General features: G+C 41.7%; 2 protein-coding genes across 2 annotated transcripts; both read right to left on the bottom strand.

Moving 5' to 3' along the window:
- Positions 1-13,022: 13,022 nt before the first annotated feature.
- Positions 13,023-105,642, bottom strand: LOC134968657 (mucin-5AC-like). The gene is given in 32 exon segments (XM_063944182.1): positions 13,023-13,119; positions 16,989-17,142; positions 21,817-21,957; positions 22,248-22,404; positions 24,054-24,293; positions 25,973-26,152; positions 28,271-28,381; positions 29,443-29,581; positions 29,697-29,848; positions 32,594-32,694; positions 32,949-33,001; positions 34,107-34,362; positions 34,773-34,899; positions 35,091-35,185; positions 37,089-37,253; positions 38,544-38,681; positions 38,818-38,887; positions 39,018-39,128; positions 39,429-39,567; positions 40,165-40,282; positions 40,398-40,523; positions 41,380-41,596; positions 42,458-42,564; positions 42,650-42,740; positions 43,647-43,761; positions 43,875-44,136; positions 44,675-44,734; positions 47,426-47,521; positions 50,287-50,349; positions 52,494-52,556; positions 78,811-78,943; positions 105,544-105,642. Coding segments are annotated over 32 exon segments (4,176 nt in total).
- Positions 105,643-115,051: 9,409 nt separating this feature from the next.
- LOC134968656 (mucin-2-like) lies at positions 115,052-264,816 on the bottom strand. The gene is made up of 41 exons (XM_063944181.1): positions 264,807-264,816; positions 186,095-186,157; positions 183,502-183,597; positions 180,762-180,821; positions 179,964-180,225; positions 179,735-179,849; positions 178,735-178,825; positions 178,543-178,649; positions 177,465-177,681; positions 176,483-176,608; positions 176,250-176,367; positions 175,514-175,652; positions 175,103-175,213; positions 174,900-174,969; positions 174,626-174,763; positions 173,641-173,805; positions 171,645-171,739; positions 171,327-171,453; positions 170,662-170,917; positions 169,451-169,503; positions 169,096-169,196; positions 166,199-166,350; positions 165,945-166,083; positions 164,749-164,859; positions 162,460-162,639; positions 160,537-160,776; positions 158,731-158,887; positions 158,300-158,440; positions 147,305-147,458; positions 146,333-146,370; positions 143,031-143,240; positions 127,830-139,959; positions 126,604-127,709; positions 125,613-126,008; positions 125,076-125,174; positions 123,886-123,926; positions 120,975-121,103; positions 120,397-120,495; positions 117,846-117,974; positions 115,278-115,338; positions 115,052-115,191 (listed from the first exon to the last, which is right to left on the bottom strand). Exons 1-41 carry the CDS (start codon positions 264,814-264,816, stop codon positions 115,052-115,054), a joined length of 18,372 nt encoding a protein of 6,123 aa, XP_063800251.1.
- Positions 264,817-288,358: the final 23,542 nt, after the last annotated feature.

The raw sequence follows: 288,358 nt of genomic DNA, 5'->3' as shown, positions 1-288,358 counted from the left end.
TAGAGGTAGTTGTTACTCTTGTTGAGATGGTTGTTGGAGTGGTTGATATTCCACTTGTGGTGGTAATGGGAGAAATAGGGGTTGATGGGGTTATGTTTGTTGAAGTGGTGGATGAAGTGGAAGTTACTGAGGTTCCACTTGTAGCTGAAACAGAGATATAGGGAGTTGTATTTGATGAAGTGGTGGGTGAAGTAGAGGTGGTTGAAGTTCCGCTAGTAGTTGAAACAATGGTCACTGGTGTTTCTCCTGTGGTTGTGGGTAAAGATGAAGTTTGTCTTGTGGTTGATTCTGTAGAAACAGATGAAGAGCTAGTTGCTGTATTTGATGGAGAAGTGGATGAAGTGGAAGTGATTGGTGTTTGGCTTGTGGTGGTTGCTGGTGAAGAAGAGGTAGAGGTAGATGTTACTCTTGTTGAGATGGTTGTTGGAGTGGTTGATGGTCCACTTGTGGTGGAAATGGGAGAAATAGGGGTTGATGGGGATATGTTTGTTGAAGTGGTGGATGAAGTGGAAGTTACTGAGGTTCCACTTGTAGTTGAAACAGAGGTATAGGGAGTTGTATTTGATGAAGTGGTGGGCGAAGTAGAGGTGGTTGAAGTTCCGCTTGTAGTTGAAACAATGGTCACTGTTGTTTCTCCTGTGGTTGTGGGTAAAGATGAAGTTTGTCTTGTAGTTGATTCTGTAGAAACAGATGAAGAGCTAGTTGCTGTATTTGATGGAGAAGTGGATGAAGTGGAAGTGATTGGTGTTTGGCTTGTGGTGGTTGTTGGTGAAGAAGAGGTAGAGGTAGTTGTTACTCTTGTTGAGATGGTTGTTGGAGTGGTTGATGGTCCACTTGTGGTGGAAATCGGAGAAATAGGGGTTGATGGGGTTATGTTTGTTGAAGTGGTGGATGAAGTGGAAGTTACTGAGGTTCCACTTGTAGCTGAAACAGAGATATAGGGAGTTGTATTTGATGAAGTGGTGGGTGAAGTAGAGGTGGTTGAAGTTCCGCTTGTAGTTGAAACAATGGTCACTGGTGTTTCTCCTGTGGTTGTGGGTAAAGATGAAGTTTGTCTTGTGGTTGATTCTGTAGAAACAGATGAAGAGCTAGTTGCTGTATTTGATGGAGAAGTGGATGAAGTGGAAGTGATTGGTGTTTGGCTTGTGGTGGTTGTTGGTGAAGAAGAGGTAGAGGTAGTTGTTACTCTTGTTGAGATGGTTGTTGGAGTGGTTGATGGTTCACTTGTGGTGGAAATGGGAGAAATAGGTGTTGATGGGGTTATGTTTGTTGAAGTGGTGGATGAAGTGGAAGTTACTGAGGTTCCACTTGTAGCTGAAACAGAGGTATAGGGAGTTGTATTTGATGAAATGGTGGGTGAAGTAGAGGTGGTTGAAGTTCCGCTTGTAGTTGAAACAATGGTCACTGTTGTTTCTCCTGTGGTTGTGGGTAAAGATGAAGTTTGTCTTGTGGTTGATTCTGTAGAAACAGACGAAGAGCTAGTTGCTGTATTTGACGGAGAAGTGGATGAAGTGGAAGTGATTGGTGTTTGGCTTGTTGTTGTTGTTGGTGAAGAAGAGGTAGAGGTAGTTGTTACTCTTGTTGAGATAGTTGTTGGAGTGGTTGATATTCCACTTGTGGTGGAAATGGGAGAAATAGGGGTTGATGGGGTTATGTTTGTTGAAGTGGTGGATGAAGTGGAAGTTACTGAGGTTCCACTTGTAGCTGAAACAGAGATATATGGAGTTGTATTTGATGAAGTGGTGGGTGAAGTAGAGGTGGTTGAAGTTCCGCTTGTAGTTGAAACAATGGTCACTGGTGTTTCTCCTGTGGTTGTGGGTAAAGATGAAGTTTGTCTTGTGGTTGATTCTGTAGAAACAGATGAAGAGCTAGTTGCTGTATTTGATGGAGAAGTAAATGAAGTGGAAGTGATTGGTGTTTGGCTTGTGGTGGTTGTTGGTGAAGAAGAGGTAGAGGTAGTTGTTACTCTTGTTGAGATGGTTGTTGGAGAGGTTGATGGTCCACTTGTGGTGGAAATGTGAGAAATAGGGGTTGATGGGGTTATGTTTGTTGAAGTGGTGGATGAAGTGGAAGTAACTGAGGTTCCACTTGTAGCTGAAACAGAGATATAGGGAGTTGTATTTGATGAAGCGGTGGGTGAAGTAGAGGTGGTTGAAGTTCCGCTTGTAGTTGAAACAATGGTCACTGGTGTTTCTCCTGTGGTTGTGGGTAAAGATGAAGTTTGTCTTGTGGTTGATTCTGTAGAAACAGATGAAGAGCTAGTTGCTGTATTTGATGGAGAAGTGGATGAAGTGGAAGTGATTGGTGTTTGGCTTGTGGTGGTTGTTGGTGAAGAAGAGGTAGAGGTAGTTGTTACTCTTGTTGAGATGGTTGTTGGAGTGGTTGATGGTCCACTTGTGGTGGAAATGTGAGAAATAGGGGTTGATGGGGTTATGTTTGTTGAAGTGGTGGATAAAGTGGAAGTGATTGGTGTTCCACTTGTGCTGGATGTTGGGATTAAAGTGGTAGAGGTAGTTATTTTTGTTGAGGAAGTGGGCAAAGTGGTTGAGGTAATGATTGAGGTAGTTTTTGTTGATACAGAGGAATAGGGATGGGTTGGTTTTGTTGAGGTTGTTGAAGAAGTGGAAGTGGCTGAAGTACTACTTGGAGTTGAAGTATTGACATATGGGCCTGGTGTAGATGGTGAACAAACTGTAGAACAACACTGAACCCTTATCTTATAATTTTGACATTCTGGCATAAAGATTCCTTTCTGCTTGGCATTAAGACATGCAAGGCCAGTTTTCATATCACATTGCGAAACTGCTGTATTTTTATTGTTGATTGAATCTGATGCTACTTGACACTGTATTTGGCTTGCCATTTCCTGTACTGAACATATTTCAGATCCAGTAGACTTTAATAGTTCCAAGCTGCCACTATCTTCACCAGAAGAGTGTCTTGAAGCATCATGATTTTCTTCACTTGAAGTACCTCTTGACAGATTGCTGCCTCTTTCATTTGAATCACTCTTTGAAGATTTATTTTCTTTTTGCTTAGAATTCTCTCTTGAAGTGCTGTCATCTTTACCATTGGATGATGTTTTGGAATTACTGTTTTTTTCATTAGAATGACTTCCTTTTTCATTAGAATATGTAATTGTTGGACTACTGCCCTCAATCCATGATGACCAGGAGCATTTCATTAAATATGGGCAAGTTGTTGAAGTGGTAGTTGAAACTGTAGTGGACGAGGGTGTAGATTTAGTAGATAAAGTTGATGTATGTGCTGGGGTTGGACTTGAAGAAGTAGAGGAAGAGGGAGTTGATGTTTTGGATGAAATGGTGGAAGTGATTGGTGTTTGGCTTGTGGTGGTTGTTGGTGAAGAAGAGGTAGAAGTAGTTGTTACTCTTGTTGAGATGGTTGTTGGAGTGGTTGATGGTCCACCTGTGGTGGAAATGTGAGAAATAGGGGTTGATGGGGTTATGTTTGTTGAAGTGGTGGATGAAGTGGAAGTGATTGGTGTTCCACTTGTGCTGGATGTTGGGATTAAAGTGGTAGAGGTAGTTATTTTTGTTGAGGAAGTGGGCGAAGTGGTTGAGGTAATGATTGTGGTAGTTTTTGTTGATACAGAGGAATAGGGATGTGTTGGTTTTGTTGAGGTTGTTGAAGAAGTGGAAGTGGTTGAAGTACTACTTGGAGTTGAAGTAATGACATATGGGCCTGGTGTAGATGGTGAACAAACTGTAGAACAACACTGAACCCTTATCTTATAATTTTGACATTCTGGCATAAAGATTCCTTTCTGCTTGGCATTAAGACATGCAAGGCCAGTTTTCATATCACATTGCGAAACTGCTGTATTTTTATTGTTGATTGAATCTGATGCTACTTGACACTGTATTTGGCTTGCCATTTCCTGTACTGAACATATTTCAGATCCAGTAGACTTTAATAGTTCCAAGCTGCCACTATCTTCACCAGAAGAGTGTCTTGAAGCATCATGATTTTCTTCACTTGAAGTACCTCTTGACAGATTGCTGCCTCTTTCATTTGAATCACTCTTTGAAGATTTATTTTCTTTTTGCTTAGAATCCTCTCTTGAAGTGCTGTCATCTTTTCCATTGGATGATGTTTTGGAATTACTGTTTTTTTCATTAGAATGACTTCCTTTTTCATTAGAATATGTAATTGTTTGACTACTGCCCTCAATCCATGATGACCAGGAGCATTTCATTAAATATGGGCAAGTTGTTGAAGTGGTAGTTGAAACTGTAGTGGATGAGGGTGTAGATTTAGTAGATAAAGTTGATGTATGTGCTGGGGTTGGACTTGAAGAAGTAGAGGAAGAGGGAGTTGATGTTTTGGATGAAATGGTGGAAGTGATTGGTGTGTGGCTAGTGGTTGGTGTTGGTGAAGAAGAGGTAGAGGTAGTTGTTACTCTTGTTGAGATGGTTGTTGGAGTGGTTGATATTCCACTTGTGGTGGAAATGGGAGAAATAGGGGTTGATGGGGTTATGTTTGTTGAAGTGGTGGATGAAGTGGAAGTTACTGAGGTTCCACTTGTAGCTGAAACAGAGATATAGGGAGTTGTATTTGATGAAGTGGTGGGTGAAGTAGAGGTGGTTGAAGTTCCGCTAGTAGTTGAAACAATGGTCACTGGTGTTTCTCCTGTGGTTGTGGGTAAAGATGAAGTTTGTCTTGTGGTTGATTCTGTAGAAACAGATGAAGAGCTAGTTGCTGTATTTGATGGAGAAGTGAATGAAGTGGAAGTGATTGGTGTTTGGCTTGTGGTGGTTGTTGGTGAAGAAGAGGTAGAGGTAGTTGTTACTCTTGTTGAGATGGTTGTTGGAGTGGTTGATATTCCACTTGTGGTGGAAATGGGAGAAATAGGGGTTGATGGGGTTATGTTTGTTGAAGTGGTGGATGAAGTGGAAGTTACTGAGGTTCCACTTGTAGCTGAAACAGAGGTATAGGGAGTTGTATTTGATGAAGTGGTGGGTGAAGTAGAGGTGGTTGAAGTTCCGCTTGTAGTTGAAACAATGGTCACTGTTGTTTCTCCTGTGGTTGTGGGTAAAGATGAAGTTTGTCTTGTGGTTGATTCTGTAGAAACAGACGAAGAGCTAGTTGCTGTATTTGACGGAGAAGTGGATGAAGCAGAAGTGATTGGTGTTTGGCTTGTGGTGGTTGTTGGTGAAGAAGAGGTAGAGGTAGTTGTTACTCTTGTTGAGATGGTTGTTGAAGTAGTTGATGGTCCACTTGTGGTGGAAATGGGAGATATAGGGGTTGATGGGGTTATGTTTGTTGAAGTGGTGGATGAAGTGGAAGTTACTGAGGTTCCACTTGTAGCTGAAACAGAGGTATAGGAAGTTGTATTTGATGAAGTGGTGGGTGAAGTAGAGGTTGTTGAAGTTCCGCTTGTAGTTGAAACATTGGTCACTGGTGTTTCTCCTGTGGTTGTGGGTAAAGATGAAGTTTGTCTTGTGGTTGATTCTGTAGAAACAGATGAAGAGCTAGTTGCTGTATTTGATGGAGAAGTGGATGAAGTGGAAGTGATTGGTGTTTGGCTTGTGGTTGTTGTTGGTGAAGAAGAGGTAGAGGTAGTTGTTACTCTTGTTGAGATGGTTGTTGGAGTGGTTGATATTCCACTTGTGGTGGAAATGGGAGAAATAGGGGTTGATGGGGTTATGTTTGTTGAAGTGGTGGATGAAGTGGAAGTTACTGAGGTTCCACTTGTAGCTGAAACAGAGATATAGGGAGTTGTATTTGATGAAGTGGTGGGTGAAGTAGAGGTGGTTGAAGTTCCGCTAGTAGTTGAAACAATGGTCACTGGTGTTTCTCCTGTGGTTGTGGGTAAAGATGAAGTTTGTCTTGTGGTTGATTCTGTAGAAACAGATGAAGAGCTAGTTGCTGTATTTGATGGAGAAGTGGATGAAGTGGAAGTGATTGGTGTTTGGCTTGTGGTGGTTGTTGGTGAAGAAGAGGTAGAGGTAGTTGTTACTCTTGTTGAGATGGTTGTTGGAGTGGTTGATGGTCCACTTGTGGTGGAAATGGGAGAAATAGGGGTTGATGGGGTTATGTTTGTTGAAGTGGTGGATGAAGTGGAAGTGATTGGTGTTCCACTTGTGCTGGATGTTGGGATTAAAGTGGTAGAGGTAGTTATTTTTGTTGAGGAAGTGGGCAAAGTGGTTGAGGTAATGATTGAGGTAGTTTTTGTTGATACAGAGGAATAGGGATGGGTTGGTTTTGTTGAGGTTGTTGAAGAAGTGGAAGTGGCTGAAGTACTACTTGGAGTTGAAGTAATGACATATGGGCCTGGTGTAGATGGTGAACAAACTGTAGAACAACACTGAACCCTTATCTTATAATTTTGACATTCTGGCATAAAGATTCCTTTCTGCTTGGCATTAAGACATGCAAGGCCAGTTTTCATATCACATTGCGAAACTGCTGTATTTTTATTGTTGATTGAATCTGATGCTACTTGACACTGTATTTGGCTTGCCATTTCCTGTACTGAACATATTTCAGATCCAGTAGACTTTAATAGTTCCAAGCTGCCACTATCTTCACCAGAAGAGTGTTTAGAAGCATCATGATTTTCTTCACTTGAAGTACCTCTTGACAGATTGCTGCCTCTTTCATTTGAATCACTCTTTGAAGATTTATTTTCTTTTTGCTTAGAATCCTCTCTTGAAGTGCTGTCATCTTTTCTATTGGATGATGTTTTGGAATTACTGTTTTTTTCATTAGAATGACTTCCTTTTTCATTAGAATATGTAATTGTTGGACTACTGCCCTCAATCCATGATGACCAGGAGCATTTCATTAAATATGGGCAAGTTGTTGAAGTTGTAGTTGAAACTGTAGTGGATGAGGGTGTAGATTTAGTAGACAAAGTTGATGTATGTGCTGGGGTTGGACTTGAAGAAGTAGAGGAAGAGGGAGTTGATGTTTTGGATGAAATGGTGGAAGTGATTGGTGTGTGGCTAGTGGTTGGTGTTGGTGAAAAAGAGGTAGAGGTAGTTGTTACTCTTGTTGAGATGGTTGTTGGAGTGGTTGATATTCCACTTGTGGTGGAAATGGGAGAAATAGGGGTTGATGGGGTTATGTTTGTTGAAGTGGTGGATGAAGTGGAAGTTACTGAGGTTCCACTTGTAGCTGAAACAGAGATATAGGGAGTTGTATTTGATGAAGTGGTGGGTGAAGTAGAGGTTGTTGAAGTTCCGCTAGTAGTTGAAACAATGGTCACTGATGTTTCTCCTGTGGTTGTGGGTAAAGATGAAGTTTGTCTTGTGGTTGATTCTGTAGAAACAGATGAAGAGCTAGTTGCTGTATTTGATGGAGAAGTGGATGAAGTGGAAGTGATTGGTGTTTGGCTTGTGGTGGTTATTGGTGAAGAAGAGGTAGATGTAGTTGTTACTCTTGTTGAGATGGTTGTTGGAGTGGTTGATGGTCCACTTGTGGTGGAAATGTGAGAAATAGGGGTTGATGGGGTTAAGTTTGTTGAAGTGGTGGATGAAGTGGAAGTAATTGGTGTTCCACTTGTGCTGGATGTTGGGATTAAAGTGGTAGAGGTAGTTATTTTTGTTGAGGAAGTGGGCAAAGTGGTTGAGGTAATGATTGAGGTAGTTTTTGTTGATACAGAGGAATAGGGATGGGTTGGTTTTGTTGAGGTTGTTGAAGAAGTGGAAGTGGCTGAAGTACTACTTTGAGTTGATGTAATGACATATGGGCCTGGTGTAGATGGCGAACAAACTGTAGAACAACACTGAACCCTTATCTTATAATTTTGACATTCTGGCATAAAGATTCCTTTCTGCTTGGCATTAAGACATGCAAGGCCAGTTTTCATATCACATTGCGAAACTGGTGTATTTTTATTGTTGATTGAATCTGATGCTACTTGACACTGTATTTGGCTTGCCATTTCCTGTACTGAACATATTTCAGATCCAGTAGACTTTAATAGTTCCAAGCTGCCACTATCTTCACCAGAAGAGTGTCTTGAAGCATCATGATTTTCTTCACTTGAAGTACCTCTTGACAGATTGCTGCCTCTTTCATTTGAATCACTCTTTGAAGATTTATTTTCTTTTTGCTTAGAATCCTCTCTTGAAGTGCTGTCATCTTTTCCATTGGATGATGTTTTGGAATTACTGTTTTTTTCATTAGAATGACTTCCTTTTTCATTAGAATATGTAAGTGTTGGACTACTGCCCTCAATCCATGATGACCAGGAGCATTTCATTAAATATGGGCAAGTTGTTGAAGTGGTAGTTGAAACTGTAGTGGACGAGGGTGTAGATTTAGTAGAAAAAGTTGATGTATGTGCTGGGGTTGGACTTGAAGAAGTAGAGGAAGAGGGTGTTGATGTTTTGGATGAAATGGTGGAAGTGATTGGTGTTTGGCTTGTGGTGGTTGTTGGTGAAGAAGAAGTAGAAGTAGTTGTTACTCTTGTTGAGATGGTTGTTGGAGTGGTTGATGGTCCACCTGTGGTGGAAATGTGAGAAATAGGGGTTGATGGGGTTATGTTTGTTGAAGTGGTGGATGAAGTGGAAGTTACTGAGGTTCCACTTGAAGCTGAAACAGAGATATAGGGAGTTGTATTTGATGAAGTGGTGGGTGAAGTAGAGGTGGTTGAAGTTCCGCTTGTAGTTGAAACAATGGTCACTGGTGTTTCTCCTTTGGTTGTGGGTAAAGATGAAGTTTGTCTTGTGGTTGATTCTGTAGAAACAGATGAAGAGCTAGTTGCTGTATTTGATGGAGAAGTGGATGAAATGGTGGAAGTGATTGGTGTTTGGCTTGTGGTGGTTGTTGGTGAAGAAGAGGTAGAGGTAGTTGTTACTCTTGTTGAGATGGTTGTTGGAGTGGTTGATGGTCCACCTGTGGTGGAAATGGGAGAAATAGGTGTTGATGGGGTTGTGTTTTTTGAAGTGGTGGATGAAGTGGAAGTTACTGAGGTTACACTTGTAGCTGAAACAGAGGTATAGGAAGTTTTATTTGATGAAGTGATGGGTGAAGTAGAAGTGGTTGAAACAATGGTCACTGGTGTTTCTCCTGTGGTTGTGGGTAGAGATGGAGTTTCTCTTGTGGTTGATTTTGTAGAAACTGATGTAGAGCTAGTTGCTGTATTTGATGGAGAAGTGAAAGTCATTGGTGTCCCACTTGTGCTGGATGGAGAGGATGAAGTGGAGACTGTAACTTGAGTTGTAAGTCTGGTAAAAGGAGTTTTATATGTTTGTGTTGTAGCAGTGCTTTCTGTTGTAGAGTAATTGGAGGTTGTCTTAGCAACTGTAGTTGATTGTGGTGATACAGTTGTTATTTCACTACAGTTTGTTTTTGAGGAACAGCATTGAATTCTGATCTGATAATCATAGCAAATGTTCTGTGGCTGTTGGCTATTAAGGCAGATTAGACCAACATATTTGCTGCATGTGACCTGTTGACCTAAAGCTACTATTGAATCATTAGGATAATGCTTTGCTCTGCAGTCTATATTTTGAGGTGCATCACAAATGTTAAAACCCTCTTTCTTGATGTTTTCAAAAGTTTCAAAATCCCCACTGTCTATTTCTGCATCTGGAGATTTCACGTCATACCATTCTGACCATGTGCACCCTGCATCTGTTTCAGTAATAGTACATACTGGAAATAAAAGATAAAAATAATATTTATTTTACCATTGCATTGTTCATATAAAAAGACATTTATTTTCTTTAACTACTTGCTTGACACCATGAAGGGGTTTCCCTTACATTGTCACATCTGATGCGACCAGTCAGAAATTTCCTCTGGGCGGTTATCAGAAAATAATCTTCCAGCAACCACCAATTTAAGAGGTGCCTCCTCTCTGTATATTTGTATATATTTGTATCCTTCACCCAGTGGTTGATTAGGAAGCCTGGCAGCACACCCCACACAGCAGATACAGAGAGGAGCAGCTGCTGGTGTATTGCAAAGTTCGATAATCAATTTCCCGATATATCATAATCCCGATGTTCTTGGAAATTAATTTTTATATTACTTGTGCTTCTATGCAGCTTTTTGATCATGGTGATTATGTATCAAACAATAAAATTAATACTGGACCACTGATTAGGGATAGCTAAATAGTTTAAAAGTGTTTGTACTGTATCCCATAAATATTGGTATTTTAATTATGTACTGTATTTAAAAATCTGTGGGTTTTTTATTTTTTTACTAAAATGATGTTGAGTTGGTTTAAAATAAATACCTGTTTTGAACTAATTCAGTTATAAAAAAGTAACAATTTCTGAATTTTTTTTTAAAAGAAATATCAGCCAGTTAGGTGATTACATTTCTCAAATAGATGAAGTGTTATTACAATAAGTTGCAAAATTACATTTCAAAGTTCCAATCTATTATTTAAATTTTGGTACAGTAGTTTACTTGCCAATGAAAATACACCATGTTAAGTTTAAAAGCTTTATTTTTCATTTGTTAAATGTTATATTGCAGGACCTAAAAACTGAGAAGTTCTGTCCATTATTATTATTATTATTATTATTATTATTATTATTATTAATTAATTAATTTATTTATTTATTTATTAATTAATTTTTTGGTGTCTTTATTACAGGTACTTTTTGGCTAGACCCTGAATTTGTGTCATTTAAAGAATTTAACTAAAGAGCACTATATTTGTATATTTACTCTATCACCGCAATTTCAAAGTTCCAATCTACAGTATTATCAAAATTTTAGTATAGTAGTTTACTTGCCAATGAAAATACACCATGTTAAGTTTAAAAGCTTTATTTTTCATTTGCTAAATGGTATATATCAGGTCCTAAAAACTCAGAAGTTCTGTCTATTATTATTATTATTATTTTTATTTGAATTATAATTTTTTTAGTGTCTTTATTACAGGTACTTATTGGCTAGACCCTGAATTTGTGTCATTTAAAGAATTTGACTAAAGAGCACTATATTTATATATTTACTCTATCACCGCAATTTCAAAGTTCCAATCTATTATCAAAATTTCAGTACAGTAGTTTACTTGCCAATGAAAATACACCATATTAAGTTTAAAAGATTTATTTTCCATTTGCTAAATTGTATACTTTATCTCAGGTCCTAAAAACTCAGAAGTTCTGTCTATTATTATTATTATTATTATTATTATTATTATTATTATTATTACTATTATTTTTATTTTTATTTTTTTAGTGTGTTTACTACACTTTATTACAGGTACTTTTTGGCTGGACCCTGAATTTGTGTCATTTAAAGAATTTGACTTAAGAGCACTATATTTAAAAAAAAATCAATAACTGGATGAACTAATTATTGATTTTCTATGGGAATGAAAAAGAATATATCATTAACACCTCTCTGAAATATTAAATTAAATAGTTGAACCAGCTTATACTGTAGTATTATATGTGCTTATCCACTTTTCTCTTCACCAGCTATTATCTACTATCAAGGTTTAGTATGCTGCATGTAACTTCACAAATGAGGCATATACAAAATTATATTAAAATCAACCTAATTATCCAAGCCAAAACCAGGTGGGTTTTGCCTTGTAAATGTTTTCAGCTTTAAAAAAAAATCCAAGTTTGGCCGGAATCTCAAAGCTCCGACCATCTTGCACTCCATTACATCAGGCCCCTGATATCAACTTATTGGACATTAAGGTGCTCCACACAGTGGTCCTTCCAAATGTGACTATTTCTATAGAGGTTGAGTATCCCATATCCAAATATTTCAAAATACGGAATATTCCGAAATGCAGAATTTTTTGAATGAGAGGGAAATAGTGAAACCTTTGTTTTCTGATGGCTCAAAGTACACAAACTTTGTTTAATACAAAAGTTATTAAAAATATTGGCTAAAATTACCTTCAGGCTGTGTGTATAAGGTGTATATGAAACATAAATGCATTCTGTGCTTAGATTTGGGTCCCATCACCGTGATATCTCATTATTGTATGCAATTATTCCAAAATACGGAACAATCCGATATCCAAAATACTCCTGGTCCCAAACATTTTGGATAAGGGATACTCAACCTGTATTACTAAGTGGAGGGTGCCATGTTTGTAATACAGTACATACACGTCAGCTCCAAGTTCCACTTAGAGCATTAGTGAATCTTCCAAAATCTCTGTATTTAGTTACAACCACCATATATTTCATAAAAAGTGTTGTTACAGAGGACTTATCCTAGCTACACAGAACTTGAGTCCACCGTGTGGCCTGAACCAATGTGAATGTAGCCTATTTTATTTATTTTTTTCGGAATTTGTGACATCACTGCTGGACAAACAGTTATGAGACATGGGGCTTATTTAATATCCTGCTAGCTGCAGGCTGTGCTGGAATACTGGCAAGTCTGTTCAGGAATTGCTGCGATTTTAAAAGCAGCAAGTAATCATTTAAAAGGTAAAACCAGGTTGGTTTTGCCTTTAAAATGATTGCTGCTTTATAAATATGGGCAGACATGCCCTAATTCCCACACAGCCTGCAGCTCAAAGGCTATTACATAAACCCCATCATGTCCTAGTTTACTGACAGGTGGCATGTTTATAACTATTGGTTCAGTACATAGAGTTGCTGATTTTACTAAATGTAGGTACACTTTAATATAAATATGTTCACCACTCTAAATTAATTTTTAAAGAAATGTCTAATATTTGCTAACAGGAACTTTCGTGAATATGAATCAATCTTGTTTTACAGGGAACCTACACACTTGCAACATTGTACCTGTAGTGCTAGTGAGTGTTGCTGTAGTCACAGGAGTTGTAGTAGAGAAGCTGAACACTGTAGTTGGTGTAGACGTCGGGCTGCAGGGTGTATTAGTTCCTCTGATGCTTCCTTTAATGCAATATCCAACAATACAGCCTCCCATGCCATCAGTGGTGTTGTAAACAATGTTTGGGGCCATATATACTGTGCCATTATACACACAGCAGTCTGTTCAATAAAAGTCAATATATTATTAGGAACAAATAAAAAGTGTTGCAGTTTAGTTAAATATATTATAGTATCATTTTGAGGGATATAAGACAATCAGGATTCAGTCAAATCATTAGAGGCTTTGGGGAGATGAGGATGATACAATTCCTCTATATTCAGCTGATCTATACAATAAGTATGTAGTACAAACCTACAATAATCATTACATTATAAGAATAATGCAGATTAATTAAATTCTATATTGCCAGAGATTTTATTGGTTGTCCAATCTTTCTTCATAGGCAATAATAAACACTGAAGGGTTGATTAAGTGATGCGACCACTTTAGCATTGTTTTTGCCATAGTCGTCCCTGCAATGCTATACTTATGCTAGTATCTCCCCTTCCCTGAAGTGCAAGCATGTGCCTGCATATGCAGGAGCTGGGACACCCACTTCTAGTGTCTTTAGATGGAACAATTCCACTTGGTGCACCATTGAAACTTGCACCTGACCCATGCTAGCTAGGTGCAGAATCTCTCTCAGAGTATGGCCTGAACCTCCACTGTGAGCAGTTAAGCATTTGAGTTACAGGGGAAGATGTACTAAGCCTTAGGGGCAGATGTATTAAGCCCGGAGAAGTGCTAAAGCCGTGATAAGTTCAAGGTGATAACGCACCAGCCAATCAGCTCCAGTATGTAAATTTACAGTTAGGAGTTGATTGGATGGTGCGTTATGACCTTGCACTAATCACTGCTTTAGAACTTTTGCAGGCTTAATACATCTGCCCCTAAGTTAGAGAAAGTGAAGAGATAAACTACCAACCAAATAGCTCCTGTAATTTTTCAAGCACAGCTTGTAACATGGCATTTAGGAGCTGATTGGCTGGTACTTTATCTCTCTCTACTTTATCTCTCTACAAAGCTTAGTACATCTCCCCCACAGTATATAACACTCCCATAATATGCCCATAAAATGGTTCATCTTAATGCACCTGAAAGGTCACAACCCAGTCACTGCGCAGAAATGCCCAACACATTACTAAAATATTTGACTCACTGAAGGTTAGATGTATGGAAAAGTGAGCCAGTGGAGAAGTTGACCTTGCCAACCAATCAGCTGCTGCCTATAATTATATAGAATGCACTTGATAAATGTTTCTTCAAAGCTGAATGGTTACCATGGGCAACTTCTACACTGGCTCACTTCTCCAAACTTTTCACTGCTTCATACATCTCCCCCTGAGTGTCTTAATAGCTACTGCTTCTCTGTGTATACACACACCGTGTAAAACATGCACTATATCTGTTTCTAGAGATTTCTGTGCATGCTAAGATTTCAATAGTAGCTCAAAACTGATCGAAAGCACTGCAAAGAACCATGGTTCATGTGTTGCTTTTATATACTCTGTACCCTTAGATGCAAAGGATATTATCTCCGGATTTCCATCTGCAGGGATGTAGAGAACATCCTGATGGTTACAATCCCAATTGTCAGAATACCAGCAGCGGGATTCCGACAGGTGAAAATGCCGAAAACTTTAAAAAGTAACTACGTGGGGTAGGGTTAGGCTGCGGGAGGGGAGGGATAGGCTGCAGTGGGGAGGTTAGGGTTTGGCTGCTGAAAGAGATGGCTATGGTTAGGCTGCGGGGGGGGGGCTTAGAGATAAGCTGTGGGAGGGGTGGGTTAGGGACAGAGTTAGGGTTAGCTATAGAATGCTTTATAATAGATTGCCGGTATTTTCATATATAATGCCTTGATGTTTACAAATACTTGTCCAGATTCAGACATGGGTGTAATGTCGATGTTGTACACAGTGGTCTGAATATTCACCACTGCCCATGTATCTAAGCCGCACTGCGCATGTGCTGTGATGGTCTGCGGTGCCAATCGCAGTTAAGATTTATTTGCAAAGTGGTTGACAGTAAGGGAAGGTTTGTGGGAGGTAATGGGGAGTGACAACTCAAACACAGACGTATTGTGACTGTTTCATGGGTGTATCATAGCATGTCTCCTGTGTCTTACTTCCAGTAGCCATGCTGCCAGGGCCGTCTTTTCGTATGGGCTCAATGGGCTCTTGCCCAAGGGCCCCAGGAGTAAAAGGGCCATAGGCTGATAGCTGAGGGTCCCCTCTTTTCAGGGGTACCAGATTTTTGAAAATCGGCCCTGGGGAACCGGAGATATCCTACTTCAAAGCAGTGGTCCCCATCCTAGCCTGATAATTGTTCTTCCCAGCCAGATATCTCGGGTTCTGTCTGACTTAGAGTTTTTATGAGGGTATATTCCAAAAGCTGGGACTCTCCCCTTTCGGTGCACACTGGCAGCTTGTCTATACTATGCCCAGAACCAGAGATATCAGCCTTCCAGCAGCTGGTCCCTGCTCCAGCTCCACATGCCCAATATGCAGTTTTAAATTTTCATTGGTGGATTACTCTGGCTCCTGAACTCTGATCCCCAAGTCCCCAGCACCTACTGAAAGGTGGGACTCTAGATTTTTATCCCATTCAAAGCTAAGAAATCTATTTTCAGGAACTTGAGATATCTGCAGTCAAGCAAGCTGCCCTCCCACCAGAAAATTATGAATATTAAGCCCACTTTACTATCGACCCCTCCCCTACGTATTAAACATACCCTACTACCCTGGAAGTCATGTACCAGGGCCCTTTCATTCAGCCCAATGTCCGCTTCTACAGTTTAGTGTTCTCCTTCCTGCCCCATCTGTGCAGTAAAGGAGTAATTAGCAGAAATTATTTCTCCAGGTCCTACATGCTGAGCGACAGATAGAACGGCCCCTACCGCCCGCGGGACATCAAAGCTGCCGCTGCCAGCACCCCCCACCCTTACTGCTGGAGGATTTGTAGGGGCCCCAGAGCATTGCTGTGCCAAGGGGCCTACACTGCTGTTAAGACGGTTCTGCATGCTGCATGACCACATGGATACTCAGACAGTCAATGTTCGTCCAATGGTGCCTATGTATGTAAGTGGCGGTTCAGAGATGCTGCCAATGGGCGTCTCAATGCAAATCCTGGCAGTTGCGGCATTTGCATATTTTAACATGGCAAGATTTTGTTAAACACTGTTAAAAATAGCTTGTTCTTTTAAAGTTTACCTTGGAGAGTACATTGTCTGCCATTTGGAGAACATATGCTGGAAAACAAAGAAAGATGTAAAAACATTTTAATTTGTTTGTTCTTTGCATAGACAGTGAGGCATTAATTCATATCCTGTAACAGATGCAACATCTTATGGATAAACCTGTGCAGTGGGTACTGTTTTATATAGATGCAATTATCTCTTATTGTAGTATGCAGCATATTGTGTACTGATGATGATACAGTTCAGTGGTGGAACTTGTTAGTCGGGGACCCAGGTGCAAAAACATATTTTTGGCCCCCCTACTCCACCCCAAACCAAGTTCACTATATGCCGCACGGCAGTAGGTGACAAGGGGAGGCAGAGGGTTACAGCGAAACGCAGGCGGGAGGCAGAGATTGATATAAAGGGGTGGAGGGTGACAACAGAAGTCAATGGGAGTCAGAGGATGATAGCGGAATGTAGGGGGAGTTAGAGGGTGACAGGGAGAGAACAGCAGGTGACAAGGGTACAAGCTCTTTGTGCTTTCCTCAGTTTGGCACTTGGTCAGGCAGGCTCTGACAGTTCCAGTGACACAAGTTGTGGCTGCCTTTAATTCACAGATAGCAGTGAATCAGAAAGAAAATGTACAACTGTCTGCTAATTTGAGGCAGGTTGTGACTGTGATCATCTTCGCTGGTAGGTGGCAGGACTCAGTCCGGCACACACAAGGTCAGCCCTGCCTCCCTAAGGTAAGGGGCAAGACCCTCAGGCAGTGGGGTCCATCCTGCTCTCTGCACTGGGACATTCACCAGATATTGCTCAAAATGGTCTGCAGGGGGGACAGGGGATAACTAATTTCTGGTCTGGGCAGTATTGGGCCCCTTAGTCGTCAGGGTCCCCGGTGCAATGCACCTGCTGCAGCAATGGTAGTTCCACCTCTGAAACAGTTTATACCTATTTGCCACAACATTCCCTACACAATGCACAGGACTTCATCTTTTCTTACCAGGTTGTACAGTTATCGTCACGCTCATCACGAGGCATCTTTTGACCAACCTCGTACAGTGTTCCATTAATTGAATAGCATGGACATATTGCAACACATTCCATTTTATCCTCATCAAAATAGGGTCTTTCATTTGGGCACTTAGGGTAACATCCTACAAACAAATAAATGTGCTGTGTTAATTTGATTGATCTTCCTAGGAATCCTATATCCATAAGTGGGTAAATAAACTATACAGTACCATACTCAGATATAGATTTAAATTTATATTTATATAGTAGCCAAAGGTTCCTAAATTGTCACCTGTAATATAAATGTACTTTTATTCCTCCATACTAGACAGAGTTCAGACTTCATCTTTATAAAGACTTAATTAATATTTATTGCTGTTGACTATTTAATATAAAAACAAAAGATCCCATTCTAACCAATTTCATTGGGTATTTTATGATGTGTATTTTAGCCTTCTACATTTGACCAAGATATTGCACTGCATGGTGTATTTATAAGTAATAGCAAACTAGTATATTTAGACCCCTTGGGGTTGACCCAGCCCCCCGCCTCCATCTTTGCCTCCATTCCCATTTTCAATCACTACCTGTGTCCCAACTCCTGTCCCCATCCTGCTATCCCTACACTGCGCCGGGTTCTCTTCTCCTGCTCTGTTATGTCTCCATCACTGGCAGAGAGACCCTTTGTGAAGAGGTCAGACCCAGCTACCACTGCACGTATCAGTCATGACAGCCATGCTGCATTGTTAGATAGATATAGGCAACTATTAGGTTAAATTAAGAATTGAATAACCAATTGTGTTTAAAGAATATTTTATCATGATTCAACGCTACAGATGATGGATGGCTTCTGGTAGTGGTCAAACCAGTGTTGCACGTATTTGTTCATGTAAACAAAACAAATAAAAATCATAGAAAGCAATGAAGACATTGTTTTAATTGGGTGGTCTTCAGGTTGCCAGCGGTCGGGCTCCCGGCGACCACCATACCGGTGCCGGAATCCCGACCGCCGGCATACCGACAACTTTTCTCCCTCTTGGGGGTCCACGACCCCTGGAAGGAGAATAGGTAGTGTGGCACTCGTAGCGCGACACCGCGCCCACAACATGGTGAGCGCAGTGAGCCCACAAGAGGCTCATTTGCGCTCACCCAGCTACCGGTATGCTGGTCACCGGGAGCCCGACCGCCGGCAACACATACTACACCCGTTTTCATTATCGAACAGAAATCATCCTAATATTGTAGCATGTTGTTAAATATGCTCAGAAGAACTGTCGGACTTTATGTACAGATGCTTTTAAATCACTCCAACATGTACCAGTCAAGTATATGTTTGGCCATATGGTTATTGATTATGCTGCTGTGCAGAGCAGTGGTATAGGCCCATGTCTGTCCCATTCTGTAGATACTCAGCAAAACAATTGGTGCCTATCTACTCCTGGGCCTGGTACACCAACTGACTGTCCTCATCAGAACAACAGCAAACAATGTAGGCATTCACAATTCACTGATTGACCTCCTCCATTGCCCCTGCTTTTCCCACAGTCTGGACTTTCTGCTGCTGCACTGCATATATAAAGGGTGGGCACACAGACAGGTGTGCACATCCATCCTCTGTCTGCATTTCCTCTCTTACAAGTGGCGGGACCATCAGTAGCTCTCCCTCTCCTGCCTGTAGGAGGCTGTGCACATAGCAGCACATAGCCATTCCTGAAGCCTGAATCTTGATCAACAACAGTGAGCTAATAATAAATGTCAGAGAGAGGTGGAATATACTTATATTGCATGTTTCTAAGTGGTATTCTGTGGTGAGGGAGGGGTTTGTTTTGAATAAGGGGGTGGATGTGCTGATGGGGAGAGTGGGTGCCCCATGGGTGTTATTAGTGAATGAAGGGATGAGTGCTGCTGAGGTGTTATTTAAGAATGAAGGGGTGTATGCTTCTAGGGTGTTATCAGTGAATGAAGGGTTGGGTGTTGCTGGTCTGTTATTTGTGAATGAGTGGTGGACGGTGGGTGCTGCAGAGGTGTTATAAATGAATGAAGGGGTGTGAGCTGCTGGTACTGAATGTTATTAGTAAATGAAGTGGTGAGTGCTGCTGATGTGTTTTTAGTAAATGAAGGGTGGGTTCTACTTCTGGGGTGTTATTAGTGAATGAAGGGTTATGTGTTGCTGGGATGTTATTTGTGAATAAGTGGCGGGGAGTAGGTGCTGCTGAGGTGTTATTAATGAATGAAGTGGTGGGTGCTACTGGTAAGTCATTAGTGAATGAAGGGGGGAGCTGCTGGTACTGTTTGTTATTAGTTGTATTGTAGGCAATGGATGAAGGGGGGAAGGTTTGTTATTAGTTGTATTGTAGGCAATGGATGAATGGGGGGAAGGTTTGTTATTAGTTGTATTGTAGGCAATGGATGAAGGGGGGAAGGTGTTTGGATACTGTTAGAGTGTTCTTGGTGAATGAGGGGTCCAGTCATCATCCTGTTATTAATGTTTTAACCCCACCCATTTTACTTATTTATGTAAATTTTAAGTATCATTCCAATTAATCTACCTAGTAACGCACGTAGATTACACGGGTGTTTCTCTCTACCTGACAACCTCTCTCTTGATCTCCCCTCTCTCTTTCTCTCATTCCATCTTGTTTAATTAAACCCTCACTCTCTCATCCCAACACCCTCTCTTTCTCCCTGAGCCACCCCCTGTCTACCTCTCTTTTTCTCTCTCTATCTCTCTCAATCACCTTGACACCCTTTCTCTCTCGCTCCTCTCTATATGTATAAATGGTAGGGTGTGAGAAGTTTGGGGTCACCTGGGAATGTTCTGCTGGGTGATCATCCTCACCACACCCAGTGCTGGTACTCTATTGGCACAGACAGGGGATAGATATGTGGGTGCGGGGTTTAAGGGTACATGTGGGGGAGTGTAAGCCCCCAGAGATATCCATGTACAAGGCCGCAAGATTTCTATTGCTGGCTCTGGTGCCACCGTAACTATTAGTGCAGTGAGTCACAGCAGTGTGTAAAAATAAATAAATATGGATATGGATCAGTTAAAAGTAGAGCAGGGGCAGCAACCCAGTACTAGTGCTGTGGCCAGACATGATTGTACGTCAACATCTGGTAAAGGTGGTTCAGGGGACACAAAGTTTAAGAAAGGGCACCTGAAATCTGACTATTTCACAATGTTAAAGAAAACATCACCTCTAATAATAAAGGGAAGGTTTACTGGCAAAAAAACATAAAATTGTCAACATGCCATACACCACACAAGGTGGCAAGGAAAAGGTAAGACCACACACTTTGTTTGTGAGTTGTGGTCCTACTAGGGCCACTGCTGTTTCATGCTTTTGAACAAAGCCTATTGCGGGGGCCAGAGTCAAACACAGTCAGGCATCTTCTTCTGTAACCTCAAATGATGATATAAAACTTCACTCTGAGTCTAGGAGAAGTATCACCATTGAAATAGACAAATCAGTGCTAAAAAAAAAAGAACACTAAGGCTGAAATGCAAACTGTGTGTTCACTAATCCCTGAAGAGAGTCTAGGGCTGTCCATGTTAGCTATGTGTGAGTCTGACATTTCTGACACTGTACTCACAGAAAATCCTTTTTCCACCATTTCTATACCATCTGAACATGTGGGGATAAGCGGTACAAGTAAAGATGATGACATAAAAATTACGCTTGCGACTGTGGAAGTGCTATAGGATGAGGGGGATATTTATGTATGTGACACTAATGAGGATGTTTATGATGAGGATGTTTATGATGATGTTGTTTGTGTCAAAGTACTGTAAATCAGGCACCAGTGGCAGCAGTTCTTGCCCATGATAGAAAAATAAGTCCATTGTCATGCCTGGGTATAACACCCAAAAAGCCACCTCTTGTGTATGGAATTATTTTTACCCAAATCCTCATAGAAAGCCATCTGTGCCATTTGTGCATGCAAAGTAAGTAGAGGTAGGGATGTTAACTATCTAGAAACCTCCAACCTGTTAAGTCTTTTGCACTGAGTTCATGCATGATATTTATCAAAATCTGAAAAAGAAACCTGTAAAATAATAACAAGCAGTCCACTATCAGCTACCCACAGTTTGAACCAGCAATGCAATCTCCATGCCAACACCCTCATCATCAACCTCTTCGTTAATGATTGGAGGTAGTCCTTTCAAAAAATTGGTTAGTGGGGGCCCAAACAAACCTAGCACTTCAGCCAGGCAAGTGGTAATCCCTGTCACTGAAGTGCTTGGTTTGTTTATCTGTACATGTTCTTTTTAAAATATAGATATGTGGGAGGGCCCAAGGTCAATTCCATTTTACACCACTTTTCTTTTCATTATGGGCTGTATTTTTTGGGGACATCGGTGATGGTCTTTTTGCATAGACAAACATTTTTATTGGTTATTGCTCTCATGCATTACTAATTTGCAACACATTATTAAACAGAAATAATTGCCATGTGTTTGTGCAGCTGCTCTGTTGCTTAGTTTAGCCAGCCAGCCTTTGGCCAATATTGGTGAACAATATTGTGAGCTGTGAGGTGGTCAAAATTGACTGTAAATGACTGTCAATTAATGTTATTGAGGATAATAATGCTGTAGGAACAAAAACAGTCCCAAATTATATAATTTTAGCTGTTTTTAGCAATTAATAAAAAAACAGATCCAAAATCAAAACTAATTTCAATTACATGATTCATAACCCAGTTTTAATTACATGATTCATAACCCATACATTGAAATAATGGTGAATTCAAACTACTATAACCCTGATTTGCCCAGGAAGGATCAGAAGCAACCCTTGATATAAAAAATGTTTTACCTTCCAGGCCTGCCAGTTTATGGTAACATGTTCCATTAGGGTTCCTGCAGGTTTTCATGCACTCAGAACCTTGAACACCGCATGGGTTGTAGTGCCACTCACAGTGTCCTTCCCCGCCATTGTAGAAATCACAGAAAATGGCTGTTTTGATAGAATTGAATGTCAAATGTTAGAATCATATATTTTTCACTGAATAACTAGATTTTTTTTAAACAGTCTCAATAAAGTGGAGTTTTTTAGTATTCTAAATAATGTACTATAATTGGCAATATTATTAGCTCCATGAAAGTAAAAACAATATCAATTCAGAGACTGGATGGGTCAAAACTGAGCATCTGTAACATTTACTGTTCTACAAAGTGATGCAAAAAAAAGCATACCGGCTTAGAGAGTAAAAGCTAGCTTTTATTGTATTTATTAAATAGACTTACGACACAAGTTTGGGTTTCTCCAGCTGACACAGACTCCGGCCTCACTGCAGGCTTGGGCGTATGCAGCTATAGCAGTACATAAGCACTCACAATCCCCACCAGTATCACAGGCACAAGCATCATTTACACAAGCATCATAATAGTTCAGTGGGTTCACCTGTAAGTGTACATTACACAGTTAGTGCATTTTAATGTAATACAAAAAAAAAACTGTTGTTTGGAATTTTGAGTATCTTTAGAACTGAGCCAGCATTACCAATTTGGTGACATTGGCAAGATTTTAGCAGATGCCCCTTAAATGCATTTGCCTATATGGCCTAGGCCCAGGTCAGGCACTGCTTAAGATAACAAAATAGGGAATGTGTTGACAACATCACTGTGGTTATGGTTACAAAAGAGGATTAAATTCTAAAACACAGACACTGGTTCTGGGCAAATACTAGAGATTACAGAGGAACATGCAGCTGACTAAATAGGAAGTTAATACCATTTTGAAAGAGAGCTGTGCGGTTCAGTTTTCCTGAAATACAAACACACCAAAACTTAAGCTGGCCATACACCTAAAGATTTATTGTCCAATCTGGCTGGTTGGAAAGAAAATCTGGTAATGTATAGGAGCAAATGACAATTGACCATTCACTACCACACACATAAAAAAACAGACAAAAATGGTCCAGCAGACAAAGTGGTTAAATCAAATGGATTTAACCAATTTGTCTGTGACTGAGCAAATGGTCAATTGGTATTTGCCCCCATACAATACCAGATTTTCATTCCAACCAGCCAGATTGGACAATAAATCTTTAGGTGTATGACCATCTTAAGTAGACTCTAGACCAGGCTTGGGTGTGTTGTCAGTTCAAAACTCAGATTCAAAAACCATACTCAGGTTTTGGATTGCATGCAAACAGATTCAAATGACATAATTTTAGCTGGTTTTATTGATTTTTATCCATTTTAAAGGAATCCAAAACCGAACAAAAAACCAAATCCGAACCAAAACACTTGAGGGTGATTTTGCCAAAACACAATGGTGAATTAGAACCAAAACCAAAACACGGGGGTCTACGCACATCTGTATTTTCAAATAAAGGCTCATTTACCAACGAGTGATAAATTAATGATGATACACTCTGCGTATGATAAATGGTGCTCCAGCCAATCCGTTTCCAACTGTCATTTTTCAAATACATGACAGTTTGGAGCTGAACACATGACACTTAGAAGCTGATTTGCTGTAGCACCAGTTATTGTATGCAGCAAGTTTTATCACTTGTTGATAAATGAGCCCCTAAGAGTTGCCATGGGTGGTGCTGTAAATGTTTATGCTAATATAAAAGAAAGACATGACATTAAAATAACATGTAATACAATGGTAAAATAAAGAATGACTATAGGCTGTTGGGCTGGTACACCCTTTTCGATATACCCACTAGTGCATCAGTGGGTGTGAACACCTGATTTTTCTTTAAGTGACATTGTTCACAGATACATCTGGTCAGCCTGCAGTACAGCTGATGTCGATATATCAAGCAGATTTAACAATACATCTGGCTATGTGTACGGCCAACCGTGAGATAGGTCATCCATAGCAGTCTTTGAATATGAAGTCACAAGTGGGCTCTTGTGACAGACATATCGGGTGATGGATTGATAAGTGTGTACGCACAAGATCGTTTGTGCATACACCTTACCAAGTGATAGATCGGTCATCAGATTAGCAGTGTGGCCAATCCATCGGATAAGTGTGTACCCAGCATTACTTCTAAGTGGAATATACTATAAATACTGAAGACTTGAACTTACCAGGGAGTGACAGTTTGAGAATGTATCACTTGTGATAACACTGCACTGTTTCTGTGACCAGGCCTGTCTGTATGGGTTGGAAGAGCAGGGATCTACTGTATTCACAGAATCCAAGCAACTGGGAGACATTTTCCAGCTATTACCAAATTCCAGAACATCTCCAACCACAGCCATACTTCTGGTTGTATAGTCATTGACAAAATTTCCATCATAGTTACCACAAAGACCACAGACTTTACCCTGAAAATAAAAATTGCTACAGTAAATCAAGGCAACATGCATATATGAAAGAATAAGTGGCAAAACAAATCCACTATTACCAAATGAGAACTTTTTGGTCCATAACTCCTATGTAAAGCTATATATGTTTTAGATTATTACATTGTTGCAGGTTCTTTTTAGAATGCAGTAGGTTAATTTTATGTTAACTTCAATAGCAAAAGCTTAATTCCTACCACTAGGTCTGTCTGTTATTACCCAGTTTTGTTCTATTACTGTTGTTCCAATTGTAAAGCGTAATGGAATATGCTGCACTATATAAGAAACTGTTAATAAATAATAAATAAATATATTTGATGTGAAAAACTTTATAACAAAATACGGTAATCAAAAAGTGGCTTCCAAGCGCTATGCTCTATTTGCTCTTTTTTGTATTGATAGAAATCAAAATATTTATTGTTTGGGGGGTTAAATCCCTTGCTGCAAGAGTTTTTTCACCCCTGTGCTGAGGCATTGATGTTCGAGATCGTCATATTCCAAGATCAGTATCACTGATTATTTAGTGCAGTACTCACACAAATTATACAGTTTATTTTCTTTTAAAAAACATTTTGTATTTTCAGAAAATACAGTACCATGGGGCCTAATTCAGACCTGATCGATAGGGTGCGTTTTTTGCATCTCTACGATCAGGTAGTCGCCGCCTACAGGGGGAGGGGAAGTCGCTGTGCAGGGGTGCGATCGCATGTGCAGGAGAGCTGCACAAACAGAAGTTTGTGCAGTCTCTACACAGCCCAGGACTTACTCTTCTAGTGCGATGATCGGGTCCGGAGCTGATGCCCGTGCGATTGCTTTTCTCGCACCATTTCGGCGCTCCCCGGCACAGTGGACCAACACATCTGCGTATTGCGGTGCATACGCATGTACAGTTCAGACCTGATCGCAGGCTGTACGAAAACGCAGCCTAACGATCAGGTCTGAATTAGGCCCATGGTCTTTCTAACACTTGAAATAAAAATAAAAAGTCACCAAAATGGCAAAAGTATTTTTTTTAAATAAAAATTTCAAGACAGTGAACCAAAAAGCAAATTTGATTTTCTTATTATCGTTTTTTTTTTTTTTTTTACAGGAAAATCATTCTAAAATACTTTGTGGTTCTTTCATTACCATTAATCCACCTTTCCAAACTATAAAAAATAATTATATAGTATGGGTAGGTTTCACACAAAAATCTGAACATTACCATAATACATTTTTTCTTTTAATTTAATTAAATTAATAATAACACTGTTTAGACACCAGTACAGTATGTGAATTTACAATTCATTACTAACACTGTCAAGCCTTATCTACTGGAGTAAACCAAGTGCATATGCTACTGTTTTCTCCTGGGGTAAAAGTGGTGCATATTTACTATTGCAGAGCTGCATCTAGTACAACATACTGTAACTACTGTATAAAAGCTGTAGGGAGTTTTAGATGCCTTCAGCTTCTGTGCTTTTTATGTAAAATGTATAAACTATCACATGACTATATTTCACTACCCAATTCTGAAGTTCTAAAGAAGTGGATAATAATCGTGCTTATGGTTGCAGCCATTTTTCTACCTTGCTTCCTATGCTTGGTTATTGAGATTGGGGACCAAACTAGTCTTAACCAAGCATAGGCTGCACTGTTTTCTTCATGTAGATATCAATTACCTGGAAGCTTGAATCCAGTTTGAGGTATATGCTGGTTCCCTTGTCCCACGTCAGAATCAATCCATTAAGGGCTTCAATTACCATGTATTTACCCATCTGGTGGACCTTGTATGGTATGTACTTTCCAGAATCTTGTTTCACAATCTCAAATGTATCTTGATTAAGTATCAGTTCATCTTTCTGTAGAGGAAATAATTAATCACAATATGGATTTGTTAGCTGTTAAAATGATTTTGTTGCCATCCTAACTACATAGTGTGTTAAAAAATGTTTTTATGTGGTTCAATTAATGAATGTGGCTGGATCTGTGCCACAGAATTTCTCGAAATACTATTGCCTTCTCAGGATGATGATAGTAGGAATTGATAGAGGAAAGAGTGCTTCATTTAAGTAAATAAAGCATCTTTGCCATTTAATGTTACTTTAAAAATTATATATGTTTGTTACTTTTTTTTAAATGTTTGCATAATCTGCAAGGGAAGCTTGAACCTGGACTGCCAGTGCAGTGTGTATTTGTGACGCGGTATGCTTCAAAGGAGCCTCAACTGGCCAGCAAAGAGGCAAATCTGTACTCTGGCATGCTTTTAATGATAAATAGTGGTGACAGAATAATCTACTTTGCAGAGGAAACCCTTTGCTGATAAGCTGCAGGAAGAGTCTATTCAAGTAATTGGATAACTTATCCAGAAAGTATGTTAAGGGACATCAGTCTAAAGTGAATTCTAAACTAGACCCCATGGAGGGTCAGAAGAAATCTGCGAGCATAACACATTCCTGGGAGGTTGATAGTACATGAGGACTGTGGGAGGAAACCCAGGCAAACACAAGGAGAGCATCTATACATTCATTGACAGTTGGTGTCCTGGACAGTTTTTAACTAATTAGGCCAGCACTATAAATTGGCAATACTAACCACTGTGACTAGGGCCTTATTAACCCATGGCCTGGCCCCTAGGCTTTCAGGTCTTTTGGGCCCCCTCCGGATCTTCAATCCATCACTCCACTACAGTTGACATATGGGAATCAGAGCTTGGGCCATCATTTACACTTTCAATATTTACATGGACACCGATACCCAGTTGAAATAAAGTCTGCTGATCTCTGTTCTCCATCTTCCTTTTCTTTTCTCTTTTGAAATAGAGCCAGTGTTCTATTGGTCCACTGTCTCTCCCTCCCTCACTCTCTCAAAACAAACCTTAGCTGACTACGAGTGTGCCTTGCTTCAGCACAAAGTGCAAATTGCCTTTAACCATTGGAGCCCTGGAGTGCAGGTAATAGTGCCTCAGCAAAAATAATTGATGGGCCCCTAGTCTCGGCAGGGCCAATAGGCTTCAGCCTAATCAGCCTTATGGATAATACAGCCCTGACTGTGACATACATCTGGTTGTAACACACCAGTCAATTAACCATACTCTATTGCACACTGAATAACATTGAATAACACTGCAAATTTTATAGCTAGTTTGCTATTAAATCATCATCATCATCATCATCATCATCATCATTATCATAATCATCATCATCATCTAATGTTCACACAGGGTCATATGGTAGAATACTCAAATCTTTATAATTGTTTAATTAATAGCTAAACCTTATTAAGCAGTGATTTCTATTGGAGATTCTAGTTCTGTGGACCAGAACTGAACCAATACATGGTCCAGATCCCCTGAGGAGATCCGATCCGGACCAAGTCCCAGTTCTAATCTTCCCGTGGTTTGGAATCCAGATTTTAAATAGAAAATTTTGGGTTTTGGATTGCAATATGTACATGATTTTAGCGGTTTTTATCGATTTATATAAAAGATTATCGATTTTTTATTTATTCATTTTTTTTTCCAATTTTTAAAAATCCAAACCTAAACATAGGAGTTTGACTTTGCAAAACCAAAACATGAGACTGAAATTAAACCAAAAACAAAATTTGGAGGTTGTCGCACATCTCTACTTTCTATAGAATATTAATCTTTCAATCTGTTTATGACCAACTGATCTTTCAAAATAAATTCTGTACAACACAAACACAGACTAGGGACGATGTTGTCAGAAGCCATTAATATCGCTTTTTTGACTTGTGGAAGAAAACAGGAAAACCTCATGCAACTTTGGGGACAACTTACAAACTTCAGAAAGATAATGCACTGGTAGGATCCAAACTCAGTACTGTGAAGTAGATCTGTTAACCACTACCTACAGTATTACTGGAATATAGCTGTCTAAACAAGTGGGTGAAAGAGCAATAAAATGTAAGAACATTTGAATCACTTCTAATAAAATTCAACAATGTTTAAAACTTACTCCAAGGTAAACTTTGAGGGATTTAGAACAGGTGGTTCCTGTAGTACCACATGGGATATTTTCAACCATGACACGGAAAGTTCCATTGTTGGGGTCACCAGTGCAGTAATCCTGTATATAGAAAGCAAAGAGAATTCAAGCATCTTTTTGCAGATGTTCAGTACATTATAAATGACAACTACATCAGCATGACGTATATATATATATATATATATATATAAATATGCCAACATTTTAGCTAATGTATCCCTACAGCTACAGTGTGTGATCCATCATATCTAAAAATGTATCTTTCAAAATATAAATATGCCCCCATCAGTAATCAGCACCCTGCACCTTTTATATACAGAATATATATACACACTGTATATATATATATATATATATATATATATATATATATATATATATATGTGCACTCAATACCGAATTATCGACACATTAGTGAAGATATGTTGTGTTAATCTTGCAAACAGTATTGATATATCATATAAGCTAAAACTGCTTGCAATTTGTAGAGGAATAGGGGCTCACACAGAGTTAAATGCAACTTGGACAAAGGCTCCTATATGGTGGCCTGTACATGTGCTGGCTTCTGTTGAATTGATTAATATATTCTTTAGGGAAATCTGTGCCCCATGAGTGGAAGGTAAAAGGTTCTGAGTGGAGGGGATAAAGGGTGTGAGGGATAAATGAATTAGTGGTGCTAGGAAGGGGAGCTTAATGGAATCTTATAAGGTGAATGTGCGCTGGAAAAGTGAATTGATAATGGATTAGAGAAGAATGGGTTAATGAAAGCTGTGGGGAATTGTATGGGTTAATGACTTCCAGGGAAGGGGATGTGTGAAGGGGTATATTTATTTATTAATTTTTAAGGTGAAGGGGTGCAGAGTGGGAGGTGAATGGGGTAATGGGTGCTGGGAGGATGGGTGTATGGGTTGCCGGGAGTTAATAGGGGTTGTAAATGGGCTTGTGGAAGTTGAATGAGAATATTGGGTGCTCTGATCCAGCAACAATTTTTATTAGATTAACAGGCAGGACTTGTGATGTGCAAAGGAAGCAGGACTCCCCCGTGTACATAGATAGTTAGGATAAACTACTCAGGATTAACTACTGACTGTCACATATGTGTGAATTGTCCATAGTTTATATGGCAGAATGTTGCCACTTACCTGAGCCAATGTATATTCACAGGCTCCATCAAAGTCATATAATTTACTGTCAAAGGTGAGAAAGTGGCCATCGCCATATACAGAACAGGTGCCCAGACAGGGCTCATTTGTGCAGCTCCATATTCTGTTATTGCAGGTGCTGAGAAGAGATAGTGAGGAAAAGTTGCATTGATGAAAAAGTGAAAAGTATAACTTCAATTATTGTACACGTATGTGGCCTCCTGCAGTCTGCTGCAGGTGTGTTATTAGCTCACCAAGTGTTGCACGTGATCTGGATTGTGGCTCCTGGACTATAGGGGATATTGTTGTGTATACAAGGACACTGTTCCTCTCTCACGCATCCTCCTTGTCCATCAGCTATCAGTCCACGTGGACAGATGCAGCCTGACACACACTGTGCACTGTACTGTAAATTGAGAAATCAACAGTATTTAATTAACAGAAAAATAACTATTGATCATATAGAATTAAACAAACACAACCTGATAATTTATTCTTGATCACCCTGAATCCAATTATGCCCATCTTCCTTCATGAATATGGAAATTCTTCCCCTATTAGCGTAATCTAAATTGTAATATTGTATGGGTGTGCACTCTCTGTACTATGTTGTTATTTATTATTTATTAAACTGCATTAAACTTTGACAGGTTGTTTTTACTGTAATGATCCCTGGTCAGTGTACTGTATTGTACGAAACTCTATAGCACATGTTAAGAAATGGTCATCCATATTGTGATAACAGAACTATCTAATCTTAGAGCAATAATGAAGATCTCTTGTTGACAGTACCATAGCAGGGCTCAGAGGCACCCTGTACTAGCACACCCCACTCCCACTGAAGCAGGAGGATGGGTGCCAGATGCATCCAAGGAATGCACCCTAGAGCTTCGCTTTAGCTTTCAGGTGATGTCATAGCTTTCAGGTGATGTTATTTGGTATAGGTGACTCTTGCACATTGTACTTTCCATACATACCTGGCGCTGATGGCCTTCATGAATGTCCCCTTTGGAATATTGGCTACTGGGTAGCTGTGGGATCTACCTCCTTTGGGAGGGCTCCACGAACACATGAGCTTGTGTGGAGTTCTGCAGTATAAATATATTGACACCTCACTCCTGAGTGGCGCTGTGCTGATGACCTACTGGTACTGGGGAAGCAGAGGGGGTGATGATGCACACCATCTGTCGTTCCACCTCATTCCATCCTGCAGCTGGCTCTGTGTCTATGGGCTCAACTGCTGGCTGTGGACTTGCTCAGTGGTCTCAGTGACCAGTCCTTTGGGATTCTCACGGCAGATACAGTGAAGTGCCAGGTTGCATACAGCTGCGACCTACTCATGATCACAGAGGCTGGGGTTGCACTACTGAAAGTGCATGCTGTGTTTGTTCACATGTGGCTGCGACCTCCTATGAAGCTGGGCTGCAGCTGTGCTGGCTGCGGATAGTCAGCTTCTTCCTGAGGTGCTCCTGGGTCAGGTCACGTGATGGTGTAGTATGTGACCACCCAATCCCCCGAAGTCACTGTATGCATTGTATGCAGCCATGCAACCCCCCAGTCACTGTATGCAGCCACATATCCCCAGTACATCGGCTTCTGGGACGGACCCCATAACTATTTGCTAATCATACGTGCAGACAGCGGCCACAGCTAAGTTTGTCTGTGGGCCCCGCCAGGGGCCAACTAGAGCCTTGGGGCCCAGTACATCTATACCCTTCTTAGTTCTCCCCTGTTGATGGGCATGAACCACCCACATAAACTCCATAAGCTATCCTACCCAATTACATCCCCTCTATACAGTCCACACATAACGTTACATATTTTCTTTTTCTTCACCTTCACATCCTGCTGACCCCAGGTCATTATTCCTCTGTGACTGGATCATACAGCCCACTAAGAACCTCTGCATATGCAGTATGTAGTGCCAATCCTTGTGCGTCAATTCCTACTTCCCTATAGATTGTAAGCTTGCGAGCAGGGCCCTCGTCTGTTTGTTATTGCTCAGTATTCTTTTATCACTGTTTGTTCCCAATTGTGAAGGACAATGTAATTTGCTAGTGCTATATAAGTAACTTAATAAATGGGAGCTGTCAGGGCACAGTGACCTTGCTGACCCCCAGCTATGCTTTCTGGGGACTGGTCTCATACCCCTCATTTTATCGTTGGTTGGGGAATTATATGGGGCATATGTATTAAGCCTGGAGAAGGGATAAAGAAGTGATAAAGCAGTGATAAGCGCAAGATGATTACGCACTAGCCAGTCAGCTCCTACCTGTCATTTTTCAAATCCATAACTATTGGCTTGTGCGTTATCACTAGAGATGAGCGGGTTCGGTTTTACTCGGTTTTACTCGGATTTATTCGGATCTCAAATCAGCATCTTATTGGTTCACGGATGTCACGTGTTTTGGATAGCCAATAAGAAAAATCCAACTAAAACGGCGTTAATTCTGGTGTTACATCCGAACTCGCTCATCTCTAGTTATCACCTTGTGCTTATCACTGGTTTATAACTTCTTTATCACTTCTCCAGGTTAATACATCTGCCGCTATATAATAAAGGGGCAGATATACTAACAGTTGGAGAGTGATCAAACCTATCATTTTTCAAACACACCCTGTAACATGACAGGTGGTGATTGGCTTATACTTTGTCTCTCTCCACTTTATCACTTTCTAAAGCTTAGTACATCTCCCCCTTAGTCTCTTTCAACAAGATCCAAAAATGCATGTTATACTCTTGTGAAATCTATGCCCAAAATGCGCATAGCTGGCCAAACAAAATTGTTTTAGAAAGAAAAGGGGCAGATTTTGCTTTTTGTACTAGGGGATATTTAAAACATGTACCACAGTGGACCCCTCTTTCTATCCATCTTGCCCAGTAGAGGTACAGACACGTTATTATTACAATATCTTACCAAGCTTCTCTCTGACTATTCCTTGCCACACTGATCTATTCCAGTGTTTCTCAATTTGCAATACAGTCATGTAGCAATTTTGTAAATCCCAAAAAATATTTAAGTGCAGCCTATTTATTCTGAGCTTGTAGTGAAATGAGAAGCAGTATTAGTTCTGCCCACACAATAACTGCATGTATATTGATGCATATTTAGAGAAACTTTCATACTGATATATGTTTTAGTCTACTTACACAAGTCATGTCAAGGGTTTGGCAACTCTTCTGGCACTCCGATCCCTTTGTGCCTACAGATGCGTTGGTACAGTCAAAGTACTCCATGGGTGCCCGACATGCTGCAGAATTGGGTGATTTAAAAAAATGTGATTACTGTTTATATACTGGTAATATTTTAGTGGCTCATCCCAACAATAACAAAAAGGCTACTCATTTCTTTTGAAATTGTTCCTTACTCCCAATTTATCCTGAAGAGTTTGTAAACCCTCCTGTACTTTTATATTGAAAGTTTTGCATAAAAATCAGATTCTATGATGGCCCTGAGCTACTGAAAAGTATAATCATAAAGGCAAAGCATGCAGTAGGTTCTTACCAGCCACTGGAGTTATTTGTCCAATGCAGTTCAGTTTTCCCAAAGTACATGTGCTGTAAGAATAGCATATAAATGTTACAGTTGTTTTTTTTTTGGTTGAGAAATATATGGAGACTGAAGAAATCTCATATTGGTCCACACTCTTCAGAGCCAATAGAGCCATTTACAAGTACAGAAATAAGTAGAAAGGGTAGTGGATAAGTGGAATCGCCTCCCATCAGGCGGCGGACCTTAGATCGATGCTTCTACAATGTAATTGAGGATGCATCATGAGGTGGCGCCATATATGCTGAGCAGCATTGCCCTGTGCAAGGAGGCCCCCGGCGTATGCAGCGATCTGAGTCCATCTCTAAATAAGGTCCTAGGACAGTAGAGGAATTTAAACATGCTTGGGATAGGCATATGAATATCTTTATAAAGAACTAATGATCAAAAAGGGTTGTGATTACCTAAAGGATATAAAGAGGAGCAGACTAGATGGGCCAAGTGGTTCTTATCTGCCGTCAAATTCTTTGTTTCTATATAAGTAATCCACTAGTGATACTAATACCTAATACGCCTTTCACACAGAGATTTGGACCCGGGATATTGCAGAGGTAAGCTGGTTCCAATCTCTGCGTAAAAGGATCCACCCAGGACAAAATTGCCGTGGCTTCAATCTTGGTCACTACCAGGTGTTATTCCTGGGTACAAACCCGGCTAGCCTCCGGTGTGAAAGTGATGACCCGGATCTCAATGATCGGGTCATGCCTAAAAGGAGCTAGTTGGCGGTTTCAGTAGTTCTTGGAGAAGACATCATCTACAAGCGTCCCCTGTTAGAAGAGCCGGCCAGCATCCACTGTTACAGGAGACCTTAGTTCCTTGTAAGGATATCCTTATAACTATCCCAAGCATTTTTAAATTGCTCTACTATAGAAATATTTAATCCTGTTTGCAAATTTGCAAATTTACTAAATATATTATGAGCTTAACTATGTAGGAAATACAAATAATTTCTGTTTCTCAGATTTAGAAGTTACACATAAAAAAATTAAATAGTAAACAGTGATCTATTAAATGTATACAGAATACACAAGACTCTACCCTAAATTAACTGAAATGCTTTCTTATTTTAAGATATGAAGGAGGTGAATCAGTTCCAAAGAAATAGGTGCTTACCACAGGGCTCCATTCTGATGGACCACCTCTCCTGGAGGTACTGCCGAACCCTTGTAATAACAAGGACAAGAGGACTGAAGCACACATATTCCACTGTCATCCATGTAGGTTCCATTCTGGCAAATGCAGCCATCAACAGGAACAAAAGAGATGTCACAGGTGATGTCGTGTTCACTGAGGGAGCGGCAGGTGTTCTGGCAGGTCTTTACGTTGTAACTGTAGGTCAAGGTGTTGGGGCATGTGGTTGTATACGTCTCTATTGTTTAAATAGAAAAAGTATTCTTGGGGTATATGCAGTATGTTATGACATATACAAGTGAACAAGCCTTGAGAGCTGAAATGATGGTGTTTTACATGTGTCCATACAAAAGGATTCAGACGGAAATCGCAAACAATAAAAAAAAGTCCAAACATTTTAAGTCAATAACATTTTTTTTTAAATTCTTAAATATAAAAGGGAGAAGTATCAAACATTGGAGAGAGATACAGTATCAAACAATCAGCTACTATCTGTCGGCTCTTAACTGTTTGATAAATGACAAGTAGGAGCTGATTGACTGGTACTTTATCACGCTCCACTTTATCTCTCTCCAAGGTTTAATACATCTCCCCCAAAGTACTGTATTGATGTCACTGTTATCAATTACTTGTATCATGACAACTTACGGCAGACATTTTTTCTCCATCCTTTCAGTAAAATTCCTGCTTTGGCACAGGTATGTACATAAGCAGACAGTGCAGCACACATGCTGTCCTCGCTGTTGGCATAATTGCATGAATCGTACATACAGTTCTGTAGGGACATAAGTATTATTACCGATTTGTCTCTTGTACTATATGTAGAACTGTCCATTAACACCCCCACCATCCCAATACTACGCTACCTCCCAAATAATAAAATAAATCAAACATGTTTTTGAACTTTCTCATCTGTTTTTAGTAAATCTTCAGCCCAATAAATAAGAACGTGGCAAAAAATCTTACCGACTGGTAGGTGTCAGGAGTAACTCTCTGGTGGCATGCAGCAAAAGGACCATCAGGATCGCTTATCATTGAGCACCAGTGAGTAGCATATTGCGCTGAAGATAGAAAACAGGGAGAACAAAAAAGTAAGTCAAAATACACAAAAAACAGTGGGAAATAGTCCAAAAAGAGAATTATGTGTAGAAAACATTATTCAGCATTCAAATTATATTCTCAATTTGAATTACAATGTCAGACCAATAATTTGTTTTTGATAATTTCTTATTTATTCCAAGTTAGATCAGGATAGTAGAATATGAATTGAGTCTAATATTTGCAATAAAACATATGGTGGAAATATACATACTACATAAACAGCTTCTGTATCATTATCACTATTATGTTAAACTGATTTTCATTAAAATAATGGAAATACATTTTGCCTTCTTTTGGCTTTGCTTGTATTTTACATGGTATCTGCTGCATAGAAGAATTAATTGCATCAATGACTACAAACAGAAAGGCAATGGGAGAGATTTATCAAAGCTTTGAGAGAGATAAAGTATTTGTCAGTTTCTAACTACCGTTTTACAGGGTGTCTGAAAAATAACAGGAGCTGACTAGTTGATGCTTTATCTTGCTCCAAGCTTTGATACAACTGAATCATACTTGCCTACTTTTGAAAAAGCATTTCAGGGAGATTGTGAAAGTAACACCTATCAGCGCGAACGTGTACTGCTACATCTGAGAGGCGTGTCATAAACATGACTTACATCCACATGTAAATGAGCCACAAAGTTAGTAAGATCTACTTGTTGAAGAAAAGACACTGATAATTTTCAGGATTTGCTAGTGTATTGTGTTTTACAAGAGGTTCCATTTACTGTAAGTGGTCACGAGAAACCTTATTTAAAAATGCATGGGGCCATAGGGAACACTGTGCCTTACAAACAATGCAGTGAAATTGCACTGATGATCCCATTTGAATGTATGTATCGCTGATTTATTTCTTTCCCCCAAGAATGTAACAGTTACATAATGAGGATAAGGTACAATCATGGAGATTGCTGGTCTTATTCAGGGAGTCAGGGAGATAGCTGCTATTTCAGGGAGTCTCCTGCAGAATGCAGGAGGGTAGGCAACTACAGTATGAACTGAACTCACCCAGAGCATGCAAAATGACTGTAAGAAGCTGAGGTTTATAAATCTCCACTTTATCTCTCCAAGCTTTGGTACATATTCCCCAATATGTTGCCAGCACTTTAACCAATAGCAGTAATTCTGTGTGTGTGTGTATCTATCAAATAAAAGTATGTGGATTTTGTTCTTATTTTCAACAACAATGTAAAGCTTGCAGACCCCATCAAGGGATCCCCATTCTCTTTTATTAAAGCAGCTGTTCTCGGACTCGGTGGTCTATATACTAAGCCTTGGAGAGAGATAAAGCTACTCAGATCCTGTCATAATATGGCCAAAAATGACAGTTATGAGCTGATTGCTTGGTACTTTATCTCTCACTTTGGCTTTGCAAATAGACTACTCGGTCCTAACATTTTACAGACCACACAGCAGGAGCACAGATCTATCACCAATGGTCACATTGTAAAAATCCACAGGTGACCTGGAAAACGTTTGGAATCTTGAGGACGGAGTTTGAGAAACCCTGTATTAAAACCTATAACGCAGGAGATATCGCAAATAAAACACTCCAATTCCTTCAGTTTTTGCAAAGTGCATGTGTGACCTAAGGGGCAGAACTCTGCCCTGATTGACAAAATTAAGGTTCAAAGTTGCTAAAAAGATTCTCAGGACAGCATCTTTTTGCAAGTAATGTCCTTGCAGCAGAGCAATGATAAATAGCTAACATATTGATAAATATATCTTTAAGTAACCCCATATTTTTTAATTAGAGCCTTGCATAATACAGCTACATGGAAAATAAATTATTAGTAAACTAGGAATTTGTTTGATTATATTAAATATATGGAAAGATACAGATAGAATAAGAGAAGAACTTACCATTTTGAACGCTAAGGGAGCATGGATTTTCAAAGCTGGTTACACTGTTAGGACAGCTGCCTTGGGTCTTCCAGGTGTTGGCAAAGGATGAAGCACTGCCTTCAATAACTCCACTAAGAACTTGGAAGTCATCAGCTTGAATGCTGTTATAGTTGCCACAGAGACCTACAGAAATTGATATGCTGTTTTGACATTTTTTTTTCAATAAAATGTATTAAATAATAACTAATGTTCACCATCTACAACATATCCTACTTGTTGCATGACGTTGTAGTCATCTTAATGACCAGAAATTTCAATGTACTCCTTACCAAAATTTTTATAAATTGCAAGTGTAAATAACATTCACTGCTTGCCTACCCAGATGCTAAAATCACAACTGAGATCCTTCAATGCTCCACATTGCAGCATCATGGATTTTGCGTGGATCTTTTGTACTCATGGTAAGACAATTATTTTCTTTATGATATTGTATATTCAAGATAAAATAAGAAAAATTGCGTGATAAAAAATGTTTTTGTTTTTACATTGGTTAGAGCAGAATAGCACTAACATTGCAATTAAAGTAAATCCTACAGTTCACAGAATGTCTAAAATAGTTTATACATAGATTTGTGTTATGCTTTATATATATATACAGGTTGAGTATCCCATATCCAAATATTCTGAAATACGGAATATTCCGAAATACGGACTTTTTTGAGTGAGAGTGAGATAGTGAAACCTTTGTTTTTTGATGGCTCAATGTACACAAACTTTGTTTAATACACAAAGTTATTAAAAATATTGTATTAAATGTCCTTCAGGCTGTGTGTATAAGGTGTATATGAAACATAAATGAATTGTGTGAATGTAGACACACTTTGTTTAATGCACAAAGTTATAAAAAATATTGGCTAAAATGACCTTCAGGCTGTGTGTATAAGGTGTATATGTAACATAAATGCATTCTGTGCTTAGATTTAGGTCCCATCACCATGATATCTCATTATGGTATGCAATTATTCCAAAATACGGAAAAATCCCATATCCAAAATACCTCTGGTCCCAAGCATTTTGGATAAGGGAGACTCAACCTGTATATATATATATATATATATATATACTGTATATATATATATATATATATATATATATATATATATACACGTACTGTATATATGTGTATATATATATATATATATATATCAGACAGGCGGTGGCACTGTCAGTGATAAAATCAGGGTTGTATAAACATCAGAAAACATACATTTATATATATTTTTATAAGTAACCATATGGTTTATTTTATTTTGTTTTTTCACTTTTATCCAGGACTGTTGATTCCGGGCCGACGGCATTCCGAACACCGGTAATGCTAACCAGATCCCTTCTACAGTACCTTATTTCTTGTACACTTGCCCTTTTAATTACATGCTTCACTTTTTTTGTTCTTTTTAGTAAAGATTTACTTACCACACACTTGATTCTTCTAGACTGGATCGAGTCTGATGTACAACTGCATAATGGGGATGAGCTGGACTTGAATTTGGATCCCAATCTTAGTTTGTACAATGATGTAGAATGATGAAGGCAAAAAAATGGTGACACTGGCTGTGGATCAAACATGAATATACATAAATATATATTTATATATTTGAATACATATTGGAAGAAATATTTAATGACAGATATTTGTTGTGATAAACAGTGTTTATTCTGATGCATAATAATTCGGATGAGACCATACCTGTCGAGATGGGTAGCTGAGTATAAATTGAGTTCACGTACACACTGCCGCATGGTTTTATATAAACAAGCTGTTAAATAAGAGAAAATATGCACTAATGAAAAATCAATATATAAATAAGTAATTAGAAAATAAACACAAGGATGTGTTATACTGTACATATCTGTCTTTACAGTCTGATAATACGCCATCGAACTTACATCATTTCCATTATTTAAACTGAGGGTGATACTCTTTAAACAGGTCTCAGTGGTAGTCAGACCACATTGTAGCAGTTCTCCCAGCACACTGAATGAGTTGTTGTTGCAAACCTAAAAGAAAAGAAATGTTAGTTAGTAATTACCACGTATAAAATGTCATTTATCTAACTATACAGTATATATTTTTTTAAGGTTTCAGTAAGTACATGAGCACAGCAAATTATTCGGCATCTTTAGCCACAAGACAGCTGTTACTGAGAATTCCTGCATTGTCAGGCAATGCAATACCTCAGACATAGTTGTTTATTTAAGAGAGGGCGATCTCAGTTTGTTTTAGGCAACTTCTCCACTTTATCTCTCTCCAATGCTTTATTAATTTCCCCTTATAGATCACTGCACATTCCTACGTACCTTAGATAGGACATAGGAGCAATCGCCATGGAAGTTATAACGTGTTGCATCAAAGGAGATTATATGAGATCCTCCCTCAATTGAACAGGTTCCCTGACAGTCTTGTTCTGAACATTTCCATTTTCCATTGGCACAGGTACTGGAGAGATACATAAGAAGCTCATGTTATTAAATGATCAAAAATTATTTTCTTCCCTTTGTAATAACTGCAACTCATTTAAGATCAGTTCTGCCCCATAGATAAACAACCCTATTTGGGACCCCAATTTGGGCCCATAATCTGTTTTTGGTGACCACTGATTAAGGTACTAATGATTAGCTATCATGAATGAAGTAAAAACATCATTTATATAGTGTGTTTAGGAAGGGGGTGGCACTGGCGTATTTATAATGGGTGCAGTGTGTGCGGTGCATACGCTGCACCCATTATTTGAATAATCACCCCTCCGGAGTCCCATGCCGATGTAAGAGCACTGTTAAAGCACTGTGAAAATGGTGCTTCGGTCATTTTCATGAAGTTCTACACATGTGCAGTAAAGAAATCACTGGGAAAATGGCCACTGTGCCATTTTCCCAGAGATCTGTGCATGCGCAGTAGAGTCTGAGCCCTCTAGAGCTAAGTCTCACAGCGCAGCCAACATAGAGGAGGGGACCTTCTTCTCTCTTAAAGTGCCCCCGGGGGGACGGGTAGAGCATGAGGGGTGTGGGGTTGATTTAAAGAGAAAAAAGTATTTACCAAACTTGACATTGAACTGAATATCCAGTGCCTGAGTTATAGACCTTTCCATTGTAAGTACAGGCACACTGCTGCTTGGGAATACAGCCAGTGTTTTTGATGTCATCAAATACAGTTCCTTTAAAGGAAATAGAAAACAATGAGCAGAAAGACACATACATCCATACATTAACTCAATGGAAAACTTGGGATGGACAGGTACTGACACCATGAAAGCCAGATATATACAGTACCTGCAGGGCAGAAGCATCCATCAATACAGTGACTATCGCAGACTGACGAGCGATCAGGGTTACTACAAGTGTCAGGACACTGGCTTCCACATTCTCTGTACTCCAGGTTGTAGCTGCATTGAAGAGCTACAATTAAGAAAAGAGATTCAGGTTAAAAATAATAAAAAATAATTTATCCCATTCATTCAGATGACCTGATGTAGCCATTTTTTATTCAAACAATAAGCTACCTTCACTAAGGCCATTAGTTTCTGTCGTATGAATTAGCTACATAAACTGATGTCAATATCATTTAGTGAATTAAGTAACTGAATTCTAGAGAAGTATTACATCAGTCCCTACAAGATACAAACTTACTCAATATACTTAGCAGTCTAGCTGTGCTGGTGCTTGGGATCCCGGTGGTCAGAATACCAATGCCAGGATCCCGATCAATGATATACTGACAGGGGTGAGGTTTGGCTATTTTACCCTCTCCTCAACCCCATAATCCTAGCCCACCTGTCCTGCAGCCTAACCCTAAACTCTCCCTTTAGTGCCTAACCCTAACCTCCCTCTCATGGTGCCTAAATCTAACCCCCGCACTCTGCAGCCTAAACCTAACCCTCCCTCCCACGCAGCCTAACCCTAAGGCTACAGCCACACATAGTGGCCAAGCGGGTCCCGCTGAGCCTCCTTTGAGCAACAAATTTAAAAATACATGTGTCAACCTATTTTTGTGTTGACCATTTTCATGTCAACCTTTTGACCCTATTGACCTATTGCAAGTTGACCATTTAGGTCTGACCTATTGACTGTTTCTCTAGTTACTGTAGATTTAAAGATCCACACCCCCTCATCCGATAGAAGATTTATGCAGTAGATAAACCTATAGGTTACTACTTATTTTGTTTCATTGAGCTTTCACTTGGTCAAGCAGTACATTTTTAACAGAGAGCATATTCCAATGATTTGTTTTGTGATATGATCTAATGAAACTTACGGCACAGTTTGGCAGTTCTCCAGTTGTTAGGCTGCCCACCAGCATGAGCACATTGGCGGGAATATTCAGTGAACGTACTACAAAGGCAAAATCCGGTTGCATTTTGTGCACATCTGCACAGATCCTGTACACAAGCATTGATGTATAAAGAGGGGTCTAGGAGATGGTTACACGAGGAAAACGCAGAGTTTGTCAGGATCACTTCACACAGTCTTCTCTGTAAATGTAGTCAAGGTGATAAGAAAAGCATGAGTTAGATGTGGACATTATACATTTATATTAATACAGTGTACAGATGTAGCCTAAAGGAATTAATGAAGCGATTGCCGGTCGTGATTAGTTGCAGCCTAGCACGCCATGTAGCATGCTGTAATACAACATGCCGCATCGCAGTAAGATGAGCATGGCTACATCTGTATCTTGCAATAGATCAAAACCGTATGGCAATACTGTATATCACCTAAAAATGTAATGTGCAGACACAAAGGGCAATATTTAGTCCGTCAGTTTGGAGGTAAAAATTTAAAGTGTCATTTCAAACTTTCACCAAGAGGCGGTTTATTTTTGTAAATTAAGCCCAAAGTGTTATGGGTTTATTCTAGCTTAAACTAGGCTAAAACAAATCAAATAAGTAAATAAAAATAAAATATCACACCATATTATGAATATATACTTTTTTTATTGTCCCTAAAGTACAGTAGCTGAAACTTATTTCTTTAGTATGTCTAAAATGTTATTATTAAATGAACAGGGGAAGTAAACTATAGTTAATATTCTACTGTTCACCATGTTACATCACAACTTCCTGTTTATTAGATTTTGGAAAGCTGTAATATATTCTACTCAGTAAATAAAAATATGTATTTATTTAACTTGATAATCTTTTTTTAACCCATGGAAGGGTTGTTATTTGCTTGAGATAAAGAACTGACATGCAATTAAACTAGAAACATGAGCAGTACAGTATATAATTGAACTTTGATAAAACAAAAATGTATATACTTTTATAACACGTCTGTGATTTTTTTATTTTTTTTATTTTTTAAATTATCTTCTGCGTCATCACGTAAGGACTTACAGAGTCTGTGCAGTTATTTTGGACCTGAACTGTTAGGTCTTGACACGTTTCCGTCGGCCCATTCAATTTCTGAATGTTTCCATATTGAATGGGAGTCATCTGAGCATCTATGGAAAATAAAAATGTGTTTGTTTATGTCTGTATAAATTATGTACATGAAATCCTAAAGTGGAGCGTATGAATAAGTCTTACTGTTTATAATAAATTCATTGTAAACCGGAATGCCGTTGAAATCTCCACAAAGGCCGCAAGTCTGATTGGCAAACTGAGTACCCAGCTCCAACTAAAAAAAGAGAAAGTTAAATGTTCAATTAGTTATAAACTAAATAAAACAAACCAACATAAAATACTTCACAACAATAATAATAATGACTGATGTCTGTAAATAATTGAACACAATGTATTTTCCTGGGAGATATTGAGAGTTAAACATTATACAGTACTTGGATGAGCTGAATCATTGGGTATATGTTGTTTTAAAATGATTCAGATGAACATCAGTTAACTTAGGTTATTTATCACAATGCCTTTAAATTATCTTTACGAAACTGTAAACCTGCTATCTGCCTAGGAACACAGCATTTGCTCTGCCCCCTTGATATCCCAGCAGCACCTGCAGCCTCCCCTGAGCTCAGCTGCCGGGCATACGCAGAACGGACCCGGCTGCCAACTCTATGCTTTGCAGAGGACTGCAACTGAAGACGGGATCCCCGGACCCCTGGATACCAGATCGCTTCTCCAGAATGGTAAGAAAATATGAATTGCTACTTAACAAAGCTACACTGTATATTGCATCAAACAGATGTGATAATGAATGAAAAGTAACAATTGATAAATGCATATCTACATAAATAGACCCCTTTGAATTTCCATCTGCACAATACAGTCTCACCTTTATGAACATTTTAATTAATTCAATATAAAAGAATAATGCATTTTTGAATGTTCTATGACATATGTCTTTAGTGTACAGTATACTCCTATTCTCCTACATAACTCGATTTTAAGTTTTAAAGAGCAGGGACCAAAAAGTGTTGTTGTAACCTCTATTTGATATAAATAGATTTGAAGAGTTATTGGAGAAATTGTTATATAAGTTGTCGTTATTTGCTGCATTATGGTCTCTTTAAAAAATAAATGTGAATCATTAATAGGCGACAATCAGAAAGAGATGTCTGAATTTAATTACCAAAATTGCATCGTCTTCATTCCACATAAATTCCAGACCTATCTTGGCAACAACCCTGATGTACATGCCAATTCTATCAATCTGGACCCCAGAGAAACTGTATGGTAGATCCACCCTGGAGATGAATGGGAATAAGAAAAGTGCTAAGATGCAGAAAGTAATGATACAGCTTTAAAAAAATAATACTACGTATAAATGTGAGTTTAAATAAGAAAATAATACACTCACTGTCCGCCATTAAATGCAATGGTTCCATTGGTAATTTCAATCAAGAGCCCGTCTATCGTCATAATGATGTGGCTAATGACGGGAAGGCTGTTCACTATGGTCCGTCTGATCTGGATGTTAAATGCCTCATAACTGTTCTTGCAGTTTGAAGCATACAGATAGTTGCAAGTGCCAGGGTAATAAAATATATCTCCATCAAAAGTTTTGAAGTAGGAGTTACCCCATGTGCTACAAACTTGGTTGTTGTGAGCTGAGACTGCACCTATTATACATTACAAGAATTTGTTAGATTCAGTCTCTCATAAATACAAATCTATGAATGTACAATTAATTCACCCACAACATACTGTTTGTTAAAGTAGCAAACCCACAGAGAAGGTGTACTTGTTTTATTACTTCTTTAAATAGCAAGTTAAGTGTTAAAATCAACTCCTTTTCAAAATCTCTCTGAAGATGTAGCCTGTATGACTGACACTTGTAAACCGGCTCATAGTTCCCAACAAGTCATGGAGAAGAAGATTTTACAGTGTACAGTGAAAAAAAAAAAAGTGCTTTCTGCTCACTACATTGTGTGTTATGTGAATGTGTTTTGCATGGTGGCCCATGACACAGTGCAGAATTAATAATTAGGAATAGCAACCTGAAGGAACAAACCAACGAAAAAGTTGTAAATATCGAGGTTATTTTTATAGCTTGTTACAGTGATTAAGGTTAATTATACACACCTCATTTTGTCATGGTATTGCTTCTGTATTATCACATTGGTGTAAAGATATTAATCTATACTTTAATCTACTTACTTCTTAGAACAGGAACCGTTGTTGGGGCAATAAATGTAACCTGTGAAGAGTCTGCAGCACCTAGATTGGAATTATATAAGAAAAGTAACATTTATTTTTGACACATACGGCAGAGCACAGATTACCCTTACCTGTAACCATCCACTAGGAAAGACATTGGGCGGGATGTAATGCCACCCGAGTTCAGTGGTCGTGCGTGATGCCCACCGAACTCTGACGTTTTTGTAAAGGGGCAATCACTTACAAGGCATGGTTTTTCCTTGTAAGTGATTGCCCCTTTAAAAATACGTCCGAGTTTGGCCGGCATCCTACACAACCGCCGAACTCGGGCGAAATAACATCCCGCCCATACTGTTCAAAACAGGAAGAGTTACTTTATCACTAACATTTTTAGAACTTTATAAGTTCTGCCACTTGTATATCATAGGTAAATACATAAATGCAGGAGACTTTGTTACTGTAACCAAATGCAGGTAAATTGCTGATGGGCATAGTAATCATTTTCAGTGGATAATGTGTCTATGAAAAAAAAGGTCTACATTTCTCTGCTCAAATTGAAGGACATGACATGCTCCTTAGAGCAGTTCAAATTTTCCTTAAGCATCAAGCAATACATAGTAGTGAGCAAGTAATGTTACATTACTCAGCTTATGCTTATACCATATTCTTGAGTTTTCTGGACTGCTTAATGTTTGCTCAATGGTGACCAACTGCAAACAGAATATCTGATTTTTCAGAGTATATTCCCTGTATTGTGTAGGACTATCCCTCAGAGTATATTATCTGTATTGTATAGGACTATCCCTCAGAGTATATTCTCTGTATTGTATAGGACTATCCCTCAGAGTATATTCTCTGTATTGTATAGGACTATCCCTCAGAGTATATTCTCTGTATTGTATAGGACTATCCCTCAGAGTATATTCTCTGTATTGTATAGGACTATCCCTCAAAGTATATTCTCTGTATAGTATAGGACTATCCCTTGTTTTTCTAAAAATGAGCTTCTATGAATGAAAATTTATGGTACATGGTCACAGTGTTTGTACAAATTCTTGTGCCTCTTGTTTGTACTAATGTGTGGTTTTCACTATAACAGTTTTAGTAACTGTCTTAATACCAAAAAATCTAATTACCCAAAATATATAAAAAATCCTGTCTTCTGTCAACTTTTTAATACATCTGCACCCAGAGTTTTTGTAATGCTTTACTAACCAGTAGTAACATCCAGTGCATCATAATATTTCCTGTGTTAATTAGCTACATTTTAAGAATTTGGGGCAATTTCTTTTTAATATTGCACATTGTTGCCCTATATGTAAAAGCATGCGAGTTGTATGAATGTAACGCAATTCCATCAATTTAGCGCATTGAAAGCAACAATAATTTTAAAGGCAAAACCAGGTTGGCTTTAACTTTTAAATTATGACTGCTTTAGTTCTATAGGCTAAACCGAATCATGATGGTTTTTGCAACTCACAGGGCCTACTGTCTGTGTTGCTTATTAATATCTCTTAAGGAAGACATGCTTATTGGTAATTAAAGGCCTGATTCAGAGGTGGATGCATTTAAATTAGTTTTATTACCACCAGGGGACCATCGAACATCCTTAACAACCATACTGTAGGGTTGATCTAATGTCCGATGGAGCAGCCGATGTCTGCTCGATGAAGTGAATATTTGCATACTCCAGCTATTAGAGCTGCAGCCAGTGGGATTTTCAATTGACAGCCCATTGGTTGTGCCATTAGCATCAAATTGTATTAGTGGCTGAGGAAAATGTTGTAACCACTACTGCATTAGAGACCACCTCTGACTAAAATGCAGGTTACAAACCTTTAAATTTACAAATGAAAAAGTAAAAAAAAAAAAAAACCTTGACACTTCATTATTCAGTTAGTGGGCATTTCTGACTGGTTTTTGCACCTTTTCGACAATGCCGATCCGAGTTTTTTTAACGTCTAGTCGGCATTGTCAAAAACGGGCCAAAAACCTGTCAGAAATGCCCGCAAATTTGACAAAAAACGTGGATCAGCGGCTAATCCGCCGATCCATGTGTTTTCCAACAAGTCGGAACCACGGCACTGGAATTGAATAGGTCGAATCCAGATTGACCTAAAAAGTTGAAAAGTGCAGTTTTTCCAAGACTAATTGAATAGACCTCTAAGTTGTAAAAGACACCTAATAAATAAATAGTGGATCTTCAACTACACATGTAGACATACTTTTAAAACATAAATAGAGGCTCTCCATACATATAGAGGCTCTCATACTACAGATGTAGGCTCTCTGGTACAGGCGTATCTATAATGGGTGCCGTGTGAGTGGTGCACACGGGCCCTTGGGTCCAAGGGGTCCCCATACCACACACCCTGCCCTCATTACTTCTAAACTTATATAATATATATCTCCCAACATTTTGTGCATGTGCAGTAGATAAATCACCAGGAAAGTGGGCACCGCACAATTTTTCCAGAGACTTGCACATGCGCAGTATACTCTGTTGGCTAGAGGAGAGGGTAGGGGGTCCAGACAGAGACTGCGCACTGGTCTCCTCCTCTCATAATACACTCCTGCTCTCTGATATACATTTAGAGGTTTTTTTGTACTACACATCTAAAGGCTTCTGTAGCTGATCAGTATTTCTTTGTGTTCTACATTTGAGGGCTTCCAGTGTTACAGTGAAAATGATGTACTGTAGGCTGAAATAATAACAAAACCATAAAGGGATAGATAGAACAGTAAACTTACTCTGATCATACGCATTCCTCTGATTATAGTACCACGAGGTGCCTCCAGTAGCGTTTGCCGCCTGTTCCTTTGAAGCAGAGGCACCTTGCAGTTCATCTGTGGTAAGAAATTTTGATTAGCATACGGTACTTAGCAATATGTTGACACATGAAAGAGGTGAAAAGACCATTACGGTTTTTTGAAATATTTTTAATATCACAAATGTCTTAGTGAATTACATAAGAAAATAGCATGATCTCTACAGATGGAGCATAGTTCAGTCCATCATGATGACTAAGCCAGAGTATGTAACACATACTCATTTAATTTCTTCAGTGGAGAAACATGTGATAATTATTTATTTAATGGTTCGAAAACCCTCAAGTTTTTCCAGCAGGTCATGTTTAGAAGATTTCTGTCTGTAGATGCAAGGTGGGATAATTAGTGACACAGCTACAAAGATTGACTCACCTGTACATGATTAAAGAAATCCCAAATCATGACCTGTTGGTGGTACTTGGGGCGTGGAGATGAGTATCCCCTGATTTAATTAATACTAATTCTTTTAATTAATACCATTTGGTGATCCGAGCAAGCAAAATGCTTTAGAATAGCTGCTTTTTTTTTAAAGATTATATATATATATATATATATACACAATGCAGTAAACCCGGCACTCCACCTAATATTTGAACTGGTTCTGGTGCCCTCATATAATATAATATGCACAGTCAAAGATGCGGCACTCACGAACACTTGTCAATAAATCACAGACACAGGTTTGAGCGTAGTCAACGTTTCAATCCTCTGGGGATTTTCAGAGGATTGAAACGTTGACTACGCTCAAACCTGTGTCTGATTTCTTGACAAGTGTTCGTGAGTGCCGCATCTTTGACTGTGTATATACAGTATATATATATATATATATATATATATATATATAATTGAGAAGGTCTTCATACCATTTATGGTGTCATATCCCTATTTTTTGTTCTTTAATTGTTTTCATTACAAAAATATTCAACTTCTTAGGTTCATGTTGATTTGAATAGATCATTGCATTCTTAATAACATCCTTTAGTGATGCAAGCCAGCCTCTACACTGTTACCTGGTGGATACAATCCATCAATTCCTGCCCTTCTAGGGGGTATATTTACTAAGGTTTGAGTTTTTTTGATTTGAAGATGTTGCCCATTAAGATTTCACTTAACATTTATCTAGCTGATTCTAGAAGATAATAGCTAGAATCTGGTTGGTTGCTATGGGCAATATCTCCACTTCTAAAAAAAACTCACACCTTAGTAAATACACCCATATGTCTCTACCATTATGACCTTTGCACACTTCCTGCACTATCCTTGCAATAAAACAACTGTAGCCACTGGTTAGGATGGTTTCAATAAAAGAGAGGGGAGTGCAGAATTCTTTTCCACTTAGCCAGACCCTGGGCTCCTGGAAGGGGTAATAAGTAGGTACAAAGAGCCCAGGCCAGGCCTTTTTGGAACCACAATCTCCTCTGGTGACAGTGCCTCTTCCAGCGAGTGGCACAGCTTGTAATGGGCCGTGGGCATGCCCAACATTCTTGGCAACACCCTCTAATTCCAGGGAATGATAGATCTCCCAACATCCCTGCTCATACCATCCATTGTGAAAGATTCATGGCATCCCACATTATGCCCCTAATTGCTCAATTTCAGCTTTAAATCAACCTTGTTGGCCCAGTCATATGCTCACTGCTACCTTCTGTTATGGGTGGAACATGTAATAACATTGACTGATGGCTGCTCAAAATACTGTCCTGAATGAAACTCTCATTGCCTATCAGTGTTCAGGGCAGAAACCCTGCTAACGGATTGAGAGGTCTATTCATCATCATTCAATATATACAAAAGCAAGTGAAAATAAATATTTTTGTATAAAGTAAGTGCGAGTGCCAGCCATTAAAAAGGTAACACAGGAGATGAAATGGCTTTCTCCTGCTTCCTTTTACTCCCGATCTGGCCTGCTGCCACTATACACTAGTATGGGGACCTAAATCCATCAAGCTCCAAAAATACAATATTTTCACAGGTTGACTGTGGGAACATATGCCATCTCCAGATGGCATTTGCTCCAAGACCCTGCTCCTTACCTGTTGGAAGGAGTCCCATTTGCGAAGAGGAACCCTCCGCCACTGCTCTGACCCTTCTACCAGAGGTTGCACATGCGTAAACCCATGGTCATGCATGCACAGTAGCACAGCCAAGGTCAGACTCCACTTTGCTAAGTTTCACCGCTACTCAAGTGATGCAAAGATTCGCGTGGACAGCTAATTTTCCACCATGTATGACTGTGCAGCAGATATTATTTTGTACATTAATGTTGCCACTAGTTATGGCTCTGTCCATTGCTTTTTTTACTGGGTATAGCTGTGCTTTTTAGCATTGGAGAAATATGACAATGCATATTGTCTTTATGGCCAGATACAGTGGGACTCTGTACTTCCCTTTAAACATATGATGCCACATAATCTTTTTTCCCAAGATATGGCTACATATATTAGTCTTGGCACCAGGCTATGGCACTGCATATTAAAACCTTGCATTCACTATCACATCTCAGCAAATGTAAGCAGGCCTATCATTAGTTGTCAGAAATTTGCTTTATAGAACCTCATTCTTCCTACTTATTTTTTTTTTTTTTTACTTCAGTTTAGCAAATTGGCATTTTTTTAGTTTTTTTATACTAATATTAATGTTAATGACACATTGAACCCATAGCCGAAAATAAAGTAATTAAGAACTGATGCAGGGCTCTAAAGCTGATTCCTTGAATTCATCAAGGTCTATAGATTAGATGAGGGCTATTATCAAAAGAAAAAATGCAAATAAAATGCACAAACCAGAAGTATCATTCTCCAGATCGAAACTTGCATAATCACGGCCAAGCATATTGTATTCTTCACCTGTTAGAGAAATAGACAGATATATAATATTATTGCATTAAGATTTCCTAGAAAGGTGAAGGAGGAGTCTTTACTTCACTGCCACAGAACCATGTATGCTTACACTCCAGGCTGACAGATGCGAAATCAACTTCACATATTTGAATTCATTAAAACACACTAAAATATCTATTTACAGAAATATTAGATTAATAATATGATGTGAAAGATTTCTAAAGCAGCAATATATAAATATCTTTATAAAATATTATTAGAACCATGAATATTTTATTAGAATATAATAGAGGTCTGCAAATACAGGCTAATTTTCAAAAGATTGCAAAAAAAATAATGTAAGTAAGCTAAATACAGCATAAACATAATATAATGTGTAGCTACCTATTCATTATATCAGTTAATTATTCAGCTGATGTTGATCTTGGAAATGTGACTATAATATGGTGTTTTACTGTTAGCCAGTTTCTCCAAAAATGTGCAGTTATTGACTCTCCATGGTCATTGCTATGTTTCCAAATTGGAAGATTATTTTGTCAGTATGCCATGGTGCATCAGGTCTCACTGTGTATTTTCTGTGTGACTGTTGATAGATTCTGATTTTTCCTGGGTAAATAAGTCTGATTCTTGACTGTATTGTATAAAGTAAGTATTTCACAAGAGTTTCTGAACTGTGCTGTGCGTATATTGATTTTTAGCTCAACAATTAATGGTAGTATGTACTAGATGGCAGTTCAGTAAAACAGGAATATTACAGCACAGACAATAACATTGATTAATTGTGTATAGTTTAACAGCATCTATGCCTAAATATAGTATATTAGTACTTAAACAAGTTTAACATTGCATAATTATAGATATGTATATTTTCCAAACGTTTTCTCATGGTATGTTTAGTAATATTTTTTTTTAACTGATTTAATTATTTTAAAAAAGTTTACAAGAGAGTTATACTGTAGCTAAGCAGTAAGTTACATATGCTCAGTGGTGACGAGAGGAGCGGGGAGTGGGTAGTAATTACCCGAGCCAGGGCTTGTTGGAGGGGCACAATGGGGGCACGATTGGGCCAGCTGCTTAGGGGGACATTTCCCCCCCCCCCGTGCATCCTCCAGCATCCTCAGTACAGCAACCTCCTGCAGATAACATAGCCCCACCCACAGGAGGAAGCACCTATGGTGAGAAACTTTCTCCTGAGCACACACACCCCCTGTCCTCACTTCCCCTCCACCCCACCATCTTGTGAGTGCCGCAGCTACTGGGGTGGGTAACAAAATGTCCCCTTGTGTGGCCGCCAGTGCCCCTCTGTATAGCACTTGGTGCTGCAGTTTTTTAAGAGGAATCATGGCCATACCTTCTGTGGTTGACCATGCCTTCTCTCGTGGCTGCTCTCTACAGCCCTACATAAAATAATCCTCTTGTCTGTTTTACCATAGATAAACATATTTTGCTATTTTATAAGCGGTCTCCCTCTCTTGTTTTTTTTTAATACTAGGTATTATATTACTAATAGTCCTGATATAAGCTGAAGATTTGTTTATTGTGATGTACTGTATTGATTTCAAATAAAAAGAAGAGTCTGAACTGTAGTTGAACTTATGCTGTTGGTATATTGAAGTAGTGGATATCTAGTATTTTAGAGATAAAAAAGAATTTGTTCATTAATGAAGTATGTTATATATGAAGGACTTTCTCTTATCTTTCAATAAATGTCAGAAGACCTGAGGTAGAAAAATCAGAGAAATTTTGCCCACAAAAATACACCTACGATTATCTGATTGGTCGGTGAAGACCGAAATTCTTAGTCTCCCGATATTGATCAGTGTGTGTGCATTCTCAAATATCTGACCATATATGCAGGTGTAAAAATGGTGTAGTGTGTGGGTAAACCCGATTTTTCTCCCTTGGCTGATGTAACGAGCAATTGGCAAATGTTTCATAAATAACAAAAAGTAGTACAGATACATATAAGGAAAGTGGTCAAGCCTCCGAAAAGAGCAGTTTAGTTAGTACATCCCGCTGCCTCTAACTATTTCTGGATAAATAACTTAATGTAAGTGTAGCTTGCAACAATACTAAAGTACTACATTTAATTATAATATAATCTTTTCTAAGCATAATTCAGTTCTGTGCATGTGGAATTATCCTCTCACCAGATGAATCTTGGTTAGAATCCTGGTTACTTGACTGCTCGGCAGAGTCTGTTTGCTGTGCTGCTGTATAAAATAAATGACAATTTAATTAGTTGTAGAGAGAAAATACTAAGGGGCCGATTTATTACCATTATTTTTACTAAAATAATGTGAAAAACTGCTCCAAACTTTGAATTCACTTTTTTAAGTAACAAGATCACATTTCCCATACAAACTAACAAAATATTTTCCAGCTGCTGTTTAAAAGCATACTGATAAGTGGCAGTAAAGTCATTTTAAATTAACTTTTTGTTAATTTCTATGACCATTTCTTATTTATTTGTTTGACCAGCCGTGTGATAATTATGCAATGTAAATTTATGTCTATGTTATATTACACTGTGTGACAGGCAGTGCATTTGTTTAGGTATTTTCTTATCTTAATTTTTATTTTAGTTTTTCATCAATTGTTGATTTGCTTGGAAAATGCTAACACTTAAATAGGTTAAACACACATCTAGAGTTACATGCCACAGTGTATGTCTGTACCATAGAGATTTGACAGTCAGTGAGCAGGTGACAAACAAGTAGATTTGGTCAGCATTGCTGTATTTTAGAGCTGGGTTAATGGGTTTGTTTCCAATCTAGGCACTATTTGTGTGGAGTTTGTATATGTTCTCTATTTGTATTAGTTTACTCCAAAACTCCAAAAACGTATTACCTGGATGAAATGAATCCTAATGTGAATGTGATAAGGAGTATAGAATGTAAGATCCACTGTTTCAGGTACTTATATAAATTATTAAATAGATATAATGCTTTACATTATAGTACTGAATTCTTCAACCTCTTGATTTCTCTGCCATGTGATGGCTGTCAGGAAACACAAATTTATTTCCTGATATGTGTGCAACCATTTTACTGTACAACACATGTATTTTTAATAGGCTGCTTGAGACAACACCTTCTATAGAGGACATCAGGTACAATTTCTCGGGAAAGTTTTGCTTTCTGGAGCTTGATACATAAAATTGAAAGAAGAAAGGATTGAAGGCGCTGTCCAAAATATTGTGAAATATTCAATTTTTAGGCTGTTCATATTGAAAGAAATAGGTGCTCAAAAATCTCTATTGAAGAGAAACATATTATGATACATTAGTTTCAAATGGTGTTAGAAATGTCCATATAATTGCAAGTATAATCAATGCATTTAGCTGGGTTAGATAGCAGCTAATTTCCGAGAATATTGGTTTACTTTGGTGTCTAATTGAGATTAATTAATAGTAAGATTATTAGCCAAAGGAGAGTTTTTTTTTTATATATGTGATTATATGTAATTTTAAATAAAGTACTTTTTATTTTGGACAGCGCCTTCAATCCTTTTTCTTTTTTGAACTCTTCTATTTAGTGGGATTCAACAACCCAATATTTTGAGGGCTGCAGTCCTTAATAAGGAGAAATAATTAAAGGTTAAACTGTGACAGCTGACACAGACTTCTAGTATAGCGCTTTTTGTTTCTATACATAAAATATAAAGAATGTGGTCAAGCCCCTGAAAACAGCAGTTTAGTTAGTACATCCCACTGCCTCTAACTATTTCAGGATAAATAAGTTCATGTAAATAAAGCTTGCAAAATGACTAATACAATACAGGTTGAGTCTCCCTTATCCAAAATGCTTGGGACCAGAGGTATTTTGGATATGGGATTTTTCCGTAGTTTGGAATAATTGCATACCATAATGTGATATCATGGTGATGGGACCTAAGGCTAAGCACAGAATGCATTTATGTCACATATACACCTTATACACACAGCCTGAAGGTAATTTTAGCCAATATTTTTTATAACTTTGTGCATTAAACAAAGTGTGTCTACATTCACACAATTCATTTATGTTTCATATACACCTTATACACACAGCCTGAAGGTCATTAAATACAATATTTTAATAACTTTGTGTATTAAACAAAGTTTGTGTACATTGAGCCATCAAAAAACAAAGGTTTCACTATCTCACTCTCACTCAAAAAAGTCCGTATTTCGGCATATTCCGTATTTCGGAATATTTGGATATGGGATACTCAACCTGTACTACATTTAATTATAACACTATACTTTTCTAAACAAATTGGAAGCTCTGTGAATGTGGAATTATCTCACCAGATGTATCTTGGATAGAATGCTGGTCATTGACTGTCAAGTAAAATGATCATAAAAAGTCCTGAGGAAGATTCTGTACATATGGACAGGAAGAGAAATGCATAAAGTGACCACTTCAACCTGGTGGAGCACTTTTTGCGGACCAGTATAGTTCTGTTGAGATTTACTTAATACAATATTCTCAGACTGGACCTAACCTCTTACAGCGGTACATTAGAATATTAGTACAGCCCATTTGGGACTATTTTAAAACTACTAATTTCTCCCTGTTGGAGACAAAAGCAATCCTAACTATTAACACTTTTGCTGCTCAGAATAGGATATATTCTCTGAGCAAATTCCTAGGTCATTATCAAATATGATCTACCTTATTGTGGAATGCTAATAGCTCCCTATTAAATGCAATATGCTTACTAACAACTAACCCTGCATCTGAACTATATTACCAGTGAGTCTGGACAAAATATTAGCCAGCTTCTGTTTAAAAGCACACTGAGAAGTGGCAGCAAAGTGATTTTAAATTGACTTTTTGTGACTTTATCTGACCATTTTACTGTACAATAGATGTCTTTACCATTTATATACTTCTATAGACAACACCATATATAGATGGCATTGCCTATCAGGTATAAGCGCTCAGGAAATAAAGGGGAGAATACAATTGTTTGAAAAGTCGGTTGGGTGTCTGTTTCTTCCTGTCTATTAGATAGGAAAAAACAGACACCCAAGTGACTTTTCAAACAATAGAATACCCCCCAAAGAATGTGGTCAAGCCTCTGAAAACAGCAGTTTAGTTAGTACATCCCGCTGTCTCTAACTATTTCAGGATAATAAAGTTCATGTAAGTTAAGCTTGCAAAATGACTAATACAATACTACATTTATTTATAATACTATACTTTTCTAAACAAATTGGAAGCACTGTAAATGTGGAATTATCATCTCACCATGTGTATCTTGGCTAGAATCGTCGTTACTTGACTGTGCAGCAGAGTTTGCGCTCTGTGATGCTGTGTAAAATAAATGTCAATTTCATTAGTTGTAGAGAGATCAAATTTTTAGAAAATACTTAGCGCTAGATCAGGGATGGGGAACCTTCGGCCCTCCATCTGTTGTTGAACTACACATACCAGCATGTCTTGCTACAGTTTTGCTATTTGGCCATGCTAAAACTGTTGCAGGGCATGCTGGGATGTGTAGTTCAACAAGAGCTGCAGGGCCGAAGGTTCCCCATCCCTGCGCTAGATGCATCATCGCTTTAAGAGTGATAAAATGGAGAGAGAAAATGCACCAGCCAATCATCTCCTAATTGACATGTTAAAGACCCCGTTTGAAAAATGGAAGTTAGGAGCTGGTTGGCTGGTACTTTATCACACTCCATTTAATCACTCTCCGAGCGATGATGCATCTAGCCCTAGTCACACCCCACATAACTATCACATATTTTATATATTGCTAAAGAAAAACAAAAGAAGAATACAGATGGGTGCAGATACTGGTAATTAAACAAATAATAGACTGATGCCTATGAATGAAGGGAAAACTGAAACCTTCTTGTCAACTAAAAACACAAAAAACAAAAATCAGAGCACTGTCTGTCACACTGTTCAACATTAAAAAAAGACATACATTTACAGAAGGGCAACTAAAATGGTGCATGGCCTACATCACAAAACTTACACAGAAAGGCTAAAAGATCTTACCATGTATAGTTTGGAGGAGAGAAAGGAAAGGGGGGACATGATAGAAACTTTCAAATGTAGCAAGGGTTTTAACACAGTTCAGGAGGGAAACATTCTTCAAATGAAGAAAAGCAATAGGACACAAAGACATGCACTGAAACTGGAGGGAGGCAGGTTCAGGGGAAATTGAAGGAAAAATTACTTCACAGAAAGGGTAGTGGATAAGTGGAATAGCCTCCCATCACAGGTAGTAGAGCAGTGATGGCTAACCTTGACACTCCAGCTGTTGTTGAACTACATATCCCAGCATGCCCTGCTACAGTTTTGTTATTTGGCCATGCTAAAACTGATGCAGGGCATGCTGGGATGTGTAGTTCAACAACAGCTGGAGTGTCAAGGTTAGCCATCACTGTAGTAGAGGCTAAGACTGTAGAGCAATTTAAACATGCTTGGGCTAGGCATATGAATATCCTTACAAAGAATAAAGGTTCAAAAAGGATTGAGATTACCTAAAGGATAAATAAAAGGGCAGACTAGATGGGCCAAGTGGTTCTTATCTGCTGTCAAATTCTATGTTTCTATGTTACATAGCATAACATTTCCAGTGAACAAAGCAATTAAATAAAAAATGATCATAAAAAGTCCTGAGGAAGCTGCTGAACTTATGGACAGGCGGAGAAATGAATAAAGTGACCGCTTCAACCTGGTCGAGCACTTTTTGGGGACCAGTATAGTGCTCTTGGGATTTACTTAATACAATATGCTGAGACTGATCCTAACCTCTGTACAGCGGAACATTACAATATTAGTACAGCCCATTTGGAACTGTTTTAAAACTACTACTTTCTCCCTGTTGGAGACAAAAGCAATACTAACTATTAACACTGTTGCTGCTCAGAAGAGTATATATTCTCTGAGTAAATTATTAGGTCATTACTACCTTATTGTGGAATGCTAATAGCTTCCTATTAAATGCAATGTGCTTACTAACAACTAACCTGGCATCTGAACTATATTACCAGTGAGTCTGGACAAAATATTAACCAGCTTCTGTTTAAAAGCATACTGAGAAGTGGCAGCAAAGTGATTTTAAATTTACTTTTTGTGACTTTATCTGACCATTTTACTGTACAATAGATGTAAACCCAAATATGATAACCCAAATAAGGTACCCAGAAGTTGCATCAATGTATCCCAAAACTCTGAGCATTTTGGATAAAAATCTCAGTGAATTTTTGATTGATCATTTTAATCAATCAATCAATTATTTTGGGTTGGAGCTGCATAAAGTTAAAGTAACTTGACCTTTTATTACTTTGTGTTTAAGAGGAGCTGCAGCATTGTATATATTATGGTACCTAATGGAATTGCTTGACCATACAGGAAATAGAGCATACAGTTGATTTAATATTGCATAGTGTCTGTTGATTTATAAATGCCACTTAAACTAAAACACAGATTAGTGCCAGAACAATTACGCTATACCAGTGGTTTTTAACATATGACACTCCAGCAGCTGGGGAACTATGCATTCCAGCATGCTTGCCACCATTATAGCATGCCCTAATATAGAGGTTCCCAACGCAGTCCTCAAGGCAATCAACAGTCCAGGTTTTTAAGTATATCCATGGCTCAGCACATATGGTCAACTTAAATTGACTGAGGTACTGATTAAGTCACCTGTGGCCAAGCATGGATATACTTAAAATCTGGATCGTTAGGGTGCCTTGAGGACCGCATTTGGGAAACTCTGCTATAATAGCAAAATTGCAGTCCAATCTGGGATGTGTAGTTCCATAATACTGCTGCGAGATATTGATAGAAATAATAAGAGAGTACAGTATATCTCTGATAATATATATAATAATACAATATTAATCTATAAATGCAAGAATGTATTGCATAGTATAGTATAATATCATTCTAGCTTAAACATTATAAAATTAAATACTTTATCATTATTAAATTGGATTTCAGCCACTTACCTTGTGCTGAAAGGCAGGTACTCACTAGTAAGAGAGCACATATTGATGTCCAAAGGACAGTGGATGTCCCCATTTTGACTTCAGCTGGTGTGCCAAGCTGAAGGTCTACAATTGGCACTGTTTCAGTTTTCTGGCTGTGGTTTATATAGGACAGAAACCCCCCCTCAGCTAACGTGATGGGGCAGAGTGGAAAATAATGGAGATGGTTATTGACGTCAAATGCTAAACCTGTTTCCCTATAGATCCAGGATGTTTGTGTTCTGGCAGATTGGTGAGATGTAGTTTTTCGCTAAATAAATCTTTGAAGTAATGAGGAAAGTCATTGAAAGAAAATCCTAAACATATGATAAATACTGTACATAGTTTACTCAGTAAAGGAGTAAAACAGAGCAAAGACTCGATGAGTGTTGGATCTCTTAAATGGCAATGTTCAATTTTCCATAGAGTTTCAAAGAACAATATGTACATAGTATATGTCCATTTTCAGCTGACATTATACATACTGTAAATATTCTTCTATGTATTACTCATGGGGAGTCCCAAAATTAGTGCATTTCATGTAAGTGGCTTATATCAGTTTACAATGCTAATTGTTATCCAGTCATAAACATGAACTAAAAAAATATATCCAAGGAGAATCTATTTTCAAATTGTGATTGTTATACATTATATAAAATGTACTGATAACATCACTTGTACAATATCAGCAATAGCACAAAACGGGAGGGTCACATACTATTACAGGTATATCTGAAATTGACTGAAGCATGCAAAGTTGAAATGAGATTTTTTTTCTTTTGAATGTTGGTTTGCATTTTCCTTTACATGTATATTAATCTCAGTATGGTAACATCTCTTATTATGTTTAAATTACTGTGTGTAGTCCAAACAGCCCCCAACACACATCCTTTCATTTATATTGGTGTATATAATGTAAACTTGAAGGCTGAAACCCCTTCTAATTGGTACTAGTACCTTTCCCATCTGCCCTTAGATAATTGTAATCAGCACAGGTTCCTGCATTGCTTTCTGTATGGGCTCTATAATGGTAAATCTTTGATAAATTGATATAATGTGCTAGTGTTGATGATAGTAGAGACCCATCTCATAGGTTCACCTTGACTTGGCCCATATTTTTGACCAGACATGTCCTAAGAACCTCATTTATGCTCCATGATAATTGTAGAATTGATCAAAACTATTTTGACTATCAGTATTCTTAGGGCTTAGAGTCTGCACCTGTATTTTCCTTTTTCCTGCATGGTACTACAAGTTTAAGCATGGTAAATACTAGTGATGAGCGGGTTCGGTTTCTCGGAAACCGAACCCCCCCGAACTTCACACTTTTTACACGGGTCCGAGGCAGACTCGGATCTTCCCGCCTTGCTCGGTTAACCCGAGCGCGCCCGAACGTCATCATCCCGCTGTCGGATTCTCGCGAGGCTCGGATTCTATCGCGAGACTCGTATTCTATATAAGCAGCCGCACGTCGCCGCCATTTTCACACGTGCATTGAGATTGATAGGGAGAGGACGTGGCTGGCGTCCTCTCCGTTTAGAATAGAAATAGATAGTGAGAGTGAGACACTTGATTTACTGGAGCTTAGGAGTACTCAGAGAGTGCAGAGTTTACTAGTGACTGACAAGTGACCACCAGTGCAGTTTTATTATTATTTAATATAATCCGTTCTCTGCCTGAAAAAAAACGATACACAGTGACACAGTATACCATATCTGTGCTCAGCCTCAGTGTGCTGCATCATCTATGTATATCTGACTGTGCTGAGTGCTCACTGCTCACACAGCTTAATTGTGGGGGAGACTGGGGAGCAGTTATAGCAGGAGTACATATATTTAACAGTGCACACTTTTGCTGCCAGTGTGCCACTGCCAGTGTGACTGACCAGTGACCAGTGACCACCAGTATATTGTGATTGTCTGCCTGAAAAAGTTAAACACTCGTCGTGTGGTGTTTTTATTCTATAAACGCATTCTGCTGACAGTGTCCAGCAGGTCCGTCATTATATAATATATACCTGTCCTGCAGTAGTGATATATATATATTTTTTATATCATTATCATCCAGTCTATAGTTATACTAGCAGCAGACGCAGTGCGGTAGTCCACGGCTGTAGCTACCTCTGTGTCGGCAGTCGCTCGTCCATCCATAATTGTATACCTACCTGTGGTGGTTTTTTTTTTTTCTATCTTCTTCATACTAGTAGTTAACTTTAGGAGTCTGCAGTGCTGACAGTGTCCAGCAGGTCCGTCATTATATAATATATACCTGTCCGGCTGCAGTAGTGATATATATATATATTTTTTATATCATTATCATCCAGTCTATATTAGCAGCAGACGCAGTACGGTAGTCCACGGCTGTAGCTACCTCTGTGTCGGCAGTCGCTCGTCCATCCATAATTGTATACCACCTACCTGTTGTGTTTTTTTTTTCTATCTTCTTGATACTAGTAGCTTACTTTAGGAGTCTGCAGTGCTGACAGTGTCAAGCAGGTCCGTCATTATATAATATATACCTGTCCGGCTGCAGTAGTGATATATATATATTTTTTATATCATTATCATCCAGTCTATATTAGCAGCAGACGCAGTACGGTAGTCCACGGCTGTAGCTACCTCTGTGTCGGCAGTCGCTCGTCCATCCATAAGTATACTAGTATCCATCCATCTCCATTGTTTACCTGAGGTGCCTTTTAGTTGTGCCTATTAAAATATGGAGAACAAAAATGTTGAGGTTCCAAAAATAGGGAAAGATCAAGATCGACTTCCACCTCGTGCTGAAGCTGCTGCCACTAGTCATGGCCGAGACGATGAAATGCCAGCAACGTCATCTGCCAAGGCCGATGCCCAATGTCATAGTACAGAGCATGTAAAATCCAAAACACCAAATATCAGTAAAAAAAGGACTCAAAAATCTAAAATAAAATTGTCGGAGGAGAAGCGTAAACTTGCCAATATGCCATTTACCACACGGAGTGGCAAGGAACGGCTGAGGCCCTGGCCTATGTTCATGGCTAGTGGTTCAGCTTCACATGAGGATGGAAGCACTCAGCCTCTCACTAGAAAAATGAAAAGACTCAAGCTGGCAAAAGCACAGCAAAGAACTGTGCATTCTTCGAAATCACAAATCCACAAGGAGAGTCCAATTGTGTCGTTTGCGATGCCTGACCTTCCCAACACTGGATGTGAAGAGCATGCGCCTTCCACCATTTGCACGCCCCCTGCAAGTGCTGGAAGGAGCACCCGCAGTCCAGTTCCTGATAGTCAGATTGAAGATGTCAGTGTTGAAGTACACCAGGATGAGGAGGATATGGGTGTTGCTGGCGCTGGGGAGGAAATTGACCAGGAGGATTCTGATGGTGAGGTGGTTTGTTTAAGTCAGGCACCCGGGGAAACACCTGTTGTCCGTGGAAGGAATAGGGCCATTGACATGCCTGGTGAAAATACCAAAAAAATCAGCTCTTCGGTGTGGAAGTATTTCAACAGAAATGCGGACAACATTTGTCAAGCCGTGTGTTGCCTAGGGGTAAGGACGTTAACCACCTCGGAACATCCTCCCTTATACGTCACCTGCAGCGCATTCATCATAAGTTAGTGACAAGTTCAAAAACTTTGGGCGACAGCGGAAGCAGTCCACTGACCAGTAAATCCCTTCCTCTTGTAACCAAGCTCACGCAAACCACCCCACCAACTCCCTCAGTGTCAATTTCCTCCTTCCCCAGGAATGCCAATAGTCCTGCAGGCCATGTCACTGGCAATTCTGACGAGTCCTCTCCTGCCTGGGATTCCTCCGATGCATCCTTGCGTGTAACGCCTACTGCTGCTGGCGCTGCTGTTGTTGCTGCTGGGAGTCGATGGTCATCCCAGAGGGGAAGTCGTACTCGTAAGACCACTTTTACTACTTCCACCAAGCAATTGACTGTCCAACAGTCCTTTGCGAGGAAGATGAAATATCACAGCAGTCATTCTGCTGCAAAGCGGATAACTGAGGCCTTGGCATCCTTGGCGGTGAGAAACGTGGTTCCGCTATCCATCATTACTGCAGAGCCAACTAGAGACTTGTTGGAGGTACTGTGTCCCCGGTACCAAATACCATCTAGGTTCCATTTCTCTAGGCAGGCGATACCGAAAATGTACACAGACCTCAGAAAAAGACTCACAAGTGTCCTAAAAAATGCAGTTGTACCCAATGTCCACTTAACCACGGACATGTGGACAAGTGGAACAGGGCAGGCTCAGGACTATATGACTGTGACAACCCACTGGGTAGATTTATGGACTCCCGCCGCAAGAACAGCAGCGGCAGCACCAGTAGCAGCATCTTGCAAACGCCAACTCTTCCCTAGGCAGGCTACGCTTTGTATCACCGCTTTCCAGAATACGCACACAGCTAAAAACCTCTTACAGTAACTGAGGAAGATCATCGCAGAATGGCTTACCCCAATTGGACTCTCCTGTGGATTTGTGGCATCGGACAACGCCAGCAATATTGTGTGTGCATTAAATCTGGGCAAATTCCAGCACGTCCCATGTTTTGCACATACCTTGAATTTGGTGGTGAAGAATTATTTAAAAAACGAGAGGGGCATGCAAGAGATGCTGTCGGTGGCCAGAAGAATTGCGGGACACTTTCGGCGTACAGGCACCACGTACAGAAGACTGGAGCACCACCAAAAACGCCTGAACCTGCCCTGCCATCATCTGAAGCAAGAAGTGGTAACGAGGTGGAATTCAACCCTCTATATGCTTCAGAGGTTGGAGGAGCAGCAAAAGACCATTCAAGCCTATACAACTGAGCACGATATAGGAGGTGGAATGCACCTGTCTCAAGCGCAGTGGAGAATGCTTTGCACGTTGTGCAAGGTTCTGCAACCTTTTGAACTTGCCACACGTGAAGTCAGTTCAGACACTGCCAGCCTGAGTCAGGTCATTCCCCTCATCAGGCTTTTGCAGAAGAAGCTGGAGACATTGAAGGAGGAGCTAACACAGAGCGATTCCGCTAGGCATGTGGGACTTGTGGATGGAGCCCTTAATTCGCTTAACAAGGATTCACGGGTGGTCAATCTGTTGAAATCAGAGCACTACATTTTGTCCACCGTGCTCGATCCTAGATTTAAAACCTACCTTGGATCTCTCTTTCCGGCAGACACAAGTCTGCTGGGGTTCAAAGAACTGCTGGTGACAAAATTGTCAAGTCAAGCGGAACGCGACCTGTCAACATCTCCTCCTTCACATTCTCCCACAACTGGGGGTGCGAGGAAAAGGCTCAGAATTCCGAGCCCTCCCGCTGGCGGTGATGCAGGGCAGTCTGGAGCGACTGCTGATGCTGACATCTGGTCCGGACTGAAGGACCTGCCAACGATTACTGACAAGTCGTCTACTGTCACTGCATATGATTCTCTCATCATTGAAAGAATGGTGGAGGATTATATGAGTGACCGCATCCAAGTAGGCACGTCAGACAGTCCGTACTTATACTGGCAGGAAAAAGAGGCAATTTGGAGGCCCTTGCACAAACTTGCTTTATTCTATCTAAGTTGCCCTCCCACAAGTGTGCACTCCGAAAGAGTGTTTAGTGCCGCCGCTCACCTTGTCAGCAATCGGCGTACGAGGTTACATCCAGAAAATGTGGAGAAGATGATGTTCATTAAAATGAATTATAATCAATTCCTCCGTGGAGACATTGACCAGCAGCAATTGCCTCCACAAAGTACACAGGGAGCTGAGATGGTGGATTCCAGTGGGGACGAATTGATAATCTGTGAGGAGGGGGATGTACACGGTGATATATCGGAGGATGATGATGAGGTGGACATCTTGCCTCTGTAGAGCCAGTTTGTGCAAGGAGAGATTAATTGCTTCTTTTTTGGTGGGGGTCCAAACCAACCCGTCATTTCAGTCACAGTCGTGTGGCAGACCCTGTCACTGAAATGATGGGTTGGTTAAAGTGTGCATGTCCTGTTTATACAACATAAGGGTGGGTGGGAGGGCCCAAGGACAATTCCATCTTGCACCTCTTTTTTCTTTCATTTTTCTTTGCGTCATGTGCTGTTTGGGGAGTAGTTTTTGGAAGGGCCATCCTGCGTGACACTGCAGTGCCACTCCTAGATGGGCCAGGTGTTTGTGTCGGCCACTTGGGTCGCTTATCTTAGTCACACAGCTACCGCATTGCGCCTCTTTTTTTCTTTGCGTCATGTGCTGTTTGGGGGGTGTTTTTTGGAAGGGCCATCCTGCGTGACACTGCAGTGCCACTCCTAGATGGGCCAGGTGTTTGTGTCGGCCACTTGGGTCGCTTATCTTAGTCACACAGCTACCTCATTGCGCCTCTTTTTTTCTTTGCATCATGTGCTGTTTGGGGGGTGTTTTTTGGAAGGGCCATCCTGCGTGACACTGCAGTGCCACTCCTAGATGGGCCAGGTGTTTGTGTCGGCCACTAGGGTCGCTGAGCTTAGTCATCCAGCGACCTCGGTGCAAATTTTAGGACTAAAAATAATATTGTGAGGTGTGAGGTGTTCAGAATAGACTGAAAATGAGTGGAAATTATGGTTATTGAGGTTAATAATACTTTGGGATCAAAATGACCCCCAAATTCTATGATTTAAGCTTTTTTTTAGGGTTTTTTGAAAAAAACACCCGAATCCAAAACACACCCGAATCCGACAAAAAAAATTCGGTGAGGTTTTGCCAAAACGCGTTCGAACCCAAAACACGGCCGCGGAACCGAACCCAAAACCAAAACACAAAACCCGAAAAATTTCCGGTGCTCATCACTAGTAAATACGTAATATTATGTTTAAAATTACGATGTGCAGTCCAACCCCCTCTTTTCCTCTATAATTGTGTATATAATGCACTCTATTATGGTAAGTCTTTGATAAAGTAATATAATCAGCAGGATGTAATGAAGTCCAGGATAGATGGAGGTGCGGGATGCCGGCCGATCCTGGATATTTTTAAAGGGGCAAATACTTACAGGGCAAAACCATGCCTTGTAAGTGATTGCCCCTTAAAGAAACATCTGAGATCGACCTGCATCCCGCACCTCCGGCGTTCTTGGACTCCTTTACATCCCACTGAATGTGTTAGCATTAAGGATGTTACTGACCCATCTGATGGGTTCATGTTGATGTAGTGGATAGGTCTGCACTTTTGTCCAAATATGTTAAAAACCTTATTTATATTCCATGTTACTTGTGGAGTTTATCAAAATTATATTGACTATCAGTAATCTTATTGCTTAGAGTGTGCACCTGCATTTTCTTTTTCCTAATGTAAATTATTGGAGATGCAAAAAATGCAAGAAAAAAATAATAGGAAAAAATGTTACTATATAGAAAAGAAAAGTGTGACAACATTTGACTTATATGTGTTTTTGATTTTTTTAATGCAGACTGTTTCAGTTGCTTACTCAGTAGGCTAGGCTGATTTTTAATATTTATAATACACTAGTTCCACCAGGAAAAACATTATTATTATTATTATTATTATTATGATTAATAATAATAATAATAATAATAATAATGACTCAAGGTGCTTAGCAGGTAGTAAGAACATTATACAAAGGTTTACATTTTCAAAAACAGTACAGAACAGAACATGAGAAGGAGGTTTAGCTTTGCATGAAAATCAGAAACCATGAAGATAATACAGTGGTGAGGCAGCCATTTTGGGTCATCAGTTGCAGCATTTTTCATCATATCCACAATGGATCCAGGTGAAACATCTATCTCAAGTGCACTGGATAAGATCACTCTGGAAATAATTGGTAATGCCTGGAATCGATGACACATCATGGGAGAGATCAAAATACTAGGCTAGATCCTTGCAAGACCAACAGACTTTTGTATTTTTGTTCTGCACAGAGTACCAAATGAGGCAACCATGTTGGGCGCACTACAGTGGTTACAATATGCACATAAGCAGTACATGGAAATAAGTCGCAAAGGATAAAATGAAGAAGCTAACAGGGCACCGCATAAACACTTCAATGGGTTGCTCAATCTGCCCTTGCAAGTCACAGCCGAGGCAGCCATCTTGTGTGCACTACACAGATTACTGTGGGCAGGATGAGCAATTCATGGAAGTGTAACATGTCGTGGAAGATTATAGAGAAAGAGCAGCTGAAGTGGAGACCATGATGCAGCAGTAAGGAGAGAAAGTATAAAAAAAATCAGGGTAATAGAAACTATGTTAACAAAAAGATATGTAAATTCTGATCTCATGAGAGTGGTTCAGTCTGATGTGGAAACATGGGGATCTCACAAGCACTAGAATCCAGTAGAAATGTCCCTGCTAGGATGAGTTCAGTACTGATGTTCTCCTACTCAGCTTCCCACTCTCCTTAATAGGTAGGCCCAAATGTGGTTCCAGTGTACTGCTGGAGGGGTATGTCCGGGGGTTGGTGTTCTCTGTGAGAGCTGAAGAGAGGCCACAGAGCAGCTGTGTAGACTGGGTGCTGATGGGAAGTGTTTCTAGTAATATAGATGGCAGCCACAGTCAGCAACTTGAGACCACAGCTGTGGCTGTAAGAACAATCCACACACTCCAGAACTGTCCCTTGCAGCCTCCCAAGGATCCAAATGGGCAGTGTAGTAGGGGCAATGCCGGGCCAGAACGTAAGAGCTGCAACTCCCTGCAGTCAGACGAGACAAGGGTTTACCTGGCTGGAGGGCCCCACTTTGGCAGACTGGATAGGAGCCAAGTTGGAAGTCTAATAAAGCAGACCAGGACCTAGCTGTAGGTGCCAGATGCATCTCTCAGTTCTTTTAGAGGTGGGATCAGTTCCGCTCCAGTCTTATAGGCTGTGGGGGGTCTGAGCTAGGGCCTCACCTTATGGCCTGTTCCAGGACACAGTGTGTCCCAGCTCTATGTTGCTGCTGACCTCTACATACCACATGTAAAGAGGCTATCACGGAGCAAAATTATAAATCACCCTAATTCATTTTATATATTTATCGAGAACAATACTTTTTTTTTTCAATCATAGAGTAACTTGTTTTAATTTAAAGGCATTATTTTTTTTGAGGGGAACATTAATTAAACAAAACAATTTTCACTTTCTAGGGCCGAGTTATTGGTAAATGGACATGAACAACTGTAAGAAAAAAATGTTATCCCACAGTTGCCCTAAAGGTCACAACACCTAGTGTACTGAATTGAACAGTGGCGTGCGGTGAGGTCAGTGGCTGGTGAGGGACTACCGTAACTACAGCCTAACTTTAACCCATGCCTAATCCTAACCCCACCCTAACTGCAACCTAACTGGTGTGTGGGGGATGGGGTGATCGAGGATGCTGCGAATGGGGGTAGTTGGAGCTGTGAGGGAAGAGAGAGCAGGAAAGGAGAATTTGTGTGGAAGAAGGTGTGATTGGAGGGGTCGTTTGGAACTTGAGGAAAGCAGGAGAGGTGAATGTTTGTGGGGGAGATGGCAGGGTTTGTTGGGTGCCTTGATTTTGGTTGGGGAGATTTTCAGCTGTGAGGGGAGTTGTAGCTAAAGAGGGGAACCTGTGTGGGTCAGGAGAGGGAGGGTGGGGTAGAGAGCAGTTGAGGGGAACATGTGTGGAGGAGAGGGATGAGGTGTGCCACGGATGAGGGGTGAGTTTGGAGCTATAAGGTGAGAGAGATAGCAGGAGAGGGGAATCTGTGTGGGGAAGCACGGTGAACGGTGGGTTCCGCGGATGGGGGGGCCAGCTATTTGAGCTGTGAGGGGAGGAGAGCAGAACTTTTTTTCTAGAGGTTATTAGTGTTAGCCACTAGTGGGCCTATCACTAAAAAAAGGGAGCTTAGTGTGTGGCGCACTCTTTTGAAATGATTGTTCTATATATAAAACATAATAACTTTTATTTATATAATTAAAAATAGTCACCCTAAACAGGCATAGTGTTTAATCTGATAGCCTGAAAGTGCAAGAATTAATCAAAATAGAATTGCCTATAAGATAAGAACCACAAAAATGGTATCAGCATCCAGTAATTATTATGTTACTGGGCCAACAATGTATATTCATTAATTGTTATACTAGGCAAGAGAAATATAATCAATTAAACAAGCCTAAGTGAAATATTATTAAAATTAGTCAATATTATCTAACTACAGATGAGCACCCTTAAATAGTACTTTCTATAATATTATAGTCCAGATAATCTTCTAAAAGAAGTATTCATATATTTGTAGAGATCATACCTTACCAAGTGATTCCTGTGTTAATTCCAGGAAGTGAAAGGAAAGAAACCCAATAGATAAATTTAATATTTAGGGTTTTGTAACATTAATTCACCCTTTACACCAGTCTACTGTTCAAGACTGTTGTAACAGTGTCTATGTAATTTGATACAGTTTGCATCCACCATTCTGCAACAATGTGTGGCTGACAAGACAGTGCATATAGGAGACCAGATATTAAATGAACTGTCTCAAATATTCATGTCTGAAAAGCACCTATCTATGTCACAGAGGGAAAAAAATGCAAAAAAGAATGTATAAACACACATATGAATCTATATAATGAATTTCTACCAATTTGTCAATACGGCCCACATCTATTTAGTGTCAGAATAGTGCATATAGGAGACCTGATATTAAATAGATTGTCTCAAATATTCTCATTCACGGAGCACCTATCTGTGAGAATATTGTAGCAGTTCTGTACTCTGACAAAGTTAAGACCTGACAAAAATGGAAATGATCCTTTCCTTTAGAACCAAAATACCATAATAATTCCTTCCTATGTATGGTAAGGATTGTATGGCTGATATTGATATTGGCCCTCATTCCGAGTTGATCGGTCGCAAGGCGAATTTAGCAGAGTTACACACGCTAAGCCGCCGCCTACTGGGAGTGAATCTTAGCTTCTTAAAATTGCGACCGATGTATGCGCAATATTGCGATTACTAACTACTTAGCAGTTTCAGAGTAGCTCCAGACTTACTCTGCCTGTGCGATCATTTCAGTGCTTGTCGTTCCTGGTTGACGTCACAAACAGACCCAGCGTTCGCCCAGGCACTCCCACCGTTTCTCCGGCCACTCCTGCGTTTTTTCCGGAAACGGTAGCGTTTTCAGCCACACGCCCCTGAAACGCCGTGTTTCCGCCCAGTAACACCCATTTCCTGTCAATCACATTACGATCGCCGGAGCGAAGAAAAAGCCGTGAGTAAAAATACTTTCTTCATAGTAAAGTTACTTGGCGCAGTCGCAGTGCGAACATTGCGCATGCGTACTAAGCGGATTTTCACTGCGATGCAATGAAAAATACCGAGCGAACAACTCGGAATGAGGGCCATTATGCAGAACTATAGGAATTACTCTCCTTGGAAATTAATCTCTTTGGCACAAGGAGTATCTGTGACAGATAGTCAGCATTTGCAATAATTCTCTGGCTCATTTATATGAATTAAATGCCAGCACATCAAAATTAGCTCAATTGTTACTTGAGTAATAACTCCAGCTTTATATAGGCACATTGGCTGTAGAGTTGAATTTGAACCTGTTATACTCCATCCTTGCCAAACCACTGTAGTAATAAATCACATATATGACCATATAATACTTCCCGCAAGATTAAGAACTGAAGTTCATGCGGAGCTGTAAGAGTTAATCTCTTTAGAAATTAATGTCTTTGGTATAATAGATATCTGTGACAATTAATCCACAGTATCAGTTATTCTCTGGCACTTAGAAACTAATGTCTTTGGTATAAGAAGTATCTATGATAATCAATCAACAGTTGCAATTATTTTCTGACTCACTTGTTTGAGTTAAAAGTCAATACGTCTAATCCAACCCAAATAGTTCTTGAGAAATAACTCCAGTTTTATATAGGCACATTGGCTATCGAGTTGAATTCAAACGTATAATGCTCTATCCTTATCAGACCACTGTAACAATAAATCAATCTATAACCATATAATGCTTTCGAAAAGATTTTGAGCTAAACTGTAAGAGAGTCCCAGGTGTATGGAAACGGATTCCCTTTCTACTTTCGTCCCATGTGCCACTATGGGCAGTGAATGGGAACGATGAGAGCGGGGAAGGACCGTCCACCTGGGACTGGAAGGAAAGAGCAGTGCGGGCTGCTTCTGCTGTCCACGCCTAACACCCTCCTCCCCTGTTGCATAGGTGCATAGCAGGGGGGCCTCCAGGTGTTATACAGTGGATGAGAGAGCGCCCTGAATACCTGATTTATGCCATTAGATGTGCCTTTTAAGAGATGAGTTCTTCTGGTGGTCTTGGACAAGGAGAGATTCCAGGGGACGTCAGGTGATAGAATTCCTGTTCCTCTGTATGTAACTCGATCCAAGAGGGAGCCGATATTGGTATTCACAGGGAACGGGAGCCAGACGCCGGGTCGGGTGTAATCCCCTTACCACGCTCAAGTCCCGTTAATTGGTGAGTGGTCCCCTCCGTGTGCTAATTGTGCCCCGATCCAAGCTGGAGTCAAATCTGTGTGTGCTGTCAGGGAGCTGCTGCAGACGTCAGACGCCGGGTCGGGTAGGATTCCCGTACCCCTGTTTTAGTTGCGCGTCTTCGTCCCGCTCGCAGGGATGCAGAACTATAGGAATTACTCTCCTTGGAAATTAATCTCTTTGGCACAAGGAGTATCTGTGACAGATAGTCAGCATTTGCAATAATTCTCTGGCTCATTTATATGAATTAAATGCCAGCACATCAAAATTAGCTCAATTGTTACTTGAGTAATAACTCCAGCTTTATATAGGCACATTGGCTGTAGAGTTGAATTTGAACCTGTTATACTCCATCCTTGCCAAACCACTGTAGTAATAAATCACATATATGACCATATAATACTTCCCGCAAGATTAAGAACTGAAGTTCATGCGGAGCTGTAAGAGTTAATCTCTTTAGAAATTAATGTCTTTGGTATAATAGATATCTGTGACAATTAATCCACAGTATCAGTTATTCTCTGGCACTTAGAAACTAATGTCTTTGGTATAAGAAGTATCTATGATAATCAATCAACAGTTGCAATTATTTTCTGACTCACTTGTTTGAGTTAAAAGTCAATACGTCTAATCCAACCCAAATAGTTCTTGAGAAATAACTCCAGTTTTATATAGGCACATTGGCTATCGAGTTGAATTCAAACGTATAATGCTCTATCCTTATCAGACCACTGTAACAATAAATCAATCTATAACCATATAATGCTTTCGAAAAGATTTTGAGCTAAAGTGTAAGAGAGTCCCAGGTGTATGGAAACGGATTCCCTTTCTACTTTCGTCCCATGTGCCACTATGGGCAGTGAATGGGAACGATGAGAGCGGGGAAGGACCGTCCACCTGGGACTGGAAGGAAAGAGCAGTGCGGGCTGCTTCTGCTGTCCACGCCTAACACCCTCCTCCCCTGTTGCATAGGTGCATAGCAGGGGGGCCTCCAGGTGTTATACAGTGGATGAGAGAGCGCCCTGAATACCTGATTTATGCCATTAGATGTGCCTTTTAAGAGATGAGTTCTTCTGGTGGTCTTGGACAAGGAGAGATTCCAGGGGACGTCAGGTGATAGAATTCCTGTTCCTCTGTATGTAACTCGATCCAAGAGGGAGCCGATATTGGTATTCACAGGGAACGGGAGCCAGACGCCGGGTCGGGTGTAATCCCCTTACCACGCTCAAGTCCCGTTAATTGGTGAGTGGTCCCCTCCGTGTGCTAATTGTGCCCCGATCCAAGCTGGAGTCAAATCTGTGTGTGCTGGCAGGGAGCTGCTGCAGACGTCAGACGCCGGGTCGGGTAGGATTCCCGTACCCCTGTTTTAGTTGCGCGTCTTCGTCCCGCTCGCAGGGATGCAGAACTATAGGAATTACTCTCCTTGGAAATTAATCTCTTTGGCACAAGGAGTATCTGTGACAGATAGTCAGCATTTGCAATAATTCTCTGGCTCATTTATATGAATTAAATGCCAGCACATCAAAATTAGCTCAATTGTTACTTGAGTAAACATAACTCCAGCTTTATATAGGCACATTGGCTGTAGAGTTGAATTTGAACCTGTTATACTCCATCCTTGCCAAACCACTGTAGTAATAAATCACATATATGACCATATAATACTTCCCGCAAGATTAAGAACTGAAGTTCATGCGGAGCTGTAAGAGTTAATCTCTTTAGAAATTAATGTCTTTGGTATAATAGATATCTGTGACAATTAATCCACAGTATCAGTTATTCTCTGGCACTTAGAAACTAATGTCTTTGGTATAAGAAGTATCTATGATAATCAATCAACAGTTGCAATTATTTTCTGACTCACTTGTTTGAGTTAAAAGTCAATACGTCTAATCCAACCCAAATAGTTCTTGAGAAATAACTCCAGTTTTATATAGGCACATTGGCTATCGAGTTGAATTCAAACGTATAATGCTCTATCCTTATCAGACCACTGTAACAATAAATCAATCTATAACCATATAATGCTTTCGAAAAGATTTTGAGCTAAACTGTAAGAGAGTCCCAGGTGTATGGAAACGGATTCCCTTTCTACTTTCGTCCCATGTGCCACTATGGGCAGTGAATGGGAACGATGAGAGCGGGGAAGGACCGTCCACCTGGGACTGGAAGGAAAGAGCAGTGCGGGCTGCTTCTGTTGTCCACGCCTAACACCCTCCTCCCCTGTTGCATAGGTGCATAGCAGGGGGGCCTCCAGGTGTTATACAGTGGATGAGAGAGCGCCCTGAATACCTGATTTATGCCATTAGATGTGCCTTTTAAGAGATGAGTTCTTCTGGTGGTCTTGGACAAGGAGAGATTCCAGGGGACGTCAGGTGATAGAATTCCTGTTCCTCTGTATGTAACTCGATCCAAGAGGGAGCCGATATTGGTATTCACAGGGAACGGGAGCCAGACGCCGGGTCGGGTGTAATCCCCTTACCACGCTCAAGTCCCGTTAATTGGTGAGTGGTCCCCTCCGTGTGCTAATTGTGCCCCGATCCAAGCTGGAGTCAAATCTGTGTGTGCTGGCAGGGAGCTGCTGCAGACGTCAGACGCCGGGTCGGGTAGGATTCCCGTACCCCTGTTTTAGTTGCGCGTCTTCGTCCCGCTCGCAGGGATGCAGAACTATAGGAATTACTCTCCTTGGAAATTAATCTCTTTGGCACAAGGAGTATCTGTGACAGATAGTCAGCATTTGCAATAATTCTCTGGCTCATTTATATGAATTAAATGCCAGCACATCAAAATTAGCTCAATTGTTACTTGAGTAATAACTCCAGCTTTATATAGGCACATTGGCTGTAGAGTTGAATTTGAACCTGTTATACTCCATCCTTGCTAAACCACTGTAGTAATAAATCACATATATGACCATATAATACTTCCCGCAAGATTAAGAACTGAAGTTCATGCGGAGCTGTAAGAGTTAATCTCTTTAGAAATTAATGTCTTTGGTATAATAGATATCTGTGACAATTAATCCACAGTATCAGTTATTCTCTGGCACTTAGAAACTAATGTCTTTGGTATAAGAAGTATCTATGATAATCAATCAACAGTTGCAATTATTTTCTGACTCACTTGTTTGAGTTAAAAGTCAATACGTCTAATCCAACCCAAATAGTTCTTGAGAAATAACTCCAGTTTTATATAGGCACATTGGCTATCGAGTTGAATTCAAACGTATAATGCTCTATCCTTATCAGACCACTGTAACAATAAATCAATCTATAACCATATAATGCTTTCGAAAAGATTTTGAGCTAAACTGTAAGAGAGTCCCAGGTGTATGGAAACGGATTCCCTTTCTACTTTCGTCCCATGTGCCACTATGGGCAGTGAATGGGAACGATGAGAGCGGGGAAGGACCGTCCACCTGGGACTGGAAGGAAAGAGCAGTGCGGGCTGCTTCTGCTGTCCACGCCTAACACCCTCCTCCCCTGTTGCATAGGTGCATAGCAGGGGGGCCTCCAGGTGTTATACAGTGGATGAGAGAGCGCCCTGAATACCTGATTTATGCCATTAGATGTGCCTTTTAAGAGATGAGTTCTTCTGGTGGTCTTGGACAAGGAGAGATTCCAGGGGACGTCAGGTGATAGAATTCCTGTTCCTCTGTATGTAACTCGATCCAAGAGGGAGCCGATATTGGTATTCACAGGGAACGGGAGCCAGACGCCGGGTCGGGTGTAATCCCCTTACCACGCTCAAGTCCAGTTAATTGGTGAGTGGTCCCCTCCGTGTGCTAATTGTGCCCCGATCCAAGCTGGAGTCAAATCTGTGTGTGCTGGCAGGGAGCTGCTGCAGACGTCAGACGCCGGGTCGGGTAGGATTCCCGTACCCCTGTTTTAGTTGCGCGTCTTCGTCCCGCTCGCAGGGAGGAGAGCAGAACCTGCATGGCGGAGGGAAGGGAGGGTCAGGGGTGAGACAGATGGTGGGGGATTTGGAGCTGTGAGAGAAGAAATAGGAGAAGGGGTCAGGTGTGCTGCAAAGGGGGTGAGGCGGAGTTTGGAGAAGTGAGGACAGATAGAATAGGGAGCGCGTGCGGGAGAGGTGGTGGGCAGTTGGGGGTGCCGCGAAAGGGGTTTGGAGCAGTGCAGGAACAGAGAAGAGAGGGTAGCCTGTTTTGGAGAAGGGAGAGGAGTGTCTGTGCAGGAGGAGGGGGGGTTGTAGCAGTGAGAAGAAGAGAGCCTGTGTGCGGGGGAGGAGCGGTCAGGGGTGCCGCGGAGGGGGCTGTAGCTGTTAGGGGGTACTGCAGATGAGGAAATAAGCCACTTACCGCTGTCGGTAGGAGCCGCTTCCGAACCGCTGTTGCTTTGCAGCATGTACTCTTCTGCCTGTGTGGTGAATGGTGACTGACATAGTGCTGGGGGCGTGGCCACTTGCAGCATTCGGCCCTCACATCCTGGCCAGCCTCCCGGGAAACATCTCTACTGGCACCACTAATTAGGCACAGGCAGGAGGCAGCATTACTATGTTTGGAGGAGGAGCAGAGATGAGAGGGGAGGAAAGTAGAGGCGGCTCCTCCTACCACTCCAGCCAAGAGTCGGGACCCAAAAGGTGAATGCTGACTGAGTGACTGCACTTTCTGGGCAAACAGCGTTATTGTAGAGACCCTGGGGCACTGGCGGCGGCGGCATTTAATAAGTCAATGTGACTCATTTTTATACCATCGGTTGAGGAGAGGAAAGAGTGCTGCTGCTGGCTGGGAGCGGGAGGGATGGAGCCGGCCCCCACCTGTGGGTGATTGGACAGTGCTGGATCCGCTGGGCCAATCCCATCTGGGCGACTGACAGTGGAGTGCATTCATCAGGGCTCAATGCACGCCCCTGTCATTGCGGCACCAGTAAAGGTGCCGCTTCCCCATACATTTTCAACGGGCTTTCACAGTCCATTGCTGCACCCTGCCCCCTGCCCGCCCCCCGCTGCCTGTACTTTTAGTGTTAGCAGCGGGAGGCACCTCTCCCGCTGCCTCTCACCCTAACATGCAGCCATAGTAAGAGGGGGAAAATGATTACAATAATAAAAGAAGATATTTATCACAGACTCTGTGCTATAAATATCTTCTTTTTATTATTTTAATCATTATGATAGGGGAGGCACTGCCTCTCCTGCCTCCCCTGACTGCACGTCCCTGGAATTGAAGCATGGTCAAGGAGAAAAGGTGTACTGTAAAACATCTAATAACTTTTGGAAGTACTGAATACATACACATACCAAAAGAAAGAAGACGCAAGCAAGATTCAAAATCAGTAAAGTGCATCATGCTTGGCTATTGCGATAAAAGTAGAGGTTAGAGATTATAAACTCCAAGTAAACAAATCTTGTCAAGTCAAAAGATGTCATATTCAAAGAAACAGCGCAAGTTATAGAAAAGCTGGAAGCTAATATTCAGAACAATTATGTGTCACTGGACATGCCAGCAGCTAGAGAATCTGAACCCGAGGCTACCAGCGTGACAGTTCAGCCACAGAAAAGGTCTTCTGCAAGATCAAATATCAGCAAGCCGAGCTAAGAGATATGAGGAATTCACAAACATTTACACAAATATTTTAATTTAGAAAATTCAATGTATATAACTTTTTTAGGATAAATTACAGTGGAGTCTGGATTCTCTTCCAATTTGTGCATGTGATGTAGTCCAGCATAAGGCAATGAATATACCCTATCTCTTCCTAACGTACTTCTGGCTGGTAGAACAAGCATTCCCACAATTCAGGTGATAGTGGATCCGTCTTGCAAGATCAGCCAAGGTTGCTGTAAGATATTCCTGTTGGGGGCTCTCGCTGCACAAAGTCTCAGAGTATCCAGCCATGGTGGGCCATTTCTGATGACGTCACTCTAGCAGGCAGTGGGCGATGGCAGTGCAGCAGTGTGGTGGCTCCCAGATCAATAAACCGTTGAAGGATGTATTTATGTGACCGGTGGTCAGGAGACGGCCGGTCACAATACTTCCCCCTACATCCCGCAGAGTTACAATCCTGACAGTCACCGTGGGTGTGGGAGTAGAACCTGTGGCAAGTTAGCAAGGGTCTTGTTGTGCCCCACCAAAACACCCCCCTCAGCCGGCCATCTCGATGCCAGGATCCGCATACCCAACCCTTCCACTTAGGCAGCTCCAACACGTTTTGTGCACAACGTGTCCTTTATCAAAGATAGCTGCATACTATACTAAACTTCTTCATGTTTCTAAAAAAACTTTATTGTTTCAGTTAAAAAATGGAATCATGGGGGTAATTCCAAGTTGATCGCAGCAGGAATTTTTTTAGCAGTTGGGCAAAACCATGTGCACTGCAGGGGGGGCAGATATAACATATGCAGAGAGAGTTAGATTTGGGTGGATTATTTTGTTTCTGTGCAGGGTAAATACTGGCTGCTTTATTTTACACTGCAATTTAGATTGCAGATTGAACACACCACACCCAAATCTAACTCTCTCTGCAAATGTTATATCTGCCCCCCCTGCAGTGCACATGGTTTTGTCCAGCTGCTAAAAAATTTCCTGCTGCGATCAACTTGGAATTACCCCCGATGTCCAGAAATTAATTAAAAAAATGGGGGAACCTCATGTTTCTGCGTCGACAGATAATTAAATCATTAAAAAAATAAAAACGTAAAATTATTTTTAACACATCGCGTTATGTGTTTGATTATGGATATTATGAATAGTATGTAAATTATATGATCGTTTCTTTATGTAAAGAGTCAATGAAAAATGTTAAATTCAATATCAATATCAATCCCAACAGGTTCAAGGTTCTAAGAGCCTAATTGAGACCTAATCGCTGTTGTGCAAAATCACACAGCGGCTGATTATTACATGACTGCACATGCATATAGATCGCAATGCGCAGGAGCGAGGCCAAACTGTGAAAAAATCCTGTATTTCCCCCCCACCACCCCCCAGGCCATAGGTCGCAAACTCGGTCCTCATTACACCACACAGTGCATGTTTTGCAGGTAACCCATCAGGTGCACAGGTGTATTAATTACTCACAGACACATTTGAAAAGGTCCGCAGGTGGAGTTAATTATTTCACTTGTGATTCTGTGAGGAGACCTGCAAAACATGCACTGTGTGGGGTAATGAGGACCGAGTTTGCAGACCTATGCGCTAGGCAAATGCAGGCTTATTGACAGGAAGTGGATGTTTGGGGGTGGTAACTGGACGTTTTCTCGGAGTGTCAGGAGAAACGCAGGCATTCCCAAGTGTTTTCAGGGCAGGTGTGTGATGTCAGCTCCGGCCCGATCAGCCTGTTTGTATAGCACCGTAGGAGTTAGTCCTGGGCTACGCACAGACTGCACAGACTGGAAAAATCATTTGATGGTGAGTGAGTTGCAAACGGATTTACAGATGTCCGCTGTCTGACGAAGTTTTCACACGGCGTACGCATGCATTGGCACACTTGCACGGGGCAGGTTTTCACTCTCTATGGGTGGCAGCTATCTGAAGGCAGCCCTCTGCAAAATTGCTGAGGATCAATCAGGTCTGAATTAGGCCCTAATGCCCCCATTCAGCATTGGGTAGAATTTAGCTATTGCCTGTTTATATTCTAAATAATATACTTTTCTAAAACTTTTTCATAAAATGAGATTTTGATCCTAGTTAAAAAAGTAATTTAATTTAAAGTAGTTGAGCAAGCAAAAACATGTACATCTCAATATACATGTCATATTAACCTTAAAAAAGCAGGATACAGGTTTCAAAATTAAGGTATTTAATAAGAAATTATATTTAAACCCCACAGTAGAAGTGTGCAAAATCCTTAAAACTATAAACAAAAAATTAGTGATAGAAACAATGTACATCACCATACATTCAGAAACGTGGCCCTTTCAGCCACAAAAATGAAATTCAGGCCACTCTTTGCTTCACAGAAGGCAAATGAAGAGTGTCATTGGTGAGTCTGCGATGAAAGGCTGTCTGTTCATAAACTCCACAATCTGACACTCGACCATTTTTACCAATGCCCAGAAAAATGAATTTGTAATTGGCATGGACAATAGCCATTAAAATCACACTAGAAAAACTTTATAATTGTAATAATACTGTATGAACCAGAGATGGCAGATGGAACTATTCTGACATGCTTCCCATCTACTGTTCCTCCACAATTGGTGAAATTCCAACATTCATCAAATTTCTGGGCAATATCCATCCAATCTCCTGGTGTAGAAGGCAACTGTAAAAAGACAAACATGCATTAATTGTAATGTTATTATAATACTAAAGAGAAACATTATTTGATGTTATTATCTTTTCAGCATTCTGCAATTACAATAAAGGAATCCGCAGTTCTAGAGCTAAGCAACTGTGATGACCCTAGCCCAACCACTTACATCGATAAACTTCTTACACACACCCTCAACCAGCCCACACAGACATCCGAAACTATTCTAAATAATGGGTGTGGATCATTAGATCGACAGTGTCTAGGTCGACAATATTTACTGGGACTGGGTTCCTCCTAATGCAAGACAATGCTAGACCTCATGTGGCTGGAGTGTGTCAGCAGTTCCTCCAATACGAAGGCATTGATGCTATGGACTGGCCCGCCCGTTCCCCAGACCTGAATCCAATTGAGCACATCTGGGACATCATGTCTCGCTCCATCCACCAATGCCACGTTGCACCACAGACTGTCCAGGAGTTGGCGGATGCTTTCGTCCAGGTCTGGGAGGAGATCCCTCAGGAGACCATCCGCCACCTCATCAGGAGCATGCCCAGGCATTGTAGGGAGGTCATACAGGCACGCAGAGGCCACACCCACTACTGAGCCTTATTTTGACTTGTTTTAAGGACATTACATCAAAGTTGGATGAGCCTGTAGTGTGTTTTTCCACTTTAATTTTGAGTGTGACTCCAAATCCAGACCTCCATGGGTTAATAAATTTGATTTCCATTAATAATTTTTGTGTGATTTTGTTATCAGCACATTCAACTATATAAAGAACAAAGTATTTAATAAGAATATTTCATTCATTCAGATCTAGGATGTGTTATTTTAGGGTTCCCTTTATTTTTTTGAGCAGTGTATGTACACTTGAAGGTTGAGACTCCTTCAGTATGGATTGGCACCCCTCCCCACCTGCCTTTGATTGTTTTTAAGTAGGGAACTAGCATTTGACTGTACATTGAACAATGCACAATTACAGATAAAACCTTTGTACATTTATATGCGTTTATGTACATTTATGTCAGTTGTGGAATGAGCATTGGGGTGTGGGGCTCCCTGGACTGCTCTGTCTGGGCCACTTCAGGGCATCACGATTTAACACTTATTTTAACACTTCATGCCACTTTCTTTGTGTTTTTATCTAAGTAACACTTTTACACGCATTTTCCACTCTCTTAACACTCCTAACACTGAGCAGCTGCTTTCACTCACCTAAAACTTTGCAACACTTCACTGCTATCTTTTATATGTGTGATGCCTTGGGTGATTTTTACTGTACTGGTTTAGGAGTGCCCTGTGCACAGATGTGAACCCTTAGAATGTTAGGGACATACCTGATGAGATGACCTTGGTGGGTAAGCCCATAACTTTGGGCAAATTTTTGCTAACAACCTCTTATTTGATGTTTAATTGTAAATTGTATTTATATTTTGAATAGTAATGTTTGTATAGTGCACCGGCATCTTTTTTTCTATGTGTAGCACTAAAAGTTTCATCAATGTAGCACCTCTCATTGCAAATAGCTAGGGTATGCAGTCTAGGGCACCTCTGCCTATATAAGCAATGTAACAAAGTGATGAGAAAGGCAAGTCAGATGCTTGGTTGCATAGGGAGAGGAATCAGCAGCAGAAATTAAGAAGTAATAATGCCACTATATAGGTAATTGGTACGGTCTCATCTTGAAAATTGTGTCCAGTTCTGGAGGTTATATCTCCAGAAGGATGTAAATACATTAGAGAGCATATAAAGAAGGCAACTAAAATGGTGCATGGTCTACATCAGAAAACATACCAGGAAAGACTACAAGATCTTAACATATGCATTTTGAACCAGAGAAGGGAAAGAGAGAACATGATAGAAACTTTCAAATATTTCAAGCGTTTTAACAAGGTCCAGGAGGGAAACATTCTTCAAAGGAAGAGAAGTTCTTGATCACGAGGACATGCACTGAGACTGGAGGTAGGTAAAATTTAAGGAAAAATTACTTCAAAGGAAGGGTAGTGGAAAGGTGGAAAAGCCTCCCATCAGAGGTGGTCAAGGCTAAGTTAGTAGAGTAGGTGAAACATGCTTGTGATAGGCATATGGATATCCTTACAAAGGAGTAAGGATCAAATAGGAATGAGGTTACCAAAAGGTTAAACGAAAGCGGCATGCAAGATGGGCCACGTGATCTGCTGTCAATTTCTATGTTGCTATGTTTATATGTATAAGGGGTACTACTGTGAGACATAATGTGTGTAAGATGTACTACTGTGTGGCATAATGTGTATAAGGGGACCTACTGTGTGGCATAATGTGTAAAAGGAGTACTACTGTGTGGCATAATTTGTGAAAGTGGTTCTACTGTGTTGCATAATGTGTATAAGAGGTCCTTCTGTGTACCGTAACATATATAAAGACTACTACTGTGTGGCATAATGTGTTTAAGGGGCACTACTGTATAGCATAATGTGTGTAAGAGGTACTACTGTGTGGCATAATGTGTGTAAGAGGTACTACTGTGTGTCATAATTTGTTTAAGGTATACTACTGTGTGGCATAATGTGTATAAGGGGCTTTACTGTATGGCATAATGTGTCTAATGGTTATTACTGTGTGGCATAACATGTACAAAGGGTACTACTACTATATGGTGTAATGTGTATAAGGGGTATTACCAGAGGAGGATTGGCCATAGGGTTTACAGGGAAGATTCCCGGTGGGCCGACGCACCCGCGGGGCCTGTTTTGTTTGAGGACATGTGGTCCTTTTTATAGACGTAATGAATAAGATGCAAAATAATCTGCATATATGAAAATTACTTTGCCACTTAGCCTGTAATGCAGATGATCTAGTGTATACTCTGTCTGCCTGCTTAGCTGACATATAAGATTGAGTGAATAGTGATTGGGATATGGTTGGTGTAATAAGCAAGAAAATATCTTTCTAAAGAATTATATAGTTTCCTAAATTCTGAAGGTGTATCATATAATGTGCTCATAATATTTAATTTTATTTCTTTTTAACTTCCCCCTTGATGCTGGACATGCCCACAATCGGGAAAATCTTGGGGGGAGGGTGCTGCTGCCATGGCCCATGGCTAGACCTTACACCTCTGGTGCTGCCCATGTGGGGCCACTAGTACAAATTTTTCCAGGGCCACTTTTTGTTCCCAATCCGCCCCTGGGTATTACTGTGTGTCATAATGCATATAAGAGGTCCTACTGTGTGACATAGTTTGAATAACAGGTATTAGGGGGGTACACACTAGGCGATTTCTGGCTAAAAAAAATGATAACGACATTTATGTCGTTATCATTTATTTTTAGCCTGAAATTGTCCAGTGTGTATGGGGGTGATATTGGTGAACGATGAACGATACATGTTCCTGCACATTGTTCAGCATTCACAAATTTTGAGCTGACATGCAGCTCAACCCATCTATGTCGGGCTGAGCTGTATGTTCAGGAATGCCGGTGGTGACGTCAAACTGAATGTTATTGTTGAACGATAACATTCAGTGTGTATGAACTATATTGTTGAACGCTACAGTATGTCGTTCAATAATATAGTCATTCATTGACGGCATTTAAACATCGGGTAGTGTGTACCCGCCTTTACTGTGTGGCATAACCTGTATAAGGGGCACTACTGTGCTGTGTAATGTAAATAAGGTTGTACTGCTGTGTGTAATTTGAATTGGGGGTACTATTGTGTGGCCACACCCCTTATCCACAAGACTATGCCCCTTTTTTGAGGCATGCACTGTCCCTGGGGGGGATGGGACACTGGTGCTTCTTCTGGCACAGGTCACCAAAATTTCTATCTATGGCTCTGGAGGCAGTTCCACTGGCATTGGTTGCTATGTACCATCGGACATTCTGAGCAACTGTAGGGTTGCTTTAATATCTGATTGCGCGATTATTTCTGTACCACAGCAGATTAGAGCCTCAGCCAACGAGTGTCTCAGTAGACAGCGTATTGGCTGCTGCACTAGCATAATTTTGAAGTGGCGCCTGTGACAAAAGTTGTAGACACTACTGCATTAGTGTCCGCCTCTTAATCAGGCCCATAATGGGAGTGGTTCACCATCCACCCACCTAGTCAAATTTTTTCTGCCCTTGTTGTATTGAACGTGGGTCATTTGACTGCACCCATGTTACTTTTGCATGGAATTTATGTTGTTATGTTTTTGCTGTTGTTAATAACGCTTTATAGCATGCTGCTGCTGTTCTACTTTTTCTTATTTACAGATCTACTGTACATGCATTTGTTTCCTGTAGACACCACTGGGTCTGAATGAGTTCCCACTTAGGGCCACAGCTTGTCTGCCAAATTCTTTCCCATCCCACACACCCCAAAATGGCCACTTGAAACTCATATTTTCTGATCACCAAAGGGCTTAATAGCTGAGAAAATAGATAAAAAATGCTTTGTCTGCTGTGGGCTGGAAAGGTTGACAATTTTTTTTTTTTTTTGCAAGACACCGCTTTAAAAAGAAAAGAAGCCTCATATGTCTAAATCCACAGGTGTTGCTATCCTATTTGTTAGTAATATCCCTGTCACAGATATCTCCTTTAATCTGATGCATTACGGCAGGGGTACAGTATGTTAGTTAAGTGTATGATTTTTAGTCTGGTGTTTACTTTCGTAAATCTGTATGTTCTGTATGTTCCTAGCCAGTGTCAGCCATCTTATCTGGCAAATACAGTATGGTGATATCTCCTCTGATTATCAGTGGGGACATCAATTGGATCCTTGATTCCACTCTCTACTCTTCTAACAATGGGCCTGATTCAGGTCCGGTTGTTAGTGCAGTGTAGCTGCAAGGCACCAATGTTTGGTACTTTGTGCGTGTGCTGGACCCATACTGTGCATGTGCAGTACGGGTCTGCAATGATGGTTGCACTACAGCATCAGACTATCAGCAATTGATAGTCTGATGCTATTTTAGGGTGGAGAGGGAGCGGTGACAGCCTCCATTTCTCTAACCACAGGCGTGTTACTGCCACTGTGGTAGAAGGATGAGGCCAGGATCTCCGTCAGAGGAAGGAAATATCCTGGTAGGTCTGGTGGTGGCCGGATTGTGTGACCCCATGGGTTACAGTGGCAAACGCAGGATTTCTAGAGGGGGGGTTTCCAAATTCAATCCACAATCTCCCACTCTAAACCATAAACCAAAAGTAGCTGTTAGCTAGGGCTCTCAGGGTAGCACACCCTCTGACTTTCATACATTCTATTAAGGATGGGTGTGGTACTGTTCATTACAACACAGAGGAGATAGCCAGCGGTTTCCATGCATGCATATTATTAAAACCTTTATCATCTATCTCATACTATGCCTACAATTGATGAGAATCTTCTTAAAAACAAATATTTCAGCCTATCTAGAGTTGGTTTCTTTCCCCAAACTGCCAATGGCAATGGTTCATGCTCTTGATAAAGGATACACTCTACACGATTTAGGGCCTAATTCAGACTTGATCGAAGCAGCAAAATTATTCTCTAATGGGCATAACCATGTGCACTGCAGGTGGGGCAGATATAGCATGTGCAGAGAGAGTTAGATTTGGGTGAGGTGTGTTCAAACTGAAATCTAAATTGCAGTGTAAAAATAAAGCAGCCAGTATTTACCCTGCACAGAAACAAAATAACCAACCCAAATCTAACTCTCTCTGCACATGGTTTTGCCCATAAGAGAACAATTTTGCTGCTGTGATCGGGTCGGAATTGGGCCCTTCGACCTGACCTCAACATCCACCTCACCCAGAAAGACTATAGACACCAGGGCCAGTATTTACTAAAAATGCGAGTTTGGCCGATTTGTGTTTTTTTTTTCAAAGTCCCAATCCGGGAATTCACTAAGCAGAAATCTCGGCAGTGTCTGGTCTATTCGTAATGGTTTGATTGGCAAAGTTCTGAAATACGAATGAATAGACCATCGGTCAAACGCGGCTGTTATTTCATACAATACGGGTATTCACTATTCATTCGTATTTGGGTGTTAGTCTCTGAGTGCTCAAGTGCGGGTCTATTTTTTTTCGAATCGTTAAAAAAAGCAGCAAAAAAATAGACCTGCTTTTTCCAGTCGAGTTTGGATAACCATGCACGGATCAGTGAGATCTGTGCATGGTTATCTATGGGAAAGGGTGTGTTTAGTGTAAAAAGTGAAAAAAAAATTGCGTGGGGTCCCCCCTCCTAAGTATAACCAGCCTCGGGCTCTTTGAGCCGGTGCTGGTTGACAAAATATGGTGGGAAAAATGACAGAGGTTCCCCCATATTTCATCAACCAGCACCGGGCTCTGCGCCTGGTCCTGGTTCAAAAAATACGGGGGACAAAAAGCGTAGGGGTCCCCCGTATTTTTAAAACCAGCACCGGGCTCCACTAGCCAGGTACATAATGGCACAGCCGTGGGACACTTTTATTGTGGTCCCGGCGGCCCTGGCATTACATACCCAACTAGTCGCCCCTGGCCGGGGTACCCTGGAGGAGTGGGAACCCCTTAAATCAATGGGTCCCCCCCTCCAGCCACCCAAGGGCCAGGGGTGAAGCCGAGGCTGTCCCCCCCCCATCCAAGGGCGGCGGATGGGGGGCTGATAGCCTTGTGTAAAAAATGTGAATATTGTTTTTAGTAGCAGTACTACAAGTCCCAGCAAGCCTCCCCTGCAAGCTGGTACTTGGAGAACCACAAGTACCAGCATGTGGTGGAAAACCGGGCCCGCTGGTACCTGTAGTACTACTACTAAAAAAATACCCCCAAAAAAACAGGACACACACACCGTGACAGTATAAGTTTATTACATACATGCACACCTCCAAACATACATACTTACCTATGTTCACACGAGGCTCTGTCCTCTTCTCCCTGTAGAATCTTTGGGGTACCTGTGAAAAAATTATACTCACATAATCCAGTGTTGCTTCTGTTCTTTGTATAATCCACGTACTTGGCAAAACAAAAAAACGGAAATCCGACCATGCACTGAAAGGGGTCCCATGTTTACACATGGGACCCCATTCCCCGACTGCCAGGACCCCCCCTGACACCTGTCAAAGAGGGTCCCTTCAGCCAATCAGGGAGCGCCACGTCGTGGCACTCTCCTGATTGGCTGTGTGCTCCTGTAGTGTCTGTGAGGCAGCACACGGCAGAGATACAATGTCGCGCCTATGCGCTCCATTGTATCCAATGGTGGGAACTTTGCGGTCAGCGGTGAGGTTACTTTCGGTCAACCGCTGACCGCAAAGTTCCCACCATTGGATACAATGGAGCGCATAGGCGCTACATTGTATCTCTGCAGTGTGCTGCCTCACAGACACTACAGGAGCACACAGCCAATCAGGAGAGTGCAACGACGTGGCGCTCCCTGATTGGCTGAAGGGACCCTCTTTGACAGGAGTCAGGGGGGGTCCTGGCAGTCGGGGAAAGGGGTCCCATGTGTAATCACGGGACCCCTTTCAGTGTGTGGTCGGTTTCCATTTTTTTGTTTTGCCAAGTACGTGGGTTATACAAAGAACAGAAGCAACACTGGATTATGTGAGTATAATTTTTTCACAGGTGCCCCAAGGATTCTACAGGGAGAAGAGGACAGAGCCTCGTGTGAACATAGGTAAGTATGTATGTTTGGAGGTGTGCATGTATGTAATAAACTTATACTGTCACAGTGTGTGTGTCCTGTTTTTTTGGGGGGTATTTTTTTAGTAGTAGTACTACAGGTGCCAGTTGGCCCGGTTTTCCACCGCTTGCTGGTACTTGTGGTTCTCCAAGTGCCAGCTTGCGGGGGAGGCTTGCTGGGACTTGTAGTACTGCTACTAAAAACAATATTCACATTTTTTACACAAGGCTATCAGCCCCCCATCCGCCGCCCTTGGATGGGGGGGACAGCCTCGGGCTTCACCCCTGGCCCTTGGGTGGCTGGAGGGGGGGACCCCTTGATTTAAGGGGTTCCCACTCCTCCAGTGTACCCCGGCCAGGGGTGACTAGTTGGGTATGTAATGCCAGGGCCGCCGGGACCACAATAAAAGTGTCCCCCGGCTGTGGCATTATGTACCTGGCTAGTGGAGCCCAGTGCTGGTTTAAAAAATACGGGGGACCCCTACGCTTTTTGTCCCCCGTATTTTTTGAACCAGGACCAGGCGCAGAGCCCGGTGCTGGTTGATGAAATATGGGGGAACCCCTGTCATTTCCCCCCCCATATTTTGTCAACCAGGCCCGGCTTAAAGAGCCCGAGGCTGGTTGTGCTTAGGAGGGGGGACCCCACGCATTTTTTTTCAGATTTTTTTAACACTTTAAACACCTTTTTAAGGTACACAAGGAAGCCCTGCACGGATCTTACAGTTCCGGCCGGGATTCCTTGTGTTTTGTCAGGCAGTGTTTTACTCATCACTCCCGTAAAACACTGCCTGACATTACGAATCACATCGACATCGGAAAATACGAATTTGGAAAAGTCGGCAGATTAGATAATGACCGTATCAGGATTCAAAAAGTTGCAGTAAAATGCACCCGATACCATTCGAGATCAAACACCCTTCAAAACGGCAAAAACACGAATCTTTGTAAATATACCCCCAGTTGTTTTTCACCTACAGTAACATAGAAACCTAGGAACATAGAATTTGACGACAGATAAGAACCACTTGGCCCATCTAGTCTGCCCCTGTTTTATCCTTTAGGTAATCTGAACCCTTTTTGGTCCTTAGTTTTTTGTAAAGATATTCATATGCCTATCCCAAGCATGTTTAAATTGCTCTACTGTCTTAGCCTCTATCACCTCTGAAGGAAGGCTATTCCACTCATCCACTACCCTTTCTGTGAAGTAAGTTTTCATAAAATTTCCCCTGAACCTGCCTCCCTCCAGTTTCAGTGTATGCCCTTCAGTCCTAATACTTTTGAAGAATGTTACCCTTGGTATATTTGAAAGTTTCTATAATGTCCCCCCTTTCCCTTCTCTGCTTCACACTAAACATGTTAAGATCTTTTGGTCTTTTTGGGTATGTTTTGTGATGTAGGACATGCACCATTTTAGGTGCCCTTCTTTGTATGCTCTCTTATCTATTTATTTCCTTCTGGAGATATTGTCTCCAGAACTGGACACAGTATTCCAGATGAGGTCGTACCAATGACCTATACATTGCCATTATTACTTATTTTTTTTCTGCTACTTATTCCTCACCCTATGCAACCAAGCATCTGACTTGCCTTTCTCATTGTATTGTTGCATTATTTTCCTACCTTTAAGTCACTTGAAATAGTGACTCCTACTGTAAATCCCTTTCCTCCTCAGTAGTTTCTATATAGTACCTTTGATACTATATGTAGCCTTTGGGTTTTTGAGGCCCAAGTGCATAATTTAACATTTTTTTGCATTAAACTGTACAGTAGTTACCATGTTCTTGATCATTTCTCAAGTCTACCTAGATCATAAAGCATTTGTTTTACCCCTCCCGTTGTGTCTACCCTGTTGCATATCTTTGTGTCATCTGTAAATACCCTTTGCAATGTTACCAACACAGATTTGAAAGAGCGCTGGGCTATGTACAGATCCATGGAGTACTCCACTTTTAGCATTTCCCGCCATAGAATGCACTAGATTTACTACAACTGTCTATTTCCAATCCTGCAACCAGGTTACAATTCATTTAACTGTTTCATAATCCAATCCCACACTTTTTGATCTTATTAAGCAGTCTGCGATGTGGGATAGTGTCAAATGCCTGACAAAAGTTTTGATATGCTACATCTTCGCCCTAGCCCCCCCCCCCCCCCCTCCCGATCTATTATTTTAGTCACGGAGTCAAAAAAGTCAATAAGATTTGTTTGGCATGATCACCCCCAGTAAATCCATGCTGTTTGAGCCCTGTAATTTGTTTTATTTAAGATATTCTACAACTATTCATTTTAACAGTGTTTCCATTACTTTTCCCTACTACTGATGTAAGGCCTAGTAATCTGTAGTTACTTGCTTCTTCCTTGCTTCCACTTTTGTGCAGAGGTGCTACATTCATTCTTTTCCAGTCCTCTGGAACTGCACTTGTATCTAGTGACTGGTTGAATAATTCTGTTATTGGTACTCCAAGCACACCTTTTAGTTATTTTAATATCTTTGGATGTATCCCATCTGACCCCATTGATTAATCCACTTTCAGTTTTGTGAGTTCTGTTAAGACCTACTCCTCTATAAATGTACTTAAATCTACCTTATTTTTATGAATGTCCTTGCAAGTTTACTGTAGAGATGAGCGGGTTCGGTTCCTCGGAATCCGAACCCGCCCGAACTTCATTTTTTTTTACACGGGGCCGAGCGACTCGGATCTTCCCGCCTTGCTCGGTTAACCCGAGCGCGCCCGAACGTCATCATCCCGCTGTCGGATTCTCGCGAGGCTCGGATTCTATCGCGAGACTCGGATTCTATATAAGGAGCCGCGCGTCGCCGCCATTTTCACACGTGCATTGAGATTCATAGGGAGAGGACGTGGCTGGCGTCCTCTCCGTTTATAGAGAAGAGAGTGAGACTAGAGTAGAGAGAGACACAGTAGTAATTTTGAGGAGCATTAGGAGGAGTACTACTACTTGCTGAAGTGATAGATAGATAGATAGATAGATAGATAGATAGATAGATAGATAGATAGATAGATAGATAGTGTGACTGTATAATGTATATCTGACTTGTGGGGGAGACACTGACAGTGGGGAGCAGTTAGAGTCTGAGAGCAGGACTCAGGAGTACATATAACGTACAGTGCACACTTTTGCTGCCAGAGTGCCACACTGCCATTGTGACCACACTGACCACCAGTATAATATATATTGTGATTGTCTGCTTAGGAGTACTACTTGCAAGTTGCTGATAGTGTGACCAGTGACCTGACCACCAGTTTAATAATCACCACCAGTTTAATATATATAATATATATATATATAATTGTATATAATATATATATAATATTGTATACCACCTACCCGTTTTTTTTTTCTTTCTTCTTCTTTATACATACTACTATAGTAGCTTACTGTAGCAGTCTGCGGTGCTGCTGAGCTGACAGTGTCCAGCAGGTCCGTCATCAGTCATTACATAATAAATATATATACCTGTCCGGCTGCAGTACTAGTGATATTATATATATATATATTGATTTCATCTCATTATCATCCAGTCTATATTAGCAGCAGACACAGTACGGTAGTCCACGGCTGTAGCTACCTCTGTGTCGGCAGTCGCTCGTCCATCCATAATTGTATACCACCTACCCGTGGTTTTTTTTTTTTCTTTCTTCTTTTTACATACTACTATAGTAGCTTACTGTAGCAGTCTGCGGTGCTGCTGAGCTGACAGTGTCCAGCAGGTCCGTCATCAGTCACTACATAATAAATATATCTACCTGTCCGGCTGCAGTACTAGTGTGATATTATATATATATATATATATTGATTTCATCTCATTATCATCCAGTCTATATTAGAAGCAGACACAGTACGGTAGTCCACGGCTGTAGCTACCTCTGTGTCGGCAGTCGCTCGTCCATCCATAATTGTATACCACCTACCCGTGGTTTTTTTTTTCTTTCTTCTTTATACATACTACTATAGTAGCTTACTGTAGCAGTCTGCGGTGCTGCTGAGCTGACAGTGTCCAGCAGGTCCGTCATCAGTCATTACATAATAAATATATATACCTGTCCGGCTGCAGTACTAGTGTGATATTATATATATATATATTGATTTCATCTCATTATCATCCAGTCTATATTAGCAGCAGACACAGTACGGTAGTCCACGGCTGTAGCTACCTCTGTGTCGGCAGTCGCTCGTCCATCCATAATTGTATACCACCTACCCGTGGTTTTTTTTTTTCCTTTCTTCTTTATACATACTACTATAGTAGCTTACTGTAGCAGTCTGCGGTGCTGCTGAGCTGACAGTGTCCAGCAGGTCCGTCATCAGTCATTACATAATAAATATATCTACCTGTCCGGCTGCAGTACTAGTGTGATATTATATATATATATATATTGATTTCATCTCATTATCATCCAGTCTATATTAGCAGCAGACACAGTACGGTAGTCCACGGCTGTAGCTACCTCTGTGTCGGCAGTCGCTCGTCCATCCATAATTGTATACCACCTACCCGTGGTTTTTTTTTTTCTTTCTTCTTTATACATACTACTATAGTAGCTTACTGTAGCAGTCTGCGGTGCTGCTGAGCTGACAGTGTCCAGCAGGTCCGTCATCAGTCATTACATAATAAATATATATACCTGTCCGGCTGCAGTACTAGTGTGATATTATATATATATATATTGATTTCATCTCATTATCATCCAGTCTATATTAGCAGCAGACACAGTACGGTAGTCCACGGCTGTAGCTACCTCTGTGTCGGCAGTCGCTCGTCCATCCATAATTGTATACCACCTACCCGTGTTTTTTTTCCCCTTTCTTCTTTATACATACTACTATAGTAGCTTACTGTAGCAGTCTGCGGTGCTGCTGAGCTGACAGTGTCCAGCAGGTCCGTCATCAGTCATTACATAATAAATATATCTACCTGTCCGGCTGCAGTACTAGTGTGATATTATATATATATATATTGATTTCATCTCATTATCATCCAGTCTATATTAGCAGCAGACACAGTACGGTAGTCCACGGCTGTAGCTACCTCTGTGTCGGCAGTCGCTCGTCCATCCATAATTGTATACCACCTACCCGTGGTTTTTTTTTTTCTTTCTTCTTTATACATACTACTATAGTAGCTTACTGTAGCAGTCTGCGGTGCTGCTGAGCTGACAGTGTCCAGCAGGTCCGTCATCAGTCATTACATAATAAATATATATACCTGTCCGGCTGCAGTACTAGTAATATTATATATATATATATATATATATATATATATATATATTGATTTCATCTCATTATCATCCAGTCTATATTAGCAGCAGACACAGTACGGTAGTCCACGGCTGTAGCTACCTCTGTGTCGGCAGTCGCTCGTCCATCCATAAGTATACTAGTATCCATCCATCTCCATTGTTTACCTGAGGTGCCTTTTAGTTGTGCCTATTAAAATATGGAGAACAAAAATGTTGAGGTTCCAAAATTAGGGAAAGATCAAGATCCACTTCCACCTCGTGCTGAAGCTGCTGCCACTAGTCATGGCCGAGACGATGAAATGCCAGCAACGTCGTCTGCCAAGGCCGATGCCCAATGTCATAGTACAGAGCATGTAAAATCCAAAACACCAAATATCAGTAAAAAAAAGGACTCAAAAATCTAAAATAAAATTGTCGGAGGAGAAGCGTAAACTTGCCAATATGCCATTTACCACACGGAGTGGCAAGGAACGGCTGAGGCCCTGGCCTATGTTCATGGCTAGTGGTTCAGCTTCACATGAGGATGGAAGCACTCAGCCTCTCGCTAGAAAAATGAAAAGACTCAAGCTGGCAAAAGCACCGCAAAGAACTGTGCGTTCTTCGAAATCCCAAATCCACAAGGAGAGTCCAATTGTGTCGGTTGCGATGCCTGACCTTCCCAACACTGGACGTGAAGAGCATGCGCCTTCCACCATTTGCACGCCCCCTGCAAGTGCTGGAAGGAGCACCCGCAGTCCAGTTCCTGATAGTCAGATTGAAGATGTCAGTGTTGAAGTACACCAGGATGAGGAGGATATGGGTGTTGCTGGCGCTGGGGAGGAAATTGACAAGGAGGATTCTGATGGTGAGGTGGTTTGTTTAAGTCAGGCACCCGGGGAGACACCTGTTGTCCGTGGGAGGAATATGGCCGTTGACATGCCTGGTGAAAATACCAAAAAAAATCAGCTCTTCGGTGTGGAAGTATTTCAACAGAAATGCGGACAACATTTGTCAAGCCGTGTGTTGCCTTTGTCAAGCTGTAATAAGTAGGGGTAAGGACGTTAACCACCTCGGAACATCCTCCCTTATACGTCACCTGCAGCGCATTCATAATAAGTCAGTGACAAGTTCAAAAACTTTGGGCGACAGCGGAAGCAGTCCACTGACCAGTAAATCCCTTCCTCTTGTAACCAAGCTCACGCAAACCACCCCACCAACTCCCTCAGTGTCAATTTCCTCCTTCCCCAGGAATGCCAATAGTCCTGCAGGCCATGTCACTGGCAATTCTGACGATTCCTCTCCTGCCTGGGATTCCTCCGATGCATCCTTGCGTGTAACGCCTACTGCTGCTGGCGCTGCTGTTGTTGCTGCTGGGAGTCGATGGTCATCCCAGAGGGGAAATCGTAAGACCACTTTTACTACTTCCACCAAGCAATTGACTGTCCAACAGTCCTTTGCGAGGAAGATGAAATATCACAGCAGTCATCCTGCTGCAAAGCGGATAACTGAGGCCTTGGCATCCTGGGTGGTGAGAAACGTGGTTCCGGTATCCATCATTACTGCAGAGCCAACTAGAGACTTGTTGGAGGTACTGTGTCCCCGGTACCAAATACCATCTAGGTTCCATTTCTCTAGGCAGGCGATACCGAAAATGTACACAGACCTCAGAAAAAGAGTCACCAGTGTCCTAAAAAATGCAGCTGTACCCAATGTCCACTTAACCACGGACATGTGGACAAGTGGAGCAGGGCAGGGTCAGGACTATATGACTGTGACAGCCCACTGGGTAGATGTATGGACTCCCGCCGCAAGAACAGCAGCGGCGGCACCAGTAGCAGCATCTCGCAAACGCCAACTCTTTCCTAGGCAGGCTACGCTTTGTATCACCGGTTTCCAGAATACGCACACAGCTGAAAACCTCTTACGGCAACTGAGGAAGATCATCGCGGAATGGCTTACCCCAATTGGACTCTCCTGTGGATTTGTGGCATCGGACAACGCCAGCAATATTGTGTGTGCATTAAATCTGGGCAAATTCCAGCACGTCCCATGTTTTGCACATACCTTGAATTTGGTGGTGCAGAATTTTTTAAAAAACGACAGGGGCGTGCAAGAGATGCTGTCGGTGGCCAGAAGAATTGCGGGACACTTTCGGCGTACAGGCACCACGTACAGAAGACTGGAGCAACACCAAAAACGCCTGAACCTGCCCTGCCATCATCTGAAGCAAGAAGTGGTAACGAGGTGGAATTCAACCCTATATATGCTTCAGAGGTTGGAGGAGCAGCAAAAGGCCATTCAAGCCTATACAATTCAGTACGATATAGGAGGTGGAATGCACCTGTCTCAAGCGCAGTGGAGAATGATTTCAACGTTGTGCAAGGTTCTGCTGCCCTTTGAACTTGCCACACGTGAAGTCAGTTCAGACACTGCCAGCCTGAGTCAGGTCATTCCCCTCATCAGGCTTTTGCAGAAGAAGCTGGAGACATTGAAGGAGGAGCTAACACGGAGCGATTCCGCTAGGCATGTGGGACTTGTGGATGGAGCCCTTAATTCGCTTAACAAGGATTCACGGGTGGTCAATCTGTTGAAATCAGAGCACTACATTTTGGCCACCGTGCTCGATCCTAGATTTAAAACCTACCTTGGATCTCTCTTTCCGGCAGACACAAGTCTGCTGGGGTTCAAAGACCTGCTGGTGAGAAAATTGTCAAGTCAAGCGGAACGCGACCTGTCAACATCTCCTCCTTCACATTCTCCCGCAACTGGGGGTGCGAGGAAAAGGCTCAGAATTCCGAGCCCACCCGCTGGCGGTGATGCAGGGCAGTCTGGAGCGACTGCTGATGCTGACATCTGGTCCGGACTGAAGGACCTGTCAACGATTACGGACATGTCGTCTACTGTCACTGCATATGATTCTCTCCCCATTGAAAGAATGGTGGAGGATTATATGAGTGACCGCATCCAAGTAGGCACGTCACACAGTCCGTACTTATACTGGCAGGAAAAAGAGGCAATTTGGAGGCCCTTGCACAAACTGGCTTTATTCTACCTAAGTTGCCCTCCCACAAGTGTGTACTCCGAAAGAGTGTTTAGTGCCGCCGCTCACCTTGTCAGCAATCGGCGTACGAGGTTACTTCCAGAAAATGTGGAGAAGATGATGTTCATTAAAATGAATTATAATCAATTCCTCCGTGGAGACATTGACCAGCAGCAATTGCCTCCACAAAGTACACAGGGAGCTGAGATGGTGGATTCCAGTGGGGACGAATTGATAATCTGTGAGGAGGGGGATGTACACGGTGATATATCGGAGGATGATGATGAGGTGGACATCTTGCCTCTGTAGAGCCAGTTTGTGCAAGGAGAGATTAATTGCTTCTTTTTTGGTGGGGGTCCAAACCAACCCGTCATTTCAGTCACAGTCGTGTGGCAGACCCTGTCACTGAAATGATGGGTTGGTTAAAGTGTGCATGTCCTGTTTATACAACATAAGGGTGGGTGGGAGGGCCCAAGGACAATTCCATCTTGCACCTCTTTTTTCTTTAATTTTTCTTTGCATCATGTGCTGTTTGGGGAGTGTTTTTTGGAATGGCCATCCTGCGTGACACTGCAGTGCCACTCCTAGATGGGCCAGGTGTTTGTGTCGGCCACTAGGGTCGCTTATCTTACTCACACAGCTACCTCATTGCGCCTCTTTTTTTCTTTGCGTCATGTGCTGTTTGGGGAGTGTTTTTTGGAAGGGCCATCCTGCGTGACACTGCAGTGCCACTCCTAGATGGGCCCGGTGTTTGTGTCGGCCACTAGGGTCGCTTATCTTACTCACACAGCTACCTCATTGCGCCTCTTTTTTTCTTTGCGTCATGTGCTGTTTGGGGAGTGTTTTTTGGAAGGGCCATCCTGCGTGACACTGCAGTGCCACTCCTAGATGGGCCCGGTGTTTGTGTCGGCCACTAGGGTCGCTTATCTTACTCACACAGCTACCTCATTGCGCCTCTTTTTTTCTTTGCGTCATGTGCTGTTTGGGGAGTGTTTTTTGGAAGGGCCATCCTGCGTGACACTGCAGTGCCACTCCTAGATGGGCCAGGTGTTTGTGTCGGCCACTAGGGTCGCTTATCTTACTCACACAGCTACCTCATTGCGCCTCTTTTTTTCTTTGCGTCATGTGCTGTTTGGGGAGTGTTTTTTGGAAGGGCCATCCTGCGTGACACTGCAGTGCCACTCCTAGATGGGCCCGGTGTTTGTGTCGGCCACTAGGGTCGCTTATCTTACTCACACAGCTACCTCATTGCGCCTCTTTTTTTCTTTGCGTCATGTGCTGTTTGGGGAGTGTTTTTTGGAAGGGCCATCCTGCGTGACACTGCAGTGCCACTCCTAGATGGGCCCGGTGTTTGTGTCGGCCACTAGGGTCGCTTAGCTTAGTCATCCAGCGACCTCGGTGCAAATTTTAGGACTAAAAATAATATTGTGAGGTGTGAGGTATTCAGAATAGACTGAAAATGAGTGGAAATTATGGTTTTTGAGGTTAATAATACTTTGGGATCAATATGACCCCCAAATTCTATGATTTAAGCTGTTTTTTAGTGTTATTTGAAAAAAACACCCGAATCCAAAACACACCCGAATCCGACAAAAAAAATTCGGTGAGGTTTTGCCAAAACGCGGTCGAACCCAAAACACGGCCGCGGAACCGAACCCAAAACCAAAACACAAAACCCGAAAAATTTCAAGTGCACATCTCTAGTTTACTGTGGCCCTCTGCTTCTGTAGTGAATACTGACCAAAAATAATTATTTAGATGACCTGCTGTTGCCTTGTCTCCCTCCACCAAATTCTCACTCTCTATCTTACGTCTTATTATTCTTCCATTTGATTTTCTCTTTTCACTTACATACTTTAAAAAAGTATTGCCCCCTTTACCCTTTATCTACTGACTGGGCCATGTTCTCCTCAGCTTCTGTCTTTGCACACCTGATTACATTCTTATCCTTCTGTCATACACCTCTTTGTTATTATTTTGAGTCTGTTTATATTTCCTAAATTCCATATTTTTTGCTTTCACACTAGTTGATACCTTTTGTGTGAACCACTTTTAGTGTCCTCCCCCCCTCCTGCACTCCCTTCAAGTTCCTCCAATCCACCAATGAATTTCTTAAACATCTCCCCATTTTTGCAAAGTCAGCCTTCCTAAAATCCAACAACTTTGTTTTTGTATGACAGGAGTTGGGCTCTGTCTTTATACTAAACCATACTGCTTGATGATTACTGGATCCTATGTTCTCAGCCACATATATATCCTGTCACCATATGTGAGTATTCAATCTAATATTGCATCTTTGAGTGGGCTCCCTCAACAATTGCTTGAGAGATGCTCACTGTAAGGAATTTAGAAATTTGGCAGTTATAATTGAACTTGCAAAAGACCCCTCCTTTTTAACATCAGACAGATTAATGTCTTCCATGATTATGACCTCTCGCTTTAAAGCCATTATAGTGATATCCAGCTATAGGTTCCTGTCCAAATCCTGCCCCTGGCCTGGTGTTGTGAATTGTGTCCTTCTCCCCCATTCCTATGGTCATCCAAAGGGTCTCAGTTTTTTCTTCAATGTTTTGGATTTAAGTAGAATTTATGCTTTTTTTCATATACATTGCTATCCCTCCTCCGATTCTTCCCTTTCTGTCTTTCCTAAATAAATTGTATCCTGGTATACAGTAGCTACAGCATGTGGCAGTCATGATTATCATGACAGTATCTAGATCATCCCTTGTGAGTATCGCAATTAGCTCTGGAATTTTGTCTCCTAAGCTTCTAACATTTGCACACATACAGTAGCTTTAAGACTTTTGTTTGTGCATTTGTTATTCCTGGCTGTGTTCAGACAGTACAAAAAAAATGTCAAGTCTAAAGTTGAAATTACCTGTTTGGTGATGTTGTTCAATGCTTGGTCAATTTTTTTTTACTGTTCAGAAATCACACTTTTCCCTTTACAACACGACTGGACCTCACTAAATCTAAAGATTTAGTAAGACTGTTTAAGACAGGCTACACCTGACCACAAATGGCCAAATGATCAAAGGAGATAATTAGCACTGTGTTTGAGTAAACACCAGGCAGCATGCAACAATAAACTTTGATTTCCTTCCCCACACAGGCAATTCCATTTCCAAGCAAGTAATTACATAAAAACTTTAAAAACATACATGAGTTTGCATAAGAGAGAAATGTAGTGAACAGTATGCACAGAGGTGTTAGTTAGGGCTAAAGAAGGAAATCCAGACATACATGGTATTTTTATAGGAGATGTTAAAAACAAACTGCATTATTTGTCAATGTATTCTTAAAGTCTGTATTCAATCTTGTGGTCTCCCTCCCAAACCTGATGAAGGAAGTCGACAGATTTGGGGACCTATTTAATTTGAAGATCATTTAAATGAAGTCTGTCATCTTTAATTCATGTATCCCTGTCTCTGTGGGGGTGGGTTACAGCATAATACTGTTTCTTTGGCAACCTTTCCACTTGAAATACTTGTCATGAGTAAAACTCCATCTGGCCTATTCCAATCAAACTTTCCGCCTCTTCTCTGTAAATTATATTAGAACTGAAAGGTTATTTAGGCCATACATTTTCTTGGTTGGGATGAATCAATATCATAAAACTGTATATTCTCTACCCATCCCCCCATGTTGATTCATCCTTTGTGGACTCTAGAAGGTGCTCTAGCTACTTCAAATAGTCAAATTGCCTCTATAATGACAGATTATTATAAACAATTGTATGCAGCGTCCCCCTCACCGGTATCTCTTGACCCTCCCAATCCTTCCCCTGACTCACATACTCTTTGGTCACACCTCCCTTATCCACAAGTTCCATTTGATCTAACAAATTCCCTGTTGAAACCCACTACACTGGAAGGGGTCTGTAAGGCAATAGTGTCACTTAAACCCACCAAAGCCCCAGGACCGAATGGTCTAGGAGGGGATTTCTAAAAACTCCTCTCAGTGCAGGTTGGGGAAACTTTGGTCTCAGTGTTTAATTCGATATTGTCCACTCAGTCTCTTCCTCCTTACTTTCATTCTGCCATTCTCAAGCTTCTTCTGAAGGCTGGTAGGGATTTATCCAAACCAGAATCCTACAGACCTGTCTCACTCTTAAATTACGATTATAAACTGCTATCAAAAATCCTTGCTGATAGAGTGAAGGTTCTCCTTCCTCATATAATACTTCCTGATCAAGCTGGATTTATACGGGGATGTCACTCAGTACTTAATGTATGTAGAATATTGGTTGCAATCCAATATTCTCAATCCCTTCCCTCTGATTCACCCTCTAGTGTCTTATTATCGGTCGATGCAGAAAAGGCTTTCAACTTAGTACTTTGGCATCATTTATCATTTACAAGATTTGGCTTTCCGGACACATTAATTTAATTCATAAAAATCTTGTGTTTCCTTCCACTTCCAAAATATTCTGCAATGGCTACCTCTCCCCCACTTCCCTATACAGAAAGGCACAAGGCAAGGCTGTCCCCTATCTCGACTCTTATTTGCTATTGCAATTTAACCACTAGCTATAGCATTAAGAATTTTACCAGGTTTTCCAGGTGTTACGATTGCTAATGTTGATCTGAAACTGGCGTTACTCGCTGATGACATGTTATTGTTTATTTCAAACCCAGCAGAATCTTTTCCTTTTATTATGGATATTATTTTATCATTCGGGGCAGTGTCAGGTTATAAGATCAACATTAGCAAGTCAGAGATTTTGCCAGTTAGAGGTCCAGCCTCACCCTTGAAGGCTTCTCCAGTATTTAAACAGTTTAACATTTCTACATCTCAAATTAAATATTTAGGAGTTCATATCACATCCTCTATATCTAATCTTTACTAAACTAATTTCCCCACAGTTATCACTAAGATCTCTGCATAGCATTAGAAACACCTCCCACTTTCATTATTAGGTAAAACTGTAGTTTTGAAAAGCGTAATTTTTCCAAAGGTTTTTTATTTAATGCAGATGTTACCCATTTCTATGTCCAAAGCTGATATTAAACGTTTAGAAAAATTAATGACCTCTTTTTTATGGAATGCCAAAAAGCCTAGTAATTCACTCTCTAAATTAATATTGCCTGGTTCCCAGGGTGGCCTTAGTATACCAGATTTTATTGCATATTCGTCAGCCATTAATTTTCATTATGTAAGTGACTGGCTTTTGGAACACTCGGTATACATAGGTATAGCCTGAGATTTGGCCTTGTTTTCACCTTATTCTAATGGAACTCTCTTACATTGTAAGACTAAAGATATTCCATGTGAAATTTTGGAGAATATATTATTTAAAGATACTTTTGCTAATTGGCTAATATTGAATAAGTCATTAAAAGGAATCAACTAACTTCTTCATACATATTTCTTTGTGGTAATACAGCTTTTCCCCCATCATTGTACAATACTTCTTTCAGCCAATGGCGTCAGCAAGGTCTGAACATTACTACCAAAGTCTTTGATCCCAGAGGCTCTCTTCCTTCCTTTGCTGATTTAAAGGACACCTACTGTACCAATTACACAATAGTAATTTTTATATGTTCTTACAACATACTCGCCACTACATTAAATTCCTTCTGCCATAAATGTCTTCCCCTTTGCCTAAAGATCCACTTAATTCATTATTTCATTCTCTGACCTCTATTTCTTACAAAATCTAATTTCTCTATACTCTTATTGAATTCTGCTAGACTTTCACTTAGAGATACTCTCTTAGCCATCTATTTACTAAGACCTTGGATTGAGATAAAGTGGACGGAGATAAAGTACTAACCAATCAGCTTCTAACTGCTGATGTCACAGGCTATGTTTGAAAAATGTCAGTTAGGCGCTGGTTGGTTGGTACTTTATCTCCATCGACTTTGTCACCATCCAAGGCTTAGTAAATAGACCCCTGAGTCTCTTGGAGATCAGATACATAAGATTTAACTGGTGTAGATGACTTGTTTCAATATTTTGACACTACTATGAAACTTTTACAATCTTCTTACCTGCAAGAAGTACACTTCTGAATGATATATAGGGCTTACATTACTCCAGCCCAACGCAAACACATGGTATCAAATGAATCTGGGGAATGTGTAATAGTCGTATGCTTAATGCTGGTTTCCTAAACTGTTTTTAGAACCGCTACAAAGTCAGAAGATTTTGAAATAAAATTGTGTTTCTCAATACTATTTTTAGTTTACAACTTACAAATTGGAATTTAGGTAGTGAGAAGAAATCGGTCATTATCACACAAGCTAAAAAATGTTAGCTGGTCACTGGACCAAAAAAGCAGCTCCAAGAATCCAAGAACGAAAGCACAAGCTTCTACAATTACTTTATTTTGATAGATCGTCTCTTCCTGATGATAAAATGAAAGTTGGGAAGTTTCATCTTAAATGGGGCACTATATTGAGACCTTAGATTAGTGATGAGCGGGTTCGGTTTCTCGGAAACCGAACCCCCCCAAACTTCACCCTTTTTACACAGGTCCGAGCCAGACTCGGATTCTCCCGTATGGCTCGGGTAACCCGAGAGCGCCCGAACGTCATCATCCCGCTGTCGGATTCTCGCGAGATTCGGATTCTATATAAGCAGCCGCGCGTCGCCGCCATTTTCACTCGTGCATTGGAAATGTTAGGGAGAGGACGTGGCTGGCGTCCTCTCCATTTATGTTGATGCATTGAAAATATTTTGTGCTTGCTTATTACTTAATTGTGGGGACTGGGGAGCAGCTGTATATAGGAGGAGTACAGTGCAGAGTTTTGCTGACAGTGACCACCAGTAATACGTTGTCTGCCTGAAAAACACTCCATATCTGAGCTCAGTGTGCTGCATATATCGGTGCTCACACTGCTTAATTGTGGGGACTGGGGAGCTGCTGTATTATATAGCAGGAGTACAGTGCAGAGTTTTGCTGACAGTGACCACCAGTATACGTTGTCTGCCTGAAAAACACTCCATATCTGTGCTCAGTGTGCTGCTTTATTGTGGGGACTGGGGACCACCAGTATAATATTATATAGGAGGAGTACAGTGCAGAGTTTTGCTGACCAGTGACCACCAGTATATAATAATATAGCATTACGGTACAGTAGGCCACTGCTGTACCTGCCTCTGTGTCATTATTAAGTATACTAGTATCCATCTACATTCTATACCTGTGGTGAATTTTAGTTTTGCAGTTTGCTGACACAGTGACCACCAGTATATATAGCAGTACGGTACGGAAGGCCACTGCTGTACCTACCTCTGTGTCGTCATTAAGTATACTATCCATCTACATTCTATACCTGTGGTGCATTTTAGTTTTGCAGTTTGCTGACACAGTGACCACCAGTATTCTATAAATAGCAGTACGGTACGGAAGGCAACTGCTGTACCTACCCCTGTGTCGTCATTAAGTATACTATCCATCTACAGTCTATACCTGTGGTGCATTTTAGTTTTGCAGTTTGCTGACACAGTGACCACCAGTATACTATATATAGCAGTACGGTACGGAAGGCCACTGCTGTACCTACCTTTGTGTCGTCATTAAGTATACTATCCATCTACACTCTATACCTGTGGTGCATTTTAGTTTTGCAGTTTGCTGACACAGTGACCACCAGTATACTATATATAGCAGTACGGTATGGAAGGCCACTGCTGTACCTACCTCTGTGTCGTCATTAAGTATACTATCCATCTACATTCTTTACCTGTGGTGCATTTTAGTTTTGCAGTTTGCTGACACAGTGACCAACAGTATATATAGCAGTACGGTACGGAAGGCCACTGCTGTACCTACCTCTGTGTCATCATTAAGTATACTATCCATCTACATTCTATACCTGTGGTGCATTTTAGTTTTGCAGTTTGCTGACACAGTGACCACCAGTATACTATATATAGCAGTACGGTATGGAAGGCCACTGCTGTACCTACCTCTGTGTCGTCATTAAGTATATTATCCATCTACATTCTATACCTGTGGTGCATTTTAGTTTTGCAGTTTGCTGACACAGTGACGACCAGTATACTATATATAGCAGTACGGTACGGAAGGCCACTGCTGTACCTACATCTGTGTCGTCATTAAGTATACTATCCATCTACATTCTATACCTGTGGTGCATTTTAGTTTTGCAGTTTGCTGACACAGTGACCAGCAGTATCCTATATATAGCAGTACAGTACGGAAGGCCACTGCTGTACCTACCCCTGTGTCCTCATTAAGTATACTATCCATCTACATTCTATACCTGTGGTGCATTTTAGTTTTTCAGTTTGCTGACACAGTGACCACCAGTATACTATATATAGCAGTATGGTACGGAAGGCCACTGCTGTACCTACCTCTGTGTCGTCATTAAGTATACTATCCATCTACATTCTATACCTGTGGTGCATTTTAGTTTTGCAGTTTGCTGACACAGTGACCACCAGTATACTATATATAGCAGTACGGTACGGAAGGCCACTGCTGTACCTACCTCTGTGTCGTCATTAAGTATACTATCCATCTACATTCTATACCTGTGGTGCATTTTAGTTTTGCAGTTTGCTGACACAGTGACCACCAGTATACTATATATAGCAGTACGGTACGGAAGGCCACTGCTGTACCTACCTCTGTGTCATCATTAAGTATACTATCCATCTACATTCTATACCTGTGGTGCATTTTAGTTTTGCAGTTTGCTGACACAGTGACCACCAGTATACTATATATAGCAGTACGGTACGGAAGGCCACTGCTGTACCTACCACTGTGTCATCATTAAGTATACTATCCATCTACATTCTATACCTGTGGTGCATTTTAGTTTTGCAGTTTGCTGACACAGTGACCACCAGTATACTATATATAGCAGTACGGTACGGAAGGCCACTGCTGTACCTACCTCTGTGTCGTCAAGTATACTATCCATCCATACCTGTGGTGCATTTCAGTTTTGCACAGTTTGCTGACCACCAGTATATAATATATAGCATTACAGTACAGTAGGCCACTGCTCTACCTACCTCTGTGTCATCAAGTATACTAGCTTAGTCACACAGCGACCTTGGTGCGCCTCTTTTTTTCTTTGCATCATGTGCTGTTTGGGTACAATTTTTTTGAAGTGCCATCCTGTCTGTCACTGCAGTGCCACTCCTAGATGGGCCAGGTGTTCGTGTCGGCCACTTGTGTCGCTTAGCTTAGTCACACAGCGACCTTGGTGCACCTCTTTTTTTCTTTGCATCATGTGCTGTTTGGGGACAATTTTTTTGAAGTGCCATCCTGCCTGACACTGCAGTGCCACTCCTAGATGGGCCAGGTGTTTGTGTCGGCCACTTGTGTCGCTTAGCTTAGCCATCCAGCGACCTCGGTGCAAATTTTAGGACTAAAAATAATATTGTGAGGTGTCAGGTGTTCAGAATAGACTGGAAATGAGTGGAAATTATGGTTATTGTGGTTAATAATACTATGGGATCAAAATGACCCCCAAATTCTATGATTTAAGCTGTTTTTTAGGGTTTTTTGTAAAAAAACACCCGAATCCAAAACACACCCGAATCCGACAAAAAAATTTCGGTGAGGTTTTGCCAAAACGCGTCCGAATCCAAAACACGGCTGCGGAACCGAATCCAAAACCAAAACACAAAACCCGAAAAATGTCCGGTGCACATCACTACCTTAGATACAGATACCCATAAGAACATTTTACATTGTTTGAATCCACTGACTGATTCCACCACAGACGTCTTCTGACGTATTTCATGACAGATTACTGCTTACCTGATACGCTTTAGGGGTCTTATAATAAACTGTACTGTTAATCTCTTTAGACCTGGTATGGGAATATTGTATAGATTATATGTGTATTTCATTTTATTTTTGCATTTCATTTCACTTAGCCTTTTTCCTTTTTGATTTGATATATAAGCTTATCAGCACTCCAAAACTCTTTATATTATCCTTGTGTGTTATCCCAGTGTAGTTTTGTCCTATGTCTTTATCTCCATTACTGTACCTCATGTTTAGTTGTTGTTCAATCTGTATTGTTTTAGGGTATTTAAAGGTACACAATTTGATGATTCCAGTATACTCGATCTTGATAGATCCCTGGATTAGCGATGAGTGTACGCATTGTAATCTTTCTTTACAGGGGCCCATACATCAGCAATCACAATTTATCGTTTCACAGATCCTGTGAATTTTTTCTCCAGATATATTGTTTCCCCAATCCATCTAACTTTGCTCATACATTACAAATATTTCTCAATGATTTGCAGATAATTTTCAGTTAAACAGATCTGCCAATCTTGAAAGACTCATCAGTTTACTAGAAACGGTCTGCAGATCTGCTGATTGTTACCCATTAGCAATACACTAGCGATCTACAGTCCCAATTGATCTGTGAAATTTAAAAAACCTGATTTAACAATCCCAATTGATTTGTGGCTGAAATATGTGATCTATAAACCCCATACATTGCAGATTTATTGACAAAATCATTTGCAAAAGATTGTCCCAATTGATTGCTGATTTATGGGCCCCCTTTATGTTTGAAAATTCAACTTAGATCGAACATGCTGGTTTACCCTTTCTTTTTTATTGTATAACCTCTCATTATATATACATGTTATTTCTTTCTCATGTACATACCTATAAAATCCTAATAAAATGTTTTAACAAAAAAAAGAATATTATCATACAAGTAACAAAATTTAAAAAATGTCCTACCATAATTCCCTCCTTCCAATTTTTCATAGACTTACAAAGAACTGTGAGATAGTTTGTTTGGGTTGGTAAGAAGGCTTGGTTAAAGCATGATCTTCTACATAAACAATAGTCCCAGGGTTGTACACAATTCTCATGGCTCCTGTGTAATTATCATGCACTCATATTAAATAGAGTTTTGTATTGGCCCTACGCCCCTACATCCAAACAGTGGTTACAGACAATCAGTTAAAACACCTTTTTATATAAGCCCCTAGATAGAAGACATCATAACTTTCATCCTAACGTGTACTATGCAAACTAATCTCCTTTGACATCTATTGACATTACCTTCAGTAAACTGCCTGCATCCTCAAGCTCTGTTAGTATGATGCACCTGGGGTGCTCTCGGGATTGGTTGACTGGTGGTTTCCAGTGGGAATTGACAATTTTTGGCTCTGTAGGATTTTATTTTTCTTCCTATTGGATAAGAATGCTATGCAACTGAAACAGTCTGCTCATTATTTTAAAGCAGCAATCAATTACAAGGCAAAATCAAGTTGCTTTTGCCTTTTAAATGATTGCTACTTTAAAAAACCGGAAGACATGCACAAAGTCCCGCACCTCCGGCAACTCAAAGGCTGTTACATTAAGCCCCAAGTGTCTATGTGCTAAGCCTTAGTGAGATATAGAGTGGATGGAGATAAAGTACCAACCAATCAGTTCCTAACTGTCATGTTACAGGCTGTGTTTGAAAAATGACAAGAGCTGGTTGGTTAGTACTTTACCTCCATCCACATTATCTCTCTCCAAGGCTTAGCCTTAGTAGATAGACCCTTTAGTTCTGAATCAAAGTTCCCACAAACATACTATTTGCTCTAACTGGAGCTTACCATTGCATGATTTGGCTTCCCTACTTTTTCTGAAATACAGTAGTTATATATATATATACGTAAGTAGCTCCTCCTTTCAAAGTGATTTCTGTTCTGTAAGGTACAGCTTTATCACATACAGTATATTACTCATCAGTAGTCTGAGGAACTTCGGTATATTATTATTTATTAATCATTTATAATGCCATCAGACTTACTAATTTTTCCTGCTTTTTATCACCATACTGTATGTATCAGTAATAAAGAAGTACATGCAAGTTTTTTTTTTTTGCATTGAAGTTTATTACATTTCAATCTACATACATTTTTTATACATAATAGCATACTACATTCTGACTTGATTCATGTATTGGTACAACTGTTGCAATAGTATATATGACATTTTTATTTGTACAGCTAGGTTCTATCTACATAATGTCATAGGCTCAGATTGCTAAAACTACCGATCCTGAAATTCCCATGATGCTACTTTAGCCTTCAATTACTGAACTTTTGTTGGTGTTTTCCTGGCTGTACTCTGAGTATTTAAGCTGTGCATTAACACCAGAGTTAGGTGTGCAGAAGGCGCCAACACAGCCACATCTGAGTACGTCAATGTAAGTGTAGCTCTCACTTCTTCCATCGGCACAAATCATTTCAACGGTCTTTGTCCCTACTTCAAGCTCTGTACAGCAAGAACATGAGTGGTCCATGTTCCTAGTAGTCATAGAGTAGCTGTAAAATTAAAACAAAAAGTTTATTTAATAACTTGAAATTAAAATTTTATTTTTAAAGTATCATGTATTCACAATTTTTTATGAAATACTTCAGATGGAATAATGATTTCAAGATTACTTCTAATTAAAGCATGTAATGTGCATTTGGTAAGTGACTTATTTAATCATTAAAGACATGCCATAATTGAAAATAGTACTAAAAAAACCTCTCACACATCATTAACAGCAGCATTCACTGATTTTAGCATGTCTAAAACATAATTTCAGAATTACATTTGTTAAAAGTCCCTTCATATAATTTATCATGGACAGAATGGTCACAAGTTTATAATTACATGCAGAGCTGTAACTAGACTTTTTGATACCCTGTGCCAGAGAGAGAATTGGCTCCCATCCCCCCCCCCCCATTTTTCCAATAGGGACATAAGGCGGGGAAGCTGCAAACTTGATCCCAGAGAAAGCCCAGGCTATGATGCCCATTCCCACATTATATATATATATATATATATATATATATATATAAAAAAAGAGGTAGCATGGACCGGCACTCCCACAGCTAGAGATGTATTCCCCGGTGCCCTCTGGTACAAATGTGGTAGACTGGAAGCAATGAAGCTAACAGCGGCACTCAGGGTCTTATTTCAGCAAGCAACTGTATTGAAAAATCACGGCATGAAAACCAACGTTTCGGGACTGACACGTCCCTTTGTCAAGGTGAGTTACTCACCTTGACAAAGGGATGTGTCAGTCCCGAAACGTTGGTTTTCATGCCGTGATTTTTCAATACAGTTGCTTGCTGAAATAAGACCCTGAGTGCCGCTGTTTGCTTCATTGCTTCCAGTATATATATATATATATATATATATATATATAGAAAAAATTCCAAGGATAACCACCAAAGCGATTAAACCCAGAAGAACCAGCACACGGCTTGAATGCAAAAAGGTGTTTTACTTGTTCAGAAATTTCTTTAAAAAAGGCAACAAGCATATAGCACACATGATGGTAGCAGCATGAAAAGATCAATGAATACTTAACATTCCGACAGCTGTTTCGACTATCTTCTTCATAGGAATGGATAAAGTGACATAGTGCTGCACACTGCCAACCGCAGTGTCAGTTTCCAAAGTGACATGTGCCTTATGTGCTTAGCCAACAGGTGCATTTTATAGTGTGTGGTGTACTTACCTGTGAGCTGTCTCACCTGTGCCCAGTCACACGTGGAAGCCAGTTACGTCACACCCAAACAACACGGCTTGCCGTGAACCGGAAGTGACGTCCAGGGGAGGTTTTAATCCGCTGCACATCGTGTGTATCCACACGATGGAGCCGGACTTTGTCCTCCCTGGACGGAGAAAGCTATCTCCGTAGCTGCGTCCCAGTGTTATAGGTCACCTTCGAGCTGCGCGTCACACATAGCGCGTCACCCGTAGCAACCCACAGGCTGCGCTCAAAACAGACCGGGCAGATAAGTACACCCGGAACTGAACGTGATCCAATGCCCCTGTAAGAAACTGTATGTTGGAAAGACCATCAGAATGCTCAAAGAACGAATGGCCCTGCATCGGTCATCGATTAAAAAAGCGTTCATTAAAATTGAGAACTCTACTCCGCCAGTTGCTAAACATTTTGTTCATCAAGGACACCATATTAAAGATCTAATATTTATGCCCATCGATCACATACCACCATTGAAGAGGGGTGGTGACCGTCACAAGCTGCTATTACAGCAGGAATGCCGCTGGATTCGACGCCTATCTTCCCTCTCACCTCTGGGACTTAATGAGGAATTTTCGTTGGTACCTTTTTTGTAATTTTTTCATTTTTTTCATTTTTTCTTATTTTTTTGCATCTGAACACATGTGGGCCTGATGATTCTGCATCCGGATCCATTGTCCGATGTTGATATTAATTGTTTATTAATTAATTTTTTGTGTTTACATATATTTTTTAGTTGATGATTCACATATTTAATAATTAGTAGGCCTATATTGCTGGCCTTCTTGCAGAGCATGACATTTATGACATAATCAATGCATAAGTAATTACATGCGTAGCCAGCGATATACTTTAATCCATATTAATTTATTTGTTAGATAACTTATTACTGGCTATCTACATGCTTTTTCATTATACTGTATTTTCTCATTTATTATGTGATTCATTATTTGTTAATATTTGTTTAATGTTACTTTGCACTGTAGATCATATTTTGTTGATTGGTGCCTGTGCGCCTCTCCCCTGTCCCCGGAAACAGGCTTGGTGCCTTTTCAGTTCCGGGTGTACTTATCTGCCCGGTCTGTTTTGAGCGCAGCCTGTGGGTTGCTACGGGTGACGCGCTATGTGTGACGCGCAGCTCGAAGGTGACCTATAACACTGGGACGCAGCTACGGAGATAGCTTTCTCCGTCCAGGGAGGACAAAGTCCGGCTCCATCGTGTGGATACACACATCGGATTAAAACCTCCCCTGGAGGTGTGTATCGTGTGGATACACACAGCGGATTAAAACCTCCCCTGGACGTCACATCCGGTTCACGGCAAGCCGTGTTGTTTGGGTGTGACGTAACTGGCTTCCACGTGTGACTGGGCACAGGTGAGACAGCTCACAGGTAAGTACACCACACACTATAAAATGCACCTGTTGGCTAAGCACATAAGGCACATGTCACTTTGGAAACTGACACTGCGGTTGGCAGTGTGCAGCACTATGTCACTTTATCCATTCCTATGAAGAAGATAGTCGAAACAGCTGTCGGAATGTTAAGTATTCATTGATCTTTTCATGCTGCTACCATCATGTGTGCTATATGCTTGTTGCCTTTTTTAAAGAAATTTCTGAACAAGTAAAACACCTTTTTGCATTCAAGCCGTGTGCTGGTTCTTCTGGGTTTAATCGCTTTGGTGGTTATCCTTGGAATTTTTTCTACATGATCACACTAACCGTGCACCAGCATTCTGTCTATATATAAGTGAGAAGCGGCTGCTTTTGTGGATTTATATATATATATATATATATATATATACACACAGACGGTGCCATCTTTATCTTGGTCTTTATTAGGATTAATTGAACCAGAGCAGTCGGACTTAATCCCCTGCTGTAATGACTTAATCCCTTGATGTATTGTATTGCAGCTGAGAACAATAGATGAAAGGTTTATGCTAATAAACCATGGTGTGCCTAGGCGCAGCAGAGAGGCCAAGATGAGTGTGACTCCATCTGTATATATATATATATATATATATATATATAGCATTGGGTATGTGTGGTGACCGGCGGCCAGATCCCAGCTGTTGGATGGCCGGCAGAGGGGGCGAGCGAAACTAAGCCCCTTGCGGGCTCACTGTGCTCACCATGCAGCGGCCCTGCTGTGCTCACCACAGGTTCTATTCCCACTCTATGGGTGTCGTGGACACCCACGAGTGGGAATAGTCCCTGTTGGGCGGCATGCTGACCGGCGGGATTTTCAGAAGCCGGGATACTGGTGTCGGCATTGTGACCGGTGGTCTCCTGACCGCCGGTCACATAAACATATATATATATATATATATATATATATATATATAGCTGTGTTACACACACATTTATAGAATACTGCAAGAAAATGGATTTGGACACAAATCCTCTTTATACGACATTCATGCACTTAACTTGAGAGTACATTGTTGTTCAGTTACAATACACTTTCTCAAGTGACACATTTCAATATATTGCCATACCCATGATTTAAACTTATAACTTGTTACGTTCCAGTCAAACACCATAATCACTGAGATATTTGATCCTGCTTAAAAACTATGAGAGGTTTATGAAGCTAATTGTACTTTATAAACAAAATAAAAATCAGCAGTGCAAGTGAGCAGATCTATGTAGTGTGCAGCCACACATCCAATCCCTTGCAGGCACACACTACATAGATCTTCTCAGCTGCATTGCTGAGAATTTTTTAACAAAGTACAAGATAAGCTTCAAATAGTAAGAATTTTCTAGCATAGAATTCTCTACCTTTTTATGCAAGGGCAGATAGCTCAATGAATAGAGTATCTGACTGTAATGCAACAGGCAACGGGTTTGAATCTGGGGTACTGTATGTCAGCATCTTGAAATGTAATAAAGGACAGCGTGACTGAATAACAAAGAGCTCTAAAGTTAAGTTCATAAATGTTGTATAGGTATTAGCCACAGAAAGAGTTGGGGTAGGAAACAGGGGCGGTCAGGATATGCTGGGCTTCAAAAAGGGGGACAGCTGCAAGTAAAAGTAATTAAAACAGATAATTGACAAGTGCCGCCAACAGTACCCCCTAACCTGCAGCGCTATGTGCGGTGGTACACACCGCACACACCTAGTTACAGCCCTGATTACATGGTTCTGATTATGTTCCTTTAACAGATTGTTACCACATCTACTTTAGTTTTTACCAATCTTGTGGCACTCAATCTAAGAATAACTGAACTTAGTACCTTTAGCACACATGGGTAGGTGCTAAAGGAACTAAGTTTAGCTAAATACCTAATCTGTTTTACATTGTTTTCAACTCTGCCTATGTTTAAAGTTGTTAAAAGGATTTTTAAGAGGATCATTACTTTTTATACAATATACTGATATTAAGTGAGAATGATAATGGTCCTTTAGTGACTTCCGGAGTAACCATTTTACCCCACAGTAACTCTTATTTACATTGTTTATGCACAAAATTTCCTTTTTAGGTGGCCACCTAGTTGAATGCATATTAAAGTGATAGCTAAAAAATGTGTCTATGTGAAGAATAATGCTATAAACTGGGATGCTATCGGGATCCTGGTGCTTGGCATGCCGGCAGTCAGGAGACTGACAGAGGCACCCCGATGGTCAGGATTCTGACAACTTTTAGGTACGCATGCTAACCGTCCCCCTCTAGCCCCCATCCCCCAACCCTCTCTGCACCCTTAACCTAAACCCCTCCCCGTAGTCTAACCGTAACCTCCCCCCACCAGAGCCTAACACTAACCCTTCCTATAGTCCCTAAACCAGTGGTTCCCAAACTTTTTTGAATCATGGTGCCCTAGAGTATCAGAATTTATTTCACGGCACCCCTTGACCAAAAGTTTCTTATTAAGAAATTTAGAAAAAAAATTTAAATTAAGTAAATTGTCTTTATAGATCATCCTTAGGTTCCGTTATGTGGTGAGGGACAAGATTTGCTTCTTTTTGTCCACATATTTATAATTGGCAGCCAACAGCACTGGTTTTGCCTGTTACAGTACATTGACCAAAAATATTTTGAACTGGCCCTGGACCCCAATCCAAGGCACCCCTGCAAGTGTCCTGAGGCACCCCAGGGTGCTACGGCACACAGTTTGAGAACCACTACCCTAAATCTAACCTTTCCCCACCCGCAAGCCAAACCCTAACCCTCCCCGGAATTCTTACGACCAGGATGCCGACAGTCGGGATTCTGGCATTGTGAGTGATTTTGGGATTCCATCATCTGTATTCTGACTGCTGGTATCTCGACAGCCAGTATACTAACTGGATCCCATATCAATCATCTATCAATTTTTTGTTCTCACTAAATTAGGAATAGAAAGTACTTATCTGACTGGTTGCAATAAGTTACAGTCTATTACATCATTATTTAGCCTCTGGTTCAGTTGTATTAAATGATACGCTCCATAGCCCAACTATTTGCAAACATGGCTGAAGACATAGTCTACGGTAATTTAGATGGACTGAAGATTGCATATGAGTTTATGAAGAACTTCTATAATGTGACTTTTCAAACTTAAGTTACTTTTCAACTGTTATGTTAGTCATGTAAAAAAAAGTGTGTTTATTATACTGCCTACAATATATGCAATGTTTAATGTAAAATTTACAGTTATAACAAAAACATCTGACTTACAAGGATGATCCCATGCAGGGGCCTCCACAGTATGAAAGCTCCACGGTCACCTCACAGTCATCTTGTTTAAGAACAGTCAAGTTTGTATGAACACCACAACCTTCAGGAATCTTCGGTGCAGGTGTTACTGATGAGCCTGGTGGTACTGATGAGCCTGGTGGTACTGAGTAGCCTGGTGGTACTGATGATTCTGGTGGTACCGATAAGCCTGGTGGTACTGATGAGCCTGGTGGTACTGAGTAGCCTGGTGGTACTGAAGAGCCTGGTGGTACTGATGAGCCTGGTGGTACTAACCATCCTGGTGGTACTGATGAGCCTGGTGGTACTGATAAGCCTGGTGGCACTGATGAGCCTGGTGGTACTGATGAGCCTGGTGGCACTGATACACCTGGTGGTACTGAAGAGCCTGGTGGTACTAACCATCCTGGTGGTACTGATGAGCCTGGTGGTACTGATAAGCCTGGTGGTACTGATGAGCCTGGTGGTACTGATGAGCCTGGTGGTACTGACGAGCCTGGTGGTACTAACCATCCTGGTGGTACTGATGAGCCTGGTGGTACTGATGAGCCTGGTGGTACTGATAAACCTGGTGGCACTGATGAGCCTGGTGGTACTGATGAGCCTGGTGGCACTGATACACCTGGTGGTACTGAAGAGCCTGGTGGTACTAACCATCCTGGTGGTACTGATGAGCCTGGTGGTACTGATAAGCCTGGTGGTACTGATGAGCCTGGTGGCACTGATGAGCCTGGTGGTACTGATGAGCCTGGTGGTACTGACGAGCCTGGTGGTACTAACCATCCTGGTGGTACTGATGAGCCTGGTGGTACTGACATGCCTGGTGGTACAGATGAGCCTGGTGGTACTGATGAGTCTGGTGGCACTGATACACCTGGTGGTACTGAAGAGCCTGGTGGTACTAACCATCCTGGTGGTACTGATGAGCCTGGTGGTACTGATAAGCCTGGTGGTACTGATGATCCTGGTGGCACTGATGAGTCTGGTGGTACTGATGAGCCTGGTGGTACTGACGAGCCTGGTGGTACTAACCATCCTGGTGGTACTGATGAGCCTGGTGGTACTGACATGCCTGGTGGTACAGATGAGCCTGGTGGTACTGATAAGCCTGGCGGTACTGATGATCCTGGTGGCACTGATGAGCCTGGTGGTACTGATGAGCTTGGTGGTACTGTTGAGCCTGGTGGTACTAACCATCCTGGTGGTACTGATGAGCCTGGTGGTACTGACATGCCTGGTGGTACAGATGAGCCTGGTGGTACTGATAAGCCTGGCGGTACTGATGATCCTGGTGGCACTGATGAGCCTGGTGGTACTGATGAGCCTGGTGGTACTGACGAGCCTGGTGGTACTGACGAACCTGGTGGGACTGATGAGCCAGGTGGCACTGATATGCCTGGTGGTACTGACACGCCTGGTGGTACTGACACGCCTGGTGGTACTGATACACCTGGTGGTACTGACGAGCCTGGTGGTACAGAGTTGCCTGGTGGTACTGATGAGCCTGGTGGAACTGATATGCCTGGTGGTACTGACACGCCTGGTGGTACTGATACACCTGGTGGTACTGACGAGCCTGGTGGTACAGAGTTGCCTGGTGGTACTGATGAGCCTGGTGGTACTGAAATGCCTGGTGGCACTGATGAGCCTGGTGGTACTGATGAGCCTGGTGGCACTGATACACCTGGTGGTACTGAAGAGCCTGGGGGTACTGACACGCCTGGTGGTACTGATGAGCCTGGTGGCACTGATACACCTGGTGGTACTGAAGAGCCTGGTGGTACTGATGAGCCTGGTGGAACTGATAAGCCTGGTGGTACTGATGAGCCTGGTGGTACTGATAAGCCTGGTGGTACTGAGGAGCCTGGTGGTACTGTAGATAGGCCTATAAAAGAAATACTCAGTAAAGTCAGTAAAAATTCCCCAAGTGAAGATATTTAAACATTGATAAAGGTAGAAGTATTTGTTCCCATAGAGTTGTGACAAATTTGCAAACTAAATACAGGAGAGATGTATCAAACTTTGGAGAGAGATAAACTGAAGTTGCCGATAGCAATTAATCAGCTTCTGTCATTATATATGTACTAGATAAATGACAGATGATTGCCTGTTGTAGCAACTTCTCCACTTTATATCTGTTGAAGGTTTGATACATTTTACTCTTAAGACTTAAATTGTTCAATCTTCTGAACATATCTTGATAATTATGTTATAAGTATAACCTGATATTTCTTAAATTGGTTTATAATTATGCATATTCAAAAAAGGTTTCCATATATTACCGTAATGTCTCAGAGGTTGGCATGTCCGGCAGCAGCCATCTGCATCATATTGTAGTGTACTCTAAAATATAGCAGAAAAACAATGTATAATGATTTATATACCAGGGCTGCTATTAATAAACTTGAATAAATATATAGTTTATTAGTTTAAGTCTAGTGTTTAATGTAAACATACAATAAATACCTTAAATAACAACTGTTCCTAACTGACAGCTATAGACATTGGTGTTTACTGACGAAGAGTTGGGTTGTAAAACCTGGCATTTCTGATTGTGCTTATGGCCAGTATTTAAAGGGCACTGTTTTTACAAGCAAGACATTGCTAGCAAAAGCATTGCCCTTTTAAATATTGGGCATAAACATGATCAGACACTTCGTAAATACATCACACTGTTGAATGTGTTTTTTTATGGTTTCAGAAATAAGAAACATACAGTGACACGCGTATGGACCAACAGAACCACAACAGTATACTGAGTAGCATGGGAAGATTGCATGTAAATGTGTAAATATATTTAATTAAAAGCTAAACTAAAATGGGTACAAAAGCAGGGGGAACAGAGAAATATTGAGAACTAATGCATACTGTATGTATGTCAATCAGGAATGACAGCAATAATGCAGAGCACAAGCAAGAATGAAGAGAAGAAGAAAAAGAGGCCTAGTGCAAGTCTATAGAATTGACATAAGGGAAACAGACGCATGAAATTTCCATAAAAGCAGTAGCAGTTGAGGCAAAGGGATACATAGTCACTCTACAGCAAGAGGTCCAAAAAGCCAGAGGGAAGGGACCCATGAGGGGTAGTATTATTGTATATAAGCCAGTCATGCCAGATCATGAGGAACCTATTGGAAGAGTTATGAAGATAGCCTGATATTTTTTCCATGGCTGCCATATGCCGGATTTTATTCATAAGTTGCTCGTGGGAAGGAGGATCAACACATTTCCATTGCTTAGCAATCAGGCAATGTGCTGCATTTAGAATGTGCAGGGAGAGCGAGCAAATCAGCTTATTCATTGAGACCCTCAAGAGAGCAGCCATCCTATATCGAGCAGGTGAAAGCAATTACCAGGTGCAATTGAACAGGGTCGGGTCTATCCAAAGAAGCTATGCCAACAAAGGAAGACATTGTGGGAACTGTGCAAGAGTTAGCTTTTATCAAGACCCATCTTGGTACATGCGATGATGCAAACCATGCAATTGCCTGACTCAGGTGGGTAGCATAATAATAAAAGCTGACCTGGTACCGCTGTTGGTAGTTGGACATCTAAGGGTGAGAAAGCTAACACGAGGGGTTTTAGCTCACAAACAAATTGAACAAACCACCTATGTAGTTGTATTAAGGCTGATCTTGGGACCACAACTGGGAGTGCCTGGAAGAGGTATAGCAGTCAACTTAATTGTCACTATCCTACCTAACCATGAAATGATAAGATCCTTCCACTGAAGCAAATCCCACTTACTGCTCTTAAGCAAAGGGGGAATGTTTGCCAAATATAAGGACTCGTAACGACACGTTGTTGTTTGTGCTTTTACATATTGTAAGTTTTCCCAGTTCTCCTGTGCTATGCACAATAAACAAAGCGTATTTACTATGCAAGTCAGCAATGTTTTGGGCACAAAGGGCCCTTTCTCAAGCTAGTAGAAGCTTAAAAAAGAGCCACCTGTGGCTGATTTGTTGCTGACTTGCACAATAAACACATTTTTTTAGTGCAAATATTTTCTGTTTTCTTCACACTGTTTTCTCTACATTGGAGTTGGTACCAAGTGTATGTACAGTGTATATATATATATATATATATATATATATATACAGTATTGATTATATAATATATATTATGTGTGTGTACTTACATTTCTTTGTTACCAGTGCTTGATGTGGATCCAGAATTGAGGCTATGTTAACATATGTTACACACATTCATTGTGATATAGAGTATTGTATTGTGATATAGAGTATTGTATTGTGATATGAGTATATCTATTAGACAGTGTTTGTTTTCATTTATATGATTGTTACTGTTCTTGTCTGCTGTCTAAAATACTTTAATATACTTAGAATCGAAAGTAATAACAAAAAAAAAACACTTAAAAAGAAGAAATAACTACGGGTAGAGTCTCCCATATCCAATATGCTTGGAGCTTTGTATGTCAGATTTTTCTGTATTTTGCTATATTTGCATACCTTGAGATATCTTGGGAATGGAACCCAAGTTTTAATACAAAATATATTTACAGTATGCTTCATATACACTACAAATGTATGCAATTGTATAATATTTTTAATAATTTTGTGCATGAAACTAAGTTTGTGTACATACACAGAATTTATTTATGTTTTACATATACCATATCCACAGTCTAAAGATAATTGTTTACAATTTTTCAAAATAATTGTGTGCATTAAATTTTGTGTTCATGGAACCATCAAAGAGCCAAGGTGTCACAATCTCAGTTACGCTAAAAAAAAATCCATATTTCGGAATATTCTGTATTTTGGAATTTTGAATATGGTAGAAACAACCTGTATAAAATATAACACCTAAAAATTTAGATAATGACCTACCAGGTCACATGTGGTAATGTCCAACTCTTGGCAAACTGTCTTGACTTTGGTTAGGACTGGCTGACCATTCTCTTCATCGCATTCATAGTAGCTGCATTTACTGTCAATATTGCGGTACTGTTGTCCAACCTAAGACACAGAGATTGATTCTAATTTTGCAACATAATACAGTAATAACAGCACTTTGTAGAACATTTATCTCTGAGCTTCACAGTATATTAGATAGCGAGCCCCATATATAGTTTGAGGCCAGTAATTTGGGGATGGTATGTGGATGTTATTGCACCTGGGATGCATCGATCCTAATCCCTAACCCCCTAACCCTCATTTCCCACAGTCTAACCCTAACCCTCCCCCCTCGCAGCCTAACCCTAACCCTCCCCAGTGTTGTCTAACCCTAACCCTCCCTCCCCACAGCCTAACCCTAACCCTCCCCCAGCAGCCTAAACCTAACCCCCCCCCCCCCCCCACGACTTATGTCTGTCCAGTCCCGGCAGTCCTTCAATCGGGAATCCAGTGCTGGAATTGCGATCTATGTCGTGATCCCTACATTGGCTTTCCAAGCAATGTCAGGATTCTGGCGTCAGTGTTCCGACTGGGATCCCGAACGCCAGAATCCTAACCGAATCCCCGTAATTTGTTTTGCAATGTAAATGCATTTCCGTACTTTGCATACATATTAAAAAAGTGTTAATGTCTCAATTTATAGGTACCACAGACTTGCATACTCTTATGCCTGGAAAGGTGGAATGTGGGCGGTCAGGGTTTGGTAAGTGTAGGCTGAATAAGGGCATGTCAGGGTGTGTTTACGTAAGTGCAAGCAGACATATCCTTGTACTTGTGAGCTACTGTACAGATCTGTGATATAATGATTACCATCAGTGGTACGATCTAGCAGCATCTGGTTGGCTCCTTTTGTATAAACCTCTGCAGCTGATATTACTTAATTCGTTATAGACTTGGCTACAGTACATTACTGTATATAAAGCGCTGGACAGTTTTTGCATTACTTGTCATTTCCATTTGGACTAATGCAGGAAATAAAAATCCCAATGGAATTTTAAAAGTACATTTTTTGGGGGGTACGGTACATCTTTCTACATACATTCTGGACCTGCTGCAGAATTGCACATAAGACTTTGTCGTGGGTGAATCTTGCAGTTGTTTGCATTGTGCATTTGTCCAAGCTGAGCTTATGCAATTATGAGCAACCAAGGGCAATTCCCAGTCATACTCACATCCATTTACAGCTGTATGGGTATAATTAGAAGGCATTAGGTCATTTGCACTGTTGGCAAGTTTTCTGAGGGTTGGTTGTGGGGGTTCACTACGGCTGGCCGGCGGTCGGGCTCCCGGCGACCAGCATACCGGCGCCGGGAGCCCGACCGCCGGCTTACTGACAGCGTGGCGAGTGCAAATGAGCCCCTTGCGGGCTCGCTGCGCTCGCCACGCTACGGGCACGGTGGCACGCTACGCGCGCCACACTATTTTATTCTCCCTCTATGGGGGTCGTGGACCCCCACGAGGGAAAATAAGTGTCGGTATGCCGGCTGTCGGGCTCCCGGCGCCGGTATACTGAGCACCGGGAGCCCGACCGCCGGCATACAGAAGACCACCCGGTTGTGGGTATGTAGACATAATTGCTGACTAGGCAGAGGTGAACACATGCAGAGTAATTCTGATTTAGGATTTATCTTCCCGCAGTGAGGCTAGAGCTGGTACAAAACTTCACAAGTGGTTGAATGGTGGCAGGGAGGCTGCATAATGTAGATGCAGCCAACTAAAGTCCATATTTATTTTTGTGCACAAAATGCGTCCGTGCATGTCATTTATGAGTAAATGCATCTGACTTGAAAATCAGGCTCACAATATTTATTTCAGCAGCATGATCTGATCTACATTATATACTATTGAGATTGATAGCTTTGTATTGAGAAACCATCTAAGCTTTTATCTTGTCAAGTAAGTTAGACAAATGAAGTCATTGGTTGCGATGGGCCACTTTTTCACTTAATCTCTCTCGAAGGTTTGATTAAGTTTCCGCTAATTTTATATATGTAAGATAAAAATGCTTTAAAGAAGATAAAAAGCAAATAAATCATTGAATATTCCTCAATAGGATATACTGTTGGTGATAGCATCAGGGGCACATCTAGAGAGGAGGAGGTCCGTGTGAGACTCTGTCTAAGCCCTCTCCTCCTTAGCCGGCAGAGTTGTAGACTCTGGGCACTACGGTTACAAGGGGACCCTAATGCTAGTGTGCATGCGCAGGTCTCTGGGAAAATGGCACGGTGGCTATTTTCCCGGTGATTTCCTTACTGTGCATGTACGAAACACCAGTAAAAATGGCCCGCATGCCAATTTCCTGGTGATATCTGAAGCAATGCTGCTCCCTACGTGGGACTCTGGAGGGTAAGTATTGAAAAAATGGGTGCATGGTGTGCAGTGTAGTCTCCCCTGGACCCCAGGGATGGCATGGTTGTGGTCCACACAGTTATATAGATGACAAAATAATATAACTACAGCAAGTGGTATTTAACTAATTGCTTACCTCAATGCTGACATCAGTGTTGTTTTCCCCCTTCATGGTACATTGTTTTGCCACACATTGCCCGCAGCACTCTCCACTACGTTGTTTGTATTCATAGCCCTAAGATAAAGTAAAGGACAGATAATACAGTATATGGATTATTCTCGAACAAAAATATCATATGAAATTAAACCAGATATATACTTAGCTCTTGGCTTCCAAAAGGAATAATATTTACAAGATAATGAACACATAATACTGAAGCAATTATAGTAACTTGGATTTATTATTTTTTATACGCCTTTAGGTTGCATGATGTATATACTGTACATATTATATATGAATGTTTTAATAAATGAGCCTCATAGACAAAACAACTCATATTTAAACTCTGCATAAGTGCACTCCATTAATTGTGAGTGTGTTCAGATTTTAATAAAGCACAGCAGAATATGCTGGCTATCTATGAAAATATGTTAATAAATTGTATTGTTAATGGTATATTTCTAGAATTTAACTGTGGGAGAAAAGCAGTGTAATATAATAGGATGCATCACAAATTGTCCCACCATTAATGTAAAAATATAATTTCTTCTTACTGTGCTGCAGGTGGTGTCACATACAACTGGGGAACATTTTATTGCATAAAACCCTGAATTCATATCCATGTCATGAGAACATTCACATGTTTGGCATGCATCTTGTGGCTGTGGAATAACAGATCCTCTCTAAAGAGAAAAAAAAATGCAAAAAGAACAATAATAAATTATTTATGCAATGACAACAAAATAAATATATATATGTAAGCAACATAAGTGATCAATGAAATAATCTATAGTCCAAATAATAAAATAATAAAAGCTATGAATTATTAAATACGCCTTTACCCAATTTACATAACAAACACTACCCTCAGTTATTATAGTACCACTTCAGTGCCAAATATACTTTAAGTAGATATGAGCGGTTCGGATCCTTTGGAATCCGAACCGCTCCTAACTTCTGGGATCCGAGTCTTCCTGATCCGCAGCTCGGGTTTTACCACCAGACTCGGATACCACTTTGAGGCAAAACTTAATCCTATTGATGTTGGATTCTCACTGGTTTTGGATTCTATATATGGCGCTGCAGCCGGGACTCGGCGCCATTTCACTCCCAGGCTTGCTACTGTATGTTGTGCTGTAGTCTGTTGTATTGGCTGTGCTGTGTTAGACTTCAGACTTACAAGGGCATATAGGGCCTTATACTTACAAGAGTATATAGGGCCTTATTAGAGATGGACGCAGTCGCTGCATTCACAAGCAGCGGCCGCGTTCATAGGGTCTGCGCACATGCATTAGCTATAGTGCATGTGCACGATCCTTCACCATGCAATTGCATCCCGGAAAGATGCAATCGCATGGTGATTGACAGGAGACGGGCATCCAGCAGCTGCGGTGACGTGTTGTTGGGAGGGCAGAGAATTAAATTGCGGATGCATCGTGGGGCAGCGCCACACATGCTGGATGGCCTTGCCCTGTGCTTGGATGCCTCCAGCATGTGAGTATATTAATGTAGATTTTGCTGCGGGAGAAAAATCAGCGTCCATCTCTGAATAGCCTCCATAGTCAGTGCATAGGGGGAACGTGTTAGACTCCAGACTAACAAGTGGCTGTGCTCTGTATATAGTCAGTGTATAGTGGCACACTGCTGTATGCTGCATTGTACTCTGCTGTATTGGCTATACTGTGTCAAAATCTAGACTTACAAGTGGCTATGCTTTAGATATAGTCAGTGTATAGGGGAAACGCTGCTGTATGCTGCGCTGTACACTGCTGTATTGGCTATACTGTGTCAAACTCCAGACTTACAAGTGGCTGTGCTCTGTATATAGCCAGTGTATAGGAGAAATGCTGCTGTATGCTTCGCTGTACACTGCTGTATTGGCTGGGCTGTTTGAGGCTCTAGACTTACAAGTGGCTGTACTCTGTAAATAGTCAGTGTATAAGGGGCATGCTTCTGTATGCTGTGCAGTACTCTGTTGTATTGGCTATACTATGTCAAACTCCAGACTTACAAGTGGCTGTGCTTTGTATGTAGCCAGTGTATAGTGGGCATGCTGCAATATGCTACTCTGCACTCTACTGTAAATTGGCTGTGCTGTGTCCATCTAAAGTGGCTCTTCACAAGCAGCACTATGTTGTGTATATTGTTTGTACTGTTTGGTGCACTTTACCCTAGTGCACTTTGTTCACGTTCATATATAAGCCCTGGGACTCCACAAAGATGTGAACCGAGCTGAAAGTTAATAACAAAATTATTTATATATATATATATATATATATATATATATAGATCTGTTGTTTGTACTGTTTTGTGTGCTCTATCCTAGTGTGCTTTGTTCACATGCATCTACAGTATAAGCCCTATGACTCCACGCAGTGATCTGCAAATTGAAAAATGGATAACGATCAGTTTAGAGAAGGGCAACCAAACACTAGTGTTGTAGCTGCTGCCACCAGTCATGCACTACTTTTCCTTTCTGCCACTGACATGTGGCAGTGTTTCATAGTTGTGCTATAAACTGCTGTGTGTTTATGCCGCAAGACACCAGCCAGTTCGTTGCAGCCTTTGTCGTAAAGCAGATGAAAGTAATATTGTGAGCTGTGAGGTGGCCAAAATTGACTGGAAATGAGTGGAAAGGAATGTTATTAAGTTTAATGATACCCTAGGAACAAAACAAAAAAAGCCATCTATGTGATTTTAGCTTTTTTTGTACATTTTTGGAAAAAAATTCAAATCCAAAACCAGTCACAGACGAAATCCAAAACTGAATCCAAAACCGGACAATAAATTAGGACCCAAACGAGCAAAAATGGTCTGGTGCGCATCTCTAACTTAAACTTATTGGCAGCAGTGCAATAAGAAGAAAAGATTAAGGGGCCCATTTATCATAGCATATTTGCAGCTACTGTATAACCCCATTTTTGCAGGTTAGCTGCAAATATTAGGTAACATCTTAATGTAAGAAGGAGAGACCTGCTGCGACCCCTCTATTGCTACCCACAGCCGCATCCCCCATAGGTTTCTGCAGGGGATACGATAATGCCAGATTGGCCAATTTCTGGAATGCGATGTGCTACACACCACACTTGTAGCCAGCAGAGGGTTCCCCCGCAACACTCCCCGAAAGTGGCCACTGTACATGTGCGGTCTTAGCTGACCATACATGCGCGGCAACCCCCGGAAGCCATCACAGCACATCGCAGGGGCCCCTGTCCTTGCATGTGCTGGATCATGCATCCAGACAATAGGATTGCATATTGCAATGCGATCCTGGGCAGTAAGATCCTTCTCTAATCGCATTGAATGTGCGATCCATGGTGTACATAATCAGTACCATGTTGGATTTGAGATAATATAAAGACAGTAATTGTACTATAATATTACGTTTAATGTGTCAACAAAATTACTCTATCAAGGCTTTGCAATACAACAAGGGAAAGATAGGTATTTAAAGGGATGTTTTACCTGATATACATCATTTTCATAGACACAGACAGATTCAGGCACTGTTGATAAATACATACAATAAATTGCAGCATAATATTCCAAATAAGAAAACATGATTAAGAACATTCGAGTAGTCCCTAATGTCTCTCAGCCATTTAAAGTGATAACAACTAACAGATTAAGGAGGACGTGCAAAGCAGTGATAAAAGTGGAGAAGGGAGCCAGCGGAGAAGTTGCCCAAGGCAACCAATCAGCATTGATGTAACATTCCTAATTTGCATACTTTAAAAGTATACAGAGCAGCTGATTGGTTGCCAATGGCAACTTCTCCACTGGCTCCCTTCTTCACTTTTATCACTGCTTAGTACATGTCCCCCTAAATATTAAATACACTTTCCATAGAACACATACTGTACATATATCTATTTGTTAAATGCTTCTTTACCATAAAATTGCATTACTCACCATAATCGTCCAACATCAATCTGACAAGAGGCTCTTGTCATGACACTATGAAGTTCAGTGAGTCTCCTTAATCTAATGATCTAACTCTGTGTGTCTGTGGCTTCCCATTTTCCTCTGGCACGCCATCAGTTACCTAAAGCTCCATCCGCATTGTGCAATCACACAACTTGAAAAGTCATTCCCTCCCGCAAAGTAATCACACTCATATCCTGAAGCACTTTGTGCTGCTCTGAACATTCTTACAATCTGATTTTCTACTGAATGCTACAGTGTATACTGGTCACTTCAAATATATCCACACCAAGACTGAATTAGTCAATCAAACCTAGAGGTAACTTGTCATAGATTTAATAATGAAGAGAGGCACTTTTATGAAATGCACATAGAGAGTATAATTTACAGACATAATTGCCATCCTTTAAAGCCTCCTCTCCAGGAGAAGCCCAGAGAGGAGACATTGCCTCCACCTTCGTGGTGAGGCTAAATAACATGGATTCACATCATCAAGCCCTGTGCCCCCCATACTGCACTGCAATTCCCATAAAATCTCCTTATCCTGGTTGCTTCTCTAGGAAACCAACAGCATGATGGAGATCTGGCCACTCTTCCATGGGTGTGGGGGACTGGCTGAAAAATTACGAGTCTCCCGGCACTTGCGGAGGAGTAGACATGTATGTTTTACAAGTGTTTTAAAACTAAAATGACAACAATTAATAAACAGAAAGGTAATATGGCTTTCTTACCGCAAGTTATATTGACACAGCAGGCACCAGGAGGCAGGAATGAAACTACTTGGTAGCCAGATCCGCATTTTGGCATCATGCACACACATTCACCGCAAGCTATAAAACAAGTAGAAGGGAAAAGTCAACTTTTTAGACTTTGTAATTTACTACAGGGATTAGTGGGCTTTATGTATTACCTTACCACAATATAGTATTTGCTATACGTAAAAAAGAAAAAATATAATACTGTTCATTTCTTTAATTTTTAGAAATGTAAAGAACTATAGACAGACTATTGGTAGTTTCCCACTCATTTGAATTTACAACATGTCATTCAGAAGGTTATCAGCTGTTATATATTGGTCTGCATTTCAATGTACAAAATAACAATTAGCAGTAGTCTTGGGAACTAGGTTTACGGAATATTTATTTGAATCAGCTATTAAATTAGTTAATAATATCACTTTTTCTTAATATAAAATATAATAAATATATTTTGGAAGAAAATATCTTAAGTCTGTATGAAGAATTAAATACTGAAAATAGCAAACTTACAATGAGCAGTGGGATATGAGAGGGTTGTATTAGATACGGGAGTTGATATAGTTGTTGAAGATCTGACAGATTCTGATGTTGAGAAATTGGAAGTTACACTAGTAAAAGATGGTGTGATGGTTGGAACAGTTGCTGATCCAGTTGATGATGATATTGTTAATCCAGGTGTTGTTGTGCTAGAAACTAAAGTTACTGTGGATAAGGGTGTTGAGCCTGTTGGTATTGTATTTGTTGCTCCAGATGTTAATGATGTAGTAAGTGATCCAGTGGTTAATGGAGTTGATACTGTTGTGGTTGATGAACAATCCCCAACATGTCTATCTGGCTTACAGTCATTGCTACAGATTGCATAATATTCACAACCATTGCTGTCTGCTGTTCTATATATAACATCACCTATTAAGGAAAAAAATATATATAAGTAAAGTGCCTACAATCAGCAGGAAAATAGAAATAAAAAATATAAAAAAAAGAAAATCTTTGAATATTGTCATAGTTAACAAATTAATCATTGGAATTATGATTTTAAATTTGTTGATGAAATTCAGGATTTCACAGAGCTCACATATTACACTGCAGTATTTTACATAACATACTGTATAAATTGATATAAATTATGATTTCTAAGAATTTAGAAACTACATTCTGGTTTCAATGTTACAATTCCAAATGCCTAAAGTATGAGTCCCAGATATGCATGAAGAGCAAAATCTAAAGGATTGTGTGATCGTATTTTAGGTACCTAATAAACGGAGTGCCACAGACATTTCTGCATAATGGCCATAATAAAAAGCAAAGAAAATTGCTTAAAATTGTCAGCTTTCAACAGAATATGTTTGCTGAACTTATGTATACAGAATGCACATACATGCAGTATAAAATTATCAATATATTTGCATTTAAAATCTATATAATAAAGACATTTTATAAAATGAACTGCTTCACATAAAAAATATACTAAAATATAGTGTAACATATAATATCCACTTACCAGGTGAAAATAATGATTTATTTACTTGGCAAAAACAAGGTGTTGACGTGCTGGCTGATGACAAAATAGATGGAGTTGATGGAGTGGTCACAAAGGAACTAGGTGTAGTGCTGGGTCCAGATGTAGTTTTTCCACTGGTAGATGATATAGTTGTAGACAAGGGGGTTGTTGTAGTAGTTGATGATGTGGATGACGTAGAAAACAAAGATGTAGATATTAGGGTAGTAGTTGTTCCAGAAGTAGAAGTAATGGTAACAGTTGGAGAAGATGTAATAATTGTTACTGGGGTTGGATAGGATGTTAAGGTAGTTGAGGTACGACTTGTAGTTGAAACAATGGTCACTGGTGTTTCTCCTGTGGTTGTGGGTAAAGATGAAGTTTCTCTTGTGGTTGATTCTGTAGAAACAGATGAAGAGCTAGTTGCTGTATTTGATGGAGAAGTGGATGAAGTGGAAGTGATTGGTGTTTGGCTTGTGGTGGTTGTTGGTGAAGAAGAGGTAGAGGTAGTTGTTACTCTTGTTGAGATGGTTGTTGGAGTGGTTGATGGTCCACTTGTGGTGGAAATGGGAGAAATAGGGGTTGATGGGGATATGTTTGTTGAAGTGGTGGATGAAGTGGAAGTTACTGAGGTTCCACTTGTAGCTGAAACAGAGATATAGGGAGTTGTATTTGATGAAGTGGTGGGTGAAGTAGAGGTGGTTGAAGTTCCGCTTGTAGTTGAAACAATGGTCACTGGTGTTTCTCCTGTGGTTGTGGGTAAAGATGAAGTTTGTCTTGTGGTTGATTCTGTAGAAACAGATGAAGAGCTAGTTGCTGTATTTGATGGAGAAGTGGATGAAGTGGAAGTGATTGGTGTTTGGCTTGTGGTTGTTGTTGGTGAAGAAGAGGTAGAGGTAGTTGTTACTCTTGTTGAGATGGTTGTTGGAGTGGTTGATATTCCACTTGTGGTGGAAATTGGAGAAATAGGGGTTGATGGGGTTATGTTTGTTGAAGTGTTGGATGAAGTGGAAGTTACTGAGGTTCCACTTGTAGCTGAAACAGAGATATAGGGAGTTGTATTTGATGAAGTGGTGGGTGAAGTAGAGGTGGTTGAAGTTCCGCTTGTAGTTGAAACAATGGTCACTGGTGTTTCTCCTGTGGTTGTGGGTAAAGATGAAGTTTGTCTTGTGGTTGATTCTGTAGAAACAGATGAAGAGCTAGTTGCTGTATTTGATGGAGAAGTGGATGAAGTGGAAGTGATTGGTGTTTGGCTTGTGGTGGTTGTTGGTGAAGAAGAGGTAGAGGTAGTTGTTACTCTTGTTGAGATGGTTGTTGGAGTGGTTGATGGTCCACTTGTGGTGGAAATGTGAGAAATAGGGGTTGATGGGGTTATGTTTGTTGAAGTGGTGGATGAAGTGGAAGTGATTGGTGTTCCACTTGTGCTGGATGTTGGGATTAAAGTGGTAGAGGTAGTTATTTTTGTTGAGGAAGTGGGCAAAGTGGTTGAGGTAATGATTGAGGTAGTTTTTGTTGATACAGAGGAATAGGGATGGGTTGGTTTTGTTGAGGTTGTTGAAGAAGTGGAAGTGGCTGAAGTACTACTTGGAGTTGAAGTATTGACATATGGGCCTGGTGTAGATGGTGAACAAACTGTAGAACAACACTGAACCCTTATCTTATAATTTTGACATTCTGGCATAAAGATTCCTTTCTGCTTGGCATTAAGACATGCAAGGCCAGTTTTCATATCACATTGCGAAACTGCTGTATTTTTATTGTTGATTGAATCTGATGCTACTTGACACTGTATTTGGCTTGCCATTTCCTGTACTGAACATATTTCAGATCCAGTAGACTTTAATAGTTCCAAGCTGCCACTATCTTCACCAGAAGAGTGTCTTGAAGCATCATGATTTTCTTCACTTGAAGTACCTCTTGACAGATTGCTGCCTCTTTCATTTGAATCACTCTTTGAAGATTTATTTTCTTTTTGCTTAGAATCCTCTCTTGAAGTGCTGTCATCTTTACCATTGGATGATGTTTTGGAATTACTGTTTTTTTCATTAGAATGACTTCCTTTTTCATTAGAATATGTAATTGTTGGACTACTGCCCTCAATCCATGATGACCAGGAGCATTTCATTAAATATGGGCAAGTTGTTGAAGTGGTAGTTGAAACTGTAGTGGACGAGGGTGTAGATTTAGTAGATAAAGTTGATGTATGTGCTGGGGTTGGACTTGAAGAAGTAGAGGAAGAGGGAGTTGATGTTTTGGATGAAATGGTGGAAGTGATTGGTGTTTGGCTTGTGGTGGTTGTTGGTGAAGAAGAGGTAGAAGTAGTTGTTACTCTTGTTGAGATGGTTGTTGGAGTGGTTGATGGTCCACCTGTGGTGGAAATGTGAGAAATAGGGGTTGATGGGGTTATGTTTGTTGAAGTGGTGGATGAAGTGGAAGTGATTGGTGTTCCACTTGTGCTGGATGTTGGGATTAAAGTGGTAGAGGTAGTTATTTTTGTTGAGGAAGTGGGCGAAGTGGTTGTGGTAATGATTGAGGTAGTTTTTGTTGATATAGAGGAATAGGGATGTGTTGGTTTTGTTGAGGTTGTTGAAGAAGTGGAAGTGGTTGAAGTACTACTTGGAGTTGAAGTAATGACATATGGGCCTGGTGTAGATGGTGAACAAACTGTAGAACAACACTGAACCCTTATCTTATAATTTTGACATTCTGGCATAAAGATTCCTTTCTGCTTGGCATTAAGACATGCAAGGCCAGTTTTCATATCACATTGCGAAACTGCTGTATTTTTATAGTTGATTGAATCTGATGCTACTTGACACTGTATTTGGCTTGCCATTTCCTGTACTGAACATATTTCAGATCCAGTAGACTTTAATAGTTCCAAGCTGCCACTATCTTCACCAGAAGAGTGTCTTGAAGCATCATGATTTTCTTCACTTGAAGTACCTCTTGACAGATTGCTGCCTCTTTCATTTGAATCACTCTTTGAAGATTTATTTTCTTTTTGCTTAGAATCCTCTCTTGAAGTGCTGTCATCTTTTCCATTGGATGATGTTTTGGAATTACTGTTTTTTTCATTAGAATGACTTACTTTTTCATTAGAATATGTAATTGTTGGACTACTGCCCTCAATCCATGATGACCAGGAGCATTTCATTAAATATGGGCAAGTTGTTGAAGTGGTAGTTGAAACTGTAGTGGATGAGGGTGTAGATTTAGTAGATAAAGTTGATGTATGTGCTGGGGTTGGACTTGAAGAAGTAGAGGAAGAGGGAGTTGATGTTTTGGATGAAATGGTGGAAGTGATTGGTGTGTGGCTAGTGGTGGTTGTTGGTGAAGAAGAGGTAGAGGTAGTTGTTACTCTTGTTGAGATGGTTGTTGGAGTGGTTGATATTCCACTTGTGGTGGTAATGGGAGAAATAGGGGTTGATGGGGTTATGTTTGTTGAAGTGGTGGATGAAGTGGAAGTTACTGAGGTTCCACTTGTAGCTGAAACAGAGATATAGGGAGTTGTATTTGATGAAGTGGTGGGTGAAGTAGAGGTGGTTGAAGTTCCGCTAGTAGTTGAAACAATGGTCACTGGTGTTTCTCCTGTGGTTGTGGGTAAAGATGAAGTTTGTCTTGTGGTTGATTCTGTAGAAACAGATGAAGAGCTAGTTGCTGTATTTGATGGAGAAGTGGATGAAGTGGAAGTGATTGGTGTTTGGCTTGTGGTGGTTGCTGGTGAAGAAGAGGTAGAGGTAGATGTTACTCTTGTTGAGATGGTTGTTGGAGTGGTTGATGGTCCACTTGTGGTGGAAATGGAAGAAATAGGGGTTGATGGGGATATGTTTGTTGAAGTGGTGGATGAAGTGGAAGTTACTGAGGTTCCACTTGTAGTTGAAACAGAGGTATAGGGAGTTGTATTTGATGAAGTGGTGGGCGAAGTAGAGGTGGTTGAAGTTCCGCTTGTAGTTGAAACAATGGTCACTGTTGTTTCTCCTGTGGTTGTGGGTAAAGATGAAGTTTGTCTTGTAGTTGATTCTGTAGAAACAGATGAAGAGCTAGTTGCTGTATTTGATGGAGAAGTGGATGAAGTGGAAGTGATTGGTGTTTGGCTTGTGGTGGTTGTTGGTGAAGAAGAGGTAGAGGTAGTTGTTACTCTTGTTGAGATGGTTGTTGGAGTGGTTGATGGTCCACTTGTGGTGGAAATCGGAGAAATAGGGGTTGATGGGGTTATGTTTGTTGAAGTGGTGGATGAAGTGGAAGTTACTGAGGTTCCACTTGTAGCTGAAACAGAGATATAGGGAGTTGTATTTGATGAAGTGGTGGGTGAAGTAGAGGTGGTTGAAGTTCCGCTTGTAGTTGAAACAATGGTCACTGGTGTTTCTCCTGTGGTTGTGGGTAAAGATGAAGTTTGTCTTGTGGTTGATTCTGTAGAAACAGATGAAGAGCTAGTTGCTGTATTTGATGGAGAAGTGGATGAAGTGGAAGTGATTGGTGTTTGGCTTGTGGTGGTTGTTGGTGAAGAAGAGGTAGAGGTAGTTGTTACTCTTGTTGAGATGGTTGTTGGAGTGGTTGATGGTTCACTTGTGGTGGAAATGGGAGAAATAGGTGTTGATGGGGTTATGTTTGTTGAAGTGGTGGATGAAGTGGAAGTTACTGAGGTTCCACTTGTAGCTGAAACAGAGGTATAGGGAGTTGTATTTGATGAAGTGGTGGGTGAAGTAGAGGTGGTTGAAGTTCCGCTTGTAGTTGAAACAATGGTCACTGGTGTTTCTCCTGTGGTTGTGGGTAAAGATGAAGTTTGTCTTGTGGTTGATTCTGTAGAAACAGATGAAGAGCTAGTTGCTGTATTTGATGGAGAAGTGGATGAAGTGGAAGTGATTGGTGTTTGGCTTGTGGTGGTTGTTGGTGAAGAAGAGGTAGAGGTAGTTGTTACTCTTGTTGAGATGGTTGTTGGAGTGGTTGATGGTTCACTTGTGGTGGAAATGGGAGAAATAGGTGTTGATGGGGTTATGTTTGTTGAAGTGGTGGATGAAGTGGAAGTTACTGAGGTTCCACTTGTAGCTGAAACAGAGGTATAGGGAGTTGTATTTGATGAAATGGTGGGTGAAGTAGAGGTGGTTGAAGTTCCGCTTGTAGTTGAAACAATGGTCACTGTTGTTTCTCCTGTGGTTGTGGGTAAAGATGAAGTTTGTCTTGTGGTTGATTCTGTAGAAACAGACGAAGAGCTAGTTGCTGTATTTGACTGAGAAGTGGATGAAGTGGAAGTGATTGGTGTTTGGCTTGTTGTTGTTGTTGGTGAAGAAAAGGTAGAGGTAGTTGTTACTCTTGTTGAGATAGTTGTTGGAGTGGTTGATATTCCACTTGTGGTGGAAATGGGAGAAATAGGGGTTGATGGGGTTATGTTTGTTGAAGTGGTGGATGAAGTGGAAGTTACTGAGGTTCCACTTGTAGCTGAAACAGAGATATATGGAGTTGTATTTGATGAAGTGGTGGGTGAAGTAGAGGTGGTTGAAGTTCCGCTTGTAGTTGAAACAATGGTCACTGGTGTTTCTCCTGTGGTTGTGGGTAAAGATGAAGTTTGTCTTGTGGTTGATTCTGTAGAAACAGATGAAGAGCTAGTTGCTGTATTTGATGGAGAAGTAAATGAAGTGGAAGTGATTGGTGTTTGGCTTGTGGTGGTTGTTGGTGAAGAAGAGGTAGAGGTAGTTGTTACTCTTGTTGAGATGGTTGTTGGAGAGGTTGATGGTCCACTTGTGGTGGAAATGTGAGAAATAGGGGTTGATGGGGTTATGTTTGTTGAAGTGGTGGATGAAGTGGAAGTAACTGAGGTTCCACTTGTAGCTGAAACAGAGATATAGGGAGTTGTATTTGATGAAGTGGTGGGTGAAGTAGAGGTGGTTGAAGTTCCGCTTGTAGTTGAAACAATGGTCACTGGTGTTTCTCCTGTGGTTGTGGGTAAAGATGAAGTTTGTCTTGTGGTTGATTCTGTAGAAACAGATGAAGAGCTAGTTGCTGTATTTGATGGAGAAGTGGATGAAGTGGAAGTGATTGGTGTTTGGCTTGTGGTGGTTGTTGGTGAAGAAGAGGTAGAGGTAGTTGTTACTCTTGTTGAGATGGTTGTTGGAGTGGTTGATGGTCCACTTGTGGTGGAAATGTGAGAAATAGGGGTTGATGGGGTTATGTTTGTTGAAGTGGTGGATGAAGTGGAAGTGATTGGTGTTCCACTTGTGCTGGATGTTGGGATTAAAGTGGTAGAGGTAGTTATTTTTGTTGAGGAAGTGGGCAAAGTGGTTGAGGTAATGATTGAGGTAGTTTTTGTTGATACAGAGGAATAGGGATGGGTTGGTTTTGTTGAGGTTGTTGAAGAAGTGGAAGTGGCTGAAGTACTACTTGGAGTTGAAGTATTGACATATGGGCCTGGTGTAGATGGTGAACAAACTGTAGAACAACACTGAACCCTTATCTTATAATTTTGACATTCTGGCATAAAGATTCCTTTCTGCTTGGCATTAAGACATGCAAGGCCAGTTTTCATATCACATTGCGAAACTGCTGTATTTTTATTGTTGATTGAATCTGATGCTACTTGACACTGTATTTGGCTTGCCATTTCCTGTACTGAACATATTTCAGATCCAGTAGACTTTAATAGTTCCAAGCTGCCACTATCTTCACCAGAAGAGTGTCTTGAAGCATCATGATTTTCTTCACTTGAAGTACCTCTTGACAGATTGCTGCCTCTTTCATTTGAATCACTCTTTGAAGATTTATTTTCTTTTTGCTTAGAATCCTCTCTTGAAGTGCTGTCATCTTTACCATTGGATGATGTTTTGGAATTACTGTTTTTTTCAGTAGAATGACTTCCTTTTTCATTAGAATATGTAATTGTTGGACTACTGCCCTCAATCCATGATGACCAGGAGCATTTCATTAAATATGGGCAAGTTGTTGAAGTGGTAGTTGAAACTGTAGTGGACGAGGGTGTAGATTTAGTAGATAAAGTTGATGTATGTGCTGGGGTTGGACTTGAAGAAGTAGAGGAAGAGGGAGTTGATGTTTTGGATGAAATGGTGGAAGTGATTGGTGTTTGGCTTGTGGTGGTTGTTGGTGAAGAAGAGGTAGAAGTAGTTGTTACTCTTGTTGAGATGGTTGTTGGAGTGGTTGATGGTCCACCTGTGGTGGAAATGTGAGAAATAGGGGTTGATGGGGTTATGTTTGTTGAAGTGGTGGATGAAGTGGAAGTGATTGGTGTTCCACTTGTGCTGGATGTTGGGATTAAAGTGGTAGAGGTAGTTACTTTTGTTGAGGAAGTGGGCGAAGTGGTTGAGGTAATGATTGTGGTAGTTTTTGTTGATACAGAGGAATAGGGATGTGTTGGTTTTGTTGAGGTTGTTGAAGAAGTGGAAGTGGTTGAAGTACTACTTGGAGTTGAAGTAATGACATATGGGCCTGGTGTAGATGGTGAACAAACTGTAGAACAACACTGAACCCTTATCTTATAATTTTGACATTCTGGCATAAAGATTCCTTTCTGCTTGGCATTAAGACATGCAAGGCCAGTTTTCATATCACATTGCGAAACTGCTGTATTTTTATTGTTGATTGAATCTGATGCTACTTGACACTGTATTTGGCTTGCCATTTCCTGTACTGAACATATTTCAGATCCAGTAGACTTTAATAGTTCCAAGCTGCCACTATCTTCACCAGAAGAGTGTCTTGAAGCATCATGATTTTCTTCACTTGAAGTACCTCTTGACAGATTGCTGCCTCTTTCATTTGAATCACTCTTTGAAGATTTATTTTCTTTTTGCTTAGAATCCTCTCTTGAAGTGCTGTCATCTTTTCCATTGGATGATGTTTTGGAATTACTGTTTTTTTCATTAGAATGACTTCCTTTTTCATTAGAATATGTAATTGTTGGACTACTGCCCTCAATCCATGATGACCAGGAGCATTTCATTAAATATGGGCAAGTTGTTGAAGTGGTAGTTGAAACTGTAGTGGATGAGGGTGTAGATTTAGTAGATAAAGTTGATGTATGTGCTGGGGTTGGACTTGAAGAAGTAGAGGAAGAGGGAGTTGATGTTTTGGATGAAATGGTGGAAGTGATTGGTGTGTGGCTAGTGGTTGGTGTTGGTGAAGAAGAGGTAGAGGTAGTTGTTACTCTTGTTGAGATGGTTGTTGGAGTGGTTGATATTCCACTTGTGGTGGAAATGGGAGAAATAGGGGTTGGTGGGGTTATGTTTGTTGAAGTGGTGGATGAAGTGGAAGTTACTGAGGTTCCACTTGTAGCTGAAACAGAGATATAGGGAGTTGTATTTGATGAAGTGGTGGGTGAAGTAGAGGTGATTGAAGTTCCGCTAGTAGTTGAAACAATGGTCACTGGTGTTTCTCCTGTGGTTGTGGGTAAAGATGAAGTTTGTCTTGTGGTTGATTCTGTAGAAACAGATGAAGAGCTAGTTGCTGTATTTGATGGAGAAGTGAATGAAGTGGAAGTGATTGGTGTTTGGCTTGTGGTGGTTGTTGGTGAAGAAGAGGTAGAGGTAGTTGTTACTCTTGTTGAGATGGTTGTTGGAGTGGTTGATATTCCACTTGTGGTGGAAATGGGATAAATAGGGGTTGATGGGGTTATGTTTGTTGAAGTGGTGGATGAAGTGGAAGTTACTGAGGTTCCACTTGTAGCTGAAACAGAGGTATAGGGAGTTGTATTTGATGAAGTGGTGGGTGAAGTAGAGGTGGTTGAAGTTCCGCTTGTAGTTGAAACAATGGTCACTGTTGTTTCTCCTGTGGTTGTGGGTAAAGATGAAGTTTGTCTTGTGGTTGATTCTGTAGAAACAGATGAAGAGCTAGTTGCTGTATTTGATGGAGAAGTGGATGAAGTGGAAGTGATTGGTGTTTGGCTTGTGGTTGTTGTTGGTGAAGAAGAGGTAGAGGTAGTTGTTACTCTTGTTGAGATGGTTGTTGGAGTGGTTGATATTCCACTTGTGGTGGAAATGGGAGAAATAGGGGTTGATGGGGTTATGTTTGTTGAAGTGGTGGATGAAGTGGAAGTTACTGAGGTTCCACTTGTAGCTGAAACAGAGGTATAGGAAGTTGTATTTGATGAAGTGGTGGGTGAAGTAGAGGTTGTTGAAGTTCCGCTTGTAGTTGAAACATTGGTCACTGGTGTTTCTCCTGTGGTTGTGGGTAAAGATGAAGTTTGTCTTGTGGTTGATTCTGTAGAAACAGATGAAGAGCTAGTTGCTGTATTTGATGGAGAAGTGGATGAAGTGGAAGTGATTGGTGTTTGGCTTGTGGTTGTTGTTGGTGAAGAAGAGGTAGAGGTAGTTGTTACTCTTGTTGAGATGGTTGTTGGAGTGGTTGATATTCCACTTGTGGTGGAAATGGGAGAAATAGGGGTTGATGGGGTTATGTTTGTTGAAGTGGTGGATGAAGTGGAAGTTACTGAGGTTCCACTTGTAGCTGAAACAGAGATATAGGGAGTTGTATTTGATGAAGTGGTGGGTGAAGTAGAGGTGGTTGAAGTTCCGCTTGTAGTTGAAACAATGGTCACTGGTGTTTCTCCTGTGGTTGTGGGTAAAGATGAAGTTTGTCTTGTGGTTGATTCTGTAGAAACAGATGAAGAGCTAGTTGCTGTATTTGATGGAGAAGTGGATGAAGTGGAAGTGATTGGTGTTTGGCTTGTGGTGGTTGTTGGTGAAGAAGAGGTAGAGGTAGTTGTTACTCTTGTTGAGATGGTTGTTGGAGTGGTTGATGGTCCACTTGTGGTGGAAATGGGAGAAATTGGGGTTGATGGGGTTATGTTTGTTGAAGTGGTGGATGAAGTGGAAGTGATTGGTGTTCCACTTGTGCTGGATGTTGGGATTAAAGTGGTAGAGGTAGTTATTTTTGTTGAGGAAGTGGGCAAAGTGGTTGAGGTAATGATTGAGGTAGTTTTTGTTGATACAGAGGAATAGGGATGGGTTGGTTTTGTTGAGGTTGTTGAAGAAGTGGAAGTGGCTGAAGTACTACTTGGAGTTGAAGTAATGACATATGGGCCTGGTGTAGATGGTGAACAAACTGTAGAACAACACTGAACCCTTATCTTATAATTTTGACATTCTGGCATAAAGATTCCTTTCTGCTTGGCATTAAGACATGCAAGGCCAGTTTTCATATCACATTGCGAAACTGCTGTATTTTTATTGTTGATTGAATCTGATGCTACTTGACACTGTATTTGGCTTGCCATTTCCTGTACTGAACATATTTCAGATCCAGTAGACTTTAATAGTTCCAAGCTGCCACTATCTTCACCAGAAGAGTGTCTTGAAGCATCATGATTTTCTTCACTTGAAGTACCTCTTGACAGATTGCTGCCTCTTTCATTTGAATCACTCTTTGAAGATTTATTTTCTTTTTGCTTAGAATCCTCTCTTGAAGTGCTGTCATCTTTTCTATTGGATGATGTTTTGGAATTACTGTTTTTTTCATTAGAATGACTTCCTTTTTCATTAGAATATGTAATTGTTGGACTACTGCCCTCAATCCATGATGACCAGGAGCATTTCATTAAATATGGGCAAGTTGTTGAAGTTGTAGTTGAAACTGTAGTGGATGAGGGTGTAGATTTAGTAGACAAAGTTGATGTATGTGCTGGGGTTGGACTTGAAGAAGTAGAGGAAGAGGGAGTTGATGTTTTGGATGAAATGGTGGAAGTGATTGGTGTGTGGCTAGTGGTTGGTGTTGGTGAAAAAGAGGTAGAGGTAGTTGTTACTCTTGTTGAGATGGTTGTTGGAGTGGTTGATATTCCACTTGTGGTGGAAATGGGAGAAATAGGGGTTGATGGGGTTTTGTTTGTTGAAGTGGTGGATGAAGTGGAAGTTACTGAGGTTCCACTTGTAGCTGAAACAGAGATATAGGGAGTTGTATTTGATGAAGTGGTGGTTGAAGTAGAGGTTGTTGAAGTTCCGCTAGTAGTTGAAACAATGGTCACTGATGTTTCTCCTGTGGTTGTGGGTAAAGATGAAGTTTGTCTTGTGGTTGATTCTGTAGAAACAGATGAAGAGCTAGTTGCTGTATTTGATGGAGAAGTGGATGAAGTGGAAGTGATTGGTGTTTGGCTTGTGGTGGTTGTTGGTGAAGAAGAGGTAGAGGTAGTTGTTACTCTTGTTGAGATGGTTGTTGGAGTGGTTGATGGTCCACTTGTGGTGGAAATGTGAGAAATAGGGGTTGATGGGGTTATGTTTGTTGAAGTGGTGGATGAAGTGGAAGTGATTGGTGTTCCACTTGTGCTGGATGTTGGGATTAAAGTGGTAGAGGTAGTTATTTTTGTTGAAGAAGTGGGCAAAGTGGTTGAGGTAATGATTGAGGTAGTTTTTGTTGATACAGAGGAATAGGGATGGGTTGGTTTTGTTGAGGTTGTTGAAGAAGTGGAAGTGGCTGAAGTACTACTTTGAGTTGATGTAATGACATATGGGCCTGGTGTAGATGGCGAACAAACTGTAGAACAACACTGAACCCTTATCTTATAATTTTGACATTCTGGCATAAAGATTCCTTTCTGCTTGGCATTAAGACATGCAAGGCCAGTTTTCATATCACATTGCGAAACTGCTGTATTTTTATTGTTGATTGAATCTGATGCTACTTGACACTGTATTTGGCTTGCCATTTCCTGTACTGAACATATTTCAGATCCAGTAGACTTTAATAGTTCCAAGCTGCCACTATCTTCACCAGAAGAGTGTCTTGAAGCATCATGATTTTCTTCACTTGAAGTACCTCTTGACAGATTGCTGCCTCTTTCATTTGAATCACTCTTTGAAGATTTATTTTCTTTTTGCTTAGAATCCTCTCTTGAAGTGCTGTCATCTTTTCCATTGGATGATGTTTTGGAATTACTGTTTTTTTCATTAGAATGACTTCCTTTTTCATTAGAATATGTAATTGTTGGACTACTGCCCTCAATCCATGATGACCAGGAGCATTTCATTAAATATGGGCAAGTTGTTGAAGTGGTAGTTGAAACTGTAGTGGACGAGGGTGTAGATTTAGTAGAAAAAGTTGATGTATGTGCTGGGGTTGGACTTGAAGAAGTAGAGGAAGAGGGAGTTGATGTTTTGGATGAAATGGTGGAAGTGATTGGTGTTTGGCTTGTGGTGGTTGTTGGTGAAGAAGAAGTAGAAGTAGTTGTTACTCTTGTTGAGATAGTTGTTGGAGTGGTTGATGGTCCACCTGTGGTGGAAATGTGAGAAATAGGGGTTGATGGGGTTATGTTTGTTGAAGTGGTGGATGAAGTGGAAGTTACTGAGGTTCCACTTGAAGCTGAAACAGAGATATAGGGAGTTGTATTTGATGAAGTGGTGGGTGAAGTAGAGGTGGTTGAAGTTCCGCTTGTAGTTGAAACAATGGTCACTGGTGTTTCTCCTTTGGTTGTGGGTAAAGATGAAGTTTGTCTTGTGGTTGATTCTGTAGAAACAGATGAAGAGCTAGTTGCTGTATTTGATGGAGAAGTGGATGAAGTGGAAGTGATTGGTGTTTGGCTTGTGGTGGTTGTTGGTGAAGAAGAGGTAGAGGTAGTTGTTACTCTTGTTGAGATGGTTGTTGGAGTGGTTGATGGTCCACCTGTGGTGGAAATGGGAGAAATAGGTGTTGATGGGGTTGTGTTTTTTGAAGTGGTGGATGAAGTGGAAGTTACTGAGGTTACACTTGTAGCTGAAACAGAGGTATAGGAAGTTTTATTTGATGAAGTGATGGGTGAAGTAGAAGTGGTTGAAACAATGGTCACTGGTGTTTCTCCTGTGGTTGTGGGTAGAGATGGAGTTTCTCTTGTGGTTGATTTTGTAGAAACTGATGTAGAGCTAGTTGCTGTATTTGATGGAGAAGTGAAAGTCATTGGTGTCCCACTTGTGCTGGATGGAGAGGATGAAGTGGAGACTGTAACTTGAGTTGTAAGTCTGGTAAAAGGAGTTTTATATGTTTGTGTTGTAGCAGTGCTTTCTGTTGTAGAGTAATTGGAGGTTGTCTTAGCAACTGTAGTTGATTGTGGTGATACAGTTGTTATTTCACTACAGTTTGTTTTTGAGGAACAGCATTGAATTCTGATCTGATAATCATAGCAAATGTTCTGTGGCTGTTGGCTATTAAGGCAGATTAGACCAACATATTTGCTGCATGTGACCTGTTGACCTAAAGCTACTATTGAATCATTAGGATAATGCTTTGCTCTGCAGTCTATATTTTGAGGTGCATCACAAATGTTAAAACCCTCTTTCTTGATGTTTTCAAAAGTTTCAAAATCCCCACTGTCTATTTCTGCATCTGGAGATTTCACGTCATACCATTCTGACCATGTGCACCCTGCATCTGTTTCAGTAATAGTACATACTGGAAATAAAAGATAAAAATAATATTTATTTTACCATTGCATTGTTCATATAAAAAGACATTTATTTTCTTTAACTACTTGCTTGACACCATGAAGGGGTTTCCCTTACATTGTCACATCTGATGCGACCAGTCAGAAATTTCCTCTGGGCGGTTATCAGAAAATAATCTTCCAGCAACCACCAATTTAAGAGGTGCCTCCTCTCTGTATATTTGTATATATTTGTATCCTTCACCCAGTGGTTGATTAGGAAGCCTGGCAGCACACCCCACACAGCAGATACAGAGAGGAGCAGCTGCTGGTGTATTGCAAAGTTCGATAATCAATTTCCCGATATATCATAATCCCGATGTTCTTGGAAATTAATTTTTATATTACTTGTGCTTCTATGCAGCTTTTTGATCATGGTGATTATGTATCAAACAATAAAATTAATACTGGACCACTGATTAGGGATAGCTAAATAGTTTAAAAGTGTTTGTACTGTATCCCATAAATATTGGTACTTTAATTATGTACTGTATTTAAAAATCTGTGGGTTTTTTATTTTTTTACTAAAATGATGTTGAGTTGGTTTAAAATAAATACCTGTTTTGAACTAATTCAGTTATAAAAAAGTAACAATTTCTGAATTTTTTTTAAAAGAAATATCAGCCAGTTAGGTGATTACATTTCTCAAATAGATGAAGTGTTATTACAATAAGTTGCAAAATTACATTTCAAAGTTCCAATCTATTATTTAAATTTTGGTACAGTAGTTTACTTGCCAATGAAAATACACCATGTTAAGTTTAAAAGCTTTATTTTTCATTTGTTAAATGTTATATTGCAGGACCTAAAAACTGAGAAGTTCTGTCCATTATTATTATTATTATTATTATTATTATTATTAATTAATTAATTAATTTATTTATTTATTTATTAATTTTTTGGTGTCTTTATTACAGGTACTTTTTGGCTAGACCCTGAATTTGTGTCATTTAAAGAATTTAACTAAAGAGCACTATATTTGTATATTTACTCTATCACCGCAATTTCAAAGTTCCAATCTACAGTATTATCAAAATTTTAGTATAGTAGTTTACTTGCCAATGAAAATACACCATGTTAAGTTTAAAAGCTTTATTTTTCATTTGCTAAATGGTATATATCAGGTCCTAAAAACTCAGAAGTTCTGTCTATTATTATTATTATTTTTATTTGAATTATAATTTTTTTAGTGTCTTTATTACAGGTACTTATTGGCTAGACCCTGAATTTGTGTCATTTAAAGAATTTGACTAAAGAGCACTATATTTATATATTTACTCTATCACCGCAATTTCAAAGTTCCAATCTATTATCAAAATTTCAGTACAGTAGTTTACTTGCCAATGAAAATACACCATATTAAGTTTAAAAGATTTATTTTCCATTTGCTAAATTGTATACTTTATCTCAGGTCCTAAAAACTCAGAAGTTCTGTCTATTATTATTATTATTATTATTATTATTATTATTACTATTATTTTTATTTTTATTTTTTTAGTGTGTTTACTACACTTTATTACAGGTACTTTTTGGCTGGACCCTGAATTTGTGTCATTTAAAGAATTTGACTTAAGAGCACTATATTTAAAAAAAAAATCAATAACTGGATGAACTAATTATTGATTTTCTATGGGAATGAAAAAGAATATATCATTAACACCTCTCTGAAATATTAAATTAAATAGTTGAACCAGCTTATACTGTAGTATTATATGTGCTTATCCACTTTTCTCTTCACCAGCTATTATCTACTATCAAGGTTTAGTATGCTGCATGTAACTTCACAAATGAGGCATATACAAAATTATATTAAAATCAACCTAGTTATCCAAGCCAAAACCAGGTGGGTTTTGCCTTGTAAATGTTTTCAGCTTTAAAAAAAAATCCAAGTTTGGCCGGAATCTCAAAGCTCCGACCATCTTGCACTCCATTACATCAGGCCCCTGATATCAACTTATTGGACATTAAGGTGCTCCACACAGTGGTCCTTCCAAATGTGACTATTTCTATAGAGGTTGAGTATCCCATATCCAAATATTTCAAAATACGGAATATTCCGAAATGCAGAATTTTTTGAGTGAGAGGGAAATAGTGAAACCTTTGTTTTCTGATGGCTCAAAGTACACAAACTTTGTTTAATACAAAAGTTATTAAAAATATTGGCTAAAATTACCTTCAGGCTGTGTGTATAAGGTGTATATGAAACATAAATGCATTCTGTGCTTAGATTTGGGTCCCATCACCGTGATATCTCATTATTGTATGCAATTATTCCAAAATACGGAACAATCCGATATCCAAAATACTCCTGGTCCCAAACATTTTGGATAAGGGATACTCAACCTGTATTACTAAGTGGAGGGTGCCATGTTTGTAATACAGTACATACACGTCAGCTCCAAGTTCCACTTAGAGCATTAGTGAATCTTCCAAAATCTCTGTATTTAGTTACAACCACCATATATTTCATAAAAAGTGTTGTTACAGAGGACTTATCCTAGCTACACAGAACTTGAGTCCACCGTGTGGCCTGAACCAATGTGAATGTAGCCTATTTTATTTATTTTTTTCGGAATTTGTGACATCACTGCTGGACAAACAGTTATGAGACATGGGGCTTATTTAATATCCTGCTAGCTGCAGGCTGTGCTGGAATACTGGCAAGTCTGTTCAGGAATTGCTGCGATTTTAAAAGCAGCAAGTAATCATTTAAAAGGTAAAACCAGGTTGGTTTTGCCTTTAAAATGATTGCTGCTTTATAAATATGGGCAGACATGCCCTAATTCCCACACAGCCTGCAGCTCAAAGGCTATTACATAAACCCCATCATGTCCTAGTTTACTGACAGGTGGCATGTTTATAACTATTGGTTCAGTACATAGAGTTGCTGATTTTACTAAATGTAGGTACACTTTAATATAAATATGTTCACCACTCTAAATTAATTTTTAAAGAAATGTCTAATATTTGCTAACAGGAACTTTCGTGAATATGAATCAATCTTGTTTTACAGGGAACCTACACACTTGCAACATTGTACCTGTAGTGCTAGTGAGTGTTGCTGTAGTCACAGGAGTTGTAGTAGAGAAGCTGAACACTGTAGTTGGTGTAGACGTCGGGCTGCAGGGTGTATTAGTTCCTCTGATGCTTCCTTTAATGCAATATCCAACAATACAGCCTCCCATGCCATCAGTGGTGTTGTAAACAATGTTTGGGGCCATATATACTGTGCCATTATACACACAGCAGTCTGTTCAATAAAAGTCAATATATTATTAGGAACAAATAAAAAGTGTTGCATTTTAGTTAAATATATTATAGTATCATTTTGAGGGATATAAGACAATCAGGATTCAGTCAAATCATTAGAGGCTTTGGGGAGATGAGGATGATACAATTCCTCTATATTCAGCTGATCTATACAATAAGTATGTAGTACAAACCTACAATAATCATTACATTATAAGAATAATGCAGATTAATTAAATTCTATATTGCCAGAGATTTTATTGGTTGTCCAATCTTTCTTCATAGGCAATAATAAACACTGAAGGGTTGATTAAGTGATGCGACCACTTTAGCATTGTTTTTGCCATAGTCGTCCCTGCCATGCTATACTTATGCTAGTATCTCCCCTTCCCTGAAGTGCAAGCATGTGCCTGCATATGCAGGAGCTGGGACACCCACTTCTAGTGTCTTTAGATGGAACAATTCCACTTGGTGCACCATTGAAACTTGCACCTGACCCATGCTAGCTAGGTGCAGAATCTCTCTCAGAGTATGGCCTGAACCTCCACTGTGAGCAGTTAAGCATTTGAGTTACAGGGGAAGATGTACTAAGCCTTAGGGGCAGATGTATTAAGCCCGGAGAAGTGCTAAAGCCGTGATAAGTTCAAGGTGATAACGCACCAGCCAATCAGCTCCAGTATGTAAATTTACAGTTAGGAGTTGATTGGATGGTGCGTTATGACCTTGCACTAATCACTGCTTTAGAACTTTTGCAGGCTTAATACATCTGCCCCTAAGTTAGAGAAAGTGAAGAGATAAACTACCAACCAAATAGCTCCTGTAATTTTTCAAGCACAGCTTGTAACATGGCATTTAGGAGCTGATTGGCTGGTACTTTATCTCTCTCTACTTTATCTCTCTACAAAGCTTAGTACATCTCCCCCACAGTATATAACACTCCCATAATATGCCCATAAAATGGTTCATCTTAATGCACCTGAAAGGTCACAACCCAGTCACTGCGCAGAAATGCCCAACACATTACTAAAATATTTGACTCACTGAAGGTTAGATGTATGGAAAAGTGAGCCAGTGGAGAAGTTGACCTTGCCAACCAATCAGCTGCTGCCTATAATTATATAGAATGCACTTGATAAATGTTTCTTCAAAGCTGAATGGTTACCATGGGCAACTTCTACACTGGCTCACTTCTCCAAACTTTTCACTGCTTCATACATCTCCCCCTGAGTGTCTTAATAGCTACTGCTTCTCTGTGTATACACACACCGTGTAAAACATGCACTATATCTGTTTCTAGAGATTTCTGTGCATGCTAAGATTTCAATAGTAGCTCAAAACTGATCGAAAGCACTGCAAAGAACCATGGTTCATGTGTTGCTTTTATATACTCTGTACCCTTAGATGCAAAGGATATTATCTCCGGATTTCCATCTGCAGGGATGTAGAGAACATCCTGATGGTTACAATCCCAATTGTCAGAATACCAGCAGCGGGATTCCGACAGGTGAAAATGCCGAAAACTTCAAAAAGTAACTACGTGGGGTAGGGTTAGGCTGCGGGAGGGGAGGGATAGGCTGCAGTGGGGAGGTTAGGGTTTGGCTGCTGAAAGAGATGGCTATGGTTAGGCTGCGGGGGGGGGGGGGCTTAGAGATAAGCTGTGGGAGGGGTGGGTTAGGGACAGAGTTAGGGTTAGCTATAGAATGCTTTATAATAGATTGCCGGTATTTTCATATATAATGCCTTGATGTTTACAAATACTTGTCCAGATTCAGACATGGGTGTAATGTCGATGTTGTACACAGTGGTCTGAATATTCACCACTGCCCATGTATCTAAGCCGCACTGCGCATGTGCTGTGATGGTCTGCGGTGCCAATCGCAGTTAAGATTTATTTGCAAAGTGGTTGACAGTAAGGGAAGGTTTGTGGGAGGTAATGGGGAGTGACAACTCAAACACAGACGTATTGTGACTGTTTCATGGGTGTATCATAGCATGTCTCCTGTGTCTTACTTCCAGTAGCCATGCTGCCAGGGCCGTCTTTTCGTATGGGCTCAATGGGCTCTTGCCCAAGGGCCCCAGGAGTAAAAGGGCCATAGGCTGATAGCTGAGGGTCCCCTCTTTTCAGGGGTACCAGATTTTTGAAAATCGGCCCTGGGGAACCGGAGATATCCTACTTCAAAGCAGTGGTCCCCATCCTAGCCTGATAATTGTTTTTCCAGCCAGATATCTCGGGTTCTGTCTGACTTAGAGTTTTTATGAGGGTATATTCCAAAAGCTGGGACTCTCCCCTTTCGGTGCACACTGGCAGCTTGTCTATACTATGCCCAGAACCAGAGATATCAGCCTTCCAGCAGCTGGTCCCTGCTCCAGCTCCACATGCCCAATATGCAGTTTTAAATTTTCATTGGTGGATTACTCTGGCTCCTGAACTCTGATCCCCAAGTCCCCAGCACCTACTGAAAGGTGGGACTCTAGATTTTTATCCCATTCAAAGCTAAGAAATCTATTTTCAGGAACTTGAGATATCTGCAGTCAAGCAAGCTGCCCTCCCACCAGAAAATTATGAATATTAAGCCCACTTTACTATCGACCCCTCCCCTACGTATTAAACATACCCTACTACCCTGGAAGTCATGTACCAGGGCCCTTTCATTCAGCCCAATGTCCGCTTCTACAGTTTAGTGTTCTCCTTCCTGCCCCATCTGTGCAGTAAAGGAGTAATTAGCAGAAATTATTTCTCCAGGTCCTACATGCTGAGCGACAGATAGAACGGCCCCTACCGCCCGCGGGACATCAAAGCTGCCGCTGCCAGCACCCCCCACCCTTACTTCTGGAGGATTTGTAGGGGCCCCAGAGCATTGCTGTGCCCAGGGGCCTACACTGCTGTTAAGACGGTTCTGCATGCTGCATGACCACATGGATACTCAGACAGTCAATGTTCGTCCAATGGTGCCTATGTATGTAAGTGGCGGTTCAGAGATGCTGCCAATGGGCGTCTCAATGCAAATCCTGGCAGTTGCGGCATTTGCATATTTTAACATGGCAAGATTTTGTTAAACACTGTTAAAAATAGCTTGTTCTTTTAAAGTTTACCTTGGAGAGTACATTGTCTGCCATTTGGAGAACATATGCTGGAAAACAAAGAAAGATGTAAAAACATTTTAATTTGTTTGTTCTTTGCATAGACAGTGAGGCATTAATTCATATCCTGTAACAGATGCAACATCTTATGGATAAACCTGTGCAGTGGGTACTGTTTTATATAGATGCAATTATCTCTTATTGTAGTATGCAGCATATTGTGTACTGATGATGATACAGTTCAGTGGTGGAACTTGTTAGTCGGGGACCCAGGTGCAAAAACATATTTTTGGCCCCCCTACTCCACCCCAAACCAAGTTCACTATATGCCGCACGGCAGTAGGTGACAAGGAGAGGCAGAGGGTTACAGCGAAACGCAGGCGGGAGGCAGAGAATGATATAAAGGGGTGGAGGGTGACAGCAGAAGTCAATGGGAGTCAGAGGATGATAGCGGAATGTAGGGGGAGTTAGAGGGTGACAGGGAGAGAACAGCAGGTGACAAGGGTACAAGCTCTTTGTGCTTTCCTCAGTTTGGCACTTGGTCAGGCAGGCTCTGACAGTTCCAGTGACACAAGTTGTGGCTGCCTTTAATTCACAGATAGCAGTGAATCAGAAAGAAAATGTACAACTGTCTGCTAATTTGAGGCAGGTTGTGACTGTGATCATCTTCGCTGGTAGGTGGCAGGACTCAGTCCGGCACACACAAGGTCAGCCCTGCCTCCCTAAGGTAAGGGGCAAGACCCTCAGGCAGTGGGGTCCATCCTGCTCTCTGCACTGGGACATTCACCAGATATTGCTCAAAATGGTCTGCAGGGGGGACAGGGGATAACTAATTTCTGGTCTGGGCAGTATTGGGCCCCTTAGTCGTCAGGGTCCCCGGTGCAATGCACCTGCTGCAGCAATGGTAGTTCCACCTCTGAAACAGTTTATACCTATTTACCACAACATTCCCTACACAATGCACAGGACTTCATCTTTTCTTACCAGGTTGTACAGTTATCGTCACGCTCATCACGAGGCATCTTTTGACCAACCTCGTACAGTGTTCCATTAATTGAATAGCATGGACATATTGCAACACATTCCATTTTATCCTCATCAAAATAGGGTCTTTCATTTGGGCACTTAGGGTAACATCCTACAAACAAATAAATGTGCTGTGTTAATTTGATTGATCTTCCTAGGAATCCTATATCCATAAGTGGGTAAATAAACTATACAGTACCATACTCAGATATAGATTTAAATTTATATTTATATAGTAGCCAAAGGTTCCTAAATTGTCACCTGTAATATAAATGTACTTTTATTCCTCCATACTAGACAGAGTTCAGACTTCATCTTTATAAAGACTTAATTAATATTTATTGCTGTTGACTATTTAATATAAAAACAAAAGATCCCATTCTAACCAATTTCATTGGGTATTTTATGATGTGTATTTTAGCCTTCTACATTTGACCAAGATATTGCACTGCATGGTGTATTTATAAGTAATAGCAAACTAGTATATTTAGTAGAGATGAGCGGGTTCGGTTTCTCTGAAACCGAACCCGCACGAACTTCATGTTTTTTTCACGGGTCCGAGCAGACTCGGATCCTCCCGCCTTGCTCGGTTAACCCGAGCGCGCCCGAACGTCATCATGACGCTGTCGGATTCTCGCTAGACTCGGATTCTATATAAGGAGCCGCGCGTCGCCGCCATTTTCACTCGTGCATTGAGATTGATAGGGAGAGGACGTGTCTGGCGTCCTCTCCATTAGAATAGAGATAGATAGATTAGATAGAGAGAGATTGTGCAGAGTCGCAGACAGAGTTAGTTTACCACAGTCAGTGACCAGTGCAGTTGCTAGTTAACTTTTATTTAATATAATATATCCGTTCACTTCTCTCTGCTATATCCGTTCTCTGCCTGAAAAAAAAAACGATACACAGCACAGTCAGTCACACAGTGTGACTCAGTCTGTGTGCACTCAGCTCAGCCCAGTGTGCTGCACAGTCATCAATGTATAAATTAAAAGCTTATAATTAATTGTGGGGGAGACTGGGGAGCACTGCAGGTTGTTAGCAGGAGCCAGGAGTACAATTATATTAATTAACAGTGCACACTTTTGCTGCAGGAGTGGTGACCAGTGCCTGACCACCAGTATAGTATTGTTGTATACTACTAATATCTCTTTAAATATCAACCAGTCTATATTAGCAGCAGACACAGTACAGTGCGGTAGTTCACGGCTGTGGCTACCTCTGTGTCGGCACACGGCAGGCAGTCCGTCCGACCAGAATTGTATTATTTATTATTATATACCTACCACCTAACCGTGGTTTTTTTTTCATTCTTTATACCGTCATAGTGTCATCCTAATTGTTACGAGTATACTACTATCTCTTTATCAACCAGTGTACAGTGCGGTAGTTCACGGCTGTGGCTACCTCTGTGTCGGCACACGGCAGGCAGTCCGTCCGACCAGAATTGTATTATTTATTATTATATACCTACCACCTAACCGTGGTTTTTTTTTCATTCTTTATACCGTCATAGTGTCATCCTAATTGTTACGAGTATACTACTATCTCTTTATCAACCAGTGTACAGTGCGGTAGTTCACGGCTGTGGCTACCTCTGTGTCGGCACACGGCAGGCAGTCCGTCCGACCAGAATTGTATTATTTATTATTATATACCTACCACCTAACCGTGGTTTTTTTTTCATTCTTTATACCGTCATAGTGTCATCCTAATTGTTACGAGTATACTACTATCTCTTTATCAACCAGTGTACAGTGCGGTAGTTCACGGCTGTGGCTACCTCTGTGTCGGCACACGGCAGGCAGTCCGTCCGACCAGAATTGCATTATTTATTATTATATACCTACCACCTAACCGTGGTTTTTTTTTCATTCTTTATACCGTCATAGTGTCATCCTAATTGTTACGAGTATACTACTATCTCTTTATCAACCAGTGTACAGTGCGGTAGTTCACGGCTGTGGCTACCTCTGTGTCGGCAGTCGGCAGGCAGTCCGTCCATCCATAATTGTATTATTATTATAATATATACCACCTAACTGTGGTTTTTTTTGCATTCTTTATACCGTCGTCATAGTGTCATACTAGTTGTTACGAGTATACTACTATCTCTTTATCAACCAGTGTACAGTGCGGTAGTTCACGGCTGTGGCTACCTCTGTGTCGGCAGTCGGCAGGCAGTCCGTCCATCCATAATTGTATTATTATTATAATATATACCACCTAACTGTGGTTTTTTTTGCATTCTTTATACCGTCGTCATAGTGTCATACTAGTTGTTACGAGTATACTACTATCTCTTTATCAACCAGTGTACAGTGCGGTAGTTCACGGCTGTGGCTACCTCTGTGTCGGCAGTCGGCAGGCAGTCCGTCCATCCATAATTGTATTATTATTATAATATATACCACCTAACCGTGGTTTTTTTTTCATTCTTTATACCGTCGTCATAGTGTCATACTAGTTGTTACGAGTATACTACTATCTCTTTATCAACCAGTGTACAGTGCGGTAGTTCACGGCTGTGGCTACCTCTGTGTCGGCAGTCGGCAGGCAGTCCGTCCATCCATAATTGTATTATTATTATAATATATACCACCTAACCGTGGTTTTTTTATACCACCTAACCGTGGCAGTCCGTCCATAATTGTATACTAGTATCCAATCCATCCATCTCCATTGTTTACCTGAGGTGCCTTTTAGTTCTGCCTATAAAATATGGAGAACAAAAAAGTTGAGGTTCCAAAATTAGGGAAAGATCAAGATCCACTTCCACCTCGTGCTGAAGCTGCTGCCACTAGTCATGGCCGAGACGATGAAATGCCAGCAACGTCGTCTGCCAAGGCCGATGCCCAATGTCATAGTACAGAGCATGTCAAATCCAAAACACCAAATATCAGAAAAAAAAGGACTCCAAAACCTAAAATAAAATTGTCGGAGGAGAAGCGTAAACTTGCCAATATGCCATTTACCACACGGAGTGGCAAGGAACGGCTGAGGCCCTGGCCTATGTTCATGGCTAGTGGTTCAGCTTCACATGAGGATGGAAGCACTCAGCCTCTCGCTAGAAAACTGAAAAGACTCAAGCTGGCAAAAGCACCGCAAAGAACTGTGCGTTCTTTGAAATCCCAAATCCACAAGGAGAGTCCAATTGTGTCGTTTGCGATGCCTGACCTTCCCAACACTGGACGTGAAGAGCATGCGCCTTCCACTATTTGCATGCCCCCTGCAAGTGCTGGAAGGAGCACCCGCAGTCCAGTTCCTGATAGTCAGATTGAAGATGTCAGTGTTGAAGTACACCAGGATGAGGAGGATATGGGTGTTGCTGGCGCTGGGGAGGAAATTGACCAGGAGGATTCTGATGGTGAGGTGGTTTGTTTAAGTCAGGCACCCGGGGAGACACCTGTTGTCCGTGGGAGGAATATGGCCGTTGACATGCCAGGTGAAAATACCAAAAAAATCAGCTCTTCGGTGTGGAGGTATTTCACCAGAAATGCGGACAACAGGTGTCAAGCCGTGTGTTCCCTTTGTCAAGCTGTAATAAGTAGGGGTAAGGACGTTAACCACCTCGGAACATCCTCCCTTATACGTCACCTGCAGCGCATTCATAATAAGTCAGTGACAAGTTCAAAAACTTTGGGTGACAGCGGAAGCAGTCCACTGACCAGTAAATCCCTTCCTCTTGTAACCAAGCTCACGCAAACCACCCCACCAACTCCCTCAGTGTCAATTTCCTCCTTCCCCAGGAATGCCAATAGTCCTGCAGGCCATGTCACTGGCAAGTCTGACGAGTCCTCTCCTGCCTGGGATTCCTCCGATGCATCCTTGCGTGTAACGCCTACTGCTGCTGGCGCTGCTGTTGTTGCCGCTGGGAGTCGATGGTCATCCCAGAGGGGAAGTCTTAAGCCCACTTGTACTACTTCCAGTAAGCAATTGACTGTTCAACAGTCCTTTGCGAGGAAGATGAAATATCACAGCAGTCATCCTACTGCAAAGCGGATAACTGAGTCCTTGACAACTATGTTGGTGTTAGACGTGCGTCCGGTATCCGCCGTTAGTTCACAGGGAACTAGACAATTTATTGAGGCAGTGTGCCCCCGTTACCAAATACCATCTAGGTTCCACTTCTCTAGGCAGGCGATACCGAGAATGTACACGGACGTCAGAAAAAGACTCACCAGTGTCCTAAAAAATGCAGTTGTACCCAATGTCCACTTAACCACGGACATGTGGACAAGTGGAGCAGGGCAGGGTCAGGACTATATGACTGTGACAGCCCACTGGGTAGATGTATGGACTCCCGCCGCAAGAACAGCAGCGGCGGCACCAGTAGCAGCATCTCGCAAACGCCAACTCTTTCCTAGGCAGGCTACGCTTTGTATCACCGCTTTCCAGAATACGCACACAGCTGAAAACCTCTTACGGCAACTGAGGAAGATCATCGCGGAATGGCTTACCCCAATTGGACTCTCCTGTGGATTTGTGGCATCGGACAACGCCAGCAATATTGTGTGTGCATTAAATATGGGCAAATTCCAGCACGTCCCATGTTTTGCACATACCTTGAATTTGGTGGTGCAGAATTTTTTAAAAAACGACAGGGGCGTGCAAGAGATGCTGTCGGTGGCCAGAAAAATTGCGGGACACTTTCGGCGTACAGGCACCACGTACAGAAGACTGGAGCACCACCAAAAACTACTGAACCTGCCCTGCCATCATCTGAAGCAAGAAGTGGTAACGAGGTGGAATTCAACCCTCTATATGCTTCAGAGGTTGGAGGAGCAGCAAAAGGCCATTCAAGCCTATACAATTGAGCACGATATAGGAGATGGAATGCACCTGTCTCAAGTGCAGTGGAGAATGATTTCAATGTTGTGCAAGGTTCTGATGCCCTTTGAACTTGCCACACGTGAAGTCAGTTCAGACACTGCCAGCCTGAGTCAGGTCATTCCCCTCATCAGGCTTTTGCAGAAGAAGCTGGAGGCATTGAAGAAGGAGCTAACACGGAGCGATTCCGCTAGGCATGTGGGACTTGTGGATGCAGCCCTTAATTCGCTTAACAAGGATTCACGGGTGGTCAATCTGTTGAAATCAGAGCACTACATTTTGGCCACCGTGCTCGATCCTAGATTTAAAGCCTACCTTGGATCTCTCTTTCCGGCAGACACAGGTCTGCTGGGGTTGAAAGACCTGCTGGTGACAAAATTGTCAAGTCAAGCGGAACGCGACCTGTCAACATCTCCTCCTTCACATTCTCCCGCAACTGGGGGTGCGAGGAAAAGGCTCAGAATTCCGAGCCCACCCGCTGGCGGTGATGCAGGGCAGTCTGGAGCGACTGCTGATGCTGACATCTGGTCCGGACTGAAGGACCTGACAACGATTACGGACATGTCGTCTACTGTCACTGCATATGATTCTCTCAACATTGATAGAATGGTGGAGGATTATATGAGTGACCGCATCCAAGTAGGCACGTCACACAGTCCGTACTTATACTGGCAGGAAAAAGAGGCAATTTGGAGGCCCTTGCACAAACTGGCTTTATTCTACCTAAGTTGCCCTCCCACAAGTGTGTACTCCGAAAGAGTGTTTAGTGCCGCCGCTCACCTTGTCAGCAATCGGCGTACGAGGTTACATCCAGAAAATGTGGAGAAGATGATGTTCATTAAAATGAATTATAATCAATTCCTCCGCGGAGACATTGACCAGCAGCAATTGCCTCCACAAAGTACACAGGGAGCTGAGATGGTGGATTCCAGTGGGGACGAATTGATAATCTGTGAGGAGGGGGATGTACACGGTGATATATCGGAGGGTGAAGATGAGGTGGACATCTTGCCTCTGTAGAGCCAGTTTGTGCAAGGAGAGATTAATTGCTTCTTTTTTGGGGGGGGTCCAAACCAACCCGTCATATCAGTCACAGTCGTGTGGCAGACCCTGTCACTGAAATGATGGGTTGGTTAAAGTGTGCATGTCCTGTTTTGTTTATACAACATAAGGGTGGGTGGGAGGGCCCAAGGATAATTCCATCTTGCACCTCTTTTTTCTTTTCTTTTTCTTTGCATCATGTGCTGATTGGGGAGGGTTTTTTGGAAGGGACATCCTGCGTGACACTGCAGTGCCACTCCTAGATGGGCCCGGTGTTTGTGTCGGCCACTAGGGTCGCTAATCTTACTCACACAGCTACCTCATTGCGCCTCTTTTTTTCTTTGCGTCATGTGCTGTTTGGGGAGGGTTTTTTGGAAGGGACATCCTGCGTGACACTGCAGTGCCACTCCTAGATGTGCCCGGTGTTTGTGTCGGCCACTAGGGTCGCTAATCTTACTCACACAGTCAGCTACCTCATTGCGCCTCTTTTTTTCTTTGCGTCATGTGCTGTTTGGGGAGGGTTTTTTGGAAGGGCCATCCTGCGTGACACTGCAGTGCCACTCCTAGATGGGCCCGGTGTTTGTGTCGGCCACTAGGGTCGCTTATCTTACTCACACAGCGACCTCGGTGCAAATTTTAGGACTAAAAATAATATTGTGAGGGGTGATGTGTTCAGAATAGGCTGAAAATGAGTGTAAATTATGTTTTTTGAGGTTAATAATACTTTGGGATCAAAATTACCCCCAAATTCTATGATTTAAGCTGTTTTTTAGGGTTTTTTGAAAAAAACACCCGAATCCAAAACACACCCGAATCCGACAAAAAAAATTCGGTGAGGTTTTGCCAAAACGCGGTCGAACCCAAAACACGGCCGCGGAACCGAACCCAAAACCAAAACACAAAACCCGAAAAATTTCCGGCGCTCATCTCTAATATTTAGACCCCTTGGGGTTGACCCAGCCCCCCGCCTCCATCTTTGCCTCCATTCCCATTTTCAATCACTACCTGTGTCCCAACTCCTGTCCCCATCCTGCTATCCCTACACTGCGCCGGGTTCTCTTCTCCTGCTCTGTTATGTCTCCATCACTGGCAGAGAGACCCTTTGTGAAGAGGTCAGACCCAGCTACCACTGCACGTATCAGTCATGACAGCCATGCTGCATTGTTAGATAGATATAGGCAACTATTAGGTTAAATTAAGAATTGAATAACCAATTGTGTTTAAAGAATATTTTATCATGATTCAACGCTACAGATGATGGATGGCTTCTGGTAGTGGTCAAACCAGTGTTGCACGTATTTGTTCATGTAAACAAAACAAATAAAAATCATAGAAAGCAATGAAGACATTGTTTTAATTGGGTGGTCTTCAGGTTGCCAGCGGTCGGGCTCCCGGCGACCACCATACCGGTGCCGGAATCCCGACCGCCGGCATACCGACAACTTTTCTCCCTCTTGGGGGTCCACGACCCCTGGAAGGAGAATAGGTAGTGTGGCACTCGTAGCGCGACACCGCGCCCACAACATGGTGAGCGCAGTGAGCCCACAAGAGGCTCATTTGCGCTCACCCAGCTACCGGTATGCTGGTCACCGGGAGCCCGACCGCCGGCAACACATACTACACCCGTTTTCATTATCGAACAGAAATCATCCTAATATTGTAGCATGTTGTTAAATATGCTCAGAAGAACTGTCGGACTTTTTGTACAGATGCTTTTAAATCACTCCAACATGTACCAGTCAAGTATATGTTTGGCCATATGGTTATTGATTATGCTGCTGTGCAGAGCAGTGGTATAGGCCCATGTCTGTCCCATTCTGTAGATACTCAACAAAACAATTGGTGCCTATCTACTCCTGGGCCTGGTACACCAACTGACTGTCCTCATCAGAACAACAGCAAACAATGTAGGCATTCACAATTCACTGATTGACCTCCTCCATTGCCCCTGCTTTTCCCACAGTCTGGACTTTCTGCTGCTGCACTGCATATATAAAGGGTGGGCACACAGACAGGTGTGCACATCCATCCTCTGTCTGCATTTCCTCTCTTACAAGTGGCGGGACCATCAGTAGCTCTCCCTCTCCTGCCTGTAGGAGGCTGTGCACATAGCAGCACATAGCCATTCCTGAAGCCTGAATCTTGATCAACAACAGTGAGCTAATAATAAATGTCAGAGAGAGGTGGAATATACTTATATTGCATGTTTCTAAGTGGTATTCTGTGGTGAGGGAGGGGTTTGTTTTGAATAAGGGGGTGGATGTGCTGATGGGGAGAGTGGGTGCCCCATGGGTGTTATTAGTGAATGAAGGGATGAGTGCTGCTGAGGTGTTATTTAAGAATGAAGGGGTGTATGCTTCTAGGGTGTTATCAGTGAATGAAGGGTTGGGTGTTGCTGGTCTGTTATTTGTGAATGAGTGGTGGACGGTGGGTGCTGCAGAGGTGTTATAAATGAATGAAGGGGTGTGAGCTGCTGGTACTGAATGTTATTAGTAAATGAAGTGGTGAGTGCTGCTGATGTGTTTTTAGTAAATGAAGGGTGGGTTCTACTTCTGGGGTGTTATTAGTGAATGAAGGGTTATGTGTTGCTGGGATGTTATTTGTGAATAAGTGGCGGGGAGTAGGTGCTGCTGAGGTGTTATTAATGAATGAAGTGGTGGGTGCTACTGGTAAGTCATTAGTGAATGAAGGGGGGAGCTGCTGGTACTGTTTGTTATTAGTTGTATTGTAGGCAATGGATGAAGGGGGGGAAGGTTTGTTATTAGTTGTATTGTAGGCAATGGATGAATGGGGGGAAGGTTTGTTATTAGTTGTATTGTAGGCAATGGATGAAGGGGGGAAGGTGTTTGGATACTGTTAGAGTGTTCTTGGTGAATGAGGGGTCCAGTCATCATCCTGTTATTAATGTTTTAACCCCACCCATTTTACTTATTTATGTAAATTTTAAGTATCATTCCAATTAATCTACCTAGTAACGCACGTAGATTACACGGGTGTTTCTCTCTACCTGACAACCTCTCTCTTGATCTCCCCTCTCTCTTTCTCTCATTCCATCTTGTTTAATTAAACCCTCACTCTCTCATCCCAACACCCTCTCTTTCTCCCTGAGCCACCCCCTGTCTACCTCTCGTTTTCTCTCTCTATCTCTCTCAATCACCTTGACACCCTTTCTCTCTCGCTCCTCTCTATATGTATAAATGGTAGGGTGTGAGAAGTTTGGGGTCACCTGGGAATGTTCTGCTGGGTGATCATCCTCACCACACCCAGTGCTGGTACTCTATTGGCACAGACAGGGGATAGATATGTGGGTGCGGGGTTTAAGGGTACATGTGGGGGAGTGTCTCAAGTGCGTCAACAGTACAGACTTCTTCTTGTCTTTTTTCCCCTCCCAATTCTAGACACAAAGTTTAAGAAAGGGCACCTGAAATCTGACTATTTCACAATGTTAAAGAAAACATCACCTCTAATAATAAAGGGAAGGTTTACTGGCAAAAAAACATAAAATTGTCAACATGCCATACACCACACAAGGTGGCAAGGAAAAGGTAAGACCACACACTTTGTTTGTGAGTTGTGGTCCTACTAGGGCCACTGCTGTTTCATGCTTTTGAACAAAGCCTATTGCGGGGGCCAGAGTCAAACACAGTCAGGCATCTTCTTCTGTAACCTCAAATGATGATATAAAACTTCACTCTGAGTCTAGGAGAAGTATCACCATTGAAATAGACAAATCAGTGCTAAAAAAAAAAAAGAACACTAAGGCTGAAATGCAAACTGTGTGTTCACTAATCCCTGAAGAGAGTCTAGGGCTGTCCATGTTAGCTATGTGTGAGTCTGACATTTCTGACACTGTACTCACAGAAAATCCTTTTTCCACCATTTCTATACCATCTGAACATGTGGGGATAAGCGGTACAAGTAAAGATGATGACATAAAAATTACGCTTGCGACTGTGGAAGTGCTATAGGATGAGGGGGATATTTATGTATGTGACACTAATGAGGATGTTTATGATGAGGATGTTTATGATGATGTTGTTTGTGTCAAAGTACTGTAAATCAGGCACCAGTGGCAGCAGTTCTTGCCCATGATAGAAAAATAAGTCCATTGTCATGCCTGGGTATAACACCCAAAAAGCCACCTCTTGTGTATGGAATTATTTTTACCCAAATCCTCATAGAAAGCCATCTGTGCCATTTGTGCATGCAAAGTAAGTAGAGGTAGGGATGTTAACTATCTAGAAACCTCCAACCTGTTAAGTCTTTTGCACTGAGTTCATGCATGATATTTATCAAAATCTGAAAAAGAAACCTGTAAAATAATAACAAGCAGTCCACTATCAGCTACCCACAGTTTGAACCAGCAATGCAATCTCCATGCCAACACCCTCATCATCAACCTCTTCGTTAATGATCGGAGGTAGTCCTTTCAAAAAATTGGTTAGTGGGGGCCCAAACAAACCTAGCACTTCAGCCAGGCAAGTGGTAATCCCTGTCACTGAAGTGCTTGGTTTGTTTATCTGTACATGTTCTTTTTAAAATATAGATATGTGGGAGGGCCCAAGGTCAATTCCATTTTACACCACTTTTCTTTTCATTATGGGCTGTATTTTTTGGGGACATCGGTGATGGTCTTTTTGCATAGACAAACATTTTTATTGGTTATTGCTCTCATGCATTACTAATTTGCAACACATTATTAAACAGAAATAATTGCCATGTGTTTGTGCAGCTGCTCTGTTGCTTAGTTTAGCCAGCCAGCCTTTGGCCAATATTGGTGAACAATATTGTGAGCTGTGAGGTGGTCAAAATTGACTGTAAATGACTGTCAATTAATGTTATTGAGGTTAATAATGCTGTAGGAACAATAACAGTCCCAAATTATATAATTTTAGCTGTTTTTAGCAATTAATAAAAAAACAGATCCAAAATCAAAACTAATTTCAATTACATGATTCATAACCCAGTTTTAATTACATGATTCATAACCCATACATTGAAATAATGGTGAATTCAAACTACTATAACCCTGATTTGCCCAGGAAGGATCAGAAGCAACCCTTGATATAAAAAATGTTTTACCTTCCAGGCCTGCCAGTTTATGGTAACATGTTCCATTAGGGTTCCTGCAGGTTTTCATGCACTCAGAACCTTGAACACCGCATGGGTTGTAGTGCCACTCACAGTGTCCTTCCCCGCCATTGTAGAAATCACAGAAAATGGCTGTTTTGATAGAATTGAATGTCAAATGTTAGAATCATATATTTTTCACTGAATAACTAGATTTTTTTTAAACAGTCTCAATAAAGTGGAGTTTTTTAGTATTCTAAATAATGTACTATAATTGGCAATATTATTAGCTCCATGAAAGTAAAAACAATATCAATTCAGAGACTGGATGGGTCAAAACTGAGCATCTGTAACATTTACTGTTCTACAAAGTGATGCAAAAAAAAGCATACCGGCTTAGAGAGTAAAAGCTAGCTTTTATTGTATTTATTAAATAGACTTACGACACAAGTTTGGGTTTCTCCAGCTGACACAGACTCCGGCCTCACTGCAGGCTTGGGCGTATGCAGCTATAGCAGTACATAAGCACTCACAATCCCCACCAGTATCACAGGCACAAGCATCATTTACACAAGCATCATAATAGTTCAGTGGGTTCACCTGTAAGTGTACATTACACAGTTAGTGCATTTTAATGTAATACAAAAAAAAAACTGTTGTTTGGAATTTTGAGTATCTTTAGAACTGAGCCAGCATTACCAATTTGGTGACATTGGCAAGATTTTAGCAGATGCCCCTTAAATGCATTTGCCTATATGGCCTAGGCCCAGGTCAGGCACTGCTTAAGATAACAAAATAGGGAATGTGTTGACAACATCACTGTGGTTATGGTTACAAAAGAGGATTAAATTCTAAAACACAGACACTGGTTCTGGGCAAATACTAGAGATTACAGAGGAACATGCAGCTGACTAAATAGGAAGTTAATACCATTTTGAAAGAGAGCTGTGCGGTTCAGTTTTCCTGAAATACAAACACACCAAAACTTAAGCTGGCCATACACCTAAAGATTTATTGTCCAATCTGGCTGGTTGGAAAGAAAATCTGGTAATGTATAGGAGCAAATGACAATTGACCATTCACTACCACACACATAAAAAAACAGACAAAAATGGTCCAGCAGACAAAGTGGTTAAATCAAATGGATTTAACCAATTTGTCTGTGACTGAGCAAATGGTCAATTGGTATTTGCCCCCATACAATACCAGATTTTCATTCCAACCAGCCAGATTGGACAATAAATCTTTAGGTGTATGACCATCTTAAGTAGACTCTAGACCCGGCTTGGGTGTGTTGTCAGTTCAAAACTCAGATTCAAAAACCATACTCCGGTTTTGGATTGCATGCAAACAGATTCAAATGACATAATTTTAGCTGGTTTTATTGATTTTTATCCATTTTAAAGGAATCCAAAACCGAACAAAAAACCAAATCCGAACCAAAACACTTGAGGGTGATTTTGCCAAAACACAATGGTGAATTAGAACCAAAACCAAAACACGGGGGTCTACGCACATCTGTATTTTCAAATAAAGGCTCATTTACCAACGAGTGATAAATTAATGATGATACACTCTGCGTATGATAAATGGTGCTCCAGCCAATCCGTTTCCAACTGTCATTTTTCAAATACATGACAGTTTGGAGCTGAACACATGACACTTAGAAGCTGATTTGCTGTAGCACCAGTTATTGTATGCAGCAAGTTTTATCACTTGTTGATAAATGAGCCCCTAAGAGTTGCCATGGGTGGTGCTGTAAATGTTTATGCTAATATAAAAGAAAGACATGACATTAAAATAACATGTAATACAATGGTAAAATAAAGAATGACTATAGGCTGTTGGGCTGGTACACCCTTTTCGATATACCCACTATTGCATCAGTGGGTGTGAACACCTGATATTTCTTTAAGTGACATTGTTCACAGATACATCTGGTCAGCCTGCAGTACAGCTGATGTCGATATATCAAGCAGATTTAACAATACATCTGGCTATGTGTACGGCCAACCGTGAGATAGGTCATCCATAGCAGTCTTTGAATATGAAGTCACAAGTGGGCTCTTGTGACAGACATATCGGGTGATGGATTGATAAGTGTGTACGCACAAGATCGTTTGTGCATACACCTTACCAAGTGATAGATCGGTCATCAGATTAGCAGTGTGGCCAATCCATCGGATAAGTGTGTACCCAGCATTACTTCTAAGTGGAATATACTATAAATACTGAAGACTTGAACTTACCAGGGAGTGACAGTTTGAGAATGTATCACTTGTGATAACACTGCACTGTTTCTGTGACCAGGCCTGTCTGTATGGGTTGGAAGAGCAGGGATCTACTGTATTCACAGAATCCAAGCAACTGGGAGACATTTTCCAGCTATTACCAAATTCCAGAACATCTCCAACCACAGCCATACTTCTGGTTGTATAGTCATTGACAAAATTTCCATCATAGTTACCACAAAGACCACAGACTTTACCCTGAAAATAAAAATTGCTACAGTAAATCAAGGCAACATGCATATATGAAAGAATAAGTGGCAAAACAAATCCACTATTACCAAATGAGAACTTTTTGGTCCATAACTCCTATGTAAAGCTATATATGTTTTAGATTATTACATTGTTGCAGGTTCTTTTTAGAATGCAGTAGGTTCATTTTATGTTAACTTCAATAGCAAAAGCTTAATTCCTACCACTAGGTCTGTCTGTTATTACCCAGTTTTGTTCTATTACTGTTGTTCCAATTGTAAAGCGTAATGGAATATGCTGCACTATATAAGAAACTGTTAATAAATAATAAATAAATATATTTGATGTGAAAAACTTTATAACAAAATACGGTAATCAAAAAGTGGCTTCCAAGCGCTATGCTCTATTTGCTCTTTTTTGTATTGATAGAAATCAAAATATTTATTGTTTGGGGGGTTAAATCCCTTGCTGCAAGAGTTTTTTCACCCCTGTGCTGAGGCATTGATGTTCGAGATCGTCATATTCCAAGATCAGTATCACTGATTATTTAGTGCAGTACTCACACAAATTATACAGTTTATTTTCTTTTAAAAAACATTTTGTATTTTCAGAAAATACAGTACCATGGGGCCTAATTCAGACCTGATCGATAGGGTGCGTTTTTTGCATCTCTACGATCAGGTAGTCGCCGCCTACAGGGGGAGGGGAAGTCGCTGTGCAGGGGTGCGATCGCATGTGCAGGAGAGCTGCACAAACAGAAGTTTGTGCAGTCTCTACACAGCCCAGGACTTACTCTTCTAGTGCGATGATCGGGTCCGGAGCTGATGCCCGTGCGATTGCTTTTCTCGCACCATTTCGGCGCTCCCCGGCACAGTGGACCAACACATCTGCGTATTGCGGTGCATACGCATGTACAGTTCAGACCTGATCGCAGGCTGTACGAAAACGCAGCCTAACGATCAGGTCTGAATTAGGCCCATGGTCTTTCTAACACTTGAAATAAAAATAAAAAGTCACCAAAATGGCAAAAGTATTTTTTTTTTAAATAAAAATTTCAAGACAGTGAACCAAAAAGCAAATTTGATTTTCTTATTATCGTTTTTTTTTTTTTTTTTTTACAGGAAAATCATTCTAAAATACTTTGTGGTTCTTTCATTACCATTAATCCACCTTCCCAAACTATAAAAAATAATTATATAGTATGGGTAGGTTTCACACAAAAATCTGAACATTACCATAATACATTTTTTCTTTTAATTTAATTAAATTAATAATAACACTGTTTAGACACCAGTACAGTATGTGAATTTACAATTCATTACTAACACTGTCAAGCCTTATCTACTGGAGTAAACCAAGTGCATATGCTACTGTTTTCTCCTGGGGTAAAAGTGGTGCATATTTACTATTGCAGAGCTGCATCTAGTACAACATACTGTAACTACTGTATAAAAGCTGTAGGGAGTTTTAGATGCCTTCAGCTCCTGTGCTTTTTATGTAAAATGTATAAACTATCACATGACTATATTTCACTACCCAATTCTGAAGTTCTAAAGAAGTGGATAATAATCGTGCTTATGGTTGCAGCCATTTTTCTACCTTGCTTCCTATGCTTGGTTATTGAGATTGGGGACCAAACTAGTCTTAACCAAGCATAGGCTGCACTGTTTTCTTCATGTAGATATCAATTACCTGGAAGCTTGAATCCAGTTTGAGGTATATGCTGGTTCCCTTGTCCCACGTCAGAATCAATCCATTAAGGGCTTCAATTACCATGTATTTACCCATCTGGTGGACCTTGTATGGTATGTACTTTCCAGAATCTTGTTTCACAATCTCAAATGTATCTTGATTAAGTATCAGTTCATCTTTCTGTAGAGGAAATAATTAATCACAATATGGATTTGTTAGCTGTTAAAATGATTTTGTTGCCATCCTAACTACATAGTGTGTTAAAAAATGTTTTTATGTGGTTCAATTAATGAATGTGGCTGGATCTGTGCCACAGAATTTCTCGAAATACTATTGCCTTCTCAGGATGATGATAGTAGGAATTGATAGAGGAAAGAGTGCTTCATTTAAGTAAATAAAGCATCTTTGCCATTTAATGTTACTTTAAAAATTATATATGTTTGTTACTTTTTTTTAAATGTTTGCATAATCTGCAAGGGAAGCTTGAACCTGGACTGCCAGTGCAGTGTGTATTTGTGACGCGGTATGCTTCAAAGGAGCCTCAACTGGCCAGCAAAGAGGCAAATCTGTACTCTGGCATGCTTTTAATGATAAATAGTGGTGACAGAATAATCTACTTTGCAGAGGAAACCCTTTGCTGATAAGCTGCAGGAAGAGTCTATTCAAGTAATTGGATAACTTATCCAGAAAGTATGTTAAGGGACATCAGTCTAAAGTGAATTCTAAACTAGACCCCATGGAGGGTCAGAAGAAATCTGCGAGCATAACACATTCCTGGGAGGTTGATAGTACATGAGGACTGTGGGAGGAAACCCAGGCAAACACAAGGAGAGCATCTATACATTCATTGACAGTTGGTGTCCTGGACAGTTTTTAACTAATTACGCCAGCACTATAAATTGGCAATACTAACCACTGTGACTAGGGCCTTATTAACCCATGGCCTGGCCCCTAGGCTTTCAGGTCTTTTGGGCCCCCTCCGGATCTTCAATCCATCACTCCACTACAGTTGACATATGGGAATCAGAGCTTGGGCCATCATTTACACTTTCAGTATTTACATGGACACCGATACCCAGTTGAAATAAAGTCTGCTGATCTCTGTTCTCCATCTTCCTTTTCTTTTCTCTTTTGAAATAGAGCCAGTGTTCTATTGGTCCACTGTCTCTCCCTCCCTCACTCTCTCAAAACAAACCTTAGCTGACTACGAGTGTGCCTTGCTTCAGCACAAAGTGCAAATTGCCTTTAACCATTGGAGCCCTGGAGTGCAGGTAATAGTGCCTCAGCAAAAATAATTGATGGGCCCCTAGTCTCGGCAGGGCCAATAGGCTTCAGCCTAATCAGCCTTATGGATAATACAGCCCTGACTGTGACATACATCTGGTTGTAACACACCAGTCAATTAACCATACTCTATTGCACACTGAATAACATTGAATAACACTGCAAATTTTATAGCTAGTTTGCTATTAAATCATCATCATCATCATCATCATTATCATAATCATCATCATCATCTAATGTTCACACAGGGTCATATGGTAGAATACTCAAATCTTTATAATTGATTAATTAATAGCTAAACCTTATTAAGCAGTGATTTCTATTGGAGATTCTAGTTCTGTGGACCAGAACTGAACCAATACATGGTCCAGATCCCCTGAGGAGATCCGATCCGGACCAAGTCCCAGTTCTAATCTTCCCGTGGTATGGAATCCAGATTTTAAATAGAAAATTTTGGGTTTTGGATTGCAATATGTACATGATTTTAGCGGTTTTTATCGATTTATATAAAAGATTATCGATTTTTTATTTATTCATTTTTTTTTCCAATTTTTAAAAATCCAAACCTAAACATAGGAGTTTGACTTTGCAAAACCAAAACATGAGACTGAAATTAAACCAAAAACAAAATTTGGAGGTTGTCGCACATCTCTACTTTCTATAGAATATTAATCTTTCAATCTGTTTATGACCAACTGATCTTTCAAAATAAATTCTGTACAACACAAACACAGACTAGGGACGATGTTGTCAGAAGCCATTAATATCGCTTTTTTGACTTGTGGAAGAAAACAGGAAAACCTCATGCAACTTTGGGGACAACTTACAAACTTCAGAAAGATAATGCACTGGTAGGATCCAAACTCAGTACTGTGAAGTAGATCTGTTAACCACTACCTACAGTATTACTGGAATATAGCTGTCTAAACAAGTGGGTGAAAGAGCAATAAAATGTAAGAACATTTGAATCACTTCTAATAAGATTCAACAATGTTTAAAACTTACTCCAAGGTAAACTTTGAGGGATTTAGAACAGGTGGTTCCTGTAGTACCACATGGGATATTTTCAACCATGACACGGAAAGTTCCATTGTTGGGGTCACCAGTGCAGTAATCCTGTATATAGAAAGCAAAGAGAATTCAAGCATCTTTTTGCAGATGTTCAGTACATTATAAATGACAACTACATCAGCATGACGTATATATATATATATATATATATATATATATATATATATATATATATATATATATATATATAAATATGCCAACATTTTAGCTAATGTATCCCTACAGCTACAATGTGTGATCCATCATATCTAAAAATGTATCTTTCAAAATATAAATATGCCCCCATCAGTAATCAGCACCCTGCACCTTTTATATACAGAATATATATACACACTGTATATATATATATATATATATATATATATATATATGTGCACTCAATACCGAATTATCGACACATTAGTGAAGATATGTTGTGTTAATCTTGCAAACAGTATTGATATATCATATAAGCTAAAACTGCTTGCAATTTGTAGAGGAATAGGGGCTCACACAGAGTTAAATGCAACTTGGACAAAGGCTCCTATATGGTGGCCTGTACATGTGCTGGCTTCTGTTGAATTGATTAATATATTCTTTAGGGAAATCTGTGCCCCATGAGTGGAAGGTAAAAGGTTCTGAGTGGAGGGGATAAAGGGTGTGAGGGATAAATGAATTAGTGGTGCTAGGAAGGGGAGCTTAATGGAATCTTATAAGGTGAATGTGCGCTGGAAAAGTGAATTGATAATGGATTAGAGAAGAATGGGTTAATGAAAGCTGTGGGGAATTGTATGGGTTAATGACTTCCAGGGAAGGGGATGTGTGAAGGGGTATATTTATTTATTAATTTTTAAGGTGAAGGGGTGCAGAGTGGGAGGTGAATGGGGTAATGGGTGCTGGGAGGATGGGTGTATGGGTTGCCGGGAGTTAATAGGGGTTGTAAATGGGCTTGTGGAAGTTGAATGAGAATATTGGGTGCTCTGATCCAGCAACAATTTTTATTAGATTAACAGGCAGGACTTGTGATGTGCAAAGGAAGCAGGACTCCCCCGTGTACATAGATAGTTAGGATAAACTACTCAGGATTAACTACTGACTGTCACATATGTGTGAATTGTCCATAGTTTATATGGCAGAATGTTGCCACTTACCTGAGCCAATGTATATTCACAGGCTCCATCAAAGTCATATAATTTACTGTCAAAGGTGAGAAAGTGGCCATCGCCATATACAGAACAGGTGCCCAGACAGGGCTCATTTGTGCAGCTCCATATTCTGTTATTGCAGGTGCTGAGAAGAGATAGTGAGGAAAAGTTGCATTGATGAAAAAGTGAAAAGTATAACTTCAATTATTGTACACGTATGTGGCCTCCTGCAGTCTGCTGCAGGTGTGTTATTAGCTCACCAAGTGTTGCACGTGATCTGGATTGTGGCTCCTGGACTATAGGGGATATTGTTGTGTATACAAGGACACTGTTCCTCTCTCACGCATCCTCCTTGTCCATCAGCTATCAGTCCACGTGGACAGATGCAGCCTGACACACACTGTGCACTGTACTGTAAATTGAGAAATCAACAGTATTTAATTAACAGAAAAATAACTATTGATCATATAGAATTAAACAAACACAACCTGATAATTTATTCTTGATCACCCTGAATCCAATTATGCCCATCTTCCTTCATGAATATGGAAATTCTTCCCCTATTAGCGTAATCTAAATTGTAATATTGTATGGGTGTGCACTCTCTGTACTATGTTGTTATTTATTATTTATTAAACTGCATTAAACTTTGACAGGTTGTTTTTACTGTAATGATCCCTGGTCAGTGTACTGTATTGTACGAAACTCTATAGCACATGTTAAGAAATGGTCATCCATATTGTGATAACAGAACTATCTAATCTTAGAGCAATAATGAAGATCTCTTGTTGACAGTACCATAGCAGGGCTCAGAGGCACCCTGTACTAGCACACCCCACTCCCACTGAAGCAGGAGGATGGGTGCCAGATGCATCCAAGGAATGCACCCTAGAGCTTCGCTTTAGCTTTCAGGTGATGTCATAGCTTTCAGGTGATGTTATTTGGTATAGGTGACTCTTGCACATTGTACTTTCCATACATACCTGGCGCTGATGGCCTTCATGAATGTCCCCTTTGGAATATTGGCTACTGGGTAGCTGTGGGATCTACCTCCTTTGGGAGGGCTCCACGAACACATGAGCTTGTGTGGAGTTCTGCAGTATAAATATATTGACACCTCACTCCTGAGTGGCGCTGTGCTGATGACCTACTGGTACTGGGGAAGCAGAGGGGGTGATGATGCACACCATCTGTCGTTCCACCTCATTCCATCCTGCAGCTGGCTCTGTGTCTATGGGCTCAACTGCTGGCTGTGGACTTGCTCAGTGGTCTCAGTGACCAGTCCTTTGGGATTCTCACGGCAGATACAGTGAAGTGCCAGGTTGCATACAGCTGCGACCTACTCATGATCACAGAGGCTGGGGTTGCACTACTGAAAGTGCATGCTGTGTTTGTTCACATGTGGCTGCGACCTCCTATGAAGCTGGGCTGCAGCTGTGCTGGCTGCGGATAGTCAGCTTCTTCCTGAGGTGCTCCTGGGTCAGGTCACGTGATGGTGTAGTATGTGACCACCCAATCCCCCGAAGTCACTGTATGCATTGTATGCAGCCATGCAACCCCCCAGTCACTGTATGCAGCCACATATCCCCAGTACATCGGCTTCTGGGACGGACCCCATAACTATTTGCTAATCATACGTGCAGACAGCGGCCACAGCTAAGTTTGTCTGTGGGCCCCGCCAGGGGCCAACTAGAGCCTTGGGGCCCAGTACATCTATACCCTTCTTAGTTCTCCCCTGTTGATGGGCATGAACCACCCACATAAACTCCATAAGCTATCCTACCCAATTACATCCCCTCTATACAGTCCACACATAACGTTACATATTTTCTTTTTCTTCACCTTCACATCCTGCTGACCCCAGGTCATTATTCCTCTGTGACTGGATCATACAGCCCACTAAGAACCTCTGCATATGCAGTATGTAGTGCCAATCCTTGTGCGTCAATTCCTACTTCCCTATAGATTGTAAGCTTGCGAGCAGGGCCCTCGTCTGTTTGTTATTGCTCAGTATTCTTTTATCACTGTTTGTTCCCAATTGTGAAGGACAATGTAATTTGCTAGTGCTATATAAGTAACTTAATAAATGGGAGCTGTCAGGGCACAGTGACCTTGCTGACCCCCAGCTATGCTTTCTGGGGACTGGTCTCATACCCCTCATTTTATCGTTGGTTGGGGAATTATATGGGGCATATGTATTAAGCCTGGAGAAGGGATAAAGAAGTGATAAAGCAGTGATAAGCGCAAGATGATTACGCACTAGCCAGTCAGCTCCTACCTGTCATTTTTCAAATCCATAACTATTGGCTTGTGCGTTATCACTAGAGATGAGCGGGTTCGGTTTTACTCGGTTTTACTCGGATTTATTCGGATCTCAAATCAGCATCTTATTGGTTCACGGATGTCACGTGTTTTGGATAGCCAATAAGAAAAATCCAACTAAAACGGCGTTAATTCTGGTGTTACATCCGAACTCGCTCATCTCTAGTTATCACCTTGTGCTTATCACTGGTTTATAACTTCTTTATCACTTCTCCAGGTTAATACATCTGCCGCTATATAATGAAGGGGCAGATATACTAACAGTTGGAGAGTGATCAAACCTATCATTTTTCAAACACACCCTGTAACATGACAGGTGGTGATTGGCTTATACTTTGTCTCTCTCCACTTTATCACTTTCTAAAGCTTAGTACATCTCCCCCTTAGTCTCTTTCAACAAGATCCAAAAATGCATGTTATACTCTTGTGAAATCTATGCCCAAAATGCGCATAGCTGGCCAAACAAAATTGTTTTAGAAAGAAAAGGGGCAGATTTTGCTTTTTGTACTAGGGGATATTTAAAACATGTACCACAGTGGACCCCTCTTTCTATCCATCTTGCCCAGTAGAGGTACAGACACGTTATTATTACAATATCTTACCAAGCTTCTCTCTGACTATTCCTTGCCACACTGATCTATTCCAGTGTTTCTCAATTTGCAATACAGTCATGTAGCAATTTTGTAAATCCCAAAAAATATTTAAGTGCAGCCTATTTATTCTGAGCTTGTAGTGAAATGAGAAGCAGTATTAGTTCTGCCCACACAATAACTGCATGTATATTGATGCATATTTAGAGAAACTTTCATACTGATATATGTTTGAGTCTACTTACACAAGTCATGTCAAGGGTTTGGCAACTCTTCTGGCACTCCGATCCCTTTGTGCCTACAGATGCGTTGGTACAGTCAAAGTACTCCATGGGTGCCCGACATGCTGCAGAATTGGGTGATTTAAAAAAATTTAATTACTGTTTATATACTGGTAATATTTTAGTGGCTCATCCCAACAATAACAAAAAGGCTACTCATTTCTTTTGAAATTGTTCCTTACTCCCAATTTATCCTGAAGAGTTTGTAAACCCTCCTGTACTTTTATATTGAAAGTTTTGCATAAAAATCAGATTCTATGATGGCCCTGAGCTACTGAAAAGTATAATCATAAAGGCAAAGCATGCAGTAGGTTCTTACCAGCCACTGGAGTTATTTGTCCAATGCAGTTCAGTTTTCCCAAAGTACATGTGCTGTAAGAATAGCATATAAATGTTACAGTTGTTTTTTTTTTGGTTGAGAAATATATGGAGACTGAAGAAATCTCATATTGGTCCACACTCTTCAGAGCCAATAGAGCCATTTACAAGTACAGAAATAAGTAGAAAGGGTAGTGGATAAGTGGAATCGCCTCCCATCAGGCGGCGGACCTTAGATCGATGCTTCTACAATGTAATTGAGGACGCATCATGAGGTGGCGCCATATATGCTGAGCAGCATTGCCCTGTGCAAGGAGGCCCCCGGCGTGTGCAGCGATCTGAGTCCATCTCTAAATAAGGTCCTAGGACAGTAGAGCAATTTAAACATGCTTGGGATAGGCATATGAATATCTTTATAAAGAACTAATGATCAAAAAGGGTTGTGATTACCTAAAGGATATAAAGAGGAGCAGACTAGATGGGCCAAGTGGTTCTTATCTGCCGTCAAATTCTATGTTTCTATGTAAGTAATCCACTAGTGATACTAATACCTAATACCCCTTTCACACAGAGATTTGGACCCGGGATATTGCAGAGGTAAGCTGGGTCCAATCTCTGCGTAAAAGGATCCACCCGGGACAAAATTGCCGTGGCTTCAATCTTGGTCACTACCAGGTGTTATTCCTGGGTACAAACCCGGCTAGCCTCCGGTGTGAAAGTGATGACCCGGATCTCAATGATCGGGTCATGCCTAAAAGGAGCTAGTTGGCGGTCTCAGTAGTTCTTGGAGAAGACATCATCTACAAGCGTCCCCTGTTAGAAGAGCCGGCCAGCATCCCCTGTTACAGGAGACCTTAGTTCCTTGTAAGGATATCCTTATAACTATCCCAAACATTTTTAAATTGCTCTTCTATAGAAATATTTGATCCTGTTTGCAAATTTACAAATTTACTAAATATATTATGATCTTAACTATGTAGGAAATACAAATAATTTCTGTTTCTCAGATTTAGAAGTTACACATAAAAAAATGAAATAGTAAACAGTGATCTATTAAATGTATACAGAATACACAAGACTCTACCCTAAATTAACTGAAATGCTTTCTTATTTTTAGTGCCATGATTCTCTATATTCTGCACCCCAGGAGCAATACAGTCATATTTAAAGATATGAAGGAGGTGAATCAGTTCCAAAGAAATAGGTGCTTACCACAGGGCTCCATTCTGATGGACCACCTCTCCTGGAGGTACTGCCGAACCCTTGTAATAACAAGGACAAGAGGACTGAAGCACACATATTCCACTGTCATCCATGTAGGTTCCATTTTGGCAAATGCAGCCATCAACAGGAACAAAAGAGATGTCACAGGTGATGTCGTGTTCACTGAGGGAGCGGCAGGTGTTCTGGCAGGTCTTTACGTTGTAACTGTAGGTCAAGGTGTTGGGGCATGTGGTTGTATACGTCTCTATTGTTTAAATAGAAAAAGTATTCTTGGGGTATATACAGTATGTTATGACATATACAAGTGAACAAGCCTTGAGAGCTGAAATGATGGTGTTTTACATGTGTCCATACAAAAGGATTCAGACGGAAATCGCAAACAATAAAAAAAAGTCCAAACATTTTAAGACAATAATTTTTTTTTTAAATTCTTAAATATAAAAGGGAGAAGTATCAAACATTGGAGAGAGATACAGTATCAAACAATCAGCTACTATCTGTCGGCTCTTAACTGTTTGATAAATGACAAGTAGGAGCTGATTGACTGGTACTTTATCACGCTCCACTTTATCTCTCTCCAAGGTTTGATACATCTCCCCCAAAGTACTGTATTGATGTCACTGTTATCAATTACTTGTATCATGACAACTTACGGCAGACATTTTTTCTCCATCCTTTCAGTAAAATTCCTGCTTTGGCACAGGTATGTACATAAGCAGACAGTGCAGCACACATGCTGTCCTCGCTGTTGGCATAATTGCATGAATCGTACATACAGTTCTGTAGGGACATAAGTATTATTACCGATTTGTCTCTTGTACTATATGTAGAACTGTCCATTAACACCCCCACCATCCCAATACTACGCTACCTCCCAAATAATAAAATAAATCAAACATGTTTTTGAACTTTCTCATCTGTTTTTAGTAAATCTTCAGCCCAATAAATAAGAACGTGGCAAAAAATCTTACCGACTGGTAGGTGTCAGGAGTAACTCTCTGGTGGCATGCAGCAAAAGGACCATCAGGATCGCTTATCATTGAGCACCAGTGAGTAGCATATTGCGCTGAAGATAGAAAACAGGGAGAACAAAAAAGTAAGTCAAAATACACAAAAAACTGTGGGAAATAGTCCAAAAAGAGAATTATGTGTAGAAAACATTATTCAGCATTCAAATTATATTCTCAATTTGAATTACAATGTCAGACCAATAATTTGTTTTTGATAATTTCTTATTTATTCCAAGTTAGATCAGGATAGTAGAATATGAATTGAGTCTAATATTTGCAATAAAACATATGGTGGAAATATACATACTACATAAACAGCTTCTGTATCATTATCACTATTATGTTAAACTGATTTTCATTAAAATAATGGAAATACATTTTCCCTTCTTTTGGCTTTGCTTGTATTTTACATGGTATCTGCTGCATAGAAGAATTAATTGCATCAATGACTACAAACAGAAAGGCAATGGGAGAGATTTATCAAAGCTTTGAGAGAGATAAAGTATTTGTCAGTTTCTAACTACCGTTTTACAGGGTGTCTGAAAAATAACAGGACCTGACTAGTTGATGCTTTATCTTGCTCCAAGCTTTGATACAACTGAATCATACTTGCCTACATTTGAAAAAGCATTTCAGGGAGATTGTGAAAGTAACACCTATCAGCGCGAACGTGTACTGCTACATCTGAGAGGCGTGTCATAAACATGACTTACATCCACATGTAAATGAGCCACAAAGTTAGTAAGATCTACTTGTTGAAGAAAAGACACTGATAATTTTCAGGATTTGCTAGTGTATTGTGTTTTACAAGAGGTTCCATTTACTGTAAGTGGTCACGAGAAACCTCATTTAAAAATGCATGGGGCCATAGGGATCACTGTGCCTTACAAACAATGCAGGGAAATGGCACTGATGATCCCATTTGAATGTATGTATCGCTGATTTATTTCTTTCCCCCAAGAATGTAACAGTTACATAATGAGGATAAGGTACAATCAGGGAGATTGCTGGTCTTATTCAGGGAGTCAGGGAGATAGCTGCTATTTCAGGGAGTCTCCTGCAGAATGCAGGAGGGTAGGCAACTACAGTATGAACTGAACTCACCCAGAGCATGCAAAATGACTGTAAGAAGCTGAGGTTTATAAATCTCCACTTTATCTCTCCAAGCTTTGGTACATATTCCCCAATATGTTGCCAGCACTTTAACCAATAGCAGTAATTCTGTGTGTGTGTATCTATCAAATAAAAGTATGTGGATTTTGTTCTTATTTTCAACAACAATGTAAAGCTTGCAGACCCCATCAAGGGATCCCCATTCTCTTTTATTAAAGCAGCTGTTCTCGGACTCGGTGGTCTATATACTAAGCCTTGGAGAGAGATAAAGCTACTCAGATCCTGTCATAATATGGCCAAAAATGACAGTTATGAGCTGATTGCTTGGTACTTTATCTCTCACTTTGGCTTTGCAAATAGACTACTCGGTCCTAACATTTTACAGACCACAAAGCAGGAGCACAGATCTATCACCAATGGTCACATTGTAAAAATCCACAGGTGACCTGGAAAACGTTTGGAATCTTGAGGACGGAGTTTGAGAAACCCTGTATTAAAACCTATAACGCAGGAGATATCGCAAATAAAACACTCCAATTCCTTCAGTTTTTGCAAAGTGCATGTGTGACCTAAGGGGCAGAACTCTGCCCTGATTGACAAAATTAAGGTTCAAAGTTGCTAAAAAGATTCTCAGGACAGCATCTTTTTGCAAGTAATGTCCTTGCAGCAGAGCAATGATAAATAGCTAACATATTGATAAATATATCTTTAAGTAACCCCATATTTTTTAATTAGAGCCTTGCATAATACAGCTACATGGAAAATAAATTATTAGTAAACTAGGAATTTGTTTGATTATATTAAATATATGGAAAGATACAGATAGAATAAGAGAAGAACTTACCATTTTGAACGCTAAGGGAGCATGGATTTTCAAAGCTGGTTACACTGTTAGGACAGCTGCCTTGGGTCTTCCAGGTGTTGGCAAAGGATGAAGCACTGCCTTCAATAACTCCACTAAGAACTTGGAAGTCATCAGCTTGAATGCTGTTATAGTTGCCACAGAGACCTACAGAAATTGATATGCTGTTTTGACATTTTTTTTCAATAAAATGTATTAAATAATAACTAATGTTCACCATCTACAACATATCCTACTTGTTGCATGACGTTGTAGTCATCTTAATGACCAGAAATTTCAATGTACTCTTTACCAAAATTTTTATAAATTGCAAGTGTAAATAACATTCACTGCTTGCCTACCCAGATGCTAAAATCACAACTGAGATCCTTCAATGCTCCACATTGCAGCATCATGGATTTTGCGTGGATCTTTTGTACTCATGGTAAGACAATTATTTTCTTTATGATATTGTATATTCAAGATAAAATAAGAAAAATTGCGAGATAAAAAATGTTTTTGTTTTACATTGGTTAGAGCAGAATAGCACTAACATTGCAATTAAAGTAAATCCTACAGTTCACAGAATGTCTAAAATAGTTTATACATAGATTTGTGTTATGCTTTATATATATATATATATATACTGTATATATATATATATATATATATATATATACATACATACACATACTGTATATATGTATATATATATATATATCAGACAGGCGGTGGCACTGTCAGTGATAAAATCAGGGTTGTATAAACATCAGAAAACATACATTTATATATATTTTTATAAGTAACCATATGGTTTATTTTATTTTGTTTTTTCACTTTTATCCAGGACTGTTGATTCCGGGCCGACGGCATTCCGAACACCGGTAATGCTAACCAGATCCCTTCTACAGTACCTTATTTCTTGTACACTTGTCCTTTTAATTACATGCTTCACTTTTTTTGTTCTTTTTAGTAAAGATTTACTTACCACACACTTGATTCTTGTAGACTGGATCGAGTCTGATGTACAACTGCATAATGGGAATGAGCTGGACTTGAATTTGGATCCCAATCTTAGTTTGTACAATGATGTAGAATGATGAAGGCATAAAAATGGTGACACTGGCTGTGGATCAAACATGAATATACATAAATATATATTTATATATTTGAATACATATTGGAAGAAATATTTAATGACAGATATTTGTTGTGATAAACAGTGTTTATTCTGATGCATAATAATTTGGATGAGACCATACCTGTCGAGATGGGTAGCTGAGTATAAATTGAGTTCACGTACACACTGCCGCATGGTTTTATATAAACAAGCTGTTAAATAAGAGAAAATATTTTTCACTACTGAAAAATCAATATATAAATAAGTAATTAGAAAATAAACACAAGGATGTGTTACACTGTACATATCTGTCTTTACAGTCTGATAATACGCCATCGAACTTACATCATTTCCATTATTTAAACTGAGGGTGATACTCTTTAAACAGGTCTCAGTGGTAGTCAGACCACATTGCAGCAGTTCTCCCAGCACACTGAATGAGTTGTTGTTGCAGACCTAAAAGAAAAGAAATGTTAGTTAGTAATTACCACGTATAAAATGTCATTTATCTAACTATACAGTATATTTTTTTTTAAGGTTTCAGTAAGTACATGAGCACAGCAAATTATTCGGCATCTTTAGCCACAAGACAGCTGTTACTGAGAATTCCTGCATTGTCTGGCAATGCAATACCCCAGACATAGTTGTTTATTTAAGAGAGGGCGATCTCAGTTTGTTTTAGGCAACTTCTCCACTTTATCTCTCTCCAATGCTTTATTAATCTCCCCTTATAGATCACTGCACATTCCTACGTACCTTAGACAGGACATAGGAGCAATCACCATGGAAGTTATAACGTGTTGCATCAAAGGAGGTTATATGAGATCCTCCCTCAATTGAACAGGTTCCCTGACAGTCTTGTTCTGAACATTTCCATTTTCCATTGGCACAGGTACTGGAGAGATACATAAGAAGCTCATGTTATTAAATGATCAAAAATTATTTTCTTCCCTTTGTAATAACTGCAACTCATTTAAGATCAGTTCTGCCCCATAGATAAACAACCCTATTTGGGACCCCAATTTGGGCCCATAATCTGTTTTTGGTGACCACTGATTAAGGTACTAATGATTAGCTATCATGAATGAAGTAAAAACATCATTTATATAGTGTGTTTAGGAAGGGGGTGGCACTGGCGTATTTATAATGGGTGCAGTGTGTGCGGTGCATACGCTGCACCCATTATTTGAATAATCACCCCTCCGGAGTCCCATGCCGATGTAAGAGCACTGTTAAAGCACTGTGAAAATGGTGCTTCGGTCATTTTCATGAAGTTCTACACATGTGCAGTAAAGAAATCACTGGGAAAATGGCCGCTGTGCCATTTTCCCAGAGATCTGTGCATGCGCAGTAGAGTCTGAGCCCTCTAGAGCTAAGTCTCACAGCGCAGCCAGCATAGAGGAGGGGACCTTCTTCTCTCTTAAAGTGCCCCCGGGGGGACGGGTAGAGCATGAGGGGTGTGGGGTTGATTTAAAGAGAAAAAAGTATTTACCAAACTTGACATTGAACTGAATATCCAGTGCCTGAGTTATAGACCTTTCCATTGTAAGTACAGGCACACTGCTGCTTGGGAATACAGCCAGTGTTTTTGATGTCATCAAATACAGTTCCTTTAAAGGAAATAGAAAACAATGAGCAGAAAGACACATACATCCATACATTAACTCAATGGAAAACTTGGGATGGACAGGTACTGACACCATGAAAGCCAGATATATACAGTACCTGCAGGGCAGAAGCATCCATCAATACAGTGACTATCGCAGACTGACGAGCGATCAGGGTTACTACAAGTGTCAGGACACTGGCTTCCACATTCTCTGTACTCCAGGTTGTAGCTGCATTGAAGAGCTACAATTAAGAAAAGAGATTCAGGTTAAAAATAATAAAAAATAATTTATCCCATTCATTCAGATGACCTGATGTAGCCATTTTTTATTTAAACAATAAGCTACCTTCACTAAGGCCATTAGTTTCTGTCGTATGAATAAGCTACATAAACTGATGTCAATATCATTTAGTGAATTAAGTAACTGAATTCTAGAGAAGTATTACATCAGTCCCTACAAGATACAAACTTACTCAATATACTTAGCAGTCTAGCTGTGCTGGTGCTTGGGATCCCGGTGGTCAGAATACCAATGCCAGGATCTCGATCAATGATATACTGACAGGGGTGAGGTTTGGCTATTTTACCCTCTCCTCAACCCCATAATCCTAGCCCACCTGTCCTGCAGCCTAACCCTAAACTCTCCCTTTAGTGCCTAACCCTAACCTCCCTCTCATGGTGCCTAAATCTAACCCCCGCACTCTGCAGCCTAAACCTAACCCTCCCTCCCACGCAGCCTAACCCTAAGGCTACAGCCACACATAGTGGCCAAGCGTGTCCCGCTGAGCCTCCTTTGAGCAACAAATTTAAAAATACATGTGTCAACCTATTTTTGTGTTGACCATTTTCATGTCAACCTTTTGACCCTATTGACCTATTGCAAGTTGACCATTTAGGTCTGACCTATTGACTGTTTCTCTAGTTACTGTAGATTTAAAGATCCACACCCCCTCATCCGATAGAAGATTTATGCAGTAGATAAACCTATAGGTTACTACTTATTTTGTTTCATTGAGCTTTCACTTGGTCAAGCAGTACATTTTTAACAGAGAGAATATTCCAATGATTTGTTTTGTGATATGATGTAATGAAACTTACGGCACAGTTTGGCAGTTCTCCAGTTGTTAGGCTGCCCACCAGCATGAGCACATTGGCGGGAATATTCAGTGAAGGTACTACAAAGGCAAAATCCGGTTGCATTTTGTGCACATCTGCACAGATCCTGTACACAAGCATTGATGTATAAAGAGGGGTCTAGGAGATGGTTACACGAGGAAAACGCAGAGTTTGTCAGGATCACTTCACACAGTCTTCTCTGTAAATGAAGTCAAGGTGATAAGAAAAGCATGAGTTATATGTGGACATTATACACTTATATTAATACAGTGTACAGATGTAGCCTAAAGGAATTAATGAAGCGATTGCTGGTCGTGATTAGTCGCAGCCTAGCACGCCATGTAGCATGCTGTAATACAACATGCCGCATCGCAGTAAGATGAGCATGGCTACATCTGTATCTTGCAATAGATCAAAACCGTATGGCAATACTGTATATCACCTAAAAATGTAATATGCAGACACAAAGGGCAATATTTAGTCCGTCAGTTTGGAGGTAAAAATTTAAAGTGTCATTTCAATCTTTCACTTAGAGGCTGTTTATTTTTGGAAATTAAGCCCAAAGTGTTATGGGTTTATTCTAGCTTAAACTAGGCTAAAACAAATCAAATAAGTAAATAAAAATAAAATATCACACCATATTATGAATATATACTTTTTTTATTGTCCCTAAAGTACAGTAGCTGAAACTTATTTCTTTAGTACGTCGAAAATTTTATTATTAAATGAACAGGGGAAGTAAACTATAGTTAATATTCTACTGTTCACCATGTTACATCACAACTTCCTGTTTCTTAGATTTTGGAAAGCTGTAATATATTTTACTCAGTAAATAAAAATAAGTATTTATTTAACTTGATAATCTTTTTTTAACCCATGGAAGGGTTGTTATTTGCTTGAGATAAAGAACTGACATGCAATTAAACTAGAAACATGAGCAGTACAGTATATAATTGAACTTTCATAAAAAAAAAATGTATATACTTTTATAACACGTCTGTGATTTTTTTATTTTTTTATTTTTTTAAATTATCTTCTGCGTCATCACGTAAGGACTTACAGAGTCTGTGCAGTTATTTTGGACCTGAACTGTTAGGTCTTGACACGTTTCCGTCGGCCCATTCAATTTCTGAATGTTTCCATATTGAATGGGAGTCATCTGAGCATCTATGGAAAATAAAAATGTGTTTGTTTATGTCTGTATAAATTATGTACATGAAATCCTAAAGTGGAGCGTATGAATAAGTCTTACTGTTTATAATAAATTCATTGTAAACCGGAATGCCGTTGAAATCTCCACAAAGGCCGCAAGTCTGATTGGCAAACTGAGTACCCAGCTCCAACTAAAAAAAGGGGAGTTAAATGTTCAATTAGTTATAAACTAAATAAAACAAACCAACATAAAATACTTCACAACAATAATAATAATAATGACTGATGTCTTTAAATAATTGAACCCAATGTATTTTCCTGGGAGATATTGAGAGTTAAACATTATACAGTACTTGGGTGAGCTGAATCAATGGGTATATGTTGTTTTAAAATGATACAGATGAACATCAATTAACTTAGGTTATTTATCACAATGCCTTTAAATTATCTTTAAGAAACTGTAAACCTGCTATCTGCCTAGGAACACAGCATTTGCTCTGCCCCCTTGATATCCCAGCAGCACCTGCAGCCTCCCCGGAGCTCAGCTGCCGGGCATACGCAGAACGGACCCGGCTGCCAACTCTATGCTTTGCAGAGGACTGCAACTGAAGACAGGATCCCCGGACCCCTGGGTACCAGATCGCTTCTCCAGAATGGTAAGAAAATATGAATTGCTACTTAACAAAGCTACACTGTATATTGCATCAAACAGATGTGATAATGAATGAAAAGTAACAATTGATAAATGCATATCTACATAAATAGACCCCTTTGAATTTCCATCTGCACAATACAGTCTCACCTTTATGAACATTTTAATTAATTCAATATAATAGAATATTGCATTTTTGAATGTTCTATGACATATGTCTTTAGTGTACACTATACTCCTATTCTCCTACATAACTCGATTTTAAGTTTTAAAGAGCAGGGACCAAAAAAGTGTTGTTGTAACCTCTATTTGATATAAATAGATTTGAAGAGTTATTGGAGAAATTGTTATATAAGTTGTCGTTATTTGCTGCATTATGGTCTCTTTAAAAAATAAATGTGAATCATTAATAGGCGAGAATCAGAAAGAGATGTCTGAATTTAATTACCAAAATTGCATCGTCTTCATTCCACATAAATTCCAGACCTATCTTGGCAACAACCCTGATGTACATGCCAATTCTATCAATCTGGACCCCAGAGAAACTGTATGGTAGATCCACCCTGGAGATGAATGGGAATAAGAAAAGTGCTAAGATGCAGAAAGTAATGATACAGCTTTAAAAAAAATAATACTACGTATAAATGTGAGTTTAAATAATAAAATAATACACTCACTGTCCGCCATTAAATGCAATGGTTCCATTGGTAATTTCAATCAAGAGCCCGTCTATCGTCATAATGATGTGGCTGATGACGGGAAGGCTGTTCACTATGGTCCGTCTGATCTGGATGTTAAATGCCTCATAACTGTTCTTGCAGTTTGAAGCATACAGATAGTTGCAAGTGCCAGGGTAATAAAATATATCTCCATCAAAAGTTTTGAAGTAGGAGTTACCCCATGTGCTACAAACTTGGTTGTTGTGAGCTGAGACTGCACCTATTATACATTACAAGAATTTGTTAGATTCAGTCTCTCATAAATACTAATTTCTGAATGTACAATTAATTCACCCACAACATACTGTTTGTTAAAGTAGCAAACCCACAGAGAAGGTTTACTTGTTTTATTACTTCTTTAAATAGCAAGTTAAGTGTTAAAATCAACTCCTTTTCAAAATCTCTCTGAAGGTGTAGCCTGTATGACTGACACTTGTAAACCGGCTCATAGCTCCCAACATGTCATGGAGAAGAAGATTTTACAGTGTACAGTGAAAAAAAAAAAGTGCTTTCTGCTCACTACATTGTGTGTTATCTGAATGTGTTTTGCATGGTGGCCCATGACACAGTGCAGAATTAATAATTAGGAATAGCAACCTGAAGGAACAAACCAACGAAAAAGTTGTAAATATCGAGGTTATTTTTATAGCTTGTTACAGTGATTTAGGTTAATAAACACACCTCACTTTGTCATGGTATTGCTTCTGTAATATCACATTGGTGTAAAGATATTAATCTATACTTTAATCTACTTACTTCTTAGAACAGGAACCGTTGTTGGGGCAATAAATGTAACCTGTGAAGAGTCTGCAGCACCTAAATTGGAATTATATAAGAAAGTAACATTTATTTGGACACATACGGCAGAGCACAGATTACCCTTACCTGTAACCATCCACTAGGAAAGACATTGAGCGGGATGTAATGCCACCCGAGTTCAGTGGTCGTGCGTGATGCCCACCGAACTCTGACGTTTTTGTAAAGGGGCAATCACTTACAAGGCATGGTTTTTCCTTGTAAGTGATTGCCCCTTTAAAAATACGTCCGAGTTTGGCCGGCATCCTACACAACCGCCGAACTCGGGCGAAATAACATCCCGCCCATACTGTTCAAAACGGGAAGAGTTACTTTATCACTAACATTTTTAGAACTTTATAAGTTCTGCCACTTGTATATCATAGGTAAATACATAAATGCAGGAGACTTTGTTACTGTAACCAAATGCAGGTAAATTGCTGATGGGCATAGTAATCATTTTCAGTGGATAATGTGTCTATGAAAAAAAATGTCTACATTTCTCTGCTCAAATTGAAGGACATGACATGCTCCTTAGAGCAGTTCAAATTTTCCTTAAGCATCAAGCAATACATAGTAGTGAGCAAGTAATGTTACATTACTCAGCTTATGCTTATACCATATTCTTGAGTTTTCTGGACTGCTAAATGTTTGCTCAATGGTGATCAACTGCAAACAAAATATCTGATTTTTCAGAGTATATTCTCTGTATTGTGTAGGACTATCCCTCAGAGTACATTATCTGTATTGTATAGGACTATCCCTCAGAGTATATTCCCTGTATTGTATAGGACTATCCCTCAGAGTATATTCTATGTATCGTATAGGACTATCCCTCAGAGTATATTCTCTGTATTGTATAGGACAATCCCTCAGAATATATTCTCTGTATTGTATAGGACTATCCCTCAGAGTATATTCTCTGTATAGTATAGGACTATCCCTTGTTTTTCTAAAAATGAGCTTCTATGAATGAAAATTTATGGTACATGGTCACAGTGTTTGTACAAATTCTTGTGCCTCTTGTTTGTACTAATGTGTGGTTTTCACTATAACAGTTTTAGTAACTGTCTTAATGCCAAATAATCTAATTACCCAAAATATATAAAAAATCCTGTCTTCTGTCAACTTTTTAATACATCTGCACCCAGAGTTTTTGTAATGCTTTACTAACCAGTAGTAACATCCAGTGCATCATAATATTTCCTGTATTAATTAGCTAAATTTTAAGAATTTGGGGCAATTTCTTTTTAATATTGCACATTGTTGCCCTATATGTAAAAGCATGCAAGTTGTATGAATGTAGCGCAATTCCATCGATTTAGCACATTGAAAGCAACAATAATTTTAAAGGCAAAACCAGGTTGGCTTTAACTTTTAAATTATGACTGCTTTGGTTCTACAGGCTAAACCGAATCATGATGGTTTTTGCAACTCACAGGGCCTACTGTCTGTGTTGCTTATTAATAACTCTTAAGGAAGACATGCTTATTGGTAATTAAAGGCCTGATTCAGAGGTGGATGCATTTAAATTAGTTTTATTACCACCAGGGGACCATCGAACATCCTTAACAACCATACTGTAGGGTTGCTCTAATGTCCGATGGAGCAGCCGATGTCTGCTCGATGAAGTGAATATTTGCATACTCCAGCTATTAGAGCTGCAGCCAGTGGGATTTTCAGTTGACAGCCCATTGGTTGTGCCATTAGCATCAAATTCTATTAGTGGCTGAGGAAAATGATGTAACCACTACTGCATTAGAGACCACCTCTGACTAAAATGCAGGTAACAAACCTTTAAATTTACAAATGAAAAAGTAAAAAAAAAACCTTGACACTTCACTATTCAGTTAGTGGGCATTTCTGACTGGTTTTTGAACCTTTTCGACAATGCCGATCCGAGTTTTTTGTACGTCTAGTCGGCATTGTCGAAAACGGGCCAAAAAACTGTCAGAAATGCCCGCAAATTTGACAAAAAACGTGGATCAGCGGCTAATCCACCGATCCATGTGTTTTCCAACAAGTCGGAACAACGGCACTGGAATTGAATAGGTCGAATCCAGATTCGACCTAAAAAGTTGAAAAGTGCAGTTTTTCCAACACTAATTGAATAGACCCGTAAATTGTAAAAGACACCTAATAAATACATAGTGGTTCTTCAACTACACATGTAGATATACTTTTAAAACAGAAATAGAGGCTCTCCATACATATAGAGGCTCTCATACTACACATGTAGGCTCTCTGGTACATGCGTATCTATAATGGGTGCAGTGTGAGTGGTGCACACGGGCCCTTGGGTCCAAGGGGTCCCCATACCACACACCCTGCACTCATTACTTCTAAACTTATATAATATATATCTCCCAACATTTTGTGCATGTGCAGTAGATAAATCACCAGGAAAATGGGCACCGCATAATTTTTCCAGAGACTTGCACATGCGCAGTAGACTCTGTTGGCTAGAGGAGAGGGGGTCCAGACAAAGACTGCACACTGGTCTCCTCCTCTCATAATACACTCCTGCTCTCTGATATACATTTAGAGGTTTTTTTGTACTACACATCTAAAGGCTTCTGTAGCTGATCAGTATTTCTTTGTGTTCTACATCTGAGGGCTTCCAGTGTTACAGTAAAAATGATGTACTGTAGGCTGAAATAATAACAAAACCATAAAGGGATAGATAGAACAGTAAACTTACTCTGATCATATGCATTCCTCTGATTATAGTACCACGAGGTGCCTCCAGTAGCGTTTGCCGCCTGTTCCTTTGAAGCAGAGGCACCTTGCAGTTCATCTGTGGTAAGAAATTTTGATTAGCATACGGTACTTAGCAATATGTTGACACATGAAAGAGGTGAAAAGACCATTACGGTTTTATTGAAATATTTTTAATATCACAAATGTCTTCGTGAATTACATAAGAAAATAGCATGATCTCTACAGATGGAGCATAGTTCAGTCTATCATGATGACTAAGCCAGAGTATGTAACACATACTCATTTAATTTCTTCAGTGGAGAAACATGTGATAATGATTTATTTAATGGTTCAAAAACCCTCAAGTTTTTCCAGCAGGTCATGTTTAGAAGATTTCTGTCCGTAGATGCAAGGTGGGATAATTAGTGACACAGCTACAAAGATTGACTCACCTGTACATGATTAAAGAAATCCCAAATCATGACCTGTTGGTGGTACTTGGGGCGTGGAGATGAGTATCCCCTGATTTAATTAATACAAATTCTTTTAATTAATACCATTTGGTGATCCGAGCAAGCAAAATGCTTTAGAATAGCTGTTTTTTTTAATTATTTATATATATATATATATATATATATATAAAATTGAGAAGGTCTTCATACCATTTGTGGTGTCATATCCCTATTTTTTGTTCTTTAATTGTTTTGCATTACAAAAATATTCAACTTCTTAGTTTCATGTTGATTTGAATAGATCATTGTATTCTTAATAACATCCTTTAGTGATGCAAGCCAGCCTCTACACTGTTACCTGGTGGATACAATCCATCAATTCCTGCCCTTCTAGGGGGTATATTTACTAAGGTTTGACTTTTTTTGAATTAAAGATGTTGCCCATTAAGATTTCACTTAACATTTATCTAGCTGATTCTAGAAGATAATAGCTAGAATCTGGTTGGTTGCTATGGGCAATATCTCTACTTCTAAAAAAAAACTCACACCTTAGTAAATACACCCATATGTCTCTACCATTATGACCTTTGCACACTTCCTGCACTATCCTTGCAATAAAACAACTGTAGCCACTGGTTAGGATGGTTTCAATAAAAGAGAGGGGAGTGCAGAATTCTTTTCCACTTAGTCAGACCCTGGGCTCCTGGAAGGGGTAATAAGTAGGTACAAAGAGCCCAGGCCAGGCCTTTTTGGAACCACAATCTCCTCTGGTGACAGTGCCTCTTCCAGCGAGTGGAACAGCTTGTAATGGCCCGTGGCCATGCCCCACATTCTTGGCAACACCCTCTAATTCCAGGGAATGATAGATCTCCCAACATCCCTGCTCATACCATCCATTGTGAAAGATTCATGGCATCCCACATTATGTCCCTAATTGCTCAATTTCAGCTTTAAATCAACCTTGTTGGCCCAGTCATATGCTCACTGCTACTTACTGTTATGGGTGGAACATGTAATAACATTGACTGATGGCTGCTCAAAATACTGTCCTGAATGAAACTCTCATTGCCTATCAGTGTTCAGGGCAGAAACCCTGCTAACGGATTGAGAGGTCTATTCATCATCATTCAATATATACAAAAGCAAGTGAAAATTAATATTTTTGTATAAATTAAGTGCGAGTGCCAGCCATTAAAAAGGTAACACAGGAGATGAAATGGATTTCTCCTGCTTCCTTTTACTCCCGATCTGGCCCACTGCCGCTATACAATAGTATGGGGACCTAAATCCATCAAGCTCCAAAAATACAATATTTTCACAGGTTGACTGTGGGAACATATGCCATCTCCAGATGGCATTTGCTCCAAGACCCTGCTCCTTACCTGTTGGAAGGAATCACATTTGCTCTGACCCTTCTACCAGAGGTTGCGCATGCATAAACCCATGGTCATGCATGCACAGTAGCACAGCCAAGGTCAGACTCCGGTTTGCTAAGTTTCACCGCTACTCAAGTGATGCAAACATTTGCGTGGACAGCTAATTTTCCACCATGTATGGCTGTGCAGCAGATATTATTTTGTACATTAATGTTGCCACTAGTTATGGCTGCCACCATATGTGGTTCTGTCCATTGCTTTTTTTACTGGGTATAGCTGTGCTTTTTAGCATTGGAGAAATATGACAATGCATATTGTTTTTATGGCCAGATACAGTGGGACTCTGTACTTCACTTTAAACATATGATGCCACATAATCTTTTTTCCCAAGATATGGCTACATATATTAGTCTTGGCACCAGGCTATGGCACTGCAATTGAAACATTGCATTCACTATGACATCTCAGCAAATGTAAGCAGGCCTATCATTAGTTGTCAGAAATTTGCTTTATAGAACCTCATTCTTCCTACTTATTTTTTTTTTTTTTTACTTCAGTTTAGCAAATTGGCATTTTTTTAGTTTTTTTATACTAATATTAATGTTAATGACACATTGAACCCATAGCCGAAAATAATTAAAAGGGTATATATTCATTAAGAACTGATGCAGGGCTCTAAAGCTGATTCCTTGAATTCATCAAGGTCTATAGATTAGATGAGGGCTATTATCATTCAAAAGAAAAAAATTAAATAAAATGCACAAACCAGAAGTATCATCCTCCAGATCGACACTTGCATAATCACGGCCAAGCATATTGTATTCTTCACCTGTTAGAGAAATAGACAGATATTTAATATTATTGCATTAAGATTGCCTAGAAAGGTGAAGGAGGTGTCTTTACTTCACTGCCATAGAACCATGTATGCTTACACTCCAGGCTGGCAGAGACAGATGCAAAATCAACTTCACATATTTGAATTCATTAAAACACACAAAAATATCTATTTACAGAAATATAAAATTAATAATATGATGTGAAAGATTTCTAAAGCAGCAATATATAAATATCTTTATAAAATATTTTTAGAACCATGAATATTTTATTAGAATATAATAGAGGTCTGCAATAATACAGGCTAATTTTCAAAAGATTGCAAAAAAATAATGTAAGTAAGCTAAATACAGCATAGAGAAACATAATATAATGTGTAGCTACCTATTCATTATATCAGTTAGTTATTCAGCTGATGTTGATCTTGTAAATGTGACTATAATATGGTGTTTTACTGTTAGCCAGTTTCTCCAACAATGTACAGTTAATTGACTCTCCATGGTCCTTGCTATGTTTCCAAATTGGAAGATTATTTTGTCAGTATGCCATGGTGCATCAGGTCTCACTGTGTATTTTCTGTGTGACTGTTGATAGATTCTGATTTTTCCTGGGTAAATAAGTCTGATTCTTGACTGTATTGTATAAAGTAAGTATTTCACAAGAGTTTCTGAACTGTGCTGTGCGTATATTGATTTTTAGCTCAACAATTAATGGTAGTATGTACTAGATGGCAGTTCAGTAAAACAGGAATATTACAGCACAGACAATAACATTGATTAATTGTGTATAGTTTAACAGCATCTATGCCTAAATAAAGTATATTAGTACTTAAACAAGTTTAACATTGCATAATTATAGATATGTGTATTTTCCAAATGTTTTCTCATGGTATGTTTAGTAATATTTTTTTTTAACTGATTTAATTATTTTAAAAAAGTTTACAAGAGAGTTATACTGTAGCTAAGCAGTAAGTTACATATGCTCAGTGGTGACGAGAGGAGCGGGGAGTGGGTAGTAATTACCCGAGCCAGGGCTTGTTGGAGGGGCACAATGGGGGCACGATTGGGCCAGCTGCTTAGGGGGACATTGTCCCCCCCCCCGTGCATCCTCCAGCATCCTCAGTACAGCAACCTCCTGCAGATAACACAAGCCCCACCCACAGGAGGAAACACCTATGGTGAGAAACTTTCTCCTGAGCACACACACCCCCTGTCCTCACTTCCCCTCCACCCCACCATCTTGTGAGTGCCGCAGCTACTGGGGTGGGTAACAAAATGTCCCCTTGTGTGGCCGCCAGTGCCCCTCTGTATAGCACTTGGTGCTGCAGTTTTTTAAGAGGAATCATGGCCATACCTTCTGTGGTTGACCATGCCTTCTCTCGTGGCTGCTCTCTACAGCCCTACATAAAATAATCCTCTTGTCTGTTATACCATAGATAAACATATTTTGCTATTTTATAAGCTGTCTCCCTCTCTTGGTTTTTTTTAATACTAGGTATTATATTACTAATAGTCCTGATATAAGCTGAAGATTTGTTTATTGTGATGTACTGTATTGATTTCAAATAAAAAGAAGAGTCTGAACTGTAGTTGAACTTATGCTGTCAGTATATTAAAGTAGTGGATATCTAGTATTTTAGAGATAAAAAATAATTTGTTCATTAATGAAGTATGTTATATATGAAGGACTTTCTCTTATCTTTCAATAAATGTCAGAAGACCTGAGGTAGAAAAATCAGAGAAATTTTGCCCACAAACATACACCTACGATTATCTGATTGGTCGGTGAAGACCGAAATTCTTAGTCTCCCGATATTGATCAGTGTGTGTGCATTCTCAAATATCTGACCCTATATCTAGGTGTAAAAATTGGGTAGTGTGTGGGTAAACCCGATTTTTCTCCCTTGGCTGATGTAACGAGCAACTGGCAAATGTTTCATAAATAACAAAAAGTAGTACAGATACATATAAGGAAAGTGGTCAAGCCTCCGAAAACAGCAGTTTAGTTAGTACATCCCGTTGCCTCTAATTATTTCTGGATAAATAACTTCATATAAGTGTAGCTTGCAACAATACTAAAGTACTACATTTAATTATAATATAATCTTTTCTAAGCATAATTCAGTTCTGTGCATGTGGAATTATCATCTCACCAAATGAATCTTGGTTTGAATCCTGGTTACTTGACTGCTCGGCAGAGTCTGTTTGCTGTGCTGCTGTATAAAATAAATGACAATTTCATTAGTTGTAGAGAGAAAATACTAAGGGGCTGATTTATTACCATTATTTTTACTAAAATAATGTGAAAAACTGCTACAAACTTTTAATTCACTTTTTTAAGTAACAAGATCGCATTTCCCATACAAACTAACAAAATATTTTCCAGCTGCTGTTTAAAAGCATACTGATAAGTGGCAGTAAAGTCATTTTAAATTAACTTTTTGTTATTTTCTATGACCATTTCTTATTTATTTGTTTGACCAGCCGTGTGATAATTATGCAATGTAAATGTATGTCTATGTTATATTACACTGTGTGACAGGCAGTGCATTTGTTAAGGTATTTTCTTATCTTAATTTTTATTTTAGTTTTTCATCAATTGTTGATTTGCTTGGAAAATGCTAACACTTAAATAGGTTAAACACACATCTAGAGTTACATGCCACAGTGTATGTCTGTACCATAGAGATTTGACAGTCAGTGAGCAGGTGACAAACAAGTAGATTTGGTCAGCATTGCTGTATTTTAGAGCTGGGTTAATGGGTTTGTTTCCAATCTAGGCACTATTTGTGTGGAGTTTGTATATGTTCTCTATTTGTATTAGTTTACTCCAAAACTCCAAAAACATATTACCTGGATGAAATGAATCCTAATGTGAATGTGATAAGGAGTATAGAATGTAAGATCCACTGTTTCAGGTACTTATATAAAATTATTAAATAGATATAATGCTTTACATTATAGTACTGAATTCTTCAACCTCTTGATTTCTCTGCCATGTGATGGCTGTCAGGAAACACTAATTTATTTCCTGATATGTGTGCAACCATTTTACTGTACAACACATGTATTTTTAATAGGCTGCTTGAGACAACACCTTCTATAGAGGACATCAGGTACAATTGCTCGGGAAAGTATTGCTTTCTGGAGTTTGACACATAAAATATAAAGAATGTGGTTAAGCCCCTGAAAACAGCAGTTTCGTTAGTACATCCCACTGCCTCTAACTATTTCAGGATAAATAAGTTCATGTAAATAAAGCTTGCAAAATGACTAATACAATACTACATTTAATTATAACACTTTCTAAACAAATTGGAAGCTCTGTGAATGTGGAATTATCATCTCACCAGATGCATCTTGGATAGCATGCTGGTTATTGACTGTCAAGTAAAATGATCATAAAAAGTCCTGAGGAAGATTCTGAACATATGGACAGGCGGAGAAATGCATAAAGTGACCCCTTCAACCTGGTGGAGCACTTTTTGCGGACCAGTATAGTGCTCTTGGGATTTACTTAATACAGTATTCTCAGACTGGACCTAACCTCTTACAGTGGTACATTACAATATTAGTACAGCCCATTTGGGACTATTTTAAAACTACTAATTTCTCCCTGTTGGAGACAAAAGCAATCCTAACTATTAACACTTTTGCTGCTCAGAATAGGATATATTCTCTGAGCAAATTCCTAGGTCATTATCACATATGATCTACCTTATTGTGGAATGCTAATAGCTCCCTATTAAATGCAATGTGCTTACTAACAACTAACCCTGCATCTGAACTATATTACCAGTGAGTTTGGACAAAATATTAGCCAGCTTCTGTTTAAAAGCACACTGAGAAGTGGCAGCAAAGTGATTTTAAATTGACTTTTTGTGACGTTATCTGACCATTTTACTGTACAATAGATGTCTTTACCATTTATATACTTCGATAGACAACACCATGTATAGATGGCATTGCCTATCAGGTACAAGCGCTCAGGAAATAAAGGGGAGAATACAATTGTTTGAAAAGTCGGTTGGGTGTCTGTTTCTTCCTGTCTATTAGATAGGAAAAAACAGACACCCAAGTGACTTTTCAAACAATTGAATACCCCCCAAAGAATGTGGTCAAGCCTCTGAAAACAGCAGTTTAGTTAGTACATCCCACTGTCTCTAACTATTTCAGGATAATTAAGTTCATGTAAGTTAAGCTTGCAAAATGACTAATACAATACAGGTTGAGTATCCCATATCCAAATATTCCGAAATACGGAATATTCCGAAATACGGACTTTTTTTGAGTGAGACTGAGATAGTGAAACCTTTGTTTTTTGATGGCTCAATGTACACAAACTTTGTTTAATACTCAAAGTTATTAAAAATATTGTATTAAATGACCTTCAGGCTGTGTGCAAAAGGTGTATATGAAACATTAATGAATTGTGTGAATGTACACACACTTTGTTTAATGCACAAAGTTATAAAAAATATTGGCTAAAATTACCTTCTGGCTGGGTGTATAAGGTGTATATGTAACATAAATGCATTCTGTGCTTAGATTTAGGTCCCATCATCATAATATCTCATTATGGTATGCAATTATTCCAAAATACGGAAAAATCCGTTATCCAAAATTCCTCTGGTCCCAAGCATTTTGGATAAGGGATACTCAACCTGTACTACATTTATTTATAACACTATACTTTTCTAAACAAATTGGAAGCACTGTAAATGTGGAATTATCATCTCACCATATGTATCTTGGCTAGAATCGTCGTTACTTGACTGTGCAGCAGAGTTTGCGCTCTGTGATGCTGTGTAAAATAAATGTCAATTTCATTAGTTGTAGAGAGATCAAATTTTTAGAAAATACTTAGCGCTAGATCAGGGATGGGGAACCTTCGGCCCTCCATCTGTTGTTGAACTACACATACCAGCATGTCTTGCTACAGTTTTGCTATTTGGCCATGCTAAAACTGTTGCAGGGCATGCTGGGATGTGTAGTTCAACAAGAGCTGGAGGGCCGAAGGTTCCCCATCCCTGCGCTAGATGCATCATCGCTTTAAGATTGATAAAATGGAGAGAGAATATGCACCAGCCAATCAGCTCCTAATTGACATGTTAAATACCCCGTTTGAAAAATGGAAGTTAGGAGCTGGTTGGCTGGTACTTTATCACACTCCATTTAATCACTCTCCAAGCGATGATGCATTTAGCCCTAGTCACACCCCACATAACTATCAAATATTTTATATCTTTCTAAAGAAAAACAAAAGAAGAATACAGATGGGTGCAGATATTGGTAATTAAACAAATAATAGACTGATGCCTATGAATGAAGGGAAAACTGAAACCTTCTTGTCAACTAAAAACACAAAAAACTAAAATCAGAGCACTGTCTGTCACACTGTTCAACATTAAAAAAAGACATACATTTACAGAAGGGCAACTAAAATGGTGCATGGCCTACATCACAAAACTTACCCAGAAAGGCAAAAAGATCTTAACATGTATAGTTTGGAGGAGAGAAGGGAAAGGGGGGACATGATAGAAACTTTCAAATATAGCAAGGGTTTTAACACAGTTTAGGAGCGAAACATTCTTCAAATGAAGAAAAGCAATAGGACACAAAGACATGCACTGAAACTGGAGGGAGGCAGGTTCAGGGGAAATTGAAGGAAAAATTACTTCACAGAAAGGGTATTGAATAAGTGGAATAGCCTCCCATCAGAGGTAGTAGAGCAGTGATGGCTAACCTTGACACTCCAGCTGTTGTTGAACTACATATCCCAGCATGCCCTGCTACAGTTTTGTTATTTGTCCATGCTAAAACTGATGCAGGGCATGCTGGGATGTGTAGTTCAACAACAGCTGGAGTGTCAAGGTTAGCCATCACTGTAGTAGAGGCTAAGACTGTAGAACAATTTAAACATGCTTGGGATAGGCATATGAATATCCTTACAAAGAATTAAGGTTCAAAAAGGATTGAGATTACCTAAAGGATAAATAAAAGGGCAGACTAGATAGGCCAATTGGTTCTTATCTGCTGTCAAATTCTATGTTTCTATGTTACATAGCATAAAATTTCCAGTGAACAAAGCAATTAAATAAAAAATGATCATAAAAAGTCCTGAGGAAGCTGCTGAACTTATGGACAGGCGGAGAAATGAATAAAGTGACCGCTTCAACCTGGTCGAGCACTTTTTGGGGACCAGTATAGTGCTCTTGGGATTTACTTAATACAATATGCTGAGACTGATCCTAACCTCTGTACAGCGGAACATTACAATATTAGTGTACAGCCCATTTGGAACTGTTTTAAAACTACTGCTTTCTCCCTGTTGGAGACAAAAGCAATACAGGTTGAGTATCCCATATCCAAATATTCCGAAATACGGAATATTCCGAAATACGGACTTTTTTGAGTGAGAGTGAGATAGTGAAACCTTTGTTTTTTGATGACTCAATGTACACAAACTTTGTTTAATGCACAAAGTTATTAAAAAATATTGTATTAAATGACCTTCAGGCTGTGTGTATAAGGTGTATATGAAACATAAATGAATTGTGTGAATGTAGACACACTTTGTTTAATGTACAAAGTTATAAAAAATATTGGCTTATATGACCTTCAGGCTGTGTGTATAAGGTGTATATGAAACATAAATGCATTCTGTGCTTAGACTTGGGTCCCATCGCCATGATATCTCATTATGGTATGCAATTATTCCAAAATACGGAAAAATCCGATATCCAAAATACCTCTGGTCCCAAGCATTTTGGATAAGGGATACTCAACCTGTACTAACTATTAACACTGTTGCTGCTCAGAAGAGTATATATTCTCTGAGTAAATTATTAGGTCATTACTACCTTATTGTGGAATGCTAATAGCTTCCTATTAAATGCAATGTGCTTACTAACAACTAACCTGGCATCTGAACTATATTACCAGTGAGTCTGGACAAAATATTAACCAGCTTCTGTTTAAAAGCATACTGAGAAGTGGCAGCAAAGTGATTTTAAATTGACTTTTTGTGACTTTATCTGACCATTTTACTGTACAATAGATGTAAACCCAAATATGATAACCCAAATAAGGTACCCAGAAGTTGCATCAATGTATCCCAAAACTCTGAGCGTTTTGGATAAAAATCTCAGTGAATTTATGATTGATCATTTTAATCAATCAATCAATCAATCAATCAATCAATTATTTTGGGTTGGAGCTGCATAAAGTCAAAGTAACTTGACCTTTTATTACTTTGTGTTTAAGAGGAGCTGCAGCATTGTATATATTATGGTACCTAATGGAATTGCTTGACCATACAGGAAATAGAGCATACAGTTGATTTAATATTGCATAGTGTCTGTTGATTTATAAATGCCACTTAAACTAAAACACAGATTAGTGCCAGAACAATTACTCTATACCAGTGGTTTTTAACATATGGCACTCCAGCAGCTGGGGAACTACGCATTCCAGCATGCTTGCCACCATTATAGCATGCCCTAATATAGAGGTTCCCAACGCAGTCCTCAAGGCAATCAACAGTCCAGGTTTTAAGTATATCCATGGCTCAGCACATATGGTCAACTTAAATTGACTGAGGTACTGATTAAGTCACCTGTGGCCAAGCATGGATATACTTAAAATCTGGATCGTTAGGGTGCCTTGAGGACCGCATTTGGGAAACTCTGCTATAATAGCAAAATTGCAGTCCAATCTGGGATGTGTAGTTCCATAATACTGCTGCGAGATATTGATAGAAATAATAAGAGAGTACAGTATATCTATGATAATATATATAATAATACAATATTAATCTATAAATGCAAGAATGTATTGCATAGTATAGTATAATATCATTCTAGCTTAAACATTATAAAATTAAATACTTTATCATTATTAAATTGGATTTCAGCCACTTACCTTGTGCTGAAAGGCAGGTACTCACTAGTAAGAGAGCACATATTGATGTCCAAAGGACAGTGGATGTCCCCATTTTGACTTCAGCTGGTGTGCCAAGCTGAAGGTCTACAATTGGCACTGTTTCAGTTTTCTGGCTGTGGTTTATATAGGACAGAAACCTCTCCTCAGCTAACGTGATGGGGCAGAGTGGAAAATAATGGAGATGGTTATTGACGTCAAATGCTAAACCTGTTTCCCTATAGATCCAGGATGTTTGTGTTCTGGCAGATTGGTGAGATGTAGTTTTTCGCTAAATAAATCTTTGAAGTAATGAGGAAAGTCATTGAAAGAAAATCCTAAACACATGATAAATACTGTACATAGTTTACTCAGTAAAGGAGTAAAACAGAGCAAAGACTCGATGAGTGTTGGATCTCTTAAATGGCAATGTTCAATTTTCCATAGAGTTTCAAAGAACAATATGTACATAGTATATGTCCATTTTCAGCTGACATTATACATACTGTAAATATTCTTCTATGTATTACTCACGGGGAGTCCCAAAATTAGTGCATTTCATGTAAGTGGCTTATATCAGTTTACAATGCTAATTGTTATCCAGTTATAAACATGAACTAAAAAAATATATCCAAGGAGAATCTATTTTCAAATTGTAATTGTTATACATTATATAAAATGTACTGATAACATCACTTGTACAATATCAGCAATAGCACAAAACGGGAGGGTCACATACTATTACAGGTATATCTGAAATTGACTGAAGCATGCAAAGTTGAAATGAGATTTTTTTTCCTTTGAATGTTGGTTTGCATTTTCCTTTACATGTATATTAATCTCAGCATGGTAACATCTATTATTATGTTTAAATTACTGTGTGTAGTCCAAGCAGCCCCCAACACACATCCTTTTATTTATATTTGTGTATATAATGTAAACTTGAAGGCTGAAACCCCTTCAAATTGGTACTAGTACCTTTCCCATCTGCCCTTAGATAATTGTAATCAGCACAGGTTCCTGCATTGCTGTCTGTATGGGCTCTATAATGGTAAATCTTTGATAAATTGATATAATGTGCTAGTGTTGATGATAGTAGAGACCCATCTCATAGGTTCACCTTGACTTTGCCCATATTTTTGACCAGACATGTACTAAGAACCTCACTTATGCTCCATGATAATTGTAGAATTGATCAAAACTATTTTGACTATCAGTATTCTTAGGGCTTAGAGTCTGCACCTGTATTTTCCTTTTTCCTGCATGGTACTACAAGTTTAAGTATGATAACATGTAATATTATGTTTAAAATTACGATGTGCAGTCCAACCCCCTCTATTCCTCTATAATTGTGTATATAATGCACTCTATTATGGTAAGTCTTTGATAAAGTAATATAATCAGCAGGATGTAATGAAGTCCGGGATTGATGTAGGTGCGGGATGCCGGCCGATCCTGGATATTTTTAAAGGAGCAAATACTTACAGGGCAAAACCATGCCTTGTAAGTGATTGCCCCTTAAAGAAATATCTGAGATCGACCTGCATCCCGCACCTCCAGCGTTCTTGGACTCCTTTACATCCCACTGAATGTGTTAGCATTAAGGATGTTACTGACCCATCTGATGGGTTCATGTTGATGTAGTGGATAGGTCTGCACTTTTGTCCAAATATGCTAAAAACCTTATTTATATTCCATGTTACTTGTGGAGTTCATCAAAATTATATTGACTATCAGTAATCTTATTGCTTAGAGTGTGCACCTGCATTTTCTTTTTCCTAATGTAAATTATTGGAGATGCAAAAAATGCAAGAAAAGAATAATAGGAAAAATTGTTACTATATAGAAAAGAAAAGTGTGACAACATTTGACTTATATGTGTTTTTGATTTTTTTTTATGCAGACTGTTTCAGTTGCTTACTCAGTAGGCTAGGCTGATTTTTGGTTTAAGGATTTTTATTAGTTTTCAACCAATTATGAATATTATACAGGTTTACAAAGATATAACAATCTTAAAGTAGTCCATGAGGACTGAATTGTAACAATTTTGTAATATGAAGAATCTTTAAACTGGTTACATATAATCATTTGAATTATATACTTAGGTAGTTATACACGTTGATGAAGTGTGAAGTTACTTGGAATAGGCAATTATAAAGTATATTGTTTCATTACATATATTGAGTTAGAGATATAGAGAGAGAGAAAAATAAATGACAAAGATAGAATAAGTAATAGTTATCCTATCCAATACATGTCTAACTGTTGTCAATATTACCTTAGAAAACAGACAAAGACAATGAAGAGGGAAGGGGGGGGGGGGTTTAAGACGGGGTGTATTATCAGATTACATCTCAAAGTGAATAGGTGCTTAATATTCAATGGAGTTATTTAGATTCGAGTTAGAATTTAGCAAAAGAAGTAAGTAAATTATCACAGTGGCTAGGCTGATTTTTAATATTTATAATACACTAGTTCCACCTGGAAAAACATTATTATTATTATTATTATTATTATTATGATTAATGATAATAATAATAAATAAGAATTTACTTACCGATAATTCTATTTCTCATAGTCCGTAGTGGATGCTGGGGACTCCGTAAGGACCATGGGGAATAGCGGCTCCGCAGGAGACTGGGCACATCTAAAGAAAGCTTTAGGACTATCTGGTGTGCACTGGCTCCTCCCCCTATGACCCTCCTCCAAGCCTCAGTTAGGATACTGTGCCCGGACGAGCGTACACAATAAGGAAGGATTTTGAATCCCGGGTAAGACTCATACCAGCCACACCAATCACACCGTATAACCTGTGATCTGAACCCAGTTAACAGCATGATAACAGAGGAGCCTCTGAAAGATGGCTCACAACAATAATAACCCGATTTTTGTAACAATAACTATGTACAAGTATTGCAGACAATCCGCACTTGGGATGGGTGCCCAGCATCCACTACGGACTATGAGAAATAGAATTATCGGTAAGTAAATTCTTATTTTCTCTAACGTCCTAAGTGGTTGCTAGGGACTCCGTAAGGACCATGGGGATTATACCAAAGCTCCCAAACGGGCGGGAGAGTGCGGATGACTCTGCAGCACCAAATGAGAGAACTCCAGGTCCTCCTCAGCCAGGATATCAATTTTGTAGAATTTTACAAACGTATTTGCTCCTGACCAAGTAGCTGCTCGGCAAAGTTGTAAAGCCGAGACCCCTCGGGCAGCCGCACAAGATGAGCCCACCTTCCTTGTGGAGTGGGCATTTACAGATTTTTGGCTGTGGCAGGCCTGCCACAGAATGTGCAAGCTGAATTGTACTACAAATCCAACGAGCAATCGTCTGCTTAGAAGCAGGAGCACCCAGCTTGTTGGGTGCACCCAGGATAAACAGCGAGTCAGATTTCCAGCCGTCCTGGAAACATATATTTTCAGGGCACTGACAACGTCTAGCAACTTGGAGGCCTCCAAGTCCCTAGTAGCCGCAGGCACCACCAATAGGTTGGTTCAGGTGAGACGCTGAAACCACCTTGGGGAGAAACTGAGGACGAGTCCTCAATTCCGCCCTGTCCGAATGGAAAATCAGATAAGGGCTTTGTCAGGATAAAGCCGCCAATTCTGACACGCGCCTGGCCCAGGCCAGGGCCAACAGCATGACCACTTTCCATGTGAGATATTTTAACTCCACAGATTTAAGTGGTTCAAACCAATGTGACTTTTGGAACCCAAAACTACATTGAGATCCCAAAGTGCCACTGGAGGCACAAAAGGAGGCTGTATATGCAGTACCCCTTTTACAAACGTCTGAACTTCAGGGACTGAAGCTAGTTCTTTTTGGAAGAAAATTGACAGGGCCGAAATTTGAACCTTAATGGACCCCAATTTCAGGCCCATAGACACTCCTGTTTGCAGGAAATGTAGGAATCGACCCAGTTGAATTTCCTCCGTCGGGCCTTACTGGCCTCGCACCACGCAACATATTTTCGCCAATTGCGGTGATAATGTTTTTGCGGTTACATCCTTCCTGGCTTTGATCAGGATAGGGATGACTTCATCCGGAATGCCTTTTTTCCTTCAGGATCCGGCGTTCAACCGCCATGCCGTCAAACGCAGCCGCGGTGAGTCTTGGAACAGACAGGGTCCTTGCTGGAGCAGGTCCCTTCTTAGAGGTAGAGGCCACGGATCCTCCGTGAGCATCTCTTGAAGTTCTGGTTACCAAGTCCTTCTTGGCCAATCCGGAACCACGAATATAGTGCTTACTCCTCTCCATCTTATCAATGTCAGTACCTTGGGTATGAGAGGCAGAGGAGGGAACACATACCCTGACTGGTACACCCACGGTGTTACCAGAGCGTCTACAGCTTATTGCCTGAGGGTCCCTGGACCTGGCGCAATACCTGTCGAGTTTTTAATCATGTGGAAGACTTCTGGGTGAAGTCCCCACTCTCCCGGGTGGAGGTCGTGCTGAGGAAGTCTGCTTCCCAGTTGTCCACTCCCGGAATGAATACTGCTGACAGTGCTATCACATGATTTTCCGCCCAGCGAAGAATCCTTGCAGCTTCTGCCATTGCCCTCCTGCTTCTTGTGCCACCCTGTCTGTTTACGTGGGTGACTGCCGTGATGTTGTCCGACTGGATCAACACCGGCTGACCTTGAAGCAGAGGTCTTGCTAAGCTTAGAGCATTGTAAATGTCCCTTAGCTTCAGGATATTTATGTGAAGTGATGTCTCCAGGCTTGACCATAAGCCCTGGATATTCCTTCCCTGTGTGACTGCTCCCCAGCCTCGCAGGCTGGCATCCGTGGTCACCAGGACCCAGTCCTGAATGCCTAATCTGCGGCCCTCTAGAAGATGAGCACTCTGCAACCACCACAGGAGGGACACCCTTGTCCTTGGTGACAGGGTTATCCGCTGATGCATCTGAAGATGCGATCCGGACCATTTGTCCAGCAGGTCCCACTGGAAAGTTCTTGCGTGGAATCTGCCGAATGGGATTGCTTCGTAGGAAGCCACCATTTTACCCAGAACCCTTGTGCTTTGATGCACTGAGACTTGGCTCGGTTTTAGGAGGTTCCTGACTAGCTCGGATAACTCCCTGGCTTTCTCCTCCAGGAGAAACACCTTTTTCTGGACTGTGTCTAGGATCATCCCTAGGAACAGAAGACACGTCGTCGGAACCAGGTGCGATTTTGGAATATTGAGAATCCAATCGTGCTGCCGCAACACTACCTGAGATAGTGCTACACCGACCTCCAACTGTTCCCTGGATCTTACCCTTATCAGGGAATTGTCCAAGGAAGGGATAACTAAAATTCACTTCCTTCGAAGGAATATCATCATTTCGGCCATTACCTTGGTAAAGACCCGGGGTGCCGTGTACCATCCATACGGCAGCGTCTGAACTGATAGTGACAGTTCTGTACCATAAACCTGAGGTACCCTTGGTGAGAAGGGTAAATTTTGACATGAAGGTAAGCATCCTTGATGTCCCGAGACATCATGTAGTCCCCTTCTTCCAGGTTCGCAATCACTGTTCTGAGTGACTCAATCTTGAATTTGAACCTCTGTACGTAAGTGTTCAAAGATTTTAGATTTAGAATCGGTCTCACCGAGCCGTCCGGCTTCGGTACCACAACAGTGTGGAATAATACCCCGTTCCCTGTTGCAGGAGGGGTATCTTGATTATCACCTGCTGGGAATACAGCTTGTGAATGGCTTCCAAAACTGTCTCCCTGTCAGAAGGAGACATCGGTAAAGCCGACTTTAGGAAACGGCGAGGGGGAGACGTCTCGAATTCTAATTTGTACCCCTGAGATATCACCTGAAGGATCCAGGGGTCTACTTGCGAGTGAGCCCACTGCGCGCTGAAATTCATTGAGACGGGCCCCCCACCGTGCCTGATTCTGCTTGTAAAGCCCCAGCGTATACTGAGGGCTTGGCAGAGGCGGGAGAGGGTTTCTGTTCCTGGGAACTGGCTGATTTCTGCAGCCTTTTTCCTCTCCCTCTGTCACGGGGCAGAAATGAGGAACCTTTTGCCCGCTTGTCCACGAAAAGACTGCGCCTGATAATACGGCGTCTTCTCATGTTGAGAGGCGACCTGGGGTACAAACATGGAATTCCCAGCTGTTGCCGTGGCCACCAGGTCTGAAAGACCGACCCCAAATAACTCCTCCCTTAATAAAGCAATACTTCCAAATGCCGTTTGGAATACGCATCACCTGACCACTGACGTGTCCATAACCCTCTACTGGTAGAAATGGACAACGCGCTTAGACTTGATGCCAGTCGGCAAATATTCCGCTGTGCATCACGCATATATAAAAATGCATCTTTTAAATGCTCTATAGGCAAAAATATACTGTCCCTATCTAGGGTATCAATATTTTCAGTCAGGGAATCCGACCACGCCAACCCAGCACTGCACATCCAGGCTGAGGCGATTGCTGGTCGCAGTATAACACCAGTATGTGTGTAAATACCTTTTAGGATACCCTCCTGCTTTCTATCAGCAGGATCCTTAAGGGCGGCCATCTCAGGCGAAGGTAGAGCCCTTACAAGCGTGTGAGCGCTTTATCCCCCCTAGGGGGTGTTTCCCAACGCACCCTAACCTCTGGCGGTAAAGGATATAATGCCAATAACATTTTAGAAATTATCCGTTGTTATCGGGGGAAACCCACGCATCATCACACACCTCATTTAATTTCTCAGATTCAGGAAAACTACAGGTAGTATTTCCTCACCGAACATAATACCCCTTTTTTTTGGTGGTACTCGTATTATCAGAAATGTGTAAAACATTTTTCATTGCCTCAATCATGTAACGTGTGGCCCTACTGGAAGTCACATTCGTCTCTTCACCGTCGACACTGGAGTCAGTATCCGTGTCGGCGTCTATATCTGCCATCTGAGGTAACGGGCGCTTTAGAGCCCCTGACGGCCTATGAGACGTCTGGACAGGCACAAGCTGAGTAGCCGGCTGTCTCATGTCAACCACTGTCTTTTATACAGAGCTGACACTGTCACGTAATTCCTTCCAACAGTTCATCCACTCAGGTGTCGACCCCCTAGGGGGTGACATCACTATTACAGGCAATCTGCTCCGTCTCCACATCATTTTTCTCCTCATACATGTCGACACAAAAGTACCGACATACAGCACACACACAGGGAATGCTCTGATAGAGGACAGGACCCCACTAGCCCTTTGGGGAGACAGAGGGAGAGTTTGCCAGCACACACCAGAGCGCTATATATATACAGGGATAACCTTATATAAGTGTTTTTCCCCTTAGAGCTGCTGTATAGTTAATACTGCGCCCAATTAGTGCCCCCCTCTCTTTTTTTAACCCTTTCTGTAGTGTAGTGACTGCAGGGGAGAGACAGGGAGCTTCCCTCCAATGGAGCTGTGAGGGAAAATGGCGCCAGTGTGCTGAGGAGATAGGCTCCGCCCCTTTTTCGCTGACTTTTCTCCTGCTTTTTTATGGATTCTGGCAGGGGTTAAATGCATCCATATAGCCCAGGAGCTATATGTGATGCATTTTTTTGCCATCCAAGGTGTTTTTATTGCGTCTCAGGGCGCCCCCCCCCAGCGCCCTGCACCCTCAGTGACCGAAGTGTGAAGTGTGCTGAGAGCAATGGCGCACAGCTGCAGTGCTGTGCGCTACCTTGTTGAAGACAGGACGTCTTCTGCCGCCGATTTTCCGGACCTCTTCTGCCTTCTGGCTCTGTAAGGGGGCCGGCGGCGCGGCTCTGGGACCCATCCAAGCTGGGCCTGTGATCGTCCCTCTGGAGCTAATGTCCAGTAGCCTAAGAAGCCCAATCCACTCTGCACGCAGGTGAGTTCGCTTCTTCTCCCCTTAGTCCCTTGATGCAGTGAGCCTGTTGCAGCAGGTCTCACTGAAAATAAAAAACCTAATCTAAAACTTTCACTAAGAAGCTCAGGAGAGCCCCTAGTGTGCACCCTTCTCGTTCGGGCACAGAGATCTAACTGAGGCTTGGAGGAGGGTCATAGGGGGAGGAGCCAGTGCACACCAGATAGTCCTAAAGCTTTCTTTAGATGTGCCCAGTCTCCTGCGGAGCCGCTATTCCTCATGGTCCTTACGGAGTCCCCAGCATCCACTTAGGACGTTAGAGAAATAATAATAATAATAATAAGGACTCAAGGTGCTTAGCAGGTAGTAAGAACATTATACAAAGGTTTACATTTTCAAAAACAGTACAGAACAGAACATGAGAAGGAGGTTTAGCTTTGCATGAAAATCAGAAACCATGAAGATAATACAGTGGTGAGGCAGCCATTTTGGGTCATCAGTTGCAGCATTTTTCATCATATCCACAATGGATCCAGGTGAAACATCTATCTCAAGTGCACTGGATAAGATCACTTTGGAAATAATTGGTAATGCCTGGAATCGATGACACATCATGGGAGAGATCAAAGTACTAGGCTAGATTCTTGCAAGTCCAATAGACTTTTGTATTTTCGTTCTGCACAGAGTACCAAATGAGGCAACCATGTTGGGCGCACTACAGTGGTTACAATATGCACATAAGCAGTACATGGAAATAAGTCGCAAAGGATAAAATGAAGAAGCTAACAGGGCACCGCATAAACACTTCAATGGGTTGCTCAATCTGCCCTTGCAAGTCACAGCCGAGGCAGCCATCTTGTGTGCACTACACAGATTACTGTGGGCAGGATGAGCAATTCATGGAAGTGTAACATGTCGTGGAAGATTATAGAGAAAGAGCAGCTGAAGTGGAGACCATGATGCAGCAGTAAGGAGAGAAAGTATTAAAAAAATCAGGGTAACAGAAACTATGTTAACAAAAAGATATGTAAATTCTGATCTCATGAGAGTGGTTCAGTCTGATGTGGAAACATGGGGATCTCACAAGTACTAGAATCCAGTAGAAATGTCCCTGCTAGGATGAGTTCAGTACTGATGTTCTCCTACTCAGCTTCCCACTCTCCTTAATAGGTAGGCCCAAATGTGGTTCCAGTGTACTGCTGGAGGGGTATGTCCGGGGGTTGGTGTTCTCTGTGAGAGCTAAAGAGAGGCCACAGAGCAGCTGTGTAGACTGGGTGCTGATGGGAAGTGTTTCTAGTAATATAGATGGCAGCCACAGTCAGCAACTTGAGACCACAGCTGTGGCTGTAAGAACAATCCACACACTCCAGAACTGTCCCTTGCAGCCTCCCGAGGATCCAAATGGGCAGTGTAGTAGGGGCAATGCCGGGCCAGAACGTAAGAGATGCAACTCCCTGCAGTCAGACGAGACAAGGGTTTACCTGGCTTGAGGGCCCCACTCTGGCAGACTGGATAGGAGCCAAGTTGGAAGTCTAATAAACCAGACCAGGACCTAGCTGTAGGTGCCAGATGCATCTCTCAGTTCTTTTAGAGGTGGGATCAGTTCCGCTCCAGTCTTATAGGCTGTGGGGGGTCTGAGCTAGGGCCTCACCTTATGGCCTGTTCCAGGACACAGTGTATCCCAGCTCTATGTTGCTGCTGACCTCTACATACCACATGTAAAGAGGCTATCATGGAGCAAAATTATAAATCACCCTAATTCATTTTATATATTTATAGAGAACGATACTTTTTTTTTTTCAATCATAGAGTAACTTGTTTTAATTTAAAGGCATTATTTTTTTGGAGGGAACATTAATTAAACAAAACAATTTTCACTTTCTGGGGCCGAGTTATTGGTAAATGGACATGAACAACTGTAAGAAAAAAATGTTATCCCACAGTTGCCCTAAAGGTCACAACACCTAGTGTACTGAATTAAACAGTGGCGTGCGGTGAGGTCAGTGGCTGGTGAGGGACTACCGTAACTACAGCCTAACTTTAACCCATGCCTAATCCTAACCCCACCCTAACTGCAACCTAACCCTAACTGGTGTGTGGGGGATGGGGTGATCGAGGATGCTGCGAATGGGGGTAGTTGGAGCTGTGAGGGAAGAGAGAGCAGGAAAGGAGAATTTGTGTGGAAGAAGGTGTGATTGGAGGGGTCGTTTGGAACTTGAGGAGAGCAGGAGAGGTGAATGTTTGTGGGGGAGAAGGCAGGGTTTGTTGGGTGCCTTGATTTTGGTTGGGGAGATTTTGAGCTGTGAGGGGAGTTGTAGCTAAAGAGGGGAACCTGTGTGGGTCAGGAGAGGGAGGGTGGGGTAGAGAGCAGTTGAGGGGAACATGTGTGGAGGAGAGGGATGAGGTGTGCCATGGATGAGGGGTGAGTTTGGAGCTATAAGGTGAGAGAGATAGCAGGAGAGGGGAATCTGTGTGGGGAAGCACGGTGAACGGTGGGTTCCGCGGATGGGGGGGGGGCAGCTATTTGAGCTGTGAGGGGAGGAGAGCAGAACCTGCATGGCGGAGGGAAGGGAGGGTCAGGGGTGAGACAGATGGTGGGGGATTTGGAGCTGTGAGAGAAGAAATAGGAGAAGGGGTCAGGTGTGCTGCAAAGGGGGTGATGCGGAGTTTGGAGCAGTGAGGACAGATAGAATAAGGAGCGCGTGCGGGAGAGGTGGTGGGCGGTTGGGGGTGCCGCGAAAGGGGTTTGGAGCAGTGCAGGAACAGAGAAGAGAGGGTAGCCTGTTTTGGAGAAGGGAGAGGAGTGTCTGTGCAGGAGGAGGGGGGGTTGGAGCAGTGAGAAGAAGAGAGCCTGTGTGCGGGGGAGGAGCGGTTAGGGGTGCCGCGGAGGGGGCTGTAGCTGTTAGGGGGTACTGCAGATGAGGAAATAAGCCACTTACCGCTGTCGGTAGGAGCCGCTTCCGAACCGCTGTTGCTTTGCAGCATGTACTCTTCTACCTGTGTGGTGAATGGTGACTGACATAGTGCTGGGGGTGTGGCCACTTGTAGCATTCGGCCCTCACATCCTGGCCAGCCTCCCGGGAAACATCTCTACTGGCACCACTAATTAGGCACAGGCAGGAGGCAGCATTACTATGTTTGGAGGAGGAGCAGAGATGAGAGGGGAGGAAAGTAGAGGCGGCTCCTCCTACCACTCCAGCCAAGAGTCGGGACCCAAAAGGTGAATGCTGACTGAGTGATTGCACTTTCTGGGACAAACAGCGTTATTGTAGAGACCCTGGGGCACTGGCGGCGGCAATTAATAAGTCAATGTGACTCATTTTTATACCATCGGTTGAGGAGAGGAGAGAGTGCTGCTGCTGGCTGGGAGCGGGAGGGACGGAGCCGGCCCCCACCTGTGGGTGATTGGACAGCGGATCTAGTGCTGGATCCGCTGGGCCAATCACATCTGGGTGACTGACAGTGGAGTGCATTCATCGGGGCTCAATGCACGCCCCTGTCATTGCGGCACCAGTAAAGGTGCCGCTTCCCCATACATTTTCAATGGGCTTTCACAGCCCATTGCTGCACCCTGTCCCCTGCCCGCCCCCCCGCTGCCCGTACTTTTAGTGTTAGCAGCGGGAGGCACCTCTCCCGCTGCCTCCCACCCTAACATGCAGCCATAGTAAGAGGGGGAAAATGATTACAATAATAAAAGAAGATATTTATCACAGACTCTGTGCTATAAATATCTTCTTTTTATTATTTTAATCATTATGATAGGGGAGGCACTGCCTCTCCTGCCTCCCCTGACTGCACGTCCCTGGAATTGAAGCATGGTCAAGGAGAAAAGGTGTACTGTAAAACATCTAATAACTTTTGGAAGTACTGAATACATACACATACCAAAAGAAAGAAGACACAAGCAAGATTCAAAATCAGTAAAGTGCATCATGCTTGGCTATTGTGATAAAAGTAAAGGTAAGAGATTATAAACTCCAAGTAAGCAAATCTTGTCAAGTCAAAAGATGTCATATTCAAAGAAACAGCGCAAGTTATAGAAAAGCTGGAAGCTAATATTCAGAACAATTATGTGTCACTGGACATGCCAGCAGCTAGAGAATCTGAACCCGAGGCTACCAGCGTGACAGTTCAGCCACAGAAAAGGTCTTCTGCAAGATCAAATATCAGCAAGCCGAGCTAAGAGATATGAGGAATTCACAAACATTTACACAAATATTTTAATTTAGAAAATTCAATGTATATAACTTTTTTAGGATAAATTACAGTGGAGTCTGGATTCTCTTCCAATTTGTGCATGTGATGTAGTCCAGCATAAGGCAATGAATATACCCTATCTCTTCCTAACGAACTTCTGGCTGGTAGAATAAGCATTCCCACAATTCAGATGATAGTGGATCCGTCTGGCAAGATCAACCAAGGTTGCTGTAAGATATTCCTGTTGGGGGCTCTCGCTGCACAAAGTCTCAGAGTATCCAGCCATGGTGGGCCATTTCTGATGACGTCACTCTAGCAGGCAGTGGGTGATGGCAGTGCAGCAGTGTGGTGGCTCCCAGATCAATAAACCGTTGAAGGATGTATTTATGTGACCGGTGGTCAGGAGACGGCCGGTCACAATACTTCCCCCTACATCCCGCAGAGTTACAATCCTGACAGTCACCGTGGGTGTGGGAATAAAACCTGTGGCAAGTTGGCAAGGGTCTTGTTGCGCCCCACCAAAACACCCCCATCAGCCGGCCATCTCGATGCCAGGATCCGCATACCCAACCCTTCCACTTAGGCAGCTCCAACACGTTTTGTGCACAACGTGTCCTTTATCAAAGATAGCTGCATACTATACTAAACTTCTTCATGTTTCTAAAAAAACTTTATTGTTTCAGTTAAAAAATGGAAATCATGGGGGTAGTTCCAAGTTGATCGCAGCAGGAAATTTTTTAGCAGTTGGGCAAAACCATGTGCACTGCAGGGGGGGCAGATATAACATTTGCAGAAAGAGTTAGATTTGGGTGGGTTATTTTGTTTCTGTGCAGGGTAAATACTGGCTGCTTTATTTTACACTGCAATTTAGATTGCAGATTGAACACACCACACCCAAATCTAACTCTCTCTGCAAATGTTATATCTGCCCCCCCTGCAGTGCACATGGTTTTGTCCAACTGCTAAAAAATTTCCTGCTGCGATCAACTTGGAATTACCCCCGATGTCCAGAAATTAATTAAAAAAAATTTTCTACGTCCACACATAATTAAATCATTAAAAAAAGAAAAACTTAAAATTATTTTTAACACATCGCGTTATGTGTTTGATTATGGATATTATGAATAGTATGTAAATGATATGATCGTTTCTTTATGTAAAGAGTCAATGAAAAATGTTAAATTCAATATCAATATCAATCCCAACAGGTTCAAGGTTCTAAGAGCCTAATTGAGACCTAATCGCTGTTGTGCAAAATCACACAGCGGCTGATTATTACATGACTGCACATGCATACAGATCGCAATGCGCAGGAGCGAGGCCAAACTGTGAAAAAATCCTGTATTTCCCCCCCCCCCCCCCCCCCCCCCCCCCAGGCCATAGGTCGCAAACTCGGTCCTCATTACACCACACAGTGCATGTTTTGCAGGTAACCCATCAGGTGCACAGGTGTATTAATTACTCACAGACACATTTGAAAAGGTCCGCAGGTGGAGTTAATTATTTCACTTGTGATTCTGTGAGGAGACCTGCAAAACATGCACTGTGTGGGGTAATGAGGACCGAGTTTGCAGACCTATGCGCTAGGCAAATGCATGCTTATTGACAGGAAGTGGATGTTTGGGGGTGGTAACTGGACGTTTTCTCGGAGTGTCAGGAGAAACGCAGGCATTCCCAAGTGTTTTCAGGGCAGGTGTGTGATGTCAGCTCCGGCCCGATCAGCCTGTTTGTATAGCACTGTAGGAGTAAGTCCTGGGCTACACACAGACTGCACAGACTGGAAAAATCATTTGATGGTGAGTGAGTTGCAAACGGATTTACAGATGTCCGCTGTCTGACGATGTTTTCACACGGCGTACGCATGCATTGGCACACTTGCACGAGGCAGGTTTTCACTCTCTATGGGTGGCAGCTATCTGATGGCAGCCCTCTGCAAAATTGCTGAGGATCGATCAGGTCTGAATTAGGCCCTAATGCCGCCATTCAGCATGGATCACTTGTGCGATCCCCATGGCAGTTTCCTAATTATTGGAAAACTGTGCAGGCCCTGTTCTGTGCATGTGCAGAGTGGGTCCTGTGTGTGGCTCGCATTTTTGCAACAGCCTCTGCCTAATTGACAGGCAGGGGCATTCGGGGTTGGTGTAAGAGCGGAGGTGGCTGGTGTTTCTGGAAACGGGGGGTGTCGTCCTCCACTCAGCTGGCAGTCTGTGGGGAACCATCAGTTGCGATGACGATCCCAGGCTGCGAAGTGGACGCAGCGCTGGGATCACAAATGTAGCAAGGCGGTATTAAACACCTCCTACTGCATTTTTATTAGTATGGATCACATTTGCAAGACTGCCTGTGAGGCCTAAGGGCCTTATTCACGTTTGTTAGCAAACCAAAAAAGCACACTAATGGGCAAAACCATGTTGCACTGCAGGCAGGGGTGTAGCGAGGGTGGCTCCAGTGGAACGCGAGCTCCGGGTGCCGGAAAAGTTAGAGGGCGCGCCTCTGCCTGGCCCCTCTCTCTACCTGCTAAACCACGGGCCATTGTACAGGCAGCCGCAGAGCAGGAGGAGGAGAAGCAGAGGGGGCACACACTGACTTGGACTCGGAGTCTAGGTAGGGAACAGGGCAGGAGACAGTAACATCCGGCACATGCCGCAGCTCTGCCCGCCCTCTTTATGTGTCTCACTGTCTGCTTGTAGCTGTGAAGCAGGGTTACTTCTATCCTGCTACACCACTCTCTGCCCCTACTGCTGCATCACCTCTTTCTACCCTAGCGACTCTCTCTGTCCCAACTGCTGCAGCAGCACCTCTTTCTGCCCCAGCTGCTGCAGCACCTCTTTCTGCCCCAGCTGCTGCAGCACCTCTTTCTAGCCCAGCTTCTGCAGCACCTCTCTCTGACCTGGCTGTCTTAGCACCCCTCTCTGCCCCGGCTGCAACAGCACCTCTCTCTGCATTAGTAGCTGCAGAGTAACATGTATTGTTGTACTGTGTGGCATAAAGAGTATTAGCGGCTCCACTGTGGGGTAAAGTGTATAAGGGGTACTACTGTGTGGTGTAATGTGAATAACAGACAATACTGTGCGGTGTAATGTGAATAACAGACAATTCTGTGCAGTGTAATGTGAGTTTGTACTATTCTGTGGCCACACCCCTTCCTCATGAAGCCATGCTCCTATATTTTTGTTGCATGCCTTTGTTGCGCACTGTCCCTGTTTTAAACATAGGGGCGCCCAAAGAAAACTTTTACCCTGAGCTCCACAAGGTCTAGAACTGGCCCTGTCACTGATTTAGTATTTTTAAATATTTTTTATTTTCAAATGTAACATGCACCCAATTCAGTAAAGGGGAGGGGGCACCGAAACATACTTTTGCTCTGGGCACCATGGCACCTATCTACACCTATGACTGCAGGTGGGGCAGATTTAACATGCCCCGACAGTACCAGATACACGTGCCCCCTGCAGTGCCAGATACACGTGCTCCCCACAGTGCCAGATACACATGCCCCCACAGTGCCAGATACACATGGCCCCTGCAGTGCTGCTCATTGCCGCTGGCCTATCCTGCTGCTTCCACTGAAGCCACCGCCGCTGCTTCTGTGTGAGGGGAGGAGAGCGCAGCATGTGACTCTCCTACCCCCTCAGTCCCGTCTCTGATGGCCCCCTGTCTGAATTCAGCCGTCAGTCCGTCATCCAGTAAATGCTTGCTGTCCGGCAGCAGCTGCCGTCCACGAGCTCTGATTGGCTGATGGACTGGAACCGGCCCTGGAGCAGCAGTTCTCAAACTTTTTTGAGTCACGGCACCCTAGAGCAGTGTTTTTCAACCACTGTGCCGGGGCACACTAGTGTGCCCTGAGCAGTCTCCAGGTGTGCCGCCATAGAAGCACAGCCAGGCCCGTCAGTGTTTTGCCGCTACTGAGGCCCTGGAATGATCAATACTGGTGGGTTTAGTGGTTACAGAGCCAGTTCTAATTTTGGGCCCGGGCAGTGTTGGGCTCTTCTGGCTTTCTCAGATGTGGCTCAGGTGTTACCTATGGAGAAGCTGCGACATGACATCCTAGGACACACAACTGCACCATGCCTCACCATTATATTTGAATGTGCCTTGGCAATATTTAAATCTTGTTCAGTGTGCCGCGAGTTGTAAAAGGTTGAAAATCTCTGCCCTAGAGTATCAACATTTTTTTCATGGTGCCCCTAGGCCAAAATTTTCTTATTGAGAAATTTTGAAAGAAACATTAAATTAAGTAAATTGTGTTTATATATGTCATCCTTAGGTTCAATTGTGTAGTGAGGGACAGGATTAGCTTCTGTTTGTCCACATAGTTTATGATGGACAGCCACCAGCACTGGTTTTGCCAATTACACTGACCATAAATAATTTTAATTGGTCCTGGACCACCAATCCAAGACACCCCTGCAAATGTCCCGAGGCACCACCGGGTGCCATGGCACACAGTTTCAGAACCGCTGGTTTAGATTGCATTACTACTATATGGCCCTCATTCCGAGTTGATCGCTAGCTGCTTTCGGTCGCAGTGCAGCAATTAGGTGAAAAAGCGGCATTTCTGCGCATGCGTACGGGCTGCAGTACGCACGCGCCAAGTATTTTCACACAAAACTATGCAGTTTTACACAAGGTCGAGCGACGCTTTTCTGTCGCTGTGTTGATCGGTGAGTGATTGACAGGAAGTGGGTGTTTCTGGGTGGTAACTGCCCGTTTTCAGGGAGTGTGCTAAAAAACGCAGGCATGACAGGTAAAAACGCAGGCATGCCTGGGGAAACGGGGGAGTGGCTGGCCAAACGCAGGGCGTGTTTGTGACGTCAAAGCAGGAACTAAACTGACTGAAGTGATCGCAAGGTAGGAGTAAGTTTCGAGCTGCTCGGAAACTGCATGAAAATTTTTATGCGCAGTTCTGCTAACCTTTCGGTCGCACTTCTGCTAAGCTAAGATACACTCCCAGAGGGTGGCGGCCTAGCATTTGCACTGCTGCTAAAAGCAGCTAGTGAGCGAACAACTCGGAATGAGGGCCTATATCTGAAGTGCAATTCTATGTATATGCCAGAACATTGTTAACTTCCAATTAACTTTATTCTTCTAGGAACATTCGATGAGTTATCTCATCCAATAAATAGAATTCATTCTAAAAAATCTAGCAGTTCTTTCTCTGCTATTGGGGAAATGCATCTGCAGCTGATAATTTGTTTGCAGCGGCTTTGCATAAATATGCAAAGGTCACAGCTGTTGGGAGTTGCATAGAAACAACCATAATTGGGGTCTCTAACATGCCGCTTGTGTACTACAAAGACACAACAATTGGACACACATTGGCCATCTAAGTAACCCATAAGTGACTACTCTCCCAGCAGGCTCCTAAAATATTGTGTGACACTCCCGGCCACTGGAAAAAGAAGGCAAGTCTCCCGAAACTGACCACCAGCTGTCCGCATCCCCCGAGTAGACACCATCTACCTCCATATCCACCCACTTGCTGAGCGAAAGTGGGTGGGGCAATGGTGTGATTTGCACTCAATTGCATATTTGTGGGAGCGCGATGATGCCCCACCCCCCTGTAGAGCGTAGAGCTTACCTTTCTGCCTCCTCCCAGAAACGGTCATGACATGCCAGCGTTTGAGTCACCATTCCGCTGTTAAGTCCCCCAGGCAAAAAAATCAACTCCACTACATCCACCTCAGGCATATAGTTGTACAACAGGTCACACGTATTTGCATTATAGCATGTGTCTGCTGATAAAAGTCTTATCTTAGATTGGCCATTTATAAACAATGTTGTAATTCTTTAAATTGTAGCCTTGTGGTTAACATTAGGTAACTGTAGTTTATATGTGTTTAAAACTAAAGCATGTGTATTTTTTTTCCAACACTAAGCATAAACAAGGACTGTAGAAAATGATACCCCTTTCAGACCGCCAGCTTGTAACCCGGGTTATTGCACATGAGTGCACAGTAATCCGGGTTGCTGTGTGGTCTGAAAGGGCCCAGGGGAAATATCCTGGTTCCAGCGACCCGATATTTCAACCTTGGTAGTGACCAGGGTTGAATACGGCTTCAACCCGGGTTGCTGTGTGGTGTGTATGGGTTGCAGGGTCAATGCGACCTGTTTCCCGTTCGCACTGTATGGACGGGCTTTGCTTGGAGATCATCTGATCTCCAAGCACCACCTCCGCATGTGTCACAGCTGACATCACCAACCCGGCAATATGCACTCAGAATGGGGTCGAGGTGAGAACGGCTCCCGGGTATGACCCGCAATATGTGGTGTGAAAGGGGTATTAGGGTCCCCTCTCTTCTTTCTCCCCCCTTGGCATATACTGTAGCTTGAATTCAAATTAAACTATTTTCATATCCCCACTAGGATGATGTACAGTATCAGTGATGTGTACTTCTGAATAAGCTGTGAGCAACAGCTGCGAGAAACTAGAGATGTGCGCAGACCCCCATGTTTTGGTTATAAATTATCGTCACATTTTTGTTTTGTCATAAGTTAAAACTAGAGATGTGCACCGGAAATTTTTCGGGTTTTGTGTTTTGGTTTTGGATTCAGTTCCGCGGCCGTATTTTGGATTCGGACGCGTTTTGGCAAAACCTCCCTGAAATTTTTTTGTCGGATTCGGGTGTGTTTTGGATTCGGGTGTTTTTTTTTTTTAAATCCCCCTCAATAACAGCTTAAATCATAGAATTTTGGGGTAATTTTGATCCTATAGTATTATTAACCTCAATAACCATAATTTCCACTCATTTACAGTCTGTTCTGAACACCTCACACCTCACAATATTATTTTTAGTCCTACAATTTGCACCGAGGTCGCTGAATGACTAAGCTAAGCGACCCAAGTGGGCGGCACAAACACCTGGCCAATCTAGGAGTGGCACTGCAGTGTCAGACAGGATGGCACTTAAAAAAATTGGCCCCAGACATCACATGATGCAAAGATAAATAAAAAAAAAAAAGAGGTGCAAGATGGAATTGTCCTTGGGCCCTCCCACCCACTCTTATGTTGTATAAACAGGACATGCACACTTTAACAAACCCATCATTTCAGCCACAGGGTCTGCCACACGAATGTGGCTGAAATGACTGGTTGGTTTGGGCCCCCACCAAAAAAAGAAGCAATCAATCTCTCCTTGCTCAAACTGGCTCTACAAAGGCAAGATGTCCTCCTCCTCATCATCCTCCGATTCCTCACCCCTTTCACTGTGTACACCCCCCTCCTCACAGAGTATTAATTCATCCCCACTGGAATCCACCATCTCAGGTCCCTGTGTGCTTTCTGGAGACACTTGCTGGTGAATGTCTCCACGGAGGAATTGATTATAATTCATTTTGATGAACATCATCTTCTCCACATTTTGTGCAAGTAACCTCATATGCCGATCGCTGACAAGGTGACCGGCTGCACTAAACACTCTTTCGGAGTACACACTGGAGGGGGGGGGCAACTTAGGTAAAATAAAGCCAGTTTGTGCAAGGGCCTCCAAATTGCCTCTTTTTCCTACCAGTGTATGTACAGACTGTCTGACGTGCCTACTTGGATGCTGTCACTCATATAATCCTTCACCATTCTTTCAATAGTAACAGAATCATATGCAGTGACAGTAGACGACATGTCAGTAATCATTGGCACGTCCTACAGTCCGGACCAGATGTCAGCACTCGCTCCAGACTGCCCTGCATCACTGCCAGCGGGTGGGCTCAGAATTCTTAGCCTTTTCCTCGCAGCCCCAGTTGCGGGAGAATGTGAAGGAGGAGCTGTTGACGGGTCACCTTCTGCTTGATTTGACAAGTGTCTCACCAGCAGGTCTTTGAACCTCTGCAGACTTGTGGCTGCCGGAAAGAGAGATACAATGTAGGATTTAAACCTAGGATCGAGCATGGTGGCCAAAATGTAGTGCTCTGATTTCAACAGATTGACCACCCGTGAATCCTGGTTAAGCGAATGAAGGGCTCCATCCACAAGTCCCACATGCCTAGCGGAATCGCTCCATTTTAGCTCCTCCTTCAGTCTCTCCAGCTGCTTTTGCAAAAGCCTGATGAGGGGAATGACCTGACTCAGGCTGGCAGTGTCTGAACTGACTTCACGTGTGGCAAGTTCAAAGGGTTGCAGAACCTTGCACATCGTTGAAATCATTCTCCACTGCGCTTGAGTCAGGTGCATTCCCCCTCCTTGGCCTATATCGTAGGCAGATGTATAGGCTTGAATGGCCTTTTGCTGCTCCTCCATCCTCTGAAGCATATAGATGGTTGAATTCCACCTCGTTACCACCTCTTGCTTCAGATGATGGCAGGGCAGGTTCAGGAGTGTTTGCTGGTGCTCCAGTCTTTGGCACGCGGTGGCTGAATGTCGAAAGTGGCACGCACTTTTTCTGGCCACCGACAGCATCTCTTACAGGCCCCTGTCGTTTTTAAAAAAATTCTGCACCACCAAATTCAATGTATGTGCAAAACATGGGACGTACTGGAATTTGCCCACATGTAATGCACGCACAATATTGGTTCCGTTTTCCTATGTCACAAATCCCCAGGAGAGTCCAATTGGGGTAAGCCATTCTGCGATGATGTTCCTCAGTTTCCGTAAGAGGTTGTCAGCTGTGTGCCTCTTATGGAAAGCGGTGATGCAAAGCGTAGCCTGCCTAGGAACGAGTTGGCATTTGCGAGATGCTGCTACTGGTGCTGCCGCTGCTGTTGTTGCTGCGGGAGGCAATACAACTACCCAGTGGGCTGTCACAGTCATATAGTCCTGAGTCTGCCCTGGTCCGCTTGTCCACATGTCCGTGGTTAAGTGGACATTGGGTACAACTGCATTTTTTAGGACACTGGTGATTCTTTTTCTGACGTCTGTGTACATTCTCGGTATCGCCTGCCTAGAGAAGTGGAACCTAGATGGTATTTGGTACCAGGGACACACTACCTCTAGAAATTTTCTAAGTCCCTGTGAACTAACGCCGGATACCGGATGCACGTCTAACACCAACACAGCTGCCAAGGTCTGAGTTATCCATTTTGCAACAGGATGACTGCTGTGATATTTCATCTTCCTCGTAAAGGACAGTTGGATAGTCATTTGCTTATTGGAAGTAGTACAAGTGGTCTTCCGACTTCCCCTCTGGGATGATGATCGACTCCCAGCAGCAACAACAGCAGCGCCAGCAGCAGTAGGCGTAACACTCAAGGATCCATTGGAGGAATCCCAGTCAGGAGAGGACTCGTCAGACTTGCCATTGACATGGCCTGCAGGACTATTGGCATTCCTGTCTAAGGAGGAAATTGATACTGAGGGAGTTGGTGGTGTGGTTTGCAGAATCTTGGGTACAAGAGGAAGGGATTTATTTGTCAGTGAACTGATTCCGCTGTCCCCCAAAGTTTTTGAACTTGTCAATGACTTCTGATGAATGCGCTCAAGGTGACGTATAAGGGAGGATGTTCCTAGGTGGTTAACGTCCTTACCCCTACTTATTACAGCTTGACAAAGGCAATACACGGCTTGACACCTGTTGTCTGCATTTCTGTTAAAATAATTCCACACCAAAGAGGTGATTTTTTTTGTAATTTGACCAGGCATGTCAATGGCCATATTCCTCCCACGGACAACAGGTGTCTCCCCAGGTGCCTGACTTAAACCACCTCACCATCAGAATCCTCCTTGTCAATTTCCTCCTTAGCGCCAGCAACAGCCATATCCTCATCCTGGTGTACTTCAACAGTGACATCTTCAATTTGACTATCAGGAACTGGACTGTGGGGGCTCCTTCCAGCACTTCCAGGGGGCGTGCAAATGGTGGAAGGAGCCACCTCTTCCCGTCCAGTGTTGGGAAGGTCAGGCATCGCAACCGACACAATTGGACTCTCCCTGGGGATTTGTGATTTAGAAGAACGCACAGTTCTTTGCTGTGCTTTTGCCATCTTAACTCTTCAGTTTTCTAGCGGGAGGATGAGTGCTTCCATCCTCATGTGAAGCTGAACCACTAGCCATGAACATAGGCCAGGGCCTCAGCTGTTCCTTGCCACTCTGTGTCGTAAATGGCATATTGGCAAGTTTACGCTTCTCCTCAGACGCTTTTAATTTTGATTTTTGGGTCATTTTTTTTACTGATCTTTTGTGTTTTGGATTTTACATCTCTACTATGACATTGGGCATCGGCCTTGGCAGACGACGTTGATGGCATTTAATCGTCTCTGCCATGACTAGTGGCAGCAGATTCAGCACTAGGTGGAAGTGGATTTTGATCTTTCCCTATTTCACCCTCCACATTTTTGTTCTTGCATGTTATGTAATATCTCACAAAATTAATTACAAAATTATGTAATATCTCACACTTCCCTCTGCATTCCCAGTCTTTTCTCATGCCCCCGGAGTCCCCTCTAGATTCAGACAACAAGACACAGACTGTCTGCAAACCTGTATAAGAAGCAACCTTTAGAGAGAGACTTCCCTGTTCTCATATAATATGCCCAGGTGCTTTCTCTGAGTCTGTGAGATCCTCACTCCATCTTCCAGCAGGGGTCAGAGGAGCATGTGACCGCTCTGCCAATCAGGGGCTCTTCTAATCAGCATGTGCCAAGCTCATCCAATCACAGCTCGGCACATGCTCTTCTGACCCTGTTGCTAAGATCAGGGAGGAGACTGATGCTCGGCACCGCAGTGAGACTGTGAGTTACAGGGACTTTCCCTGCTGCTGCTGTTCCGTGCTCTCACACAGTGAGTCACACGATCTAACAGCGGGGCTCCCATCCCTGTGCTGCCGGCGCCGCTGCTTGTCATGCAGTGACTTGACACTGACTTCTAATGAATACACAACAGGTGACGTATAAGGGAGGATGTTCCTAGGTGGCTAATGTCCTTACCCCTACTTATTACAGATTGACATAGGCAATATACGGCTTGACACCTGTAATCCGGATTTGTGGAGAAATAATTCCACACGGAAGAGGTGGCTTTTTTGGTATTTTGCCCAGGCATCACAATGGGCTTATTCATCCCATGGACAACAGGTGTCTCCCCCGGTGCCTGATTTAAACAAACCACATCACCTTCAAAATCCTCATCATCAACTTCAGCGCCAGCAACACCCATATCCTCATCCTGGTGTACTTCAACAGTGACATCTTCAATTTGAATATCAGAAACTGAACTGTGGGTGCTCCTTCCAGCACTTGCTGAGGGCGTGCAAATGGTGGAAGGAGCCACCTCTTCTCGTCCAGAGTTGGGAAGGTCAGGCATCGCAACCGCCGACACACTTGGACTCTCCTTGGGGATTTGTGATACCATCTTAGAAAGCACAGTTCTTTGCTGTGCTTTTGCCAGCTTAACTCTTATCATTTTTATAGCGGGAGGATGAGTGCTTCAGCACAGGACTCTACCACTGGTCTGATGCAGGACAACACAGCAACACTGCAAGGGACTTATTATACAGCAGCACTGGACATATGGCAGCAAAGAACACCACCACTGTGACTGGTCACTGGACTGACTGATGCACAGGACACTACCACTGGTCTGATGCAGGACAACACAGCAACACTGTACGGGACTTATACAGCAACACTGAACATATGGCAGCAGAGGACATCACCATTGTGACTGGTCACTGGACTGACTGATGCAGCTAAGACACTACACTGGACTGAGCAGCACAAGACAGCACTATAATCACCACCCCACTTTCGTGCCCGCACAGACACTGAGGACGGAGACACGTCTTCTCACTACGCTCTCCAGGACTGGAGTGAAAATGGCGGCGACGTGCGGCTCCTTATATGGAATCCAAACCCAGCGAGAATCCGACAGCGGGATGATGACGTTTTGCCTTGTTCTAGTTTCCAAGTCAGGCGGGAAAACCCGAGCCGGACTCTAATCCGGGCTCATGTAGTGAAGTTCGGTAGGGTTCGGTTCTCTGAGCTCATCTCTAGTGTAGAGCCCGTTTGCGGGCAAAGTGTATCCTTCAATAAGCACCATTGAATAAATACTTTTTGGATACTTTTTAGATGGACTATTGAGTCAGCTCTATTAAAGGAATGATACTTTTGATAACGTTGTAAGAACAACCAGGGCTTTTTCTAGCCAATTTGGCTCCCAGTGCGAGATTTCAAAATGCGCCCCCCATTGACATTAAAAAAAATGCGCCCCCCCATGATATAAAAAAATAAAAAAATAAAAAATATATAAAACATGGGCGTGGTCTCATAAAAATGGGCGTGGCCTCATCTGATATCATCACGGCCACCATAGGGGGAAAAAAAGTCCCCATTTTACACATTACGCAGGCAAGAGTCCCCATTTTACACATTGCGGTAGGCAAGAGTCCCCATTTTACACATTACGGCAGGCAAGAGTCCCCATTTTACACATTGCGGCAGGCACGTGTCCTCATTTTACACATTACGCAGGCAAGAGTCCCCATTTTGCACAGTACGGCAGGCAAGAGTCCCCAATTTACACTGTATGGCAGGCAAGTGTCCCCAATTTACACAGTACGGCAGGCAAGTGTCCCCAATTTATACAGTGCAGCAGGCAAGTGTCCCCAATTTACACAGTACGGCAGGCAAGTGTCAAGTGTCAAGTGGGGGGGAAGGAAGAGAGAGAGACACAACTTACATATGAAGGATCTTCCCGCTCTTCGGGTCGGCCGCCTCTCCTTCCGCGCGCCTCCTCCTTCCAGCTTCCAGCTTCCTCGCGCCACCTCCTTCCAGCCCTCCTCCGTCTTCCCGAGTACTCCTGCTTGGGGGGTGGAGTTTCGCGGAATGACGCGATTGCATCGTGATGTCACGACGCAGCCGCGTCGTTCAGCGAAACTCCGCCCCCCGAGCAGGAGTACTAGGGAAGACGGAGGAGGGCTGGAAGGGAAACGGGGACCAGCAAAGTGCCGCGGCGGGCGCCCCGTGCGGTTGCACGGCTCGCCCGCCGCAAGAAACGGCACTGAGAACAACTTCTGATAACATTATAAGAACATTGATATGTATATAATATATGATACCACACTTCTTTTAAAATTCAATTTTAAGTGTCATATTGAAAGTTACATTATAAAACAATTAATTCTACATAAAGAGTGCACCAAACTGTGAGTTTTCTTCAGCTGGACTGACACTGAGGTCCATCACTGCCCTTGAGTATACTGTACTTCTCTCCATGGTGCAAACATGGTGCCAACTGCTTGAATATAATTATGAAGGTTTATCCCATATATTTAAAAATATGATTGGTTAGTTCATGCATATTCTGTACTTTCTCCCTTTTTCAAACGCACCCTTATACCACACATACCCAAAGGAAAAGGTTAGATCGACTTTTGCTTGTGTTTCCTCTGTCCTGGAATCATTGTCCGTGACACCATGGTGAGTAAAGTAGCTGATATACTGTATTCAGTAATGAAGGTGCATTGATTAGTTGTTTATGCACAATTGACATTATTCTTTCATAGAGGCTATATACAGTACGTCACTAGAGACTTCTGCTGATAGATCCTATCACTGGAACATATTATTCTGATGACAGACTGGATTGGGAACTGAGGCATGATGTTTGCACTGTGGTGTACAGTAGGAATTTCCTCCAGCAAGACATGACCTATGTACATATACAGCATGCATAGTGTAATGCAAAAATTGAAATACACAAGAAACATTAAAACTGTACATCAGCATAATACCCCTAAAAAGTCATCACCAACTGATTTAACCCTACAGTACTTGTCTATATTAAGTGCTAAACTACATGACAAACTGTAGAAGATTACTGGTATTTGCCCTGTGGAACTCACACAAGCAGTCTTATTTAAAGCTTAATGCATAAGAGTCTAGAACATACAGTACATAGGGTAAACAAACATGCAATAAAAGCATATTTACATGCAGCTGCAAATTTTACAAAGATGAAACAGGGCTGCAGCACCCCCATCTCCCAGTACAATCCGCTGCCCCCACTGAGCTACCAATGAGCCCCCAAATAAGTGCACACACAGCCCGCCCTCCCAAAGGTAAGGGTCAGGCTGTGGGGCTCACCCTGTTCACATCACTTGACCAGTCATCCAGTAATGCTCAAAAAGGTCGGGCAGTGGGACACAGAAAAATTAATTGCTGCTCTGGGCAGCAGTAGGACCCTTAGTCCCCAGGAGCCCTGGTGCAATTCACTGCATGCACCAATGGTAGTTCCACCCCTGTTCAGGTATATCTTCTAATTTGGTGCCAGAATCTTCTGATTTACAGGTACAATAACCTGGTATGTTGCACTCTACTCCATAAGGAACCTTAAACACATTCCCTCTCGCCACCTACTCCCGGGAAACGATAGGAGAAGGAGGCTGTTCAGGTTCAGATGACAATAACTACCCAAATGGTCAGTAGACATGCAGGGCCAGTGCAAGGTCTCTTGGCACCCTAGGCAAAACTTCAATCTCCATTCCAGCCCCCCCCCCCCCCCCCCCCCCCAAAAAAAAAAAAAAAAAAAAGACATTGGCCACCACAGGAATAAATTATAACAAAAACATTTGCCCCTTTCAGGAAAAAAACAACAACACTTTGGCCTCCACAGGGTAAAAAAAACACATTGAGGCAGACGCACACATACACTCACAATGACACTCATACTGAGGCAAAGGCACACACACACAGACACACACACATACTGAGGCGGAGGCACACACTCATACTGAGGCACACACACACACACACACACACACACACACACACACACATACTGAAGCAGAGGCACACACACACACACACACACACACACACTCATACTGAGGCAGAGGCACACACTCATACTGAGGCAGAGGCACACATACTGAGGCAGAGGCACACACACACACTCATACTGAGACACACACACTGACACTCATACTGAGGCAGATGCACACACACACTGACACTCATACTGAGGCAGATGCGCACACACACACACACACACACACACACACACACACACACACTGAGGCACACACACTGACATAAATACTGAGGCAGACACACACACTCATACTGAGACACACACACACACACACACACACACACACACACACACTGACACTCATACTGAGACACACACACACTGATACTGAGACACACAAACACTGACATGCATACTGAGGCAGAGGGACACACACTGATACTGAGACACACACACTGACACTCATACTGAGACAGAGGCACACACACATTAATACTGAGACACACACTCACACTCATACTGAGAAACACACACTGACACTCACACTGAGGCAGAGGCACACACACACTGATACTGAGACACACACACTGATACTGAGACACACTCTGACACTGATACTGAGATACACACAAACACACACACTGACACTCATACTGAGACACACACAAACACACACACTGACACTTATACTGAGGCAGAGGCACACACACAAATACATACACTGACACTCATACTGAGACACACAAACACACACACTGACACTTATACTGAGACACACACACTGATACTGATACACACACAAACACACACACACACACACACACACACTGACACTCATACTGAGATACACACAAACACACACACTGACACTCATACTGAGATACACACAAACACACACACTGACACTCATACTGAGATACACACAAACACACACACATTGACACTCATACTGAGGCAGAGGCACACACACCCATACTGAAACACACACACTGATACGGAGACACACACACACACACACACACACACACTCACTCATACTGAGGCAGAGGCACACACACACTGATACTGAGACACACACACGGATACTGAGACACACACACACACACACACACACTTATACTGAGACACACACAAACACACACTGACACTCATACTGAGAAACACACTGATACTGAGACACACACACACACACACACACACACACACACACACACACTTATACTGAGACACACACAAACACACACTGACACTCATACTGAGAAACACTGATACTGAGACACACAAACAGACACACACACACTCATACTGAGACACACACTGACACTCTGGGACACACTCATATTGGAGGCACACACCCACTACCACAGTAGTTACCTCCAGCTCTGATCACAGGAGCCAGTCTCCCAAAGGGCAGGCAGGCCAGGCAGAGCCACAGACAGACTGCGGGGAGAACTGGCAAAGTCGGGAGGCGTAGCCTAATCACGGATATGTGGCCACACCCCCTTAAAAAAAACCACAGCACAAAGCAGCAGTCTATGGAGGCAGCTCCGGCCGGCAGAAAAGAGACACGGTGACGGGACCGGCCGAGGGGGAAACCACCTCTCTGCTCCCACTGCATAGCTTCTGCAGAGAGGTGGTGACTTAAAGAAAATCAGTGGTGGATCCCGGGACACTGGGTAGGGTATAGTGGCCTGGAATGGCCAAAAAGCATCAGCTGCCTGTCACTCGATTTAGCAGCATTGCAGGACTACCCGCAGCGCTGCTACTAGTAGTGTGTCCATGCCGCCGGGTGTCCTGCTGCTGTATTGCATGGGGGCTACAGGGAGGGGGGCTATCCACCAAAATGACAAGGGCTCCTGGCAGCCTCAGCGTGCCGCCCCCTGAGTTCCCTGCGCTCATAGGCAGCTGCCTAAATCTGCCTAGTGGAAGCGCCGGCCCTGTAGATATGCAATCAAGGTCCAGGATGGCACTGAAGTCACCAACGCGTTTCGGAAATTGTTTTCTTTCCTCAGGGGGTGACACCAGGTGGAGCTGAATATTATTGTTTTTAAAGGACTATTTTCATGAATTTTTGGATTTTTAATCTGTTGGATTTTTGCTAATAAAATACCTTTTGTGGAAGACATTTGACTTGGAGATTATTCATCAAGTGATCCGTACATGTGTTGAGGACTCATACATCGAAAGATACCTTTTGATGAACACGGACCAGTTTTCTGGTAAGTGTTATTCTAATGAGGATTGTATCCATTGATGTTATTGAAAAAATTTAAATTAAAGATACCTTTTGATGAACATAGGGACCAGTGTGCTGGTGTTATTCTAAAGCAGGGGCGGCCAGACTTTTGGAGTTGGCGATCTACTTTGAAAGCTAAAAAGCTTTTGTGATCTACCTAGGAGGAATAATAGCGGCGCGTGCTCAAAAAAGGGCGTGGCATAACAAAAAGTGGGCGTGGTATAACAAAAAGTGGGTGTCGTATATAAAAAAAAGGGACGTAGCCTTGCTGCACAGAGTGTAATGACTGCCTCACACAAAATAACACATTGGACCCCACAGGTAAAAACCTCAAACACATATGCCCCCACTGTGCCAGATACACATGCCCCCACAGTGCCATGTGCCCACAGTGCCAGATATGCCCCCACAGTGCCAGATACAGATATGCCCCCTCAGTGCCATGTGCCCACAGTGCCAGATATGCCCCCACAGCGCCAGATTACAGATATGCCCCCACAGTGCCATGTGCCCACAGTGCCAGATATGCCCCCACAGTGCCAGATATGCCCCCACAGTGCCATGTGCCCACAGTGCCAGATATGCCCTCACAGTGCCATGCCCCCACAGTGCCAGATATGCCCCCACAGTGCCAGATACAGATATGCCCCCACAGTGCCATGTGCCCACAGTGCCAGATATGCCCCCACAGCGCCAGAATTCAGATATGCCCCCACAGTGCCATGTGCCCACAGTGCCAGATATGCGCCCACAGTGCCAGATATGCCCCCACAGTGCCATGTACCCACAGTGCCAGATATGCCCTTACAGTGCCATGTGCCCACAGTGCCAGATATGCCCCACAGTGCCAGATACAGATATGCCCCAACAGTGCCATGTGCCCACAGTGCCAGATATGCTCCCACAGCGCCAGATTACAGATATGCCCCCATAGTGCCATGTGCCCACAGTGCCAGATATGCCCCCACAGTGCCAGATATGCCCCCACAGTGCCATGTGCCCACAGTGCAAGATATGCCCTCACAGTGCCATGTGCCCACAGTGCCAGATATGCACCCACAGTGCCAGATACAGATATGCCCCCACAGTGCCATGTGCCCACAGTGCCAGATATGCCCCCACAGTGCCAGATTACAGATATGCCCCACAGTGCCATGTACCCACAGTGCCAGATATGCCCCCACAGTGCCAGATATGCCCCCACAGTGCCATGTGCCCGCAGAGCCAGATATGCCCCCAGTGCCACATATGACCCCACAGTGCCAGATATGCACCACATTGCCAGATATGCCCCCACTTAGCCATGTGCCCACAATGCCAGATATGCCCCCATAGTAAAGCTCACCGGAGTGGAGAGCGCAGCGCAGCACGCGCTTCTCCTGTCTTCCGCCCTGCTTCTCAGTCTAATCTCCGGCGGTGACTGCAGCGTGTATAGCTTAAATCAGGCGCCGGTCCGCGAGCTCTCATTGGCTAACGAACCGGCACCTGATTGAGCTATACACTCTGCCATCACTGAGGAGGCAGAGCGGCAGGCAGGAGAGGCGCGGCTTCGGGTGGCTGGGCGGCGGATCGCGATCGACTGGTCGCATGTCCGCGATCGACCAGTCGATCGCGATCGACTGTTTGGCCACCCCTGTTCTAAAGAGAATTATATTCAGTTATGTATTGAAAAAGTGGAAATTAAAGATACCTTTTGATGAACGCATCTCACAGATTTAAGGTGGGTGTTGATGTTCCCAGAAAGGAGTATTGAATAACAATTGATTACTCGGTGCCTGATCAAGTCTTCCTGATTCTTCTTTTTTGATGTGATTGAGATCATAGGAAAACCCAGGAGGAAATCAGGCGAACCATCTATGTGGATTTATCCTGACAGCGCTTGTGGACCGCTATTTTATTAGTCTATATGTTATTGGGAAGTGGTATCCTTGTGAGTTTGTACTAAGCGGCAGGTGGGTAGCGCCCGATACACCATCAGAATTTCTTTGTATGTTACACATAAAGTACTGGATGACCCCTTTCAGACCGCAGGTCACAGGTCGCACCCAGGAGCCATACACTGGTGCTTCCCGGGTGCGTCCTGCTCAGACCAATTTCCACTGACATTCCCAACCGGCATATTGGTGGGGGCGGTGTTTGGAGATCACATTATCTCCAAGTGCCACCTGTCCCTATAGTGTGAATGGGAAACAGGTCGCATAGAAACATCTTTCCTGTTCACACCATACAGCAACCCGGGTTGAAGCCATATTCAACCCTGGTCGCAATCAGGGTTGAAATACCAGTTCGCTCGACCTGAAATATTTCCCCTGCCCCCTTTCAGACTGCACAGCAACACGGGTTATGTGCATGTGCAATAATTCATGTTACAAGCTGGTGGTCTGAAGGAGGTATAAGTAACCTAACGCAGCAAGGCTATATGAGACTGCTGTGTTTGGTTTCATTGCCTACAGTATCTCCTCTATCCAGGAGTTAGGATCTTCAGATCTTTGTACATCAAGTTATATGATATGAAATAATTATATAACTTTTATATGGTATGTGATTTTGCTGTATTTTTATCGTGATTCAGTTTGCATACATTCTACAGTGCATCCGGAAAGTATTCACATTGCTTCACTTTTTCCACATTTTGTTATGTTACAGCCTTGTTCCAAACTGGAATAAATAAATTTTTCCCTCAAAATTCTACACACAATACCCCATAATGACAATGTGAAAAAGTGTTGTTTTTTTTTCAAATTTTTGCAAATTTATTAAAATATAAAAAACTAAGAAATCACATATATTCACAGCCTTTGCATAATACTTTGATGATACACATTTAGCATCAATTACAGCCTCAAGTATTTTTGACTATGATGCCACAATCTTGGACAACTATCTTTGGGCAGTTTTGCCTGTTCCTCTTTGCCGCACCTCTTAAGCACCATCAGGTTAGCTGGCAAGCATCAGTGCACAGCCATTTTCAGATCTCTCCAGAGATGTTCAATCGAATTAAAGTCTGGGCTCTGGCTGGCCCACTCAAGGACATTCACAGAGTTGTCCTGAAGCCACTCCTTTGATATCTTGGCTGTGTGCTTAGGGTCGTTGTCCTGATGAAAGATGTAACGTTGCCCAAGTCGGAGGTCAAGAGCGCTCTGGGGCAGGTTTTCTTCCAGGATGTCTCTGTACATTGCTGCATTCATCTTTCCCTCTATCCTAACTAGTCTCCCAGTTCCTGCCACTGGAAAACATCCCCACAGCATAATACTGCCACCACCATGCTTCACTGTAGGGATGGTATTGGCCTGGTGATGAGCAGTGCCTGGTTTCCTCCAAACATGACTCCTGGCATTCACGCCAAAGAGTTCAATCTTTGTCTCATCAGACAAGATAATGTTTTTTTCTCATGGTCTGAGAGTCCTTCAGGTGCATTTTGTCAAACTCCAAGTGAGCTGCCATGTGCTTTTTACTAAGGAGTGGCTTCCGTCTGACCACTCTACCATACAGGCATGATTGGTGGATTGCTGCAGAGATGGTTGTCCTTCTGGAAGGTTCTCCTCTCTCCACAGAGGAATGTTGTAGCTCTAACAGAGTGACCATCTGGTTCTTGGTCATCTCCCTGACTAGGGCCCTTCTCCCCTGATCACTCAGTTTAGATGGCCGGCCAGCTCTAGAAAGAATCCTGGTTGTTCTGAACTTCTTCCATTTACGGATGATGAAGGCCACTGTGCTCATTGGGACCTACAAAGCAGCAGATATATTTCTGTACTGTTTCCGAGATTTGTGCCTCAAGACAATCCTGTGTTGGAGGTCTACAGACAATTCCTTTGACTTCATGCTTGGTTTGTGCTCAGACATGCACTGTCAAGTGTAGGACCTTATATGGACAGGTGTGTATGCCTTTCTAAGTCATGTCCAATCAACTGAATTTACCACAAGTGGACTCCAATTAAGCTGTACAAACATCTAAAGGATGATCAGTGGAAACAGGATGCATCTGAGCTCAATTTTGAGCTTCATGGCAAAGGCTGTGAATACTTATGTACATGTGATTTCTCAGTTTTTTTATTTTGAATAAATTTGAAAAAATCTAAAAAAAAAAATTTTTACGTTGTCATTATGTGGTTTTGTGTGTAGAATTTTGAGGGAAAAAATTAATTTATTCCACTTTGGAATAAGGCTGTAACATAAAATGTGGAAAAAGTGAAGCGCTGTGAATACTTTCTGGTTGCACTGTATGATTTTGTCGAGTGATATGTTATTTATTTACTGCTCTGAAGTTTTACATATTCTTTATTTGTTTTCTACAGCACTAGTCTCAATGATTTGTCTCATTGCTAGTATAGAGTAAGGACATTTTTTTCCTTCCTTAAAACAATTATGTTTTATAAGGTAGGTTGTTTTTCTGGGTCATTCAGGATGTTTCAGGATGAAAGGTTGAATTTCTCAGACATACAGTATGTATTTCTTAATCTAAATAAATGAATGGTACCAATCTGGTGCCAAACGTAAATGGTCAAGCTATTCAGAACACAATCCGAGTATTATATTATTGGTAGCAAGCATAATTGTCAGAATTTTGAGAATTAACTGTGATTAGCTGATGAATGAATTATAGGAGAGAAAATGTGATGATTAACCCTTGCTGTCTGCAAATCTTTAAATAGGTACTCTAAAATGCCAGCCCTGCATGCAGCCCCACATGGTATTATGAATATTATTAAATACTACTGTGACAAATTACATGGCCCTATGTGGGCACTGCCATTATATAGTGTTAGGACTGCTGACATCAGAGAAGCCTTGAAGTGGCGCAGCAGCTTAAACATGTGTTTGCAAACATGTGTAAACTAATTCTCAGAATTTCTATTACCAGATAGGTTCAGGTATGGTTACAGGTAATTTTTTAGTGTGCTGAAGGGAAATGTAGGGGTGGGATTTGCAACACCTCCCCCTTCCCCTCTGTCTATTTGTCTGTGACCCCTCCCCCTTTACAGTACCTGATACATAATTATCTCCAGGAATGATCGAGCATTTACCATTGTTTGTCTATTAATAAATATTGTCAGTAAGTAAATAAATGACCTAACGCATGAGCAAGTTTTCATTTCCACATAGACTCACATCAAATAATGCATTAATTACTAGTCTAATCTGTAACCATATTTAGGTGTATGGTAATAATTTCACGTTAGTGTTCCATTGACAAATCTAGTGAACCAAACAACAGTCATATAGTCTCGTTTTATTTTATTTTATTAGTATTAAACTATTATTATTTATCATACCAGTGCTGCATAATGAGGAAAAGAGCGTATTAAAAAGATATAGAAGAACAACTAGATCCATCTTAACAGGATTGTAGGCCCCTGGGGAAAGCAAATGCACTGGGGCCTCTAGACATCCTCTAGCGGTAGGGGTGGGGGTGCTATCAGTGGCAGCTTTAAAGTCCCGCGGGCGGTAGGGGGTGTTTTATCTTCAGCTCAGCATGTAGGACCTGGAGCAGTACTTTCTGCTAATTACTCCTTTACTGCACAGATGGTGGGAGATGGGGCAGAAGGGAGAACACTAAACTGTAGAAGGGGTCATTGGGCTGAATGAAGGGGCCCCGGTACATGACTTCCAGGGTGGTAGGTGGTGTTTAATATGCAGGGGAGGGGTGAATAGTGGCGTGGGCCTAATATTCATAATTGTATGGTGGGAGGACAGTTTGCTTGGCTGCAGATATCTCCAGTTCCTGGAAAGAGATTTCTTAGCTTAAATATGTATCTGTATATGCAAACCTAACTCTGCTAGGTAACTAGAATTGACTACAACCACCAACATATTCTGCTGCACTATATCTGTATATGCAAAGCTAACTCTGCTAGGTAATGCAAATTGAAACATTATTGCATAGTATGTGATTCTGTAGTACTTTTTTTTAGTTCTGAATGATATACTGTAGACCCAGTTTAATCTTTGTGGCATGCCTGCTTGTTTTTGTAAGGTAATTTATTGCCTGGCATTTGAGGGGGTGGGGTGTGGTTACAGATTTCAATTGTTGGTTTCACTTGTAGTAGTCCTCTACTTAAGTTCAATGGTGTAGGCTGTGCAAAGCTGTTGGGCTGTGCATTTATTTTCTAAGCATGCATTTTTATCAAAGCGTGATAAAATTGACACATAGCAGCGTTCCATCGGCGTTCAATCGTAGTGAAAAAGAAGGAATACAGAAGCACACCAATCTAACAAAACAAAGAAAACAGAGAAACTAATAACAAATGTGAGTCACTTACTCTTCAGACCACTCACCTCCTGATTGTTGCATCTGATTAAATAGCACGGAACTACCTTACTTGGACATTTCATAAACCATCCATTTCACCAACAAATGCTTGTATCTGTATTATTGTAATTTTGTTTTAATACACAGCTGCACCAATGCAATCTTACCTACAAACACTTAAAAAATCTTACAGAATTACCATTGCTTCTTAAACCTCACAATCTTTTCATTTCTTACGGTCCAAATACATTTCAACACCCACTTTATCTACACTTTTGATTCATTTCATACTAAATCTACACCCATTGAGCAGACACTGCTTTTCTCATCCGCATTTCTGCAATTCTTCGGCTCTGAATCCCTTACAGCCTCCACTCCTGCTTCCACTTTCCCTCCACCTATTTATCTACTAAACACTATGTCAAGGCTTTCTTATACTCCCCACATCACTCAGTGTCTACCCAATCACGTGTCTTTATCCTTCCCCCCTAGTCTCCTACACCTCCTCCTCCCTCCCCTCCTCTGTCTCCCCTCCATCTCTCTGTATTCTTTCCCCTCCTTTCCTGTTACCCCACTCTCACTCACGTCTACCCCATGGTCCTGCTACCCCAAAACTCAGCCCTGCTCCATCCCTCCCTTCCCTGTCACCTCCCCACACACCCATCCACATCACACTGACCTCCCTCCCAGCCCACCTCCTGCAGTTTCCCCTCCTAGCTCTGGCACCCGCACCATCACTACTCTCTCATCATCCCTGCCCTCAAAGTTAATCTCTCCTCATCGCTACAGCAACCCTGATAATCTCATTCACATCTCTCCCACAAACTCATACCCCCTATCCTGTGCCCTCTGGAATGACAAATCTGTTTGTAACAAACTGGTCCCCACTCATGACCTTTCCATTTCCAACTCTGTACACCTAATAGCCATTACTGAAACTTGGATTACGCCCTCTGACACTACCTCTCCTGCTGCTCTCTCTGCTGGGGGCCTCGCATTCACACACACACCCCGACCTGGGGGCTACCATGGGGGTGGTGTTGGGGTCCTTTTACCTTCTAGTTACTCCTACCAACTCATACCACCAGAACCATCCCTTACATTCTCTACATTTGAGGTCCATACTATACACCTCTTCCAACCAGTCCATCTTAGAGTAGCTGTCATTTACCGCCCCCCTGACGTTGCTTCCAAATTCATCGACAACTTTGCTTCCTGGCTTCCTCACTTCCTCTCTTCTGACATTCCCTCCATTATCCTAGGCGATTTCAACATCCCTATTGACATCCCCACACAATCCCCTGTCTCTAAACTCCTTAACCTCACCTCTTCACTTGGTCTCTCCCAGTGGACCTCCTCACCCTCCCATGTGAATGGGAGCTCACTGGATCTGGTCTTCACTCACCGCTGTGATAGTTCAGATTATTCCAGTTCCCCATTTCCCGTCTTTGACCACCACCTGCTCTCCTTTAACCTATCTCTCTTGACTTCCCCATCTCTACCTCCCAAGGCTACCATTACTAAGTGTAACATTGAGGATATTGATACCACATTCCTTTCCTCCCTGTTTGACTCACTTCTCTCTCCTATTCTCTCTCATGCCCTGAACAAGCCACTTCCGTATACAATGCATCCCTCACTTCTGCTCTTGACTCTGTTGCTCCACCAACCACTATTCACCCTCACAAATTAACACCTCAACCCTGGCACACCAAATGCACCAGATATCTGCTAAAATGCTCACGTACTGCTGAGCGACACTGGAGCAAATCACGCTCTAAGGCAGACTTCCTCCATTTCAAACTTATGCTCTCATCCTTCAGTGCTGCCCTTTCTCTTGCTAAACAGTCATACTTCAAGAACCTCATCTCCTCCCAGTCTTCCAACCCCCGGCGCCTCTTTGCCTCTCTCAACTCACTCCTCTGCCCACCTCCACCTCGTCTCCCTTCCTCACTCTCTGCTCTTGACTTTGCCACTTACTTCACATCCAAAATTGACTCCATACGTAAGGACATCACATCACACCAGACCGTCAGTAACCAGCTTTCTCCCATCCCTTACCACCCCTCCCACCAACTCTGACATCTTTCTCCCATGCATCTGGAGAGGAAGTCATGGCCCTCATTCGTTCCTGTCCCCTCACCACCTCCCCACTTGACCCTATCCCCTCCTGCCTCCTCCGCTACCTCTCTGCTTCTGCTTGTTCCCATCTTTCCCACCTTCTCAATCTCTCCCTCTCATCAGGCACTGTCCCCTCTACCTTCAAGCATGCATTCATCTTTCCTATTCTTAAAAAACCTACCCTTGATCCAAACACTCTCTCCAACTACCGACTCATCTCTCTCCTCCCTTTTGCCTCCAAACTCCTTGAGCGTATTGTCTACAACCGCCTTACTTCCTTTCTTTCCTCACATTCACTACTTGACCCATTCCAGTCTGGCTTCCGTCCTCTCCACTCCATTGAAACTGCCCTTACAAAAGTATGCAGTGACCTCCATGCTGCTAAATCTAAGGGACACTACTCTCTACTTATTCTACTTGATCTCTCTGCTGCTTTTGACACTGTGGACCATCCTCTCCTACTGCAAATCCTTCACTCCATTGGTCTGCGTGACACTGCCCTCTCTTGGCTGTCTTCCTACCTCTCTGAGCGTTCATTCTCTGTCTCCTCTCATGACTCCACCTCCCTCTCACTTCCACTAACTGTAGGTGTACCCCAAGGTTCTGTCCTTGGTCCTCTTTTCTTCTCTCTCTATACATCCTCACTAGGTAAGCTCATTAGTTCTTTTGGTTTCCAATATCATCTCTATGCTGATGACACCCAAATCTATCTTTCCTCTCCAGACCTCTCCCCTGCTCTCCTCACTCATATCTCCAACTGTCTCTCTGCTACCTCTTCCTGGATGTCCCAGCACTTTCTTAAACTTAACATGTCTAAGACTGAGCTGATCATCTTTCCTCCCTCCCTCCCGCATAACCTCACCTCCTACATTCTCATTATCTATTGATGGCACTACTATCTCCTCTAGCCCCCAAGTGCGCTGTCCTGGAGTAATCCTTGACTCCTCCCTCTCCTTCAAACCACACATTCAGCACCTCTCACAAACCTGCCGTTTTCATCTAAAAAATATTTCCAGGATCAGACCCTTTCTGACCCAGGATGCTACTAAGACTCTTATCCACTCACTGGTCATCTCCAGACTGGACTACTGTAATCTCCTCCTGATTGGCATTCCTGACAAACACCTCTCTCCACTCCAATCTATCCTCAATGCTGCTGCCCAGCTCATTTTTCTCACCAAACGCACTACGTCTACCTCTCCTCTCTTACTAGACCTTCACTGGCTTCCCTTCCCTTTCAGAATCCATTTCAAGCTTCTCACACTCGCTTACAAAGCCCTCACCCACTCCTCTCCCATCTACATCTCTGATCTTATCTCCCTTTACACTCCCACCCGTCCTCTTTGCTCTGCTAATGCATGACGACTCTCCTGCCTATGGATTACTTCCTCCCACTCCTACCTCCAAGATTTTTCACGTGCTGCACCACTTCTCTGGAATTCCCTACCTCTCCCCCTCAGACTCTCCACCTCTCTACAAAACTTCAAATGGGCTCTCAAGACCCAATTCTTCACCAAACCCAGACAAATCTCATCCTAACCCTCTGTTCCACGTTCTCTATGTACCCCACCTGTGTCACCCCTGTCTGTCTACCCCTCCCCTTTAGATTGTAAGCTTTCACAAGCAGGGCCCTCTTCCCTCATGTGCTTATCCTTTGTCTTACTTTAATAATCTTCAACTGTACCACATCCAGCAGTCTTCTGCCACCTGATACTTATTCCAGTGTCATCTGCTGATGTAACTATGTTTATTTACCCTGTACTTGTCCTATACTGTCATCAACTGTAAGTTGCTGTTTTCCTGTTTGATTATTTATGTATTCTGTAATTGGGCGCTGCGGAACTCTTGTGGCGCCATATAAATAAAGGATAATAATAATAATAATAATAATTAGCTTTTAACGGGATTAAAAAAAACACTACACAGTCTCTCCTTTTAGGTGGTACTGGGGATTTGGGGATCAGAGTTAAGGAACCAGAATCACCTATGAAAATTAAAAACTGCATACCAGGCATGTGGAGCTGAAGCAGGGACCAGCTGCTGGAAGGCTAATATTTCTGGTTCTGGGCATATTAGAGATAATCTGTCAGGGTCCACCAAAAAGGGAGAGTCCCAGTTTGGAGTATACCCTCAGAAAAACTGTACGTCAGACAGAACCCGAGATATCTGGCTAGAATAGGGACCACTGCTCCAGTTTCTCAGGGCTGATTTTCAAAAATCTGGCATCCCTGGAAAAAGGGGACCCTCAGTTGTCAGCCTGGGGCCCTCATATTCCTAGTAATTCTGTTTAGAAGTTAATCCCATAAATCCAGTGTGGGTTGCTATCAATGTAATACCTGTACTTCAGGAACAAATTCAGAGTCAGACAAAGCCCCAGCAGACTTGCTACAATTTTTTTTTTTATGTTTCTGAATCAATTGTTCTCAGTCTAACACAAATATGTATTATCTTTTTTTCTCCGCATCTGTATGATCAGTTATGCTTAGAGATGTGCGCAGATCCCCATGTTTTGGTTTTGGTTCTAATTCATTGTCAGGTTTTGGTTTTGGCAAAACCACCCACTCTGGCTTTGGTTTTGAATCTGTATTTTTTTTATTTTTTATAAAAATAGCTACAATCACATAATTTATTTTTACAGTGTTCTTACAGTATTATTTATCTCAGCCTCTAACGGTATACAAGACAAACAAATACCCAAATGGCGATTAGTAAGGCACAAAACAGTTTAATAAATTAGAAAAATATTTATTATGTTAACAATATAAGTGCTTACACACACACACACACACACACACACACACACACACACACACACACACACACACACACCCTGGGTGTTTGTGAATCTATACACTTAAATTTACATAAAAAGTCACAATATTAATAAGTGATATTAACATCTAGTAAATTTGTCACAAAGTAGTTTGCTAATATCAATTAGGCAGTTGCTGGCTAAAGCCATATTGCTGGCTCAAATGTGTTGTGTGGAACATTGCATAAAGGTAAGTATAATTACTAGGCATGCTGTTAAACTGAAGAGACTCTCAGTTCATAAAAGTCAGTCTTACCACACTTTGTAAAATGATGAAAACAGAGCCGAGTGTGCCGCTATTGGATGTCACTGCCCCTCTTAGGCAGTAATTAGCAGATGGAAAAGCTTAGAAAGCCTGTAGTTCCACACATGTAAAGTTAGGAAGTCACCCAGATGGCCAGTATCCAAAACCTTAGTATGTATCATCAATGCATTTCTCTGCACAGCAGGGCAGCTTTGTCAAGATGCCTATTTAAATCACACCCACATTAGATAAATCACAATTGCAAGGTTTTTGTCACATTCATTTTTCTAATGCAGAGTTCTGGTAGAAAAGCCAGGGGCCACTTTCTTGTGTTTGCACCCCAGGCTGAAAGTATCCAGCCAGCCCCTGTAAAGAAGTATGGCGAACAAGACCATTTTAGCCAAATTAGGCCTACCCAAATTAGACAACAACAGATTATGCCATGTCCTAAATTCCTCTGCCGAGTGTATAATTGTGGGGGTAACTTTAAATCTGTAGATATCTGCTGGGTTGATAGGGAGCTGGATAACAAAATAAGTAAAGCTACAGTGGTCCCATTGTAGCAGAACAACCACAGCAGGATGGATATCACAAAGAAGACGCTATATATGTATAATATAACACATAAGGGTCATGTCTGTACATAGCAATAAAATAAAAAATATATATATACTTCAAGGGACTGTTTACTGTATGAAATACAGAGATGAAAAAAAAATTGGGTACTTTTATTTGTCTGTTCAATCCAGCATCACGTAAATGAATTTGGATTGCATTTTCACTATTGTATAGCTTAGTGACCAAGAAAGAAATTGAGGTATGTATGATCCGGATGTGAAACCAAAAAACACTCAGAGTTGTAGGCATATTTTTCAAGACCAGCTGCTTCTCCCATGGGCAGCTTTACATGGCTTGCTCACAAGTTAGTAGCCCCAAACATCTTTTTGTGTTAATCCCTGAAGTAAAAAGTGCAAATATTGTTTACAACAAAATTTTGTGATTAACGGACCTTATTCAGAGATGAACGCAGATAGCTGCATACGCAGCCAGATCTGCATTCATCTTCGCACATGCTGGGGGCTGCCTGTCACAGGGCAAGGCCAACCAGCATGTGTGAGGCCTACTGCATATGTGTCTGCAATTATATTGCGCTGTCAGGGGTCTGCTGCCATTTTTTTTCAGAGCTGCTGCATGTGATGTCACGCAGCCACCCTGGAAATGGTCCTAACTCACCCCCATTTTGAACGCCCCGCAACACCGCAACAACCCCCCTTCCTCGATGGTCACCGCTGTCAATCGCACTGCGGCCACATCCTTCCTGGATGGGATAGCGAATATTTTTGTGCAAGATCCTGCTGGTGTTAAGTGCAGTGGCTGATGTACAGATTCGCCTGTAATTGAATTCCCCCCCCCCCCATATTTCAATAATAGCTCATTATTCTCTGTCTAGGCAATATATTTTGACAATTTCTGTATTACAGTAAAGAGGTTTCTGAACAAATAATTTGTTGTTGTTATTGGTGCTCTGTTGACTGGTGCCTGGTGCTTCCAGACAGTCCCAGCTACAGGCCTACCAGCACCCTGAGCGATAAAATTTGAAGTCCCCCTTTCAATGTGCACGTGCTACTGGGTGAGTGAGCATGGCCTCACAACTTCATATTATAAGACTGTAAATATATATATTACCACACACCCCTTCTACACACAAAATTAGCAGCCTTACACATAATGCCAACAGTAGTGCTCCTTACACATAATGCCCACAGTAGTGCCAGTTACACATAATACCCCCAGTATAATGCCAAGTACATATAATGCCCCCAGTATAGTGCCTAGTACACATAATGCCCCCAATATAGTGCCAGGTACAGATAATGCCCCAGTATAGTGCCAAGTACACATAATTCCACCAGAAGTGCTAGGTATGCTTAATGCCCCAGAAGTTCCAGGTGCACTTAATACCCACAGAAGTGCCAGGTACACAATGTCCCCAGTAGTGCCAGGTACACACAATGCCCCCAGTTGTGCCAGGAACTCATAATTCCACCAATAATGTCAGATACACTTTATGCCCCCAATAGTGCTCACTGCCACCGCTGCTGGGCTGTGCTCTGCTGCTGGCCTCCATGTCCACATACAAGGGAAAAAGAGCACAGGACATGCCTCTCCAATCAAAGCTCATGGTCTGGCATTTAAAAATAGATAAATACTGCGCTTTAATATGTAGTAGCTGCTCATTTATAAATTGATAAGATTGCTATAAGATAGAGAGTGTTTAATATGTTCTATTGTATGTTAACAGTGGCACCTGTAAAAAAAGAAAATGTTATTAAAATGTTTGCAGCCCTTTTTCTGAAGTTGTTAGTGACAAACCAGTCCACTTAGTTGTTAATTTTGCCAGCTCCAGAAGGATCTTATTTTCCCTACCTGTCCCTATGTCAGCCACCAGCACTTTCTAGCCAATGGTGTTTGGCTGACCGCGGCTCTCTGTCTCAGTCTCTGATGCCGCTGTGTGCAGCGTGTTCTTACTGGTGACGTCACGCAGGCAGTGCCGGGAGCGGCTCATGAAGCAGCTGGTGGAACAGCCAGTTTCTGATGTTATGGCATGGCGGGTATTTCTGTCACTTTGTTGCAACCAATGCATTTCATGTGTCAAAAGCACACTTTTTCAAGGATGAATGATTTAAAAAAAAACTCCTTTGTGTCTTTATTGTTAAAAAAACTGAACTTTCAGCTGGAAATGGTGATAAGTGCAGGAAGCATATGACCATATATTATCTTTGATAATCCACTACTGTGTTCCCATATATTAAAAGTCTTATAAAATTCATATATGCGTCATTATTTCAGGTGCCACTGTGATGTTGTGTTACTGTTGTTTAAATGTGTCATGCTATAAATAAATGTTTATTATAAAAATGTGTTTAATTCAATATCAATGTTTAGGCCTCTTGGTTTTAGAGTTTTTAATTCAAAGATCCATTTTGTTTTCTTTTTCTTCAGTTCATCCGAAATGTCTCCTACTCTCCAATTTTTTGTTATTTTTTGGATCACTGTACATTTTAATCCTTGTGGATTTTTATTATGTACCTCTGAGAAATGGTTAGATACACTATGTGTCATTAGACCTCTTTTAATGTTGTAAATATGTTCCCCGAACCTCATTTTGGCTTTCCTTTTCGTCTGGACGATGTATTGAAGTCCGCAGGGACATTCTAGAAAGTATATTACCTCTTCTGTTGCACAAGTTCAATGTTGTTTGATCTGATATGTTTTTCCAGTAATTTTAGATTTGAACATGGTAATTGATTTTGATGTTTGGCAATTGTTTTTACACTCTTTGCAATTGAAGCATTGGTGATATCCTTTGGTTAGTGTGTTTGAATTTGCTGTGTTTGACTGGGGCAGAAAACTTTGCACTAAGGGTTGTTTGATTGTTTTGGCTCCTCGATAGATTATTTTCGGTTGATCTGTGATGATATCTTTTAAAGTTTCATCAAGTTTTAAAACATGCCAGTGTTTGTGTATTATGTTTTCTATCCAACCCATATTACTATTGTACTGTGTAATAAAGGGAATGTTCAACATTCACATTCACAATGTTCAAAAAAAACTTTGATGTTAAATGCATGTTTTAATTATTTGTTTAATACTATCAAATGTAATCAAGTGTGAATAAACCAACTTCTAAACTACATCAGCTAGACATATTCCTTTGTACATACCAAATAACATGAACAACATAATGCAGCCTACACTTAATGTTACTTAATACAATTTTTTTGTATTTTGTGGGAATATGTGTCCATATCTAATACTATGCCATGTTGAACCCAAGTTCCTATTTTTTTTGTTTTTTTTATATGGCCACTTAAGTGTTGTGCAAGGCATACATGTTTTAAATTTTAATATGCAATGTTTGTATGAATATTCTGATTGTTCCCTTGTTCGACAAATGTCAATATGCCATGTTAAAGTTTACAGGGCACAGTTTTCCATAGTGCATAACCTTTAATAAAACACACAAACAAGTTTTTTTTTAGTTTTTTTACTTCAAAAAATAAAGTAAATCAGCAACACAACATGGCTACAAATGAGCATCACATACAAAGATGGACATAGCAACAAGCAGATGCCAGTGCCAAAATTCACATAGCAGAACCCAGTACTATGGTAACACCATCTTCTGACAAAATATGATGTTTAATATTTACTAAGTATATGTCGTGAACCCCCAGCCAGACGAAACTTTTAGGGGAACTGAGGTCGATTCTGGAACCAACACACAAACACAACCATACACAGCACGCTAGGAAGAGGAAGATGGCTCAGGTGTAGACAAAAACAACTCACAGGCTACAATTTAAATAAACACAAATATACCCTTTCACTTTGAGAGAGTTGTACATTCTGGCCACACAAGCCAAAAAAAAAAAACCCATCAAGGCAACATGTAAAACATTGGTGCTGTCCATCTGGAGAGACATCACTTTCTCTTCTTTTTCCCCGCCTGATATAGTTCTTCACGGCTCGGTCTGCGAAGCGACCTTCGAGGGCCCTGCCCAGTGGGATGTTCTTCCTGGGCAGAGGGAGGGGAGGGAGCAGATGTGGCTGGCTCTCTGCCACTGTGGGCAAGGGAGACAGCGATGTCCTGGTGCCCTTGCAGAATGGAATTGGCAATTTGTTGGAAGGAGGAGGCGAGTTGCTCTTGGCCCTGCCTGATCTCTGCCAGACATTGGCAGAGTTGAGCTACACCTTGCCCCACACTGTTTCTGTGCTCAGTGAGCCGGACAGGTATCTGGCTTACCTCCCGGATCATCATGTCCTGAAAAGCATTCAGACTCTCACCATACCTGGCAATTTGAGACAGGTTGCCTATGTGTCAAAGCGGACATCTGCTGCTGCACCTGGTCCATCTCTGCTGCCATCTGCTCACGAGTAGCCATGTTGCTGCTGGCATGTGTGTTTGCACAGGTGTCTAGCGATTTATAGCTGCGTGTGGTTTCCAGTGCGGTAATTTGCACAGGTGTCAATTATGCTAATACTTCCAGTAATTGTTATACAGCCTATTTAAAAGCCTTGATTGCAGCCTGTGTGAGTGGGTGTATGATGCTAAATGCTGTTTGAAGACACAAGCAAGGTGGACGTGTTGCCTCTCACATTTCAGAGTAAGTTTTTATTGCAGTATATAGCATAAAAATGTGCATTTGTTTGCTTGCAAATGTGTTACTGTTGTGTTGCGGAGGGCATATTTAAAGCATCATTTTTTTATATTTTTTCTTAAAAATTAGGATATTAACAAACCAAGTATGTATGGGTGTGCAATGGTCCTTTGTAGTGGTTTAAAATGGGTATTTGTAGTTTGGTGGTTAATGTTTTTTGCTATAAATTTATTAACATGTACTATCTAATAGTTTTGGTATCTGTAATTTACAGTGTGTCCGTTCTAGTGTTGAGAGTGGTTATATTATTTCTTATTGCCCATTTCTCTCTCTTGTAGGTGTCTCTCTTCTTGGTTTTTGCAGTCCCATTTTGTTTGCCAAAGTAGGCCAGATTTAATTTGAATTTTCACAAAAAGGTGCACCATTATTTTCTGAGCAGGTAAGTTGCCTGTCCCTGGGTGTCATGGTGTGTGTTTGTTGCGAGTGTGTATCTTATTTCTTATTGCCCATTTCTATCTCTTGTAGGTGTCTCTATTGTTTGTGTTTGCATTTCCATTTTGAGTGCCAAAGTAGGCCAGATTCAATTTGAATTTTCACGAAAATGTGCACCTTTATTTTCTGAGCAGGTAAGTTGCCTGTCCCTGGGTGTCATGGTGTGTGTTTGTTGCGAGTGTGTATCTTATTTCTTATTGCCCATTTCTCTCTCTTGTAGGTGTCTCTATTGTTTGTGTTTGCATTTCCATTTCGAGTGCCAAAGTAGGCCAGATTTAATTTGAATTTTCACAAAAATGAGCACCTTTATTTTCTGAGCAGGTAAGTTGCCTGTCCCTGGGTGTCATGGTGTGTGTTTGTTGCGAGTGTGTATCTTATTTCTTATTGTCCATTTTTCTCTCTTGTAGGTGTCTCTATTGTTTGTGTTTGCATTTCCATTTCGAGTGCCAAAGTAGGCCAGATTTAATTTGAACTTTCACAAAAAGGTGCACCTTTATTTTCTGAGCAGGAAAGTTGCCTGTCCCTGGGTGTCATGGTGTGTGTTTGTTGCGAGTGTGTATCTTATTTCTTATTGTCCATTTTTCTCTCTTGTAGGTGTCTCTATTGTTTGTGTTTGCATTTCCATTTCGAGTGCCAAAGTAGGCCAGATTTAATTTGAACTTTCACAAAAAGGTGCACCTTTATTTTCTGAGCAGGAAAGTTGCCTGTCCCTGGGTGTCATGGTGTGTGTTTGTTGCGAGTGTGTATCTTATTTCTTATTGCCCATTTCTTTCTCTTGTAGGTGTCTCTATTGTTTGTGTTTGCATTTTCGGATCAGGTATATTTTTTTTGTTTTTAATGTTTGCATGTTTTTAAAAAAAAAAACCATACTTAGTACTTTTTTAATATATTGTTGCAGTAATTATATGGTTATGTTTTAAATCTCAAAAATATTTTGATTTGTGATGGTAACCTATGTTGTAGGTACTTAGCTAACTGTGGCGGATTTTTTTTTTCATTTATGTGATTTTGTTCCGTATTTTAATCTTGAAGATATGGAGTATGCTCCTGCAGTAAGTGAACACCCATACACTTTGAATTATATTTTGGTTTTACAATGTGTGTTGTTATTTGTCAGGGTTTTTTAATGATTCTTACCTTCATTTTAAGTTGGTGATGTCCATTCATGTGGCAGCTGAAGCCCTCCCACCACAACCCATGGAACCACTCCCACCCCAACCGCCGCAAGCCCTCCAACCCCAACCGGCTCCTCATCCTCCAAGGCAATGGAGGCGTGCTAGGCCACCAATTTCCCCTACCCGTGTCCTCCTTTTTGGGATGCCTGATGATGCAGTGTTGCGCAGATACAGACTGCCACCTCATCTAATCCTAGACACTCTCTCCATAATAGAGAGTGATCTAGAACAATCCATTAGGTTTCCTACAGCAATACCAGCATTGACACAATTCCTTGCTGTGTTACATTTTGTGGCCACTGGTTCGTACCAGCATGTGGTAGGAGATCTGGTTGGCATGTCGCAGGGCCAGTTCAGTAAGGTACTGCGGCGTGTCAGCCAAGCTTTCCTAAACCGAGTGAAGCAATTTATCGCAATGCCTTTGGATGTTGGTGCCTTGGCTGTGGTGAAGCGGCAATTTCAGGAAGGTGGTAGTCGCTTCCCACACGTTATTGGGGTTGTGGATGGGACACATGTAGCTATTGTTGCACCAAGACATAATGAAGAAATTTATAGAAACAGGAAACTATTTCATTCTCTGAATGTAATGGTTGTTTGTGGGCCATCCCTCCAGATCCTGTCCCTGAATGCTAAGTTCCCTGGGAACTCCCATGATGCCCATGTCATTAGACAATCAGGGATATGGCAGAGATTAAGAACTATGGAAGGCCAAGACATGTGGCTATTGGGTGAGTTTGGTATTTTTCATGATTTGAGCAGTCATATTTTTGGTATTACATTATTTAATGTTTTATTTTTCCTTTTTCTTTTTTCATCTTATCAAACAGGAGACCGTGGATATCCTTGCACCCCTTGGCTCATGACTCCTTTTTTTTTTTAATTCAACAATTTTTATTAGATTTTTATATAGAAATACAAAGAAACAGGGAAGACCTTCATGGTACAGACAAACCAAAGACCGGAGAGAAACCGGTATAGTTACAGTGTTCCAACGTAAAGTGCTTTTAAATCACATCAGTGAAATCAACAAATACATATATGGTCGGTAGCTGTGGGCTTGGGTAAAAGGCAAAGGATGGACAATCTTAATCTACATGAGGTCTAAGAAATGATGAAAACAGTACCCGTTTGCGTCTCAGCATACGAAATCATCATATACCCAAGGTCAAGCACCTAGTTTTACCTGAGAGTTCACAGAACATCAATATACCAGAGAGGTCAATGAAGAAGACAGACAGGAGATGGGGGGGGGGGAACAAATGGGGAAGACAATACAAGTATGATCAGTTCCTGAATGAGTAATGGCCAAAGACATCTTAATTAAGAATAATAAAAAGGCATTTCCGGCATGGTTAGCCATTCTAACCAAAGAGAAGGTTCAGTATCTAATTGGCCTCGGACTAAACATACAGCGTGGGGTATTAAGATTAGTATGATTAAATTTCCTAGGCAAGGAACAGGAGGTCTCAAAGGAACAGAACATAGGCCTAAGTTATCAATAGGCCCTATCGATTTGCCTATATAGGTACCACTTTGTGGTCTCAAATAATTTATAGATGAAAGATTGTATGTCCGGATCTAAAGTATCAATGTACCTCTCCCACTTCTTGGCAAATCGCCTGACCCCCATTTCTACGTCAGGAAGAGTAGCACGCCTCTCAAAATAAATAATCCGGAGGGTCATGTGTTTTACAGCCATCAAAGAAGGGGTAGACGGTTTGATCCAATTATTAAGAATTTGTTTCTTGGCAATTGTCAAAATGACAGAGATTGCCCGAGCAATATCTCTATCTTCAGGCCCAAGAGACCATTCCCTAAAATCAAGTAGCAAACAAGCCTTAGGACGTTTTATTATATGCCCTTTGGAGCGTTTTCAAGTGTACCTCTTGCAAAGAGGCAGAATATAAGGACCTAAAAATGGGTAAAATGTTATCTAATAATTCAGCGCTCGATCCCATATTGGGGATATCTCTGGACCATGAGGACAGCGCGGGTTCCCAGAGCCGGTCTCTATATGAGACCCTAAAGGTGTTTCTGAAATAATTAAGATGGTAGGGACAATCTTTAGTGAGCACCATTAGGGTGCGCAGCGGGTCTGTGGTAGCCTCAGAAATCATAGGATGAGACTGGGATTGAGCAAAATGCCTAGCCTGTAGGTACATGAAAAATTCCCGGTGGGATATACCAAACTTTATCTGGATGTCAGAGAAAGAAAGCACTGCGTTGCCTCCTGGGTCATATATGTCTCTAATAGCTGCGATCCCCTTTTCTCTCCAACTCAAAAAATGTGTGTTATCAAGGCCAGGAAGGAAACATGGGTTACCCCAGAACGTAGTGTGAAGAGAGGTGTCAGGTTTTCTCTGTGCTTTAGTGTGTGTGACCTGCCATGCTCGATATGTATGCCAAAACAAAATATTCTGTTTTATCCCAGATGGGAGGCGGGAGTTTGGGGTGTGTAAGAGTGCAGCAGGGGAGAAAGGGTGAAATACAGCCAGTTCAAGTGTCAGGTTCGTAAATACTGATCTGCCCCAAAGCCAGTCTGTGATATACCTGTACATTGCTGCTCTACTAAATAGGACTGGATCCGGGATTCCCATACCTCCCTCTTCACGTAATAGCTGCAATCTAGCGTTGGGGACTCTTGGTCGTTTTCCGGCCCATAGAAATCTAGTGAAACATTGCTTAAGGAAAAGGACATCTTTCTCAACGAGGGCAATAGGGAGCATAAGCAGGAAATAGGCAATCTTGGGAAATATCACAGATTTAATAACCTCTGCACGACCCATAAGAGATAAGGGCAGAGACGCCCAGTCAGTAAGTATTTTAGACACCTTGGACAAAATAGGACCAAAATTAATAGCATATAGATCCAGGAGAGAAGTAGGAATCTGAACTCCTAAATATTTAAGACTATCTCGGGTAACTGGGAATCGGGACAGGACCGGGTGTGATGGAAAGAGGGAGGAGTCCCCTGAAAGGAGGAGGAGCTCCGATTTGGATATATTAATCTTGTATCCCTCAAAAGAACCAAATTGTTCAATCAGGGAGACAATCGCAGGGATGGACGTATCAGGATGGGAAATAAATAGCAGCATGTCGTCGGCATACAGTGATAATTTTACCGTGGTGTCCATGATTTTTATACCTGCAAATTCGGGAGAGTTTCTCAGGGAAACAGCTAAGGGTTCTAAAGCTAAGGCAAATAATAAAGGTGACAAGGGGCAGCCCTGTCGTGTGCCACTCTGGATAAGGAAAGGGGAAGAGAGAATACTATTCCCCAAAACTTGAGTGGAGGGAGATTCATATAGACGGGAAATAAGAGAGACAAAGTCCTCAGGTGCACCAAAGCGATGGAGTGTTTCATACAGATGGTCCCAGGTGACCAGGTCGAACGCCTTTTCGGCATCAATGGATAATAATACATTAGTATCCGTGGGTTTGGAAAGCTGAAAGGCCTGCATAACAGTCAAGACCTTTCGGATATTGCTCACTGATTGCCGACCCCAGACAAATCCAGTCTGGTCCGTATGCACTATGTCAGGGACTATGAATTTGAGTCTATTTGAGAGGATTTTAGTGAATAATTTATAATCCGTGTTTAAAAGGGAGATCGGACGATAAGAGCTGGGAGACTCAGGATCCCGGCCAGGCTTCGGGATAACCTTTATGACGGCTGAATTAAAATATTGGGGCAAGGAAGCACCCTGCATAAAATAATTAAATAATACAGAAAGAGGTTCGCTCAGTCTAGTAGATAGAATTTTATAGTAGTCATTGGCGAAACCGTCAGGACCCGGAGTCTTCCCAGCCTTCAGTCCACCTATTGCTAGAGAAACTTCCTCAGTGGTGATAGGAGCAAGAAGAGAGGTACAGTGCGACTCTGACATTTGAGGCAGATCAGTAGAAGACCAAAAGCTAGACTTGTGTGTCTGGTTGATAATAGGACGAGCATACAAAGTGGAATAAAAAGACTGTAGCACCTCAGCAATCTCGGCCGAGGTCCGTACTCTGTCTCCACCTTGGGTGAGCAGAGAGTGGATGACCACTTTAGGGTGTCTGCCCTTTAATAAACGTGATAACAGTTTGCCAGACTTGTTGCCATATCTGTAAATGCTACAGTCTCTTGAAAATGAATATTTCGCTTCCAATTGAGAAAGGAGGGTGTCGAACAGTGTTTTTTGTGTGAGGTACCGTTCTCTAGCAGAAGGGGAGGGGGAGGACTTAAATTCCTGGAAAGCGAGAGTGAGAGCCGCCTGGGCTTCCAAATATTGTGAATTTAAATCTAAATCCCTTTTTTTACTATAGGAAATAATGTGTCCCCGGATAACTGATTTTGACGCCTGCCAGAAAAGAGCAGGGATCGTCGCTCAGAGTTTCTCAATTGTGCATATGATAATCCAGCCACGCTGCATCTAATGAGGAGCGGAATTTTAGAGAGCCACTTAAATGAGAGGGGAAGTGCCAGGAGCGGAATGGGGATTTTTCTGAAAGGAGCATCAATTTCATCCAGCATAGAGCATGGTCTGAAATACAGATATTCTCAATTTTTGAGTCAGCCACTTTTGAGAAAAGGGATTCAGATAACAGCAGATAATCAATCCTCGAGAACGTGTGGTGCGCAGCTGAGAGACATGTAAACTCCCTATCTAATGGATAGCATGCGCGCCACACATCCACTAAGGACAGCTGCGAGCAAATATAGGGGATACCAATACGCGGTAACGAGGGGGGAGTGCGGGGGGGAGGGGATTTATCCATGGTTGAAGAAGAATATATATTAAAATCTCCACCCAGTATTATGGGAATTTCAGAGTAACTTAGTAGCTTAGTGACCATGTTCGTATAGAATTGCCTAGAGTACTGATTAGGGGCATAAATATTACAAAGTAGGAACCTGGATGCATACAATGTGACATCTGCCAATACATACCTACCCTGAGTGTCATCTATAATAGCTTGGACAGAGATAGGGACCGTGTGTCGTGCTAATATAATCACTCCTCTAGCCTTAGAAGAGAAGGAGGAAGAGGCTACCACAGACCAACCCATAGTGTTCAGTTTTACCACCTCATTTGGCATAAGGTGAGATTCCTGAATGAAAACAACATCCATGCCCACCTTCCGAAGATAGAGCAAAATCTTTCTGCATTTAGCTGGGGAGTTGATCCCTCCCACATTCCACGTGCCTACACTCAGACTAGCCATGCATCAAATGACCTGGGAGAACCTGAAAACATGCACAGTAACCATAATATCTACAGCCGTCGAGAAACAAATACCAAACATACCGGGGTGGACACATAAGGAAAAGAAGGGGAGGGGGAGAAGAAAAGAAGAACAAAAACATAGAAAACACACAGAATATAACATTAAAATTGTGAAAGAAAGTCCTGCTAAGGACGATCATAACTTCAGAAAACAAGAACAACCGGTTCGAGCAAGCACAGAGGCCGTCATAGACCACCACTGAGCCAGCCAGAATTTGATAACCTGAGAAAAAAAGTGAGGGAGGGGGCGCCCTTACCCACCCTCGGCAACATATTATATGAAGATATATCTAAGAAAATTAACCAGAAAATATCAGAGCACACAGAGCATGTTACAGAAAAAGAAAAATGCAGCCTGTCACATAAATAAAAGGATGGAAATATCTCTTCTAAACATATGTAAACATTCTAGAAAGATTGCATTTCCAGGAGAAAACAGCAGATGTATAAGAAAAATCTAAAACATAAAACCAAGTAAAATGGTTCGGCCCGTTGTATAAGACCAAATGCTCTTTTGTGGGGAAAAACACCTGCGGCAGCTTCCACCGCAATAATTAAATTATATTAGATTGGCGGGCATCACCAGAAACAGATAAGTCCAGGAGCAATACTCAGCCATCCCTCTCCAGGGTGTCGTCCACCTGAGAGGAGTCGTCATCTGCCTGGGAGGCCTCGGAAACATAAGCCTCTGCATCTGCAAGATTTGTAAAGTCTCGAAAAGAATTTCCATCAAACAGACGTAGTCTTGCAGGGAAGAGCAGAGCAAATTTTTTATTCGCCTTTACCAAACAAGAGCAAAGGGGGGTAAATTCTCGACGGGCCCGGGAAACCTCCGCGGAGTAGTCCTGGAAAATGGCCAAACGAGCTCCCTCCCATTGTAAATTTCTATGCTTCCTGGATGCCGACCATATTGCCTCCTTATGGAGAAAGTTCAGACATTTAAATGTGACCACACGTGGTCTGCTATTAGGTGCAGAACGTGGGGGACCCAGTCTGTGGGCTCTCTCAATAACTAAGCCGGTGCATTCATCTTGGATATGCAGTAAATCAAGGAGGGACGTTTGCAAAAACAGAGTCAAATCAGGACCTTTCAGTGACTCAGGGAGCCCCAGTACCCGAAGATTCGATCTCCTCGATCTATTTTCAAGATCATCAACCTTGTTCAGCAGTTGAAAGTGAGATTTCTGGAGCTCATCATATCTGTGCTTAAGATCCCCAACATCCTGAAAAGTCTCCCCCAGCCTTTGTTCATTTGTAAGAACAGTCTTGGTGAGCTGCTTGATTTGGGATTTTAGATCTTTTACTGCCTGCTGCATTTTAACAGCATGTGCATCCATGATAGGCTCCATGGCATCCCTAACAGCTCTTACTACATCAGCATAAGTCACTGGAGAGACAGGGGTACAGTCAGGCTCACCTGAGGGAGAAGTGTGTTTTGCAGAAGCCTGTTTGGTGCTGCCAGCAGCCTGCAGACTCGTTTGTGAGTTAGATGCGGCGGCCATCTTGGATTCTCCCGGCCGTTTTTCAGACCTCGATCTTTGGACTTTAGGGGGCATAGGGGAGGACAGAAATCTCTCCATCCAGTTCTCTACACCTTCCCACTGGTATTGTGCGACCGGCACGGAGAAAAGCCGCGAATTAGAGGCGCTGTGTGCTCCGGTTGCCGAGGGTGCAGGAGAGCTGCAGCAATCAGCTTCTCCTCACATGGGCGCCGGAACCGGAAGTCCGGCTCATGACTCCTTACAGTAAACCCACGCCAGGACCACAGATGGCATTTAACTCCACGCTTACTGCCACTAGACAGCTGGTGGAGCGCACGATTGGTGTTCTTAAAGGGCGTTTTCGTGTGCTCCACCGCACTGGTGGCGACATCATGTATTCGCTGGAGATGGTAAGTAAAATTGTGGTCCTGTGCGCTATTCTACATAACATTGCTGTAAGGAGTCGCGTAGAGCTTCCCCAAATGGAGGAATTGCCGGATGAGGAGCCAGGGGTTGGCCGGACATTCGGTGGGGGGAATGTGTCCCGCCGGGGGAATACAGTAAGGGCTAGAATTGTCCGGGATTATTTCAGGTATTGTTATTTTTTTATCTTTAGTTTTGTTTCCAAAAACTCTCTGTATTTGCTTAATAATTTTGGACTGATGTCATTTAGGTAGCTTGGTAAAGTTCAGAGTGTGTTGGTTTTGTTTTGTGAGTCTATATTATTGTTTCAGTACATAATTAATCTGTAATGTTCTCCTTATCATGTTTTTTTGAGTAATATTGTTGTTGACAATAGTTTTTTTCTTGTAATTTATAATTAATTCTATTTGGGTTAATTGTGTTAATAACCATAATTATTTTTTTTTGGCTTGTGCATCTGTTTACATTAAAAATGACACAACATATGATCCTAAATGTCGAAAATTTTGTGACTTTGTGCAGCTGTTTGTTCATGCAAAATGTGGTGAGTACATAGATTTTAATAATTACTTTTCAATAAGTGTGTGTGTATGTGAGTGTATGTGAGTGTGTGTGTGTGTCTGTGTGTGTGTGTGTGTGTGTGTGTGTGTGTGTGTGTGTGTGTGTGTGTGAGAGTGTGTGTGAGTGTGATTGTGGGTGAGTGTGTGTGTTTGTGTGTGTGTTTTTTTTTATTTTCTTCCGCGGGTGCGAATTTCCGCTAATGCGAACTGTACCCACTGTCCTTCACATTAATGTACACATATCAATAAAGTTTATTAGAGATGACACCATAAATTTACAACCAATCAAATGGCACCACACACTATAAATATATGCCCAGGTATGGAAAACGCCATTGGCACCATGCGCGCAGCTGCATTCTCACGACGGGAGCTGCGCGTGTTGGTCTCGGTAATGGACTGACGCGTAGGCCGCGCAGGGCCCTTTATACCAAATAGGGTAAAGCGCGAGGCCTACGCGGAGGTCCGCTGCATACTGCGCACATGCACCCTGACCAGAAGGAGTATAATCTAGCTGGAAAGGCGCTGGAGCGACCTCCGACGTTGCACGCCGGACGTGTTGGTGGAATTACGCCAATAAATCCGCTGTAGACGTAGACGCAGTAAATTTCACATATTACATTAAATATGTGTATTACACTGAGATTATTAGCAGAACTTTAAATGTAAATACTGCACATTTTCACGAAGAATTTATGTAGTGAGAAAATTAGCAGACGGTAATTATACTATTGTAGAACAAACATGACAAGTTTACACTGTGTGTGTGGTTATGGGGCAAGCAGTGATGACTGTGTAGCAAAGTGCTTCTGAAAAAGTTCATGTTGTTGTAGTGAGTTGCTACACAGGCTGTCGACTGAACCCAATAACTTGCTCTGTGTCTTTAACATGGGACAGAACAATGTAATTTTTAAATGCTGATGGTATTATTTTTTAAGCCACAACCTAAATATTACATATTTCATTATAGGGCAAGCACAACGGCAAACCGCAGATGGAAGGCCGCAAAGTGGCAGCCCAGGCCAATCCCCTTCTCTGCCCCCCCCCCCTTCTGTGGCCCAATCCCCCTCTCCGCCCCCCTCCCCCTCTCTTTCCCAATCCCCTTCTCAGCCCCACTCCCCCTCTCTTTCACAATCCACTTTTCCGGCCCCCTCCCCTTCTGTGGCCCAACCCCCCTCTCCACCCCCTCCCCCTCTCTTTCCCAATCCCCTTCTCAGCCCACCTCCCCCTCTCTTTCCCAATCCCCTTCTCAGCCCAACTCCCCCTCTCTCACAATCTACTTCTCCGGCCCACTCCCCTTCTGTGGCCCTATCCCCCTCTCCGCCACCCTCCCCCTCTCTTTACCCAAACCCCTCTCTGTCCCCCTCCCCCTCTGTAGCCCAAACCACCTCTCCGCCCACCTCCCCCTTTCTTTCCCAATCCCCCTCTCTGCCCCCCTCCCCCTCTGTGACCCAACCCACCTCTATGCACCCCCCTGTGGCCCAACCCACCTCTCCGCCACCCTCCCCCTCTCAATCTGACCCACCCTCTGTAACCAGATCCCCCTTCCATCCTCTTTCCACAATCCAGACTCCTTCCCCCATCCAGACTCCTTCCCCCATACAGCCTCCTTCCCCACAATCTAAATGGGCAGCAGAGGCCCCGGAGCAACTTGAGGTAGGTGAACAAGTGGCAGAGGAGAGTAAGTTCACACACATTTACATTTAATTTGTTACCTAATTTAACTTCACATTCAAATAAATGCAGTGTTGTAGTGGGGCCAATATTTTCCCAAGGTAAAAATTTGGACTTCTTCATCATGGTATGGATGTTGGATTTACATTTGTGTGAGGATCATTAGATGTACAGTGTCTACGTCTGCAATGTTTAGGATAAGCACTCTAGGTCGACACTCATTATGTCGACAGGGTTGCATGGACAACAGGGTTTATATGTGCGACATTATCAGCAAAACAGTTATACCTGAGTGGAGTTTAGTATGTTGTTTGACTTTTACACTTGTGCCTGGGTATTCCAATATTTGCACATTGAACTTGCATGCTTCACTTTGTTAGCCAGGCTAAGGACACAGTGATTAGTGTTGTGAAAGTTACACTCCAAAAATTTTACATTACACATTTTAAAAACTTGTTAGACCTTATGTAGTAAGGCAGGCTTTCAGGGAGTGTGGGCCTACTAGGATATGTGGTCCTTCTGAAGATGTTGATATGCAGTGTGATGAGGCAGGGCCAACTACAAAAACAAAAAATCTGCTTCACTCCAGATGTGAATGAATCCATGCATGAGGTTACATTTACTAAGATGGTATTTCTATTTAAGTTGGGATGTTGCCCATAGCAACCAATCAGATTATACTTTTTATTTATTTAGCACCTTCTACAAGATAATATGTGGAATTTGATTGGTTGCTATGGGTAACGTTCCATCTAAAATATAACTTCCATATTACTGTATGTACCCCATGGTGTCGTACACTTTGTTAAAAAAAGAAAAACCTTGCTGAGCAGGCTTGTGTGTTGTTCTGATACTGTTTTCTCATTAAAACATCCATGATGTAGTCACTTTGCCATTAAAGCCGGCCTGTCCAAACTGTGGCCCTCCAGCTGTTGACAAACTACACATCCCAGCATGGCCAGACACAGCTTTAGCATTCTCTGACAGCAAAACTGCGTCAAGGCATGCTGGTATATGTAGTTTCACAACAGCTGGAATGCCGCAGTTTGGACATGCCTGCATTACATGCCTGCATTAAAGTGTGCTTTGTACCTTGTTTGTATAATGGGTAATGTGAGGAATTTAATATTGTTTATTTTGCCTCTTAATTTCAGATGTTGCAGTTGGAGATCCCACAAGTTTTGCGGGCATTCTGGCCAGCATGCGCCACAACCTTCAATCCTTGTTAAATAATGTTTCACAGTTAGAAAAGTTTGCATAATATTTATTTTTATTTAAAAAAAAACAGCTATTTTTTTTTCTTCAAGTTAAGCGGGTGTTGTGTTTATTTATGCAATAAAGGAACATCAGATTGGCTAGCAGAAATTGGTTAGCTTAAACATTTCACACATCTAACTTAAGAATGTTATTTCAAAATTAAAACCAAAAAAAATAAAATAAAAAATAAAAAAGTTAGGAGGTTATTGTTTACAAAAACATATAAACACCTTTATTCACAAACTACACCTCTACACAAAAAAAAATACATTAGACCAGGCAAATTTACCACATCTATATTTTTATTTAAAACATTTAAATGTTGAGGGCCAATTATGCCTACAAAGTGTGCTTCAGGTATTCTTTGAACACTTAATTGGTCATGACCATTATCATTCATTACAGTAATTGGAATCGTAATTGAGGATGGCTTGTGTAGTTTGAACTGAAAGCAGTAATTTATCTTTAAAAAAAAAACATTGGCCCTCATTCCGAGTTGTTCGCTCGTTCTTTTTCATCGCATCGCAGTGAAAATCCGCTTAGTACGCATGCGCAAAGTTCGCACTGCGACTGCGCCAAGTAACTTTACTATGAAGAAAGTATTTTTACTCACGGCTTTTTCTTCGCTCCGGCGATCGTAATGTGATTGACAGGAAATGGGTGTTACTGGGCGGAAACACGGCGTTTCAGGGGCGTGTGGCTGAAAACGCTACCGTTTCCGGAAAAAACGCAGGAGTGGCCGGAGAAACGGTGGGAGTGCCTGGGCGAACGCTGGGTGTGTTTGTGACGTCAACCAGGAACGACAAGCACTGAACTGATCGCACAGGCAGAGTAAGTCTGGAGCTACTCTGAAACTGCTAAGTAGTTAGTAATCGCAATATTGCGAATACATCGGTCGCAATTTTAAGAAGCTAAGATTCACTCCCAGTAGGCGGCGGCTTAGCGTGTGTAACTCTGCTAAATTCGCCTTGCGACCGATCAACTCGGAATGAGGGCCATTGCTGTGCGTATTTTAGCAAAAGCATGTTCAATTTTAAGAGGAATGTGTAAATCTACGAGAAGTTAGGATTTTTACGATGAGGTTTTTGGGAATACGATGGGTTCGCATTAGTGCGATGTCATTTGGTATACGCCTACTTTGTGTACTACTGCGTACAAAATTGCAAAAATACGTTGGGGGCGGATATTCGCTATTGTGCAACATATTCGCATTTTTGCGCATATGCTGTGCGAACGAAAAAGATAGCGATCAACTCGGAATGACCCCCAATCTCTGGTGTCGGTCTTCAAGTCCATCAAATGCTTGAGTCCCATTTAAAGTGACTTGGTGCACATAGAAAACAAAAAAGCAATTATAAATAGTGTAATACAATTTTATACTAGAGATGTGCACTTGAAATTTTTCGGGTTTTGTGTTTTGGTTTTGGGTTCGGTTCCGCGGCCGTGTTTTGGGTTCGACCGCGTTTTGGCAAAACCTCACCGAATTTTTTTTGTCGGATTCGGGTGTGTTTTGGATTCGGGTGTTTTTTTTAAAAAACACTAAAAAACAGCTTAAATCATAGAATTTGGGGGTCATTTTGATCCCAAAGTATTATTAACCTCAAAAACCATAATTTCCACTCATTTTCAGTCTATTCTGAACACCTCACACCTCACAATATTATTTTTAGTCCTAAAATTTGCACCGAGGTCGCTGGATGACTAAGCTAAGCGACCCTAGTGGCCGACACAAACACCTGGCCCATCTAGGAGTGGCACTGCAGTGTCACGCAGGATGGCCCTTCCAAAAAACACTCCCCAAACAGCACATGACGCAAAGAAAAAAAGAGGTGCAATGAGGTAGCTGTGTGAGTAAGCTAAGCGACCCTAGTGGCCGACACAAACACCTGGCCAATCTAGGAGTGGCACTGCAGTGTCACGCAGGATGGCCCTTCCAAAAAACACTCCCCAAACAGCACATGACGCAAAGAAAAAAAGAGGCGCAATGAGGTAGCTGTGTGAGTAAGCTAAGCGACCCTAGTGGCCGACACAAACACCTGGCCCATCTAGGAGTGGCACTGCAGTGTCACGCAGGATGGCCCTTCCAAAAAACACTCCCCAAACAGCACATGACGCAAAGAAAAAAAGAGGCGCAATGAGGTAGCTGTGTGAGTAAGCTAAGCGACCCTAGTGGCCGACACAAACACCTGGCCCATCTAGGAGTGGCACTGCAGTGTCACGCAGGATGGCCCTTCCAAAAAACACTCCCCAAACAGCACATGACGCAAAGAAAAAAAGAGGCGCAATGAGGTAGCTGTGTGAGTAAGCTAAGCGACCCTAGTGGCCGACACAAACACCTGGCCCATCTAGGAGTGGCACTGCAGTGTCACGCAGGATGGCCCTTCCAAAAAACACTCCCCAAACAGCACATGATGCAAAGAAAAAAAGAGGCGCAATGAGGTAGCTGTGTGAGTAAGCTAAGCGACCCTAGTGGCCGACACAAACACCTGGCCCATCTAGGAGTGGCACTGCAGTGTCACGCAGGATGGCCCTTCCAAAAAACACTCCCCAAACAGCACATGACGCAAAGAAAAAAAGAGGCGCAATGAGGTAGCTGTGTGAGTAAGCTAAGCGACCCTAGTGGCCGACACAAACACCTGGCCTATCTAGGAGTGGCACTGCAGTGTCACGCAGGATGGCCCTTCCAAAAAACACTCCCCAAACAGCACATGACGCAAAGAAAAATGAAAGAAAAAAGAGGTGCAAGATGGAATTGTCCTTGGGCCCTCCCACCCACCCTTATGTTGTATAAACAGGACATGCACACTTTAACCAACCCATCATTTCAGTGACAGGGTCTGCCACACGACTGTGACTGAAATGACGGGTTGGTTTGGACCCCCACCAAAAAAGAAGCAATTAATCTCTCCTTTCACAAACTGGCTCTACAGAGGCAAGATGTCCACCTCATCATCATCCTCCGATATATCACCGTGTACATCCCCCTCCTCACAGATTATCAATTCGTCCCCACTGGAATCCACCATCTCAGCTCCCTGTGTACTTTGTGGAGGCAATTGCTGCTGGTCACTGTCTCCACGGAGGAATTGATTATAATTCATTTTAATGAACATCATCTTCTCCACATTTTCTGGAAGTAACCTCGTACGCCGATTGCTGACAAGGTGAGCGGCGGCACTAAACACTCTTTCGGAGTACACACTTGTGGGAGGGCAACTTAGGTAGAATAAAGCCAGTTTGTGCAAGGGCCTCCAAATTGCCTCTTTTTCCTGCCAGTATAAGTACGGACTGTCTGACGTGCCTACTTGGATGCGGTCACTCATATAATCCTCCACCATTCTTTCAATGGGGAGAGAATCATATGCAGTGACAGTAGACGACATGTCCGTAATCGTTGTCAGGTCCTTCAGTCCGGACCAGATGTCAGCATCAGCAGTCGCTCCAGACTGCCCTGCATCACCGCCAGCGGGTGGGCTCGGAATTCTGAGCCTTTTCCTCGCACCCCTAGTTGCGGGAGAATGTGAAGGAGGAGATGTTGACAGGTCGCGTTCCGCTTGACTTGACAATTTTCTCACCAGCAGGTCTTTGAACCCCAGCAGACTTGTGTGTGCCGGAAAGAGAGATCCAAGGTAGGTTTTAAATCTAGGATCGAGCACGGTGGCCAAAATGTAGTGCTCTGATTTCAACAGATTGACCACTCGTGAATCCTTGTTAAGCGAATTAAGGGCTCCATCCACAAGTCCCACATGCCTAGCGGAATCGCTCTGTGTTAGCTCCTCCTTCAATGTCTCCAGCTTCTTCTGCAAAAGCCTGATGAGGGGAATGATCTGACTCAGGCTGGCAGTGTCTGAACTGACTTCACGTGTGGCAAGTTCAAAAGGTTGCAGAACCTTGCACAACGTTGAAATCATTCTCCACTGCGCTTGAGACAGGTGCATTCCACCTCCTATATCGTGCTCAATTGTATAGGCTTGAATGGCCTTTTGCTGCTCCTCCAACCTCTGAAGCATATATAGGGCTGAATTCCACCTCGTTACCACTTCTTGCTTCAGATGATGGCAGGGCAGGTTCAGGCGTTTTTGGTGGTGCTCCAGTCTTCTGTACGTGGTGCCTGTACGCCGAAAGTGTCCCGCAATTCTTCTGGCCACCGACAGCATCTCTTGCATGACCCTGTCGTTTTTAAAAAAATTCTGCACCACCAAATTCAAGGTATGTGCAAAACATGGGACGTGCTGGAATTTGCCCATATTTAATGCACACACAATATTGCTGGCGTTGTCCGATGCCACAAATCCACAGGAGAGTCCAATTGGGGTAAGCCATTCCGCGATGATCTTCCTCAGTTGCCGTAAGAGGTTTTCAGCTGTGTGCGTATTCTGGAAACCGGTGATACAAAGCGTAGCCTGCCTAGGAAAGAGTTGGCGTTTGCGAGATGCTGCTACTGGTGCCGCCGCTGCTGTTCTTGCGGCGGGAGTCCATACATCTACCCAGTGGGCTGTCACAGTCATATAGTCCTGACCCTGCCCTGCTCCACTTGTCCACATGTCCGTGGTTAAGTGGACATTGGGTACAACTGCATTTTTTAGGACACTGGTGAGTCTTTTTCTGACGTCCGTGTACATTCTCGGTATCGCCTGCCTAGAGAAGTGGAACCTAGATGGTATTTGGTAACGGGGGCACACTACCTCAAGAAATTGTCTAGTTCCCTGTGAACTAACGGCGGATACCGGATGCACGTCTAACACCAACATAGTTGTCAAGGCCTCAGTTATCCACTTTGCAACAGGATAACTGCTTTGATATTTCATCTTCCTCGCAAAGGACTGTTGGACAGTCAATTGCTTGGTGGAAGTAGTAAAAGTGGGCTTACGACTTCCCCTCTGGGATGACCATCGACTCCCAGCAGCAACAGCAGCAGCGCCAGCAGCAGTAGGCGTTACACGCAAGGATGCATCGGAGGAATCCCAGGCAGGAGAGGACTCGTCAGAATTGCCAGTGACATGGCCTGCAGGACTATTGGCATTCCTGGGGAAGGAGGAAATTGACACTGAGGGAGTTGGTGGGGTGGTTTGCGTGAGCTTGGTTACAAGAGGAAGGGATTAACTGGTCAGTGGACTGCTTCTGCTGTCGCCCAAAGTTTTTGAACTTGTCACTGACTTATTATAAATGCGCTGCAGGTGACGTATAAGGGAGGATGTTCCGAGGTGGTAAACGTCCTTACCCCTACTTATTACAGCTTGACAAAGGCAACACACGGCTTGACAAATGTTGTCCGCATTTCTGTTGAAATACTTCCACACCGAAGAGCTGATTTTTTTGGTATTTTCACCAGGCATGTCAATGGCCATATTCCTCCCACGGACAACAGGTGTCTCCCCGGGTGCCTGACTTAAACAAACCACCTCACCATCAGAATCCTCCTTGTCAATTTCCTCCCCAGCGCCAGCAACACCCATATCCTCCTCATCCTGGTGTACTTCAACACTGACATCTTCAATGTGACTATCAGGAACTGGACTGCGGTGCTCCTTCCAGCACTTGCAGGGGGCGTGCAAATGGTGGAAGGCGCATGCTCTTCACGTCCAGTGTTGGGAAGGTCAGGCATCGCAACCGACACAATTGGACTCTCCTTGTGGATTTGTGATTTCGAAGAACGCACAGTTCTTTGCTGTGCTTTTGCCAGCTTGAGTCTTTTCATTTTTCTAGCGAGAGGCTGAGTGCTTCCATCCTCATGTGAAGCTGAACCACTAGCCATGAACATAGGCCAGGGCCTCAGCCGTTCCTTGCCACTCCGTGTGGTAAATGGCATATTGGCAAGTTTACGCTTCTCCTCCGACAATTTTATTTTAGATTTTTGAGTCTTTTTTTTACTGATATTTGGTGTTTTGGATTTTACATTCTCTGTACTATGACATTGGGCATCGGCCTTGGCAGACGACGTTGCTGGCATTTCATCGTCTCGGCCATGACTAGTGGCAGCAGCTTCAGCACGAGGTGGAAGTCGATCTTGATCTTTCCCTATTTTTGGAACCTCAACATTTTTGTTCTCCATATTTTAATAGGCACAACTAAAAGGCACCTCAGGTAAACAATGGAGATGGATGGATACTAGTATACTTATGGATGACGAGCGACTGCCGACACAGAGGTAGCTACAGCCGTGGACTACCGTACTGTGTCTGCTGCTAATATAGACTGGATGATAATGAGATAAAATTAAAATATATATATATATCACACTAGTACTGCAGCCGGACAGGTATATACTATGTAATGACGGACCTGCTGGACACTGTCTGTCAGACTCAGCACTGCAGACTCCTAAAGTAAGCTACTAGTATCAAGAAGATAGAAAAAAAAACCACGGGTAGGTGGTATACAATTATGGATGGACGAGCGACTGCCGACACAGAGGTAGCTACAGCCGTGGACTACCGTACTGTGTCTGCTGCTAATATAGACTGGATGATAATGAGATAAAATTTAAATATATATATATATATATATCACACTAGTACTGCAGCCAGGCAAGGGATATATTATGTAATGACGGACCTGCTGGACACTGTCTGTCAGCACTGCAGACTCCTAAAGTAAGCTACTAGTATCAAGAAGATAGAAAAAAAAAAAACACGGGTAGGTGGTATACAATTATGGATGGACGAGCGACTGCCGACACAGAGGTAGCTACAGCCGTGGACTACCGTACTGTGTCTGCTGCTAATATAGACTGGATGATAATAAGATAAAATTAAAATATATATATATATCACACTAGTACTGCAGCCGGACAGGTATATATTATGTAATGACGGACCTGCTGGACACTGTCTGTCAGACTCAGCACTGCAGACTCCTAAAGTAAGCTACTAGTATCAAGAAGATAGAAAAAAAAAACCACGGGTAGGTGGTATACAATTATGGATGGACGAGCGACTGCCGACACAGAGGTAGCTACAGCCGTGGACTACCGTACTGTGTCTGCTGCTAATATAGACTGGATGATAATGAGATAAAATTAAAATATATATATATATATCACACTAGTACTGCAGCCGGACAGGTATATATTATGTAATGACGGACCTGCTGGACACTGTCTGTCAGCACTGCAGACTCCTAAAGTAAGCTACTAGTATCAAGAAGATAGAAAAAAAAAAACCACGGGTAGGTGGTATACAATTATGGATGGACGAGCGACTGCCGACACAGAGGTAGCTACAGCCGTGAACTACCATACTGTGTCTGCTGCTAATATAGACTGGATGATAATGAGATAAAATTAAAATATATATATATATCACACTAGTACTGCAGCCGGACAGGTATATATTATGTAATGACGGACCTGCTGGACACTGTCTGTCAGCACTGCAGACTCCTAAAGTAAGCTACTAGTATCAAGAAGATAGAAAGAAAAAAAAACCACGGGTAGGTGGTATACAATTATGGATGGACGAGCGACTGCCGACACAGAGGTAGCTACAGCCGTGGACTACCGTACTGTGTCTGCTGCTAATATAGACTGGATGATAATGAGATAAAATTAAAATATATATATATCACACTAGTACTGCAGCCGGACAGGTATATATTATGTAATGACGGACCTGCTGGACACTGTCTGCAGAATGCGTTTATAAAAACACCACACGACGAGTGTTTAACTTTTTCAGGCAGACAATCACAATATACTGGTGGTCAGCAGACAATCACAATACTGGTGGTCAGTGGTCACTGGTCAGTCACACTGGCAGTGGCACTCTGGCAGCAAAAGTGTGCACTGTACTTAAAATATGTACTCCTGCTATAACTGCTCCCCAGTCTCCCCCACAATTAAGCTGTGTGAGCAGTGAGCACTCAGCACAGTCAGATAATGATAATATACAGTATTACATATGATGCAGCACACTGGGCTGAGCACAGATATGGTATGTGACTATCGTTTTTTTTCAGGCAGAGAACGGATTATTAATTAAACTGGTGGTCACTGGTCACACTATCAGCAGCAAGTAGTACTCCTCCTAATAATATGCTCCCCAAAATTTGTGTCTCTCTAGTACTCTAGTCAAACGGAGAGGACGCCAGCCACGTCCTCTCCCTATCAATCTCAATGCACGTGTGAAAATGGCGGCGACGCGCGGCTCCTTATATAGAATCCGAGTCTCGCGATAGAATCCGAGCCTCGCGAGAATCCGACAGCGGGATGATGACGTTCGGGCGCGCTCGGGTTAACCGAGCAAGGCGGGAAGATCCGAGTCGCTCGGCCCCGTGTAAAAAAACCTGAAGTTCGGGCGGGTTCGGATTCCGAGGAACCGAACCCGCTCATCTCTATTTTATACTTGAAAAAAATTGCGATCCTTTTAAATCAATGAACTGGATAGTGTATTCAACCGAACAGCGTACCACACTCACTATAGTTGAGACGTGAAGAAAGCGTCAGACTTAATCTTTCAGCATAACAATCTTGTGTGCATGTGCAAATTAGGCAAAAACAATCAATGTGTAGTACTGTTTGTCCAGAGTAATAAAAATTATATTCCCAGAAAAACATTCAGTGCATACTTTAATTTTAAGTGTCGCCCCTATTTAGAGGAAGAATAGGCGTACCCCACTCACTATTAATAGATGAATTGTAAGCACATCAAGGTATCTTTATATATTCATTAGTTGGTAAATATGGTAAGCATACCCCACTCACAGTGTTGAAAAGGTTTTTGAAGCATATTAAGGTATCTTTCACTTTAAATCTTCATAAGGTAATCCTCACAGTGACTACAATTTGTGTGTGAAGTATGTTAGCCCCAAACGATATAGGATCCACAGTGGAAAATAAAATTCCTCCCAAATCAGAAATTATGGGGCCCGGGACTGGCAAAATAGGCAGCCTCCCCCCCCAACACACATAAAAAATAACAAATAAAAATCTAATAAAATAAAAAAATTATATATATATATATATATATATATATATATATATAAAATGTATTTTATTTCTCTAAGGGGGAAAGAAAAAGTCCCCAGACTTTTGCCCCCAGCACCATATTATGCCCCACACAGTATTGCCCCAGAACCTGCACACTGGGGAGCTGCTTGTTGTCAGGGGTTCTGCTTGTCCTCCCTTCCTCCCTCCCCCTTCCCTGGAGCCGCTGGAGCCTCAGCAGACTGTTCAGCAGCCTGCTTTAAGTAAAACTATTGAAAATGTCCCTTCCAAAATGGCCGCCGCCTCGAAGGAGACAGTTATTAAAGATAATAGAGCCTCCTCTAGTATTTTTAATAACTGTCTCCTCAGAAGCGGCGGCCATCTTGAGAGGGACATTTTCAATAGCCTGCAGGAGTCGGGCATACAACGGGCGACACTGTCAGCGGCAGGAGGACAGACGGCGGACAGAGGACGGATGGTGGCGTGCGGGTAGCGGCATGAGCGGATCGGGCCCTCACTATTAGAGAGGCCGGGCCTCGAAACAGCTGTGCCCGCAGCACCCCCCTGATGGCGGGCCTGTGTATAACTCCCCAAACGGAAGGGGCAACATCTACTACACAAGTAAAAAAACACAGGATTTTTTTTTAAAAACAAAGAAAAAACAACAGCAGCAAAAAAACATCCAAACAACCTCCAAGGTATTTCTCAAACAAAGTCCACAATAGGTGAGTTTACCTTTTAAGAGGTGAAGATGTTTCAGGAAGGTTTCTAAAAAAGGAAATATCTGGCTGTCCACACTCCTTCTGTCAATGCATTTCGGTCATCCAGTGACCTTTATCAAGAAATGGGTGGAGTGTGGAACATCCAGTAATTAAATCATGAACAGCCAATCACTGTAAGGGGGAAATTACTTCATACAATGAAACTTTAGATATTAAAAAGACAAAATATTCCTTCCTATATCTTGCAAAACAGTGAACATACAATATACAAGTGTACTATACATACAATGTACAAATGTCTGAGGTATCCTCGGAATCCTTATAAAGAACAACTTATGGAGTTTTCAATCCAGCCCGTTGCCATGGTTACACCCGGTACTGTCATTAAGTGCTTATTTCATCCATCCAATGTGCGGACGTATGTATCGCTGCACGCTAGAGTAGGGGACCCGATTTCTATACTTTTAGTTAGCCGCAGAATTATGGAGACTGGATAAATAGACTTCTACATAAGTCCGGTAGGGGCAGAAGCACTAGTTTCTGGACGCCACCATTACCATGAAGACCTGCCGGAAGTGTGCGCATCTGTAACGCACATTGTACTGCATGCCCAGAAGTGCATCGACCAAAAGTTGTAATACCGGAAATGAAGGTATAAACTTGTAAGATCCCAGTGGAATGCAAAATACGGAAGCCCAGTGGTCTTGTGAACCGCATATAGATGTTTCACTCGTTGATCCGGGGATTGTAACCCTGCCAATGGTCCGGTTACATTCTTCATTTAAACACTGATGTTCCTCCAAATTATATCATATTCCAAGGAGTAATACAAACACTTATTAAAACTAGAGATGAGCGGGTTCGGTTCCCTGAGAACCGAACCTACCGGACTTCACTACCCAAGCCCGGATCCGAGTCCCACTCGGGTTTTCCCACCTGACTCGGAAACCAGAACGAGGCAAAATGTCATCATCCCACTGTCAGATTCTCACGGGTTTTGGATTCCATATAAGGAGCCGCGCGTCGCCACCATTTTCACTCCGGCATTGGAGTGTAGCGAGAGGACGAGTATCCGCCTTCAGTGTCTGTACGGGAGGGAAAGTGGGGTGGCGATTCTAGTGCTGTCTTGTGCTGCTCAGTCCAGTGTAGTGTCTTATGCTACATCAGTCCAGTCACAGTGGTGGTGTCTTCTGCTGCCATGTGTCCAGTGCTGCTGTAAAAGTCCAGTCCAGTGGTGCTTTGTTGTTCTGCATCAGTACAGTGGTAGTGTCTTGTGCTGGATCAGTCCAGTCACAGTGGTGGTGTCCTCTGCTGCCATATGTCCAGTGCTGCTGTATAAGTCCAGTCCAATAGTGCTGTGTTCTGCTGCATCAGTACAGTGGTGGTGTCTTTTGCTGCATCAGTCCAGTCACAGTGGTGGTGTCCTCTGCTGCCATATGTCCAATGCTGGTGTATAAGTCCAGTCCATTGCAGTGGTGCTGTGTTGTCTTGCATCAGTCCAGTAGTGATATCCCTGTGCTGCTGTATAAGTGCAGTGGTATTGCCGTATATGTCCAGTGATACTGCCGCATATGTCCAGTGATACTGCCGTATATGTCCAGCGGTACTGCCATAAAAATCCAGTGATACTGCCGTATATGTCCAGTTCTACTGCCATATAATTCCAGTGATATTGCCGTATATGTCCAGTGATACTGCCGTATATGTCCAGCGGTACTGCCGTATAAATCCAGTGATACTGCCGTATATGTCCTGTGGTACTGCCATATAATTCCAGTGATGCTGCCTTATATGTCCAGCGGTACTGCCGTATAAATCCAGTGATACTGCCGTATATGTCCAGTGGTACTGCCATATAATTCCAGTGATACTGCGTATAATTACAGTGGTACTGGTGTATAAATCCAGTCCAGTGATTCTGCCATATATATCCTGCGGTACTGCCGTATAAATCCAGTGATACTGCCATATATGTCCAGTGATACTGCCGTATATGTCCAGCGGTACTGCCGTATAAATCCAGTGATACTGCCGTATATATGTCCAGTGGTACTGCCATATAATTCCATTGATACTGCCGTATAAATCCATTCCAGTGGTACTGCCGTATAAGTCCAGTGGTACTGCCTTATAAGTCCAGTGATACTGCCATATAAATCAAGTCCAGTGGTGCTGCCATATAAGTTCAGTGGTGCTGTCCTGTGTTGTATATTATTTACTACAAATAAAGGGGTTATTAATATTTAATCTAAATAATTTTTACAGGGATTGCCCTGTGTGGTGTAGAAGTACACTCTACTGTGCTGCATTTTGTTATATAACTCCAGAAAAATAATGGAGAACAAAAAATTGAAGGATAAAATAGGGAAAAATCAAGAACCACTTCCTTCCGCTGCTGCTGCCGCTGCTGTTGTTGCTGCTGGGAGTCGATCGTCATTCCAGAGGGGAAGTCGGTAGACCACTTGTACTACTTCAACTAAGCAACTGACTGTCCAACAGTCCTTTGCGAGGAAGATGAAATATGACAGCAGTCACCCTGTTGCAAAGCAGATTACTGAGGCCATAACAACTATGCTGGTGTTAGACGTGCATCAAGTATCCGCCATTAATACAATGGGACTGCAGTGCCACTCCTAGATGGGCCAGGTGTTTGTGCCGCACACTTGTGTCGCTTAGCTTGGTCATACAGCTACCTCATTGCACCTCTTTTACTTCTTTGCATGATGTGCTGTTTGGGGTCTAGTTTTTTTAAGTGTCATCCTGTCTGCAACTGCAATGCCACTCCTAGATGGGCCAGGTGTTTGTGCCACACACTTGTGTCGCTTAGCTTAGTCATACAGCTACCTCATTGCACCTCTTTTACTTCTTTGAATGATGTGCTGTTTGGGGCCTAGTTTTCTTAAGTGCCATCCTGTCTGCAACTGCAGTGCCACTCCTAGATGGGCCAGGTGTTTTTGCTGCACACTTTTGTCGCTTAGCTTAGTCATACAGCTACCTAATTGAAAACACTTACACAAAAAAATCACCCGGTCACCCCCACTTTTTATTATTTACCGAAAATTCACAAGACACTTTGTACACCACCTGGGAGACCTATTATTTCGAGAGTGGGTTCACTCACTAACAACCTTTCATCTTTTGTTGATTATCACCTACAAGGATATGTTGAGAAGTTAAAATCCTATATCAGAGATACAAAAAGTTTTTTGAAGTTGGTGAACACCGTCGTATGGAAGCCAGGTTCTTACCTGGTAACATTCGACGTTGAATCACTATACTCCAACATTCCACATGACCTAGATATTAAAGCAATAGAACATTATTTAAGGAATGATACACATTCCAAAAACAGAATTTATTTTGGAAGCTATCCGCTTCATCCTCACTCACAATTACTTCACTTTCGATTCTTCTTTTTATTTACAGACACGGGGGACTGCTATGGGGACCAGGTTCGCTCCGGGCTTCGCAAACCTATACATGGGGATCCTTGAGGAGCAACATGTGTGGGGTGGCGGGCTCGGGGAGAACCTGGCCCTCTATGGTAGGTTTATTGATGATCTTTTTATCATTTGGATGGGGGATTTATCCACTTTACACGCTTTCACGGAAAGTTTAAATAATAACTTGTTTGGTCTTAAGTTCACCTGTTCTTTTAGTACAGTCACGATTAATTTTTTGGATATTACATTGACAGTACAGAATGACAAGCTAACTACTCAAACATATGTAAAGCCTGTTGATCAGAACAGGTATTTGCATTACGAGAGTTCACATCTGAATGGGTGGAAAAAGAATATTCCCAAGAGTCAACTAGTTAGATTGAAAAGGAACTGCTCATCGAGCGACACCTTTAGACAGCATGCAGGGAAGGTATTGAGTGCCTTTGAGGAACAAGGCTACCCCTCGGAGGTATTACAAAAAGCTTTAATGGAAGTAGAAAAGGTAGATAGAGACCTACTGCTTGTAGATGTAGATAAGGTAGAAAAGATGGATAGAACTCAAAAAGAAGGCAATTTAAGATCACTAACATTTACCACCCAATATAATAGCCATGCGAGGGAGATAAAAAAGATCATTAAGAAGAACACCACTTTGCTGCGCATGGATGAGATATTAAAAGAACAAGTGGATTCACTTGGACAGGTTACCTTTAGAAGATCTGAAAATCTGAAATCCAAGCTAGTACGTAGCCACTTTATGAATTCCGAAAACTCCGTTCCTCTGATAGAAACCTGGCTGCCGTCCAAACCAGTCGGCTTCTATAAGTGCGGTAGGAATGCATGTACCACGTGCATGTCTTCCCTTAGAAAGAGTACACAATTTAGTTCATTTTCCACGAAGGAGACCTATCAAATAGGGAAATTTCTTAATTGCAATTCCACATATGTGATTTATTTATTCACATGTGGGTGTGGGAAGCAGTACGTGGGACGTACAACACGTACTCTTCATGTGCGATTCTCCGAACATAGGAGAAATATTCTAAAGGGACACAGTGCACACCCTCTCTCACTTCACATATCACGTTGACAAAAACAAAGTATGGACAATGTGTCAGTTAAAGCAATAGAACAGGTGGGGCCAACAAGACGTGGAGGAGATAAATTTAATCTATTATGTAAAAGAGAGGCGTACTGGATCTATGTTCTGGGAGCCTTAACACCAGGTGGCCTAAACGATACAGTAGAACTGAACAATATATAGATCCTGTATCCCTCTACCTCTGCCTGCAAATGCTATCACTGTTAAAAACTGAAAAAACTGCTAAAAATTGTTATAAGTTTTTAAAAATTACTCCGGAACATGGTTATTAGACTAGCTCCTTTCCATATGGGTTGAACATGTTAGATATGCTCAGATGTAACATCAACCGTTATACCTCTGTTTAATATGGTTATATATGTGGCACTGTATTTTTTTATATATGTGTGTATCCTGCTCTGAGTATTATATGTCTTGTTACTGACCCTAACAAGATCAAGCGGCTAGTTCTATGATAGCGCTGTGCCCCCTCTCTCTCTCTCTTTATAGTAGTATTAACGATATATTTCTCTCCCTCCTTCACCTCCTTTCCCCTCTTTTTATCCTTCTCCTCTTCATTACCCTCTATGAATGAACTTGTATACTCCCCTTTTATCTGTATGCACACAAGGGATGTGTACATATCAGGCCATAGATAGGCCATAGAATGTTGGAGACTTATCAAAAATATAAGAAAATGTCTCTATGAAAAATAAAAAGTGAAATAATGATTGTTTACTATAGGCCTAATAGCTATATTTAGTAAGAAAATAAGATCAATATAATAGAAAAAGGTTCTGGATGGATTTGATTTATTTCTCCTCGGTAGGAGACATCTGAGTGGCGAACATACAAATAAATTATTGATTAAATAAATCTGTATATTTTTATATATATTTATTTAAGTACACATATATATTATATATATATATTTTTTTTTAATAAAATTATTTTATGTACACCTAATTGTCTCTGTATGGTTAGTATTATTTATCATGAAATAATTCCCATTTATGAATTATAGACTTTTATGTCTATGTGATTATACCTATTTATGATCTCAAGAGTATAAGATGAATAGATTCTGATTACATTAAATATGAATCCGGAAGTTGTGTGGAACGCATCTTTGAAGTGCAGTCTGTTAATGGCTAAGGAGCTTCACAATCTGAAACTGAGACGTGAGAAGCAGGCACATGATCTAGAGAGGTCACGTGCATGTTATAGTGCACATACGTATGCGCTCCACTCGGAAACGAGGTCTGGTAAGGAGACGCTACGTACATCCACAGGCAGGAGAGTAGCTGCTATTTAAACACAGCCACGGAGACATGGGGTTATACTTCTCTGAGGAAGCTGCTGAATATACTAAAGGCAGAGAAACGCGTAAGAGACCCCCAACACTTGTCCGGTACCGGTCCGACTTTGCAAATACCTGCAGGCACCTTTCCATTGCTTGGACACTCCAGACATGGCACCTCTAATGGGATGATAAAGCACCAGGAGCCGGGAGACACCAGTACATGGAACTAGAGGTCAAAACAGGTTTTTCACATACACATTCGTGTGGATCACTGCCATTGTTTCAAAGTTAAAGAAAACAGCATACTGTACTAACTACTAAACACTGATTCTAATATTTGTTGCAACTAATTAGTCAATACCAGTGATACTAACCATTGCATCGCTAATTATTCTTAACCATTTAAAGTCAAGAGACTAACCAATCAGCGGAGCTTGAAAAGCCTATATATTAATCATACTAACAAGGCTGGGAGTTAAAACTGCATTTTGTGTTTAATACTCTGCAGGACTGACCGGAACGCAGGATGAGATTTCTTGTTATTATTAATTACTGAATTTTATATGGTATTAATAAAGGTACATATCTTTTTAACAAGCGCTGTGATCTGTGTATTTAGTTGTTTTTTTTATTCAAGGGTGGAGTACTCTCCCTTTTAACAGCTGCTATTGATTAGTATGTTCCTTTATGTTGATTTTAATTTATGTGTACTTATTTCTACCCAGCAAATAGCGCTGAGACATTTTTTTGTGTAAGTTTTTTCTATTTTTAGTACTTTGGTCTAGGCAGCTTTTAGCTGGGGTAGAATTATGTTGCCACTCAGATGTATTTCAGATAGGTTGGAAAGAAGAAATAACTATATTAAGGGGAGAACTTGTTCTAACTTAGAGGAGAGTGCTGAGGATACTACAGTTATGCATAGACTGTTTGATAAGCTAGAAAATCTTTGCATCGCAGAAACAAGGCATTGGTGGGACCAAATCACCCTCCAGAAATATTTGCATGATGGCTTGATCCCAAGGGGACTAAGAATATTAAAGTCCTCTGCGTTTAAAGATGACAAAAAATTCTCAGAGGATTGGACTAATGCCTTGGATCTGTGCTCAAAGAACTTAATGAAACTGCTGATTAGCTATCGAGGGGAACAAGTGATAAAACTACAGGAGGAGATAGAAAATACACATACACTGCTAAAAGCTTTTGAGGATAATGTGGAATATAAGGAAAGAGATGCTAAAGTAAATAGAAAGATGGAGGAAGCAGAACAAGAAATCATATTTCGGAAAGAACATAAATTTGATAGGGATCAAAAAGACTATGAGAGGGGAGAAATCCATAGCTATAATAGGACACGCTATAATAGCACTAGGTTTACCAGTCCCAGAACCCCACCTTCGAATAGAAATAAGAAAAATGTGAGATTCCAAAGGCAGGAACAGAATGGCCCCAATAGGGGAAGTAATACTAATAGATATCCCCAGTATGTCAACAATCAGGGTGGGAAAGGAAGGGGTAATCGTAGCCCCTCTGACCATGATAGGAATAGATATGTCCATCAGAATAAATATTCAATACTTAGAGACTATCGGTCCCCTAACTATGAACATACTAAGAACAGTATAAGAGAGAGGAATCAATTAGAAACTGAGGTATTGGAATCTCCACCCCCTAGCCAGTCTTTTTTGGGACAGCGCCCCCCAAACAGATGGTACAGAGACACTCCGATAGGTCAACAGAAAAGAGAAAGAATAAGAGACGAAGAGGAGTCAGAGGAGGGAGGAGGAATAAATCCAAAAAATCCTTGTGTCAGATAAGCATTAAGAAGAAAGGTATATTTAACCTTTCTTCAAAAGAGCTGACAATTGACGAGACTAAATTATTAGAGAGAGGGTTGAATTTTGCGCCGGTGAATAAACCTAATTTATTTAAATTGTTTGTAGACCTTAATCGTTATGTGAGGACACTGTGTCGCAAAAGATACTTTGCCTTAAAAGCATTGAAACAGAAGAAAATTGAAGGCATGGCCATCATTATAGACAAGGAAGATTTATGTGCCATTGAGACTCTAGAATCACTAGCGGAAGAATCCAATAAAGAAACAGGACCCGTTACGAGTCCAGTTCAAATTTACGATCAGAGACGGTTCAGAACTAAATCTGAATTTTACCCTCTTCAGTTTAAAGGGCCCTACATAGAGAGTTTCTATAAAGTAACAATGGATAACTTTAAAAATATGTGTGAAAGGGCAGATAGAAAACCCTTTAGAGATAATTTGACAGTAGGTGAAAGGAGAGCTATTAAATGTCTCTATACAGATAAGAATATAGTTATTAAGCCTGCGGATAAGGGCGGTGGGATCGTCATCCTAGATACAGTAGAGTATATAAAAGAGTCAATGAGACAACTCAGCGACGAAAGATTCTATAGAAAGATGGGTGGCAATCCCACCGCCCTTTTCCAAAAGGGACTGAAACACCTATTGGACGATGGAGTACAATCAGGAGCTATTTCAAAAGAAACCATGCACTTTTTGTTTTGTAATCACCCGGTCACCCCCACTTTTTATTATTTACCGAAAATTCACAAGACACTTTGTACACCACCTGGGAGACCTATTATTCCAGGAGTGGGTTCACTCACTAACAACCTTTCATCTTTTGTTGATTATCACCTACAAGGATATGTTGAGAAGTTAAAATCCTATATCAGAGATACAAAAAGTTTTTTGAAGTTGGTGAACACCGTCGTATGGAAGCCAGGTTCTTACCTGGTAACATTCGACGTTGAATCACTATACTCCAACATTCCACATGACCTAGGTATTAAAGCAATAGAACATTATTTAAGGAATGATACACATGTCACAGCTAACTTAACAGAATTTATTTTGGAAGCTATCCGCTTCATCCTCACTCACAATTACTTCACTTTCGATTCTTCTTTTTATTTACAGACACTGGGGACTGCTATGGGGACCAGGTTCGCTCCGGGCTTCACAAACCTATACATGGGGCTCCTTGAGGAGCAACATGTGTGGGGTGGCGGGCTCGGGGAGAACCTGGCCCTCTATGGTAGGTTTATTGATGATCTTTTTATGATTTGGACGGGGGATTTATCCACTTTACACACTTTCACGGAAAGTTTAAATAATAACTTGTTTGGTCTTAAGTTCACCTGTTCTTTTAGTACAGTCACGATTAATTTTTTGGATATCACATTGACAGTACAGAATGACAAGCAAACTACTCAAACGTATGTAAAGCCTGTTGATCAGAACAGGTATTTGCATTACGAGAGTTCACATCTGAATGGGTGGAAAAAGAATATTCCCAAGGGTCAACTAGTTAGATTGAAAAGGAACTGCTCATCGAGCGACACCTTTAGACAGCAGGCAGGGAAGGTATTGAGTGCCTTTGAGGAACAAGGCTACCCCTCGGAGGTATTACAAAAAACTTTAATGGAAGTAGAAAAGATAGATAGAGACCTACTGCTTGTAGATGTAGATAAGGTAGAAAAGATGGATAGAACTCAAAAAGAAGGCAATTTAAGGTCACAAACATTTACCACCCAATATAATAGCCATGCGAGGGAGATAAAAAAGGTCATTAAGAAGAACACCACTTTGCTGCGCATGGATGAGATATTAAAAGAACAAGTGGATTCACTTGGACAGGTTACCTTTAGAAGATCTGAAAATCTGAAATCCAAGCTAGTACGTAGCCACTTTATGAATTCCGAAAACTCTGTTCCTCTGATAGAAACCTGGCTGCCGTCCAAACCAGTCGGCTTCTATAAGTGCGGTAGGAATGCATGTACCACGTGCATGTCTTCCCTTAGAAAGAGTACAGAATTTAGTTCATTTTCCACGAAGGAGACCTATCAAATAGGGAAATTTCTTAATTGCAATTCCACATATGTGATTTATTTAATCACATGTGGGTGTGGGAAGCAGTACGTGGGACGTACAACACGTACTCTTCATGTGCGATTCTCCGAACATAGGAGAAATATTCTAAAGGGACACAGTGCACACCCTCTCTCACTTCACATATCACGTTGTCAAAAACAAAGTATGGACAATGTGTCAGTTAAAGCAATAGAACAGGTGGGGCCAACAAGACGTGGAGGAGATAAATTTAATCTATTATGTAAAAGAGAGGCGTACTGGATCTATGTTCTGGGAACCTTAACACCAGGTGGCCTAAACGATACAGTAGAACTGAACAATATATAGATCCTGTATCCCTCTACCTCTGCCTGCAAATGCTATCCCTGTTAAAAACTGAAAAAACTGCTAAAAATTGTTATAAGTTTTTAAAAATTACTCCGGAACATGGTTATTAGACTAGCTCCTTTCCATATGGGTTGAACATGTTAGATATGCTCAGATGTAACATCAACCGTTATACCTCTGTTTAATATGGTTATATATGTGGCACTGTATTTTTTTATATATGTGTGTATCCTGCTCTGAGTATTATATGTCTTGTTACTGACCCTAACAAGATCAAGCGGCTAGTTCTATGATAGCGCTGTGCCCTCTCTCTCTCTCTCTTTATAGTAGTACTAACTATATAATTCTCTCCCTCCTTCACATCCTTTCCCCTCTTTTTATCCTTCTCCTCTTCATTACCCTCTATGAATGAACTTGTATACTCCCCTTTTATCTGTATGCACACAAGGGATGTGTACATATCAGGCCATAGATAGGCCATAGAATGTTGGAGACTTATCAAAGATATAAGAAAATGTCTCTATGAAAAATAAAAAGTGAAATAATGATTGTTTACTATAGGCCTAATAGCTATATTTAGTAAGAAAATAAGATCAATATAATAGAAAAAGGTTCTGGATGGATTTGATTTATTTCTCCTCGGTAGGAGACATCTGAGTGGCGAACATATAAATAAATGATTGATTAAATAAATCTGTATATTTTTATATAGATATTTATTTAAGTACACATATATATTATATATATATATATTTTTTTTTTATAAAATTATTTTATGTACACCTAATTGTCTCTGTATGGTTAGTATTATTTATCATGACATAATTCCCATGTATGAATTATAGACTTTTATGTCATTGTCTATGCGATTATACCTATTTATGATCTCAAGAGTATAAGATGAATAGATTCTGATTACATTAAATATGAATCCGGAAGTTGTGTGGAACGCATCTTTGAAGTGCAGTCTGTTAATGGCTAAGGAGCTTCACAATCTGAAACTGAGACGTGAGAAGCAGGCACATGATCTAGAGAGGTCACGTGCATGTTATAGTGCACATACGTATGCGCTCCACTCGGAAACGAGGTCTGGTAAGGAGACGCTACGTACATCCACAGGCAGGAGAGTAGCCGCTATTTAAACACAGCCACGGAGACATGGGGTTATACTTCTCTGAGGAAGCTGCTGAATATACTAAAGGCAGAGAAACGCGTAAGAGACCCCCAACACTTGTCCGGTACCGGTCCGACTTTGCAAATACCTGCAGGCACCTTTCCATTGCTTGGACACTCCAGACATGGCACCTCTAATGGGATGATAAAGCACCAGGAGCCGGGAGACACCAGTACATGGAACTAGAGGTCAAAACAGGTTTTTCACATACACATTCGTGTGGATCACTGCCATTGTTTCAAAGTTAAAGAAAACAGCATGCTGTACTAACTACTAAACACTGATTCTAATATTTGTTGCAACTAATCAGTCAATACCAGTGATACTAACCATTGCATCGCTAATTATTCTTAACCATTTAAAGTCAAGAGACTAACCAATCAGCGGAGCTTGAAAAGCCTATATATTAATCATACTAACAAGGCTGGGAGTTAAAACTGCATTTTGTGTTTAATACTCTGCAGGACTGACCGGAACGCAGGATGAGATTTCTTGTGATTATTAATTACTGAATTTTATATGGTATTAATAAAGGTACATATCTTTTTAACAAGCGCTGTGATCTGTGTATTTAGCTACCTAATTGCACCTCTTTTACTTCTTTGCATGATGTGCTGTTTGGGGCCTAGTTTTTTAAGTGCCATCCTTTCTGCAACTGCAGTGCCACTCCTAGATGGGCCAGGTGTTTGTGCTGCACACTTGTGTCACTTACTGTAGCTTAGTCATACAGCCACCTTGGCCTAAAAACAATATTGTGAGGTGTTCAGAATAGACTGGAAATTAGTGGAAATCAATGTTATTGAGGTTAATAATACTGTAGGATCAAAATTAACCACAAATTCTGTGATTTTAGCTGTTTTTATGTTTGTTTGTTTTTTAAATCATCCATATCCAAAACCGAAAGCAAAACACAAAAGGGTGGTTTTGGCAAAACCAATCCAGATCCAAAACACGAGCATGGAACCAGAACCAAAACTAAAACACAAAACATGAAAAGTGCCCGCCACACATCTCTAATTAAAACCAATTTGCTCTACATCAGACCATTTGAAATATGAGTACAGGAATGCATTTCTTATATATGAAGAGGACAATAGTTAGATAGAATACCCTAAGTATGTACGTATAATCTCATTTACAAATACCATTTAAGTTCAAAATCACTGTTTAACCCCCCAGGAATAAGGGATTTGCACTTATAGATGTACCTCATTTCCATTTAGCTAATAGTGTAGCACTGTCTTTACACCTCTTGCTCCCTCTAATCGCTTTGATGCCACAAAAGCTGATAATATTGGAAGCCGAGCAGTTATGTTCCCTTATAAAATTAGTGAGGAGCGGGTTCGGTTCCTCGGGATCCGAACCCCCCCCCCCCCCCCCCCGAACTTCACCCATTTTACACGGTTCCGAGGCAGCCTCGGATCTTCCCGCCTTGCTCGGTTAACCCGAGCGCGCCTGAACGTCATCAACCCGCTGTCGGATTCTCGCGAGATTCGTATTATATATAAGGAGCCGTGCGTCGCTGCCATTTTCACTCGTGCATTGGAGATGATAGGGAGAGGACGTGGCTGCGTTCTCTCAGTTTCTGTGTTCAGTGTGCTGCAAATATCTGCTCAGTGTACTGAAAATATCTACGTTCTCTGCCTGAAAAACGCTCCATATCTGTGCTGCATTGTAGTATATAGTAGGAGGACAGTGCAGAATGTTGCTGTGACCACCAGTATATGTATAGCAGTACGGTACAGTAGTCCACTGCTCTACCTACCTCTGTGTCATCAAGTATACTATGCATCCTTAAATGTGCTGCATTTTACTTGTGCGCAGTATATAATAGGAGGGGGTAGTGCAGAATGTTGCTGTGACCACCAGTATATATATAGCATTACGATACAGTAGTCCACTGCTCTACCTACCTCTGTGACGTCAAGTATACTATGCATCCATACCTGTGCTGCATTTTAATTGTGCACAGTATATAGTAGGAGGGGACAGTGCAGAATGTTGCTGTGACCACCAGTATATATATAGCAGTACGGTACAGTAGTCCACTGCTCTACCTACCTCTGTGTCGTCAAGTATACTATGCATCCATACCTGTGCTGCATTTTAGTTGTGCGCAGTATATAGTAGGAGGGGACAGTGCAGAATGTTGCTGTGACCACCAGTATATATATATATATATATATATATATATATAGCAGTACGGTACAGTAGTCCACTGCTCTACCTACCTCTGTGTCGTCAAGTATACTATGCATCCATACCTGTGCTGCATTTTAGTTGTGCGCAGTATATAGTAGGAGGGGACAGTGCAGAATGTTGCTGTGACCACCAGTATATATATAGCAGTACGGTACAGTAGTCCACTGCTCTACCTACCTCTGTGTCGTCAAGTATACTATGCATCCATACCTGTGCTGCATTTTAGTTGTGCGCAGTATATAGTAGGAGGGTACAGTGCAGAATGTTGCTGTGACCACCTATATATATATATATATAGCAGTACGGTACAGTAGTCCACTGCTCTACCTACCTCTGTGTCGTCAAGTATACTATGCATCCATACCTGTGCTGCATTTTAGTTGTGCGCAGTATATAGTAGGAGGGGACAGTGCAGAATGTTGCTGTGACCACCAGTATATATATAGCAGTACGGTACAGTAGTCCACTGCTCTACCTACCTCTGTCTCTTCAAGTATACTATGCATCCATACCTGTGCTGCATTTTAGTTGTGCGCAGTATATAGTAGGAGGGTACAGTGCAGAATGTTGCTGTTAGCACCAGTATATATATAGCAGTACGGTACAGTAGTCCACTGCTCTACCTACCTCTGTGTCGTCAAGTACACTATGCATCCATACCTGTGCTGCATTTTAGTTGTGCGCAGTATATAGTAGGAGGGGACAGTGCAGAATGTTGCTGTGACCACCAGTATATATATATAGCAGTACGGTACAGTAGTCCACTGCTCTACCTACCTCTGTCTCTTCAAGTATACTATGCATCCATACCTGTGCTGCATTTTAGTTGTGCGCAGTATATAGTAGGAGGGGACAGTGCAGAATGTTGCTGTGACCACCAGTATATATATATAGCAGTAAGGTACAGTGGTCCACTGCTCTACCTACCTCTGTGTCGTCAAGTATACTATGCATCCACACCTGTGCTGCATTTTAGTTGTGCGCAGTATATAGTAGGAGGGGACAGTGCAGAATGTTGCTGTTAGCACCAGTATATATATAGCAGTACGGTACAGTAGTCCACTGCTCTACCTACCTCTATGTCGTCAAGTATACTATGCATCCATACCTGTGCTGCATTTTAGTTGTGCGCAGTATATAGTAGGAGGGGACAGTGCAGAATGTTGCTGTGACCACCAGTATATATATATAGCAGTACGGTACAGTAATCCACTGCTCTACCTACCTCTGTGTCGTCAAGTATACTATGCATCCATACCTGTGCTGCATTTTAGTTGTGCGCAGTATATAGTAGGAGGGGACAGTGCAGAATGTTGCTGTGACCACCAGTATATATATATAGCAGTACGGTACAGTAGTCCACTGCTCTACCTACCTCTGTGTCGTCAAGTATACTATGCATCCATACCTGTGCTGCATTTTAGTTGTGCGCAGTATATAGTAGGAGGGGACAGTGCAGAATGTTGCTGTGACCACCAGTATATATATAGCAGTACGGTACAGTAGTCCACTGCTCTACCTACCTCTGTGTTATCAAGTATACTATGCATCCATATCTGTGCTGCATTTTAGTTGTGTGCAGTATATAGTAGGAGGGGACAGTGCAGAATGTTGCTGTGACCACCAGTATATATATATAGCAGTAAGGTAAAGTAGTCCACTGCTCTACCTACCTCTGTGTCGTCAAGTATACTATGCATCCATACCTGTGCTGCATTTTAGTTGTGCGCAGTATATAGTAGGAGGGGACAGTGCAGAATGTTGCTGTGACCACCAGTATATATATATAGCAGTACGGTACAGTAGTCCACTCCTCTACCTACCTCTGTGTCATCAAGTATACTATCCATCCATACCTGTGCTGCATTTTAGTTGTGCGCAGTATATAGTAGGAGGGGACAGTGCAGAATGTTGCTGTGACCACCAGTATATATATATAGCAGTACGGTACAGTAGTCCACTGCTCTACCTACCTCTGTGTCATCAAGTATACTATCCATCCATACCTGTGCTGCATTTTAGTTGTGCGCAGTATATAGTAGGAGGGGACAGTGCAGAATGTTGCTGTGACCACCAGTATATATACAGCAGTACGGTACAGTAGTCCACTGCTCTACCTACCTCTCTGTCGTCAAGTATACTATGCATCCATACCTGTGCTGCATTTTAGTTGTGCGCAGTATATAGTAGGAGGGGACAGTGCAGAATGTTGCTGTGACCACCTGTATATATATATAGCAGTACGGTACAGTAGTCCACTGCTCTACCTACCTCTGTGTCATCAAGTATACTATCCATCCATACCTTTGCTGAATTTTAGTTGTGCGCAGTATATAGTAGGAGGGGACAGTGCAGAATGTTGCTTTGACCACCAGTATATATATAGCAGTATGGTACAGTAGTCCACTGCTCTACCTACCTCTATGTCGTCAAGTATACTATGCATCCATACCTGTGCTGCATTTTAGTTGTGCGCAGTATATAGTAGGAGGGGACAGTGCAGAATGTTTCTGTGACCACCAGTATATATATATAGCAGTACGGTACAGTAGTCCACTGCTCTACCTACCTCTGTGTCGTCAAATATACTATGCATCCATACCTGTGCTGCATTTTAGTTGTGCGCAGTATATAGTAGGAGGGGACAGTGCAGAATGTTGCTGTGACCACCAGTATATATATAGCAGTACGGTACAGTAGTCCACTGTTCTACCTACCTCTGTGTCATCAAGTATACTATCCATCCTTACCTGTGCTGCAATTTAGTTGTGCGCAGTATATATAGTAGGAGGACAGTGCAGAATTTTGCTGACCACCAGTATATATATAGCTGTACGGTACAGTAGTCCACTGCTCTACCTCTGTGTCGTCAAGTATACTACAAAAGTTCAGTAAAATGACCCAAAATCAAAATTAAAAGCGTCTGATGAGATGCGTAAACTTGCCAGTATGCCATTTACGACACGGAGTGGCAAGGAACGGCTGAGGCCCTGGCCTATGTTCATGGCTAGTGGTTCAGATTCACATTACGGATGGAAGCACTCATCCTCTCGCTAGAAAAATGCAGTGCCACTCCTAGATGGGCCAGATGTTTGTGTCGGCCACTTGGGTCGCTTAGCTTAGCCATCCAGCGACCCTGGTGCACCTCTTTTTTTCTTTGCATCATGTGCTGTTTGGGAACTATTTTTTTAAGTGCCATCCTGTCTGTCACTGCAGTGCCACTCCTAGATGGGCCAGGTGTTTGTGTCAGCCACTTGGGTCGCTTAGCTTAGCCACACAGCTACCTCATTGCACCTCTTTTTTTCTTTGCATCATGTGCTGTTTGGGGACTATTTTTTAAATCTGCCATCCTGTCTGAAACTGCAGTGCCACGGTGTGAGGTGTTCAGAATAGACTGAAAATGAGTGTAAATTATGGTGTTTTGAAAAAATTGTATTACACTATTTGTAATTGCTTTTTTGTTTTCTATGTGCACCACGTCTTTTTAAATGGGAATCAAGCATTTGATGGACTTGAAGACCGACACCAGAGAATGTTCCTAACAGGATCGTATTGTATATTAGATGTTTCATCAAATTTAAGCGCTTAGGGTTGTATATCTCTCACATTGTTGTTTCTTGTTGCATGGTATTGAGATGTATCGTGACATCTTAGGGAGATAAGCGATCCAAGGCAGCTTTGTTGAGCGCCAGTGTAGCAGGAATTCTCTATTCTTTTTTGTAGTTAAGGAAAGGCTCAGGCCTTGGCCTTTATTTATGAGTGGTAGTTGTGCAACTGTCAGTGAGACATCTTTTGCCTATCATGACAATGCAAGCTCTTCTCAGTCAGAGTGTAGAAGAGGTGTAAAAAAAATAAGAAAAAACAAAATCAGCGCTAAAAAAACACACTAACACAGTAGAACAAACTGTGTTTTCAGAAACATCACAAATCCCTGCAGAAAGTCTACATGTGTCCTTGAGTGCTAATAGTGAGCCTAACCTTTCTGATACTGTGCTTGTAGAGAAGCCTCCTTTTACCATTTCTGCACCCACTGCAAATGTGGAGATGATCAGCACAAATGTAGCTGGTAACATAGAAATTGAGGATGCCACAGTAAAAAAGCAACATGATGAGGGGTTTATTTGTGTAAATTACACCAGGCTAATGAGGATGTTGATGATGAGGCCGAGGGCTGTTTGTGTAAGTCAGACACCAGTGGATGCAGTTGTTGCCTGTGATAAGAAGAGGGCCATTGTCAAGAAGACTAATACTAATGTGAAACAACAATTGACTGTTAAACAATAATTTGCAAGAGGAAGCAATTACCATATTACAGCTATCACCCAGTTGCACAATGGATTTATGACACCATGACGGCTATGCTATCATTGGATCTGTGCCCAATATTCACCATTAATGCAACAGGGTTTAGACAGTTAATTGAAGTCCTGTGTCCCCGCTATCAAATTCCATCTCGGTTCCATTTTACTAGAAAAGCAATTCCTTACTACTTTTCCATCTCCTCTAACTCCCCGGTGGGACAATCCTGCTTTCCCCCAGGGGTCCTTTCATGCTCACTCACACTCCTGGTGAATCCCTACTCATCCTAGATTTGTTATTGATCTTATTGAGAGTATGTCCTGGTCCTCCTTTGATACCATCTCTCAGAAATTTCACATCTCTCACCCTAGACTTTTTGAATACTTCCAGTTACGAATTACGATCCTTCTTAGGTTCTCTACCTAAAGCAGCTGTCTTTAGAAACTTGACACCTTTGGAGAGGCTTTGCTATTACTCCTCTCTCCGCAAGGGCATTATTTCTATTTTATATTCTATGCTCTGCTCAGCAGGCCCAGACCCTATCCTTCCCCATGAAAGTCGCTGGTAAAGAGACCTTGGCTCTCCGCCAGTTGAGGAAGCATGGCAGATTATTAGACACAATGTAGCTCACTCCTCCATGTCCTCTCTTATTAAAGAAAATTCATACTAAATTTATGCAAGACGGTACCTAGTCCCCTCCAGGCTTTCCAAAATCTACCCTACCTCCTCCTCGCTTTGCTGGTGCAATTGCAGTTTAAAGGGAGATTTTTGTCACATATGGTGGCACAGCCCTAAGATACGACCCTATTGGTTGAAAATTGGGTCCCTATTAAGTGAAATATTTCACTCACAAATTACCCTCACCCCATGGTCAGCATTATTGGGGTATCCAATTGAAGGTCTGTCCCTACTTCAAATAAATTGGCTCTTCATATTCTACATGCTGCTAGGAGTGCCCATGCTTCTAACTGGAAGCAACCCTCCCACCCCGCTATGCATGTGGTGTTACCTAAAATTTGGTTTATTATCTCTATGGGAAAAATCACTCATGCCGTACGTGATTCTGGCGAAAAATTTGAGAAGATACTGTATGGTATGCCCACTTTGTCACTTCACCTTCTACGACCTAAGGAGATTGATGTGGGGAGACTTTGGTTCATTTCTGTAATCTCCTTTTTCTCTAACGTCCTAGAGGATGCTGGGGACTCCGTAAGGACCATGGGGAATAGACGGGCTCTGCAGGAGACATGGGCACTTTAAGAAAGACTTTGGATTCTGGGTGTGCACTGGCTCCTCCCTCTATGCCCCTCCTCCAGACCTCAGTTTTAGGGGGTAATTCTGAGTTGATCGCAGCAGGAACTTTGTTAGAAATTGGGCAATAACATGTGCACTGCAGGGGAGGCAGATATAACATGTGCAGAGAGAGATAGATTTGGGTGTGGTGAGTTCAATCTGCAATCTAAATTGCAGTGTAAAAATAAAGCAGCCAGTATTTACCCTGCACAGAAACAAAATAACCCACACAAATCTAACTCTCTCTGCAAATGTTATATCTGCCCCCCCTGCAGTGCACATGGTTTTGCCCAACTGCTAAAAAATTTCCTGCTGCGATCAACTTGGAATTACCCCCTTAGACTGTGCCCAGAGGAAGATGGGTGCACTGCAGGGAGCTCTCCTGAGTTCCCTGCTAAGAAAGCATTTTTGTTAGGATTTTTTCTTATTATCAGGAAGCACTGCTGGCAACAGGCTCCCTGCATCGAGGGACTGAGGAGAGAGGAGCAGACCTACTTAAATGATAGGCTCTGCTTCTCGGCTACTGGACACCATTAGCTCCAGAGGGAGTGGAACACAGGTTCGTCCTGGGCGTTCATCCCAGAGCCGCTCCGCCGTTCTCCTCACAGAGCCGGAAGAAACGAAGAAAGAAGACGTCTAAGGCGGCAGAAGCCTTCGGGTGCTTCACTGAGGTAACGCACAGCACAGCAGCTGTGCGCCCATGCTCCATTACACCTCACACACTCCGGTCACTGTAAGGGTGCAGGGCGCAGGGGGGGCGCCCTGGGCAGCAATAAATACCTCTCCTATGGCAAAATAACCTATATGTACAGGTGGGCACTGTACATGTATATAAAAGAGCCCCCGCCATATTTTACAAACTTTGAGCGGGACAGAAGCCCGCCGCCGAGGGGGCGGGGCTTCTCCCTCAGCACTCACCAGCGCCATTTTTTCTTCACAGCACCGCTGAGAGGAAGCTCCCCGGACTCTCCCCTGCTTGACACACGGTGACAGAAGGGTTTTAAAGTAGAGGGGGGGCACATAATTGGCAAATATATATACTACAGCGCTACGGGGTAAACATTCTGTGTTTCTCTCCTGGGTCATATAGCGCTGGGGTGTGTGCTGGCATTCTCTCTCTCTGTCTCTCCAAAGGGCCTAAGGGGGATTCTGTCTTCAGAAAAGAGATTCCCTGTGTGTGTGGGAGTGTGTCGGTACGCGCGTCTCGACATGTTTGACGGTGAAGGCTCGCCTAAGGAGGAGGGGGAGTGCATGAATGTCGGGTCGCAGTCGGCACCGCCGACACCGGACTGGGTGGATATGTGGAATGTCTTGAATGCTAATGTAAATTTATTGCATAAGAGATTAGACAAGACGGAGGCTAGGGATCAGTCAGGTGGTCAGATCCCAGTGGCACCGGGACCTTCTGGGTCTCAGAAATGCACATTATCCCAGATCACTGACACAGATACCGACACAGATTCAGATTCTAGTGTCGACTATGAGGATGCAAAATTACAGCCAAAAGTGGCTAAAGGTATTCGTTACATGATTGTGGCGATTAAAGAGGTTTTGCATATCACTGAGGAACCCCCTGTCCCAGACACGAGGGTGCACATGTATAAAGAGAAAAAACCTGAGGTCACTTTTCCGTCCTCATTTGAGCTAGGCGAATTGTGCGAAAAGGCTTGGGAATCTCCAGACAGGAGATTACAAGTTCCCAAAAGGATTCTTATGGCGTATCCCTTCCCACAAAAGGATAGGATACGATGGGAATCTTCGCCTAAAGTAGACAAGGCGTTGACACGCTTATCCAAGAAGGTGGTACTGCCTTCCCAGGATACGGCTACCCTCAAATCCTGCTGATCGTAAGCAGGAAGTTGCCATGAAGTACATTTACACACATTCCGGTACTATTGTTAGACCGGCGATGGCATCGGCCTGGGTTTGTAGTGCTGTCGCAGCATGGACTGATTCCTTATCTAATGAGATTGATGCCCTAGATCAGGATACCATTATAATGACCCTAGCGCATATCAAGGATGCTGCATTATATATGAGGGATGCACAAAGAGACATTTGTTTGCTGAGCTCCAGAATAAATGCTATGTCTGTTTCTGCTAGGCAACTCTTGTGGACCCGACAGTGGACGGGGGATGCCGACTCAAAGCGGCATATGGAGTCGTTGCCATACAAGGGGGAGGAGTTGTTTGGAAAAGGCCTCTCGGACCTGGTCTCTACTGCTACAGCTGGTAAATCGAATTTTTTACCTTATGTTCCCCCGCAACATACTAAGAAGGTGCCTCATTATCAAATGCAGTCCTTTCGTTCAAATAAAAGCAAGAAGGTACGGGGATCGTCCTTTCTTACCAGAGGTAAAGGCAAGGGAAAAAAGCTGGTCTCTACTGCTACAGCTGGTAATTCGAATTTTTTACCTTATGTTCCCCCGCAACATACTAAGAAGGCGCCTCATTATCAAATGCAGTCCTTTCGTTCAAATAAAAGCAAGAAGGTACGGGGATCGTCCTTTCTTACCAGAGGTAAAGGCAAGGGAAAAAAGCTGCACACAGCCAGTTCCCACGACCAGAAGTCCTCCCCTTCGTCTGCAAAATCCACCGCATGATGCTGGGGCTCCCCTGGGAGAGTCAGCTCAGGTGGGGGCACGTGTTCGAATTTTCAGCCACGTCTGGGTTCGCTCACAGGTGGATCCCTGGGCAATAGAGATTGTTTCTCAGGGATACAGGCTGGAATTCGAAGAGATGCCTCCTCGCCGTTTTTTCAAATCGGCTCTGCCGGCTTCTCCGTCAGAGAGGGAGTTGGTGTTATCTGCAATTCAAAAATTGTATCTTCAGCAGGTGATAGTCAAAGTTCCTCTTCTCCAGCAAGGAAAGGAGTATTATTCAACCCTGTTTGTGGTCCCGAAACCGGACGGTTCGGTCAGACCCATTTTGATTCTAAAATCCCTGAACCTGTACTTAAAAGTTCAAGTTCAAGATGAAATCGCTCAGAGCGGTCATCGCCAGCCTGGAGGGGGGGATTGGATGGTTTCCCTGGACATAAAGGATGCATACCTTCATGTTCCGATTTTTCCTCCTCACCAGGCGTTCCAGAGATTTGCAGTACAGGACTGTCATTACCAATTTCAGACGTTGCCGTTTGGGCTTTCCACGGCCCCGAGAATTTTCACCAAGATAATGGCGGAAATGATGGTGCTCCTGCGCAAACAGGGGGTCACAATTATCCCATACTTGAACGATCTCATCATAAAGGCGAGATCCCGAGAGAAGTTACTAAACAGCGTGTCACTGTCTGTGAGAACGTTGCAGCAACACGGCTGGATTCTCAATATTCTGAAGTCCCAGCTGGTTCCTACAACGCATCTGACCTTTTTGGGCCTTATTCTGGACACAGAACAGAAAAAGGTTTTTCTTACGATGGAAAAGGCTCAGGAGCTCATGACTCTGGTCAAGGGCCTGTTGAAGCCAAAAAAGGTTTCAGTGCATCACTGTACTCGAGTCCTGGGGAAGATGGTGGCATCTTACGAGGCCATTCCCTTCGGCAGGTTCCATGCGAGGACTTTTCAATGGGACCTACTGGACAAGTGGTCCGGGTCTCATCTACAGATGTATCAAAAGATCACCTTATCTTCCAGAGCCAGGGTGTCTCTCCTGTGGTGGCTACACTGTGCTCACCTCTTAGAGGGTCGCAGTTTCGGCATTCAGGACTGGATCCTGGTGACCACGGACGCAATCCTCCGAGGTTGGGGTGCAGTCACTCTGGGAAGAAATTTTCAAGGTCTCTGGTCAAGTCTAGAGACTTGTCTCCACATCAATGTCCTGTAGTGGAGGGCCATATACAACGCCCTACGTCAAGCGGAAGCATTACTTCGGGACCAACCTGTTATGATTCAGTCGGACAATGTCATGGCAGTGGCTCATGTAAACCGCCAAGGTGGCACAAGGAGCAGAGTGGCCATGACAGAGGCCACCAGGATTCTTCGCTGGGCGGAAGGTCATGTAAGCGCACTGTCAGCAGTGTTCATCCCGGGGGTGGACAACTGGAAAGCGGACTTCCTCAGCAGGCACGACCTGCATCCGGGAGAGTGGGGACTTCATCAGAAAGTCTTCGCACAGATCGCGGGTCGGTGGGGACTGCCTCAGATAGACATGATGGCGTCCCGTCTCAACAAAAAGCTAAAGCGGTATTGCGCCAGGTCAAGAGACCCTCAGGCGGTAGCGGTAGACGCTTTGGTGACACCATGGGTGTTCAGATCGGTCTGTGTGTTCCCTCCTCTACCTCTCATACCCAAGGTGTTGAGAATAATAAGACAAATAAGGGTGAAAACAATCCTCATTGTTCCAGATTGGCCACGAAGGACTTTGTATCCGGATCTGCAAGAGATGCTCACAGAAGATCCGTGGCCTCTTCCTCTAAGGCAGGACCTGCTGCAGCAAGGGCCCTGTCTGTTCCAAGACTTACAGCGGCTGCGTTTGACGGCATGGCGGTTGAACGCCGGATCCTAGCAGAAAAAGGTATTCCGGAGGAAGTCATTCCTACCCTGATCAAGGCTAGGAAGGACGTGACATCGAAACATTATCACCGTATATGGCGAAAATATGTTACTTGGTGTGAGGCCAGGACTGCTCCTACGGAGGAGTTTTATTTGGGCCGTCTCCTTCACTTCCTTCAGACAGGAGTGAATTTGGGCCTAAAATTAGGGTCCATAAAGGTTCAAATTTCGGCCTTATCCATTTTCTTTCAAAAAGAATTGGCTTCTCTTCCTGAAGTACAGACATTTGTGAAGGGAGTGCTGCAAATTCAGCCTCCTTTTGTACCTCCGGTGGCGCCTTGGGATCTTAACGTGGTGTTAAGTTTCCTTAAGTCACATTGGTTTGGACCACTCAAAACGGTGGAGTTAAAATATCTCACTTGGAAGGTGGTCATGTTGCTAGCCTTGGCTTCGGCTAGGCGAGTCTCGGAATTGGCGGCTTTATCACATAAAAGCCCCTATCTGGTGTTTCATGTGGATAGGGCGGAATTGCGGACTCGTCCTCAATTCCTACCTAAAGTGGTTTCATCCTTTCATATGAATCAACCTATTGTTGTGCCTGTGGCTACGCGTGACTTGGAGGATTCCGAGTCCCTGGATGTGGTCAGGGCTTTGAAAATTTACGTGACCAGAACGGCTAGGGTCAGAAAAACAGAAGCACTATTTGTCCTGTATGCAGCCAACAAGGTTGGCGCTCCTGCTTCAAAGCAGACTATTGCTCGCTGGATCTGTAACACGATTCAGCAAGCACATTCTAAAGCAGGATTGCCATTGCCTAAATCGGTTAAGGCCCATTCCACTAGGAAGGTGGGCTCTTCTTGGGCGGCTGCCCGAGGTGTCTCGGCATTGCAGTTGTGCCGAGCAGCTACTTGGTCGGGGTCCAACACCTTTGCAAAGTTCTATAAGTTTGATACCCTGGCTGAGGAGGACCTCCTGTTTGCTCAATCGGTGCTGCAGAGTCATCCGCACTCTCCCGCCCGTTTGGGAGATTTGGTATAATCCCCATGGTCCTTACGGAGTCCCCAGCATCCTCTAGGACGTTAGAGAAAATAAGATTTTACACTTACCGGTAAATCTATTTCTCGTAGTCCGTAGAGGATGCTGGGCGCCCGTCCCAAGTGCGGACTACTTCTGCAAGACTTGTATATAGTTGTTGCTGACATAAGGGTTATGTGTTGGTTAATCGCTTGAACCGAGGCTATGTTGTTGTTCATACTGTTAACTGGGTAATTTATCACAAGTTATACGGTGTGATTGGTGTGGCTGGTGTGAATCTTGCCCTTGGATTAACAAAATCCTTTCCTCGTACTGTCCATCTCCTCTGGGCACAGTTTCCCTAACTGAGGTCTGGAGGAGGGGCATAGAGGGAGGAGCCAGGGCACACCCAGAATCCAAAGTCTTTCTTAAAGTGCCCATGTCTCCTGCGGAGCCCGTCTATTCCCCATGGTCCTTACGGAGTCCCCAGCATCCTCTACGGACTACGAGAAGTAGATTTACCGGTAAGTTTAAAATCTTATTTTTTCTCTCTCTTATATAGGCCCGTCTCTGATTTTTGTGCGTTTTGGCTCGGTGGTCCCCTCTTTCCTCTCTCTTCTCTTCTTCTTCTTTCTCTTCCTTTTCCTCTTTTTTCTTCTTATCCTGTACTTTCATTTGGCTTCTCATCCTCTATTTCAGTTATTTTTTTTTATCATGTATTGTTCCTAATTTCTTTTTGTTCTCTATGCTAATTATTAAAACCCCAATGTTTCCGTTGATGTTTAAGTCGTATGTGTTTGAATGCACTTGGATTTCTATGCACCGTATGCCATATTTTGTACGGTTTTGTATGAAGCTTTGCAATAAAAATTCACTTTAAAAAAACAAATAAAAAGAAAAGCAATTCCTCACCTGTATCAGGACATTAAAAAACAACAACTATTTATTGGCTTAGAAAATGCCGTTGTACCCATTGCCCACTTAAGCACAGATATGTTGGCAAGCAGAACTGGGTAAACTAAAGATTACATGACTGTGACAGCCCTGTGACTGTGGCAGCAGGAACAGCAGCAGCATCTAACAAACAATGCCAGATCATTCATACTCTCTGTATGGGTGGTATTCATGTGACCGGCGGTCGGGAGACCGACAGTCACATGACCTCCTCCACCATCCCGACCGCTCACTATCCCGATGGTCGGCATGCCGACCAACAGGGACTATTCCGCCACCGAGCACGCAAGGGGCTTGCTGCACTCGCCCCTCCCCGCCGTGATCCCGGCGTCGGTATGCTGCCAGGATCCCAGCGTCGGTAAGCTGACCGCCGGTCAGCCATACTACACCCCTCTGTATCACTGGCTTTACTAAGAGGCATACTGCTTACAACCTATTAGAAAAACTAAGGGATGTTATAGTAAAATAGCTTATCCCGCTTGGACTCTCCTCAGGATTTGTGATTTCTGTGAACACCACAAATATTGTCAAAGGATTACAACTGGATGTTTTCCAATACATCCCATGTTTTACTCACACAATCAACTTGGTGGTACAGAGTTTTTTTAAGAAATGACAGGCCTGTCTGTGGCCCAAAAAATATTGGTACATTTTCGGCATTCAGCAAAAGTAAGAGATTTTAGCTAGAGATGAGCGGGTTCGGTTTCTCTGAATCCGAACCCGCCAGAACTTCATGTTTTTTTTCACGGGTCCGAGCGACTCGGATCTTCCCGCCTTGCTCGGTTAACCCGAGCGCGCCCGAACGTCATCATGACGCTGTCGGATTCTCGCGAGGCTCGGATTCTATCGCGAGACTCGGATTCTATATAAGGAGCCGCGCGTCGCCGCCATTTTCACACGTGCATTGAGATTGATAGGGAGAGGACGTGGCTGGCGTCCTCTCCGTTTAGAATTAGAATAGATTAGAGAGACACTTGATTTACTAATTTTGGGGAGCATTAGGAGTACTCAGTAGTGTACAGTGCAGAGTTTTGCTGATAGTGACCAGTGACCACCACTTTTATTTATAATCCGTTCTCTGCCTGAAAAAAGCGATACACAGCACACAGTGACTCAGTCACATACCATATCTGTGTGCACTGCTCAGGCTCAGGCCAGTGTGCTGCATCATCTATATATATTATATATCTGTCTGACTGCTCAGCTCACACAGCTTATAATTGTGGGGGAGACTGGGGAGCACTACTGCAGTGCCAGTTATAGGTTATAGCAGGAGCCAGGAGTACATAATATTATATTAAAATTAAACAGTGC

The sequence above is a fragment of the Pseudophryne corroboree genome, chromosome 11, assembly GCF_028390025.1.
Source record: "Pseudophryne corroboree isolate aPseCor3 chromosome 11, aPseCor3.hap2, whole genome shotgun sequence".
Classification (NCBI taxonomy): domain Eukaryota; kingdom Metazoa; phylum Chordata; class Amphibia; order Anura; family Myobatrachidae; genus Pseudophryne; species Pseudophryne corroboree.
The sequence above is the reverse complement of the archived record's forward strand: the minus strand, read 5'-3'. Positions and strand labels throughout refer to the sequence as shown.

What these genes read in the sequence shown, in the direction of transcription:
- LOC134968656 (XM_063944181.1), bottom strand. An exon ending in AACGGTTCCTGTTCTAAGAA is followed by an intron (nt 180,226 to 180,761) that starts GTAAGTAGATTA and finishes AATGTATAATAG; the next exon opens with GTGCAGTCTCAGCTCACAAC. An exon ending in CTACAAGAATCAAGTGTGTG is followed by an intron (nt 173,806 to 174,625) that starts GTAAGTAAATCT and finishes CAATTTCTGTAG; the next exon opens with GTCTCTGTGGCAACTATAAC.